The sequence below is a fragment of the Melospiza georgiana genome, chromosome 20 (genome assembly GCF_028018845.1).
Source record: "Melospiza georgiana isolate bMelGeo1 chromosome 20, bMelGeo1.pri, whole genome shotgun sequence".
Lineage (NCBI taxonomy): Eukaryota > Metazoa > Chordata > Aves > Passeriformes > Passerellidae > Melospiza > Melospiza georgiana.
The window spans coordinates 4,399,836-4,688,193 of NC_080449.1; the positions used below are offsets into that span (position 1 = coordinate 4,399,836).

At 44.7% G+C, this 288,358-nt stretch overlaps 2 protein-coding genes across 2 annotated transcripts; both read right to left on the reverse strand.

Moving 5' to 3' along the window:
* Window positions 1–18,047: 18,047 nt before the first annotated feature.
* On the reverse strand, window positions 18,048–70,140 carry LOC131092033 (tumor necrosis factor ligand superfamily member 8-like). Its single transcript, XM_058038504.1, has 6 exons — window positions 70,059–70,140; window positions 65,427–65,482; window positions 37,896–38,081; window positions 30,069–30,114; window positions 19,048–19,122; window positions 18,048–18,445 (listed from the first exon to the last, which is right to left on the reverse strand). Exons 1-6 carry the CDS (start codon window positions 70,138–70,140, stop codon window positions 18,048–18,050), a joined length of 843 nt encoding a protein of 280 aa, XP_057894487.1.
* A 31-nt stretch (window positions 70,141–70,171) lies between these two features.
* On the reverse strand, window positions 70,172–148,258 carry TNC (tenascin C). The gene is made up of 27 exons (XM_058038505.1): window positions 148,153–148,258; window positions 121,605–122,197; window positions 119,442–120,662; window positions 117,922–118,185; window positions 116,825–116,940; window positions 116,588–116,744; window positions 115,748–116,017; window positions 114,525–114,710; window positions 113,699–113,788; window positions 112,703–112,966; window positions 102,119–102,391; window positions 99,987–100,259; window positions 98,664–98,933; window positions 95,748–96,023; window positions 93,911–94,183; window positions 91,914–92,186; window positions 87,304–87,426; window positions 85,561–85,704; window positions 84,273–84,392; window positions 82,528–82,671; window positions 80,772–80,902; window positions 79,719–79,851; window positions 77,582–77,733; window positions 75,601–75,697; window positions 74,113–74,274; window positions 71,889–72,052; window positions 70,172–70,283 (listed from the first exon to the last, which is right to left on the reverse strand). Exons 2-27 carry the CDS (start codon window positions 122,065–122,067, stop codon window positions 70,173–70,175), a joined length of 6,150 nt encoding a protein of 2,049 aa, XP_057894488.1. The 5' UTR covers window positions 122,068–122,197; window positions 148,153–148,258; the 3' UTR covers window position 70,172.
* Between the last annotated feature and the right edge of the window lie 140,100 nt (window positions 148,259–288,358).

Consider the following 288,358-nt stretch of genomic DNA (forward strand, 5'->3'; position numbering starts at 1 on the left):
CAAGGAGGACTCTGTTGATATCAGAAGGCTAATTAATTACTTTATTATACTATATTATTCTATACTATACTACATTACATCTAAACTGAACCTGCTCAAGCACTCAACTGCACAGAATTTTGTGACTGTCAGCCCACAGTCCCAACACACACCTGGATTCAATTGGTCAGTGAATCAAAACACTCACACCAGAATCCAATTTAGAAAATTCCTTCAGGTAATCAATCTTCCTCAATGCATTCCACTTGTTCTAAAACACAGGAGCAATGAATGAGATAAGAATTGTTTTTTCTTTCTCTCAGGTTCAGAGAATGTGAATCCCAGAAAATATCCTTGGGAAGTTGTGCCTTGCTTTTCTCTGTGAAGAGAAATGGGATGGGATGGGATGGGATGGGATGGGATGGGATGGAATAGAATAGAATAGAATAGAATAGAATAGAATAGAATAGAATAGAATAGAATAGAATAGAATAGAATAGAATAGAATAGAATAGAATAGAATAGAATAGAATAGAATAGAATAGAATAATCTCAGCTGGAAAAGACCTACAAGGATTGTCTTGTCCAACTGCCAGACCCCCGCAGGGCTCACCCAATGTTAAAGCAGATTCTGAAGGGCATTGTCCAAAAGCCTCTTAAACACAGCCAGGCCATTCCTCTCCAGGAATTCTGTTCCAGCCTTTGACCACACTCTCTGTGAAGAAATGTGGAGTCTAAACCTGCCCTGATGCAGCTTTGGAGCATTCTCACATGCCCCATCTCAGGGAGCAGGGATCAGCATGTGCCTCTCCACTTCCTAGAGATGCTCAGGGTCCTGCCCAGCACAACCTGGGAGATGTTGAGGGAGCTGGGCTGGTTTTTCTTGGCAAAAGGGAGCCAAACAGTCCTGGCAGTGCCTGATAATGCACCCAGGGTGCCACCACTGCCTTTTAGGAGATGGATGATGGAAGCTGGGCTAACCCTTTTCACTCAGAGGGTGATAGAGCTCAGGAACAGTCCCTCGGAAAAGTGCCTGAAACCCTTCCCTGGGGAGATGTCAAAGCTTGGCCAGAGAATGCCATGAGCAAACTGATCTTGTACCAGTGCCAGTCTTGCTTTAAACAGGAGGCCAGGCTACAGAGCCCCAAAATCTGGTCCAAAGTACATATTTATATCCACATGTAACTCTTTCATCCAAGGACTTTGATTAATTAAAGCTGATGATGCTATTAATAATCATTTAAATAGCAGCCTTGTAGTGTCAGGTTTCTCATGTCTCAGATATTATGCAAAGTGAAACAATCATTGATTATGCAGCCAAATTCCTGCTATTTCCTGAACTAACTTCCTCCAGCTTTGCTTAACTGGGACAGTGACTGGCAAGACACTTCTCCAACACATAACTGGACCCGTCCCAAACCAGAGTTATCATTGCACAAAACTTTATATAGCAGAGAAGTTGCTTTTTCTGAGACTTTTCTGGGGACATGTTTGGATGCCTTTGGGGTAACAATTGCTCCCTGCAAGGGGAGAGATGGCCACGTGGCCCTGAGAGGGGACGGGGATTAGGATGAGGCAACACTGGCCAGCAGAGTAGGCAGCCCTGCAGATTTCTATCGACGTCATGGTTTTATTTTCCTGATTGTGAGATGATGTCCACGATGACCACGAGCAGAAAAAGCAGAAGGAAGACTAAAGCAACTGCTGTGAGTCAGCAGGGCCAGGGCTTTGTGGAGCCCTGCCTGTACAGCTGCTGGCAGGGAACATGGCCAGGACACAGCCAGGGCCCAGCTGAGGTTTCTGTGCCTTTGGGGGTGTGTGTGGGGCAGAGCTGCTGGCAAGGCAAGGGGCACCTCACCCTCCTTTTGGCCTCCTCTAGGTCAGAGTACATGTTCACCTCGTGGATCCTGAGCAGATGTGGAACACACTCAGCCTTCCCTGGGAATGTGCAGGTCCAGGAGGGCAGGAGGCTTCTCCTGGCTCTGTGGTGGCCCCTGGAGTTCCTGCCATGGGAGCCCTCGTGCTACAGATGGTTGGGAGCCCAGGGAGGAGAGGGAGGACCTGGAGGGATCCCAGGAAGTGTGTGGGAATGGTTTGTCACTGAGAGCACAGAGGAGCTGTAGGAGAGGGATGTTTTCTGGGGCAGGGGAAGCCCAGGCCTCCCCACAGCACTTCCAGGTCTGTGGTTGCCCACAAGTCAACAGCAAAGGAAGCGTGGAAAGGGCTGAGCAGTTTTTGGAAGCTCAGCAGGGCCACTGGGGACAGACAAAGCAGAAAAACCAAGTCTCCAGAGCTGAAATATCCGTTTGTTTTTCCCTCTCTCCTTTTCTGCAGTGGGAGACCATTCCAAGCTGCAGCCAAGGCCTGTGATGAGTAATTTGTTTAACTCCGTTCAGCTTTTCTTTTCTAAAAGTTTTTCTCCCAAAAAACAGCCTTCCCTTCCTGCCAAGAGCAGGCTAATTGTTTACTGAATTGGCCCAAGTCCTGGAGCCATTCAGCTCCCTAGCATGATCCCACTGATTTTGCAATGTCTGGTAGGGCCTGGTCACATGTCATCTTCCAGATTAAAGAACCCCTTATCTGTGTGCTTCAGAAGAAGACCAAAAGCAGCAGAAAACGTGTGCAGGCCTCCTTAACGTGCACAGTGCAGAGCTAGGCACGAAGGAAAGAAATTAGGATGGGAAACGTAACAGGACCTTGAGGTCTTGCACTGACGTTAATGAAAATAACCACGTAAAACAGGGGCCGATGGGCAGCTGGTTATTGTATTTTGATTAAAGTTAAATTGATGTCTATTTAATATTTAATGCTCTTTAAGGAGGGGAGAGGCAGTTTCAGGGCACTGTGGCTGTGGTGGAAGGAGCAGGAGCTGGATGCTGTAGCTCACGGGCATGTCTGAACACATGTGAGCTGGCTCTGAGGACGTCACCGTGCCCTCAGCAGCTTATATAACTTGTTTTTTTTGATCCTCAGCAAGAGGCCAGGCCTGAAAGGGGAGCATGGAAAACAGGAGGCAAATTGGTTTAGCTCCTGGGCTTGTGGTTTTTCGCCCTGGCGCTTCTCACTCTCCTCCTCCCCTCTTTAATTGAGCTCCTTGTATGGTTTCAGGAGAAAGCAGCAAAGATGGGATCACTGCCTGTGCTGTCCCAGGATGAAGTCTGGCAGTGAGCACATCTAGATAATCAAGCAATTATCAGAGCGAACAGCACTTGCTGGCTCCTGTCTACAGCACTCAGTCTTAGGTCACTTTTGCTTTTAGCAGCAGACCTGGTAACATCAGATGTTCTCACAGGGTTTTACATTGCCTGTGCTCAACCACATCTTCCACTTGCACAAGACTTGTGTGTGGGCCTCTTTCCATGGCTGAGATGATCCCAGATTCTGCTCAGATTCACAGCGGCCTCTCCTTCATGCTGAGCAAGTTGCCACCAAAGCCTTGCTGTTGAAATGTGATGGGTGCTGACTGCCTCAATGCTTGACAAAATATCCATAAAATCACTGCTCTTTGCTCTGCCTTGAGTGATTTCCTCCCATTCCCCACCAAAATGAGTTGCTGCATGAATCAGAGCGTGGGGGTTTGGATTTATTCAGAAACCTGCAGGATCTATGGTTAAATAAAGATTTGTCTCATAACCTTGCACCTTTATTTGTCACCCTGCTCCTGCTGGCTGGGAAAGGGGCAGAGTGTTAAAAGCTCTTTCCTTGAGTCACAACAGCAGGAGAAGTGACAAAGGTCCCAAAAAATTCTCTGGGAAAGAGAATTCTCAGGGAAAGAAGGAAGGGAAAAGTACATTTCATGGGGTTTTCCCTGGCTCACCATGGCCATGGGCTGCCCAGGCCTGGCCCATGGAAATCAGCCTGTATGACTTAATGAATTTTACCCCTGAGAAAATGTGCTGGGTTTGTGTCTCACCTCAGGATGGGCTGGGAATGCTGCTCTGCCAGCCTGCATGGGGCTGGGTTGGGTTGGGATGGCTCCACAGGGAATGTGGCAGCTCCATGTTAGGGCATAGCTCGGGGAGGCTGAGAGGATGTGGAACACAAAATTGTTCTTCTGGGCAACTCTGCTTGATATCTAGGAGCAGTGAAAGGAGGGGAATTTGTCCATTGTCATCCTAAAAATGAAAGTAATGAGAACAATGCACATCAATTAATGCCTGTATATAATTTCCAAGGTGAAATCTAGTATCCAGCACTTCCAAGGGAAGTTGAAGAGAGTCTATGATTGCTTACGACCTGTGATTAATTTTTCTTAATATTTTCTAGAAAATAATTAGAAAGGATTTGACATCCCAATATATGAGATAGACAATTATTTTCCACTATAAGCTTACATTTTTTTTGACCGTTGCTTCAATCTCAATATAATGAGTCCTACACTAATGCCCCACATGTTAAGATCAAATAATTTCAAGTAAACTGAAATATCCTGAAAAACAGAAATCATGATTAAACAGCAACATTTTGGACAGAGGAATGCACTGAAATTTCACTTTCAGAGAACTGAGGAGAGTAGCAGAATTAAACTTTTTCTTTGGAAGGCACCTCTGTGGTTGAAGTAGATAACCCAATATGTGATGTACAGTTGAAATGCTTCCAAACTGTTTTAAGTCTGTGTTTCCATGCTGAATTAATTATGCTTCCATGGCACTTGGATGCTGATCAGGAGCACTGTGGGAGCTGCCTTGGATCCCTTTGTCCCAGGGCCGTATCCCATAGGGGTAATTCATCCATATGCAATAGTGAAAACTCATTTGTGAAAGCTTCTGGGTTTTCTACAAATACACCTGACAGTGTTTGCAGCTTCTCTGAGAAAATGATTCCCCAGCTTTTGAGCACCCATTTATGATGGGGAGTTGGAGTAGTGCTTGGTGTGTTTCAGGTGTGTTTTATTGTGGATCGGGAAGCAAACCTCACATGGGATATGGGCAGATATTTTCTTGGATCATTCTGTGCAAGTGCTTTTTGAGGGTGGTGAGAGCTGGGATGCACCTCCAGCAGGGCTTGAAATGAGCCTCAGAGTCGTTGTCCTTGTCTTGCCAGAGCTTGCAAAGGATCTTGATCCCAGCTTTACTGTCCCTTTGCTGTCCCATGCTGTCAGTGCAGAAGCAGGCAGCAGGTGGGAGGTTGATAGAGGGTATGAGGGGAAAGTGCCCCTCACAGGGGCCAGGATCACACCTGCCTGCAAGTGGGCCAGGCCTGCCTCTCTGTCTGCCCTGGAGCGGCTCCATTGCTCCCAGGATCATCCATGGATGGTCCCAGCCTCATGCTGGTGTGGGGTTTGTCACTGCCAACCCACCAGCATCCCACACTGGGACTGACCACACCTGAGACAAACTGTGCTTCTTTTGGGGGTTTGAGAGGAAAGCTCAGAATTTACAGTCCATAGTTGGAGCCTTCTGGAAATGCCCATTATGCTCCAGAGGAGGTTGTGCCATTCTTCCATGTTGTTCCAAACACACCCTTGGAGCAGCACCTGGAACAGCACTGGGAAGCCAAGTCATGCCTCAGGTTCAGCTTTCCTATTTTTCACATTCTGTGCTGCTTTAGTGTGTGGGTCTGGCTTCATATCAGGGGATGGTGAGCTCTGTGCACAGAGCAGGGAGACAAAACAATTCCTGCTCCAGCTGGGCACCAAGGACAAATGACCCAAATCTCAGCTCAAGAGCACAAACACCGTGGGCTGGAGAGAGAAAAACAAGCAGGGTGGGACTGCCTGGGTTAAAGCTGGAATGGGACAATGAACTGCAAGGTGCAAATGGAGCAGAACTGATCACAGTGACAGACCCCGTGCCCGGCCGTGCATTTTGGGGCCATTTTGGTTCACCTGACACAAACTTTGTCCTCAGGCTGCTGTGGGCACAGCCATCCTGAGCCATGGCAGAGATGGGAATGATCAGAAATGCTGTCATTTCAAGGATCTGCTGTCCAAATTTCAGTGGGTTTCTAAGCAAGCCGTACGTTCACTCTTTCAGACTCCTTGGAAAACCCCAGGCAAATGCCACTGCGAGCTCTGGCAAGATGACAGATCATTCTCTGCATCTTGCAAAACAGTTTTCTTCTTTCTCCAACTCCCACAGAGTTTCTTGCGAGAAGAGGAAGCAGGCAGTGGTGTCCCAGTGCCCTTCCACTGCAGAGTTTGTGTCTGACTGTGTTTGTAGGACACCTCCCAGTGACGTGACCCTCCCCAAGGTGCCGGACGGAAGGTCACAGAGTGCCGCTGGAACACAGAAAAATCAGCATAGGAGAGAAAAGGACTCGAGGAAATGGAAAGACGAAGAGCTGGCCAACAATTTGTACTTCCTGCTTTTATTTGTGGTGGGAGGAAATACCAATGAAAAGGCCGAGCACATATTTTCCAGGGATTCCCTTGTTATTAAGGGAGCAGTAAGAGCCTGATGGCAACAATACAGTGAGGCAGAGCTGGAAAATCAGTGAAGGAGAGTGAGCACTCTTGGGATGCCTTGTGCAGTCTGGCTAGAACAGAGACTGGACAGACTTAAAAAGTAAAGCAGGGATTTATTAAAAGCATCTCCTCCATGGATGCACCTTGGGCAGCACCAGAGCCCAGCCAGGGCTGCACCCAAGATGAACCAAAATGGCCCCAAAATGCACGGCCGGGCACGGGGTCTCTCCCTGTGATCAGTTCTGCTCCATTTGCACCTTGCAGTTCATTGTCCCATTCCAGCTTTAGCCCAGGCAGTCCCACCCTGCTTGTTTTTCTCTCTCCAGCCCACGCTGTTTGTGCTCTTGGGCTGAGATTTGGATCATTTGTCCTTGGTGCCCAGCTGGAGCAGGAATTGTTTTGTCTCCCTGCTCTGTGCACAGAGCTCACCATCCCCTGATGTGAACCCAGACCCACCCACTAAAGCAGCACAGAATGTGAAAAATAGAAAAGCTGAACCTGAGGCATGACTTGGCTTCCCAGTGCTGTTCCAGGTGCTGCTCCAAGGGTGTGTTTGGAACAAGATGGGAGGATGGCACAACCTCCTCTGGGGAGTGATGGGCATTTCCAGAAGGCTCCAACAACTACGGACTGTAAATTCTGAGCTTTTCTCTCAAATCCCCAAAACAAACAACTGACACTCATTTATTAGACCTCCACCACACAGATAAGGCATTCTGGTTCCCTAGGGGAAATCAGGCATTTTTGGACCACCAACCCTTCCAGCAAAGGAGTTTTACTGGACCATCCCCAGCAGCAGCTCCCAGATTCAGTTTCCAGCACTGAGATCCTTCCTTAGCATTTTTGTGACTTTTAAAAATCTGTTATTAGCAAGGAAGCACCAAGGCTGCAGTCAAGGAGAGTGACACCCCAGCAGGATTTTCTTAACACAGTCACATCCCTGTATTGGTTATCAGGAATTTGAGCAGGGCTGGGCCTGGTGTAAAGCTCTCAGCCCCTTCTGGCACTGGGAAGAGCCAGATCCCCTGGATATTTTATGTTAATGCCTTGGTCTTTCTGTGGTTTTGATCAGAAATCCCAGTGATGCTCTTAGCAACCCCTGTTGATACAAGCTCCAGTGAAACTGGTACTTTCCAGAAAAAGTGAGAAAATATTGTGTCTTGGTGGTAAAATCCATGGCTTACACTTTCTGAGACATTGGTTTTCCTCGTGGGGTGAGCCTTGAAAGCTTTGGGAAAAACAAACAAAACTTTTGGGTTCAGTTTCTTTTCTGTGATACTTCCTTTTGTTTTCAACATAAACTTCATTTTCATTCTCTATTGGGCAATGGCTAGTGAAGAGTGGAGAAACAAAACTATTTTTCCCCCTCTGGATTCTGATATTCCTGGGAAAAATAATAAATCAGGAATGATAAGAGTTTACGCATTCAGTAATACAGGTCCCTGTTAAACAGGGAAAAATCATGTTATTTGCTCTGAGTAGGCTCAGACTATTTTATAACCCTGGAATGTAAACCAACTGCAGCCTATAAACTTGGAAAAATCATCAGGGGAAAAATTTTCTTCCTGTTAGGAGCTGGGACTCCTGCTAAGGGGCGGGAGTGGATTTTTTCCCCTGGATTACGTGTTGCAGTGACTGCTGTTCAACGCACTCATTTTGCCTCATTTCAATAGGATTTGGAAAGAATGGTAAAAATAGACAGCTTCTAGGAACCCCTTGAGATGTATGAAACCAGATGAGCTGAGTTATCTCCCAGTTATGCAGGGCACTCTGTGACTGGGCTGATTTTCATTGTTTTCTCTTTTATCCTCGAGCTTCCTCTCTGGATGGTTTGCTTACAGATCCACAAATAAAAAGGATTTATGCATTTTCCCGTGGTTTTTTTTGGATGGCTCAGGTGGCAGCAGGAGGGAAAAATTGCAAAACTGAACAAAGTCAGCGATGTCACCCCAAGTGAGGGCCATGAGTCATTTTTGGGGGACACGGTGAGGGAAGCCAAGCAGTGATGGCTCACCCTGACTGAAAGGTGATTAATACAAACCAACCCAGAAGAGTGATTCTCCCCTCCACATTGCTGAATAATTAATTAGTCTGTGCTTGTTGCACCTCAGGAGGTTGCAGTGGTGAGATTTTAATGCGATTTCTTTTGATGCAGCATGTCCAGAAGAGCTGAGACATCTCGTGTCAGAGCAGGGGATCTCCTGGTGGGATGGGATGGGGCATGGGACAGGCCTTGCCCATTTACCTGCTGGGTACTCCTGGTTTTGACTAAAGACCAGCAGGTTTTGTTTTCCCCTGCAGTGCTTAAACCAGCTTTACTTCAATTTTAAAAGGCTCATGTTGCAGTAAGGTAGCAAAATTATAAATAAAAGCCGTATAAAATCAGGCCTGCTCTGGCTGGCCTGTCATTTCTTCTAAGACAAGCCAGCACTGTGCAAGTTCCCATGCGGAAGCAATCCTGGTGTGAGCAGTTCATTAGCATAACAATCTGTTCCTGGGTAAAAAACAACTTACACCTGTCTAAACTCTTTTTCCACAGTTAGATAAAGAAATGCAATTATCTCTCACAAACGACTTTTCCTGCACTTACACACCAAAGCTTTGAGTGACCAATCCATACAGAATAACAACTTGTTACTGACCAATAAAGTGATTGGCAAGAAAGCTCCTGACCAATGGGAGTGACACACGAAGTCTGTAAAACTGTATGAAAAGGAGTTCTGTGAATAAAGAATGGGCTTTTTCCACCATGAAGGAAATGGAGTCCGTGTGATTTATTCCCATAGCTGAAGTGCACCCTTGACTGTAACATCCCAATGAATCTGCTTCCATAAATGACATCCTTCCTCCATGAAAGCAAATCTCTGACTGGAAATTAAAAAAAAAAAAAGTATTTGGAATTGTACATGGCATATAACTCATGGGGCAGATAATTAGTAAAGTTATTTTCTGCTTTCTCTGTCTTTTACAAGAAGGAAGTTACTTTGCCTAATCTTCATGGAATTTAACATAAGAGACTTATGGAATGAGTCAGGTCTGTTGTGTTTTCTTCTGAATAGTTACTGTAGTTTGCTTTTCATTTTTTTTTAATTTTTTTCAACAAAAGTCAGCTTAAGAATTTTTTCCCTTGTCCTGTTATCCTTTGAGTGAACTTACGTAACACCTAAACAAAATGCACACTGAAGTCCTTTTTGCTTAGTGAGTTTTGCATCTTTTAAATTGACATTAGTGAGTTTTACACCCTTTAAATTAAATTTATTTGGGCCTTAAAACACTCCCTAATGTGTTTTGTAGTGAAAGGTCAGCACAGGGTGCCCAGAGCAGCTGTGGCTGCCCCATCCCTGGAATTCTCAAGGCCAGGTTGGACAGGGCTTGGAGCAACCTGGGATAATGGAAGGTGCTCTTATTTTTAGCATAGAAGTGGATAGAAAAGGAAATCTAACATAAGTTAAAGAGAGAAGAAGGAAAGAAAGCAAAGTGTGGAGAATTTGGAAAAATACCCCAGCAGTTTGAGCAGTTAGATGAGCTCTAAGAAGCTCTGACTCCAAGGATGAAGGGAATGGGCCTCTAAAGTCAGGCTGGACAGGGCTTGGAGCAGCCTGGGATGATGGAAAATGTCCTTTTCCATGGAATGCAGTGGAATTAGATGACCTTTAAGGTCTTTTCCAACCTAAAAAAGTTCAGTGATTCCATGATCAAAGCTGGAGGGGAAGACCAAGTGACTCATTAAAAATACTGGCACTAAACAAAGGAATCTTACTCAACTGTTGATACAATGCCGTGACCCTGAGCTGCTTCAGCACCTGAACTCCTGCACTGTGACTGTTCCTGCTTAAAACCACTCCAGAACTGAAGTGGTTTTGTATTTTCAGAGCCTCTTGGTTGCTATTGAACACCTTCTGGCAGTGAGGTCTCCACTGAAGTGTTCCTCTGCGTCAGAGCACAAGCACGAGCTCTTTCCAGGCCTGAATTCCCAAACCTGGACTAGCATCCAGCTAAGCTCTTTCAATCATTAAATCTTCACACAGACATTTGACCCTCGTGGAGAAAATCAGAAACCTGCCAAGCACTGGGAGATCCTGAAAACATCTCTGCAGCTCTGAAATAAATCAGAGAACCACAGTGAATGACAGAGTCAATTTAAGTTGGAAAAGACCTCTGAGGTCATTGAGTCCAACTGAGCATGTGGTGACAGGACAGGGGAATGGCTATAAGCTGGCAGAGGGGAAATTTTGGTTGGATATTAGGAAGAAATTCTTCCCTGTGGAGGTGGGGAGGCCCTGGCACAGGGTGCCCAGAGCAACTGTGGCTTCCTCATCCTTGGAATTCTCAAGGCCAGGTTGGACAGGCCTTGGAGCAACTTGGGATAATGGAAGGTGCTCCTATTTTTCTGTTTTTATTTTTTGCATAGAAGTGGATGGAAATGGAAATCCAACATAAGTTAAAGAGAGAAAAAGGAAAGAAAGCAAAGTGTGGAGAATTTGGAAAAATACCCCAGCGGTTTGAACAGTTAGATGAGCTCTAAGAAGATCTGACTCCAAGGATGTGAGGGAATGGGGCTCCAAGGCCAGGCTGGGCAGGGCTTGGAGAACCTGGGATAGTGGAAGGTGTCCCTGCCCATGGAATGGGGGGAATGAGTGAGGTTTAAGGTTCTTTCCAACCTAAACCATTCTGGAATTCTGTGATTCTCTCCCAGCTTTATGGGAGAAAGGCAGATTCCCCCTGCAGCCCTCTGTAGCCACATTTCTCTTCACAGAGAAAAGCAAGGCAAAATTCTTCCCAAGAATATTTCCGGGTTTCACATTCTCTGAACCTCAGAGAAAGGAAAAACAATTATTATCATTTGCTGTGCCTGTGTTTGTGCCAAAGTAGTATGCAATATGGAGATTGTTTACCCACAGTGATGGTGTTTTGTTTCCTTGGCCTACTTTTCTCATAGAAAATTGTGTAGTAAACATTTGACAATTTTTTCATTCCTTCAGTCTATATTTTTAATTTTCTTGGGTTTTTGTCATTGTGCTTCTTCCTCTCTTTGCTTCTATTTTTGTGTCTCTATTTTTTACCAAAGCAGATGGAAAAGGAAATCAAACATAAGGTAAAGGGGAGCCACATTCCCTCACATCCTTGGAGTCAGAGCTTCTTAGAGCTCATCTATCTGTTCAAACAGCTGGGGTGTTTTTCCAAATTCTCCACACTTTGCTTTCTTTCCTTTTTTTCTCTTTAACTTATGTTTGATTTCCTTTTCTATCCACTTCTGTGCAAAAAATAAAGACAGAAAAAAATGGAAGAAGCACCTTCCATTATCCCAGGTTGCTCCCGGTTCCCTTGGTGTGTGTTGGGACTGTTGGGTGACAGTCATGAGATGCTGGCAGTGTGAGCAGAATTGAGTGCTTGGCAGATTCAATTTAGGTGTAATGTAATATAGTATTGAATAATATAGTATAATAAAGTAATTAATTAGCCTTCTGATGAGATGGAGTCAGATGCATCATTCTCTCCCCTCATCTGTGAATCCCATCACCCTTAGCCCAAGAAGTTGTCCAAAGGGCTCCAGCACCAGGAATTCCTTTCCCATAAGTGATATTTTTGTTTCTTGGCCTGCAGGACCAGCCTGTGCCCATCTCTACCCTAAAAGCTGCCCTGTGATTTGTCTGAAGATGGTTAAAAACACTCTCACCACCATGCTCTGAACCAGGTGTCTTTATTCAGGAAAACACCTGTGCTCTCAATATTTAAACTGAAATAATTAGCACAACACAATTTCATTTTATACGGGAAAATTGATTTTCCTTTCATAGGTGTCATTGCTAAAGTCCCCAGTGAACACTCACAACAGAGTTGGGTTTATACATGAAAAATCCCTTTAAATATCAAGGCTCTGCAATGCTGCTCATAATTCTGCCTGCCAGAGGCACAAGTCCTGCTCTCCCACCACTGTTCATGTTGAGGAACTTGGTTGAAGCCTCTGGAGTTGCATCCATATAATGTGTTTTAAAATTGCATAAAATTAGTATTTTTCACCATAAAACTTCGTTTTCTTCTACAGCATAAAATGTAGAAATTGCTGGTGTCAATTTGTGATTGATGTGAATATTGGAATCAAAGATCCCAGACTGGTTTGGGTTGGGAGGGACCTTAAAGCCCATCTCATTCCCCTCATTCCATGGAAAGGGACACTTTCCACTATCCCAGGTTCTCCAAGCCCTGTCCAGCCTGGCCTTGGAACCACATTCCTTCAAATCCTTGGAGTCAGAGCTTCTTAGAGCTCATTGAACTGTTCAGACTGCTGGGGTATTTTCCCCAATTCCTCACACACTGTTTTCCTTCCTTTTCCCCCTTTACCTTATGCTTGATTTCCTTTTCCATCCACTTTCATACAAATATAGACACAAAACCAGAAGCAAAGAAAGGAAGAAGCAGAATGACAAAAACCATAGGAAATTAAGAATTTAAAAACTGAAAGAATGAAAAAAAAATAGTATATTCGCTCCACAGTTTTCTATGAGAAAAGTAGCTTCAAAAGTGACTTCCAGTTCTGAATTGGTGCTTAATTTAATTCCAAAATGTGGCTTTCCCTCTGTCAGGTCTGGGCAAACCCAAGGAATAAGTGGAATAAAAATGACCTAAACAGGCAAATCTTATTCTTGTGTGGCCATACATCTACCAACTTGCTCACTTGTCATTGTGTTTTACCTCACAAACGTGTCCCGCTTGGAGGCCTCAGTCCATAAATTTCCCCCCTGGAAAGTGGCCATAAATTATCAATCCACACATTAAATAACCATTTCTTTATCTGGAACTGCATGAGGCTGTTGAGTGTGAGGTGGCTGGACAGAGTCAAGGCTCACTCAGCAGCTGAGCCTGGCTTTTCTAGGCAGCTATTTTGGGTGCTCTGACTCACCTGGAGCTTCCTGTTTCACACTGGCTCTAAGATGGAATTAGGGAGCCTAAATTTAGAAGCTGTTGACATGAAGGGAAATGGAATGTCAGGAGTGCAGGATATGGCAGCTCAGGAAAATGAGCTGATGGCTTCACTGCAGCAGCCCTGACTTGCACCAGAGCAGGGAGGCTGCTGCAATCCCAGGGAATGCTGAGCGTGGAGAAGGCTCTGCCCTCATGGGAACATCCAGCTCTGAGGTCTCACAACCTTGGAAACACCTGAATTCCTCCTGGAGCCTGAATTTCAGACAGTGCCACGCTGCCCTTGGGGCTCCACCCTTCTCCATCCCAAACCTTCCAGCTCCTGCGATCAGCAATGAAAAGAAAAACTGGGGATTGAAACCATGGGGACTGGGGGGGGTTACAGGTGTGACTGCAGAATGTGCTCTTCCAAAACATTTTTCCTGGACCATTTATCCTCACTTTCATTGAAACTGAGCCAATTAAAACCATTAAAAGCTGGGGCTGGAGGAGGTGTTGAGGTCACCGTGTGCAGCTACTGCTGCTCCAAGTGTTGCTCATCAGAATTTGCATTTGTTTCAGTCATTCTCCCTCCAGAAGCTGCCTTTGCTCTGAGGTTTCCTCTTGCTTTTTGCACCAAACACAAGTTGTATCACTTCTGCTTTCTAAGGACCCAAATAGAAAAGTTTCTTATTTATTTTGCTTTTTAGGTTGGTTATTTGTGTTGAGGAGTCCCTTTCTTATATTACACTCAGGATAAGGTACTTGAAAACAGTGGAGCTGCTTTGAATTTTTCTATCTAGTAACATTATGAATAATAATAATAAAAATAAAAATAATAATTATTTAAGAGCATGAGCAATTAGCCAAGAATTTTGCAGAGTGCTGCTTGTTCTCCCAAGGGATCTGTGTGGCTCAGAGCACTGCAGAGTCAGGCAGTGGCTGCACAGGAGGTCAGGGCCCTATTGATCCAGGTGAGATATTTAAATAAAAACTGCTGTGCACTTTTAGGTTGCCAAGAGCCCCTGGTTGGCACAGGAAGGGATTTTCTCTCTGAGTGACTCTGGTGTTTTCTTCTCGTGCTGAACAAAAACTGAAACAAATGCAGAAGTGAATGTGAAAGTCCCTCCGTGGATAACGAATCTGTGTCACATAAGCCATGGCTTCATTTTCACAGCTGAGCTTTCAGGAGTTTGGGCTGGGGCCAATTTCATGGGAGGTGTCACCGAGCCTTGTGAAATCTGATTGCTCTCGTGGTTTCAAAGTCTCCACGGCTCCAGCAGAGCTCAGATGCAGCTCTGTGATCTCTGATCTTAAAAACCTTGATCAGATTTGGAGTTGCTGCCCCCGGGTGAGCTGGGATGGAAATGTGTTACATCAGCATGGCTGCTATTGAAATCCCTCTTCAAGATTTCTGCAGCAATTAACGTCAGACAAAATTAAACCAATAATAGGAATTTTTTTTCTTTCTCAACCAAGATTATGGATAAATCCTATCAATGCCCCATGGCCAAGGAGGAATCAGATTAAGAGTGCAGCTTTATCAGTGACTGGGGAGGGCCCAAACCCCTCGACAGAGCAGAGCTGTGGGATTGTTGCTGCTCCCTGTGTCTGGTGGAGCTGGCAATAACACAGGCACAGAAAACACCACATTTGCCCCATCTGAGGACCAGGGGAGGAATTTGAACAATTTCTCCATGACTTTGATGCCTTAGGATTTTAGCTTTTATATTTTCCATGTATTTGTAACCCTGCTGTACCATTTCCATGAATATGGAAAGTACATGAATGTACATCTCTATGAATTCCCTTCAAATGTTACAACCTAAATTCTTTAGTGCATAACTCCAAAGTCCACACACAATGTGAGCTGCTGCTCTCCCAGACTGGGCAGACACCACAATTCCTCTCCAGGCCTGGCAATCAAGGACACCTCACTGCCTCAGGCCCCAGAGATGGAAACAAAAGTGAGTTTGGGGGGAGCAAACTTGGGGTAAATGACTTCATTAGCGGAAGCTGTAATTGGCAGATTAACCCCCAATATGCAAATGGAGCAAACTTACGAAAGTGTGAAACCTGTGAAACCGTCATCCATTTTGGGTGTAGCCACTGGGGCTTCATCTGCCTGAAATGTACCTGAAGGCCCTTCAATAAATATAACAACTTTTTATTTTCTTAATTTTGTCTGGCTTCTGTTTTTAGGTAGCCCAAAAAGCATCAGCTTCAGTGCATTTGGGATTGCTGCCCTCTCCTGTGCTGGGGAGCCAGAGCAAGGAGTGGCTCCTCAGAAGATGGAACCTCCTGCTGCAAACTGGGCTGTTCCCCACACAGAATTGCTGTTGATGCTCCTGGAGAGACACATCCTTGTGGGAAGGACCAGCCTGGGTATTTTTTTCCATACAGGTTTGTTGTCAAAATGACCTGCTTCAAAAACTTAGGAAAAAAAAATAAATGAAGGAAAAGGGATGAAAGAATGAAGTGGCTTGGAGTGTGCCTGCCTTGGGGCCTTGCTTCAGTTAAAGCTATTTAACATTTTTGTAACTGATGGGGAAATTGTCCACTATTAATGGGCTTTCTTTCTGGCTATAATTTATTCTTATTTCTCAGAGGCAATGGGGTAGAGGCCAGATTTCTTTATCCAAAGGTATTAAAATGCCTGGGGCTGAGCAGCTTAGCATTGCTTTGTCAGGATTTTCTCCATCTGGCAAAATATTATAATAAAATCACCCTGTGCAGGGAGATCTGCTTTATTTTTTAAAGAATGCCCTTTCTCCTTGAGTTCAAAGCCTCGAGGGAGAGGAGGAGGGGTGGGATGTGTGAGGAGATGCATATTTTCATTCACTGACTGCTTCTATATTCAGGAGCTATGATCCCTCTCTGCCAGGCTTGCTTTAACTTCTCTGGAAACTGGTTGTGTGGATCAAAGTGGAGGCAAATAGAAGATAAAAACCTTATTCAGAGACATGAGGGATTTATACGGCCCAGAGGAGTGAGGAGATCCCAGAGGAGGTTCCAAAGTCATGGGCAGGGTCAGCTGACTCTTTTAAAAATAAATTTCTCTATGCTAAGAGGAAAAGAAAGAAGAAAAAACTAAATCCATGTTTTTTGTTTTTTTTCTGTTTGATTTAGTTTTCTTTTCTTGTCTTTTTTTTTTTTTTTCCCTGAGTCATTAACAGCAAAAGGAAATTTTGGTTGCATCAATGTTCATCAAAACAGAAAGTGGGTATCTCTAACAGTGAATCATATCAGCTCCTGACCTTTAGAAAGTGTCTGGTGTAATTTGAAGTCACCTGGATGGATGAGACAAAACTTCATTGATATGCACCATCAGTTTCTGGTGATGTAAAACAAGAAACAAATTTCTGCTCTGAGGAATATTTGGAGTGTGCTCACACAAACTGAGCTCCATCAGTCACCAGCATCCAGTGAGCTTGGGTGATAAAGCACCAGGCTTTTGGAGCCAGAAACTCAATCTATGACTAAATGTTTGCTGTGGAGAGTTTGCCAAGCTGCAGTCATAGAAAAATGTCAGTTGTGCAAGGAGAAAAACTCCAATAATGGTAAGAATAGGCCTTCCTGGATTCCCAGAGATGAAGGGAAAAGGGAAGGACTGAACTGGGACCAGCTTTGGGAACATCTTGGTCCCTTCTCTCCCCACACTGTAAGAATGAAATTGCAAATACATGTCTGGGTTACTGCAATTCATGGAATAAGAGGGCTGGAGAGTTTTCTTTTATCCTGAATTCTCTAAATATTGCAGGCATCCAAAGAAGCTCCAATACCACCCATCCCCTGGCCTGCTCAGACATCCCAGCTCTCAGCTGAGGGCCAGTCTGAAACTGTTTGTGAAAGTGTGGAGTTTGGGGAAGTGTGGAGCCCTGGCTTTCCAGGCAGTGCTGGTGCTGGAGGAGGATTCCCAGCCCAGTGTGTTCTGTGCCAAACTGGCAGGGCAGCACTCGAGGAAAATGCATCCTGATGGACTTTGCTATCTGCCAGGTTGGCAACTCCATTGCTGTTTTAATGTTGAACGTAAAAAAGGTCTGAGAACCCCAGGGGAAAACGGAGGCTGAGCACTCTGCTTAGACAAATTCTGTCCCAAAGAGCTTTATATTTAAATAGAAAAGATGGATAAATAGTGACAAGGAAGACACTTGAAAGAAACGACATAAAGTCCATAGCAGAATGCAGCCCAGAAATATCCTGTAAATCCCAAATCTCCTATGTCCTGCCCCGGAGTTTCAGCTACCAGCCCAATAGTCAATAATTTCATCATTTCTGCTGTTGCACAATGAATCTGCTCCAGAGTTGTCACTGTGTGGCCGTGGTAAAGAAAAGCTTTGACTACAAGCTTTGACTGTTGGGTTTTTGGAAAGACTGGGTTAAAACACTACTCCATAAAATAGAGTTAAACACATTTCCCCATGTCCTGAGCACATGTGCCAGCAGTTTATGGCCCTAAAAATCTCTGTATTGTGGATTCGTGCCATGATCTGGCTGGGTTTTAGTCTGTGTTTGCACAGATTATTTTGAAGAACCCTTGGTGGCTTATGTGCTGGATAGTCCAACAATCCCACCCAGAACCAGGCCAGGGAACCTGGCAGCTGCGGCTCTTCAGTGTTTGTTTTTCTGGGACACTCACAAAGTTCCTTGTTCACCCTAGGGATGAGGTGAGGTGTGAAATTTAAACCAAGGTGGTGCCTAGTGAAAGCAGGCTGGTGTTCAGAGGAAGGGTCTGGGCAGCAGTGGGAGGTCAGGGAGCTGCTCACATTTCATCGTTGTACTTCAAGACCCCAAGGACGTTTTCATTGGGAAGAGAAACATCATTCAGGAACTCAGGATGGTTCAGTGTCACTGATATTTTGTCCTCCTTCTCCAGGTGTGTCAAGTGCAGCTGGATCAAGGTCTTAAAAGTCTCGTCCTGGCACGTTTCTGAGGCACAGAATGTGGACAACGTCTGCCTGTCCACCCTGTTGTTCACCAGGAGCTCGATCTTGAGGTCGATGGGGCTCTTGGAGCAGTTGGGAAAGTGAAAGTTCAAGTTGCAGAAGATCAAGTAGAGGCCGTGTTCCCTGATCACCAGCTCTGGGCTCTGGCACTCGATGCCCTCACAGATCCCCTTCTCCACCAGGCTCAGCTTGGAGCTGTTCACTGTCCTGGACACTGCAGGGAGAACAAAGGGATGTTAGCTCTGAGCTCCACCGAGCTCCCTTCAGCCCTAGGACACCTCCAGCAGGGTTTCCTGCTAAAAGGAGACACCTGCCCAATGGTTTCCTGCAGGAAACGGCAGGAAAACCCCTGGAAAGACAGCTGGGAGCTCACACATGGAGGTGGGGCACTAAAAAATCCAAGGATTTACTCAGCCCGTGGGAAATCCAGGACAGCAAAATGCATGAGCATGAGTGTTCATCTCCATTATTTCCCCACTTGTCATTTGAAGGGAATTCTTAGAGGTGTACATTCATGTACTTTCCATAATTCATGAAAAATGGACAGCTCATGGAGGTGTACCTTCCTCTGTGGGTATGCAGAAGTTAAATCTTTATTTCCTTTTATGTTTATCAAGTTAAAATAAAAGTTTCTACTGTCAGATAGGGGTTTGCCAATAACATTCCAAGAGAGCTAAGGAATTTTTTCCTATAAAATGCCATTTTGGAAAAAAAGGCTATTTGCTAGTAAACCAGTGTGAATGACATGAGCAGCTTTTCAGACAGCTCTGAAATTTCCTTTTCCCAACCCTCTTCCCCCCTGGACTCCCCGCTGACCTCTCATGTAGGCAGCAGTTCCATTGGCTGCTGGAACACTCTGTAGGATCCTCAAATAGTCTTCAAAGGTGTTACCTGAAGAAAACAACAGATTAACTCATCGCTTCTGAGCTTCTCTTTAATTTTTTGGTACAATAAAATGCAGCCACCACTTCCAGCATGGTTCTTACTCCTTGGCTGAGGATATCTGAGCTGCCCAGGGAATTCAGAGCAGTGTCACTCAGCTGGTAAATCTATAACAACCTAAAGCTCTGGCAGATTGCAGCTCTCAGCCGTGAAAAATTAAATTCCTTACCTTGCTTCTTAAAAATAAGAGTGATGGTTTTAAATTAAAAGAGCGTGTATTTGGAATAGATACAAGGAGGAATTACAGTGAGGGTGGGCAGGCCCTGGCACAGGGTGCCCAGAGCAGCTGTGGCTGCCCCTGGATCCCTGGCAGTGCCCAAGGCCAGGCTGGACAGGGCTGGAGCAGCCTGGGACAGTGGGAGGTGTCCCTGCCATGGCAGGGGTGGCATGGGATGGGATTTAAGGTCCCTTCCAACCCAAACCAGTTTGGGATTCTCTGATTCTATGAAACAGAAATTATGTGCACATAAGTTTTATTTAACCAAGATATTTTTGTGGTGCAATTGCAGAAAGCTTTTGAACATTTAAGTGGGACATAGTGCTGAAAATGGCTCTTTGGGTGCTTTTGGAATGTTGCTCTGTTCCCTCACGGTTAAAATGTGGATTTCACCAGGACTTTAGGATGTTTATAAAATCCTAGAGTGCTTTGGGATGGAAGGGACCTTAAAGCTCATCCTGTTCCACCCCTGCCATGTCAGGGACACCTTCCACTGTCCCAGCCCTGTCCAGCCTGGCCTTGGGCACTGCCAGGGATCCAGGGGCTGCTCTGGGCACCGGGGACCCGAACGCTGCTGCTGGAGGGGCCGAGCCGGCCCCGCTCCCCCCGCACACCCCGAGCCCGCCCCGAGCCGCGGGTCCGAGCCTGGGAATGGCCCGAATCCAAAGCGCCGGGACCGGGAGGAGCAGGGACTGCCCCAGGGGGGACGGCTCCGTCCCTCGGGAACTGCTCCATCCCTCGGGATACAGGAGCTGCTCCATCCCTCGGGATACAGGAGCTGCTCCATATCTCGGGAACTGCTCCGTCCTGCGGGAACTGCTGCATCCCACGGGATACAGGAACGGCTCCATCCCTCGGGACACGGGAGCTTCTCCGTCCCACGGGATGCGGGAACTGCTCCGTCCCACGCCACTCTGGGATGGCTCCATCCCACGGGATGCAGGTATTGCTCCCTCCCGCTGCCTCGCGGGCTGCTCGGTCCCACGGCCGCAGGAATTGCTCCGTCCCACGGCCGCGGGGACGGCTCCATCCCACGGCCGTGCCCGGCACTGCAGGCGCCCGCAGAGCACCGAGGAGCCGAGTCCCGGCACCGCATCCCGGTGTCCCATCCCCTGCATCCCACTGTCCCATTCCCCGCATCCCGACACTTCATCCCGGTGTCTTGGCACCGCATCCCTGTGATCCAGATCCTGCATCCCAGCCCCTGCTCCCTGTGGTATTCACATGGCTCTGAACAGAGGGAAGCTGTGAGACAAGCAGAGAAGAAGGAAAACACAATTCTTATCTTGCTTGCTGTGCCTGTGTTGTGCCAAAGCAGAATGCAATATGGAGATTGTTTACCCAAAGTGAGGATGTTTGGTTCCCTTGGCCTGTCAGGGCCAGGTGTGTGTGGGACTGTCACGGGACAGTCAGGGGAGAATCAGAGATGATGAGAGCAGTGTGAGCAGTTGTGAGCAAGGGTGAGTGCAGGGCAGTTCAGTTTAGATACAATGTACATATTACAGTACAATAAAGTGATTAATTAGCCTTCTGATGATGGAGTCAGATGCGTCTTTCTCTCTCCATTTCATCAGAGTCATCTTTGATTTACAATAGCTCCCCACTTCTCCCCCTTGCATTTCACCTCCTTTCCATCCATATTCCTGCCTTCTATCTCCTCTCTGTTTTTCCTCCTCTCACCACACTAGATGTTCAGTTAATGGCACTGATTATCCATCCCTGGCAGTGCCCAAGGCCAGACTGGACAGGGCTTGGAGCAGCCTGGGACAATGGAAGGTGTCTTGCCCATGGCAGGGGTGGGATGAGATGAATTTTAAGGTCTTTTCAAACCCAAACCATTCTATGATTCAGTCAATGATTCTGTGATTATTCTGTCTTTATTCTGCATGACACAGAATTGTCCCCTAGGTCTACAGGTGGATGGACACACGGACAAGGTGTGTCCATCCAGGAAAACAGTGCACATCCCAGTGCTGCAGCCTGACAAGTGAATGGTTATTTATCCTTGCATTTGCTCTCCTTTACATCTCCTGGCCCTGCTGTGGCTGTGGAAGTGCACAGGAGCTCAGATGGCAAACTGGGAATTTTCTGCGTTCCATTCCACAGCTGAACACCAAGAATAAAGCAGGAAGGAATTTCAGTAAAGCTTTTAAAAATAATACTCCCTCTCCCTGGGTACACAAAACTCTGAAGTTTTCCTGTGACTCTGTTATAAAACTGATAACACAGTCTTCAATCCTACAAGGGTCTCTGAAGGAGCAGTTAATGCACAAAACTGAGTTCTACTAAAACCTGACATTACATGTTGTGTGTCATGATCCTCACATGTCCCACTCTGCTCGGTGCTGGTGTGGCCTCACCTCAATCCCTGGGGGCACTTTTGAGAGTCACAATGAAAGAAAGATCTAAAGGTCCAAAGGAGGGACACGGGGATGGTGAAGGGGTAGAAGGGGCCCATAAGGAGCAGCTGAGGGCTCTGGGGTTGCTCAGCTGGGGCAGAGTGAGGGCAGAGCTCCCCGGGGCTGCAGCTCCTCCCGAGGGGCAGCTCCCATCTCTGCTCTGGGCCAGGGACAGGAGCCAGGGCACGGCTGGGGCTGGGCCAGGGCAGCTCAGGCTGGAGCTCAGGGCAAGGCTCTGCCCCCAGAGGGTGCTGGCACTGCCCAGGCTGCCCAGGGAATGGGCACGGCCCCGAGGCTGCCAGAGCTCCAGGAGCCTTTGGGCAGCGCTGCCAGGGGTGCCCAGGCTGGGGCTGCTGGGGGGGCTGGGCAGGGACAGGGGTGGCACTGAATGATCCCTTCAGTCCCTCCCAGCTCAGGATGTTCTGTGGTTCAATGATTCTAATAAGAGCTCTATTTATATGCAGTGTGGGATAAGGATCTTAAATTTCATAGGATTTCTGAAACTGGGGTAATGATAAGAGATTTAAATCTCCAGACCCTTGCTGTATCTACATGACCTGATTTCTGAGGGAGTTTTGATAACAAAGATGGACAAATCAGGAGAAGCTGGTCCCACACCCAAGTTCCCCCGACTGAAGGGGGTTGGTGTGTTGTGTATTGCACCCTTTGCACACTCCACTGGAGACAGAAACTGTGGATATCTTGAAAAAAATGTGATATTCATCTGATTTCAGTAGTTTAAAGACTTTTGTGGTGAGCAGGAGCTCACTGCTCTCCAAGAATGAGTAAGTTATGTACCAAAGTCCCTTCACCATTCTGGAAATCCCCAAAGAAAAACCAAAACCTGCTTTCCTGGTGTTAGTCATGTCAATTTGGTGTTTTAGTGAGGGCACAGGCAGAGATGTGGAGATATGGCTTAGGATGGGCAGAAACCCTTGTGGCCCTTATTTCAGCTGTGGTGATAACAAGAGTCTGGTAACACAATCAGCACCCTGAGCCCACTCACACTCCTGTGTGTGCAGGAAGGGGGAGATTATTTACAGAAACTCAGTGGCATTTAGGGGGTTTACCCTCCAAAGGCTGAAAATCCCCTGCTGCAGCAGCAGCAGCAGCCCTGCATACTGTGCCAAGCCAAGGGCTGAGCCTGCCCACAAAGTGCCCAGAGCTGCCCTGAGCTGCTCAGGGTGTCCATGGATTCTCCAGAGAATCTCCCCTCTCTGACATGGCTGCACTGTGCATTTCCAGAGCTGTATTTAACATTTACTGCTGTCAGCAAGTTTTGTGTTTAAAGTGGGTGACATCAGCTGCATTAGTCAGAAAGGAAATTATGGAAAAAAATTTGTTTTAGAGAGACAGGTCTGGTCCTCACTCTGCTGAGGTAGCTTATAACTGTTTTCTGCTTTTATTTCTCAAGTTAATTCTTTTATCTGAAACATTTCAGCTCAAGCCAAGAGAAGCTGAAATTCCCTTCAGGACTGATCGATGGATGTGCTCACATGGCCTAATTGGCTCTGCACGAGTCATGGTGTAAATCAGAGCTAATCCCTCTGCAGTCAATGGGATTAGATGGGTTTAAAAATACTGTGAGAGGAGGAAAAACAAAGCTACATCTGGGGCTAAGGAGCAAGGAGAACACACTGGTTTGTGTTTCACTGTGTGCTGTGAGGCACAGCCACTGCAGATCTTCTGCTTTAAGGAAATCTGCTGGGTTAGGGAGGGGTCTCAGGGGGAAACCCTAAAAAAGTTATCAGGAGATCACTTATTTTTGACTCTTTTGACCCCTTTTATGGGAGGATGGGCATCCAAAGGGTGCAGCTCCAAGGAAAACAGCCTGGCTGTTTCCAGGAGGTCCATGCAGCTTTTCCCCACTGAGAAAAAATGGGGCTAAAATGGAACTGGGAAAAGGGGCTGGGAAATGGGGCTGTGAGATTGGACTGGGAAATGGGGGTGGGAGATGGGACTGGGAAGAAGGGCTGGGAAAAGTGACTGGGAGATGGGGCTGGGAGATGGGGCTGGGAAATGGGACGGGGAAATGTGATATTTATCTGATTTCAGTAGTTGAAAGATTTTTGTGGTGAGCAGGAGCACACTGCTCTCCAAGAGAGGGAAATGGGGCTGAGAGATGGGGCTGGGAAATGGATCTTAAAGAAGCTGCAGTTCCACTGAAACCCCAGAATTTCACCCTGAGGTACAAAATGAACCCCTGGGGTTCTCTCAGAGCATCAAAACACAGCAGCCCCATGTCCAGCCAGGAGGGCTCAGGGACACAAGGACACAAGGGCTGCTGCCAGACAGGTCCCAGAGGATGTGGCTGCGCTGGGGAAGTTCTCTCTGCTGGCTGCCTCAGTTTCCCCACCTCTGAGACGGGTCTGAAGGAGCACCAGCAAAGGGCACTGAAACCACGAGCTGAAAGTGGCTCTGTCAGCATGGAGGGTGCTGCTACCCAGGCATGGAAAGCCCCTCGAGGGGGGCTCCTGAGGCTTGTCCTGCTCCCAGCCATGTCCCACAGGTGACATTCCACTGCCAAGGGGGTGGCATCACCTCTGGCTGGGGGGCAGGCACAGGAGCAGGGCAAAACCCTGAATTATTCTGTGAGGTAAAGAAGGAAAAGCAGGCAACAAACAGCTTTTGATTCCTCTGTAACCCCCGTGGATTTAAGTGCTTATGGAATTAGGCAAGGTGATGTCACACATCTCTGCAGCATGCCAGAGTTAGCTGAATTTGCCTTATTTTTATTTCTCAGCAGCCACTCCCTGAAGTCCCTGTGTCTAATTTTAACCCTCTCCTGCCAGTTCAGTGCCCTGCAAACAGCAGCCAAGGGACTGGCCCAGCCTGTGATGCTGTGACAAGTGACAGCTGGGTGACATCCCCTGCTGGGCTCTGTGACAGAGCTCTGGGCTGTGCCTGTCACACACACACCGAGAGCCTTTGGACCTCCAGAGCTGCCACTCAGGCCTGAAGGGCACTGAACTCAGCTGCCAAATTTCCCTCCAAAACCAGAAATTAAAGAAATATCCCTTTTTTTCCCCCACCAAATTTAGGAAGAACCTCTGATGAATTCCTCACTGCACACCTGAGTACTGCCAGACCCGTGGAATTTTAGGTTAAAACACTTCAAACCTCTGCCTGCTTGCTAGTGTAGCAAAGGACACATAATATCATGAGTTATTAATAAACATAAACATAAACATAAATGTAAATATAAATATAGTTTATAAATGTAAATAGGTTAAATATAAATATAAATTATAAATATAACTATAAATATAACTATAAATATAACTATAAATATAAATATAAATATAAATATAAATATAAATATAAATATAAATATAAATATAAATATAAATATAAATATAAATATAAATATGTGTGTTTCATATATATTTATATCTATTCATATATACATATTTATTCACACATATATATTTATACATATTCACATATAGCTTGTGTTTTTAGTGTTGGGGAGAGGGCAGAGCCACCCCTGAGCACTCTGAGCAATGCCCATCAGCCCAGCTGTGATGCCCACAGCCCCACCCTGGCTGTGTGTGTGCATTTCCCCTGATGCTGGCCTGCAGGAGGCCTCTGCACTCTTTCTAGCATTTACAAGTCCAGGCTTGCCCAGGGTTTTTCAACCTGAGAAACACAACTGCTCTGGGTCACATTTATGCACCCAGACACCTGCCTGGACTGAGGTTGAAAAGGGAAAACCTTTTCAGCTTAGTGTGAAATATCCATTTCTGAGGAAGCCACTGCTGTGGGATGGGTGTCTGATGCCCTGCATTGTCATCACACAATCACAGGGTCATCGAGGTTGGAAAACACTTCCAAGATCATCAAATCCAAGCTGTGCCTGGTTCCCACCTCATCCCCAGCCCAGAGCACTCAGTGCCACCTCCAGCCCTTCCTGGGACACCTCCAGGGATGGGCACTCCAAACCTCCCTGGGCAGCCCCTGGCAATGTTTAATCACCCTTTCCATGGGGAAATTTCTGCTGGTTCCCTCCTGCTGGAAATTCCTGAGGCCGCTCCCTCTGCTCCTGTCCCTGTTCCCTGGAGCAGAGCAGGCATGGCAGGGATGTGATCAGGATGTCTCTGGCTCATCTGGAGGTTGCTCTGAGCCTCTGTGGCTCAGCTGAGCCAGATCTGCTGGATCAGGGAATCAGCCAGGTGAGGGAAAACACACTCTGCTTTTGTGGCTGCCATGAATAAAACAGCAGCCAGTTTAGAACCCCAGGATCATTTAGGCTGGAAAAGGTTTCCACATCATCTAGTTCCACCTGTGCCCAATCCCCACCTTGTCCCCAGCCCAGAGCACTCAGTGCCACCTCCAGCCCTTCCTGGGACACCTCCAGGGATGAGGACTCCAAACCTCCCTGGGCAGCCCCATTTGATGTTTAACAACGTTTTCCATGGGGAAATTCCTGCTGGTGTCCACCCTGAGCCTGCCCTGGCCTACTTTGAGATCATTCCCTCTGCTCCTGTCCCTGTTCCCTGGAGCACAGCCCGACCCCCCCGGCTGTCCCCTCCTGTCAGGAGCTGTGCAGAGCCACAAGGGCCCCCTGAGCCTCCTTTGCTCCAGGCTGAGCCCCTGCCCAGCTCCCTCAGCCTCTCCTGGGGCTCCAGACCCTCAGGGTCCCCCTTGCCAGGAGGGGCCAGGACTGGACACAGCCCCTGAGGTGCCCCAGCAGTGCCCAGGAAGGGGACATTAAATGACTCTCCTGGTCCTGCTGGCCACTCTGCTCTTGATACAGGCCTTTTCTCCTTTTCTCCTTTTCCCAGCTCCCTCAGCTGCTTCTCACAGTGTTGGGATCAGATTTGGCTGCAGAAGGCCAAACTGCTCTCAGACACAGCTGCAGATCTGGAAAGGCTCCTTGGCTCATTGGCTTCAGCCTGATTTTCTCTACAGTAGCAGGTTTGAGACTGTCACCTGTATTTTATTAATTTCTCAGAGCCACATTTTTTTTGGGAACAAATTTCCCATTAAAACTGAAAGCAGGGTGCTGGATTTCTTTTCCTGGTTTGTCGAGTGTCAGAGAAAAATACCTATAAATTGTGTGTGTGTGTGTTCATTTGTATCTGCAGGGTTTTATTTTTTTCCCTTTTGTAAATGAGAAGATATTTTGATACCAAATCTTTGCAGCTCAAATAACAAGAAAAGCCATCAGCCCAGATTACACAATTCCCAGTGAAATGAGGCTCAGAGGCCAGCAAGGAGATGATGAGGGCTGTACCTTTCCAGGTCATCAATTTGTCTGTGAGTTCATTTTCCCTCTAAAAAATGAACTTAACAATACCCCTCAGATCACACTAATGGATGATTTGTTATTTGTGAAATGGGGATGAGTTTCTGCAGAGAAATGCTTCCACAGAAAGAACATTTCACAAACACTTGGTGATGGATTTCATTCCTCCCCCCTGTTGCTCAGGTACTGCACAGACAGTGGCACGGAGCATTGGAGGAGACTGATCCCATTTTTCACAAACATTTAATGAGCTGACATTGCATCCCTCTCAGCCTGTGCCTGTGGGTTCCTGCAGCCCATCCATTGGGGCCTGACAGCTGAGTCAGGGCTGGAAAACTCCCATAAATCTGCTTTAGTGCCCACTGGTGTTTAGCTAACAATAGAACATAATCTCATTGGGGATTGAAATGAAATCATGGCATTTCCCTGCTTTAATAAGACACAATTAATCCCTGTTGTGGCTGGGGCTGGGCTGCTGCTCAGTGAGGTCTCTGCCTGAGTGACCTCAGCTGGACCCAGCACAGAATTGTCACAGGATCATGGAATGGTTTGGACTGGGAGGGACCTTAAAGCTCATCCATGGGCACCTCCCACTATCCCAGGTTGCTCCAAGCCCTGTCCAGCCTGGCCTGGAACACCTCCAGGGCTGGGGCTGTGTCCCCCAGAGCATCCCTGAGGTGCTGGCACTGCCACAGGGCTGGAGCCAGGCTGAGCACCCAGCTGAGCAATGCTGGTTGTGGGAATCCACAAAATCAGAGGGTTTTGGGAAAGCTGTAAAAGACAGGCTCTGGAGGCAGTAAAACTGTGATTAGAGCTAAGCAGTAGCCATGAGATTGGTCAGCAGAAAAATTATGTAAAATGTAGAAAAGCAAGGACAAATAGAACAATGATCTGTGTATTAACACTTGTCTAGAATCGCTCTCTAAGCTGCAGAAAGTTTATCTAGCAAGATATTAGGAAGTTTGAAGCTTAATAATGGAGCTCTGTGCATTGTGTTTTAAGGCTCACAAGCAGGTATTGTATGTGAAATAAGCAGGCATTGTTTAATCAAAGGTACCTGTGCTTAGAGTGCTTGGATAGAACTACTGTCAATGTGCTTTGGCTTTGTGTGATTGGTCAAAAAACTTATAAAGTGAGTTGTAACATTAAGTTCTTGGTCTGCTGCCTAGGATGTGAGCTGCTGGCATCTTCCCATTGTCATAACCATGTAATGAGACTGATGCTGGAAAATCAAACAGCTCAAGGCACGTTCCCAGCAGCCCTGTCCTGTTTGTGATTTGTACACAGACCCCAGTGACACTGGTTTTTCACTCCCTTGCCCATTTTAACAGTGCAGGAGCCTTGGTTCATGGCCACAAACCACACCCAGTTTCCATCTGGGCTGCCTGGGAGGCAGAATGGATCCAAATCTGAATCCACAGCAACTCCAGCCTCAGCTCAGTCCCTTTCCTGAATGTTTGACCTGCTCCTGCCTCTGGGTGGGACCTGGCAGCAGTGGCCACAATCCCTGCTTGGGTGCCAGCAGCTGACAGAGCTTCCTGTGAGAGGCCCTCAGTAAATTACCCACTGGGTATATCAATTAATTGTTGGGGTACAGAAAACAGAGAGTACTTTGGACCTTCTTAGAAGAGATTTGATAAAATGCCTTGGCAAGAGCAAACTGAGGATTCAAAATGCAAGAAGATTCAGACTGGTTTACCAGAAAATGAAAATTACATCAGACTTCTGCAAGCAAGAGATGTTTAAAATGTGTAAGTTTGTTTATGTGATCTTTAACTCAATCATTGTAGTAAAGCATTAGTAGTCTCCCTAAAATAGTATATAAACATTTGTCTCCCACAATAAAATTGGATTATTTGATCACCTCAAAGTCTTCGCCATCTCTCTGCTGATAATTACTAAGCTCTGCTTTATGCATTTTAAGAGGAAAATAAAAAGCCCTGACAATTTGCTCCCACTTGAATGCTCTGTTACCCTCCAACAGAGACTGATGGGCTGGGAGAGCATCTCAATGCACTAAAACCAACTTCCAGCAGCTCCTCCTGGGGTGGGCTCTCACCAGCAGCCCCCTTTGGTCCCTCACTAATGCATCATCTCACACTGAGCAGCAAATTGGGAAATTCAGAGCAGGAGGCTGCCTCAGATTGGTATGGACCTAAAGACAGAAATGTTCTGGCTGATGAAAAAGCATCCTGGCCATTCCTGGGGAGAGCACACTGCTCCTGCCTGGCACCTGCCAGCTGCTGGTGAGGAGAAAAAAACCAGCTGCACGAGTTGCTTCAGCTGAAATAAAATCATATATACATATATATCTATAAAAATATACATGGTTGATTTATGTTATATATGTGTATACATATATGGGACTGGGCACCAACTTGCATTTGCAAGGAGTCAGATACTGGTGCTGAGAGCTGTGTGAGGCTCATGTCACAGTGTCAGTGACATAAACAGTGCTCCTGATTCATGCTAGGGCAAAGCAGAATTTTGGTAAATTGTCTCTACTAGACAGATTTTCTTATTTCAGGCTCCCTGTGCTCACAGTCTGCCTGTTCCAATTCCTTGATTTGTTCATTTTGCTTCTGGTTTCCCCTTGTCCATTCTCGACCCACCCATTCCCTTCTGTCTTTTCCCCTCAAACCAAGAGCTGTTTTGGAATATCTCAAACACATTTTTACCCCTCCCTCGTGCAGATGAAGACTTTACACACATTTGCAAGAGCCAGCACTTAAAATAAGACTTTAAAATCAGAGTGATGTTTACATCTCCTAACAAAAAGCTCTTTGGAACAGACACCCCAGGGCATATTCAGAAATATTTGTTATTTCCCCAGCCATACACTTACCCAGATGTACTGAGTAAATGGAAAGCTTTTTTCTTGTTTTCATTTTTTCCTCACTAATTCAACTTTTCACCAACAGGAGCCTTTATTGGAAATGTTAAATGTTAAGCACAATTGACTTATTTGTGCCCCTGGGAAATATTTGCATTAGAGATATGACAAATTGCCTGTGTTCCTTAGGGGTCTTACCTGTCCTGATGGGGTTTTTGATGCCCTCCATGGCAGGATCAGCTTCCTGAAAGAGGGGAAAGAGTAGAGATGGATTATTCTGAGAATGGGAAATACCCAATTCACTGGGTATCCATGCATCTGTGGATCTGAAACATTTCTGGTTTATTCTAACATAGAAAATCGACATTTTTCACACAGCGAGATTTTTTCAGCATAGTAAGAAAATTATTTGGGTTCTGTTGGGGATGTTTCAGAAGCACAAATCCTAAAAAAAAAAAAAATCCCTCTCTGTGTCTTTCAGGGACTGGACAACCTGGAGAGCCAAGTGCTGGGAAAGTTCATCAAAGCCCCAAACAGGTCTGAGCATGACAGTGATGTCTTACCTCACCTTTCCTCCTAATTCTTGCTGAGGTGTAAAACCAAGGGTGAAAATGGCACAGGAAATTCTCCTCAGTCAGCATGTCATGAGAAATTCCCAGAAAACCAGCTCCAGGGGTGAAATGCAGCAGGATTCCCTCTGATGACACCTTCCTGTCACCCAGACACAACCTCCAGAGCTCCGGGCACCTCATGAATACCCTCAAGGGGCAAAACGTTCTCCCAACAGCTGAGCAAAGCACTGGGAGTTCCTTGTTTTAGTAAGGTTATAAGAAAAATGGTAAAGAAAAGCCTCATAAAATCAAAAATTATAAAGAAAAAAAAACCCTCATAAAATAAAAAATTACAAAGAAAAGCCATATAAAATTAGGCTTTCTCTGGCTGGACTGTCATTTCTTCTAAGTCAAGCTGGCACTGTGCAAGTTCCCATGTGGAAGCAATCCTGGTGTGAGCAGTTCATTAGCATAACAATCTGTTCCTGGGTAAAAACCAACTTACACCTGCATAAACTTTATATACTTTATATATATAAAATATAAATATATAATAAATATATAAATAGATAAGTATGTATTATATATAAAATATAAATATATAATAAATACAATAGAAAATAAATATATCAATATATCAATATAGATTTATATAGATTTAATATATTTTTATATAAATATAAATAAGTAATAAATATAATATAAATTTTATATACTGTTAGATAGAAAAATGAAACTATCTCTCACAAAGAACTTTTCCTGCACATCTCACTGAGGGTTGGATTGACCAATCCATACAGAATAACAACTTGTTACTGACCAATAGAGTGATTGGCAAGAAAGCTGCTGACCAATGGGAGTCTCACATGAGGCCTGTAAAACTGTATAAAAAGGAGTTCTGTGATTAAAAAATGGGCTTTTTCCACCAGGAAGGAAATGGAGTCCCTGGGATTTATTCCCACAGTTCCTCACTGTGTGTCACATTCCTTCAGTGTCACCCTGGGTGATCCCACAGGGATTTCAGTGACAGAGAGAGTGGGCTCTGCTCAGGCTGGGCTGAACCAGCTCCTCTTACCTGGCTGCAAATTACCTGGGTTAATTGTGCAGGCTAATCAGGTTCAGCTTAGCACATTGAAAGGGATCCATTAGGATCATCGAGTCCTTCTCCCTGCTCCTCATTACCTAAAATTAAACCACAGGACCTAAAACCTTGAGTCCTGTCAATGACCCGCCTGAGCACCTCCCTGTTCAGTGACCCACCAGGACATGCAGGAAGGAGAAATTTGGGAAGCTCTACTAGCTTTAAGACAACATCTGATATCTCCTGCTGTGGTAGGAACAGCTTCCTCCATAGTGGTGTTACAGCACATACACCTCATTTCTGTGTCAGAAGTGGATAATGGGTGGTGGGGGGAGGAGGAAGCTGGTTGGACAAAGAGAAAAGCTGTGTTGGGTTGTTTGTGGTACTTAATGTTCTAATCTTAAATGTTTAGGAAGGTTTTTAATTAGATTTTGGCTTCGTGTGGCCACGTTTGAACAGCAGAATGTGGAGCTACATCTGCTCCCAGCAGAGAGTTGTTATCCTTTGGTCTGGTGCCAAATGCTGTGCCCTGCAGAGGTGGCAGAGCTGCTCCCAGGGGACTGGGCAGTGACTATTTAATGGATGGACTCACTGATCTTTGGGCTCTCTCCCAGTTTGGATGATTCTGTGATTCTCCGGGAATTTGGAGATCAGTAATTTGTTCATTTTCTCTCCCCACACCTGTGTAAGGCAGGGCAGAGTCACCTCCTGAGCCAATATTTCTCCAGGTGACCTTCCTGAGCTGGGCAGGGAGGTGCTGGACAGCAGAAGAACAGGAACCCAGAGACGGAATTTGCAAAAATGGAGATTTCCAAGCTTTTTGGCCCTGACACAACCTCCTCCCTTGGGAGCTCTCATGGATCTCATCACCTATCACCAAATATTAAACTGAGCAGGGTTTGGGCTGAAAACACCCCCAGGAATCTCTGCCAGGACCTCTCATCCCCTTCCCTTGCCCCTGCCCTGGGCTGTTGTCTCACACACACTCAGGGCACAGGGAAGTGTTGCTGTTCAATGCAATATCTGAACATTCCTGCTCGCTGTGGAGAATTCAGGATATTTCAGGTGACAGAAAAAGGGGGCTCTGCCCCCAGTGAGATTGCACTCAATGAAATCAGGCAGCCAGGGAGGTGTTTGCCTTGCTGGTGGCTCAGAGCCTGCTCTACATTTAGGGCATAAAAACAAAATTAAAATGGACTAAAGGCATTGTGTTCTCACCTGGGAAGGCTCCCAGCACATAGCAAAGCAATTTATTTTAGTGACAATTGAGTAGATACTGAAATAAACCTTTAGGACTTCCTTTGAGATATTACTGGTGTTATTTCTTTCTTTTCCAGCAGCAAGAATATCACATGTAATGCTGTCATTTGGAATGCAAAGAGGCACACAGGAGGAGCCCAAACAGATTAAATTCCACAATGCCAGCTAAGAAAAAATTCAAGACAACAAATTTCACCCTGTCTGGAGTGATCTGGGGGCTAGTGATGAAAGAGCTCAGTCTTTCCTCAACAAGCAGAATAATTTGAGTTTGCTTTATTAGAGAAAATTACAATCAGGTGCCAGTGAAAGTGATTTATTTCTTCTTTCTCTTAATCATCTTACAAGAAGCTTTCTCAAGCTGAGGCAGAATAAAGGGTCATTCTAAATTCCTGGGTCACAATAGTGAATATTCATTGAACGAGACACCTCTGGTCTCTGTGAGTGTGGGCAGGCCCTGGCACAGGGTGCCCAGAGCAGCTGTGGCTGCCCCTGGATCCCTGGCAGTGCCCAGGGCCAGGCTGGGCAGGGCTGGGACCAGCCTGGGATGGTGGGAGGTGTCCCTGCCATGGCAGGGGTGGGATGGGATGAGATTTAAGATCCCTTCCAACCCAAACTGCTCTGGGATTCTGTGAAGTCTTTATCTACTCTAGAAATCCAAAGAAATTCCCCCAAACCAGTGACCATAATGGGGCTGGGCTTTCCTGGAGCAGGTCCTCGTGGCAGCTCTGTGGGCAGGAGGTCTTTGGTCCCCTGCCCTCAAAAGAAAATGCTTCCATTCCAAAAGAGGCCCCGAGGCTCTCCCGTGTTCCTGCTCAGCCTCTCACCACCATGATTTCAGCAGGAATTTCCCCATGGAAAGAGGGATCAGGCCTTGGCACTGCCCGGGGAGGTTTGGAGTGCCCATCCCTGGAGGTGTCCAAGGAAGGGCTGGAGGTGACACTGAGTGCTCTGGGCTGGGGACAAGAGGGGATGGGGAACTGTTGGGGAATATGAAACAGAAAAGCCTTATAAATATGATTGCCTGGCAAAAGATTTTGAGAATATGGAAACTATAAATCAGATTGGAATGAAAGCAAGCTTTGAGATCCCTCAGTTACTGAACAACTGGAAAACAATGGTGTGGCCAGCTGAAGGTGATCCCCTTTTGATGGAACAACACCCTCTGCTTGCAGACAGGCCCAAGGGTCAGAGCAGACCCTACAGCTTGGCAGGAGGGGCCCAAAGAGGAGATTTTAGGGTTTAAAATGTAACACAGCGTGGTAATGTAATGATTCTTATAGGCTGTGTGTAAATGCTGTAGGATTTGTATCTTGTACTAGATTGGTTAGTGAGAATCAGAATATTCAACACAGAAGATGATTTATTGTATTGTAACGGGAACCTCGCTCTCTTACCCTTTTATTCTCTTTTTTTACTCTCTTATCCTTTTACTCTCTTTCCCTCTCATCCTCTCTCCCCCTCTCTTCTCTCAGGCCTGCTCTGAGCTGTGTTTGGCAGCTCCCAGCAGGGCCCTGCACCCAGGCCCTTTGCAATAAACCCCAAGTTCCAGCCCTGGCTGCAGAGATCTCTCGTCTCCCTCCATCCCCACCATCCTACCCCCGACGGTCCTACAGGGAACAGGTTGGATTTGATGATTTTGGAGGGCTTTTCAGTGATTCTGGGTTTTATTCTATGACCCAGCTCTGGCTGGGGAAGAAGATGTTGGGGGCACTTCCTCCTGAGGTGCCAAGAGGCAAAGGTTGAATCTGGACATGAGAAGACCAGAAAGCAGAGCACTGTCCCCACTGTCCCTCATCTGATAATGAACCTCACTGGAAACATGGTAAAAATCAGTTTTTCCTGTGCTGACCAAAGCAACATCCACAGCAAGAGCTGGGCCAGGGCAGTTTTCTCCTAAAATGCCTCCCTGGATTTCCTGTAGTGCTCAATGAATGAAAATTCTGCTTTTAGAGGAATTTGCAGTATTTTAACTTAATTTTATTTTAAATTTTTATTTTATTTTCCTGTCTGTCAGGGTTGCCACAAGAGGGGGCACCCAGGGCCAAAATGAGTTTTTAGGAGACATAAAAACCCAATGAATAGTGCAGAACTGTGCTGGCTGCTGGATGAGTCATTCACAAATCTACTTCTAAAGGTTCTTAACAGCCTAAAAGAGCAGATCAGCAAATAGAAAAACCTACTCTGACCTTTAGTATTTGCCACACTGCTGATAAAAGGTTTTCCCCGCACAATTTAGAAGTTCAATAAATGAAGTCTACAAAATCCAGAGCAGTGATGGACTAACCCAGATCATGGACTCTGGACATCCACACAATTTGTTAATGGGAGGCCCAGGTGTCTGATGAACTTTTCTGTACAGCATCAGACTTGTGAGGGTCTGTGTGCCTTAAAATGACATTTTTCAGCCCATCCTGTCCCATTCTCTGTTACTGGTTTGCCATGTCTCTCTCTCTATACACACAAATATCTCCAGAGGTGGGTATATACGCATATATCCAGCAAACAATGCAGCAGACACAAGGGTGGAGGGTTTAACACACTTATAAACAGTGTTAAGAAGAAAAATGATGGCTCCAGACCACCTTACAGAGACTGTGCTCATTCCAGAGGAAAATTGAGTCACTTGTGAAAGATCAACAATGGCCTGAAGCCAAGTGGTTCTGCAGATGAAAGCTGAAGGAATGAACTGACTTCAGCACTGCAAAGAGTTCCAAAAAACCAGTTTAGCTCTAAAATTGACCCTTCCCAGCTATGGCACTAATGTGCTGTGCCACCCTTCTGAAAAACAAGGCGTAAAGGAAATTTCTTGGGGTGCTGGAAAGTGGGGAGGTGTGATAATCTCTGTTAGAGGTGCTGTAGGATTCAGAGAAGCAGCTTTGAATCATAGTTGCCTTTTTCATTCAGCCTTTCATGTTGTGTTTCCCTTCTTTGGAGCACTCAGATTGTGGGGGTTGCAAGTGCCTGGTTTCTGCAGAGTTTGATTTTCCTTTTCCAGTCTGTCTTCCTTCAACTTAAATTAGGCAATTATGAATTCATCAAAAGGCAGCCTGTGATGGGGGCAGGGACAGTTTGATTTTGTCACCACAAGATTTCTTAATGCTGTGGTACCCAAGGGTCCAACCACTGCATTGTGACCCCCAAACACCCCTTGGAACAGAGGGAAATAAAAGGGTGAGGAGGAAAAAGCATAAATATAAATAAAAGGGTGAGGAGGGTGTGAAGTTACCCCTGAACTCACGCACACAATCCAGCTGGCAACATCTGGAGGGAAAACCTCATTGCCCCAAGGAGATTATAACACAAAATAGTGGTTTTTTTGACAGTTATAAAGAAAATAATGAAGTCAGCTGGTGGTGCTCTGATCCCTACAGCAGCTCAGGGCTCCAAGGGCTGGAGATGCTCAGATTCCCCAAATATCCAAAGCCCAACTTCCCTCTGACAGTGCAGCCAGAGCTGAGGTGTTTTTGGAGCTCCCTGTGGAACCTGTCCCACAGAACCAACCCTTCTTCTCTGCTCTGGGAGTTCAGGACCAGGCACAGATGGGGGTGGCTGTTCTGCTTCTGAGCTCCCTGAGAGCAAAACACAATCTGGGTTTCACTGCCAAATTCTCCTCAGAGCGTAAAATTGCTGCTTGATTTTATTTGTTCCTCACAGCCCTCAGCTTTGTATTTCCTCCTTCAGCCAAGCTTGTTTTCAAAGCAGCTGCAATGGTGTCATTACTCTTTTAAGTCAAAACCTTGGCTCTTTCAGCAATCTTGTTCCTCTGGCAACTCCTGTAACTGCTTTATCCTGATGGAGAGGTGATTTAATGCTTGCTTCCATAATCAGTACAAATGAAAGCCTCATTATACAGCAAAGCTGTGGCAAGTCTGTAATTACCTAGACTGTTATTTTAAAGATCTCCCCTGATAGCCCACTATTTCTCACTTAAAAAGCCCCATGTCTCATGTTAACTGTCCTCAAAGTGCTTCTCTTTTGGGAGAACACTGATTACAGGTAAATGATTCCTCTCTTGGAGGAGTATCAGTCAAGCCTTCCTGGTTTAATTTCTGGGTAATGTGCATACACGGGCACACAAATTGCACAGGGTAAATTTAGCAAGAGAAAATATTGAGTCAAAGGATCATATTTTGTTTTCCATGGCCAGTTCCTCCAGCAGCTCTGTGCTGGAGCTTTCCCTCTGTGAACAGTAGTGGGGGTACCTCAGCACTTTGATTTTTGCAATAAGATTTCAGAGACTATAAAACTTCTAACCTGGTATTTTACCTTGGTGAAGTTGATGGTAATGCCCCTACAAGGTCAGAAATCCACTTTTTATCCTCACAACCATCCATCTCCACTCTGGCTGTCACTGGTTCCCCATCAACCCCAGATGCACTCAAGAGCAATATTTTATTTTAGGATGTTAAAGTGACTGTTGGTAGAGGGAAGAGTTGTTTGTGTGTGACCTTGTGTCACTGATATCCTTTCTACAACTCTGGCTGTGCATTAAAAATCACACCCAAGGCAGGACTGAGGGGACAGGGGCCACGAGGGAGCTCCTTGGCCCCCAGCACTGCTCTGGGTGCTTTGGGACAGCTCTGCCTCACCACATCAGTACCACAGGGTGTCACAGAGCTGTGCATGCATCCTGCTGCAATCCGTTCCAGAGAACCAGACCAGACCTTCTCAAACACTGAGGTTCTTCTCCAAAGAGCCAGGAGGAGACACACACCAAAGCAGGTGGGACAGAGGCTGCTTGGTTCCTTGGTCAGGAGCCTTTTCTTTCCATTTACAGAGTAGGAACTGTGTGCCAAGAATAAATGTTGTCTATGGAGGAAGGTTCTCTTTTCCTGAAGTTCTTTTGTCTGTGTTTCATCTTTCCCCTAATTCATGTGTGTGTGCATTTATAACAGAGGTAGGAACTGTTCTTCTGGCCACAGAACGAAAAAGAGAAGGGAAGGGAAGGGAAGGGAAGGGAAGGGAAGGGAAGAGAAGAGAAGAGAAGAGAAGAGAAGAGAAGAGAAGAGAAGAGAAGAGAAGAGAAGAGAAGAGAAGAGAAGAGAAGAGAAGAGAAGAGAAGAGAAGAGAAGAGAAGAGAAGAGAAGAGAAGAGAAGAGAAGAGAAGAGAAGAGAAGAGAATCAATCTCTTACCGTCCTCTGGACGACCAGGACCATGATGGTGGCCAAGGCAAAGACAAGCAACACACCCAGGGTGGCGATGATGAAATACAAACAGACTTTGTTAGTGGCTCCAAGCCTCCTGGAATCAGTGTCTTCATTCACATTCATGGCTGATTCATGCGAGTCCTTCACCTGAGAAAGTGTTTGCTCCTGTTCCTGGCACGTTCTTATATAGCTCTCCAGGCACTGCTGTGTGTCTCCCCTCGGTCAGGTTCAAGTTGCAGCCCATCTCTGCTCCTGGCAGGATTTTCCCCCCTTCATCCTGGCTCATGTGATCTGGAAAAAAAACTTCATCACTTGCCGTACAAAGAGAGAGGGCCCCGGGGGCGTGAGGCAGGACGCAGCTGTGAGCAGGGGAAGGAGCTTCATGTTCTTGCTCAGGGATTTCTCCACCGAGGTCCTGCGCTGCAGCCGAGGTTTCTGATGTCACAAGGTGCACAGACACCACGATCCCCCGCCCCAGGCTCTGTGAAATGGGCAGATATGCAAATTCTCTTTCATTTTATACTCCCTGCAGCTGCAGTTGGGCTCAGGGAGTCACCCCGAGCTCTGCCTTCCTGTTGTGCACTGAAAGCTCCGCTGCGTCCCAACAGGGAGCCACCTCCAGAGCTCTGCATCCACAGGTGGCCTTTGGGCAGCCCCACTGTGCCCTGGGGTGCCCCAAGCACAGCATCACATCCAGGGGACGGAGAGAGGGAGGAGATGGAGCTGCTTTCTCCTGCACTGTGAGTGCTGGGAGCAGTTTGGGGCACCTCAGCAGGACAAGGACATTGGACTCTGAGGGTGTGTCCAGAGTGGTGAAAAAGGCACCAAGGGCAGGACTTATGAGAGACATCTGAGGAGGTTTGGTTTGCTCAGGCTGGAGAAGAGGTGGTTGAGGAAGGACCTCAGGGCAGTCCTGAGCTTCCTCCCAACAGGAGCAGGGTAGGAGCTGCTGATCCTGGACCAGCCCCTGCCCTGGAGCTGCACCAGGGGAAGTTCAGAGTGGACTTTATGGAAAGGCTCTTCCCTGAGAGGGTGGCTGATCACTGGAATAGGCTCCCCACAGCGCTAACCCTGCCCAAGGGGAAAGGAACCTCTGGGTGAGCCTCTTGGTCACAGGAGTTTGTGTTGGGCACTGCTGGGAGGAGCAGGGAGTTGGACTCAATCCTGTGGATCCCTTCCAACTCAAAATATTCTATGATTATATGGCTAGCCTTGTCTGGGGAGGTCTGGAGATATTTGGGTGATTGAAGAATTTCACAGAAATGTGTCAGAAATAAATTTCTGATGCAGGGTGAAAGTTCTGGGCAGAAAGGAAGCAGTGACATCAAAGTAGCTGAATGCAGAGGTTGAGATGTGCCCACAGAGGGTGTCAGTAATCCCAGGATTATCTGTAGACAGGGAATTCCTGCTCATTTCTATCCTCTCTTGGCCTGGAACTATCACCCTGGCTTTGCACAGAGCTCAGGTGAGATTTATCTGGAACATTCCCCCTCTGTTCAGTGCTAAAGGACCCTGCATGTTTTCCATGGGATGACTCCTGACTTTCTGGCCAGTCCAAGTCAAAAGACACCTGAGTTTTTCTGAGAATGTTCCCAGCTGGGTGTGTGTCCCCTTTTGAATCACATCCATTCAAACCAATTACTTTATTTAACAGGAAAACAAATCCTGGGTTGTCTCAGCTAATCCCAATTTGATATTACAAGGACATCAGAGAAGGCAAGGAGAATCTCACCTATGGTCCACCCATCTCAGCACCTTGCCTTTGGCAGAGAGCAACAAGAAATTCCTTGGGAAGAATATCAGACAGGCATTATTGAGTGCAATTCTCCAGTTTCCTCTGATTTGGGCTCGTGGCCTCCCACACGGTAGAACTTTTAAATTTTAATCCAATTGTTCTTCTTTACACCCCTGACATGGCAGAGTTGTAGCATTTTCTATCATTACCACTATCTTTAATGAAATCACTGGAGCACAGCACTACAAAGGTTTCTACAGATTTGCAAAGCAATGTTTTTCACAGCATCCCTTATCACCATGGGAACAGGCACAACCTGTTTAAACCAGAGACAAAGGGATGAGAAAACGGTCACGCTCGGTCAGACCTGGCAGGTTGGATGAGGTGGATCCTCACCTTCTTGGTGGATGCAAAACTTCTGGACAGCCATGAGCAGCAGAGATTCTAGTTCTGGAAATTAATCTTTATTATAAAGGAAAGATTTACAAATTCTTGCCTGTGGAAATTCATTTGATCCTTTAAGGCAGCAAGTACAGAGCAGCAAATCCACTCTTTGGGAAGCAGCACATGGAGATTCCCCACCAAAGTAATCCCCAGCCCTCCTCAGCAATGTGACAGCTCTGAAATGCAGGAAAATCCCAATTCCCAATGTCCTGCAGTGGCTCTGGAGCAGGCAGTCAGCACCTCCTGCTCATGACTGAGCAGGTACATCCCTCACTGGGGTAGATGATATTGCATGGGATAATGGAGGATAATGGAGGTGTAGTTTGTGGGGTGTCACCTTGTGCGGTGTCATGAGGAGGGCCCAGTTCTCAGCGAGCTCTTAAGCTTTCACACTCACACCTGGACTGCAGGTCAGCTCTTCAAACAGAGAAACACCTGTGCTAAACTCATGTAAGGACAACCAGGTGTAGTGGCTGCAAAAGGAAAAGAGATCAGTCAATATCAGTGAGAAAAAATTGGATAAATTTGTGCAAACAAGTGCAATCCAGGCTAAACCAGTTTCTGAGATAAATCTGCTCAGCCCATGGGCACAGCACTGCAAACCCACAGGGTGAGCTGGAATCTGCTGGGAAGGTCCTATAATCACAGAATCCCAGACTGGTTTGGGTTGGAAGGGACCTTAAAGCTCATCCTGTCCCACCCCTTCCTGGGCAGAGACATCTCCCACTGTCCCAGCTGCTCCAAGCCCTGTCCAGCCCTGGCTTTGGACACATTCAGGAATTAGGCATCCCCATTAAATAGAGGTTTTGGAGTCTTCTGGCTGTGTGTTCTGGCTCAGAGGTGGTTCCTGTCCTGGCCTTGGATACTTCCAGGGATGGAGCACCTCCATTAAATTGGGATTTTGGGTATTCTGGCTGTGTGTTCTGGCTTAGAGGTGGTGATGTGCTTTCAAACGTGACAACATCACCCTGCACACTTTTCACACTCTCACCTGCCTGATGATGCTGATTCCCAGAGCTCAGTTTCATTCTTCTGACCAGTATTGCATCAGTTCTCCCCAGCTCTGATTCAAGAGGTTAAAGAGCAGGTGCTTGCCCCAAAGTTGCATCAGCACGAGCTGTGTCCTCTGCAGAAAAGAGCTTTGCATAAAAGGGCAGGGAGGCAGAAAACAAGGCAACCACAAAACCAGCAGCTCTAATTATTTCTTGGTAGATATTGCAAGTGATTGCCTTTGTCAGGAGAGATACAAAACATCCCAGCCTGTTGTTTGTACTTATTGTTCTGCTCCTTGGCTGAAAGGAAATGAACTCACTGAGAGCTGAGAACCCATCCATGGGGTCGCTGGAAATTCACCCTTGACTGAAGCTGTGATAACTGAAACTTTATCAAAGACAATAATGCCCAATTTTTGAGAGATGTGTGGGCACCCAGCTGCCACTGAAATCCAGGGGGTGAAGAGTGTAGGTGCCTTAGGAGGTTCTGGGGTTCATATGGACTGTGTCCATTTCTTGTCAAAGCCATCAGCCATGTTTACATCCCAGAAGCTCATCCAAGATCTGAGAGACAAAATGAACCCTAATGTCTGTTTTATTACCCTGAGTGACTCCTGCCATCACCCTAATGGAGGGCCAGTGATAGCAGGGAGGCTGTCAGGCTCCTTATGGAATCAGGGAATCACAGAGGGCTTTGAGGGGGAATGGACCTTAGAGATTATCCATCTTGGCAATGTCACTCTCAGTTTGTGCAGGCTGAACTATTTAATCTTGCCCATTCTTGAATTCTGCCTCCCTCTTACTCCTTTCTTTGATGCCTTTGTGCAAATCTCTTGGGGCTTTTCGAGCACACCACACACAGCAGGTTTTGCTGGTGGAAAAGCAGGATTTTTCCCTGTCCGGAAGAGCTGGGCCCTGAGATGCCTGAAAGACACTCAAGAGAACCCATCAACACGAGCCACTGTAACAAAAAGTGTTTTTCTGGCAGTTCTACTTTTCCAGACTATTTCCTTAGATTTTCCACAGTGCAGCCCTGCAGGCCTACATAGATCACAGAATGGTTTGGGTTGGAAGGGATCTTAAAAATCACCTGGTCCCACCCCTGCCATGGCAGGGACAGCTCCCACTGTCCCAGGGTGCTCAGAGCTCCATCCAGCCTGGAATGAGAGGATTTTCAAGATCCTTTGTGGAGGTGTTTGCAGGGGTCCCAGGATGAGGGAAGAGACAAGGGTCTGACTCCATGTTTCAGAAGGCTGATTTATTATTTTTTGATATATATTATATTAAAAGAAAATGATATATTAAAAGTATACTAAAGGAATAGAAGAAAGGATTTTATCAGAAGGCTTGAAAGGAATAGAAAGGAATGGAATGATAATAAAATCTTGTGACTGACCAGACAGTCTGACCCAGCTGACTGTGATTGGCCATTAATTACAACCACATGAGACCAATGACAGATGCACCTGTTGCATTCCACAGCAGCAGACAATCATTGTTTACATTTCATTTCTGAGGCCTCTCAGCTTCTCAGGAGAAAAGATCCTAATGAAAGGATTTTTCATAAAACATGTCTGTGGCAATCTTTTTCTTCAGTGAGAGACCCCAGTGGCTGCAGGGTTCTCTGGCCCCCTCTGAGCTGCAGCTGATTGCACACTCATGAACATGTCAGCACATGTGGAGAGCATTTGATATGGAAATGCAAAATCAGTAAATTGAGGTGGTGCAAAACACCCAGAGCACTTTGAGGATGAATCACCTCGTCGGAGGCTTTGTTTCCTCCGATGAATCACTGAGGGGTTGTGCTTGAGCTGCACATCTCAGCCCTTGGCCAAGGCTGAAAAAGTTGTTTGGGTTTATTTTTAACAGCATTTATTAGAATCTCTGTCCATTCACATGGTCCTGAGCAGAGGAAATGACACTCCAGTATCTCATTGCCCACACTGCTGTGAGGATGCCTTTGGCTGTCAGCACAAAACTCTCTTTTGAGGGAGATGCTGCCTATCTCCCATCTCTCATCCCAGCCCCTTGGAGGGTTTCCAGGATTAGCAACATTCTTTACTCATTTTGTTTCTCAAAAAAGGTCACTGGATAAAAATAGACATCAGACAGGAGTAAAATGAGAGGGAAAAGGGAAGGTTAAAGCAGCCATTGAGCAGTGTTATCTCCTTGGGAAGCTGCAGAGGGTTTATTCGTGCTGTGCTGCTGCCTCCTTGCTCAAAAGAATTATATCACTCAGTCTTGTAAGAATATGGAAAATCAGGTGTGTTAAATTAGCTGAAAATTGGTTATGGGAAAAAAACCCCACCTCTTGATACTGCAGTGGATGTGCACCATCCATCTCCTTTGGAGAGCAGAGGTGTTAGGAGAGATAATAAAAAGCAATAATAAAACAATACAAATGGAACAGTTATAAAAGTGCAATCACTTCCACAAATTTGTCAGAGACAGAGTTTGCTCAGTGGGATTTACTGTCTGCTCAAACACACCCAGAGTTCTTCCCCTGTGGCATCCACCAAATTGGGGAGCTGGAAAACTTCTGGTGCCTTTCAGCAGCACTTGGGAGAGTCAATCCAAGTGGAAAACTCATTTCTGGGTATTAAACCCCTCTGCTTAATTACCAGAAGATAATAATACATGAATTGCAAAGCTGGTAGAAATGGAATAATTAATATAGTTTAAATAAAAAAAATATGCAGAGTTATTCAGAATGAGATTTTCAGGCACATCTAGAGATTTGAAATCACTGAAATTCCAGTTATTCTGTTATAGAACACCAGAAGAACATTCATTTTCCACAAGGATCTCATAATTTCTTGAATACCAGGCTATTGCTGTGTGATTTCAGCAGCATAACAAAAATATTGATCCATACAGAAGTACATTCAGACTCTCATGCATACTCTGGGATCTAATTAATAAAAAAAATAGAAGAGGATTGTATCCATTTCAAGGTCATTAAGAGAGAGAAAAAGAACATTTCAATTTCCTGGTGTGAGTGTGGCTCTTGAAAATCTTGGCCTGAGAAAATCCATGAGGTGGATTTGGGTCAGGAGGAGGAAGGGCTCATGGATGGATTTGGGTAGCGGGAGGAAACAAGCACTGGAGCCCAGGGGTGTGAAGGGAAAAGCTCAATTCCAGAGTGCTGTGAGGGGCAGTGACAGTGGCACAGTGTCACACACACCCCAAATGGGCACAGAGAAGCAGCACCACCACAAAAGCATCACTGAACAGGATCTCACCCACAAAATCTGCAGGAGAATTACAGGATTTAAACCAGAAAGGGCCTTTTTAGATCACATAATTGGATAAACTATTCAGGAAAGGGCACAGAGTTTTACCCCAAACCCTGGAAAATGAGAATTGTGCTGAGCATCAGTGGGGGCTGAGCTGTGGGGCAGGGTCAGGCTGGAGCAGCATCCTGGGGCCCTGTCACCCACCCAAGGGATGGTGTGAGGCTTGTGGGCACCCAGGGGTGGGGGTGAGCGGTGATTTTGAAAGGGAGGATACTGGGAAGGGCAGCTTGGGTGTATTTGGGACACAGATCCAAGGATTTGGGTTAGGACAGGCAGGGCTCTGGAGTGATTCAGCTGTAATAATCAGAATTTCCCCCCTGTGTCAGTATGAAGTATTAATCATTGGCCATGGAGAGAAGTGGAACTATGAATTAAAGGTTGGTCAGTCTGATTTAGGGAGGAAGCTGTTATTTGTGTTCCCTGTGCATGAGTGTTGGAAGCTTTTGATAAAAGAGAGATGAGAGATCTGAGGTCAGATTGAAAACAAGCAAACCTTTCCAGGGACCACATCATCTCTGGTTAGACCTCACTGGGAGAGCAGAGTTACCTCACAGTGGAATTCACCTGGCAGCATGAGATAGCCAGGCTGGAAATAAACCCCAAAGTAAAGCCCAGGCCCCAAATAAACCCCCCCAAAAGCTGGCATTCAGCATTTGACAGCTCTCAAATCTCCCTGTGTCCTACAGGGTCTGCTCAGCATGGCATTCATACACTGAACCCTACTGGGAAATAATATGAGAACCACTGAGAAATCAAAGTTTCCCTAGCTTGAGATGCAGTCTGTACATCAAGGGAAGTGCAGGAATGTGGGGTGAAAGTCTATTTATAATTCTGGCAGGTTGAAAGGCTTTATTGGTTCACCTTTCTCAAAATAAGAAAGCTCCATCACTCTTCTGCTCAGGCAAGAAACTGTGAAGTTGTTTATTTTTTCCATCCCCATAGGGCAAATAAGGAAAGATGTTACAAAATTCCCTCTGTAGAGTGCCTGGGGTGCCAGGGCCACCTTCTGTCACTCTGTCTGGGGTGGAATTATCCCCACAGCAGCTGCTGAGGTGGGTCAGTGCTGGGGTTCCTCCTCTACCTCCCCATTAAAGGACAGAAATGAAGCATCAGAAGGTGGAAGGGTCTCTGTTTAAAACTGGGAGTTAGACACAGCTGTGCCTCCAGTCTGAGGACCTTCTTTAGGTGTTTGTGGCCCTAAAGGCTCCCTGAAGCTGTCCCCAAGACTCTGGGGTGTCTTGGGGGTGCCATGATTGCCAGGGCATCACCACTTGCCTGTTCATTTCCATGAGCCACTAAATTTATAAATCACAGCAGAATGAAAAAGGAAAATTAAAATACTCAGCCTTGAGTGACAGTTTTTGTTTGTCTCCACAGAGGTATTTATTTGTCAGGTAAAATCCTGCATCTGCCAGCATTTTTCTCTGGAACAGTTACCCTGAAATTATCCAAAGCCTTTTCAGAGCTGTTTTCCCCAGCCACAAGAAGGACACATCCACTCTGGATCCCGTTTGGTTTGCCCTCTGTAGAATTAAGTTTGACATTTTCCTTTGATTACAATCAGGGCATACAAAAGCTCTGTGCATTGCCATTGATATTCACATCATTTCTACTCCAGTTTCTGTTGAATTAATGAAACCCCAGAATCTTTGCAATGTCACTCTCAGTTTGTGCAGGCTGAACTATTTAATCTTGCCCATTCTTGAATTCTGCCTCCTTCTTATTCCTTTCTTTGATGCCTTTGTGCAAATCTCTTGGGGCTTCTTGGGCACAACACACACAGCAGGGTTTTACTGTGGAAAAGCAGGATTTTCCCTGTCCAGGAGAGCTGGGCACTGAGATGCCTGAAGGACACTCAAGAGAATCCATCAACACGAGCCACTGTAAGAAAAAGTGTTTTTCTGGCAGTTCTATGTTGGAATTCAGGACATCCCTCTGGCTGTCCTGGATTGCCCAACCCCCTGCCAGGGGGCTCAGAAGCCCCTGGCACAGAGCCCAAGACCCCTGTGACTTTGATTATGACCCATGGAAAAAATTACCAACCTTATATGAGGATCTGCAAGCCATGAAAGTCTAAGTAGAATAATGGTTAGTTTGTCACAGGGTGAAAATGTAGAATTTTGGGGATTTTAGAATGGGGGTTCAGGAGGCAAGATGGAGAAATCTGGGCATGTCCAGCCTTTCTCCTTCTTCTTCTTGGCCTCCATCTTCTGCTGTGGTGTTGGCACTTTTGGATTGGTTTAAGGTAGAAGCTCACTGTCTGACATAGGTGATAGCTATTTGAAAGTAATTGTAAATAATGTACACGTAGTTTTTAATATAAAAATATAACACTGCCCCAGGGGCAGGCAGAGTGCCTCTGTCTGACCTGCTGGATGAACCTCAGCAGGCCAGGGAAAAAATTTTATAGATAAGAAACAATGAACAACTTTGAGAATGAGAACAGAAGAGTCCTGACTCCTTCTTTGACTGCCAGGCTGGGAAAAGAGACTTTCTAATGTATCTTGGGGTCATCCTGACCAGCAGAATCCTGAGAGTTCTACTTTTCCAAACTCCTTCCTTAGATTTTCCACATTGCAGCCCTGCCAGCCTACATAGATCACAGAATGGTTTGGGTTGGAAGGGATCTTAAAAATCACCTGGTCCCACCCCTGCCATGGCAGGGACAGCTCCCACTGTCCCAGGCTGCTCCCAGCCCTGTCCAGCCTGGCCTTGGGCACTGCCAGGGATCCAGGGGCAGCCACAGCTGCTCTGGGCACCCTGTGCCAGGGCCTGCCCACCCTCACAGGGAAGGATTTATTCCCAATATCCCACCCAGCCCTGCCCTCATTTACCTTAAGGCCAGTCCCCCTTGTCTCATCACTGCCCATCCTCATGAAAGTCTCTTCCCAACCTTCTCCCAAGTCCTCTCAAGCACTGGAAGGTGCTCTAAGATCTCCCCAGAGCCTTCTCTTCTCCCAGAGGCAGGAATGCCACAAGGGGAAGCTCAGCCACACCTGCAGAGGTGCCACCAAGCAGCACCTGGGGACCTGCGTGTTCCCAAAGCTGGCTGACAATTCCCAAGGAGCTGAAGCCCTGTGGGATCCAGGAGCTGTGGTTTGCTGAGTCAGCAGCAAACACCACCCAGAGCAGCTCAAGGTGATGCTGAGCTCCGTGAGCAAACCTGGCCTGCGGTTTCATGCAAAGCCCTTTTCCTTCTTTTACTCTGTGTGGGTTCATGCCCCCTAAATTTCGCTCTCAGTTTCAGGTGTGAATGAATTCAATATCTTCAGGTTGTGTTGCGTTAAGAGAAACTCCCCAGTTTGGACTGGTTTCAGTACAAACCCAAGCAAAACCACAGAATTGCTCATGGTCTCCAGACCAAACCATGCAGTTCACCTTGTTTTTTGGGGTTTTATTATGAAAATTTTAGGGAATCTGAAATAGAATAGACACAAAGCTTTGAGTTTTGACCTGTCCACTTCTGCCTACTGGGAATATAATGGTTGGTAATGGAAATCTTTGCAGCCAAGAGACATTTCTGTGCTCCTCAGTTGGTTTTAAGTGAAAATTGATTGATTTATTTGCCCTTCTTGGGTCCTGAGCTTTGAGCTTGGTTTTGGCCCTTGCTTTGGGCTTCTTAGCATGGTTTCAACCCTGTCACCCACCCAAGGGACAGAGTGAGGCTTGTGGGCACCATCAACCCATGTCTGGAAGATCAAAAATCATAGATTCTTCCTCATGGTGGGAAATCAGTGCAGGCATGGCAAAGCCAAGCCTGTATCTTTCATATCTCAGGGTTTAAAGAGATTTAAAAAATGGTGACACTCTGCTGTTGTTCTCTCCTACTGATTAACAGGGGATTCTTCCAGGGGAGATTAAAACTTGGATAATTTCAAAGTCAGGGAAATGATCAAGCACTTGGTAACGCAGAGTTTCACACCTATGTGAGTGTGGTGCACATGAAAGACAGCTTCAGCCTTGAATTTGTGACAATTAAACAGCAGAGAATTGAAAACACGAGTGAGATGGAGAGTGGGCAATACTGGAGAAAATTTGTAGAAAATTTGTCTTGAAATATATCTAATTTTTAGTGCTACACAAGCAGATGTGTGTATTTTTCCTGGGTACACTTCCAAAGGCTGTGTCTCACCTACTGAGCCAATTCTGTCATCCCGGATACATCAGTGCTGATCCATTCTGCTGAATTCCTTAGGAATTGCCTTACTGAGCACAACAGAACCAAGAAACAACTAGACTGGAAGATTTCATTTTAGAAGACAGCCAGGTTTCAGCTCAAAGCTTCCAGTCAGGATGGACTTGCCACTTCTTCCAAGGAGTCACAACAATGTTTAACTTACTCCAGTCTGATGGGTTTGCTTCTTTGTTCTGTTGGATTGACAGAGCCAAAGAGAAAAAAGGAAATCCTTGTGGATTATTTTCTCTCAGCTGTTGTTAACTCACATTTCCACTTATTTATTTATTTTTAAAATAAAATTTTATTTCTTTTTAAAATAAAAGCTTTATTTTAACCTAAATTCACATGAACCCAGGTTCAGATTTCCTTCTTTCCCCAGCTGAAATAAAGAAATGAATAAATAAATAAATAAATAAATAAACCAAATTTTTAAAATTTCTATTAGTAAAGATATTTTCTAGACCCCAAACCATTTGTTAACTCCTCATTCTGATGAGCAGGGAAATTCTGTACCCAATTTCCCCTGCTCAACAGAGAGAGAGACTTCTCAAAACATGTAGGATGGGAAAATGCAGCTTCAAACAGTATTTTGAATGAATGAAATAAAAACACAGCAAATAATTGAAACGTTTGAGGCATCCACTCAAATGAAAAAAATATCCCCTTTCTGTGTGGCCACTGCTAAACGTAACGAGGCAGTTTCAGGATGTGTCTTGATATTCTGTTTTTGGTTGGGTTTGGTTGGGTTTGAACTATTTTCTAGAGGAGGCTGGCCTGTGGGAAAAACCCAGACTGGGAGGAAATTTGGTTTCACATCTGGTCCCTGTGTCACAGCCATGTCCCACCCTGGTGGCTCAGCATCCCTTGGAAGTGCAACATCATTTTAGAGGAGATATTCAGGACTTTGCCTCGAGTTTCTTAGGCCAGAAACCCAAGGGAAAAGAGTGGGAGAGAAGCAGTGATCAGTCTACAAGGAAAAATTGCTCTTTTATTGCTGCCCATTGCTTCAAACAGATGCATTTTAGGTAGAAAGGCAATCACTGCTACATACATTACATCCATTCCACAGTAAAATTCCTGACTATCTACATACCAGGAGCTCCCAAATCATTAAAATTAAAGCTATGAGCTCACTAGGAATATTCACCACTTGAAACATTTACCTGATTATGCGATGGAGCAGCATATCTCATTTAAGGGAAGCTTTTGATAACATATATTTTAACATTTTCTTCAAGAAATAGGAAGTAGGAATTTGAATGCAGTGTAGGACTCAAGACCACCCAAGGGTAGAAAGAATGATAGAAGCAAATGTATCTGAAAAAAAAATTCTTAACTCTTCCTCCTACAGCCGAACACTTAAGAGCCACCAAGATGTGTTCTGCACTTTTCTGCTGCTCCATGAACACCTTGGGAAGGGAGATTGGGCCCAGCTCTGAACACAAGCACGTGATAATGATAATATCTACAGGTCTAAATCCAGCTATTTTCACCCCACAACTCAAATCCTGTTAGAAGCAAAATCTTCTTGATTTTTCACCATTTTACAGACAGAAAACCTCAGGCAGGGGGTGGAGAAGGGAAAAATGGAGCAGAGACTCCCTAAAAGCTTTGTCGGATGAATTGGACAAGTGAGGTCTGTGGAGCTGCAGTGGGGCTCTTCCCTGAATTGCAACAGGATCATGGGGCAGAGAAAAGCTGCAGGAGCACGTGTGACAGGGGCTTGTCCCTGTTGTCCCAGCCGAGCAAGGCAAGGAATGAGGGAGGGATGTGGTGAAGATCATGAGGAGGTGGTGGTGTAGGTTGTGAGAGAACACGAAGCAGCTTCGAGACGAGCAGAGGAAACTTCACATTTGGAATTTCAAAAAGTCAACTCGACATTTCTGCTGCAGCAGATAAACATCTCAGTCTCTTTTCTGGCTGGGAATCGTCTTTTTCTGTTTATAAATAGAAAAATACACAACAAGTTATCCGGTGTTATTTCCTCTGGGGCTTTTTGGGGGTGGGTATCTGTGGGTACTAAGCAGCCCACAAAGAGGTTGTTGTTATTAATAATCAATGTGAAGCAGGGGAGGGCGGGGGCTGAGGCTGACATGAGCCAGGTTTGGGCTCACCACAAAACAAATATAGGTGAGGGAGGGATGGCACAGCCACACTGCTGCTCTGGGGCTCTGATTATTGGACGCAGTCTCAAGCTGCATCAGGGGAAATATAGGTTGGATGTTAGGAGAAAGTTTTGCACAGAAAGAGTGATAAAATTCTGGAATGCTCTGCCCAGGGAGGTGCTGGAGTCACCATCCCTGCTTAAAAAACCTGAATGTGGCACTGGGTGCATGGTTTAGTTGTATTAGGGCATGGGTTGGACTCGATGGTCTTGGAGGTCTTTTCTAACCCAGTTGTTCTGTGATTCTGTGAATTGCTGCTTTGTGATATTGTTTATATCCCTACCAGCATTTTTTGTGCCAAAAGACACCTTAGGCAGACACATGAAGACCTGAAAGCCTCAAAACTAGAAATGAGCCATGAAGGCATTGACAAGCAGCTGGACAGGGTGAGCAGAGCATTTCCTTGAGGAAATGTTTTAGCCCTGGCAAAGCCTTGCTGGTGTCGTGGTGCCAGCCAGCAATGGACACCTGTGGGCTGGGGTGCTGCACAAACACACTCTGAGGCAGCCAGGGTGTGACCGTGTTCACAGGGGTCTGAGGATGAGGGAAGAGATGAGGATCTGACTCCATGTTTCAGAAGGATTGATTTATTATTTTATGATATACATTATATTAAAACTATACTAAAATAATAGAAGAAAGGATTTCATCAGAAGGCTAGCTAAGAATAGAAAAGGAAAGAATGATAACAAAGGCTTGTGACTGACCAGACAGTCTAGACAGCTGACTGTGATTGGCCATTAATTAGAAACAACCACATGAGACCCATCACAGATGCCCCTGTTGCATTCCACAGCAGCAGATAATCAATGTTTACATTTTGTTCCTGAGGCTTCTTAGCTTCTCAGGAGGAAAAATCCTAAGGAAAGGATTTTTCAGAAAATATCATGGCTACACCTGGGGAGTGCAGCCCGGTCAGGGGGTGCAGAGGCTGATGAGGAGGAGAAGCACAGCACATTTATCAGGGATTTGAGGCTCTATGTGCCAGTCTGGCGTGCAGGGACTGTTCTTGTTCTCCTGGAGCATCCCCAGGGTGGGCAGCAAAGCCTTCAGTGCTGCTCCTGCAGGGGATGGATCTGCCTTTGGGGAGATGCAAGACAAAACATTTGGAGTTGGGACTCTGAGGCACCCAAGGCATTTCTGCATGCCCAGGTGGGCTGTGCCATGGGCGACAGTCCCAGCAGGTGCCAGCTGGTAAATCCGTGCCAGCTGCACCAGCAAAGCCAAGATACCCTAAACCCTGTGGGTGCTGTGCCATTTGGGATGTGCTGGGGGCACATCTGACCAGTGAGGCTTTAGAGGGACCTTCAGGGTGACTGAAGTGACTCAGCCATCAAATCTGAACCCAGCTGGAGTTCTCAGGGTGCCCAGAGCAGCTGTGGCTGCCCCTGGATCCCTGGCAGTGCCCAAGGCCAGGCTGGGCAGGGCTGGGAGCAGCCTGGGACAGTGGGAGGTGTCCCTGCCATGGCAGGGGTGGCACTGGATGAGCTGTAAGGTTTCTTCCAACCCAAATCATTCTGGGATTCGATGAAATATCACAGTGGATTCCCCTCCTCTTAGAAATGCTGTTTCACTGAAAGCAAAACTGGAGTTTGGAAAGATGATCATTCTGATAAAACTATTCAGAAATAATAAAAAAAAAATCCCCTTTATTTTAATAAGCTTGAAAGACACAAGTTCAGCATTTGGGGAATAGAATGATTTAATTTTTCTATAAAAATGACATTTTGTTTTGGAACTCTTCACTTGTTATTAATTTATTTATTCAATATGTTTATTCAGCTTGAAACTATTGGGAAAATTAAGCCTTTTGATCTATGTTTGCAACATTTTTGTGGTGGAGAAAGGGACTTGTTTGTGATAAATTTCTAGGAATTTTTTTTTTTTTTTGTAAATAGAATTTATTCTTAAGCTGCCTCATTACAAACCAAACACAACAGCCAATTAATTCCTGATGAAATATTTGCATCACTGGCAGTTTTTCAGTGATAACAAACTCTGTCAGCACTTCTATTCAGCAATTCAGGAAGCCTTCCCTAACTGCCAATCGAATGGATTTTGTAACACTTTGGAAAAGAATCAGCTTTGTTTTATTTCCTGAAGAAACAAAGAATTCCTCAGTGCAACAAGGACTGGATGATGATGCACAAGAGGGGACAGGGACTTGCAGGCAGGAAAAACAAGTGATTCTAGGAAGAGGTGGAGAAGGAAGGAGCTGTAGGGATAAGTGAGGATTAGGTGGCTGAAAGATTTAATTTGTGGCTCCAAGGGAATGGGAAGAATGTTGTCATGAAGTTTTCATGGGACCTGGGCACAGGAAAAGGTGCCAACCTTGCAGGGCACTGTGCCAGGGGATGGAGCCAGGCAGAGGTCAGGCAGCTCCAGCAGAGCAGCAAACAAACATTGGTGACTATCCTGAATTTCTTAAGAGGAAATTATTTTAGGCACAATTTTTCTGATTAAAGCCAGCAGTTGGATCAGGGATTCTCCACAAAAAGAGGAATTATCTATAGGCAGCCTTTGAGACTTCTATAACGTCAAAATTGAAATATTTAGCCTAAATATTTATTTATTAAATAAATTAAATATTAAATTAAATAAAATATATTTATTTATTTATTTATTTTAGCCTAAATATTGAGCCTGGCAGATAGAGGGTGGAAGGTTAAATTAAATATAAAATTAAATAAATTAAATATAAAACAAAACCAAATCTTTATATTTATTTATTTATTTATTTATTTTCGTCCAAATATTTAGTCTGGCCTCCAGCTGAGTATGCAGCACAAAGGGAAGGAGATGGGATGGAGCCAGGCAGAGGCCAGGCAGATCCAGCAGAGCAGCAAACAAACATTGGTGACTACCCTGAATTTCTTTAGAACATTATTTTAAGCTCCATTTTTCTGATTAAAGCCAGCTGTTGGATCAGGGATTCTCCACAAAAAGAGGAATTTTCTATAATATAGAAAAGATAGAAAAATATTTTCTATCTTTTCTATATTATAGAAGTCTCAGCCTTTGAGACTTCTATAATGTCAAAATCGAAATATTTAGCCTAAATATTTATTTATAAAATAAATTAAATATTAAATGAAACAAAATATTTCTATTTATTTATTTATTTTAGCCTAAATATTTATTTGGCCTCCAGCTGAGTATGCAGCACAAAGGGAAGGAGAGCAGCCAGGTGGAAACATTTAGCCAAAATATTTATTTATTAAATAAATTAAATATTAAATTTAACAAAATATTATTTATTTATTTATTTATTTATTTATTTATTTATTATTTATTTATTTATTTTAGTCTAAATATTTAGCCTGGCCTCCAGCTGAGTGTGCAGCACAAAGGGAAGGAGAGCAGCCAGGTGGAAACCAAAACCAGAGCACATTGTGGACCTGCAAGTCAGAGCAAATCCCAATCAGAAGCAGAGTCTGGTGACCTCAGCCAGAGGTTCACTGGGTGCAGCCATTGAAAGGGAATTAATTAATGTGTTGGATTAATTGAGAGGTAGAGGAGGAAGTGCCCCAAGAGCTCAGGTTAGCACAGGATACGGCCCTAGACGGCTGCACAGCCCACAGCCCAAGCTTTCAACACCCCTGCGGTGGAATGGGCTGTGATAGCCATCTCTGCGAGCAAAGAGCTGCCTGCCAGGAGATGCTGAGGCTCCAAAACTGGGAGAAAAATCCTTCAGTGACTCATCAGTTCATTAGAAAAGGAACTTTCAGGTTGACCAAGCCTGCTCATGAGTTTGAGTTGGGTTTTGCTGAATGGTTGAGGTGAAACCACAAGTTTTGGAAGCGCTGAAGCATCAGAATTAGACAAGATAAAGCAGTGGTTTAGATCCAAGATTGCTTGCTTGGTTTGGCTCTTGCCAAGCCCTGAGACAGATGATGGAGGTTTTTCCTCATCCATTTTTCCTCATCCATTACCAGGCTGATTAATTTACCAACGGATGCCATAATAGATGTAATCTCCTCTCTGAGTAATTCAGAGCACAGATTTGAGCAATCTTCCCCCATCTTCAAGAAATCATGACTGTGACAGCATGCACAAATTAGAATACCATAATCTGAATGAAAGCACAGGAAAATACATGATTATAATTCCATGAAAAGTGCAAGCTGAAATTCCCTCCCTGGGACTCCCGGAATGAGTACATATTAGAGGAGTCTGTGAATTCAGACCTGGACTCAACAGGAGATCAACAACCCTTTCAATATTAGCTGAGTAAAGATGAAAATGTCTTGCCTTCAAGTTCTATCTTTATTTTTATGCCAGAGCAGGAAGTTGTGTTCCATACACACCTAAAGTAATAAATAAATAAATTAATACATACATAAATAAATACATATATAAATATATAAAATAATTCTGGAGCACAGCAGAGGCAGATTGTCCAGAGTCACCTCATCAATGGAGTCACAGAATGGTTTGGAAGGGTCCTAAAAGGATCATCTGATTCCACCCCCTGCCATGGGGACACCTTCCACTGGAGCAGGGTGCTCAGAGCTCCATCCAGCCTGGCCCTGGACACTCCAGGGTCACCACCTGCTGGTTTTGGTCCCTGCAATGAGCACAGAGCAGCCCAAATGCCCACCCAGCCCAGTGCACCATCAGCAATAACAGTGCAAGATGCTTTGGGAGAGAAGAAAAATCTGAGTGAATTCCTGCTTGAGTCCAGTTACACCCTGTGACAGTGATATCCATGATTTAATTGTGCAATGTAGAAAACAAGCATTCTTTTCATTTATTTTAAGTGCTGAAGGGTTTGTTTTCCTTGAACCTGTCCCCATGCTCCTTGGGTTTGTTGGGTTATGGCCTGGATTAATCTCTGGTTGCTGCCTCCACTCAGTCAAGGTTTAACAGGGATCTTTGAAATCTCTTTATTTTGAAATCAAAAGAGAGAAATGGAACTTTTCCAGAGGGGATTGTCCAGTTTATTTTATGCCTCTGGTTCAGGACAGCATGGTTCATGTCCTATCCTGTCACAGACATCTTTTATGAAAAATCCTTTCCCTAGGATTTTTGCTCCTGAGAAGCTGAGACGCCTCAGGAACAAAATGTAAACATTGATTATCTGCTGCTGTGGAATGCAACAGGTGCATCTGTGATTGGTCTCATGTGGTTGTTTCTAATTAATGGCCAATCACAGTCAGCTGGCTCAGACTCTGTCCGAGCCACAAACCTTTGTTATAATTCTTTCTTTTTCTATTCTTAGCTAGCCTTCTGATGAAATCCTTTATTTTATTATTTTAGTATAGTTTTAAAGTAATATATATCACAAAATAATAAATCAGCCTTCTGAAACATGGAGTCAGATCCTCATCTCTTCCCTCATCCTCAGACCCCTGTGAACACGGTCACACTGTCCCCCCTCAGAGACTCTGCTGCCATCAGCTTTGGCTGAGAGAGTCCCATGCCTGGGACACTTCAGTGGACACTTCACTTCACTGAAGCCTGTCTGGGCAGGGCAGCACTGCCTGAAGCCTCAGACAAAGGAAAGAAGGAGGAAAATCAAAAGTAAGGTTTGGTTTTGATATGAATCCTGCAGGGCAGCCAGACCCAGAGAGCTGTGATGCTCATGGGACAATGACAGAAAGTGCCTGAGTTTTATTTTGGAGCAAAAGCCATTAAAAGTGACCTGAATGAAGGGGGAAGATGTCTCTGCTGGTTTCTAGGATGAAGCAGCTGCAGAACCCTGCCCCATGGGGAACAGAGCTGCACCCATCCCCTGCATGAAGAGCCAGCAGGGATGCAGCCCTTCCCAAGGCCAGCCTGGCTGGGAGGCACTGAGCAGCTCTGCTTGGCCTTGAGAGGTTATCTGAGAGCAGAAAACTCCAAAATCATGAAGAAAAACTGAAATGAAACACTATTTGCTCGTTAAAAGAGCTGAGGCAGCTTTTTAGGTTTGTTTTCATTTCAGCGGATGCCAGGTCATTTTTCATGTTGATGTGTGTTCATTCTCCCATCCCTACAGATGCAGGCACAGTAAGAACACACCTCAGGCTGCCTGACAGATTTCTGGTGTGGTTTTGTGAGGTTTCCTGAGAATCAGGGGACATTTCTTGTTTTGCAGCTTTACAAAAACCCACAAGTGCCTGAGTGCTCTAACAAACAGGTCAGTGCAGGGAAAGGTTACCCAGGGGCACAAACTGTGGCTCTGCTGAGCTGCTAGCCCTGGCACAAACCCACCCTGGGGCTCCTGGTGGTCCCTCAGGGGTTGGGATGTGCCACTGAGGTTCTCCTGGAGCTGCAGGGAGAATGTGGTTTGTATTTACCAGCACCTGTGGCAAATTCATCTCAGAGCCTCCCACAGGGCGCACAGTGATGCAGGAAGAGCAGGAGGAGGGAGCTGTGTCAGATGTTCCCCTGCTGCTGGAGAGTTTAGTTTTGAAAGGAGAAGAAAAAAAATATATATATTTTTAGGTACTTTCTGTTGTTTTTTTAATTGCTTTCTTTTTTTTTCTTTCACCGAGGACATTGGGTGGAAATTATTACATTGAGCTGAGCAGAGCTCTGCCCAGCCCTGTGCCTGGATGTGAAGGAGGAGGGAGGAAGAGGATGATGCTCTGGGCTCTGGCAGTGATTTTCTCTGCTGCTTTGTGTCTCTGTGCTCAGCTTTTGACACAGGTGAAGTGAAAATCCCCAAGATCTGTTGTGTTTGAGGGATTTCTGTAGGAGGTGTTTGAGGTGTTCCTGTAGGAGGTATTCTCCAGCAGATCTCTCAGTGAGAAGAAAAATTTAATGGAAGAAGAGGAAAGATAAGGAACATTTATTTTACCTTCCTCACCATGCCCACATGGACACCTCTATCTGGCTGTGCAAGATAATTTTAATATGGAATTTTTAGATATATACTTATAATATACTATAATATTATAATATATTAAATAAATTAAATAAATAATGAATTAAATTTATAAATAATAAATAAAACAAATAAATAATTAAACAAATAATAGATACATTGTAAATAATAAATTGATTTAATTTATATATAAATAGTATTAATATTATAAATATTACAATTGAAAATAATTATAATTATTAATAAGTAATTATATTTTTATAGTAATACAAGAAAAGCTTTAAGGAAAGGCTTTTTCCATGAAGAACACCCTCTTCCCTAGGTGGGAGACAGCAAGAAGAATGCAAAATTCCAGAAAGGTGCAGAGCCAATGACACTGGGTGATTAATGAACCAACCCATCTGCCTTGCCCCAACCACAGCACCACACAATGGAGTTTCACTTTCTCCCGGGGGCCTCCCAAACATCCTCACCCTGAGGGCCAGGCTGCTTCGAGCTGAGGTTTCTGAACTCAGAAAGGGGCTGGGCTCTCACTGGGGAAGGCAGCTTGTGTAGAATTTCTGGTATTTCTCTGTCCTGAATGATGTTTATGCCAGGAGCAGCAATAAACACAGAAAGGTGTGCTCCTTGCATACTTAAAATAATAAATAAATAAATACATAAATACATAAAATAATAAATAAATGCATAAATAAATATATATCTAAATAATATATATCTAAATAAATGAAAGCCAGCAGGGGCAGATTGTCCAGAGCCTCCTGATCAATGGAATCACAGAATGATTTGGAAGGCAGCTTAAATTATTCTAAAACAGCTTTAAAACACTGCAGCGTCTCTTACACTGCAATATGTGAAACAACTCCTGAAAGGATGAAGATGTGAAAAATAATCTTGTGACTCTTGCAAGAACTAAGGGTGTAGCCTTCAAATGATGAAAATATAAATCACACTGGTGCAATTTATTGCTGTCCACTCCCTAGCAGCAGCGTGAACAGTGAAATGAGAGCTGCCAGATGTGAGAAGTGCCCAAAAGTGATCTGATTTTGACAACAGCTCTAAGTATCCTACTGGTTGAAGACCAATAAACTTCAGAATAAGGTGCTGAGTATTTTCAGCCTCACTGGGAGTCAAAGTAGAGGTCCTGTATGTAAGAAAGAGCCCTTGAAACATCCCTCCTTGGCCAGGTGAAAATGAAGGCTCCCAAAATGCCAGGTGCGTTTGCAGCACCTCCAGTAAAACAAGCAGTGGCAATTTGAGGGCAGGGATTTTTCTTTCTGGCGATGCCCATTGGGCAGCTCGCCCTCCAACACAGCCTTTGGGACCATGGTGCCAACTCACAGTCCTGAATCACTGGGATTTCTGATCAAATACACAGAAATATCGAGGTATTAACATAAAATATCCAGGGGACCTGGCTATTCCATGTGCCAGAAGGGGCTGAGAGCTTTACACCAGGCCCAGCCCTGCTCAAATTCCTGATAACCAACACAGGGATGTGACTGTGTTAAGAACATCCTGCTGGGGTGTCCCTCTCCTTGACTGTAGCCTTGGTGCTTCCTTGCTGATAACAGATTTTTAAAAGTCACAAAAATGCTAAGGAAGGACCTCAGTGCTGGAAACTGAATCTGGGAGCTGCTGCTGGGGATGGTCCAGTAAAACTCCTCTGCTGGAAGGGTTGGTGGTCCAAAATTGCCTGATTTCCCTGGGAAATAGAACACCTTATCTGTGTGGTGGAGGTCTAATAAATGAGTGTCAGTTATTTGTTTTGGGGGTTTGAGAGAAAAGCTCATAATTTACAGTCCACAGTTGTTGGAGCCTTCTGGAAATGCCCATCACTTCCCCAGAGGAGGTGCAAAGTTTTTGTTAGAAATAAATGGGCCAGTGGATTTTTTTTTTTTTTCTACTTGAAGAGTGTTTGTTTTCTGTGCTTTAATTTTTTTCCAGGAAGAGATAACTGAATCTCAGAACTGATGCACTCCCAACTCTTTGACGCTGGCGCTGCTTATTAGCTGCTTGCTCAGTGGAGAATATTCTTCCTTATATAGGTCTTTCAGAAAGTAGGTCAGGGGATTAACGTGAGTGCTGGGTGCTAAAAATCCTCTTTGACAGCCTGCCTTCCTTTATTATTTTCTCACTCTGCCCACTGCAGATGCCAACACCCGCCAGCTTCTCTGCTGTTTACTCCTGAGGTTAGCAGGAATGACCACAAAAGGTTTCTCCACTCAGATCCCACAAACAACCTTGGTCCATTGGATTTTCTGGTGCATTTGACCCCTGACATCGCTGAGCTTTGAAGGAGGAAATGATGTTTTCCAAAGAAACGTGGCAGTGCCACACCAGCCCTGACATTGGGGTGGTTTGTCAGTGGAAAAACACCTGGGCACAGATGGCCTTGGCCACTGAAGGATGGAGGACTCAGATCCTTTTTGGGAGTTCTGTTCTGAGAAAAGAGCAGCTGGGCCCAGTGCCAGGTGGGGTGTGAAAAGCTCCTCAGCAGCCCTGCAAGCAGCTTCATCTTCTGGACGGCAAGTGCTTCTAGGAAGTTCTGCAGGGCAAATAGCAACAATCACCACCAAAGCCTTCTGTGAAATGTTTGCTCTCCACACCAGGGCCTCGGTTCCTGGCTGCTGCTGGTGCTGCTGGTGTTTGTGCTGATGGGGCATTTCTTGGGCTGTTCACAGGAGATAAAGAACAGCTCTCTGTGACATCCTTGCAGTCCCACACCGGCCTGGGGGAGCAGGGTGTTAGGATCATCCCATCCCACCCCTGCCATGGGCAGGGACACCTCCCACTGTCCCAGGCTGCTCCAAGCCCTGTCCTTGGACACTTGCAGGGATCCAGGGGAGCCACAGCCTCTCTGGGCACCCTGTGCCTCACCGCCCTCACAGGAAGAATTTCTTCCTAATATTTGACTTGAATTTCCCCTCTGTAAGGTTGAAACCATTCCCCTTTGTCCTGTCACATTTGGTTTTGTAGTCTCTCATATATATATATACACACACACAAAAATATATCCCCACGAGTTTCCATGTAGTCATGTCACCAATAAAAGATCTAAACCCCATCTTCAGAAACTCATTTGTTTGAAGCGGAAATGGTTTATGAGACAAAGCAAACCACTATTATCATCTATTCACTTCATACACACTCTTAACCTGAGTCCGCGTCTGTGTGCACATCCACATCTATCTCAGGACCTGTCTGAAGGGCCCTCAGGCCTGGGTGTCCCTGGGTGTCCCTGAGTGTCCCTGGGTGTCCCTGGGTGTCCCTCTGTGTCCCTGAGTGTCCCTGGGGGTCCCTGGGTGTCCCTGAGTGTCCCTGCTGAGGACCCCGTCAGGGGGCTCAGAGACCCTGGCACACAGCCCAGAGCACCTGGGGATTTGATTTTGACCCTTGGAGCAAGTTACCAGCTTTGTATGAGGACGTGAAAGTCACAGAAGTTTGAATAGTGTAATAATAAAATTATCACAGGGTGAAAATGTAGATTTTGGGATTTTTAGAATGGGGGTTTTGGGGACAAGATGGAGGAACTTGGGCGTGTCCAGCCTTTCTTCTTCTTCTTCTCTACCTCCATTTTCTGCAGTGCTGTTGGCACTTTGGGATTGGTTTAGAGTAGAAGTGCACTGTCTAACACAGGTGATAGGTATTGGGAATTCAGTGTAAATATGTTATAGGTAGTTTGTAGTATAAAAGGACAACAGAGTGCCTGTGGCTGCCCTGCTGAGCAGATCTCGGCTGGGCAGAATGAAAATTTTATGGATAAAATTTAATAAACAACCTCAAGACCAAAAACTGAAGAGCTCTGACTCGTTCTTTGGACATGTGGGCCGAAACAGAGACATCCTGCACATCTCAGGGCTGCAATTAACAACTAAGCTTGCGAGACCTGGGTACCCACAGAGGCACCCAGATCAGGTGGTGATTATTTCAGGGGAAGAAAACAGATTTTTCCAGCAGCCTGGGTGTCACAAAGCCTCTAAAACCAACACTCTGTTGAGGTGGGAAATCTGTTGAGAAGTGCCAAAATGTATAGCAAGGAAACAAGCTCTGAGGGCACAGATTGATGAAATGTTTCTGTGGGAGATGCAGAACTTTCCAGATAGGAGCACTAAAGCTGGGAGTAGACCATTACTTTACTTTAATTTTCTTCACCACCTGCTCGAGCTTGAGGCACAGGATACAAGCTCTGATCTGGGCTGAATCCCTCCCAGGACACAGACACCCTTTGGCTCTCCCTTTCTTTTCCTCTCATGTCCTTTGAAGCCCAGACATCAGTGATTTTACAGGAATCACAGAACTCCTACTCATAATCACACCTTTACAAGAAAGGACATTATTCACTCACTAGGATGGGGTGGAAGGGGGGGGAATAAATCACAATATTTGGGCGTGCTGGTGATCCCTGAGTGCCTCAGTGTGGGGCTGAGGGCAGAGCAGCCCCAGGCAGTGCTGTCAGCTCTGAGATCAGCACCTGCTGCCACCTGAAACCTTGGTGGTTTCCTCTTGCTTTCTAAGCTGCAGGAAACACTGACATTTCTGCTGAGCTGGCAGCACCCCGGGGTCTGAGTCCCAGTGATGCTCCTAGCCTGGAAATCGTTGTGTTTTTATAGTTCTTGTATATATTCATATTTCGTTTTATAGTTATATGTGGGTGTTTGTGGGCAAACACAGACATGGATGGTTTTTACATGTCTATACACACCTTTACACCCATAGATCCTTTAGAGTTATACACTAAATAATTGCTGGATTACAAATGCATGAAAAATATGAAACTTAAAACCTTAAGGAATTGTTCATATCCCTCTGGAGGCTGAACCTGTTTGGCAGCTCATATCAGTGCCCCTCTGTGTCACGGACCTATTTTATGAAAAATCTTTTTGACAAGATTTTTTCTCTTGAGAAGCTGAGAAGCTTCGGAGAAAAAGGAAAAGAATTGTTATAATTATCTGCTGCTGTAGAATGCAACAAGTGCATCTTTGATTATTCTCATGTGGTTGTTTTTAATTAATGGCTAATCACATTTTAGCCATCTTAGACTTTTTAGGCAGTCACAAGATTTTATTATTATTTTATTCTTTCTTTTTAAGCTTTTTTGATGTCTCTTCTCTTCTATTTTAGAATAGTTTTAATATATATTTTAAAATATAGTATTTTATATATATATTATTATATGATATATAGATAGTATAATATATATAATATATAATATAAAATATATATTATATATTATATTATATATATAATATATATTATATATATTATATATATATAATATATATAATATATATAATATATTATATATAATATAAGGAGATGCCTTTACCCTGGCACAGACACAGCTCCAGTGATGCCTCTTTAGGGCTACCTAAAAACAGAGGCCAGACAAAATTAAGGCAATAAAAAGCAGGAATATTTATTGAAGGCCCTTCAAGTACGTTTAGGGCAGACAAAGCCCCTCTGGGGCAACACCCAAAATGGATGATGGGTCACAGATTTCACACTTTTATAATTTTGGTCCATTTGCATATTGGAGGTTAATCTGCCAAATACAGCTTCAGCTAATGAAGTCATTGACCCCAAGTTTGCTCCCCACCAAAATCACTTTTGTTTCCATCTCTGGGGCCTGAGGCAGTGAGGTGTCCTTGATTGCCAGGCCTGGAGAGGAATTGTTGTGTCTGCCCAAAATGGGGAAGCTGCAGCTCACACTGAGTGTGGAGTTTGGAGTTACAGACTAAAGAACTGCTGGGTTACAGGTCCTTCAATAAACAGAACTGCTTTTTATTCCCTTCATTTTGTCTGACCTCTGGTTTTAGGTAGCCCCACAAAGGCAGCATCACATCCAGGAGCTGCTTTTCCCTCCAAGGCCAAATGAGAAGGGTTTGGCATGGGGGAAATGGTTTGAGCTCAGAATTGCTCCGGAACACTGAAGTTTAGGTGGTTGAGAGGCTTTTCCCCATTTCAGTGAGAAGAGTTCAGAGCAGTGGCTGGAGCTGTGAGTGCTTGGAAAGCCTCGTGGAAAGGCAGGACCAGAACCCATGAATGCAGGTATAGCCGGACTTGGGTGTGGAGATGCCAGTTGTGGGTTTCTCTGGGTCTGGATTGAAGGCACTTGAGGTAGCTCATGTTCAGATTCAGGTGTTTTTATTATTTCTTATCAGTTAAACAGTCTCACTGCTGTGAGTTCAGCAGCTTTTCACTAGAAGGCACAAAATGGCCAACAGTATCTTGTTCCAAGGTCTTTTAAGACTAAACTATCCAATTAAGAACTGACACCTGGATTATTCTCCCTTTTAACCCAATAACTGATCCCAAAGAGCCCCCAGTGCAGACTTTTCTGCCCAATTACAAAATGCCACCCAAACCCATGGAGAAGGAGGAAGAAGAAGCATGAAGAAGAAACCCAGGATGACACCCTGTGCCCTCCATCTTGCTTCCATCCACAACACACTAAAAATCCCAAAACCAATTTCTCAGCAAGTGATACACCTACACTACTCTCTACAATCTATTGCACACTTTTGTGGATTCCAGTCTATCTTGAAGTCTGGGAAACTTTCTCCATGAATGAGGGCCAAAGTCAGTGCTCCCCTGGGGGTTTCCACAGTTGGGATAACTTTACACAAAGGGCTTCAGACGAGACTCCTCAGGGCTGATGGGAGACCGCCAAAACACAGAGCTGTCACCTGTTTGTACTTTTTATCATGAAAAAAATACAATTAATTTGACTGCTGTGCCAGTGCTGCGCTGTGTGTGGGGGTGATTTCCATGTAGTTTGGTTACCATAAATGAGAGGATGCACATAGATTACACAGAAAACAAATAAAAATTATGATCTCAAGGGTCCAATCTAATTTTTAATATTTATTTCCTAGGAAAAAGTCAAATAATTCAGCATATAATGCAACTCAGAATATGATTTTTTTACTTTTGTTCCAATTTCTCTCAGCCATTTACACTTCTTTGGTTGGTCATAATGGAGTTGAGACATTCAAAATTATCTTTTAAAACCTTTTTCTAGGGAAGACTTGATAGGTTTATTTTTGCTGAGTACCTTCTTTGCAAGCAGCATTCTATTTGCATGAAAGCCTAGAATATCTTGTTAATAAAAAAGTCCCAGCTCTTCCTGGAGCTGTGACTTTTGCAATCGGTGTGATGACAAAGTGGAAATTATCTCTCAGACTAAATCTGCATGCTTGTGCTCTCTAGTGACACAGCCAGGCATTTTTTCTTTCACTTGGACAAAACCCAGCCTTTTTCACATTATTTCTCCTCTCACTTTCACAGAATCACAGAACTACAAGGACAAGGCACGAAGTAAAGTAAAAGTAAAGAGGCAGAGGAAGGGCGGGGAGGAAATGAGCGCTTTGAGTCCTGAAAGTAGTTTCAGTTTAAGCAGGGGACCAAGGTTAGATGTTGCTTTTAACCCTCTCTGCTGCTCTAAAACAGGGGGATGCCTCAAAAGTGGGAGTGAAAGGGATTATCTGCACCGAAACCACTGTGTGTTGGTTTTCCCCCCACCCCAGTCTCTCTATCTGTGCTGGTCTCTTTCTCTCTTTCCTCTTTGCAGCACAGAATTTACAGTAAAAACACAGGAAGCTGAATGATTTCCTCTGAGGAAAGTACCTGTCGGAGAGGTGAAGGAGCAGAGTCATCAGCAGGTCCTTTGAGCCATCCCATGCAGTCACTGATGGTTTCAGCAGCTGCTGCCTTGGAACGAGACACCTTGCAGGTGGTTTTTTGCCAGGTCAGGCAGGCAGGCACAGGAAAATTGGCTTTTTTTCCTGTGGCAATCCCAAAAAAGGGAGTCCTGAATTTGTGAGTAGTAGATATTTATTTATTTATTAGTCATGCTTCACTTTGTGCACCAAAAAACCACTTAACCACAGTTACTCTGCCCACAGTGGTGTGGAGGCCGCTCTGTGCCTCCAGGGAACGTGAGGATGGCCCTGAGGAAGGACAAAGAGGGCGCTTATGGAGGGACAGGTACATTTTTAGCTGCCATTCCAAACCTGTCCCTCCCCAAGGAGCCGAGTTGGGAAAGCCAAGCAGCAGCACTAATGAGGGAGACCTGGGCTCCTTTTCATCCCTTGGAAAAGCTCAGCCCAGACTTCCGAACTTTCAGAGGTCTTGAAAGGGGACTTTTGCCCTAAAAATACCCAAACGCTTATCCTCAGAGTCATCTGAAAGGGCACAAGTGAGTAACCCTGCAGATAGCATCTCAGAGAGACCGTGAGCTCCCCACACTTCATGAGTGACTAAAGCTGGAGCACATTTTTCAGCTGAGTGGGCCTAAATGTAGGAGTGGAAGGGATACAGAGATGGGTGCAGCACCAGCCTCTTTATTTTGCAATAATTTCTCCTGTCCAAGAACTCCTGCCCCCTCCAGGAAACTTTCCTTTAGCTCACAGAGCTGTTGAAATGCTTGTGTGGGGTTATATTTTCCTGCTCTGGCCTCCACTCGGGATCTCATTGCCACTGCTAAGTGCAACAGGCCTGATTCATTTTGCAGCAGGAACATGATTGATGCAAGCCCGGATGGAGACTCATTCTCAGCCCTCTGGAAATTCCTCAGCAAGGCTGCAAGTCAAGTGAAAACCTCACTGTACAATCATCGGGTTGTGTTTCTACTCCTAAACCTTTTGGGATGGAGCCAGGAACAGCTTGTGAGCACGCGAGGGTGACCCAGAAAGCCAGAGCGGTTCTTACATCATCTTTTATTCTGGTATTGTCTTTTGGTTTTTGCCTTTTTTAATATTTATTTTTGCTGAGAATTGTCTTTCCCTCTCACCTACACCAACTGCTTCCCCTTTAGATTGAAGGCCTGATTAAGAGGAATGTTTTTTCAGGGCCCTCCAAGAATAAAGATCATCCGTGCAGTTCTGGCTGAGCTTTGCTCGCAGTCTCCTGCTGACAAACCACACCTTGTTTATCAGGACTAACATTTGTTAAACACACAAAGAGCTGCTGGAGCTGTGTGTGTTCAGATTTCTGTACCTGCTGGGGAAATCACCAGGGTAAGGTGGAGGAACAAAGGCTGGAGCAGACTTTTTTCAAAGAAAATGTTGTGGCTGTGCCGAACAGGGGCTCCAGAGCTGCTGGGGCGTTCATGTCTCCTTCTGTATTTTCATTTTACATTATTTTTTCCCATATCCCATTAAATAAATGGTATATTTTATCAATCCCCTGTGTTTGTAACACTCTGTGAAGAATTTCACCCTGCCTTGAGCTCCTGATGGAGTGCAGAGAACCAGCAGCAACCAAGCACCACCTCAGCAATCCCAGCTCTATTCCTGGCTCATCTTGTCCTCGTCCCTGCAAGTCAGAAATAAAAACTGGCAAGGTATCTGTGAGGCTGATGCCACCTCCTTGCCATTTTCTGGGATCAAGCTTCTGCTTGTTGATGACACCTGAACATTTCTATTCTGCTTTCCTTTCCAATCAAGTTCTAGAAAATGTTCAGTGGGTCAAGCTCAAAGGGTGCTGAGAAGAAGAAGGTGAAGAAGAAGAAGATTAAAAGAAGGAGAAGAAGAAGGAGAAGGAGAAGGAGAAGGAGAAGGAGAAGGAGAAGGAGAAGGAGAAGGAGAAGGAGAAGGAGAAGGAGAAGGAGAAGGAGAAGGAGAAAAGGAAGAGAAAAAAACAAAGGAAAAAAGGTAATGCCCCTTTAACAGCCCCCAGGATTAACGTGGCAGCTGCAAGAAGGTTTTTCAAGGCTGCAGTTTGAATTCAGATAGTGAAGCCTGAGACCAAATGAGTAGCAGGGGCAGCCACTGGATCACTGTGTACTCAATTTCTTGTTTTTCATGCTCTCTGACCCTCAGTTATGCTCAACTGCTTTTAAAGCAAACCAAGCCAAACTTGTAATTTGATTGAAGGGACATCTTTGGGTAGGAAAGATGGAAAATTTGTGTTTTCTGTCACAAATCACTGGGCTGTTTATTCACTGCTGCAGGCTCAGGTGAGATTCCCTGGGTTTCTGCTGACATTCAGCCCAGAATGGGTGAGATCAGTTCCCTTGGCTGGAATTGCATCAGGAGAGGAGGTGAGGGAGCTGCACCCAGAGGTGATGCAGCACGTGTGGGTGCTCCAGCTCAGCTGACATCAGGGTATTACTGAGACAGAGGGAAGAATTTAAGGTATTTGTCATCTCCCACATCACCCTGGAGTGCTCTAATCACTGCACACTCATGCCTAGGGTCAGTAACAATCACATCACTTAGCAGTCCAAGTCTTACAAAAAAACCAGAGGATTGAATAATTTGAAAGCTGCCATCAGCCTCGCTCCCCCAAATTATTCTTCCAGCTGATTTTTGCCCACCTGCCTTGAAGCTTTCCCCTCACTTAAGTAAGAAAGCCAAGCATGAATTCTTGCTCAGACTGTAGTTAAGGTTAGGACAGTGACAGTGGAAAAGGAGTTTTCCATCCACGTGTCTCAAAAATACCTCATGGCTGCAGTCCTAACCCCATAAACCCCTCTCTTGCCTCCAGATATCCCCCTCAGTGCCTTTAGGACCTTAAATCTGGCTGAGGAAATAATTGTGAAGCCCTTCCTCTCCTGCCCCCTTGAGGCTCCCAAACTGCTTCATCACATTAAGGATGAACCCCAGCACTGGGGTTCATGAGCAGATTTCAAATCTGGCACGTTCATGAGCAGATTTCAAATCTGAGCGTGTTTTTAAACTCTTCTCACGAGTTACAAACAGGAAAGGAGGAAAAGCCAGTGAATCTCCCTTCCAGGAGCCCGTGGTGGAGCAGCTGGTCCCAAATCAAGCTTGTGTCAGCTCTGAAGGGTGTTTTGGCAGCTCTGACTCCAAGGATTTGCCAGGTTCCCTCTCTCAGTGGGGATCACAGAGAATACCAAGCAGGGCACCTGTCAGTGAGTAATTACAGGAAATATCAGCTTCCTTTTGTGCGGCGTGTTTGAGTCTTGTCTGGGGTGAGGCACAAAGCTGAGCCGGTCTCCAGGAGCTCTTTGGAGCTGCCGAGGTAGATGACACCAGAGGCAGAGCCAGGCAGCTCTGGGATGTTACCAGAAATGAGGAAATCATTCCAGAAGTGTCACTTCTTCCCCCGACTGTCTGCAAACAGACTGCCAGAGCTTTCCAGCACCCAGAAACAGGGATCCAGTGCCATTTCCTCATAGCTTGGAAAGCATCTGGAGAGCAGAGCATATGTCTTCATTACTGGATTTGTTCTCCTTTATGCTGCCTATCACTTACTGTGATAAACACCTAAGAAGGGAGACTAATTACAGAGAATTAATTTAATATAGTGCTGCCAGTGCCCTGGAGGGTCAAAGGAGATTTATGTTCCCCGTGCAACACAAACAATGCTCAGGAGTGTAACTTCAGCCAGGAGGGAGGCGAGAAACATTTACAAAACGTTTGCAAAATGCAACCTTGAAGTAGGGCAGAGAGACTGGATTAAAACAAGAGATTTTTTTTATTGTCTTCAACTGCAGGGTGTGATACAGAGGAACTACATGGAATTTCATTCATATAAAAAAAAAAAATAAAAAGAGAGAGCCCTTTATTTACACAAGTGTTCAAATCGCCCATGGTACCTAACAACAACTCTGGGTTCTCTTTGTTTTGTTTGTTAGTTATTCCCACCTAGATGGAGCAAGCATTGGTCAGTAGCACTTAGAAAAACCATGGAAGAAGCTTTTGGACAGGAAAAAAAAAATTAATTCTGTTCTGAAAGAACCCAAATCCTCACGGGCATTTCACTGAAACAAACCCACCAGAATAATTACAACCAGTCACTGACAAAAGGAACAGTTTTCAGTAGGGGTTCAGCAGCCTAATTAATCTCAGTCTGTCTTTATTTCCCTATCTAAGTAAACATATCCTGGACATGCACAAACTCCACATAGATTAAAAAAAAAAGTAGAAATTTATTTAAAAGTAATTGTGCTTTTATTTATAAAAAAAAATTTACAATCAGACACTGTCCTGCTGTGTTTCCAAAAGCATGGTTCTCTTAAAAATGACAAAATGTAGCTTATTATTATTATCATTATTATTATTATTATTTTGTCTTTATATTAATAATATTAATCCTATGCTTAAGTTTAAAAACATACTGCTTTCCCTTCCCATTCCCTCCTTCTCTGTGGTACTTGATATATATATAGAAAGGCATTCAAACCACCAATTATTTCCACTTATAACTAATGATAATAATAATAATAATAATAATGATAATTAATCTTACACATTTCTGTCTGTAAAATATGGTTGGTTCTAAAACAAACTACCAATGTACAAAGCTGTTCTCCCTCCCCCTCCCCTGGGCCACCCAAGAGATCGTCAGATGTCGGAAGAACTTTATCCCAGATGCTTTCTGGCAAAAAATTAAAAATAAAAAAAAAAATTAATAAAACAACACAGAACCCTTGAGATCGTTGTCTTTGGTGTGGAGGACGTTCCTGGTGGGCAGCTGGAGCTGCTCTGCTGGGAACTCTGGGATGGTTTAAGGCTTTTTTAGTGTTTGGAATGCTGCAAAGCCTCTGCCGGGGCTCACCGGTGATGCCGTGGTGCCGGTCCCAGCTCCTCGCACCCCCAGGCCAGCGATGCCCGAGGGTCTCCCCACACCCCCTCTCCATCCCCTCCCACCCCTGCCCGCAGCCCCCGGGCCCTACGCTCGCTTCCGCCGCCCCTCCAGGTTCCTGAAGCTGGAGGGTCTCAGCTTCATCTCTGCAAACTGGATGGAATACTCGTGGCCCTTCCAGTGGAACCAGTTGACGCCCTGTGAAGGCAAAGGGGAGAGGTTGGGGGGGTCACACTTGCATTTGCTGCCCCTGGTTCAGACTGAGGGTGTTGCCGTGATATTTTCTGAAAAATCCCTTTGCCAGGATTTTTCTCCTGAGAAGCTGAGAGGCCTCAGAGGAAAAGAAAAACAATAATTATCTGCTGCTGTGGAATGCAACATCTTAGATTGGTCCATGTTGGTTGTTTCTAATTAATGGCCAATCACAGTCAGCTGGCTCAGACTCTCTGTCTGAGCCACAAACCTTTGTTATTGATTCCTCTTCTTTTCTTAGCCAGCCCTCTGATGAAATCCTTTCTTCTATTCTTTTAGTATAGTTTTAATATATAATTTTCTTTTAATATAATTTATATAATAAAATAATAAATCAGCCTTCTGATATATGGAGTCAAGATTCTCATCTCTTCCCTTGTCCTGGGACCCCTGCAAACACCACCACATGGGGGTGTTTCTGGTTTGGGCACGGAGGCACCATGAAGTGGAGGAGCTTTGGGAAGCACAGAGGCTGTGAAATGTCCAACCTGTACAAACTCACCCATATGAGGTCACAGAATCAGGGTAACATACACTAGATGGGCTGTAGGGGACCTTAAAGATCATCTTGTTCCACCTCTGCTGTGGGAAGAAACATCTCCCACTGTCTCAGGTTGCTCCAGCCTGGCCTTGGACACTTTCAGGGATCCAGGGGCAGCCACAGTTGCTCTGGGCACCCTGTGCCAGGGCCTGCCCACCCTGCCAGGGGAGAATTTCCTCCCAGTATCTCATCTAAACCCATTCTCTATCAGTGTGAAACCATTCCCCCTTGTCCTGGCACTCCAGGCCCTTGTAAATCTTCTCTCTCCATCTTTCCTGAAGCCCCTTCAGGCCCTGCAAGGCCACCCTGAGGTCCCCCCAAAGCTTCTCCTGTCCAGGTGCACAATCCCAGCTGTCCCAGCCTCTCCTCCCAGCAGAGCTGCTCCATCCCCTGATCCCCCTGGAGCCTCCTCTGGATCTCTGCAGCAGCTCCAGCTCCTCCCTGTGCTGGGCCAGGGCTGGGGCAGCTCTGCAGGTGGGGTCTCACCTGGGTACAGGCACAGGGGCACAATCCTCCTGCCCTGCTGCCCACGCTGGGCTCAGCCCAGGGCTCAGGGGGGCTCAGGGCTGGGGCAGCTCCAGCTCTCACCCCCAGCACCCCCAGCTCCCTCTCCAGGGCTGCTCCAACTGCTCAGCCCAGCCTGGGTTGGGCCCAGGGGTTGCCCCAACCCAGGTCAGCACCCTGAGCTTGGTCTTGTTAAATCTCTGTCCCTCAAAACTGTCCCTCCTTGCCTGGCTTTCATGGCAGGAAAATATTTGTGTTTCAGATGTTGGAAACGACAGTTATTCCCTGCACACTTGGGATATTCCCTTGGAAAATCAGACAAAGCCAACAAGATTTCACCAGCTGATGTTAAATTCTTGTTTTGTGAGCCCATACATTTCCCTGTCTTCCTGGAGAGTGAGAGGAGGGGATGCTGTGATTTTTGGCTGGCTGAACCATCAGAAAAACCCATAATTGCAATTCCCCTTCCTCTCATGCATTGCAGAATCCTTCAGAGCCAAACTCACCTGACTGTGGTTGTTGTCACCATATCTGCCCATCAGGTTGACTCGGTGGCAGTTTTTGTACCAGAAAGCTCCTTTGTATGACAGAGCACAGTTGGTGATGGCAGAGTCGTGGTCCTTGTCAAAGGTGGAGAAGGACCTTCCATTGTGGTACGTCATGGAGTCGCCTGGGTGGGGGGGACAAAAGAAAGAGCAAGGTCAGTGGGTTGCCTGGTTTAGATTTCATGAACATATTTGGACTGTGCCATGCCCTGTCTGCATCTAATTTTTTTTTTTAAAAATTACTTGTTTTAATACAGAAAGAAATGCACAATTTTTGGTTTTGCAGGCAGGTCAAAATGTTTCTTCAGGTGGTCTCTAATCCCCAGTATATGAAGTGGGTTTTTTCCATGCAGGTCAGTTTCTGCATTTCTTGCTAAAATCTGGATTTTACAGTTTGGACAAGCCAGGACCAAAGAGGTGTTCACAAGGAAGGAATCAAGACCAAAGAAGTCTCCATACTGACTGAATCCTACTCGTGGTAGCAGCTACCACTACTCTGTACTAGACAATCACAGAATCATCAAATGGTTTGGGCTGGGAGGGACCTTAAAACTCATCTCATTCCGTGGGCAGGACACCTTCCACTGTCCCAGGCTGCTCCCAGCCCTGTCCAGCCTGGCCTTGGCTGCTCTGGGCACCCTGTGCCAGGGCCTGCCCACCCTGCCAGGGAAGGAATTATTTCCAATATCCCATCTAAATTAAATAGACATTAATTCTGCTGCTGCATTTCCTTTGTATCTCTGTAGTCTGGGTAAAAGCTCCTGTGCTGGTCACAGGGCAGAGCCCACACCCACACCTCTGCTCTGGTTTATGCACCCAGAAGTGTGAAATTATCTCCTTTTAAGACATATTGTTAAACTGGATTTATCTCTTAATCCTATGAAGCCCTGAAAAGACTCACCAAGAGCTGCAGGGTTTGCCCCAGTGTGATTACAAAAGGCAGATGATTTGTTCAGCAAAATCATAAATCACATTACAGCAGGGCTTTGCTGCAAATTCTACTGACAAGAGAAGAAGCTGTGCCAGGCTATTATTGGCTGTATAAATGACAGCCAAGATTGACCAAATAAGATATATTGTGAATTAATACACTTGTTTCAATGCTACCATAATCAGGCAATAAAATATGGCACCAAAATGCCTGGAGGATATAAAACAGAAACAAATATATTGATATGTTTGATTTTTGAACACCTCGCTGTCCTGGCTTGTAAGATATGGTTGGGGGGTGTATTTTCCATGTCAGAGCTGGGGCAGCTCTCTGCTGTCCATGGGGCAGTTGTTTCTTTCTCTCTCCCACACCAACCCTCCCTCCAGGAGATCTCTGCTGTCCATGGCCACTGAGTGTCCCTGCAGGGCTGATCCAACCCCAGCATCCCATGGGGAGATGCTGCGCCCAGGGCAGGAGCCAAGCATTCCTGCCTGGATCCAATCTGAGCCTGGCACAGCACAGCAGCCTTTGCCCCCTGCATTGCCAGAGGAGCAGCTTTCTGCTGCCCTGCATGGCCAGAGGGAGCCCAGGCCCATCTGCAGCAGCCCTGGAGCTGCAGAGGAAAACTCCCCCCTTGTGCAGGATCCCTGCTGCAGCAGAGCCACAGCTGGCACTGCAGGAGGGCTGAGCCCCCCTGGGATGGGGCTGGGACACCGCCCTGACACACAGGGGGATAGGGCATGGTCTGATTCTTGCCGTGTTGTTTTGATTTACTGCATTGTTTATTTTATTTTTTTATTTTCTTCCCTAGTGAAGAACTGGGGAATTATACTAAAAGAACGGAATTATTCCTATTCCTAGTAAAGAACTGGGGAATTATTATAAAAGAACTGAATTATTCCTATTCCTAGTAAAGAACTGGGGAATTGTTATAAAATAACTGAATTATTCCTATTCCCACATCTTTGCCTGAGACCTCCTTAATTTCAAAATTATAATAATTAATAAAATTATAATAACTCAGAGAGAGTGTGATCATCATCATCAACGTAAAGATCATCATCATTCGTAGAGAGGGCGGTTACATTTTCCGTTTCAGGGGTGGCTCCTGCCTTCCTTAGCAGACACCTGGCTTTCCAAACCAAGCGACTCACACAGGAGAGGCACCTGCTGCTCTGCAATACTCACACCTTTTCCCTGAGTCAGTGGGAGGCAGTGTGTCCCTGGAGGAGGGACAGTCAGTTTTGCCCTCACCTGCAGTGCCGCTGTAGCCGTCCACGCGCAGGCGGTAGCGGCTCTTGGCGTCGCCCACGCTGAAGCGCTCGTACACGGCGTAGGCCGTGTCCCCCTTGTCCCTCAGGTCCACCCGCAGCTCGTACTGGCCCTGAGAAGTGATTTTGTGCAGGTTCTCCAGACCTGTGGGCAGGAAGGAATGTTTGTCTTGATGCCAAATGTGGGTTTTTTTGCCTTTTTTCTCTTCTGTATTCTCTGTATTCTTTACACACATATTTGGAGCTCTGTAGCCCGTTGTTGCAATCCTACTTAGTTTTCCCATTGCTTTTCCCTGCCCTGATAGGCAGAAAGACAAAACACATTCCAAAGCCCCTATCCCACCTTGGCTCTCCCCTGGGAACCAAGGCCGAAAGAAAGCTCTTTGAGACCCATTTACATCAACAAAGTTCAGTTCCATCTGAGGGAGGAGGATTTAGAAAGAGCTTGAACTGTGAGTAGATTGCATCACTACTTGTGCTCCTAATTGGTGATTTTGTCAATTATGCTAATTTGCTAAATTTATAAAAGCTGTGTTCACCTCATGGGGGAGGGGCTTTTGTGGACATTTTCCATATTCACCTCTAGAGGCTTCCAATAAAGATCAACCTTTACATTACTGCTATACAAATATTATCTCAAAAGCATGTTCTTTGATTTCCAGGGTCCTCAAGGTATCAGTCTCTCCATGTTTTTTTCTTTGTTGTGGTGGGTTCAGTGCTGGTCACTGAGCCCAAAGCCGTTCAACTGGCCCTGGACATTGCTGGAAGAGAGAAGTGGCCAAAGCTCTCCCTCCCATGCAAAACCAGGACATTTGCCATGCTATTATTCCATAAATGGGGCCATACTGGACTGTACAAACAGAGCAGGACACCAGCACTGGTGAGAACACTGAGTTGGATCAGCTCTAGTGTGATGTCAGCACAAAAACAAATGAATAGTCCCAGGCTGACTGGGAGAGGTCTTCCCTTCAAATAATAGAAACAGGTTGGGCAAAACAACCAAAGCTGTGCTGTGTGATCATCAACATCCTCATCATCATCACCAGAAAAATGCAGCACAACCTTTGAAAATGTGGAGGGTTTACTTCTGTTTTACCAAAATATGAGTTTATGACTTCTGTTTGCCCTGCTTTTCCTCTCTGGATCATCAGCCTTTGCTGGTGGGGGTGTCCCAGGAGGAGAGGAAGCTGAACCTGCTTCCCAGGTCACCTCTGACTGCTCCCAGAGCCCCAGTGAGCATTGGGTGGGTTCATTTGGTGACCCCAGCATGGCACCCTTGAACTGCAGGCTGAGCCTGGCCCTTTCAGGCTCCCTCATGTAGGGTGTCCCTGGCTCCTTTTCTCCTGTTGCCCTTCACAAATACTCCTGCCAGCTAAATGGAGGCCTCTCAGTATCTCCTGGACTTCTGTGCTTCTGTTTTGTTTGTTTGGTTATTTTTTTTTTTCCAAAAATACAAATTTTCAGCACTTACCTATCCAGAATTCCTCCTTAGGATCTCCAAACCCTGCCACATAAGTATTCCAGTTCTTGTAGAAATCTTGCTTTCCGTTCTGACGCCTCAGGAACACCTAAAAGCAGGAAATGTTATGGACAGACTGCTCTGGCCAGAGGGGAAGAACATTTACAAACACAGAGCCCAGCGTTGCTCCTGCCCTTCCTTTACCCTTCCCAGCAAAGCCTCACTGCAAGGACTGAGTTGCACACAGGTTTTTGCATGCTCCATGTATTTTTTAAGTCTTCCATTTCTTTGTTGGGTTCCCAGGCTCCTCTGCATGACATGGCCTCTCAGTTCCTGCTCTCTGCTCTTTTAAACCCATCCTGCATCTCTGGAATTCTCAGCCAAGGGTTTTTCCACCCTGCATCTCCCAGCCAAGCGTTCCTCCAGCTCCTCCTGCCTTTCTGTGCCCTGGCTCCCTTTGGCATGTTCAGATTTGGGGCGTCAGTGAGGAGAGGTGGCATTTACTGCCATTTCTTGTTGCCTGGGTGGGATGTGTCCCTTGCACAGTGGCTTTGGAAGCCACTGCATCCCGTGGCTGCTGAACAAATGCTTCCCCTGGGCTGTGCTGTAATCTCCCTCACTCCCTCTGTCATTCAGAGTCAGTTCACCCTCCTTGGTGATTATTTAGAAGATGTGTTATCCAATATAGTCATTTCAGCAGCCCTTCCACCAGTGGAGAGGGATCAGGGCTGAAACCAGGGGTGTGAACATCCTTTGGAGACACCTCTCTGTCCTCCAGCTACAGAAAGAGCTGGGCACTGGAGTGTCCTGCTGTCATAGTTTTTCAAGAGGGACTTCTCTCCCTAAGTGAACTGAAAAAACACTATTTTAGAGGTGGTAAACTAAAAGGAAATTTAAAGTTTTGTTTCTTGACATTGTCAGTGGACAAGGAAATGTTGTAGGGGGAGGAGAAGTGTTCTGAAAGGTTTGTTTTAATTCTTTTTTTTTTTTTCTTTTAGTTACTGTTAATAAAATTTTCTTTATACCCTTTTAAGGTTTTGAACCTGCTTTACCTTTCTCCTAATCCTATCTCGCAGCAGGAAGTTAGTGTACTGGTGATAGGCCAGCCCTGAACCTGCCACATGCATTGGTGAGTTGGCCAGGAAACCTCAAAATTGGTGAAATCTCAAATTGGCAAACCAAAACCCCTACACTTACCCAGGATAAAACTACCAAATTTATAGACAGGACAGCCCTACTGTGGTAATAACACTATTATCCTACTGTGATGATAACACTCATTGGTGCATTGGCCAGGAAACCTCAAAATTGGTGAAATATCAAATTGGGGAACCAAAACCACTACACCTACCTAAGATAAAGCTTCCAAATTTATAGACAGGACAGCCCTAGTGTGATACTATTATCCTAACACTATTATCTTGCTGTGAAAATAACCCACCACACTCATTGGTGCATTGGCTGGGAAACCTCAAAATTGGTGAAAAATTGGTGAACCAAACCACTACACCTACGCAGGATAAAACCCCCCAAATTTATAGACAAGACAGCCCTACTGTGGTAATAACACTATTATCCTACTGTGATAATAACACTATTATCCTATTGTGATAATAACCCACCACATTCATTGGTGCATTGGCTGTGAAACCTCAAAATTGGTGAAAAATTGGCAAACCAAAACAACTACACCTGCCCAGGATGCAACTTCCAAATTTATAGACAGGACAGCCCTACTGTGATGATAACACTATTATCCTACTGTGATGATAACACTATTATCCTACTGTGATAATCACCCGCTACACTCATTGGCGCATTGGCCGGGAAACCTCAAAATCGGTGAAATCTCAAATCGGTGAACCAAAACCACTACACCTACCCAGGATAAAACTCCCCAGATTTATAGATAGAAGAGCCCTAGTGTGATAATGACACTCTGAGGGTGCCTGGATGAGCAGGAGGGGATGTGCTGCCCCTGCCCCATACTCACGATCCAGCCGCCGCCGTCCTCGCCCATGTCACAGAACACCTGCAGAGGCTGAGCCTTGTCCCCGTTCAGGTAAATTGTGTAGAGCCCAGAGGTGGCTTCTCCATTCAGCAGGGCCTGGGAGCAGTCCTTGGGGTAGGGATAGAGGAGCCCAGCTGCACACACAGGGAGGAGAAAGCATTCCTTAGGAAATCAGCAGTTACAAGGAATGTGCACAATGCAGATGGCTCAGGAAAATCCCTTGTGGGACAGCTGCAGATCCCAGGGACAGGTTTGTAATTGCATCCTGCATGCAGAACATCCACAGGATACAGCTGGTGAGGTGAATTCTTCTTTTGAATGTGGTTTTTCACATCTGTCTACACTGGAAGTGATGGGAATGTTAGATAACTACTCCCTGCTATGATGGGAGTGCATCCTCCAGCTAAAGGCTGAAATTCAGGAGCTGTGTTATAGCAATTTTTGGGGGAAAACAAATGTACCGATCTCTGCTCACGTGACAGAAAATGGAGGGGGAATACAAAGACAGAACTTCAATCAAAAATAAATTAATTTTGAGTCTTTTTCTAGCAAGCACAATATTAAATGTGTTATAAAGCTACACTCCTAAAAAACAAAGCAAACAGCAACAGTCAAAACTACAGGAAAATGTTGTTAAGCTTTTCTTTCTGACCACAAGGCAATAAAATTATTGCAGTCAGAACAATTTCTAACCCCCCTAAAACACCTTTTCTTTTTTTTTTGTTTTGTTCACTCAGGTCATTCACTTTTCAGCCAATTAAGGTGTATCCAAAGGAGAGTTTTGACTTGCAGCTTCTCACAGAGTGGCTGCTGATCCTTGCCAGTGTTACACATCCCTGCCTGTGCTTCAGCTCCAGAGGATTTCACAGAATCATGGCATTGTTAAGGTTGGAAAAGACCTCTAAGATCAAATCCAACCATTAACACAGTCCCACCATCATCTTCACCACCATGTCCCCATGTGCCACCTCCACAGGTATTTTAAATACTTCCAGGGATGGGGACTCCAACACTGCTTATTCCAATTCTTTACAACTCTTTCCATGGCGAAATTTTTCCTGATATTGAATCTAAACCTCCCTGGTGTGATTTAAGGCCAAGCAAGTTTCCATCAGCTTTGGGATTTGGAGAAAAGTGACTCTACAGGGGGCTCCTTCAGTCACTAAGAGTGACTGTCACTAAATAGTCACTAAATAATCCCTGTCAATAAATGGACACAAATGTATTTTTAGAGTTAAGGCCAGGCTTAAGCCTCTGCCTGAATGAGTCTGACACTGTTCACATGGCTAAAGGCACCTGGTCAGTCCCTGCTCATGGTCAATTTGCCAAACATCACCTAAATTCACCCAGATTTAATTCCTCTCCCATTTCTGGATGTGTTGGTGAGTTCATCCTGCTCTGCACAAACAGTGACAGGGAAGGCTCAGGGCTGGGTGATTTCTGGCAGTCCTTGGGCTGGAGCTGGTGCCAGCAGCAGGAGGGGGAATGGGGATGACTGCAGGTCCTGCTGGGCCTGAAAGGCTGGAAACTGAGAAAAGTGAGACAAATGACAGGCAAAGTGTCACAGCTAATACAGAGCAACTCCTTTTTTTAATGTCAGCTGTGAAGTGACCTTCAGAGAAGCCAATTTATCCTTGCAGAGCTGTCCTGTTGGGCTGGAGCTGATGTGCAGAGGGGCTTTGAGACAGCCCATCTCGGAGAGAGGAGAAAAGCCTGCCCAGAAATCCATCTGCTCAGCCCCCAGCACTGATCTGTGTGTGCCTCTGTGGTTTGCTTCATTTCAGCTCCAAACTCTGATTTGTTTCCCCTGCTCGCTGGGATCGATACAGGGAGAAATCAAAGTGTCAGCTGGATTTTAAAGAGTTCCTGCTGATTTTTCACATGGGCAAGGCAGGATGCTTCACCAGACTGTGAGGGTGATGTGGATGGATATTGGAATTTCATCCTGCCAAGGGAAAACAGGTCTGGGGGAACAGGGACTTTGCACCAACACTACAAACAGATTAATATCTTGTGTGGGGTCTGTGTGTCCTCACAGCAGAGCTCAGCAGTACTTAGATTATTTTAGATTAATATTCAGCATTATTTTAGATAATTCAGGTTATTCTAATGTCCTTACTGGTCGTGAGTATGGTCTGGATGGTTTTGCTCCTCAGGGCCCCACTCAGGGCCTGCAGTTTCACCGTGTACTGTGTGGAGGGGCTCAGCTCTGTCAGGCTGTAGGAGGTTGTCTCAGGGTTTAGGATGACTTCCTATGGAGAAAAGAAATAATACAGGGAAATCTCAGAGAAATAAATCATAATGATCAGAATGGTTGCATATTTTAGTCTGTCACATTGTTTTTTGTCATAATTATTGATGGTACTTTTAACCATCTAGATTAGTTAATATAAAGCTACTCCTCTAAGATTTTTACCAAGCTAATATTTAAAAGTTCAACAAAGCCTGCCTGGAAATGAGTGTTTACCATCCTAATGTACAAGCTGGGAGGTTTGAAAGCAAGGCAGCATAAATGCTTACATGTCCTGAATGTACAGATTGTGAAATTCATAAAAAACTGAGGAACTCATCCTTTAGGACAAGGAAATGTTGCACTCCAGGCTTTAAAAGGCTGTTTTAAAGGACTGATTTTCAGTGTGCTTGGGGAATTTGCCTTCCTGAAAATTAGAATTCTCTCCCTTGATGCAGGCTGGGCATCCAAAATTTTATTTTTTCTGGGATTCACCTGATTCATATTTAAGCATTTAGTGCAATTAATTATGTAGGAAGAAATTAAATTATAGGAGAATAAGAGGCAAGTTCATCCTTCCTTAGACAGCCCTTTGCACAGAGGTTCCCCTGACTTTAGAAAAGTGAGTCACATCCTTTGGGGGTTTGAGTGTACTCCATGGTATCTGTTTGGAATGAAGGAAAATGTTTGTGATTTTTTCTGTATTGTGAAGGGATGAAAGGCAAAATTCAAGCTGCAATGGAGCTTCAGTTTCAGGGTATAATGTACGAAAGTCCTTTAACAGGTTTTAAAAGCATTTGTGTTCAGTCTAGCACTGAAAGAGGCAGTGAGTATTTTTAAATGTGGTGTTTAAATTAAGGCACAGGATTATGTGGCATTGCTGGACACTTCAGAACATCTCCACTGCCCAGATCTGAGGCACAGCCCCTGAGGTTTATTTACCTTGACTGTGCCATCGATGGATTCATAGATCAGGAGATATCCAGTGACTGGAGCACGGGGAGGCCTCCAGCTCATCACAGCTGCTTCTGACTGCACCTCAGTGGCACTCAAATCCCTTGGAGCATCCAGCCCTGCAGGAGACACCACAGCAATTACAATCACATCCATACAAAGTCAGTTCCACAGGTTATCTAGTGGGCCGTATATTAAAACAAGCCAGGAAAACAAACCTTCTCTCCAGAGAAATTTGAAATGAAAAAACACTTCAAACTTAACTTTTGTGGTTAAGAATTAATTTTCCCATTGGTAGTTTAAAATAAAGGTGTTAACTTTATCTAAGTTAAAATATTGCCTTGTTCCAGGCACCTTATTTTATGAACAGTTGCACTGAAATGTCTTTTGAGAGAAAATTGTGTGCTTCATTATTTCTCACATGAAGACAGATTGGTATTTACATATTCCCAGGAAATAAAACTCTGGCTCCAATTATGCTTTTTTTGGAATAGGAAAACTTTTTAGAATAGGAAACCTTTATAGAATACGAAAACTTTTCCTGCTTGATCTGGCTCCAATCTCCAGCTTCCCTTCCCCTCTGTGATTACAGGACTGGATTGGTGTGGCTCCCTAATTAATACCCTGGGACAAGCCAAGGCAGGAAAATGAGAACCATCCCTGATCCCGCTGATGCTCATGGAAAGCCATGAGTGTGAAACCAGCTGGGCACGTTCAGCAGCCAAGGAAGAGCTCCTGCCCTGAGACTCTGCAGAATTGGTGATCTCATATTGCTATAAGTTTTGGTCCATTTGCATATTGGAGCTAATTGTCTAATTACAGCTTTAGGTTATGAAGTCTCATCCTCCTTGTTTTTCTCTCTTCAGCCCATATTGTTTGTGCTCTTGGGGCTGAGATTTGGACCATTTGTCCTTGGTCCCTGATGCTGTTGAGTCAGGGACTGCATGAAAGCCTCCAGTCTTTAGGTGAATCAGAAGGCAAAAGTGCTTAATAAAAGTAGTGGATCTTTTTATAATGGGACTTGCTAAGGAGAGACTTGATTGGTTTCAAAGTAGGAACATCTCACACTATTGGTGAACTATGAATAGCACATGCTGGAGGGCTATATTTATAAATATAGAAAGAGTTATAGAAAGAGTGATAATAATTGTTTTAATTCTTTCCTCTAAGATTCTCAGGCTCAGCCTGGGAGAAATTATCTCTGTTCTTTCTTCAGCTGAACTGAGACTATCCACCTTGGGCAGCACCAGAGCCCAGCCAGGGCTGCACCCAAGATGAACCAAAATGGCCCCAAAATGCACGACCAGGCACAGGGTCTGTCCCTGTGATCAGTTCTGCTCCATTTGCACCTTGCAGTTCATTGTCCCATTCCAGCTTTAGCCCAGGCAGTCCCACCCTGCTTGTTTTTCTCTCTCCAGCCCACGGTGTTTGTGCTCCTGGGCTGAGATTTGGGTCATTTGTCCTTGGTGCCCAGCTGGAGCAGGAATTGTTTTGTCTCCCTGCTCTGTGCACAGAGCTCACCATCCCCTGATGTGAAGCCCAGACCCACACACTAAAGCAGCACAGAATGTGGAAAATAGAAAAGCTGAAACCTGAGGCATCACTGACAGTAAACCACCTCTGGTCAGCCCCAGTGGAGAAAGGTGATGCAAACGCTATCAAAACTCAGGTTTCCAGTGAAAAAGGCAGCAGAGGAGCACAGAGCAGGTGGGACTGGAAGGGCTGGCTGTGGGTGGGATGGCACCTGTGGTGAAGTGCGTGGAGAGGCTCTCGCTCCTCTGCGTGTCCTTCTGCGCGTGGACGCTCAGCCTGTACTCGGTGGCAGGCTGCAGCCCCTGCAGGTCGTACTCCACCGTGTTCCCTGACACCAGCTGGGTCACCTCCGGCTCTGAGAACAGAACACACAAATAGAGAGGTTGATTGCATTCAGACACATCGTGGTCTGTGGTATTGTCAGGGTTCCCTGTGGCAGGAAGGAAATGATGAATCTGACTCCATATTCTTAGAAATATTATATTATATTATATTATATTATATTATATTATATTATATCATATCATATCACATTACATTACATTACATTACATTACATTATATTATATTATATTATATTATATTATATTATATTATATTATATTATATTATATTATATTATATTATTATATTATATTATATTATATTATGTCATATCATATTATATTGCATTATATATCATACTATATCATATTACAGAATGCCATACTAAACTATACTAAAGAATGGAGAAAGGATACTTACAGAAAGCTTAACAAGATACTTATTAAAAAGTACCGTGACTCTCCAGAGTCCCTACACAGCCTGACTGTGGTTGGTCATTAAGTCAAAACAATTCACATGTTGGATAAACAATCTCGAACCACATTCCAAAACAACAAAACACAGGACAAGCAAATGTGAGAATATTTTTTGGGGTTTTTTTTTCTCTGAGGCTTCTCAGCTTCCCAGGAGAGAAATCCTGGCAAAAAGATTTTTCCAGAAAATATGATGGTAACAATGTTGTGCTCAACTCTGTGCTCCACTCACTGATTTCTGTTATTCCTAGTTGATGCAAATGCAGAATGATAAAAGCCCATGGCTGTGCTAGCACCTCTTCTGAGTCTGGGTTCCACCAGAGCCCTTTCTCTAAAAGTGTGAGCTCTCTCTAGTGTTCACAGGGATTATAACACTGCCTCTGCTTCCCAGGAATCTCCCTTGTGTCCGCTCATGGCTGAATCGAGAGTGCTGAATTAAAACGATCAATGTTTAAATGCTTCCAGCAAAGCCCCTTCTCCAAATAACAGCCCCAGAGCTCCAGGGGCATTTGGACAGCTCTGCCAGGGATGCCCAGGGTGGGGTTGGTGGAGGATCTGGGTAGGGACAGAGGTTGGATTAGATGATCCTAATGGGTGCCTTCGGCTCTGGATATTCTGCGATTTTCCTGGAGTTACAATCAGCACCTCTTGAGAGCTTTGACCTTTCAGCCCCTCAAGCCATTTCCAGCTGAGACAGAGTAGAAATTTTCCAGAGTAGAAATCTATTTTTATTTAGGTGAAATGTACATCTTTGAGTTAAGTCTGTAGTTAGAAAACATAGATATGTAACGTGACTGCAAAAGCCTAAACTCAGAGAAACTGCTTCAGTGAAAGACAGAGATAGAGGGTCATAAAGAGAGACAGAGACTGCTGTGAGAGCAGGTGAACCTGACCTAAAAATTCTTTCTGATAAAGAAGAACTGGCGGCAAATGTCACATGAAATTCGTAAAAATGAATATGTATGAACCTATTGTGAAATTGTATGCATATGTATTTGAGAGGGAGATAAAAAGGGACCTGAAGTTCCCAGAGATACACATGTCATTTTAGAGGAACAATTCCCACAAGTGTCCAGCGTTGTAATAAACATCCTGGCTTTACAACTTTCACAAAAGTTGTGGAGTTTTGTTTATCTCTACAAAACACAGCTCCTCTCACCTTTCTCAGAAGAGTAGGACACCACGTAGTTATCCACAGCAGCAATTGCTGGCTGCCAGGTTGCCAGAGCCTCAGAGTCTGTGATGTTCACCACTACCAGGCCTGATGGGCTGTCCAGAGCTGGAAGAAAAAACAGATTGAAGGAATTGGACAAAAACAGATTGAGGGAATTTGACAAACAACCTCAGCTGTGTGCAATGCTCTGCTGTAAATTCATGAGAGAAAATGCCCAAAACTCAGTGCAGCTTTTATGGCTCCCTCTGGAATAGTGGAGTTCTGCAGGAAAGACGTCAGTGCCTATGAAGAGACACCAAAACCTTCTCTGGAAAGGGAGGTCAGTGCTGGAAGAGATGAAATTCTGGGAACAAACAGAACTAACCACTTTCTCAGATCACTCTTGATACCATCAATCTCAACAGCTCTGTCAAAGCTGACATATTTCTCTCAACACTCTCAAATCTGGGTTGTTTTTTCGAACAAATTCAGGAGACAGAGCTGGGAAAAATAACCAAAGTGACAGCAGCTGATGGCCACTGTGACCTCCAAGCAGCTTTTTTGGAACAAACCAATCCCACAGCCAGCCAGTCATCCAAAATGCCCCCATGTCCTGCTTTGCCTCCTCTCAGGACTCCACTTTTCACACAGGTTTATGCTCTCCCTGAATTAAGATGGGATCTTTGCCTCCAGAGCAGCTGGAATGGGTTATAAATCTCCTGTCATTATCAGTGCTCATCATCTTGTTCTTTGCCTCAGCTCTCTGAATGTTTGTCAGCCCCCAAAAAGAATACAAGGAGGGGTCAGCAGGAGCAGAGTGAGCCCTCATTTCCTGCAGGGATATTTAAAAAAAAAACCCAGGAAAACATTGAGAGAATATTGAAGAGAATGTTTTTATGCTTAGGACAGTCTGGAGCCTGGGACATGTGAAGTCCACAACAGAAACTGGCCTGAACTGCTCAGCTGAGCTGGGCCTTGGCTCCCTCATCTCAAAAACAGCAATAATTTAAAAAAAGAACCAAAGGAACTTCTGATTCTTTCTAGTGAATTAGAACTTTAAATACATTAATTGTCTCGATCTCACAGGTTTATTTAGCATTTAGCAAATGGGAGCCTGACCAGATTTACAAGTTCCATCTTTATGTAAAATGCAAAGACAAAGAAGAAGTGGGACAAAGAGCTTCCTACAGTTTGTGTGGGCAGCAAGAATGGGATCTTGGTGAGTCTGCAGCTCCAGTGTCTGAGTCAGATGAGCCATTTAAAGAGCTGCTATTTGCTGCTTTTATGTGATTACCTGTTTTCAGGATGCCAGAGACGGGCTCGCTTTCTTCAAAGCCTTTCACAGAGATGACGCTGACGTTGTAGTCCACACCTGGGACCAGCTTCACCAGCTTGGTCCTTGTCTTGCTCCCTTCGACTGTGACAACATTTGGAGTACCTAGGATGAGGCCAATGCCAAGGGATGAGTGACACAATGCTCCAGGGAATGCTTGAAGGGTGTTTTTCAAGTTAAAGATATTTTGGCCACTACGGATGTGATTCTACAGCAGGAGAGGAATTCTCTCAGTTAGTTACAACCACCGGTGTCAAATATTGTTGTCATAACACCTAAATCTAAACCACTGGTTTGTATTCAGTAAGAAAAATTAACATTTTTAGTGGAAGGTGTCCCTGTCTGTGACAGGGAGTTGTAATGAGATCAGCTTTATGCTGCCTTCCTATGCAAACCATTCAGTGATTTCTGTTCAGAAAAATACAACTTCCCAGACAAGGTGTAAGCAGAAACCCCAGCAGTCTCTACATGGGAGTACAAACACCTAGAGGACAGGACTTGCAGTTTAGATCTGCCTTGTTTGTGGTGAGGGCTGGAAGATTCTCCTTTACCCCCCTCATTTAGATTAAAGATACAGTATTTGTTATTTTGAAAGGTGCTCTATGTGTGGCTGAGGACTTAGCACCCATCTTTGCTCAAAATTCTGGGTTTATTCCAGGAAAGCACTTAGAGAAGTGCCTAACTTTATGACTGGATTCCTGTTCCTCTGTGGGACCAGTGTATTTAAAGCTGCACATGTGCTTCCAGGCTATATTGTCTAAAGATCTAAATCTTTCCTTGTCTCAGTCAACAGCAGCAGCTTTTTTGTGCTGATGTCTTTTGGTGCTGATGTCTTTAGTGTTTGTTCTTTAGCTGTTTCCCTTTAGAGATGTCCCTAAATTAGGTTTAAAATCTGTTGAAGCAGAGGAAGCTTTTGAAGTTGGACACTAAACCAGAATGACATAACGTTGGGGAGCACTGAGTAAATCACTGCCTTGAAATTTTATTGTAACCATGGGTTCTGATTATTGTTTCCAAGGGCCATCTTTTACAGTGTGCTCAGCTCATGAAGTGCCTACAAAATAATGACAGTTTGGAAACTAATCCTTGCTGAGGAGGTTCAGACAAAGACTTAGGAGCACAGCTGTGATGGTGGTCACGGGGGTCTCAGGTTGAGGGAAGAGACGAAGATCTGACTCCATGTTTCAGAAGGCTTGATTAATTATTTTATGATATATATTACTTAAAACTACACTAAAAAGAATAGAAGAAAAAGTTTCATCTCAGAAGGCTAGCTAAGCTAAGAATAGAATAGAATGAATAACAAAGGTTTGTGTCTAAGACAAAGAGTCTAAGCTAGCTGGGCTGTGATTGGCCATTAATTACAAACATCCAACATGAGACCAATCCCAGATGCACCTGTTGCATTCCACAGCAGCAGATAATCATTGTTTACATTTTGTTCCTGAGGCCTTTCAGCTTCTCAGCAGGAAAAAATCCTAAGGAAAGGATTTTCATGAAAAGATGTCCGCGACACACAACCACTCCAGCATCCACCTCTGAGCCCTGCCCATGGGATGTGGTTTCTAGACAGAGGTTGGCTGCACTCCCCCATTCCTGAAGAAGAAAAAGAGGTGATCTGTGCAAGATCACCTGGGGGATGCCCTGAAAGGAGGGATGGCAGCCCAGCAAACCCCTCCTGCTGTCCCTGGCACCCCAGCTCACCTCCTGTGACAGGGACGTAGGAGATCCGGAAGTTTTCCACGCGGGAGCGAGGAGGGGTCCAGCTGACTGTGGCAGCATTTTCTGTGATGTCAGAGAAGGAAATCCCCTTGGGAGAGCCAACCACTGTCGAGGGAGAACACAGAACACACCACACAGGAGGAAAAGGTGAATTGTTAGTTTGTCAGTCCTTAGTCCTGTTTATCAGTCCTTGATTTGTTTTATCACCCTAAACCATGAGCTGGTGCTGTCAGTGTTCTGCTCCAAACAACATTCATGCAGGAGGTACAAAACTGAAGGATTCCATTACAGCAACAACATATTTGCAACAAATCTTCCTTTTTTTCAGGACCAGTCCAGTATTGCATAGGTTAAAAATACCCAATGTGTATCTACATATAGAAATAACAGAGATTTCAGTGCTGTAGAAAAGCATGAGAAACATGCACAGAAATAGCATTCTGCTATCCATGGTATGCTGTATTTAAGATTTTTTCTATCCCAGTTTCACTTGGAGGATTTTTAGGCTTTCCACTGAGCCCCAGAGCCCTCTGTGACACACAGCAGTGACAGCCATGGACAGATCTCCCTTCCTGAGCATGAAGATCCTAATGCAGGATGCTCCAAGGAGACCTGGATCAGGTGTGGGAGCCCCTCAAGGCTCCTCTCAAGGACTCACTCCTGGAACTTCTGTTGGCTTCACACCAGAAGCAACAAGTTTTTCCTCCTGGAACCTCTCTCTGAACTCATGATTTTCTTTCAAGCACATCCATCCAGAGAACATCCAAGTACAGCCATCATGGGGAAGGCACCTGCAGCTCTTTGTCATAAAACTCAGCCTTTCCCTGTCAAAACCTGAGCACTGCACTTGCCCACCTGACTTAAATCAGTAAGCTGAGGCAAACAAAGCCCAAATTTTACCAAAAATAACCCAAGAGTAAACTCAGCATATATCCGAAACATTCCAGTTGGAGGCTTAATTAAGATCCTGCAGAACGAGCATGGAAAGGGCTTTGGAAGGACGTGGTAAAAAGAGCTGCCTCTTCCAGGTTTACATTGAGCATCCCATTTCCAATCGTTCCAGAATTTTTTGGCTGTAACCAAAACAACCCTGAGGTATTAAAAAATAAACATCACACACAGAGCAGGCCATGAGTACAAAGAGGAGAGATCCCAAACACCAACCACATGAAAAGGAATGTGGAGACAGGCTGAGAGCAGGGGAAGGGGGGCAAGAGGAGGAAAATAAAATAGGAATTGGGCTTGAAATAGCTTGGAAAGAACATTTCTACAGGAAAGGAGTCAGAGGCTGTTTGTTCCATGTGTCCCCAAAGCAGCAGGGCACTAAATCAACTGAAAGGCAAGGAAAGAAAAACAACTGAGCTCTCAAGAGAAATGTAAATTATGTTTCTGGAGCTCACTAGAAGTGTTGTGCTGGTGGGGTTTGCTCACAAGCCAAGGGAAGAAAAGAATTACAGATAAGAAAGGAAGAAAGGTGGGGTTGGAAAAGCCACGTGGCACAAAATAGTGCTGCTGGTTTGGGTATAGGCTGAAGGAAATGAGAGAAAATAAAGAAAAGGAAAAGGAAAGATAGAGAAATATAGAGAAATTAGGAAAGATAGAGAAATTAAAACTAGATTGGTTTTGCTTTACATTATAGGTGGCCTGAGAGGCTGAAGAAAAAGAGAAATGGTGATTTTGGAGACCAAACAGATGGACCAGTGCTTGGTTTGCATACACATGGAGAATTTCAGCCTTTCCCAGAAAATAAAATCCCCAATCCGTCCCACTTGGACTCTGCTGTGCACATTTCCATGGGCCTCAGGCTTGTTTTCTGCACCAGGTGAGCTGCATGACAAAGAGCAATAAGAAGAGCTTTGATGTGAGTTTTCCACATCCCCAAATCCCCCAGCTGCAGCTTTCCTGGGAGGGAACCTGGCAGGAAACACAATGGACCATCAGAGCATCTGTCCTGGAATGAGTCCCAGAGGTGGGAGAGATCTGCACCTTGGAGCACGGGGAAATGAAAACTAAATGAATTAAATCATCTTCTTGGGCTACCTGAAAGCCAGAATGAAGCAGGCATGGAAAGCAGCCAGTGAGCTCCTGAGCTGGCACTCACAGAGAACCTCAGGGCATCTGTGGGGCAGGCACAGGTAAATTATCTTTATCCTTGAGCATTGTCCCCAAAGAGGTGTGTGAGGGACAGGGAACTGCTAAAGCACCCGAGGTACCTGAGAGAGGCTGTTTTTTAGGGATTTTTTTTGCTAATTGTTCTTTCACTCCCAGGAAGACTAGAGGAAGATGTTCCCCGGCTTTCTTCTCCCACTCAACAGCAAGCAGCAGGTTGCATTAATCACAAATCAAGAGCATGTGAAGTGTTTTGGGATCATCTCAGGGAAAAAAAAATGCTGTCACAGTGTGGCAAAACACCACTGGAAGAAGAGGAAAGGAGCAGCATGAGACTCACACCTCCCACAAGGATATTAATTGGACCATAGATGTGTTGTGATCTCCCAGTGGGGGTTAAATTGCAACTTAACTGAGATTTTACAGATAAAATTCTAAAAGGCACCAACTCTGAGAGCAGCAGTGGATAAATTCCCTCTTCAGGAATAGAAATATTTCCTTGCAACCACTCTGGAAATGCTATAAATATCCATATGTTTGTGCAATAATCCACTCCTAAAATAGAAATTAGTTGTCTGCCTTGGCAGCCACCCACCCAATGTGGTGTAACCTGCAGCCCAAATTATTTAGCTGGGTTTTTGTGGCTTTATTGTCCATTATTCATGGGCTATTTACAGCTGACAAACATCTCTTGGGCTATTGGGCTCCAGCAGGTGACATGTGCTAAATCTCCCTGCAAGGCTGCACAGGGATATGGTTATGAGGAAAATGATAACTCTCAGTGACTTCCATAAATATTCTGGAGTCACTGAGGATGGGGATCTGCTGCTGAGAAGTGCAGTGGGCTTTAAACATCCCTCTCTATTAGAAGTCAACTGCTTAAGGCTCATTTGTGTCCTATTTTGTCTAGGGGTATTATTAGTTGTTTTGTGACTAAGTTGATAAACCATGGCTGGAGGGTTGAGAGTTGGTCAGTAATTCATCAATTGTCTCTAGGGAGGGTAGTGAGAGAGCTGGGAATGTTGTTGAGATGAGGATTGGTGGGATTCCCAGGAAGGATGGGCTTGAATATTGGTGGAAGAAGCTTCAGCTCATGGTCAGGTTCAGGGGGTAGTGCTGGCCAAGGTGGGCTGCTGGTACAGGTTCTGCTTCATGGAAGTGTCTGGGGCATGGTGAGGGTGGCCTGGCTGTTTGTGGCAGGGATGGGATGGCAGGAGGGCAGCTGAGCCCACAGGCAGCAGGGTGGAGGATGAGGAAGAAGAGGAGGAGAAGCTGTTCAACATTGAGGTATTGCTGCTGGCAAATGCCTCCTTTGGGCATTCCTGCTGCTTTGCTCACTCATGGAACTTAGAATTACATCCTGAGCTGGGAGGGACCCAAAGATCATCAAATCCAGCCCCTGTCCCTGCCCAGACCCCCTCCAGCCAGGGGAACTTGGGTGTGGGACCAGCTTCTCCCTGATTTGTCCATCTTTGTTATCAAAACTCCCTCAGAAATCAGGTCATGTAGATACAGCAAGGGTCTGGAGATTTAAATCTCTTATCATTACCTCAGTTTCAGAAATCCTATGAAACTTAAGATCCTTGTCCCACTCTGCATATAAATAGAGCTCTTGTTAGAATCATTGAACCACAGAATATCCTGAGCTGGGAGGGACTGAAGGGATCATTCAGTGCCACCCCTGTCCCTGTCCCAGAGCAGAGATGGGAGCTGCCCCTCGGGAGGAGCTGCAGCCCTGGTGAGATCTCCTGTCTCATCATTTTACTTTCCTCCATTAATTAATGTGATTTCAAATTACCACATTTTCACAAGCTCAACATTTTTTAAAGACCAAATTTATCTCATGAAACTTTGCATCATATGCTTCAGGTCAGAATGTGTTTCAGAATGAAACCACGATTTTGGCGTGGAAAAAAAAGATTGAAACACTTCATTCAAAAGTGCCAAAATGAAACGCTTCAATTATGAACCTGAATCAAAGCTTTGATTTTGCAAAGAAACTCAAGTCAATTTGAATTACCCAGCACATGTTGCTCCTGGTAAGATCAGTCTAAATTAATGATGCTTAGGCCTTTGCTGATCAAGCCATAAATAAACTTCTCAATGGCCCTGGTAAATTCATTTTGTCATAACTCTTTCCTAGGGAGGTAAACTGTTGTGCAGAGCTGAGATGTAATTAGTCACAGAAAATCACTGAAAAGGCTGATGCACAGACAATATTTCTTGGCCCTCAAAGACACTGTTTTAATTGCCACACTCTGCTGCCTAATTCCTGACCATTAAAGTAATTTAATTAAACCGTATTAAACAGACAGTGACGAAGCTTGGGAAGCTGGGGCTGATGACAAACAACCACAGCACAATGAAATGGTGACTTGGACAAGGGACATGCAGGAGACACTTCAGGACACCTCTGGGACAGCACGAGCTGGCTGTGAGGAGGAGCAGGGAATGTCACACTTTTCCCCCTGCAGAGACAATACCTGTGGATGCTACTGTGTTTACAGGCTGGGAACGTTGTCCACTGCTAATTCCATAGAGCTCAATCTCATATTCAGTGCCCTCTTTCAGCCCTGTTATGTCCTGGGTGCGCTCATGGCCTGGCACTATCAGCTCCAGGGGGTCAGATTTCCTTTTGGTGTCCCTGATTTTTAGAACAAAGCTGTTGAAAACCCCTTCATCTGCAGTCCAGGAGAGACGGAATCCATCTGGGGTTGCGTCTGAAACCAGGAGGTTGTCGACCTCGGGTTCTGCTTCTAAAAGAGGAGAAGATAGCAGTGGGGAAAAGAAAAAATGATTTTTTAATCAGTTGATCAGAGACCTGCCCGAGGTCTGGCTATAGCAGACTGCAAGAATCCGACCACAGTTCAAAGCAAGGGGAACAATCTGCCAGCTATTAAAAAAAAAAAAAACCAAAGTAAAATATTAGTGTTATACAGAAGAGGATAAATGTGAGTGTATGCAGGCCCATTATAACTTTCACTCTTGAACAGCAAACCACTGCATGGACACACAGGTTTGTCTCCCACATGCAGAGTTGCACATGCTAAAGGTGAGTTTCCTGGGCATTGATCCCTCCCTACCTGTGTGACACATTTATGGCTAATAAAAGCAAGCTCTTGTTACAGAACTACATGTCTGGAACATTGTCAGAGCTCTCTCTGCAAGGAGGACAACATAGAAGCCGCTGAAAATTCTTTTTCTCCATGCAAACCCCGTATTTCATGCACTTCTGGCATCTGTGATGATTCTGATCTGATGAATCCTTTACTGTGCTCTTAAACAGCAAAGGGGAACCATGAAAATTCCTCTCTTCAACAGCACCCCTCAATCTAAATGCAAGAGCTGCTGCCTTTGGTTAATGAACCCATTCAAAAGGATCCCAAGGGCTGTAAGTAATTACCTGCAAAACACCTCTAACTCATATGGTCAGGCACCATTAGCTAGAGAAATGCTGCTGGAGTGGTTGTGTCCTAGAGCACCTCCAGTGCAATCCTTCCTTCCACACACAGCCAATCCTATTTATTTCCTCTCAAACCTCCCAACAAATGCAATCCTTCCTTCCACACACAGCCATTCCTATTTATTTCCTCTCAAACCTCCCACAAAGTGCAATCCTTCCTTCCACACACAGCCAATCCTATTTATTTCCTCTCAAACCTCCCACCAAATGCAGTTCTTCCTTCCACACGCAGCGAATCCTATTTATTTCCTCTCAAACCTCCCACCAAATGCAGTTCTTCCTTCCACACACAGCCAATCCTATTTATTTCCTCTCAAACCTCCCACTAAATGCAACCCTTCCTTCCACACACAGCCAATCCTATTTATTTCCTCTCAAACCTCCCACCAGATTCCCCTTCCCAGCTTCACTGCTGCCCAGCCAGGAATGTGCAGATGAGAGCTGATGGTTCTGGGGCTGGAGAATCAGCCTGCAATCCTTTCCCAAGAAAACTCAAGTGCTGCTGGCACACAGCAGCTCTGATGGGGTTGGAAGCATGAGCTGGTTTGAGGAGAGAGGTGCCAGCTTTGGGGTGGCAATGATCCCACTGTGGGTGGAATTACACAGAGAGGGAAAAGAGGAGGCCATGGGAAGGAGTCCATGGCTGTTCCTGAAGCTCCTGGTGGCTGGAACGTGGGAGGATGCTGCTGTTGGAGAATGCTGATGTGCCCAGCTGTTAACAAGATGAGCTCTGCATGCAGCCATTCTTCTTTCAAGACTTTGTTAGAGGTACCTGCAAGACCAGAAGGAACTTTCACCCCTCAGGCCCCCACATGCTCCTCCACAGGATCCCTCAGAGTGAAACATCCAGTTAAAGGGAACACAATTCCACTGGTCATGACGGAGTTACGTGGAGCCACGATGCAAAGAGAGAAGGATGCAAAAAAGCCAAGGTTTGCACGAAACATCTTCCACGTGAGAAGGAAAGTGAGAGAGAAAAAGGGTGGAAGGGAACAAAATTTGCTCACATTGAAATACCTGTAACAGCCAGAGCGCTCAGGGGCTTTGTTTGGTGCCCCTTGGCAAACCCATAAAGCAAAACCTCATAGCCAATGCCAGTAATTAGGCCTTTGAGCTTCAGCTCCCTCTGGGCTCCCGAAAGGAGGAACTCCTGTGGGTCCAGCAGCTTGCCAGAATCCACCACGACTACTAGAAAGTTGTCAAAGGCATTCTCCGATGCCATCCAGGACACTGTGAACCCATAGGGGTTCACATCTGACACTGTAAGGTTTTCCAGTGGGGGCATGGCCTCTAAAAGAAGGGAAGGTGCAAAAACACACACACAAAAAAGAAAAAAAAAAAAAGAGGTGAAAAACATCGCAAATTAGAAAGTGTCACAGATTCCATCAAACAGAAATCACATTTTCCCCCCTAGTGTGGATGTAATAGTCAGGACCACAAGATGAGGATTTTCAATGGAGCTCAATTTTGAATTTTTCTCAAGGATGTCTCAGCACCTCCTCTCACAAGCTCCACTGGAACCCCTCCCAAGCTCCCTGTGTAAGGATATTTCTGCTGCTGCCCTTGCACTGTAAGAAAGTGATAACCAAAACTGCTTTAGAAATGCTGCACATAAAGCTTTCTATTATTTTTACTTCCCTCCACTGACACTGCTTTAGGGACAAGCTCAGTTTGGGCATTCACAACTCCTGCATTTTGCTTCTTTACCTATTGCCTGTGAATATTTCCAGTGTTAGTTTTCAGTGCTGGAGGGGTCAGAGGTGCCAGAACAGGAACATTCATCACTCAGGGTCACAGCCAGTGCAAATCAGCTGCTGCTGGGCTCTGTTGACAACTTAAAGAAGTTCCACTGACGGCTCCTTTTCCACATCAGTGTGACATTTGTCAAAGTGAAAAGATGTGGGAAACACTTCAGAATTTATCCACTAAGTCTCATCAAAAATAAAAGGTCACAGGTGTATTTTTTGTCAGTGTATTTTGCTCACTCAAAATCTGACAAGACAAGTAGGAAGATCAGGTGGCTCTGCTAAGCCCTGGCCTTGATCCTGGAGCCCAGGCACTGCTTGTATTTCTCCAAAGGATTTGTCCAGCCTTGCTCTGTTGGTTCAGGAGCTGATTCAGCCAAACTTCCAACCACTCAAAACTCTACTCACTTCAAAAAACACCACTTAGTTAAAGGCTGAACCTTCTCCTGAAAAGGGCTTTGGGTTTGCTTTTGACATTTCACAAACACTGAAATAGATTTTGTTAGAACTTGCCATAAAAATTCCCCCCTGAAGAGTTATCATTTGGAATTCCTTATGTATTAATATTTACACATTTGAGTATTTATTTTAGAGATATTTTTTGCATCTTATTTACTTCTAATCAAGAAATCCCCAAGATTCACATATTGCTTAGGTCTTTGGAAGGGAACATCCTGGGACAGGAGGTGTTCCAGGAGCCAGTCAAGTCTAAGCAGCAGGCAAAGTTCTCCCTCAAACTTCAGGAGATATAAAAGATTATTAGAAATGGGAGAAAGGCTCCAGAGGGGTCTTAATGACAGAATCATAAAATCACAGAATAATTTGGGTTGGAAAGGACCTTAAACTCATCCAGTTCCATGGGCAGGGGTGCTTTTCACTATCCCAGCTTGCTCAGAGCCCCATCCAACCTGACCTTTTAACTCCCTTTAAACTAATCCTGCTCCTAGGAATTTTTTTAAGGTCAACATTCCTGTTCTGACCCCTCCTTGCAGCAGGTTCTCAAACAAACCCATCGCTGCTGGCCAGGCACTTCATGCTGGGGAGATCCTTTTTGGGTTACACCCATTTCCCCGAGCCGAGAAAGCGACTGCAAAGCTTGGAGCAGGTACCTGTGGTGACAAAAGCAGTGAGGGGCTCTGTGGGGACACCTGCCCTGGTGGTGCCCTGAATGTGAATGTCATAGGCAGTGTGGTCTGTGAGCCCTGAGATGTGGGCGCTGCGGGCGCCCCCCGGCACCGTCAGCTCCTGGGCTTCCTGTGCCGCCAGGGAATCTTGGATTTTGATAACAAACGTGGCAAAGGGCCCGGCTCGGGTGGTCCAGGACAGGTTGAAGCTGTCAGGGGTAACGTTTGTGAGGGCCAGAGTGCCCAGCTGTGGCTCAGCCTCTGGGGGAGAAAGGAACACAGGTGAGCAGGCAGCTTTACTCAAGGGGGAATCAGCAGAGGAGGGATTGGAGGTGCTCAAAAATAATGGTTTAGTCTTGTTTTGCTGTGGCTGAATAAAAATGAAATGAAATGAAATGAAATGAAATGAAATGAAATGAAATGAAATGAAATGAAATAAAATAAAATAAAGTAAAATAAAATAAAATGAAATAAAATAAAATAAAATAAAATAACATATAAAATAAAATAAAATAAAATAAAATGAAATGAAATAAAATAAAATAAAATAAAATAACATATGAAATAAAACAAAATAAATAAAATATAAAATAAAATAAAATAAAATGAAATAAAATAAAATAAAATAACATATAAAATAAAATAAAATAAAATAAAATAAAATAAAATAAAATAAAATAAAATAAAATGAAATAAATAAAATAAAATAAAATAAAATAAAATAAAATAAAATAAAATAAAATAAAATAAAATAAAATAAAATAAAATAATTTTTTTTTTTTAAAGCAGCATTGCAAGAGCTATTTTCTCAGGTTTTGGAAAGAAGTCACTGAAATTAGTGCTGGCTTTTATATTTTTTCATTACATTTTCTTAAATAAACTCAGCTTGCCCAATGACATCTGGGCCTGGTTTACAGAAGCACCCACAACATGCACATGCAAATTGTGGGAGTTCCACACTGGGAAATTGATGGGAATACAGACCCACAGCAATTCCGAAATAGAGAAAGTTGGATTCAGGCAGGAATCCTTGAAATCACAGTCCAGGTTCTGTTTGGTGTTTCTGTTGCCTGGAGTTGTAGATACTTCTATTTTTGGACTCAAAGGTTTATGAGGGATTTCAGGGATTATCTCAGCACTAATCTCAGGCCAAAACCTCCCTGGAACCCACAGATAAGGTGTTCCTCATCCTCTGATTAGACACAATCAGAGAATGTCTAATAAACAATAAACCCCACAATAAACCCCACTGCTCTTGCTCTCCTTCCTGACTGTTCAGTGGTCAGGGCACCTCCTTAAGAAACAAAAACTTTCCTTTTCTACTGGAGAAAATTCAAATTCACATCTTTGCCCTGGCAGGAGAGAAACCTGTCCTTCAGGAGAGGGAGAGCTCCTTACCCATTCTCTTTTTAAACTTACACTTAGCACAAAAATCATTAAAGTTTCATTAAAGCCCAGAGGGAGAACAAACACGACCCAACAGTCAGAGAGTCAGAGAATTCTGTGCTTGCTCTCTGGGCTGATTTTCTAATTTTTATGTTTTCAATTGAGTAGGAACCAAGAACACCTTGGGAAATGCAGCCAGTGAGACACAGGAAAATAATGATGGAAGAGTGATCCATGCTGGGAGAAAAGTCAGAGAGAGGATCCCACCGACAGAGAGTGGTGAAAGAGTGAAATCTGTTTCTTTGCTAAAACAAGTACTGCTGCAAGATGTTCCAACTTTTGCTCATGTCCCTCATTGCAAGACTTTTAAATAATAATCCAGCTCCTTCTCTGGAACTGTCTGGGAAGAGGTGAAGGAAGTGGCCCCAATTAAGGACACAGATGTCACAGATGTCATGCTATCAACCAGTGACCATGGGTGCCTTCATGGCCAGCAGGGAAGGTACCACCATGGTGCTCTTGAAGACAGGCAAGGAGATGAGAAAATATCCACAAAGCAAACAGGCTTGGGTGGAATACCCAGGAAATCTGAGCCCTCAGCCCCACATGCAGCTCAGAGAGGGCAAACTGAGCCTTTCCAACCTCATCCTGGCATGGCCCCATTCCTTCACATGCCACCTGCATCCATGGTCAGGCACATTCCCATCATGACAGCCTGACTCCCAGGGATGTTACATGCAAAATGAGCTGGAATCATATCCTCAGGCAAGTCTCAGTGATCTCCTGCCATCCTGGAATCACCACCACCACCCAGGGGAAACAAGACAGGCTGTGGAGACTCAAAGGGAGCAATGCAAGGGACAGAGTGGTGGGCTGACCACCAAGAAAAGGGGAATTTGTGTTTTGAGCCCTGCTCTGTGCTGAGAACATAAAAATCCTGGGCAGAGAAAATATGAGAACCAGCAGAAGGTGGCCAGACCACTCCATGCAGTTTGGGTTGATCGTTTCACATGCGGCACAGAACGCCCACCAGGGCTGCAAATGCCTCGGGAGACATTTGGGTTTAAGGAGGACAAAACTGACATGCAGGAGCCTCTCCAGGCTGAGAACCACACGAAGGCCTCTCTCTCACCCTCAGCAAAGCAAGTGAGGGTGGGATGAACGACTTCATTCAAGTTTAAGTGCAGAGATGCTGAGTGAAAGACATCAACCATCTGGAGCGAGGCAATTATATATACACTGAGCTTGCAGAGGGGTGTGTATATATAAGGAAACCATCATGGTTTACTACTGCCTCCCTTAATGCTGGGGGCACTTTTCCAGCCTTTTCCATTGCCACAGACCTTTTTCCAAGCCCTCTCAGTGCATTTCAGCCTCCCCTCATGGTTGGAAGGATCCATGCTATAATTCCCCAAGGGAACGATGATGAGTTGGAGCCACGTTGTAGAGCAGTTTGGTGGACAGCAAGAGAAAGGAGAGTAAAAAGCAAACCTGGAAGGTGAAACAGTGAAATACCTGTGGTTGCCATGGCTGTCAAGGTCTGCCCACCTTGCCCATCAATTACCCCATGGAGCTGGACTGTGTAATTAGTGGCAGCTTTGAGGTTGGTCACTACAGAGTGCCGGGAGTCCCCTGGCACTGTGAGCACCAGGGAGTCCAAGGGGAAGTCAGAGTTCCTGACTTCCAGAATAAAGTGGTCAAAGGCCTTGTCCTGTGCCTCCCAGGCGAGTGACAGGCTGGCTGAGGTAGCGTTTGATACACTGAGTTTGCTAAGGAGAAGTTCCTCTACTACGGGAAGAAAAAACAAATGGAAATGTGTCACAGTTATTAAAAGTCAAAGCAATAAAATAAATTAATAGAGAAGTTTGAATTCACATGACCACGGGTCACAAGGGTCACCCAGCCTTGTGTTTCCCTGTTTCCCATCCCCTGCTGCTACCCTGACCCTGCCACCCATCATCAAATGAGAATATTCACAGTCTGCTGCTGCTGGAAATTGATATTATATTCTCTGATAGCTGAGATTGGATATTTTGCTTTCGCTGACCGCATTACTCCATTCCTATGACAAATCACTACAGCAACTTTTCCTAGCGGGGCAAAATTTGGTGGAGGTGTTTAACAATCATAACACGAGCCATTATCTGCCTACAATAACAATGTTCTGTTTCTGTAGTCCAGTCCTCACTTCCCACTCTCATCCTGAACATTTGATTTCCCTGCCTTTTCTGGGAAAGCTGTCAACTGTAAAACCTTGAAATGTTCAACCTGCCAACAACTCAGTGCCTGCCTATTCCCTTCTCTGACATCAACTCAAATGGACTTTTCAATCTCTCACCCAACACAACCTGAATAATTGAATCTAAATTCAAGCCATGAATGTGCCTTGCAAGATTGTGTTGGCACAGACTGAAAGGTGCCTGACATCTTTTGGGTAAATCTGTGTCTAGAAATCAGCTTATCTGAGGGAAGCTGTGTCCTCTCTGAGCTGTGGGACAGATGCACACGCAGACTGAAAGGTGAACGTAAGGAATCATCTCCCACTTGGTTCTTGGGATATTTGCTTTGCTTCTCTTCTGCCTCAGAGGCTGCCCCATGATGTCTAGACTCATGGTGTGAATGAAATCCCAGCACGATGGGATTGCCTGACTTTGCTGGATGGGCCGGTGGCTCAAATTCAAACATCCCCAGCTCACAGTATTTCTGGTTGATCTTCCTCGGAAGGCAGAAGGTTGGGAAATGGGTGGGCTGTGGGGCAGCTGAGGGCAGGGAAGGGGGCGCAACCTGTAAGGAAGAGTTCAAAAAAGCAGAGTTAGCAGTGAGGTAGGTTCTGTGTACCTGTGGTAGCTGCAGCACTGATTGCCTGTGTGCGGAACCCGCGAGAGATCCCGGAGAGGTAGACAATGAAATCAGTGCTGGGAGAAAGCCCTGAGATATGAGCAGTCCTTGAGTTGCCTGACAGGTTGAACTCCATGGGCTCCAGCAACCTGTTAGAATCAATAATTTCAATGGTAAAGGCGTCGAAGTCGCCGTTGGAGGCTGTCCAGGAGAGGTTGAAGCTTTCGGGGGTAATGTCGGAAACCGTGAGCTCAGCAACGCCGGGCTGCTCTCCTGGGGAGGGAAACAACACCCGTCAGAAGGGCCCCGGCCTCCTCCTGCTCTCCAAGGCTCCTCTCTGCCATGCTGGCAGCGCTGCCAGCTGGGCAAGGGCATGTGAGTAAAAGCTTGTTATGAGCAGACAGGTACTAAGGGGAGGAAATTAAATTAAAGCGTCACAAAATGTTAGATAAGGAAAAAAGAAAATTAAAATAACATTTAAAACTATGGTTATTTTTCTTTCCCAGCCGTGTCTTTGAGGTCTGAGCATGAAAGCAGATGCAGAAGGATTGTCTTGAATGCCCCTGGGGCATTTGGAAAAGGCGGCTTCCAGTTTTAGGAGAAGCTAAAACCAAAGCTGCTGCTTTATCCAAAGCAAAATCTTGTGTTTTGTTTACTCTTCTACTTTCCCTTTCAGCTTAAGTCTGTGAAAGCTGGCTTGTAATTTCGGAGCTGGAGCCAAAATGCAAAACAGGGAGAGATGCCTTGGGGCTTCTTCCTCTCTGCAGACATCCCCACAGCGTTACAGGAAGGTTCAGATATTTTTTAACAATTGCAAGTCCCCAGAAGGGAAGATTTTGAAAAGCTGGCTGCTGAGCTTGACCCAGAAAGGGAAGGGAAAACCTCAGCAGGGCATTTTCTGCTGTTTTCACCAGGGTAAAGGAAGGGAGCACATTGCATATTTAGGCAGGACACCCATGATGTGTTTCCTGCTCGGTCCCTTTGTCCAGCACATTGCTCTGCTCTCCTTGGGCATCTGCTCCCAGCTCCTGGGGAGGACTCTCAAAGCTCAGCACTTCACTGGGACACAGCACAGCCATTCCTGCCCAAGCCAGGCTGCTCCAGGCTCCACAGAAACAAGCAAGCTCTGCTGCACTTCATGCTTTAATTCCGATTAGTTCTCACAGGTGCTTTCATCCCTTTCTGGGCAGGGCACCATGTGCTGGCTATCTCACAGGGACAGGAGGAGCAAAGGGCTGAGGGGGAGCCCAGAGGCAGCAGAAATTGTCTGATTTTAATAATTTCTTGTAGAAATTATCTGAAGGAAAGGCCACTGGTGCCCCTTTAATGCCAATTAATTCACACTGTTCATTTCAGTTATCATGACACCTGGGAGGATCAGAGAGCCACACAGCAGAGATGTAAACATACATTTATCTCTCATGGTCAAAGCCTGTGATAAGCTCTTATTTCAAACTGTTGAGTTTCATGTGATGAGCCAGAAAATTATTTTGGGGCCCTTGATGAGCTTCATGCAAGCTCCTGATAGCACAGAGCTCACCTGCCTCCCTTCAGGCCAGTTTTGTGCCAAGGTAGTTCGGATGAATTTGCTTTTTTGCATTATATCTTTTTCAGGCCAGACTGTTTCATGATCTTGGATGGCTTAATGCACTTGATTAGTCTGATTAGGAATTAATTTGTGTCCTTTCCTATATGAGAACATACGGAAGGTGTTTTCCTTGCCCTGAGTCAGGTACACACAGCTTTACTGAGTCTGAATTCACACAGAATTTCAGAGGCAGCTTCTGAAGGGTATAAGCTGAACACTCTCAGGCTTTGATTATCTGGGCTGGTAGAGGAATGATTTTTCTAACTTTACCAGGCAACCTGGCCTTTCCCAAGCAGGTACAACATCCAGCTGGGTTTTGCTGTTAGTGTCAGCCAGGTAAGTGAGGAAAGGGAACAAAAAAAGGGGAAAGCAGGCAGGGAAGGGCTGCACCAGGGCACTGAGAAGCCTAACCATGAGGCATTTCCATGCCAGAGATGTTCAGCCAAGCTCTAAGGAGCTCATGCAAGGCTGTCCCAGCCAGCAGGACCTGCCCAGCACTCGCAGGAGCTCACATCTCTGTCACAAACAGCTGCAGGGAAGGTACCTGTGGTGGTCTCAAGAGAAATGGGCTTGCTCCTGTGGCCCCGAGCGAGCCCCTGCAGGGTGATGGTGTAAGGAGTGCTGGCCTTGAGGCCGGTGACATTGACAGAGCTCAGTGTCCCCGGCACTGTGACATTGCGGCTCTCCTCGGGGCTGCCAGCCTCCTGCACCTGCAGCACAAAGCTCTCAAAGGCCCCGTCTGCTGCTGTCCAGGTGAGCTGGAAACCATCCCAGCCGGGCTCTGACACTGACAGCTCCCCCAGCTCGGGCTCCTCCTCTGGATAAGGACAGAGAGGCAAGCTGTTACTTGGGTTGCAGAGTGGGGCTGTGTCACAGACATCTTTTATGGAAAATCCTTTCCTTAGCGTTTTTCCTCCTGAGAAGTTGGGAGGCCTCAGGAACAAAATGTAAACATTGATTATCTGCTGCTGTGGAATGCAACAGGTGGATCTGTGATTGGTCTCATGTGGTTGTTTCTAATTCATGGCCAATCACAGTCAGCTGGCTCGGACTCTCTGTCCAAGCCACAAACCTTTGTTATCATTCTTTGCTATTCTATTTTTAGCTGGCCTTCTGATGAAACCTTTTCTTCTATTCTTTTAGTATAGTTTTAATGTAATATATATGATAAAATAATAAATCAAGCCTTCTGAAACATGGAGTCAGATCCTCATCTCTTCCCTCATCCAAGAACCCCTGTGAACATGGTCACAGGGCTGATGTCAGATTATTTAATGAGGTTCTGTGTTAATGAATTTCACATTTAATAATGCCCCCCCTGCCCCCCTGCATTTACATTATCAGCTGCCTCAGATAACTCCAAGGAAATCTCTTTGGAGGCATGGCAAAATGAAACAGTGAGAGAAGAATTGTAATAATTAACAAATATTGGGAGGCTGCCCACAGAAAGCAGCTCATAGAGAATCTTACAGCTGTGAGTGCTTTATCAGCATTAATTAAACTCCCTGTGAGATAAGTAGGTATTACTGTAACAACTTTACTCAGTCTGATACACTGAGTTGTGAAACAACTTTACTTCAGGGCCATTCTGAAGTAACTGTGTTGTAAGGGTAGGAAAGGGTATGGTTTAGAGTAGTTGGAATTCAGATATTTATGTTCAGATATTTATGTTTTTCAGATTCAGATATTTATGGTTATAATGGGATTCAGATATTTATGGGATTCAGATATTTATGTTTTTAATTGCATCCACTTGAAGGATGTTGCTTATGCTTCCAAACTATTTCTAACACAAAACAACAAAGAGGAAAATGCCTCCATGTCTGCATGTCTTTAATGGATTTATCTTCTTTTAGCATATCATTCTATCCACAAAACCTTTCTTTGGGTGGAGACAGGACTTTCAGAGTTACTGATATTAATCTAAAATTGAAATGTTCATTCACAGAAATTCAGATTCTCACAAAATCCCACAGAGGTGGCCAAGGAAGCTGAGAGCCATCAGAGGTAACTCTGCTGCTGTTAAATCTGAAAGCTGAGGTCATTTGCTCAGCAAGAATGGAAAGTTCTTTGTTACAAAGGAAACACAACTGATTCCTTAACATTACACAGTCAGAGGTGAAAATGATAGAGCACTGCCTGGTTTTTCTACCTGGAAAGTCCTGCGTGCTCTATCACTGACCTGTGGCCTGTGCTGATTTTCAGCACCCTTCTGATTTATTTGAATTGTTGCACATAAGTGTTACAGTAAGAACAGAGTGTCTCTGAATAATCCCATTCTGCATGACTGAGAATTCAAAGGAGATGCTGCATGCAGGGAAATGGATCTGATTTGTCAATTGTAAACTTCAACTTTATGCATATTGTAATACAGTAGTTAAGGGGACCCTGGAATAAATGAAATTTAGGCTCAGCAGCATCACTCATATGGAGTTTCTCCCTGTAAAACCAGTGTGATTATTGCATGACTGCTCAAAGCCTCAGGCAGGCAGCTGGGGCTGGATTTCCAGAGGTTGAGCACTCATATATCATAACAATCTTCAGTAAAATTCATTAACAAATCAGTAAATTGCTACTATTCAGGAACACAAGTTCTGTTGAGCTTTTTCCATCCTGTTAGAAGGAAAGAGATTGTTTATGACATTATGAAAATGTTCAATAACAATAAAAGAAATGTATTAATCCAGAGCTGTCTTCCCTTATCAGGAACAGAAAGGAGATCCATTGAGGTAAAATATGAATTCTGTCAAAACAAGACTGTTATCTGGAAAAGAGAAAGCAGACAGCAAGGGAACTGGTTGTATCAGAGATCACAATCTGTTGGTGGCAACAGAAACAAATAAAACATATACATTTCCTTAAAATTAAAGTGAAACTAAAATTACAGTGGAGTTAAATCTTTTAAATAGAAGCTTGGTTATAATAAGTAATGCAGGAACTATCACAGGTTGAAAGCAATTCTGATTTCTCTGAAAATGCTCAGTTTCATTCTGCTCCATGATGCAGAGCCCCTTTCCCTGCCATTTGTTGCTCATGCATGTCTGACAGAAAAGCAAACAACCTCTTCTGCTCTCCAGGGACCAAGGGGTTCTCCTGTGGAATCATGAACCAAACAGGATTGCTGAAGAGCTCCAAAATCCTCAGCCACCCAGCACAGATGACAAAGCAACCACAGTGCCATGGTAAAGATCAAGGGACGATGTTTCTTAAAAAAAAAAACCCAAAAACCAAAACCAAAACCAGAGAGAACAAACCATGGACAGATGAGACTGCTCTGGCTCAGTGAAATAATCTTTGTATCTCTACATAAGTAGTTTACCTCCTATTGGGAATTTGGTTTTGAGGGATGGACAAGTGCAGTCCTGAGTCCCCAGATCTGAGCTCCCACCCTGGTGCTTTGGTCATTACTGAACTCAGCCTTGGCACCTCATGGAATTGATGGAACAGGGTAAGACGTGGGAGTTTTTGGAAGGGTCTCACAATCTTTTTTTTTCTCTCTGGCATCACCACTTCCATGCCAAACTCCTGCTGTGTTTGAGCACAATCCATACAAGCACATGCAGCATCTCTCTGTTCCCACATCCCTTATCAGCAGCAGATGCATCAACATCTCTCTTTGCATGCAATTTGAAAAGAGAGGTTTGATGCTGCAGCACCTTCCATTGTCCATGCTGCAACACCCCAGGCTCTCATTCCACAGCTGTAAGTTTCATCCCATGCAAAAGGAAGAATAAAGCAGCCAAGAGGAAAAGCATCACTTACAAAGCCTAAAATCCCTACCAAAGCCATATGGAAATGAAGTTCTGGATTTTGAAGCAGAAAGGGAACAGGTGGCTGTGAATCCATGGGAAATACCTGCAGCAGGTAGAGCTTCCAGGGACCAAGAGAGCTGGCATTGGGCACTACCACTGAGGTTAATCTGGCATTGTGTGCCAACTGGGAGATTGGGAATTTCTGTTTCTCAAAGATTTCCCAGCAGAAACAATTCCTGTGTTCTGTTTAAAGTGGACAGGCCTTTCAGAGTGATAGGGAACTGATCAAATACCTCATCCTGTGCTGCCCAGGGTGGAACTACTGGAAGCCCTGGGGGTTATATTAAGGCCATGAAGAGCCACAGTGATTCTGAGCTGGGTGAGTGAAGGGGGAATAAAAGCAGAGCAGGAGGCTCAGGGCTGGGGGATGTTAAATAACTGAGCAGGGTTGGTGCAGTGCTGGGAGGATCAAATGGTGTTTCTCTGAATGATTCTCCACGTGTAGTGGCCAGAAGTGCTAAAAAGTGCTAAAATTTCCTGATAATAACCCCCCAAACCACAGCTAACACCTGCTCCAGCACACTCTATGGGCTGTGCATTGGGAGCCCTGAAAACCAAGCAGAGGAGTTCTCCTGGTTTTGGAGACTGAAACCAGGCCTGGAGCAAAGAGAGCAGCAGCACACACAGCCTGGTTCTCACAGAGCCACCCTGAGCAGCAACCAGAGAGGAGCTGGAATGCTTCCAGCAGGGAGCTGGCACATCCTCAGCTGATGGAAATCAGTTCTCTTTGATTACTTCCAAAGAACTTTGCTCATTTACATCACATTGGAACCCTCACTATCCAAACAGGTCCTTTGTCTTTCTTACACCCATCAGTGAATGCTCCTGACACAAACCATGGAGGGAATTCATGCCAAAAATCACAAACACATCTAAACTCAGGCTGAGAAATCACAGCAGAAACATGCTAAAGCTCCTCATATCCCACTAAAAACAGTCTTGGAAGAGTTATCCATTGTGATACAGGCAGAATAAAGTGGAGAGGATGCACATTCTTGCCTAAAACTAGGATAGAAAGAACTTAAAGAATATTTCTTAAAGAATATTTCTTATAGGAAATCCAGGAATGGAAAGGGGAGACATGCTGAATGATCTGTGGATATATCCTGTAGAACAGTCAGATTCTGGAAATCTGAGAGCTGTGGAGGTCACAGGCAGAGTTTCTGATGCCAGGCACAAGGCACCAGGCAGGGGATTTCTCTGACATGCAGAATTATCTACTCATTAGTGGGAAGCCACATCATTTCACACCTCGGTGACTTCCTTGCTTTCATGCTCCACTTGCATTCAACAAGAGAGAGCAAGTCATCGAGCACCATCCATCAGTTCAGCACAAATATCTGCTCAGGATTCATTACATGTCTCCAAATTCACACATCCATCACAAAGAAATACATTTCCAAAGGAGTAAAATCAATTAGAAATGTTTTCAAATGGATGCAGAAATGTTAGCTTGTAAATATTCTCTCAGGTTAACTACAGGTGTGGAAACATTGTTTTCTGCTCACCTCTGGGAAGAAGAAAAGCCTGTAAGGCAAAGACTGATTTATATTTATATATAATATTAATATTTATATTTACATCTGGCATTAATAGTCTTGATTTAAGTAAGAAATGCCTTTAAATCACCCCAGACATGATTTGAACAGGCTCTGCCTATGCTGCATCCTGGAGATAAGCAGGTTTCCATCACACCAGCACAGCTACAATGCTCACCACTGCCATCATCCCCTCTTTCCCAGTAAACCCCTGTCAGAACTGTTATCTGCCTGCTCCAGGGCAGCTCGTGGAACAATGCAGGAAGGTTTGGAACCATTCTGCAACTCCCAGCTGCTTGTGCATCAGCAGGTGCCAAGCAGGTCTTTCCTGTTCTGGGAACAGGCAAAAAATTACAACATCAAGAGCAAGGGCACTTGTTTAGTCTAAAAGTTGATAATTTAACAGGCACAGAGGTGGCTGGGCTTTGAGGGGCTGGTGTTCCAGATTGCAATGCAAGATGTTTTCCATTACCATCTGTATGGCAGATTATCTTTTGTCAAGGGAGCAGTTTGCCTTATCTCTCTCTTTGAGTGACCACAATCACACCTCCCTCGAGAGGGGACATTGCTGATAACAGCTATTGAATGTCACTGCATGGCTGATAAGAACTGTAACATCCCATTGGGAGATGCTCCGCCCAGAGGGACGAGCCAAGCATTGCTACCCAGATATAATCCAGAGGGTTTGAGACACCAGCACAGCTTTCTGCACTGGATTCCCCAGAGGAACAGCAGCTGCCTCTCCTTCCACTGGATCTTCAGAGGAAGAATCCATCCTTCTCTACAGGATCCCCCTGCTCCAACAGAACCCCCCCTGACACTGCAGGAGGGCTGCAGCCACATTTCCAATGGCACTGCCACCAACACCCTGACCCACAGGGTGTCAGGTTGGGTTCTGACTCTGTCAGTGTTGTTCTAGTGCACTGCATTGTTAATTTTATCCATTTATTATTTTCTTCCCTATTAAAGAACTGTTATTTTCTCCTTCCGTATTTTTGCCTGAGAGCCCCTTAATTTAAAATTAACAGCAATTCGGAGGGGTGGGGAGGGTTTGCATTCTCCATTTCAGGGGAGGCTCCTGCCTTACTTAGCAGAATCCTGTCTTTCCAAACCAAAGCTGGGCTTTGCTGGGCTGGGCTTTGCTGGGAGGGTTTCTGCTGAAGACAAGAGTGGGCAGCCCAGTGGGGAGGAGAGAGCAGCAGTGCATCCCCCAGGGACAGCTCCCCCTGGGAAACTGAACTTTGAGCTGGAAACTGAAGATAAAACCTTCAAAATACAAGAGGCAACATAAAATTAGGGTGGCATTACACTCCTGATGTACTGAGGGTGTGTGAGAGAACCCTGTGTAAGATCAGTCAAAGATGGCCCCTCATTTTCCCTCATTTTCCCTGACTACCCCACAAATCTCCCACATCCCTGCCTGTTCTAGCACAGCCACACAAGGATGTGGTTACTCCAATCTAGATGGAAAATGCAGCAGTTCAAGTACATTATATAAAACCTGAGGGACCAACCTCCTGTGTGAGATTTGAATCCAGAAATTTGCTGGATTCACAAGTGGATTTATTTTATTGTGCCAACTTTGGCAGCTACATGGAGGTTGCTATGTACAGGTTGTCCCATGGAACACAGGGAATGTAATTCTGAATATTACCTTGGACTTAATGACTCCACAAATAAATTTGTGGGTGAGAAAGAATGGTTTTCCTCTACCACAGATAGTAACACTCATATATCCCACATAATTAATGTGTATCAGAGGAATATGTGGCTTTGTGTACAAACAAGCAGGAGATGGACAAATGAAAATGATATGAATACATGGAAAACACTCTGATACCACAGAAATATCAGTGTTCTTTGTTTAGCAGGCAGAATGCTGTAACAGATAATGGAAAATCTGGAAAACAATCAAACTGTAGAATAACAAGAACAGTGAGCTCAAACACTTGATGTAACAAGAGATGGGCAGAAAAAACAGAGAGCTCTGGGAGCTTTAGGTGGGTGGGTGACAGCCAGAGAATGATTCACAGTAGTGAGATGAATGAACAGAGATAGAAGCTGAAAAGGGAAACTGGATGGATAAAAACCATACACTCCTTCCCAGGCTGGAACACTTCTTACTGTCAGCTGAGGAAATAGCTCAATATCTCTTGGTAAAATCTCCAGGGTGAGCCTGGCCTGAATCTGTCTGTGGAGTGGTGTTGGCCTTTTCAGGAATTCCACTGGAATGTTTCTCTGGTGGTTTCACTAAAAAGGAAACTTGTGACATTTCCCCAACTCCTTGGGATAAAGCAAGAAGTTTTCTGGATTATTTCTTGCTTCTGAATCTGGGATTTTAAGTTATTCCCCAAGAGGGGCTCTCAGTCGCTTTCCCAATCTCTTGATGACCCAACAAGGTTTCCTTTTCAGTCCCCTTTGGCTAAAACACTTTCCCCTCTCTTAATCAGCTGATTAAACTGGGCTTGCAGTGCCTGTGCACCTCTGAATTTCATTAAGAAATCACTGCAGCACACCACAAACCAGAAATACTCAGAAATGGAGTAGCTACCTCTAAAAACTGAACTCAGGCTCCAGGTGCTCTCAGAGGAGGAGTCAGCTGAACAAATGGACAATCTTCCCTGGCAAATTTAGTTTCCCAGTGCTCAGCACTGCACGTTCCCATGGAGCTGGCTCACCTAATCATTCTTGCTGATGTTTCTTTGAGTTTGTATAAAAAAGGGTGGTGCAATCTGAGCCTTGGAGAAGCCAGGAGAGGAAGAGGGGCTGACGCACACCACGGACAAGGGCCTTTGGTAAACAGCATAAATCTTGTGGAAAACATTCAGCAGAATGGAAAAGTCACTTCTCCAAGGCATGCTCTGCTGTTCAAGCTCACTCCCAGAGGCAAGACAGTATCACATCCTCGATCCATCAGCAGTTGCTGCACAATCTGGGTCCTTCAGCAGAGGAATTTGGGCTTGGCTCTTGGTTTCTCACTCATTTATCTCCTCAGGCCTCTCATGCATTGCCTGATGTATTGGCATCCCTCCTGCTCCAGGCCCCACATTGTGCTCTGCAGGCAGGGCTCCAGAGGCAGAGCAGGACAGAACAAAGCTCAAGGCTGCAGTCTGAGTGCTGGGGACGTGCTCACCCTGCAGATGAGCAGCTCATCTGCTGGGACATGCTCAAGGCAAGGTCCCTCCAAGGACTAAAATGTGTCCTTTTCTTTAATTTCTGAGTCAAACCTTCATGCAGTGGCAGGTGGGACCCTCCTGACACCTTCACTAATAACAGGAAGGGGTTTCCTGTGGTAACTCAGCTTCCAGAGGAGCAGAGTGCTGGTCTCCAGCCCATGCCTAAAAACCAAACTATAAACCTCTCCAGCCTATAAACCAACACACCTTGGTTTATAGGAAGTGTTGGTTTGGAGGCTTCAATCCCAGCTCCCAGGGGTTCTCTGGGCAGGAAGGGCTCTGCTGTGACACTTCCATTACTCCAGCACAAAACTGCTGTGGATTCCTGTATTCCTGTATTGAGCACAAAACTGTTGTGGATTCCTGTATTTACACACCACAAGACTCTAAAGCTGTGTGGTCTGTTTCCCTCAGGACCACAAGGTCCCTCGTGGAATTCTCCTGCATTCCTGATGCCTCTGGAGCACAAAAAGCCTCATTTCAGGGAGCTCCTCTGGGTCAGGCCTAAATGCTTGCATTAGGGTTACACTACCTATGGAGCTACAAGAGGCAAGCAAGCAAATAGAAATGTGAAATATTCAGTGTTTCCTTTTCAGCAAAATTTAGCAAACTTCACTCTGTAATTGTTGCCATCCCTTGAGTGCAGGATCAGGAATATTAGTTAAAAAAGATTTTGTCACTTGAGTTGCACTTCATCCATGTGAAGGGACAGAAGCAACAGTGCCTTCCATCCTGCATTATGTGTTTTGTGATGTGTCCTTTGCTAGAGGTTCATGAGTTCTGAATGTTTCAGCTTGCCTCCACAAGAGAGGGGAAAACAGGATTGTTTGGCTTCAGCCTGAGGACTTGGGACCTCCCAAGTGCTGGAACATGGATAAAGAGGAGTGTCCTGAGGGTAGATGGAAAAGCAAACTGAAGAGACCACTTATCTTCCAGAGAATTTCTGCTCCCTGTGCTCTGTGTTTGGATTTGTCCATTCCTGCTCAGCAGAAAGGTCACAGAGCCAGGTTATGTCAACTGCTCCTCCCTGGAGCCCACTGCAGAGCCCTCTCTGTTTACTGCTGCTCTGAGAAAAGACATAAAACAAATACAGCAGCCAGATGAAGGTATTTCTAAAGAAAAAAAAAAAAAAAAATAAAAGGTGAACCAGGAAAAAGAAGCCACCTTGTGAAGATTTGGAAGATGATGCTGCAAAGACCAGGCTGTGAGATTCCACAGCACATTGTTTCTGCCTCTTCACCATCTCTGCAGACTTCCGTGAAACCTCTCAGTCTTCCAACCGAGAAAGTTGGAAAATTGAACTCTGCTCACTCCTGCCACACAAACCTACAGCTTCCTTTTTTCTGTATGTGCCTCAAGGCTTCCTAATTTTTCCCTGCACTGGACACAGGCCTGACTTAGGCACCAAATAACTCATTCAGGACTGATGGTTTCCAGACCACGTAACTCTCTGATGGATTGCTGTCTCTATAAAGCATTCAGAGGTTGTGCTGGTGTGAGCACTGCCAGGGAATATGAGCCCAGCTTTGATCTGTGTAAATTATTAAGTTAAGCTGTGTAATTATTAATTTGTAAAATCCACACTGTCTGACATGTGCTTACCTCACAGATGGTCACTGGGGAGAAAAGCATAAACACCTTGGTGTCTGCTAAGGACAATAGCTGTAGCCCAGCTGATTGTGATTTCACCATCTCTGCTTGCTTAGAGCAGATTGAGGCTTTGCCTCACAGGATTTAGGCTGAGAAACCTAAAGATTCAGGACTTTTTTGTGTTCTATACTGAGATATAATTGTCTATGCAACAAAACTTGGCTCAAAATGTTTTACAAGGGATAAAACCTTGTTCAGTAAGTCATCTGATAGTGGTCAGTGGGAGTGGTTTGCACAAATGGAGATGGCAGAAACAGACAAATATAAGTCACAGTACCCAGCAGAAATGGTGGCTTGGAACAGATTGGGGCAGAAACTATTCCAGTTTTGGATGAGAAAACTGAAATGGGGCAACATCAGAGCCCCACTGGCCCTGCTGAGGGATGATGACCTGCTGTGAAGAGAATAAATTAGGCAGGAACAAACAAAGTTAAACACATTCTGCTTGCTCTTCCTCTTGGGTTTTTGGCTGTAGAATGCAAAACATGTTAGAAGACATGATGTACAAAAATACCCAGCCTAGCCTAAAACAAAGAATGAGTTCTGCACCCACGCAGGACGGGTGGATGAGCTCCTTGTGAGGCCTCTCAAAGGATGAGCAAGAAATCATTGGGAGCATGGAGGTGAGGGAGCAGCAGGGAGGGACAAAGGGAGGAACAGCAGGGAGGGACACACAGAGATGGATTTAGCACCAGTGAATCCCACCCCCAGCACATGAAAATCCCTCTTGAGCTTGGGATGTGAAGCCACTTCCACAGAACCGCTTGGAATTAGGAACCGATTCGTTGGATTCAGGGATGTGAAATGGTTTCATATCTTCTGCTGGCTGGTAAACCCATCTATCCTTCACTCTCTCATGCTGGCAGAGCTCTGAAGGAAGTTCCCTAGATATGGATTAGGAAATCAGGTGAAGTTCTCCCTGGGCTAGTGACCACCAGAGGCTGTTACTCACCCGTGGAGCCCTTGACAGTGGTGGGTTTGCTCTTGTGCCGTCCCTTCTCTGCCAGCAGGCTGATGGTGTACTCGGTGCCTGGCTCCAGCCCCCGCAGCAGGAAGGAGCTGCTGTCCACTGGGATCTCCACCTCGCCCTTCTTCCCCAAGGGACCGGTGTAAACCAGGCGGTAGTGGTCAAACTTGGCCACGGGCCTTCTCCAGCGCAGGGACAGGGTGGTCTCAGTGGGTTCGCTGACTTCCAGATCCTTGGGGTTATCAAGGTCTGCAAGTGAAAAACAAGCAAAGTTGAGGTGTCTCTGAAGTGCCTTGAGAGAGTTTTTCAGGCATCTGTAGAGGAATATCTGTTGGAGTGTCAGTGGGTAGGATGGTTGGGATGGATGGAGACGAGAGATCTCTGGAGCCAGGTCTGGAACTTGGGGTTTATTGCAAAGGGCCTGAGTGCAGGGCCCTGCTGGGAGCTGCCAAACACAGCTCAGAGCAGGAATGAGAGAAGAGAGGGGGAGAGAGGGTGAGAGGGTAAGAGATCGAGGTTCCCATTACAATACAATAAATCTTCTTTGTGTTGAATATTCTGATTCTCACTAACCAATCTAGTACAAGGTACAAATCCTATAGTATTTACACACAGCCTATAAGAATCATTACATTACCGTACTGTGTTACATTATAAACCCTAAAAACTCCTCTTTGGGTCCCTTCTGCCAAGCTGTAGGGTCTGCTCTTGGGCTTTGGCCAGAGTGATCAGTGCAAGTATAATTATCATTAAGGAGCTCACCTGGAGATGAAACTCACAGAACATTAAGAGGAACAGGAAAAAGAAATGAGATTCAGAGGTCATGACCTTTGTTGGATTTTTTTGTTTTCCTTGAGGGAAAAAGTATCACAATGAACTCAAGAACTTTCTAAAATATCTCTTCCAGCATCTCTTAGAAATGGAAGAGTGGCTCCATCACAGGTGCCTCCTCCAGAGCTGTAATGGGACCAGGACACTCACCAGTGCCAGCATTGATGGTAGCAGGAGCACTTTCCCTGTCGTTCCTCACTGCTGTCACTCCAATGCCATATTCAGTTCCAGGCCTCAAACCTGTGAGATGAGGAGAAAAAATGTGAGTTCCTGTCCATGGAATATACCTGCAGGCATTTATTGGAATAAGGAAGGCTGAATGGATGCAGAGTGAGAGATCTGCTTTCCTCTATGCAGACAATTGAGGTTTCTGTTGACCCTCCAGCTGACAAGCTGCAGACTGGCACCAGTGACTCCCACCTCTAGCACATGAAAATGCCTCTTGAGCTCAGGATGTGAAGGCACTTCCACAGAACTGCTTGGAATTAGGGGAACTGATTAGTTGGATTCAGGGCGCATGTGGAAGTGAAATGGTTTGGTAAATCCATTTCACATGGCTTTCAATTCAGTTTGGTCTACTCAAATTATAGAATCATGGAATAGTTTGAGTTGGAAAGGACATTAAAGATCATCTTGTTCCACCCCCTGCCATGGCAGGGACATTTCCCTCTGTCCCAGGTGCTCCCAGCCCTGTCCAGCCTGGCCTTGGGCACTGCCAGGGATCCAGGGGCAGCCACAGCTGCTCTGGGCACCCTGTGCCAGGGCCTGCCCACCCTGCCAGGGAACAATTCCTTCCTAATATCTCATCTAATTTCAAACTTGTAACCTCTTGTCCCCAAACAATGTGCTTGAGATCACTCAAAACTTGTTTGTACCTCTAATGTATGGTGACCATAAGCACATTTAATTCTCCATGTCCGTGCCCTGGGGTGACAAAAACAATGTGACACTAATGACAATCTCTCCATCCCCCTACCTGTGAGTATAGCTCTGGTTGTGGCCTGGCTGCCCTTGGGCACTGTGATCTCCACATGGTCCCCACCAGAGATGGGGGCGAACTTGATTCGGTAATTATCGACGTTGGCATGGCTGTTCTTCCACTCCAGGGTGATGCTGCTGTCAGTCTGGGACACCCTCTTCAGGTTCCTTGGAGCATCCAGGTCTGGAATCAACCAAGCAATAAATAAATAATTAGGAATATTTCTCTGCGGACAGCAGTCTCTTGTGACAGTGCTTTTTAGAAGGTGAAATGACCCGTAAAGCTTCCTCTCATATGATCCTGTGATGTCTTAACTACAAAAATCAAAGGTTTTCTAGCATGAAAAGTGAGTTCATCAGCTTCAGTTCAAGAAATTTAACTTCTATCTCCTGAGACAAAAATAATATTTTCACTTGTAATAATTTGCTTTTACTATAAAATGTGTATGGGTTTGTGGAAAAACACACTTGGATGAAAACACTGTTTTCCTTTACAAAAACCTCAGCTTTCAAAAGGAAAGAAGAGCAAAGAACTGGTCAGATCTAGAATTTCTGTTCAGTAACATCTTGCATTCATGGCTGGAAGGAACTCTAAGTCTCAAAAAAAGGTGAATATTATGGAGAAATTCTATGAGCTTTCATTTTTCTCACCTACAGTAGCCTCAAATCCTGTTCCAAAATAACAACTGTATTTAAGGATGAAAAGGGATGTAATTCACAGCTCTCTTAATGCATCAAGCCTTGATAACCTGCTAAAGGACCCACACTTTCCAAAAACATTCCCAGAATCACTGAGGAGCACAGTAAATTTATGAAAGAATGGCAGGAAATATTTGCAGAACTGAAGAAGAAAAAACACCCCGTTCTCTGCTTCTAAACTCATTAGGCAAAGAGAAATAAGATGTAACAGGAACTACAGAAGATATTTAGCTCATTGGACAGACAAATGATTCAGAGGAATTTGGTTTTGAAACAGGGATTTAGAGTAAAAGACACAATAACCTAGTTCCCATTTTAAAAATACATTTAGATTCTTGTGGGAGGGTCTAAATATTTTGGTGAGCCAACAAGGCATAAAAGGCACAGGAAATTGTTCTCTACTTCCATGTACCTCTAAAACTGGGCTGATTTTGTGTTGATCAGTAACTGCCAACTCCAGCAACAAGACACAAACAGCACAGGAGGATGGGTGGTCCCTGTGGCACCTTCCCAGCCCCTCACCTGTGACAAAGATTTCCTTCACAGGGTCGCTCTCCATGTCCCCTCGACGAGACACCAGAGTCACCTCGTACTCTGTGTGCGGCCTCAGGTTGCCAATGGAGTATTGGTTCTCATCTTCAGAGAGGTCAATGGTTGTCCTGTCCCCTGGAATGTCCTTGGGGCCATAAGTGAGCTCTACACCTTCAACTTCAGCCAAGGGTTTGGACCATGTGATGAGAGCTGTGGTGTCAGTGACGTCTCTGGCCTCCACCTGGCTGGGGGCATCAAGCTCTGGTACCAAGCAAAAGAGAAAGGAAAAGAGGCTTTAAAAATAAATATTGCCATGAAAAGCACCCATATTCTTATGCTTTTAATTGATGATTCAAAACAAAGTTTAAATTAGTATCCTCATTTATGCTCTTCCTTTGGTTCCTGTAGTTTTGGACTCCAGATGGAATCAATCCATCAGAAGCAAATCCATCAAAACTCCTTCAAACCGGAAGATGACAAAAGAAAGACAAGCAAGAGCCCTGAGAGCTTCCTCACCTTCACATGCTTTTCATGCAAATATCACCAGGATGAAAAAATTCTAGCAAGGAATTCTAGTTCCTGCTGATGTACATCTTGAAAAAGGAATAAAAGTGCATGCTAAGTTGGACATAAATTTCCCTTCTGCTTCAAACAGGTTATGTGGAGAGGAATTATTTTTTCCTCATGTATTCTTTAGCATCTCCACTATCTCCTTCCCCTGCTATTAACTCACAGTGCAGAGCTTGAATTTCTCTTTGTTTACAAACCCCCAAACAGCAGATGTTGTGTTGGTGGCCAACTAAACCCAGACCAAACACAGGTTGTGCTTACTTGTGGTGATGACTTTGGACAGGCCTGGTCCTCTGGTGTTGTTCTTCACGATATGGATGGACACATTGTACTGCTGCCCAGGTGCCAAACCTGGCTGCATGTAGGATGTCTCTGGCCTTTTCAAGCTGCTGGTTATGTCACCATTATCATCCTTTTTCTGGAACACATGGGACAATCATTGAGTAAAAACATAAAAATACAGGATTTTTCATTCTATACGTGAAAGCGCTTCCTCACCATATTACGGAAGACCAGCTCCCAGCCGTCAAAAGAAAAGTTCAGAGGGTCCCACTCCACCTGGACGGATGTTTCCCGAACAGATTTGAACCTCAGACCTTCTGGAGCAGGCAGATCTGTGGCAGAAGAAAGGGATATTCTCACATTAGTGTCAAATTCCCATAAATAGGGCACTGGGGTGGGACATCTTTCCATTTCTAGACATATCTGCCAGGTAGGGACCTGCAGCTGAGGTGGTTAAACTCTTCTCAGATCCAGTTCTTGTGGCTTTGGAGAGGCTTTCCTGAACTGGTTAAACGTCACCTTAGAATAAGAAGAATTTTACCCTCAAATTCTCTTTTTTGTGCCGTCTTGAAAGAAGCCTGGTGTTAACTTTGGAAGTCAGGAGAGCTGAATCCTGTCCCAACTCTCCAGAAATGAGGTCAGTGACAGAATCAAAGAGCACCTTTTGATATTGGGATGTTTAGATATGACAGTGATGTGCACAAAACAAAAAGATGAACGACAGATGTACAGACAGGCAGATAAAAGGTAAGATGTAGTAAATCACAGCAAAGATGCAAAACAAATGTAACCTCTATTTTAGCCAAAATAGTTTGAATTTAAGTGATTTCATATTGCTCTTTTATATGCTGTTACATTTTTAATTTTTTTCTCAGGAAGAATTACCAGAGTTTTTAAAATGAACATTACAGTAAAAAATGCACATTATAATAAAGAAATGTGCATTTTTATAAAGAAGCCAAGGTTCTTAATTCACAAAGGCACCATGTTGGGAGACATTGAGAGCAGAAGAGCTCGCTTCTAACACAATCCCTGATGTTGGAAAAAAGTAGAAAATGGAAATACAGAAAGCTGTTTTTTCCAGGCCAACATTTGAATTGGAAGTAGAGAATACAAAAGAAATGGTATCCCAAAAAGGAATGTAAATCAATACATCTGAACTGAAAATAAAAATGCAGAAAAAATACCTCCAAGAAAGGGATGCAAGCCAACACATGCAAAGTGAAAACAGAAAATATGAAATAAGCAACACCCCAAAAGAGAGATGCAAATGGAATAGACAAAAGGATGAATACAGGGAACATTAAACTCACATGTGGCTACCCTGGCGCTGACCGGAATACTCTTCTTGTTTTTCAGGATTGCAAAGACACGGATGAAGTACTCCACCCCTGGCTCCAGCTCGTGGATGGTGGCAGCTGTGTGGTTTCCCGGCACGGTGAACTGCATGTCCAAGCCCCCGCTGCTGGTGGGGACGTAGGTGACAAGGTACTCGTTGACGAGGTTCTCGTGCTTCCACTCCAGATTGACAGTTTTATCTGTCACGTTGGTCACAGTCAGATCAGTTGGAGGAGACACTGGGAATGGGAAAAAAAAAAAAAAAGCCCAGCCAAAGTTATAAGAAGTTCTCAAGGCTCAGGAAATAATGACTTGCCCAGTTTCACATTTTCCCAGGAGTGGTTCCTAAGGCTCATCTCACACGCAGGGAATGGGGAAGGCATGTCCCACAAATTAGCTGCTGAGGAAAGGAATGCTCAGCTGATGGAGACTACAGACATTTCCAGAAGCCAATTTCTGCTCTCACACTTACACGCAACCTCTGGCTGACTGTGTTCCAGCTGCTCCTCTCATGACTGCAGCACAAGAGTGCTATAGCTGGGTCCCGAGGGGTTCAGATGTTTAATTCAACTGCCAGCAGCACGTGATTGTAGAGCTAGAAGTCCTGAGATTTGCACAGATTTTCCAAAGTCAAATAAAACATTATTTGAGTAAATACTTGCAATAGATCTGCCTGTGCAAGATCACAAAGTGGGGCTTAGGCACCTTCCAGGAGGAGGAGATGAATGATGGGAATTTCTTTTAAAGGGTATTCATTGTCTTTTATAGTGCTCCCAACCCCAAAGTACTCTTTCATTACCAAAATTTAGTCTCACAATTTCTCCCCCAGGATCTACTAAAGAAAACGACCTCATTTATGGTGTATAGCTAGTCATTATCACACTGCCAAAATTTTCTATCAATTTCCATAGAGTCACTGGTCCTGGGAAACCAAGCATGTGACTTTATAGCTAAGTTTCCACTCCAGCTGATCCCACGATTTTCCTGTAAGCTTCTGTGAGATCTAATATACACACATCCATATACATATGTATTGTGCATTTATATATATATATGTATGAATACATACACACATGTGGAGAAGACTCTGGAGCATTTCCCTTTTCTCCTTAGCTAGAGCAGCTTCCTTCAGCTTTTTTTCCTGGCATCAAGAGGTACTGTGAGAACCTGGAGGCTCATGGTGACAAATCCCAGCTAGTGCTGTCTACAGCACCAATGACATTGTGGTGGGAGCAGAAATGGAGGTGACAAAGGCATTGCAACACCATCAGCAGCCTGTTGTATTGGTGACCACCAAAAGCCACCAGAAACCGCTACACTACTTATCCCTGATATTTCAGGATGCCAAGAGCTACCAGTGCTGCCGCATCCCCGATCCTGCTGTTTGGACTATGTTGGAAAAGCAACAAGGCCCAGCTCTATGGAAAACTTCAATGAAGCATCCAAGGCTGTTGGCTGGCCCAAGGGGAGCAGTTCAGAGGGACACTGCACCTACCATCAGAGCAATCATCCCCGATGTAGCCATCCTCACAGACACAGCGCCCGTCCACGCAGCGCCCCGCGTTGTTGCAGTCGTTGGGGCAGGAGCGCTCCCGGCAGTCCTCGCCCACGAAGCCCTCATCGCACACGCAGCGCCCGTTGATGCAGCGCCCACGCCCGTGGCAGTCGTTGGGGCAGGAGAGCTCACCACAGTCTTCCCCCGTGAAGCCATTATCACACTCACAGCGCCCCTCCACGCAGCGCCCGCGGTTGTGGCAGTCATTGGGGCAGCGCAGCTCCCCGCAATCCTCACCCATGTACCCCTCATCGCACACGCACTGCCCGTTGACGCACAGCCCACGGCTGTGGCAGTCGTTGGGACACCGCAGCTGGCTGCAGTCATCCCCGGTGAAGCCCTCATGGCACACGCACTGCCCGTTCTCACAGCGCCCACGGTTGTGGCAGTCGTTGGGGCACCGCAGCTCCCCGCAGTCCTCCCCGATGAACCCCTCGTGGCACACGCAGCGCCCGCCCACGCAGCGCCCGCGGTTGTGGCAGTCGTTGGGGCACCGCAGCTCCGCGCAGTCCTCGCCCAGGTACCCCTCGTGGCACACGCAGCGCCCGCCCACGCAGCGCCCGCGGTTGTGGCAGTCGTTGGGGCACCTCCTCTCGCTGCAGTCGTCACCCACAAAGCCCTCGTGGCACACGCACAGCCCGTTCTCGCAGCGCCCGTTGCTGTGGCAGTCATTGGGGCAGGTGAGCTCGCCGCAGTCCTCGCCGGTGAAGCCCTCCTCGCAGAAGCAGGTGCCGTTCACGCAGCGCCCGCGGTCGAAGCAGTCGTTGGGGCAGATGAGCTCGCTGCAGTCCTCACCAGTGTATCCCTCATCACACACACACTCGCTGTCCACACAGCGCCCGCGGCCGTGGCAGTTGTGGGGGCACAGGGGCACGCTGCAGTCATCGCCCACAAAACCCTCGTGGCACAGGCACTGCCCGCCCACGCAGCGCCCGTGGGCGCCGCAGCCCTGGGGGCAGAGCTCCTGGCTGCAGTCTGGGCCCGTGTAGCCCTCGAAGCACACGCACAGCCCGTCCACGCACTTGCCCTGGTCATTGCAGTCGTTGGGACACGAGGGCTGGCTGCAGTTGGGGCCCTTCCAGCCGGGCTCGCAGACGCAGCCGCAGATGTCGATGCTGTAGTTGCCGTGCCCGCTGCAGTAGGGTGTGGTGTCCAGGCGACCTGTACCAACGAGCCCAAAGTTCATTAATCCCCATGGCACTAGAATGCCGTAGGCCAGCGTGGCACTTATGACCCAAAAGGCTCTGATTTTCTAGTTCCCTACAGGATATCAGTTTTTAAAGTTTTTAAATGAGAATCTCTCTTTCTCCACCTAGATTTACTTAACCAGGAAAGCTTTAATTTGCTCTAATGCCAGGGAAGATCCCCTGCCAGCGACTTGGTAATTGAGCATTCTGGATTCCTCCTCCCTTCTCAAAATCCTCTCCCACTGACTGAGAAGCTTTCCTGACTGCTTCATTAGGGCATGCAAAATAGAACATCATTCATCCATTCACCCCAGAACAGAAAAGTCAGGCAGCATATTGTGTCATCAGCTGTATCAGCAACCAGGAGGCTGCTCTGAGCTCAAAGCTTCTTAATTCTGAAGAAGATATGTATTTCTTCTCTTATATGACCAACTCCTTCCCTCAATTTAAAAATCAACCAGACAGACACATTTTTCCCTCTTCTGTAACTATTTGTGCTTTTCTATTGCCTTATGTCCTGCTGTATTTTTATTGGTCTCTACTAAAGAAAACTTGGAAGCAAAAATGGTTACATTGGCAGCTTCCTCAAGGCGACAAAAAGTGGAGCCAAGAGCTTGGACTGTGAGTTTTAATCTTAACTCTGACGCGGATTTACCATGTCCAAGTGCTGTCCATGCTCAGTGCCACATCTACAAAGGGTCCCAGGCCACCTCCTGACCCACAGATCCATAAAGCCGTGGAACTGTGAATGAATGTACCTTGCACACTGGCCAAACACATTCCCAGTTTTGATTACGTTTCAAATTTAACGGGTTGACTTGTGCTTATTCTTGAAAGAGATTGGAGTATCACTCTAAACAACATCTACAGCCAGCACAAGAATTTCCCCTAGGAGCAGCTCCCCAGCCTGCCTTACCTTCTGCTGCCTGGGAATTGGGACAGCATCCAGCCCCGCTGGCACACTGCTCCCGCAGGGAGGAGACCAGCCCCTCCAGCTCCTCCAGTCTGCTCAGCAGATCCTTAATGTCTGGGGCAGCTGCACAGCCACAGGCCCGCCGGGGAATGTTAATCCTGTGTGTGAAGACAATCTGGTTGCCCTCGTTCACCGTGTGCTCCTCGTAGTTCTTGACGGGCTCAATTTCTGCCTTCAGGTCGGCGTCGCCGCTTGCCGAGTCCAGGTCCACGGAGCAGAGGGAGCCAACGGGCAGCTTAATGTTGTAGACATGGTTGAAAACCACAGGCTGGTTATCCTCTGGCAAGGTCACGTTCAGCCCAGTCTCCCTCTTCTGCCGGATAATTCTCTTGATGAGTCCACCAGTGACGTGCTGGGACAGCAAAGCGAGGATGGCACAGGCCAAGACCCGGCTGGGGAGTCCCATTGTGGTGCCCGGTTTCCTTTTGAGGCTGAGAGAATTTTAGTTCTGCTTGGCCTTTGTAATCTGCAGCAGAAATTGGAGAGCCAGCGCAAACCAAGCTGGAGATCCTTTTCTTTCCTGGTGTGTTTGTTCCCTAAAAGAAGAAAACAGTGTAAGGGATTAACAGCACAAACCAAGCTGGAGATCCTTTTCTTTCCTGGTGTTTTTTTTCCCTAGAAGAAGAAGGAGCAGTGTAAGGGATTAACAGCGGCACACCACCCAGCAAAGGTGTGACACTGCTTGTGTGCTGCATCTGCAGAGAACAACACATTTGGCTCTACAACACATTTAGGTTTTACACAGCTAAACTCCAGATCTAATTCAAATTGATAATGCAGAGTACAGTAATAATGATTTAAATGCTTATTCCTTTTGTTCTTTACCTTTCTTTTGTGTTTTGCTTCCACTTGTTATTTTTTGTCTATTAAACACCTGCAAGTACGTTCCAGTGTTTTAGTACTTCAACTATTTTAGGTTTTTTATTTTACACCAGAATGTTGAATTTCTATCACAGGACCATCACTCTTCACCCAAGCTCCTGAGCTTGCTCTGATGTATAATAACAGTCGTTTTCCAGGATCTCAGTGTGATTCTGGAGGAAATCCCACCAGACATGAAGAAAGCTGCTGTTATTTCCAAGTTAGAGCAAATACAGTGTGTTGTACAAGATTTAACTGCTTCAAGCAGAAGACTGGGGCAAAGATGCCTGCTGAGTCTCAGCTCAACTGAAAACAGAAGTAGATAAAATAAATATGTGTTCTGTTATGATTTAACCAATGTTAAATTCTGTATTTCGTTCATCTCTCCACTGCCGGAAGGCTGCTCAAGTTTGGACCATGTAAGAAACTTGAGACATTGTCAAAAGTGCATCAACACCACCAAGATCATTCCATCCCTTTTCTAGAGGTTTTAACTCCAAGATTGCTGTGGCATCTGAACGCCAGGGCTTGTAGCTCCATAGTAAGTTCCACTATGTGATGATTTATCAAGAACATGAAGATAAGTGGAACTCTCTACAGGTGGAAGGTTCTGGTGTCAATGCTTGTACCACAAGGATTTTATAGTATAAAAGTAGTGAGACACAAGAGAAGCAGACTCCAACAAGAGAGACAGCAATAAAACTACATGTGTAAAAATGCCTTTTTAGCAGCCAATATCCCTTTCCATTAGGCAGCATTTCCCACTGCCTGATCTTTCCTTAGCTATAGCGCAATAACTCGTGTACAGTTGCAAGCACTGGCTGGGCTCTACAGCTCCTCCTGAAACTCATTCCTTTCAATTAGCTCCCCTGTTTCCTCTTCATCCTCAGTCTGTGCCTGTTCCTTTTCAGTGGAGTGAGCCAGGGGAGTGCAAAGACATCCATTGACTGCCATGCAGGATCAGCCCCTCAGCACGTAGAGTGAGGAGCCAGAGCAGTAATGGACTGCCTGAACAAGCACACCTAATAAATGTCATCTCAGCATTTGTTTTCCTTCCCTCTCCCAGAAGAGCTTGGTTTAATGGTTAGATCAGTGACTGTGCTTTCAGTGGTTGCAAGCTATGAAATGCCAGTAATGGAGGAAACAGCAATTTATTCTCTAAACATCATGGTTTTGATGCTAATTTATTTGTCAGATGAGAGACCAGCCTCTTCCACCCTTCTGATTCCCCCAAAGTGATGGGATTGTTTTTCCCATGCTATGCCAGCTGCTTTTGTGAGGGAATGACAATAACACATCAGACACTTCACTGGAGTTTAGTGGGTTTAGTAGGGAATGGGCAAACTTCACCCCTTTTTACTGGGGAATAAATCAGAAGTAAACAAGCAGCAGGGAAGGTTTTTTCCTTATGGAAAACCATTCAGCTTTAAGGCATTTCTAACACTTACCCCATTTGCTCAAATATTTCTGCAAGCCCTGCCTCCACCAAAAGAGATCACAAAATTATTAATAAAGAATAACAGAGACAGACATGGTCCAGGTCTCATTTCTGACTCAATCCCTAAACTGGGTTGCCAGTTCATAAAATGTGCTCAGGACTGTATTTAAAGTGGGATTTTAGTCTCTAGCACTCCCTTTGCTTTGGCTTTGCAAAGTGCTTCTCATGCAATTCTATGTGCTGCAATGCACTTTTTGCCCCAGGACAAGATCATACAGCTAAAACTGATGCCTGACCCTCAAGTAGTCACTAAAGGGACAGGCTGCTTGACAGATGGATCACTAATGGAAAATGGAACAAACTGGAGGCAGCTCTGCATCTCATTCTCGCTGAATTTTAGTGAAAGTTGAGCATCCATTTCCTTATGGCTTCTGGAAATCCCAACCCACAGGAATATGGGCCTTGCCCAAACCAAGGAAGTTGCACTTTTTTTCTGCTGACAAATCACTTAATCATGGCACAAACTGTAATTTCTTTAATATGCCTGGAAAATGACAAACCTGCTCTGGCAAGAGCCACTGTCACTGTCACCTTCACTACTGGTGAAAGCCACATGAACCCCAGGACTCTGAGAGGACACTTGCTGCATTAGAGGCAGCCAAACCTCTCAGCTCACAGATGAAACTGGAAGAAATAACATGTCTGGGCTGACATCCTTTTGAAGTTTCTGGAGAAGCATCGTGGTGGTCTAGGAGCAGCATTGCTTGCCTGCTCTCTGACCCCTTTGCTTTGGCACCGGGTGTGATGTCTGAGCTAATCCATCCCCATCAGGTGTTTCCCATCCCATCTGCCACAGGCCCAGCGTGGTTAGCTGAGCTCCTCTCCTGCATCTGACATCTACAAAACAAGACACCTTCCTCCAGCTCTTTATACATCAGCCATGGTTTTGGCTGGGAGAACAAAGAGGACATCCTTCTCTCCAGCTCCTCAGACACATCCAAACAACAGCTCTGACCACAACCGACCACCCAGGAGCAGGAGAGAAATGAAGCCACAATCACTGCCAGGCTCTGCTGTCCCTTCATTTTCCCTCCTCTTCCCTTCAGAGCAGCTCTTGTAGATTGTATTTTAAACCTGCCTCTTGGAGAAATCATCTTGATATTTTTTTGTAGACATTAGCTGCTGGATTATTTAGGGGCACCTAAAAAGTCTTGCAGCAAGGGTTGGCAGAAAATGACCCTTCCCAGCATGAGTTTGGCCTTGTGGTCTGTAAGAGGAGCTGGGTGATGTCTGACATCTCTCAGGTACTTTGAGAGGTTTGTATGACCCACAGTGTGTCTAGTTTTACAAATATTTTGTCTAATAAGGAACACCTATTATCCTAATGAGCTGTGCCCTCAGATCTTCCTGCCACCCTGACTACAAAAATACTGGACTTGATGATGTGGGTGATATGCAAAATGTTCTGCTTGTCATGCAGGACAAAAAATCTAGAGCTTTCTCCCTATCTGGTCACAGACACCTTCCCACCCTCCTTGGGCAAGTTCTGCTCCCCGAGGCAGAACCTCAATTTAAATAATAAAAAAAATGTGTTGTGGCCTCCGACACATCTTAAATATCTGGTTAAAAAATAGAGATTATGAATTGAGAAGCAAATCGTAGCATCTCTGCAGTACGAGAGGCAAAAGGAGATTCAGGTAAGAATTTTCTTACATGAACATTAACTTTAGAAGTTAGATTTTAACCAAAGAGCAGAAAAGGGCTATTTCTAGAAAACTCTCCTTAAAATCTTCATCACTGCCTGGTGATACACTTAATAATATGTGGTGGAGGTAAGGTGGACTGTCAATAGCACAAAGGGAAGCAATAATTTTCATTTCCACTGCAGCCCTTTCATCTGAAGATTTGAAAGCATGTCACAGTCTGGCTGTAAAAAGCTGAAAAAATGTTATTAAAAAGGGTTATTTCTTTGTTTAGACATCCCCCCTTCCCCTTGCCCCCTCCCAGCATTAGAACTTTTCCAGGACCTTTCCATTTAATTAGAAATTTGTTTCTTAATAGGAAATTTTCAATCAATCTTGAAAAAAACCCCCAGGAATCCTGACTCCTGGGGAATACTAAGCAAAGGTAATGCATGAATATTTCCCTTCCCCAAAGCCATATTTGCTGGAAAGCAGCAGGTGTGAGAAACTAAATTAATGTCTGCATACTTTAAAGTCCTGGTGTAGCACTCCAGTCTCTCCCGAACGTTCAGGAGTGGCAGAATTGTGAGATGATTTGTGGGTATGTGGAATGATAAATATGCAGATGAGAGCCCCGTGCAATTTTAATCAAAACAGATTGCAGCAAGGAAGGAATGGAGGTGTTAAAAACTCCATCTCAGCTGTCCTTCCTAACGAAGGCAGAAGGCTGATTAGATTTGCTCAGACACCTTCTACATGTCATGACTTGGAAATTAGACATGAAAATGGCAGGGAAAAAAGAGAGGGGGGGAAAAGAAAGGAAATAATTCTTGTCTAAGCAGATACTTCCTACATTTCAGCAGGAGGGGATCAAATATTGTCAGCACCATACTGGATTCAAGCACATCTTGTTAAAATCTGGGTAAAATAGCAGCAGGCTGGGTTGTGACAGGGAGGAAGGCTCAGCTGGAGAAGAGCCAAAGCCCTCTCCAGGGAACACAGCAAGGAGCATTTTGAGGTTTGTAAATTGCTAACCCCAAAACAGCTCTCTGTGATCTGTTAACTGCAGGAAATTCAAGTTTCCAGGGTTTCCTCCAAGGTGTGAGCTGTGTGCTCCCTGCAGCCTGGAGTGCCCAGCAGGGCACGTGTGGAGTTATCACTGCCCCCTCCTCATCTACTGCCACCAAGACAGAAAAGAGTTATCATCTTCTGGGGATATTGATACCAGCCCCTGTCTGCCTGCATGGGCAATTGGGGCATTTTGTGCAAGGAATGCCAGCAGTGCTGTTCCACAGGACTCATAAATTGAGACCAGAGGGCATTTTCACAAGGCAAGGCCTCAAAAGGTGCAACCCCTCAAAACCAGAGTGCTGGGCTGGTTTTACCAAGAGCCTGTGACTCCTGAGGCTCTGGGGATCTTCTCCAGAAAAACTAGATTAAATCTGAAGTAAATTGAAATGTTCTCAAAGCAAGGGGCTGGGGAGACCTGGAAGTTTTGACATGTCAGGCCAAAACATGAACGGCTCTGACTTCATCATCTTTCTCTGCTGGTTCCACACACTCATAACGGCAGAAAACAATTTTCTTTCCATTCCCAATTCCAACAGGGTGGAGGAATCAGCAGGGATACTCAGTGCAGGTCAAACTCCATTAAATCACAGTGGAGAGCAGAAATTCATAACAGTCCTAAGGCATCAGGCCTGAATCTTTTCAGCTGAAATGATCAAAGAGAAATTCTTTTTTCCCCACCTACCTCTTCTTTATTTACACATTTCTACCTCTTCTTTATTTACACATTTACATTCTAAGGAGAGGAATTTTAAGGCAGCTGAATTTAGAGTAATTCAGAAAATCCACTGTGTTCCCCGAGGCTCCCAGAGAATATGTGTGCAGGGAAGTGTGGCAATTGTTTCAACCCCAATTAGACCCCACAGATATGAGCAGGCCCTGAGGGTGTGAAGCTCCAAAGGGAAATTTTCATAATTCAGGAATTTTCTTCAAAGTCTTAAATCAGCTGCACGAGAGGTGAAAAGAGGGTCATAACTTTCAAAGGGGCCAGGAGGAAGCTGATTGCCTTTTTCTCTAACAGATAAAGTGCAGAGTGATAAGCAGGAATCCATCCAGGTTCCAGGTTGATAACTTACCTTGAATTTATAATCAAACAGCTTCACTTCTACCTCCATGGTCAGGTCACAAAGAATAAGCACCCTGCAAATGCTCTACAGTTTTCTGGATAAGAAGTCCCACATCTGGGAAACCCACACGAAGTTATAGATCCAGGCTTGGTGACCTCCCTTTAATAAGCAGCAAAATGTGAAAGCCCTGAATAAAAAGCCTTTGCCACCCCACCTATTTCACCATATTTTCAGACTAAAGCTTTTCCAGGAAATGACAAAGGGAGATAATCATTAACCAAAATGGTTGTGGGAGTGCAATGAGAGTGAAAAAGAGGGAAAAATCAAGAAAACATCCTCTGGAAAAACTCCATGGAAAAAGGGGCAGAGAGGAAACAACTGGAAGGAAGATTTAAAAGTTGTTCAATGAGAGGAGTTGAAGTGTAGGGACACAAGTGACACAAATCCACTTTTTCTGTCACAGAAGGGACTCAGTGATGTCCACAGCCTCACAATAGGAGCCTCATGACATCCACATGTGCTGGAGGAAGGCAGAGAGCCTCTTTGAAAGCTTTTGGAATTATAATGGATAAACAAAGCACACTCCTCCACTTTTTAAATACAGAAAAATGGGACATGGAGAGGCTGGCACTGAGAATCCCAAGCTCCCCAGGAGCCTCTGCTCTTTTTGCTGAGGTATTTTACCCACTGCAGGCCAGAGGAAGCTGATGCAGCTTTGCTGAGTCCCACCAGAGTGGTTCAAACACCTCCCAGAAGGCATTTATGGCTTATAAAAGCACATTTTCCTCTGGATGTGCCTGCCTTTGTGACTTGAATCCTTCTCATTCCAGGACAAACCAGCAGTTTGTGTTTGATGTGGGTGAGCAGCCACAGCTCAGGGCTCTGGATGCCACCTGTGTCCCATCTGGTGCTGGCACTGCACATTTCAGGGCAGTGCAGCTCTGGGACTGAGGACAGACAAAACCCAGAACATTCTGAGTGCAGAGATGGTAGCTGCTCTGCACAGTTAATTTAGGATTCACTCCTGAGCTGTCACACATGACAGTTTTCAATGCATCCATAATCCATTTCAAGGGCTTTGCCCATGCCACTGAAATTGGTCATGAAAACAACAGGAATTTTAGATTATCTTAAACCCTATGAGAGGTCCTGTGATCACATTTATACCTCAGACTCTTTCAAAGAACTGCATTTAAACAATTAAAACAATTCATGGGTGTGACCATGTTCACAGGGGTTCTTGGATGAGGGAAGAGACGAGGATCTGACTCCATGTTTCAGAAGGCTTGATTTATTATTTTATGATATATATTACATTAAAACTATACTAAAAGAATAGAAGAAAGGTTTTATCAGAAGGCTAGCTAAGAACAGAAAGGAATGATAGTAAAGGTTTGTGGCTCGGGCTCTTTGTCTGAGCCAGCTGGGCTGTGATTGGCCATTAACTAGAAACAACCAACATGGCTTAATCGAAGATCTACTTGTTGCATTCCACAGCAGCAGACAGTCATAGTTTACATTTTGTTCTTGAGGCTTCTCAGCTTCTCAAGAGGAAAAATCTTAAAGAAAAGATTTTTCATAAAAGATGTCTGTGACACATGGGTACTTTTTGCCCTGCGCTGCCCCTGAGATCCTGCATTAGATATCACTGAGCTAAGCCTGAACTCTTCACCCCAGCTCAGTTTTCACCTTTGGATACAGCTCTTAGATGATGTTCCAGTTTTGGGGAAGCTGTAGGGTCTCTGTTTCACAGATCCTACTGCACACCATCGTGAAATAAACAACTTGGATGCATTTTAGCCTCCACCCATTCCACCTTGGCTGGAAAGCAGCACTGCCAGGGCTTTGCCAGGGCTGTTTTGGAAGGAATTTTAATTAATTGCTTTGTGTGCAATTTAGAATTTAGCAAAGGCTCATATTTCAAAGCCATCAACATGACAGTGCCACAAAGAGGAAGGAGAAATAATCCAATGAAGCCAACACCCATAAAATGTGAAAGAGCTCTGGTAAATTCTGAATGATAAGCATAAAAGGAGACCCATGAGAGACTAAACCTTCTGTTGTACAGTGACCATTTTGAGGTAAATTACCATGATTATTCCATTATAAACAACTTTTGTTTCAGAAGTTTTGTCCTCTTAGCCATGGAAAATCTCTCCAGGTCTATCCTTGGTCAGGATCTCAGAGAGAGAACAGAATTTTCCAAACTAAACAATGAGTTTGGCTGTTTTTCAAAGCAGAGTAAAAATTCAGGGATTGGAGGTGGTCTTATTCCAGTATCAATGACACTTTTGATCAATGAAATATTGAGTATTTTGGGCAAATCTCATGAATTAAATGAAAATTAGAGATACAGCTGGGAGAAAATGACGGCTGAAAACATGCAATAATTAAAGAGAAGTGAAAAACAGATTATGGGATGCAATTAACAGGATATGGAACCCAGCAATCAAGAGGTGCCTTCCAGTTTCTGGGTCCTACAGGCTTTGCTGATTTATGTTTCTTAGGAATTACCTGGCTGATGATGAGAAGAGCAAAGAAATGCTGCCTGAACATACCATTGCTATTTCTATTCCATCAGGAGCAAGGCACAAGAGCTCAGAGGAGAGCCAGGAATGTGGGAATGGCACCGAGCTGGGACATGGGAGAGCTGAGACCATCCCTCAGCTCTGCCATTTTAGCCCAGTCACTTCTCACCCTGATTTCTAATAAGTCTAAACAAAGTACAAACAACCAAACTTCCAAATTCTATATTTCCAACTGCTCTGGAAAGATTCTTCAGTCTACCCCTATGAAAAGACTTCCTCTGCTCTCAATTTTTCTGCACAAACTCTATCATGCTCTTCATGCTAGAATTCTTAATTCTTTTAATATATCACCTGGATTAGAGGTAGCCCCAAGGATGTTAAATAAGAGGAGAAAAGTGCCTACAGGTTTATGAAGTTTATCACAGCCACCCTCTAAATATCTTGGGGCTTCTGCTGGTCAGGATGACCCCGAGATGTGTTAGAAAGTCTCTTTTCCCAGCCCGGCTGTCGAAGATGGACTCAGAACTCTTTAATTCTCATTCTCAAGGTTGTTCATTGTTTCTTATCAATAAAATTCTTTCTCTGGCCTGCTAAGGTCTGCTCAGCAGGTCAGACAGAGGCACTCTGCCTGTCCCCAGAGGAAGTGTTAGCTTTTTATACTAAAAACTACGTGTACAATATTTACCATAACTTCCCAATACCTATCACCTATGTTAGACAGTGAGCTTCTACTCTAAACCAATCTCAAAGTGCCAACATCACAGCAGAAGGTGGAGGCCAAGAAGAAGAAGGAGAAAGGCTGGACATGCCCAGATTCCTCCATCTTGTCCCCTGAACCCCCATTCTAAAAACCCCAAAAAATCCATTTTTCACCCTGTGACAAACAAATTATTATTCTACTTAGACTTTCGTGCCTTGCAGATCCTCATATAAGGTTGGCAATTTTTTCCATGGGTCATAATCAAAGTCACAGGTGTCTTGGGCTTTGTGCCAAGGTCTCTGAGCCCCCTGGCAGGGATTCTGGCAATCCAGAACAGCCAGAGGGATGTTCTGAATTCCGACATAAATAGGTCACAGATGGGCACAAGATTGATGGTGAAAAGGACAAAGGAGACCTTTGGAAATGGCACAGCCTGGCAGGAGCAGAGCTGCTCTGACACCATCACTGTGGTGTTTAGGGCAGTACTTACTCTTCAGGCCAATTATTTGTAAAATAAACTCAATCCATGAGGCTTTGCAACATCTCTCTCCAACAGGTATCCCAAGCACGATGAAGAATTAACATTTACAGGAGCAGAGCCAAGGAAGTGGCATCTGCTGAACCCTATGATATCCAGCTTGCCTTGGCTCGTGTCAGAGCCTTGCAGCTATTTCAGCTGTTGTTTAAATGAGAAGCATCCAAAGTGGCATTATGTAATAATTATATATAGGCAGCCAGCCTTGGGAAGAGACCACACTAAAAACAGGAATCCAAAGCTCTTAACTCATTTTTGGTACCACCAGATTTAATAAAATTATCTGTGTTAAAAACGAGTGAAGGTAATTGCTGAGTGACTTAAAAGCATGGTGCAGAATTAATCAGACCGCACTCGTAATGTGGTGTTTAATCTTTCATGTAATTTGCTGCTAAATGTGCATAATTAGAAACAAATAAATGATACATCTCAGTGTGAGCCACAGATGTGCTGCCTTCCAGCATGGTTATGAGTTCCTGACTAGGGATAATGGGGCTTAAAGCAGGTCTCCAGCTTGGGACTTGACAGTCATGCCTCAGGTTTCAGCTTTTCTATTTTTCACATTCTGTGCTGCTTTAGTGTGTGGGTCTGAGCTTCACATCAGGGGATGGTGAGCTCTGTGCACAGAGCAGGGAGACAAAACAATTCCTGCTCCAGCTGGGCACCAAGGACAAATGATCCAAATCTCAGCCCAAGAGCACAAACAGCGTGGGCTGGAGAGAGAAAAACAAGCAGGGTGGGACTGCCTGGGCTAAAGCTGGAATGGGACAATGAACTGCAAGGTGCAAATGGAGCAGAACTGATCACAGGGAGAGACCCCGTGCCCGGCCGTGCATTTTGGGGCTATTTTGGTTCACCTTGGGTGCAGCCCTGGCTGGGCTCTTGTGCTGCCCAAGGTGGATCCATTGATGTGACCGTGTTCACAGGGGTCTTGGAATGAGGGAAGAGACGAGAATGTTGACTCCATGTTTCAGAAGGCTTGATTTATTATTTTATTATATCTATTATATTAAAACTATACTAAAAGAATAGAAGAAAGGATTTCATCACAAGGCTAGCAAGGAATAGAAAAGGAATGATAACAAATGCTTGTGACTGACTGAGACAGTCTGGACAGCTGGGCTGTGATTGGCCATTAATTAGAAACAACCACATGAGAGCAATCACAGATGCACCTGTTGCATTCCACAGCAGCAGATAATCATTGTTTACAATTTGGTCCTGAGGCCTCTTAGCTTCTCAGGAGGAAAAATCCTAAGGAAAGGATTTTTCAGAAAATATCATGGCTACACATTGAGGCATTTTAATAAATCCCTGCTTTATTCTTTAGCTCTGTCAAGTCTCTGTTCTAGCTCAGCCTTCCCAAGGCATAAAGAGGATATTGTCTTTTAGTTTATTTTACTTCAGGAAGTGCAGGAGTCCTTCCTGCATTTCCTTGGAGACCTTGTCCAGCAGAAGTGTGCTGGGGTGGGGAGCTGCTCCCCACATCCTCCTCTTCATCACAGGGGCAACAGGAGCTCAGTCTTGAGCCCAGACTGAGATCCCAAAGCTGCTGGAAATCCACCAGCAGGGATGGTATCCTTGATACCCTTGGCATATTGGTGCCGTCCAATATTGGGTGCTAAAGGCCTTGAGAGCTCCAAGACGCCACAATGGTGTCACTTCCAATCCGTCAGGGAGGGATTTGTGCCACCTCTTGGCAGAGGGGGAGTTTGGGGAGCGCTGTGTGTGACCCCACAGAGCCGCCCCCGGCTGCCAGGGCTCCGAGCATCCAACAAAACCCCAGCACACAAAGGGAGCTGGGAGGGAAATCCAGCTCCATGAGTGCATCCCTGTGCCAGGGCTGGCTGCTCCTGCAGGGCAGCAGCCCAAAGGCAGCTCCAGCCAGCAGGGCAGGCTGCTGGGGAGCACAGAACCTGAATTTCCATACGGGTTTCGTCCCAGCCACTGAGGAGGACATTGGCAAAGCATATGCCTGGCCAAGGGGAGGTGGATGAAGCATTTCCTTGCAAAGGTTTATTTTGGGTGTGCTGGAGGCTGAATTGCTGTGCTGGAGTAATCCTGGGGATGAGGTCATGTGTTCCCTGAAGGGGCTGCTTTGTAGCCCGTGTTAGTTAGCAATGCTTTTGCTCTTATCAAGCATCTGATTAAACTCACAAAAGAAGGGTCTTTAAAAAACAGGCTCAGGCAGAATTGAGAAGTGAATAAATAAATTGAATTTGGTTGGTTTTTTAATTTTTTTTTTTTGCCTGACAGGAAAAGCAGAGAGGAATAAGATGGGAAAGTGGGATAAGGCACTGATTCCTTGTTCTGAGATGACAGAACAAAGATCTTCATCTATTCTCAAGATTTCTACAGAGCCAGCCCTGTGGCAGACACCAGTTGCACCCATCCATGAGGCAAATGCCACCTGGGAGGGTCACAATGCAGCACCCAAAGAGCAGAAACCATCCCACACCTCTCCCTGTGGAGTGACCCAGCACCCACCTTCTGCAGCAGTGAACCCTTCACCAAACTGGGCTTTTGATCCATTTTGGAGGAGGTAAACTGAAACTGGACTCCAATTTTTATTTAACTTGAAGAAAAACTCGTCTGGTTTGCACTGGTAAGCACTCAAGGATATTTAAATATTAATAAATTATATCTACTGTGCTTATTAGAATGACAGTATTTCAAATCAGTTATTTGTGGCATCAGTGGTTCCCCATATTAGAAGAAGTGGTTCCCTATTTTAGAGAAATATTTCTCTTTGTTCCTCTCATTTTGTATAATTTCATTCAGTATTTCCCTCCATTGACCTGTCCATTGGATGTCCAGAAAAAAAAAAAAAAAAGTAAAAGTTGCCTCTATAAAAGAACTGGAGCCAAGTGATGATAAATTAACAGGTAGCACTGCTTGAAAGTTTTTCACAACACATATTTGGTCATTGAAAGGTGCCATTTTTCATTTGATTCTGAAGACTCAGCAAGAAGGCAGCTAAGGGGGAGTCAGCAGCATTTCAGGAGTTCCCATTCTTGAGAAAAAAAATTCCCTGACAAATCTTTTTTTGTAAATGTTTGAAACCAGTAATGGCTTGCTTTGAACCAAATGGCCTGTTGGAAAGGATACCAACCTCAATCATTTCTTCAAAGGATTCCTGCTCCTTTTTCTAATAAAAGCTGGAGCAACCCGGCCTTCAATTACTAAGTGAAAATTTATCAAAGTGAACCCACAGTGCTCGTGCTTTCCTGCACCCCAGGACAGAAAAAAGAGAATTAATTTCATGTTCACTCCCACCTCTAAAAGCTCAGAGTTGTGCCCATCGGGGAGTAAAACATGTCAGTGCATCTTCAAACACCAAACTGAATTTTCAGGCAGCAAAATACTTCAAATATACTGGTCCAGGAGCCAGAGGGCTCCTTATTGCTGCCTGCTCTGCCCAATTACCTTCAGCTTGTTACCATCTCCAAGCACAGGGATTCTCCTTTTCCCCAGACTAATTCTGCTTGTTATCCACCAAAGGGTTGTAACTAGGGATAAATAACATTCTCCTGCCCCCAGGATGTTTGGCTGGGAGTCAGCTTGGCTGGGGATGTAAAACAAACAGCTTGGGAAAGTGGGGAAAGAGAAGAGAGCAGAGCTGGGGAGGGAGGGAGGGGCAGCAGAGGAGACAGACACTGAGATTTCTCAGGTTTGGGATTTGATGGTGCTGCTCTGGTGTCTTAGACAGCTCCTCTTCCCTTTTGCCTTCACAACATGTTAGACCAGCTGGTGGATTTGACCCCTTGGCACTGCAGCTAAAAATGTCTCCGTGTACTATGTTTTTAAAAATCCTGGTTTTGTTGGAAGCATAAAAAAGGATAAAACCATGCAAAAAAGATGCTGCTGAATGAGTACAAGGGAATAATGCAGCCTGGAGTAGGTTGGCTGAAGTAATGTCTCACTCAGGGTTTATGTTGCTCATTCTTAGAGGTGCAAAGCCCAGGAAATGAAAAAGCTGCATCTATAAAAAGCAAAGGGCTTTTCTTACAAATTAGATCTGTTCCCTTTAGGATGTGAGGAGGTGAAACTCTGAATGCTGAGCTGGAAAAACCACACAAATACTCATTTGGAGTAATCTTATTTTTTAGAATATATTTCAGCTAACATTCCCAACAGTGGCACATGTGTGGGTGTGATTTTCATTCTGGTCCTCATGCAGGATAAGGAAAGGAGCAAATTCCTTCTGGATTTGTCCTGTGGAAGGTGATGGACAGGAAAGGGGGCACAGAGCTCACCTGTGCTTTACCACAGAGCCTTGGTTTGTGGTGCTGTGATCTTTCCGGAGAATATAAAATCTCCTTTATGGAATCTTGGAATACAGATTGCTAGATTGGTTTACCAAGGAGTTTGCTGAATGATGGGGAAATCTAAAATGTGATAAAGTTGGAGGTGAATCAATAGGGCGGCCAAGGAATCAGAGTTTAGTGGAATGGTGAGGAACAGAATTAAGGTGTCTTTGCAGAGTGGGAATGAACAGGTCTCCCAATGAATGGATTCCCCAGGCTTGGAAAAGCTACATCTCAGCAATAAGGGTTGAGATAAAATCTTCCTGACTGGGGGTCTGCCATCCTCAAGTCTTTTCCATAACAAGAGAAATGGACCCATGGGATTGCCACAACACCTTGAGCTCTCAGCAGAGATCCCAGAAAGTGCCCAGAACCTTGGAGTTAAAGGTGTGGTCCCATGGTTAGAACTGAGGCCTGAAATTCAGGCATCCTGCTCTGAAATGATTTCATAAATCATCTGCTGTGCCTCTGTTTAACCTCTGGTAAAACCTCACAGGGGCAATGTGTGTCCCTGTGAATTGAGTATTCCAAGGACCTCACAGGAAAGGTGCTGTTAAATCCTCATTTCCATAATTAAACATCTTCCTGAGGAGTGCTGTAAAATTGTCAGAAAATACATCATTAGAAAGCAAAGAGCTGGAGAGTTATCCCTGCAATGTGGGAGAGAAAGGGAAATCAGCAGAGCTGCCCCAGCCCTGGCCCAGCACAGGGAGGAGCTGGAGCTGCTTCAGAGATCCAGAGGAGGCACCAGGGGGATCAGGGGATGGAGCAGCTCTGCTGGGAGGAGAGGCTGGGACAGCTGGGATTGTGCACCTGGAGAGGAGAAGCTTTGGGGGGACCTCAGGGTGGCCTGGCAGGGCCTGGAGGGGCTCCAGGAAAGATGGAGAGAGTCAATTTTCAAGGGCTTGGAGTGCCAGGACAAGAGGGAATGGCTTCAAACTGAGAGAGAGAGAAGGTTTAGATGGGATATTGGGAATTGGGAATTGTTCCCTGTGAGGGTGGGCAGGCCCTGGCACAGGGTGCCCAGAGCAGCTGTGGCTGCCCCTGGATCCCTGGCAGTGCCCAAGGCCAGGCTGGGCAGGGCTGGGAGCAGCCTGGGACAGTGGGAGGTGTCCCTGCCATGGCAGGGGTGGGATGAGATGAGTTTTAAAGTCCATTTCAAACCAAGCCATTCTTTCGTTGTTTGAAATTTTTCTTTTTCTCTTTTTTTTTTTCTTTTTCTTTCTCTGAAATCTTTTTCTCTGTAGAAGAAAGTCTGACCAGATGTGCAGCACAAACGCACAGAGCCACAGGACTGCCTGAAATTTTGGGGTAATAATAGAAAACTGCAGCCTTACTCTGAAGCCAAGAGGTTGTGCCAGGCCAATTACCAGAATGAGAAGATGAATCCATGGAAATAAATTGTAAGGTTACCAAAACCCACAGGGAAAGACACCAGAGAATTTGAGAAAAATCTGCAACTGACCCAAAATGAACGTGTCCAGCTCATTCTCTTACATCAACTGGAGGTCCTTTCATCTCTGGAAATTTTATGGGATCTGAGGGATCATTCCCACACATGTGCACGATCCTCCTGCACCTTGGTGTGCCAATGTTTGCTGCTGTTACACAACCCAAGTGATTCACCCCTGTGCATGGGAAGTGCAGGAGAATCCTTCATCCAACTCTGACCACAGAAGGAATTTTACAGCAGCCACAAGAAACAGCCTGGTTATTTTATAGAGCAGATCACTCAAATGTGTTGCATAAAAAGTAAAAAAAAAAAAAAAAAAAAAAAAAAAAAGAGAAGCAGCATTACAAGAGGTAACCACGGGAGAACTCACACCAAACCCAGCTGGTCTAACTCACAGGGACTGGGATGAGGCACAAGTTAAGAGGGAATTCAGTCTGCCCTTGCAGCTTGGTTGGTTTTTTCGTTAAGTGTCCCGACACTTGAGCATCAATTCTGGAAACGGGAGCTCAGAAAAGAGACACAAAAGAAGCAGGGCAGTGGGGTGCTCTGGAGCTGCATTCAGGCTCCTGGCAGGGGGCACAGCCATCAGCCAAGTGGAGCAATTTACGACAAACTCAAGAGAGAGGGGGAAAAAAGCCACCTGCTAAATACTTTTTTCTCACATCTGGAAAGAAACCTCTGTCCTTGCTGTACCTGTCAGAGGGGGAAGAAAAAGCCCACGGCAGATACAGCCTGGACAAAATCTGTGGGTTAGAAACAGCAGGGCAAACAGAGATGGGAGCAGCAAAGGCAACAATGGATTCAGAATAACTGGTGCTGTTCTAAAAACAGAAGCAGAGCTGTGGAAATGGGTCACATCCAAGGGACTCGTGCAAAGCAGAGTGGATGGGTCACACCTGCCTTCTGCCTGGGTTTTAATCACCATGGGCAGACACATATTCCAAGTGCAGATACTGAAAAGGGAATATCTTTCTCATACCTTTGCGTGTGGGTTTGAGTTCAGAGCAGCAATTCTTGGCACTTCTGCTGAAAGTGTTTTCCACTCTAAGACTGATTTACAAATATAAAGAATTAATTAATCCTACATTGTTCTATGAAATGTGTATACTACTAATTTTATAGCTGGGTAAATAAGCCAGAAGCACATCAAGGCCACATTTATAAAAGGAGAGTGGTCTGCAACTTCCTTTTCCTTCATATGAAGTTACGAGCTGAGTATTTTCAAAACCAGGGTTGCAGAAACACTTGGTTTCTGCCTGATCCCCTTGTTTGCATTTCCAGCACAGGAGTGACTTTTACCCATCCCTCTCTGATGGCTGGAAGTCTGGGGAGTGACTTTTACCCATCCCAGAACTGCTGAACAGAGAATTGAATGCAGGCCATGGCAGAGCTGCCACAGACACAGAAACCTCAATTAGTGCCTTTTCCAATATTAAAAAAAAAAAAACCCTTTCACAGCAAAAGCAGCTCCTGTGCATAACCTCCATCAGAAACCACTGCTGCCTCTCAAGTACGTCCTGTACCTTTTAATAAAACCTTTGCTAATAGCAAAAGCATTTGCTCGGGCTCTTGGCTTTTCCCCGCTCGCAGCAAAGACGCGGGGCTGGAAAAGATCTACAGTTTTCTAAACTTGTCTTTGGAAAGTTTCTCTGCCAAGTTACACTTTGTCAGGAGCTCATTATTTTCTGGAGGCTTCGCTTTGAAATACTTTGAGGGCTTTGCTGATGCATTTTGAGAGCATGGGGTTGGTGTGCTCGCTCGCATGAATCACGGCAACTCGTGTTCCTTCCACACACACAGCTCTGCTCCGTTTCCAGGCCCTTCTCCACGCTCTCGCTTCCAAAACCACCTATAAATTTTCCAGAGCCCGTTTCACAAAGTTCTAGGTGGTTTTGGGATGGGATGGGAAGAGCAGAAATTCAAGACTTCTGAATTTTCTTCCCACTCCCTTCGTGCCAAGCAGGAGTTGCTGAGAACAAAGGAGCAGCCAAGTCCTGGAGATGGGAACTTGGCCAGTGTGATTTGTCTCACAAGTTCATGATTTAGGTATGAAACATCCTCTTTTTTACTGATAATGAGAGGTAGCAAATAAGCCATCAATACTCTTCACAAATGTAATAACAATAGGTGGAGGAATAGCTGGTCTGATATAAAAAACCAGATGCCAAATTAATATATTAACCAAAAGTATTGGTGAAATCTGTGCAATAGAAATAAGGATCATTTATAAGAACCATAAAATACTGACACATTAAACAAATACACAGTGAATAAGCACTGAGACAGCACTGCTCTGTACAGCACCTCTGAGGAAGCTGTTTTTCAAATTTCTCCTGGAGGTCAGGAAAAAGAGATGAGCCAAAATTCTGCTCCACACACCCAACCCCACACTTTTCCATATTTAAAATCATTTTAGCTGAAGGAATGTCACGTACAGAAGCGAGAGAGGTGGAATTCTTCTCTTTTAACAGCTTTGCTGTAAGTAAGAGCATGAACAATTTACATTTATATTGGTCTGGAATAATGGAAAGTATTTAATTGTATGGATTTCTGCAGATGATATTGGTCAGCAGGCAGCAGGGTACTTTCAGAATCCATTATGAATATTTGCATGTGCTTTATAATTTTACTTTGATTTAACCATATACTTATTCAAGCACTAAAAATGACTCAGGACTCAGCCATAAAAGCCTGCTACTGTTCCTGGGGACCAGAATTATCATTCCTGTCATTAGCAGACTTCAGGCATGGTTTTAAAAGAAGCTGAGGGAACAGATGGGTAACCCTTCACCAGGCAGCTCCTTGCTTTTAAACCAATTACAAGTTTCCCTGGGCAGCTTTTCCTCCCTGCTGGAGCTCCTCTGTCCTTGGTACTAGCACCTCAAACACACAGGAATGTGCACATTTTTCTAACTCACAGGACCACAGAAGGAGTTCCTTGAAATCTGACTTCCAGTAATCGCCCCCGGGCTGCAGATCTGCCTGGCCTAGTTCTGTCACATGTGGTAGCATCAAGAATTTGCATCTTTGGCAAGCCAGGGAAGGGTAGCAAACTCAGAGCAGAGCAAAACGCTTCGTGAAGAGAGGATGGAATGAAATCAACCATGGCTTGGCAAGGCAAAATGAAATATAAATGAGAGACACAAGATATGAGACAAATTGAGTGCGAGGCGTTTGGAAAAAGAGAGGAGGCTGCTTCTGAAAAGTCCAGTCTGGGGATGTTTTGCAGTGCTCTGATGTAAAGCAGAGGCACTTATGTAATGTGATGGAAATTACAGCCATAAACACAGCCCTGAGCAGTGATTAGTGACTGAACTCGGACAAAAATCTGCACTGCTGCCCCAAATGTCAACAAATTGGACACTGCCACATTAATGGGAGGCTTGAGAGACCTCCACCAGCTCTGACCTCGTTCCCTTAACCCACAGTGACTTGAGCCCTGCCCGTGCTGAAGCCTTGGCTGGCAGCAATTTGAGCTGTGGCATGGTGAAAGGAGGGACATGGAGCTCAATTATCCAGCGCCAGATCCCCAGTGAAATCAATGCCATTGTGTCACATGAGAATTTGGCTGGCAGCCCCTGAAGTCTGCCCAGGAGAAACCCATCCATCCCCTCAGCAGGGCAGGCTGGAGGGGACAAAGCAGGCAAAGAAGGGCATGGAAAATGCTCCGTGGGTTTTAATTTCCCCTCTGGCAGCCTGGGTTTGGCCCTGTGCTGCTCCATGACCTATATGAGCACAGAGCAAACTGGAGCAGCCCAAGGCACCCTCAGCACAAAGATATCATTAAGGCAATGGGTGTTCCATGGACATCCAACACCCCACACCAAAGGGAATTCGATATTGCTCCTGTCAGCAGAAAAACTCTCTCCCAGGTGGAGTTTGACACCAAAAACTCAATTTTTAGTTAATTAATTTAATTTTAGTTGAATTAATTAATTCAATTTTTAATTAAATTCAAATTTAGTTTAAAATTCAGTTAAATTCAATTTTTAGTTAAATTTTAGTTAAATTTTTAGTTAAATTTGTTCAGTTTATTACTGGAATATTAGGGTACAGGATTACAGGATATTTAGGCCCATAAATAACACAGAGAGGCTGGGGAATCCTCATCCCTGGAATTGTTCAAGATCAGGGATCAGAACAACCAAAAAGGCATCCCTGCCACATGGCTGGTGGCAATAAACTGAATTTCCTTGTTTCTGACAGCAACCCTGGCAAATCCCAATGAATGGACCTTCAGTCGATGTAAGAGAATGAGCTGGACCCCTGCATTTGGGTAAGTTGCAGATTTTTCTCCAATTCTCTGGTGTCTTTCCCTGTGGGTTTTGTTATCCTTACAATTTATTTTGCTCTTGCTAAAGGCAAATAAACAATATATGAGATAACAGCCAGAGAATGACAAATAAAGGAACAAATAATGCTGATGTGTTTGAGAATGGCACTCTCTGGGTGCTGCAGGACTTCCATCAAGCCTGGAGCTGCAGCACTTGGAGTGCTGGCTCCCTCTGATTGACTTGCTAACCTGTAAAGTGGCTAAGTCGACATCATAATTAACACTTGGCAGTGGAAATATAAATTCCCTGGCTTGTAGGTGGTATATCCTCCTCTAAACACTCCACTTGGCCACCAAACTGGAAAAATAGATAGGACATTCATAAGGAGCCCTCACCATGGGACATGCCAGAGGGTTTTTTGTTTTGTTTTCCTTTTTTTCCTGGAAACTGTTTACATGGCCAAAATCCTTCAGTAAGAAAAATGATCTGAGAACTTTCCCTTCATATGTATCCTGTTCTGCAGTGCCTTGTGGCCCACAGTGTGCAGCATTCATCGGGAGTCAGCCCTGAATTACGGCGCTACAAGCAATGCAGGAGGGAAGTACAAGCCACAAGCAAAGGGAAAATATGCATTACACTGGCTCTGGCCAAGAGGAATGGGCTGCCTGCAGATCACAAGCTACCTTTATATCTTTCTTGGCATGGACCTTTGTCCCACAGCACAGAGAAGCTATTTAGGAGGATTCAGCAGGCCCAAAAGAGGCTGGCCTTGCAAAGGAACCAGGAGAGACAAAGAGCCAGTGCAGAGTGGGCACTGAGCTCCTTTTGAGAGGCCAGCAAACAGCTCCTGACAAGATGAAATCCTGAGGAGGGAGATAACCACCAAGGGCTGGTGCTGAAGTGCTCAGCACACACTGAGAGTGACCCTTTCCTGTCCAAATAAAGGCTTTTCATCACAGCAAGGAGGCACAAAACCACCGTCCCCAGAGTCCTCAGCCCACAGCCTCTCTCACCTGCACTCTGTGCCTGACAAAAACCCCAAACTGACCAACAAAATCTGCCTCTTTCCAGGTCTTTTGATTTCTTGGCAAGGGAAAGTGAACTTATGTCTTGGAAATAAAGCTTTTTTTAGCCCTTTTCCAGCCTTTCCTTAATGGTGGAAATAACTCTTTAGCCAGTTCTGCTGGGCACACAGGGAAAGAATCCCACAGTTTGATTTTCATGTATAAGAATAAATTTATGTTCCCTTTCAGCTTTGTGCTGCCAGCATGGTGGGAAAGAAGATAAATTTAAAGAAGAATCAAGACTGTTTAGATTAATATTCTGGTAAATATCCTAATTCCATGACAAAATTAGCATTTGCAATTTTAGGCTTATGAGCTTAGCAAGTTCTGGTGCACGAGTTAAAGCCAAAATCATTATAATGGAATTTCCCCGGGCTCTCAGTTTCAGCCTCCTGGGAGGCTCCTGGCCAATATCTATCCACACATAGTCAATGCTCCAGCCTGCCATGGGAAGAGACAGCCACTACAATAAACCTTTGTTGAGCCCAGGATTGAAGCAAGCACTTTAGGAAAAATCTGTATTTAAGGTTTCTCTCCTACCACCCTGCACTTTCTCCTCAATTGCTGAAGAGAATATGTTTTTTCTGAGCATGAAACAATATCATTTTTGTGGGGAGCTTGGAAAGGGAGCGCTTGCATGAATCGAAGAAAAGCTTCCTTTCTCTGCTGGGTTTGGGGAAAGGCCTTTCTGTGGGAGTAATCTTTCAAAGTAGGAAGCAGAGCTCCCCCATTGCTTGGGAAGAATGGACCTCCAGTGGGCTAATATGTGATGGATGACTGAATGCAAACTTGGCAACACTGCCCTCCGCTCCCCAAAGAATACAAAATGCCACTGCCTATTGGGCACCGGGGCTCTCCCCTTGGAAGTGCTGGAAACTTGGCACCAGCCCACCTTGGTTTAATTGAAACTGCAGACAATTAAGGATGGGAGCTCAGAGAAATTTCTTGCGACCAGATCAGCTCAGGATGGATTTGTCTTGGGTGATTGGCTCATGTATAAGGCAAACAAGGACATAAATGGGGAGTTATTTCCCATTGACTCCACAGCCAAATCTCACATTGGAGGAGTGCGTTGGGAAGTATAGTTTATATTAATAAGTATTATTAATAAATACTTATTATATTAATAGGTATTATTCAAATTCTACATCTGGATATGCTCTTTGAATCTATAGGTGGAGGCTTTTTGATGGTATTTGGTCAGCAACAGCACAAGCAGCATATAGGAGAAAGAAATTATGCATTTAGAAACCCAGGAAAATCTTACATTAAGGACAATTCTAGATATAATGGCGCATCTATCATTCATTCAATGCTAAAAAGTCACAATAAATTATTCAAACATTTCCCTTTTAGCAGAAGGATCCCCATCTATTCCTCTTTTCAATGCCCAGACAGTTCCTGCAGGCTCCAGAGCCGCCTCTTGTCAGGCAGCATCCCACTGACTCCTCCTCCAGTCTGCCCATTCCGCACCGTGGGGTTACATCATGCACTCAGGGATTTCAGGGGCTGGAACCATGCCCAGCCTCTAACTTTTCCCACATGTGGAAGGCTTTTAGCTCCAGCTCTGACTGGCCAGAGGGTCAGACACACGAGTGGACAGCGAGCATTGAGGTTTCACACTTGTGGAAACCCTGAGCTCGGTGGAAACTGCGACCACTCAAGATTGTCCCTCAGGGTTCTTCATTTCTCTGCTTTCCAGCAGTCCCCTTCCTCAAAGGACTGCTTTCTTATTTCCTTTTTCTCTTCACTATACAAAGAATTTTTTGGGGAATAGCTAATAATAGGAATTGCAGGTTCTTTGTGGCAGAGAGCATAATTTATTAAACCTCTTCACTCCTAATACAGTGAGGCTCTAAAATGCTGGAGCACTTATTACAACATCAACCAACCAAATCCATGGGCAAGTCTTCTTTAATACAAGTAGTTTAATGAACTAAATTACATCTTAAAAACTCATAAGCAATCTGTACACATTCCTAATTTTGAGCTCATGACCTCAGGTTATGGTGTTTCCTGTCCAGAACTCATTAGTTACTAATCCTATAATTGCTTGCAGTTTTGAAGATTTCTGAGCCTAGTAGGTGACAAAACATTAACTTATTTCACTTAGATTTCTGTCTTCCTTAGTTTCCCACTTCAGCAACAATGATTTTTTCAGCAATCTGACATCAGCAGCTTCCTGAAAACCACTAAGAGCAGCTATTACATTTTACAGTAGTTTCAGACGTCTGCAGTTTATAACCACAGGGTTAGATCAGAGCTCATTCTTTGAGCAGGGTGTGCTAAACTCACACCAGTAATCAAGTCTGAGAAAGCACACGTTGGTAAATCAGAGCCCAGCTTCAAAGCCCTGCATCTCAAACTAACACAGTTCAAAACAAATTCCTTTTATTATTGGAAAGCTGAGATTTCGAACTTTCCAGGGATGTAAATCATCCACTCCTAAGCTGGAGTTTTATGAGCCACTCGACCTTAAAGCTGTCAGTGGCCCTTCAGCTTAGCAGACTGTGAGGGCACGAGGCCAAGGAGGAATTTATCAAGTCACGGGCTTCAAGTGAGAGTAATTATTTAAGCACTCTGGATTTCTCATGGCACAAAGGTAGGACAGGTGGATGTGTAGCTGATAACCAAGCAGGCACCACCCTCTGCATTAATCTTCCTTCCAAAGGTAATATTCCTCCAGGGATACCAGGGCTCTCTAAGTGATGCAGGGCTGGATGGAAACTCTTTCTCCCTCACATCCACTTCCACCAGACACCCATTGTTCAACCCAGAACAATTAAATGCCATCAGCACCACTTAAACCTTTAGGCACTTCCTACAGGGCTGGGTAGACAGAGGCACTGTGATGTACCAGGAAGGCAGCACAGGACTGGCCAAGCTGGTTTTCCTAATGGTTTTGCCAGGAGGGATGAAAGGGTTAAAGCTTTGGCTCCAAAGCAGCATCACTGTTTCACAGACACTTCTGCTTTTTAATTCTGCCTGACTCTTGAAAAGGATGAGAGTCCCAAAAGGCACAGACCCTACCATTTAATCTCATTTTCTTATCAAAAAAGTGAGACAATGCTCAAGAACAAACTTTGACAGTCTATAGCAAATCAGAACGTCTTCACCCATGAATAGTCTTTGGCTTTTTTTAGATATTTTATAAAAAGCACTAATGTGAGAAAAAGCTGCATGTCAAACACCTTTAGAAATGATGTTAGAACAACATGATAGTTAAGTTTGAGTGAATACTGAGGAGAAATGATTCACTTTTAAAGAGCTGGGATAATAAAAGAGGATGGCTTTCAAAAAGTCTCCAGCTAACATTTACTCAGAATCTGTGGAGCACATTTTAGCCGGTGCTTAGGGATTTTCCCAGTAAGTTCTAACACCATTAAGCATCACTATTTCAACAGGAGATTTGGGTCTGGTTGTTTGTCTTTTCCATGTGCCCATGACCACCATCAGTGATTTCTGTAGCAGAATTTCTGCTTTCTCTCCAGATGAGACCTGACATTCTCATCTGCAGGCTGGGGGCTTTGCAGCAGATCCTGTGGCTCTTCCAGGGCTCTGGAAACACTGATAAAGTAACTCTAGTGACAGGATTAAGGGCTGGGACTTGCAAAGAAATTTCCCTGGGCTGAAAGGAGCCAGAGGATAAAATTAATGAGCAAAAAATATGGGAGGTGAATGCAGGTTTGGTGTTTGGGAGAGTGTGACTGGGTCAGTGATGGGAGGCACAGCCCTTGTCACTCTGTCCCATCTCTCTGCTCAGTTTAGGGGCAAATTCTTCCCTGAGCACGGGGCAGAACCTGCACTGGGAGCACCCTGACAGCTCTTCCAGCTGCTCCCCAAATTCCTTGCCAGGGAAGCTGGGCTGCAGACAGACCAGTTATCTTCTCTTGGCTAAACACTTTCACATGGCCAAACTTCTTCAGATTCAATCTGTCCCTGTGTTCCCAACAACCCAAAAGCCATCACATTTCTGCAAGTTTCCCTAGGATTCAAAGGATGGTCCCTAATTCCCATTGTCCACCTCATTTTTGGACTCCAGCACCCCTAAACTGAGCAGCCTGGTCCAGTGGAAGGTGTCCCTGCCCATGGCTGGAGCTGGATGATCTCTATGGTCCCATCCAACCCAAACCATTCAATGATTTCACAGCTTTGAAAGGCAAATGCACAAACCCAGCACAGTAAAACAACCTCCATATGTAACATTAATCAGAAAGTGTGCAAAATGAATTCTCAATATTTAATATTGTATTAAAAAATTAAACCAGGAGAGAAAACCAAACCCAAGAGCTGGACAGCAAGGCTTTTACCCAGACCATAGAATCACATCCACCTCATTGTTTTCTGCTTTGTCATTGAGAAAAACTTCTATAAATGTTTTTAGTTTGCTTTTTAATTTTAGATTTCCACTGTGCAGCACAACACATCACCATCATTTCAATCCGAACATTCCTTTCCATAGTATGAGACAGACTTTTCAGGAGTTTAGATTAACTGCCAAAAACTTCTCTGTCCTGGTAGCCAGACAGAAAATCAGGCAGGGAAAACTCTGCAAAGGTGATGTAACACAAAGTCCTGAGTGAGTGAGTTTAGCTACTAAATGAATCTAAGTGTGTTCACCTTCTCCCAGCCAGCTTCTCCTTTTTAAGCCAATTTGAGCCTCGCTGGTAAGTGCAGACACAGTCATGCAGAAAATCTCAGTGCACCAGGGAGCAAGGAGCTGAGACACGGAGCAAGTGCCTCTGTTTTTCCATGAGGATGGAGAATTTCACCCTCCCTCTCCCAGAACCCACCCAGCAAAGCAGGGGTAATAAAATACCAGTTGAATCTTCCTTTGTGCTTTGCTCCCCACTGCAGGCTAATATTACAGGACTTTTAAAAGAAACTGGAGACCAGTGGGGGCAGGGAGGAAGGTGACAAAGAAAAAGAGTAAAGAAAAAAAGTGTGGGGACAGCAAATGACCAACAGGAAGGGCCCAGCTCTCATCAGGTCACAGACAGGAGCACAAGAGGAGTTGTGCTTGGGAGGGTTAAAACCTGCGAGTGGATTTAGTCTGGTTTGGGAGGTGAGGCTGGGGGAAACATTTACAGCAGTCCAGGAGCCAAGAGGAAATCCCAAATCTGCTTTCCTGCCCTGCCTGTCAATCTGGGCTCTGTGAGGATGTCCAGCACCCAGCCAGCTCCTGCTCCATTCATTCATTGGGTCGGGTGGATGTCATTGAGACATTTCTGACATTATTGTGCCGGACAATGCAGACAGACTTTGAGGCAGGCATGCTCCAATCCCAAACGATTCCCTGACAGCATCCCTGCCCTTTGGGACATTTCTGACATTCCTGCACAGGACAATGCAGACAGATTTTGGGGCAGGCATGCTCCAATCCCAAACAATTCCCTACCAACATCCCTGCCCATTGAACTGGCAGCCACAGCCACCAGGGCAATGCCAGAGCATGGGGTCACTACAAACTCATGTGCGAGAGGACTTTTTAATTCAGGGAGGAAGCAGACTTACCTTAGAGACTGTGCCAGAGCTTAGATCCTGCTGTGAGCAGCCTCCATGAAATAAATACTCTGTTCAAAGCCAGCTGGGCTCTCCTGACTCTTGTTGCCGTCCTGTCAAAACTCGGCGAAGTTGCGTTGTCCGGTGCCGTGTGCGAGCGCAAGGCAGCGAGCTTTGACAGCAAGGCAAACTGGTCAGAGCAGCCAGATTCTGCTGGGTTTATATAGCTGAGCTGCAAATCCTGATCCTTGGCTCGTTCCACTGTAATAGGACGCCTGAAGGCATTTTTTTTTTCAGTTTTGCTTTAAAGGAACAGCCTCTCTCTCCCTCTCTGGCGCGCACACACTCACACACTCACGCCGTCATCCACAGGCACACACACACACACACACACACAAAAAGAATTTGCATGGGATTTATGGCTAAAGAAGGAAACCCCCTGAACCATTCAAAAAGAAAGTCAGCTCAGGGCAAATGACTCAGAAAGCAGAATATTTTCCCTACAGCATCAGCGGAGTGCATTATCAGGAGTTTTAATCCCCTCACCCCCATTTTTTGAACGTTGTGAAATAGTAGCAAGCTTACGTGAAATCGAGGGAATCACAAGCAGGGTTTAAATTCCAGGGACTCCTACAGAAATTAATGGGTTTAATGTTGGTGTAAATAGACCCCACTTTACTGGAATCAACTGCAAAATTCAGATTTACACAAACAGAGGATCTGGCATATTCCCATTTTTCCAAGCTGTCATCTCTTTTTCATCCTTTTGCCCTCCTGCTCTGAAGAGCTGCAGGCAGAAGCGTGGGGAATTAATGAGAAAAGTGAGCAGAGTCGTTGCCTGAGTCTTTGTTAAAAAAAAACACAAACAAAAAAACCCCCAAACTAAAATAAGAGAGATAAAAGCCCAAATAGGACAACCCAGGAGGGATTCCCTTTCTTCTCAGATCAGATAAAAAGAGATTACGTGGCTGTCTGTGTGTACAGATAACCCAGGCACTGTGTGAGGCTCAGGGCTTCCCTGCTTCCCATCCCGGAGCTATCAGTGACACACTGAGTGCTCAGCTGGGACCTTTCCAGGGCTCTTTGTTGTCTCTCAGTACCCTGGAACCCGAGGCTTGTGGCAAAAAAGAGAAGATCACAGTTAAAGAATTCTGATTAGCACGGATTTCCCTCCCCTAACACTAAAATCCTGTGCCCCAGCCCTCTGTGTTCTGGGCTTCTGCTTCCCTTGGGTTCTGCTGTTGGGGAGGTGGTGGCAGAGGAGGAAGGAGGAAGATTAATCTTGAACTTTCAGGTCTGTGTTCCAGGATAAAAGATGAAATCACTCTTCTGTTGGATGGTTTAGAAAGCAAGACTTACCCAAACATGTCTGAGGGCCATGAAGCCCAAACCTCTACTGCTGGGATCCTCCTCAGGAGCAAAGATGCTCATAGGGATAAAACCAGATTGCCTGGGAATTTTGGGTGATATTCCTCTCTGAACACATCCCCTCCCAGCTGGCCCTTCCCTGGCTCCACGGGCACATCACTCTATGAGGGAAGGGTGTGAATCTGTGTCAGACAGACTCAGGCTGGAGCTCAGGGCAAGGCTCTGCCCCCAGAGGGTGCTGGCACTGCCCAGGCTGCCCAGGGAATGGGCACGGCCCCGAGGCTGCCAGAGCTCCAGGAGCCTTTGGGCAGCGCTGCCAGGGGTGCCCAGGGTGGGGCTGCTGGGGGGCTGGGCAGGGACAGGGGTGGCACTGAATGATCCCTTCAGTCCCTCCCAGCTCAGGATATTCCATGATTGTGTGGGTCAGGATTTCTTACTGTTTCCTCTTCTGTAGGAGTGTCGGGGGTAGGACAGTGGGGACAGACGGAGACGAGAGATCTCTGCAGCCAGGGCTGGAACTTGGGGTTCATTGCAAAGGGCCTGGGTGCAGGGCCCTGCTGGGAGCTGCCAAACACAGCTCAGAGCAGGAATGAGAGAAGTAAAGAGAGGGGGAGAGAGGATGAGAGAGAGAGAGAGGGTAAGAGGGTAAGAGATCGAGGTTCCCGTTACAATACAATAAATCTTCTCTGCTGAATATTCTGATTCTCACTAACCAATCTAGTACAAGGTACAAATCCTACAGCATTTACATACAGCCTATAAGAATAATTACATTACCACACTGTGTTACATTTTAAACCCTACAAACTCCTCTTTGGGCCCCTTCTGCCAAGCTGTAGGGTCTGCTCTGACCCTTGGGCCTGTATGCAAGCAGAGGGTGTTGTTCCATCAAAAGGGGATCACCTTCAGCTGGCCACACCATTGTTTTCCAGTTGTTCAGTAACTGAGGGATCTCATAGCTTGCTTTCATTTCAATCTTGCTTACAGTTTCCATATTCTCAAAATCTTTTACTAGACAATCATATTGATAAGGCTTTCCTGTTTCACCTTCCCCAACACTCCTCCACAGCACTACCAATCCTACATGTGTAGAAAAGGATAGGGGAATCCCTGATGCTGAAATTCTGACTATTTTAGGAGACCATAAAATGCAGTGCTTCTTTGCCCACTGAACTACTTAAATTTTCCTTGCTGTGGCTTTTCTGTGTAACATTGACCCCCTGTGTGCCTCCTCTTATTCTGATTATATCACTGAGCTCACCCCAAGCTCCCCATAAATTGTAGTCTTTATGCACGGCATAAATTTTAGTCTTTTCCAAATATCAACACCCATTTCCAATTTCTGCTTTAATTTCGTGAAATGCTGTGTTTCATAACAATCATGCCCTCAGAGTAGAAATGAGCCTGTGATGAAAAGAGGGTCAGAAATGTTAGTTAATTCCTGTAAAGGCATTGGACCCTCTTTGAACACTGATCTCTTAGAAGAACTTCTTGTTCTGGGCATCTCCACCAGCCCCAAAGGCAGTGGGGTTGTTGCATGCAGTCATCAGCAGGTCTCCAATTTTTGTGTGCAATTCTCAGAATCTTCTCCAGCTGTTCCTGCAGCCAGCCTGGGCCAGCTCTGCTTCAGTTCAGGGTGTGAAATAACCCTGAGCTTGTTGGATCCTTCACTTCAGAGCTGGACTCAATCCTTGTGTGTCCCCTCCAGCCCAGAATATTCTGTGATTTAAGGATGATTTCTAATTCAATGAAGTGTGTGCTCAAGATTAAAACCTGCATGGGAGATGAAATATAATTTTTCCAATAAAATCAGAATGGGACTCTGGAAATGACAGTTCTCCATACAATGAACCATTTCTTGTCTATCTCAGTGTTCTTTTACAAAACACTTTATTTCCCTGTCCATACACACAAGTCTACACAAGATGAAGTCAAACTGAGGGAAGAAACTTGTGGGATTTATTTTGGAAGCATTTGCTAATGCCATTTTCCCACCAACAGCTGCTGAATCAAAAGTTCAACTATTTTTTTTCTCCAATAATTCACCACCCACTTACCTGACTTAAATTAAAAAAAAAAAAAATGCCACAGGAGATAAGTTCCAGGTAAGAGTTCGGGCTTGTTCTTGTTTTATCTGTTTTGGGCTCACCCATCCTTAATCACAGTCTGTGGCAAACATTGAACCATTGGCTGAGTCAGAAACAAATGATAACATGAAAGAACAGGGAAAATGTATTTTAATCAGAAAGTTAGCTCCAGGTTGTGATCCCTAACGAGCAGGACCAGCACTGGATTCTGTGCCCTGAGGTGCCCTCTTTCATTAGATGAATGTGGATAGAAATTGATTTTTTTTTTTTTTCAATGAAAGGAACAGGGAGAAATTAAATGAACACACCGAGCTGAATATGCTGAAGTTTGTTGGTGTGATTTTATGGGCTTGCAAGTCAGTGTTAGGATGAAATTCAAAGATCTATGGAAAGTCATAAATTATAAACAAATCTAGGAATAGTTTGATATTTATGAAAGCCTAAAGGAGAGCAACTAATTGTTTGAAATGCAAAAAATCTCCTCATTATTACCTTGGGACAAAATTGTTACAACACAGGTAATTAGATTTAGTTCCAATTTAGTACCTGTGCTGGTTCACCCAGCCTTAGGAAAAATCTGCTTTGTAGCAGCATATTTGAGAGTGAAAGCTGCCCTGAATGTGAATTAACAGCACCCTTAGTGGAGCCTGAGAATCTTTTGCCATGCACAGAGCGCAGCCAACTCCAGGAGCACAGAGATGGGAATGCACTGGAATACAACATCTGAAACATAAATGACAAGATTTGAACAATTTCAGGAGCATTCAGTGCTTGTGGCTGGAAGGAAATGCATTTATCAGAGAAAATTCATGTTAGAATAGGAGTACAGAGTATCCTGAGTGGGAAGGGACCCACAAAAATCACCCAGTACAGTTCCTGTCCCCAGAAATCCCATCCTGGACATCCCTGGGAGCTCCTGGAGCTCAGCAGCCTCGGGGATGTGAGCACAGAGAGGAGCCTGAGAACAGCCCCCCCAAGGAATCCATCCTGCTGAAAACTCCTTTAACTGCAAGGGAAAGAGGAGAAATCAAGGTTTAGAGACTCTGATATCACAGGGCTGGTCCTTAAGTAGACTTTAAGACCCTTCCCGTGCTCCAGTCTTAAGATTGATGATTTTAGGTCAATTTCTTTGACCCTTTTTCACTGAGTATCCTTTCCCTAAATTTTCTGTCTTTCCAGACCATATTCACAAGGTTTTCCTGGCACAAAACCAAGATCAAAATGCTTTTGTTGTTCCACCTGCATTGCCTTCATTCCTTTTCAACTGTAGCTAAATACAGCTCAGTTAATTCTGGTTTATTGAGCAATATTCCAGCAATCCTGCTAAAACTGGCTCTTGGATTACCACCTTATCTGTTACTTCTCTGTTGGTTTCCCAGGAATTTGCAGAAAACCATTTGCTGCTGTCTTCTTTGACAATTGTTTGCAAACAAACTGATTTTTATGAGAGCATTTTCTTACAACCACTCAACACAATTAAACAAGGCACTTCAGGTTACTTTCCCAGAAAACATCTCAGTTATTGCTTTAAATATCTATTTACAATAATTCACATTATTTCTACACTAAATTCTCCTTTCCCTGATGTGATGACTCAAAAGTGCTTCTAAACACTGCTGACTTTTGGCCACTTTTCCAGTGCAAACACCCATTTATATAATTGTAATTTATATAATTATATATTGATAGAGCTTTCCCAAATACTGTGAGTAGTGGTCAGACTACCATGATGAATTAATTTGGGGAGGGATTGATCCTGACAATTGTGACCCATGTTAAAAGATGCCCACAGATTTGGGATCAGAGAATGCAAAAGCTCATTCTTAACCCTGGGAAGTCTGAGCTAAATAAAATGCAGAGATTGAATTGCTGCAGAAATTAAAAAAAAACTGTAAAGGCAAGGCCCCATAATTTTCACTGATATATTAAATATCACAACAAAGACTAAAAAAACACAAAGAAAAAATACTCGACAATTTTGGAATTTTTAAGAGATGATCTCCAAAAAGGAGACGGAAATTTCCTCTATTATTTGTATTTCTTGTTTGTATCAGGCCATTTCCCAAGGGCTGCATTTCTTTCCTGAATGAAGAAATAGGAAGCAGTTGCTGGGGACAGATGCACAGGGGCTGTGCAGTGCCTGGGGTTGGAACAGACTCTCCAAAGAGCTGACAATGTCCTGGCTGTGTTTACCAACCTGGAAACCCACAGACCTAATGGCAAACAAGCAGAAATTGAGCAAATATTGGTGTTTAATAATTTTTTTTTCCAGCTCTCTGTTCACATCAGTGTCCCAAAGCTGTGGGACACCTGAGACTGAGACCTGACCTTGATCCTCCCTTTCCCTGATCCATAAAATAAAAGTCCTTTGCAAAAAAGACAGCAGCCCATTGATAATCACTGGACAAAAAAATGTGTTGTTAGTGATATCACAAACATTTACAAAGATAATCTCTGGGCAAAACTCCCTCGAGGAAAATCAAAATAAAACGAATAAATAGACAATGACGACTATGCTGGTACATAAATATTTTCCATGCAAGCTGCTGGTGTCAGACTTGGTGAGACAGAGTGACTTCTTTGGCTTTTATCATATTTGCAGTAGATTTATTAGAAGTTTATGTGACAGAATATGGCTTTGGCTATGCACCAAGGTATGAAAACTGACAAGGAAGAGAACATCAAACCCCTGAGGACTGAGGGAGAAAGTGAAGCTCACTCTGTGGGCTGGTGTAAAGTTTATCAGCTCTTTAGCATCGATCCAAGAGTGTTTAATCCAGAGATGGCACAGGGAAAACAACTCGGTTGCTGAAAAGGTTTTGTCCTCTGCCACAGCAATTTGTACCCTCTAAGTGCTTGGCTTCATAAAAATGCTCAAGTGCTTCTGCACATCCCAAAATACTTACATGCACTTTACTGCAATCATGTTTTTTAAGATTGTTGGTGTCAAAATTGCAGCTAATCATGTTAAACACATCCCTAAATGTCTTGCAGGCACAGTTTCCCTACCGAAGCTTAAGTAAGGAAAACAGCAAGGCAGAAATCCGTAGTTCTTATCCATTCCAGAGGAAAAATGTTCCAAAATGATGAAAACCAGCATGTGCCCCACAGGGAAGAGGACTCCTGCTGCTAGTGAAGGGCAGAGAGTGGATAAATGTACAGCACAAACAGATGTGAGCACACCTGAGCATCCATTTGATAGAAAAACTGATGGGAATCCACAAAATCTCAGAGTGGTTTGGGTTGGGAGGGACCTTAAAGCTCTTTTCATTCCAGCTTCCCGCCAGAGCTCCATCCAGCCTGGTCCTTTCCAGCCCAAACCAGTCTGGGATCCCATGGTTTCTATTCAATTCACTCCAATCAGAGCAGAAGGGACTTGTCTGTCTTTCTGTCTGTCCTTTGAGTCAAAAGAAATACCTGCCCCAGAAGAAAGCCATCTGTGCAATGCTGAGAATCTCTAGGTGTGGCTGAGAAGACAAGAAAAATCCCTGAAAGAACTGAAAACCTGTTTGTGTTGGCCTTAGACACTGAAGTCTGTGGCCTTCAAAGCATAACCTAAAAAACATGTTTTAAAGTATTAAACTATGATCATAGATTAGGAAAAAAAGGGATATTTAACCTCCCCTTGCAGCAGATAAAGCCAGCAGGGGAAGTCAGGAATTTGCTGTGCAATTCTCACCTCTGCAGGCAGCAGAAGGTGAAGGGGTCACAGGGAGAGCAGAGAGGAGGAGGCAGCAGAGCTGTGTGAGCATAGCACAGGAGTTTTCTGTGAAATTTGGGACTGATTTGTAATTTTCCAAGGAAAATTTCCAAGGAAGAACTAAGCTTTGGATGTAGAGCCTCATGTTCAAGAGCAAAATCCCAGGAGCAGGGGCAGGGGGCTGGTTGGAACAATAGATGAATATAATTAAAACATAATTTTGCCTTCCTCAATTACCAGCAAGGAGGTTTTTATGGCTAAATTTTCCTGATTATTTCCTGACTGCTTGATAATACATCAAAAAAACATGGTCAAGGAAAAGCAGAGTTGTGGGAATTTCCACTGAATTTCTCAGCTTTATCTTGATTTTGAGTGGAAAGTTTGAAGTAGTTTCTCTCTCTCCTCTGTTTCTTATCTGAATTTTCCCCTGCTCATCTGGAATATCACATCCAAATTGCTGAATATTGGCAAGATCCAGTTCATGATCATCCTCTGTCCCCCACAGGAGCCCTCAGAGCTGTGGGGACTGAGGAGCTGCTCACGTCCAGGTGTGAAGAGGGGGAAGCACAGCCCAGATCCTGCTGCTGCTCCATTTATCTGGGTTTTCTGTGCAATTACAAAGGGGAGAGGAGCTGCTGTGTGTTCCAGAGCTCTGAGCCAATTTCCTTGGCAGTGAGGTGCTGGATGCTGAGAATTTTAAACTTTCTGTGCTGAAGGGCACAGACCTGCAAGAAAATGCTATATTTGACCTGGGGCTGTGGAGAAGATTTCCAAAATGGAATGATAGCACTGGGATTGTGGGTGTGGAGTTTGGTTAGAAATGTGTAATATCACTGGGTGGAAGACTTAGAGTTTAAGGTTTTAGAATATAGCAATACATATGGGGAAGGATGGAGGTTTTAGGGCAGAGGCTGGTCCTTCTTTACCTTCTTCTTCTTCTTCCTTCTTCTTTACCTTCTTCTTTCTTCTCCTGGATTGGGTGGCATTTTGTTATTGGACAGAAAAGTCTGCATTGTAGACTTTGAGTGATTAGTTATTGAGTTAAAAGTGAAAATAATTTAGGTGTTATTTCTTAATTGCGTAGTTTGGCCTTAAAAGACCTTGTAACAAGAGTTAATTAGAAATTTGTAGCTTGTTCACAGAATCACAGAATGACCAGGTTGGAAGAGACCTTCAAGATCATCGAGTCCAACCCAGCCCCAACACCTCAACTCAACCCTGGCCCCCAGTGCCAGGGTTTGTTAAACACACCCAGGGATGGGGACTCCACCACCTCCCTGGGCAGCCATTCCAGAAATTTATCTCTCTTTCAATGAAAAACTTTTTCCTGCTATCCAGCCTGTATTTCCCTTGGCACAGCTCGAGGCTGTGTGCTCTGGCTGTGTCAGTGCTGCTGCAGACAGAGCCCAGCCCCAGCTGAGCACAGGCACCTTTCAGGAGCTGTGCAGTGATGGGGGCACTCCTGAGTCTCCTTTTCTCCAGGCTGAGCACCCCCAGCTCCCTCAGGGGTTCCTCACAGGGTTTGTGTTCCCAGCCCCTCTCCAGCCTCGTTGCCCCCTCTGGACACGCTGCAGTGTCCCAAAGCCCTTTATTGTTTGTAGAATGCTGCAGAGCTCACCACTTGTAACATAGATAACAAATAATAAACACCTAAGCCTGAAAACGAAATACTGTCTTGAGAGTTTCAATCCCTCTTGAAGTAGAAAAAAGAAGCCATAAACCAGCACTGAGGGGAGCTGAATGAAGCTCCTTCTGCCCTCCCCTTTCTGCTCACAGCTTGTCATAGTTCGGACAGTGACAATACAAAGCAAACTCCATTTTCAGAAGGCTTGAAACTGTTTTTATTCTAGCCTGCATGCTTTTTATACATTCTAACAAACTTGTAATTTTACACTTTACTCATTGGTCACAGAAACAAACAAAGTGCTCATTGGAAGAGGCAGCTGCAGGTTTCTCTTATTTCTCCTTCTTTCTTTCTTGGTTTCTGTGTCAGTGACCTTGGTAGGAAATTCTTCCAGGGGTGAACGTGGATCCTCTGATCAAACTTCTCTGTGGCTCTCAGAAGTCACTGTAAAACCCCTTCCACAGCAGCTGAGGTCACATCACCAATGCAGAGCAGAGGGAGCCCCTCTTTCCCTGCCTTTTCCCCCAGCATTTCCGGAAGGAGCCCGGACACCTCTGCTCATATCCTGCATTTGGCTTCTTCTGGGACCAAAGGGAAACCTCAAAGCAGATGGGATTTAGCTTACTTACATTCCCTATAGCTAACTCAGGTTTTATTAAACACAGCTGTAATCCCAGACTTCTTGGGATGCGTGAGCTCACTGCGGACGTCACTGCTGGGCCTTTGGAAATCCAGCCCAGCAAGAATTTTGAGGGGGAAGAAAAAAGAAAAGAGTGAGACAGAGGATTTGTCATGAATTTGTCATGAATTGAGCAAAAAAATTGGAAGTTTGTAACTGAGCCCAGAATAATCCTTTTGTTCTTCACATCCAGCTTAGACTGAGAGCAGAGTCCATCAAATAGCACACAAAAAGAAAAGTATACACCAGACTAAACCAGGATAAGGCTGGAATGACTTCTTTTTATACCAGCTGCCTTCCCTGTGTTCTCCAAACCCCAGCAGCACCTCCTCACAAACCTGGGGCTCTCTCAACAACAACAGCACAGGAGCAAATTTAGTTTAAACTTTTTTCTTGCTCATAACCTCCTTTCTCAGCCACATTTAAGTTTATCTTTGTTTCAGAGCCAGCAAATAAAGCAAACCTCCAGGAGAGAATAATCCAAATCACTGCACATTAAAACAAGGTTGATTTTATGACAGGGCAACAATAGACATCATGTAAGCTGCTTTTATTCTGAATACAATCCTTTTATCCCCACATTGTTTGAGTGCCAGTGGTATGATAGTATTGTACAAATACTCCTCCTAAACTTCATTTACAGCATTGAAGTTGACTGAATGCATGAGTTCTGTCACAAAAGAACTGACATTTCCTTTGTTTAAATTTCCCTGCTGATATTACATAGCAATACACCTCAATATTGTCAATTTAACAATACCTTTGTTTCCAAAATGACCAAGACAGAGCAGAAAAATCTTGTTGTAAAGGGTTTTTTTTGTCCTAAACAAATGGTAAACATGCAACTAAAATGTGGATCTGTGCTGGGGTGACTTTATGATGCTGAATTGTATCTCCATTCATCTATTTAGCCCAGAAAAATTATAAAAAAAAAAATCCTGCTGCTGTGAATAAGATCTCTAATTTAATTTTTCCTCTCCAGAACAGCCCTGATTTGTGAGATTGCAGTTAAGCTTTTTCATCTAAAATAATTTTTAGGACAAATGTCTGCATATGAGGGTTTCAGTACTGCTGTTGTTTTAAACTGCATTTATTCTGGCAAAGGCAGTGCCTCCTACAAGGCTGAGACTGATGTCTGGAGAACAGAGAGAAGTCAGAACCTCCATAGGTATCAAATTCCAAATATTTTATTTCTCTCCTAAAAGCCTTTTACAGAGCCCGTTGTGTAAGGAGCTTTGGAAGCTCTTGTGTAACAGCCAGGGCTTTACTATCCCAAAATGATCCTGTCCAAGATTGCTCATTACAGTTAGGAAGTGATTCCATTCTGTAAAGCCAACAAAAGATACTCCCATGTCATGAATTCCAGTCAATTATAGCCAAATTCAGCCCGTGGCCTCCTACTGGAGTTTTCCACAACCTCAGCGTGGCAACAGAAAAGTTTGTATCTCACTGCGTGTTGCTAAATAAAAATAAACTACAAAGAGAAGGAGCGGTGGGGTGGGAATTCAGCACATCAGGAGTCTGGGATTTCATATTGGCTTTTGGCCAAGGGTCAGGAGCACTTGGGGACTTCACACATATTTCTCTGATAGCATTGTGACTTCTGGTTTTATTTTACTTTATTTTCATTTCTCCTCCCTGTTCTCTCTACGCGAGCAGAGGCTGCTCCCAATTTGCTGTGTAATGCAGTGACCCAGGGTGTAGAAATCCCTTGGAGCAGAGTCCCAGTCCCATTGCTGCTGGGGACACTGGTGGCTCTGGCTTCAGGACCAGCCCTGGCAGGGACAAAGCCCAGCAGAGTCACTGTAGAGGCTGGGGGAAATGAATGAGTGAGGACACATTTTCCACACCATAGCCAGAGGCCCATCTTACGGGAAACTTCAGTCAGTAAAAGCAAAACGTTACTGGAATGTTGCCTTCTTTGGGCTTGCATGGAATTTTTTTTTATTATGATTGAATCTAGAGAAACAGGTGTGAAAAATCCATCCTGATCCCAACTGGGCTGGCTGAGATGTTGGAGGTGGTGTGGACTCTGCTCCTGCCTGGCCCAGTTACCTGCAGATAAATCCCTGTTCCCAATCATCCACAGGTGTTCCCCTGCCATCCCAAGGCAAGCCAGGAGGAAAATATTTAGTAATTACAACGATATTGTGTGCTCAAAGAACTGCCAGATGGCGTTGGGGGCTTCCTTTTTTGTCCCGTTCTCGGCTGTTTCTGATGGCCTGGAAAGGCTCGGGATGGCCTTGGACAGCCCGCGCTCCAAAGGACGAAAAGAGTCTTCAGGCTTTTTCTCGGTCTTCAGTGTTTATTAGTTATTTATCTAAAAGATGTTCTCTCAGCCCAACAGAGGTCTGCACAGCAGCCAGCCATGAGCACACTGAGAGCCCCCGGGGCGGTCACCTATCTTTATACCCAAAACTACGTATAAGATATTTACCTATTTTCCCCAATACCTTTCACCCTTATTGACAAGTGCACTTTTAGTAAGAACCAATCCCAAAGTGCCAACATCACCACAGAAGATGGAGGCCAAGAAGAAGAAGAAGAAGGACAGGACACGCCCCAATTCCTCCATCTTACTTCTCTAGACCCCCCTGTACAGAAATCCTAAACCCTGTGTTTCACACTAATTAACTTATCCCTTCACCATTTATCCCTGTGTGATCCTCCCGTCCTCATACAGGTGTCGTCTCCTGTGTAGGATCAAAGTCCAGCCACCAGACACTTCTGGCAACATTCCAGGACCTCTGAGCCCCCCAAGGGTGGTCTCGGCGACCCAGCACATCAGTCCTGATGTGCTGAGATTCTACACTTTTTGAAGGGAAGGCACCATCCTCCTCTTTAGGAACTTTCCTCTGGAATCTGGACATGAGAAGGAAGTGAGCTGGAGCATCTCAGATCCTTGGGAGCAGCCACAATAAATTTTTTCTGGAGCAGAGGATGCTCAGCCCCACTGAGTGACCACAGGACCTGTTCAGTCAAATCCCTGTTCCCAGTCATCCTGCAGTCAAATCCCTGTTCCCAATCATCCACAGGTGCTCCCCTGCCATCCCAACCCAAGGCAAGCCAGGAGCAAAACATTTAGCTATTAGAATGATATTGTCTGCTCAAAGGACTGCCAGATGGGCTTGGGAGATCCCTTTTTAAAGAGAAGGCACCATCCTCCACTTTAGGTGCCCAGTTCTGGAATCTGGAGCACCTCAGATCCTTGGAGCAGCCACAATGGAATAAATTCTCCTCTGGAGCAGAGGATGCTCAGCCCCTGCTCTTCCCCCAGTGGGGCAGCACAGAGAGGATCCCTCAGAACCAGAGGGAATCTTCCCAGACTGTGCCCCCTCCCATCCCTGCTCCCAGCCTCCAGGGGCAGATTAACCCTTGGTGCACCCACTCTGCCTCCAGCAGAGAGCCAGCAGTGTGAGTGAAACATTACTCACTCCAAAACTTCCATTCAGGAGGTTTAATGAAGGTTTTTAATGAGTCAGTGGTGTGAGCAGGTATAAGCAAGCCCATGTCCTGTTTAGTGGAGGTGCCACAGTCCTACAGCACTGGGAAACATCAAAGTAAGAACCTCCTCAAGGAAGCAGCCAGACAAGGAATTGGGAAAAAATATGGGGTTTTTATTCCCTAGAGTTCTGTGTTTGTTTAAAGACATTACAATTGAGGAAGGACAGTGTAATAGAATTTACTCCTTTCAGCAGCTGGCTCAGACAGCAGAAACTTGGATTCAGGGGGTCTCAGATCCAGAAATTAGATTTAATAAGTACAGAGAGAGCCACAAGCAGTGCCTCAGTGAAGCAATTTGCATCTGCAGGCTAATGGACACTTGAGGAAGTTGTTAAAATATAATCTTGGAAGTGACTCTTGGCACCTGTGCCTGTTCCAGTGCTGTGGTACAGATGAATAAAATAACCCACAGTAAAAGAGGAAAAACATTATTTTTACATTCTTTGCATCGACTGACAGACAAAAGCAAACAGCCCAGTAATGAGAGCAGGGAACATACAGAATGTTCTGGGTTTTCCAGCTTAACTCATGTCCTGTCCAGGAGCTGGCTGCAAGGGATGCAATTGGTGTAAGAGCAATATTGAGAGGAACAACACGAGTCTTTCAGGATTCCTCTTCTGAAAGCAATCCAGGGAATTAATATTTTCTGTACTATGTATAAAAAATAGAAAAAATACAAAAAACAAAAATCCAGAAAAAAGCCAACAAAACTTTCTGGTTTCTGTCTTTTCACCTTATTTTTTTTTAAGTGCACTTTGCCAAGGTGAGAATGAATAGGATGGACACATTTTCTCTCCAGACCCTGGACTGAGGGTGTTCTTTCAAGGCAGCACTCAAAGTGAGCTATTTGTTCCATAATTAACCATTTCAGAGACGCTGCCTGTGCTGCTGTCTAGACCTGGTCTGGCAATTCCCATTTCCTTACAGGCTCTAATGTAGTTGCTCATGTATCACATATCCTTTATTTCATTTTACTTTTTTAACCGTGAAATTAAATCTCTTACCTCATTAAAGAAGAATCTGACGAAAGGCAGATCTATTTCAGGGTGAGTTGATATATTTACCACAATGGTCTAGGACTGCCTGACCTCCAGGTTGCTGGGGTTTAATGTGGGAGCTACAATAACTCCAATGTTTTAACTGGGCAGGAAGAGGCTGAGAGGAAGGAGAGCACTCAGGAGCAAATTCTGCTCTAAAGGGGGTGTAAATCAAAAATAGCCTCGCTGAAAAAACATGTCATTACTGAGGTTTTGATTGGTGTAAATGAGTTTTGCCCCTAAATGACAGGTCAAGAGTTAGGGAGGAGGAGAGGAAGTGGTTAATGTTTCATCGTGCTGTAAAAATCCAACTGTGTCAATAGACTGAATTCCACCTGGAGACAGAAACTTTCTGAAAGTGGTCAAATTTGACATCAGAAAGGCAGAGCTGCAGCCTCCTCTGCAGAAGGAGGAAACTCAAGGCCAGACAGAGTTCCTTGCTGGGGTATTTTTTCAGCTCAGGAATATGAATAATGCGATCATTGAAAATGTGGCTCGGGGACCCTCAGGACTCAGGGTGGGTTATTCTCAAATTCCTGCACAGGTTAATAGGTCTGTTTGGAGAAATGTCAGCAATCTGGCCCGTTCTACAAAGCTTTCCTCAAATGCCCCCTGTCAGTTTGGCTTGGAAAGCAGGCTGGGCACAGCAGGACCCCAGCTCTCCTCAGAGACTGGCTGAGCGTAATTTGAACGTTTCTTGTCCTTGAAAAATGCAAATTGCACCAGAGGTTTTGAGGATTACATAAACATGATGATGACTTATTTTTCCAGGGATGAAAGTTCCTGGTCACAGACCCATCTTGAAGTCAATTCTTTTGGGGAAAAACCAACCATTTCCATTCTGAAGAGTGGGCAAAGAATAGGAGTTGACACCCCCAAGGTCATGCAAGTCTGAGTGCACATCACCACGTTAGAACCACTGGGTTCTTAGTGTGACTTTCCAACGTTGGATAATCATGGAATGTCATATTAGAGGATTTAACTGTCCCTCTCACCAGATCCTAGCATGGTTATCCATAGAAATAATATTTTCCAGGAGCAAAAGCCTGCATTCATTCTCATTATCTATCTCTAAAATCATCTTTATCTCTTGGAATAGACTCAGACTCAGACTCAGACGTCTTCTTCTCTCCCTGGGGGCACAGGGTCTCATCACTCTTCTCTCTCTCTGTGTCCAAACTTATATATCAGAACTACTTTATTATCTGCTTATTTTGGCATGGAGGCCCTTTGCTCCATATCAATTTGAACACTTTCATCTCACCATACTTTCATGTATTATAGGGAAAAAGAGTCTTTCTCCATAGCTTTTTGAGAGGATTTCAGCCTCAAGATCAAGGCATGTCCTTATCACTCCCATCTGGGACTTGGCTGCTTCTCCTTTCTCCTTCTCCTTCTCCTTCTCCTTCTCCTTCTCCTCCTTCTTCTCCTTCTTCTTCATCTTCTTCGTCTTCTTTTTCTTCATCTTCATCTTCATCTTCATCTTCATCTTCATCTTCATCTTCATCTTCATCTTCGTCTTCGTCTTCGTCGTCTTCTCCTTCTCCTTCTCCTTCTCCTTCTCCTTCTCCTTCTCCTTCTCCTTCTCCTTCTCCTTCTCCTTCTCCTTCTCCTTCTCCTTCTCCTTCTCCTTCTCCTTCTCCTTCTCCTTCTCCTTACCAGCAGGGTTGAGGAGGGAAGGAGGTTTTAGAAATCAACCCAATATCTCTGCCATCCTCAGGACCAACAGCTCTCCCAGCAGACCCTGGACCCTCATGCCCTGGACAAGCCTGTCCAGGATGTACAGCTGTCTCCAGACTGCTGCCAAAATCTGCTCAGAGAAATATCTTTCCTTCTTCATTTTATACTCCTTGTGCAGACCAACCTCTCTGGTTCCTCCTGCCTGCAGTGGAAATGAGAGATATAGGAGCAGGTCCTTGGTGCCTTCTGTGCCCCCAGCCATTTGTCTCCTCATTCAACCTGAATTTGGCATCCAGAGAAAAAGTTAGAAACAGCTTGTAAAGGTGTTCATAAACTACCGTGATCACACAGAGCCCTTGCAATCAGCTGCAGCCTTTTCAATCCCTTTAAAAGATGTAACATGGCTTGATATCCAGGCAAAATGCAATTTGAAAATTGTGAGAGCAGCTGATGCCAACTGGTTTTAGTCTGGGTGTGAGGGCACAGAAAATCAAGTTTCTATACAGATTATTTACTAACATTTGCCTCACATCTCAGGTGTGCTTCAGAATCCCAGGAGTGTTCCAAGCCCTCTTTGAGCACCACAAAACTGGAGAGTTTATGTGTCTACACTTGAGCCAAGGTTAAACTTCCCTCCCAGCATTGCCCTGCAGTACAGACATCCCCAAAGGCTCCATAGAAGTGTCTGGCTCTTTCAAAGAAAAAGAGAAAAATAAAAACTAAAGCTGCTTGCCAAATACCAGAGACTCCCAGCAAGTGAAATATTTTTGGGAGTGACTTTTGGGCTGTGCTTCCCCTTTATTCCAGGGGCTCAGGCTGCACCTTAAGCTCTGTGTGGTTCCCTGCCAGAGCACTGGGCACAGCCCTGCTTGACTTTCAGGGCTTTTCCACTTCCCATGAGCATTCCTGCCTGGCTGGGGTGACTTCCCTCGAGTTACTGAGCACTTCTTTAAGCACAAAAGAAAGGAACCTGACAGCAGAATTGGGTACTGCTAATAAATATGGACTTTTTAAAAAGCTCTGAACAGATTGTAAAACTCATCCCTTTTTATCAGCTGAGAGAAGAATATAAATATACAAATATATTAATATTATATTTATATTATACTTTGTATTCATTATTATTTATATTTACTTTAAATATAAAAATATAAATAACAGAGTAGTAGAAATTTTCTAAGAAGCTTTGCTGTGGAAAAACTTGCAGCAACATGGAACCCTTTTATACTGACTATATAGTTAGTGAGTTCTTTAGAGATCTGTAACATCAACTCCTTTTTAGAAGCTCCCAGGCAGATGAGCCCTGCCCTGGAATAAAAGGGATCTTTGGCCTTGCAGAATTGTGATCACTGAGGAAAAGGGTCCTGTGCACACACCCCAACATATTTTTGGGATTCAGTTGCACAGCAAAATGTAGATAAACTTCCTATGCTGCTGTCAGAGTGGTGACACAGATAAAGGCTGTGATAAGGAGGTGGTGCTAGGGGTTTGGCTACAACTGGAGCTGCCTTTGAGGGTCTGCTGGAGACTGTGACTGTCCAGTGGTAAAATCTGATCTTATTTTAATGGTCTTTACTATCCAAAGTTCCCATTTTGAAGTTTACTTGGAAATCTTGCCCTTTGATGGTTTTTGTCTATCAGCTCTCTGTTTTGCTGGCCAATGTGAGGGCAGAGAGGACAGGTGGGCTCTGAGTGAGTTCAGTGTAGGCTCCTTTTAAAGCAGTTGATCATCCCCTAAGTTATGGCACAAAACGACACCCACAGGCACACTGCCTACCGAGGCTTTGTGACAGAAATCACTCCATTGTTTAAGTGGGTAATGAACCACAAAATAACAGAATGGCTTGAGTTGGGAGGGACCTTTAACATCATCTCATCCCACCCCATGCCATGGGCAGGGACAACTTGCACTGAACCAGGTCCTGTCCAGCCTGGCCTTGGGCACTGCCAGGGATCCAGGGGCAGCCACAGCTGCTCTGGGCACCCTGTGCCAGGGCCTGCCCACCCTCACAAGGGAAGGATTTCTTCCTAATCTCCAATCTAAACCTGCTCTCTTTCAGTTTGCAATCATTCCCCCTTGTCCTGGCACTCCAGGCCCTTGGAAATTGTCCCTCTCCATCTTTCCTGTTGGCCCCTCCAGGCCCTGCAAGGCCACCCTGAGGTCCCTCCAAAGCTTCTCCTCTCCAGGTGCACAATCCCAGCTGTCCCAGCCTCTCCTCCCAGCAGAGCTGCTCCATCCTCTGATCCCCAGGTCCCTCTCAGGGCTGTTCTCAATCCCTTCCTCTCCCAGGGGATCCCCTCTCATAATTCTCACTCACATTTCAGGTGTATTGACAAACATGACTTTGCTCACATTTACACTCTCTGACCAGCATTTACTGCAAACCAGAATCTGGCAGACAATTTTGCCATCTTCAGTTCAGAGCTCCCTTGCAGTAAGGAAACAGGATTTAGGATTTAATTGCTCATGCACCTTGTGAGCTCCAAAGTAGGATAAATCCTGTGGGATATTGCTCAATGTCTTGGGGCCAAGCAGCAGCAAGCAAAGTGATCTCATCAAAGGCATCAAGTCACTTCTTGGAGACATTTGGATGCAGAGGCTATGCGAAGGACTGATTTCATTTTGTAGGAATCCTAGCTATAAACAGATTAGCAAATTATTGTGACAGACAGCGAGCCCTTCATGAGAATGTTTACCACCAACGTCCACGGGCCAGGCCCTGGGCAAGCCTTCATCCAGTGAGCCCAGACTTCCAGGAATCAGCTCAGGAAGGTGCTGCAGGACAGGCTGGGAGCTGAGGGACGGCTGTGGGAAACGTGGCCGGTGGGTGGTGTAGGAGCATCGAGGGGATGGGGGTAGGATGGTGGGGATGGATGGAGACAAGAGATCTCTGGAGCCAGGTCTGGAAATTGGGGTTTATTGCACAGGGCCTGGGTGCAGGGCCCTGCTGGGAGCTGCCAAACACAGCTCAGAGCAGGACTGAGAGAAGAGAGGGGAGAGAGGATAAGGGAGTAAAAAAGGTGAGAGTGTAAAAGGGTAAGAGAGTGAGGTTCCCGTTCCAATACCATAAATATTTTTTGTGTTGAATATTCTAATTCTCACTAACCAATCTAGTACAATATACAAATTCTATAGCATTTACATACAGTCTATAAGAATCATTACATTACCACATTGTGTTACATTTCAAACCCTAAAAACTCCTCTTTGGGCCCCTTCTGCCAAGCTGTAGGGTCTGCTCTGACCCTTGGGCCTGTCTGCAAGCAGAGGGTGTTGTTCCATCAAAAGGGGATCACCTTCAGCTGGCCACACCATTGTTTTCCAGTTGTTCAGTAACTGAGGTATCTCACAGCTTGCTTTCATTTCAATCTTGCTTATAGTTTCCATATTCTCAAAATCTTCTGCCAGACAATCATATTTACAAGGCTTTCCTGTTTCATCTTCCCCAACAGGGTAGGGGGTGACATTCTTCCTGGGCTCTCACTGCAAGAATTAATTCTGGAAGCCAAGGGACACCGAGCCAAGGGGCTGAACACATCTGGAACTGCAAGGGTGACAGTCAGGAGAGCCTAGGAAATGGAGCTGTGCCCACAAACCCAGCTCCAAAGGTGCCAGGCTGGAGCTGTGTGAGGGCAGATGTTTGGTTTGGGCTTCATCTTCTTCAGGTTAGAAGCATTTTACATTTTACTTTAGGACCTCACCCCATCACTTGTTTCCTTGGTGTCCTGGGAGAGCTCCAGAACCTGCTGTGTCTGCTGCAGCTGCTGAGGTTTCCTCATGGTTTGGTTAAAAAGCTTTTCCTGAATTCAGGGGGTTCTCAGTCACCCCTTCTGAGTGCCACACCTGGAGCTTCTCCAAAGGCACAGCTCAAACACAACTCTGCATTTATTTTTTGGCCCAGACCTTCAGGTTTTTCCCCCTTTATTATAAGGAGTTATCTGCTCGCTGGGGCCACAACACAAGACTGAACGAAGCTTGTGGATTATTAGAGCCAGCAGGGAACAAACACAACACTGAAATCAAACTTCTGCCCTCAACAAACCCAAACACTTCCTGTATTTCTTCAGTATCTTGATATCAGCACTGGAATAATCCTCAGCCTGAAATGAGCATCTGCATCACTGCAAAGCTGCTCAGCTGTCCAGAGCTTCAGAAAGGTATGAGAAATCTGGGAAGCACATAAATTTCACTGGCCCCTATGTTCCTGACGAGCCTCAGCCACGTTTGCCCTTTCCATTATTATTAATGCCAAGTAACAGTGCATTCCCTACCAATGATGGCTGTGTTCATAAATATTTACAACTGGCTGAATGAAATCATACTTTGTTCCATCCACCCATCCACACTTAAGTGTGTCAGAGAGCCTAAACGATTGCCCTGCCAAAATGCAGAGAACTCCATGAAATATAAAGCAGCACACTTCAACTGTGCTCAAAGAGAGTTCAGCCAATTTTCCTCAGCTGCAGATCAGGGTTTGTGTACATTTTACATTCAGGACCTCACCACATCACTTCTTTCCTTGGTGTCCTGGGAGAGCTTCAGAACCTGCTGTGTCTGCTGCAGCTGCTGAGGTTTCCTCATGGTTTGGTTAAAAATCTTCTCCTGAATTCAGGGGGTTCTCAGTCAACCCCTTCTGAGTGCCACACCTGGAGCTTCTCCAAAGGCACAGCTCAAACACAACTCTGCATTTATTTTTTGGCCCAGAGCTTCAGGTTTTTCCCCCTTTATTACAAGGAGCTATTTACAAATGGATTATTTATAAATGGAAGGGAACTTTGGGCTGGGAAGAGAAAGGCTCTGAATCTGCTCTCATTTCATCTTCCTCACAGAAAATTAAACAGACCTGAGGTCTCATCCCTGACTCTACTGCAGGAGCAGCAGCAGAGTTGGAAAGAAGAAAGGAGAGTAGGAAAGAGTTGATGTTACAGATCTCTAAAGAACTCACTATATAGTCAATATAAAAGGTTTCCATGCTGCTGCAAAATTTTCCACAGCAAAGATTCTTAGAAAATTTCTGCTACTCTGTTATGTATATTTATAGATTTAAAATAAATATCTTAAAATATCAATTTATAGACAAAAAGGCTCTTCTCAGTTTGGTCTCATATTTCTAATTACTGATAAGACTGGATTATTATTTTTTTAATAGAGCTATTAAATATAAATTGAGTCATGTAATTTCAGCAGCTCCTCCAGTTGTTTGTTCTTTGTGTTTCTGCCCACTGGACACTGAAATTGCCATTTAATGAAGGTTTTGGCTTGCTGCATTTATTCTCATTGATCCTGAATGTAAATAAAGTTTCAGCTTGTTGGATTCCAGTTGAAAGTGTGACACAATGTTCTGTTTCACAATATTCAGAGAGGGGAAGAAAAGGAGAGAAACCAAGGAAAGAGTGAGTTCTCCAAAAGACAAAGAGTAGTGCTGGAATTCCCTAAACCAAATCTGCTGCTTTTCCAAGAAAAAGCTTTGCTCTAAAAGGGGTCACTCATTTTCATGTGTATCTATCCCTAGCCTTGCCTTGACTTTGAGATAAAAGTATTTCTGTGTTATTCCCTGTAGTGGTAATCCAGCTTCTCAGGATTTAGATGAAAGGTCCTTCAGAGGAGGGCATGCTACATCTTCAGTGTGCAGATTTTATCCATTTCAGGATTACTTGTGCTTTCTTTGTTGCTTTTCCTCGTTAAATCAAAAGGCAAAACAGATCAATAAACCAGAATATATTAAATATGATCAAAGTTCAGAAGGATGTGGAAAGGCAGTCTTGCAATAAATGCCCTGATAACCCCCAAGACACAGAAACATAATTCATATTCTTTGTGCCTGAGTTTCCTTATCCACAGATAACTGTCCTATATTTCTTCCAACTTTTCAATTCCTCTGCCCATAACACAACAGATTAAAGCAGGGCCTGCAGTAAGACAAGCAATGCACAAAACCATTGGAATTGAGGCCAAAATTAGACCAAGATTGCTCAGTAAATGTGCTCCATCCCAGTTCTTATATACAAGGGATGAAATCAGAATTAAGTTCAGTGTCAAAAAGAAAGAATCAGCTCCATAACCCCCCATTTTCCACAGCCCTGGCATTCAGTGACACATTCACATCTGGGTTTAAAGGCAGGACACCACCGACTGCACACAGAATTCCAGATATCCCTGCCATGGGGGTGCTGGAATAACTCCTCAATGTCCAGATCCTATGAGAAGAATTCCCCAGGCATTCTCAGGGGTGAGGAGGAGGAGGCAGCTCCCTGGCTGGCCCAGCACAGCTTATTCATCACTTTCTTCTCCCTGTTTGGAAGGAATGGGAGCTTTCCAAACATCTGCAAGCAGCAGAGGCCATAGCTCCCAAATCCCCTCAATGATTCCCTCCCCACACACCCCTGCCCGTGGCAGCTGGGTTTCTGCAGGACCTGCAGGGTTTTTTATTTGCCCTGCAGTGTTTAAATCTGCTGTGAGGAAGCCCAGGGGACGTTAAGCAGAGCTGTTCCTTTCCTGTCAAAATATGTAAACATGGACAAATATGGGGCCAGTCTGGAGAACATCAAAGTCAAGTCACACTTAGCCCGGCACAACAGCCCAGAGCTGGGGGACTGAAGTGTGAAAGAGTTCTTGTTTTACATTGTGCTGGCTGGGATTCCACAGCCTCAGCCCTTCTTCTTCTTCTTCTTCTTCTTCTTCTTGGAGCTGCCTGGAGCCTGATTGTTTCAACCTTTTGTTTGCTTTCAAGTGTCCTGTGCTGCTCTTCTCCCAGCATCCCACGCCCTGTGTGCCAGATGCTTCTCGTCCTGCTCTGCTGGCTGCAGGCACGTCCCGGCCTCGTGGGGAGGGAGGAATCTCTGCTCCCATGTCACACAGGACACAGACAAATGAAGTGGCCACGCCATGTTCCCAAGCTGTGTGGGGACCCGCGCAGAAACATCTGCTGCTGTCTCAGGCACTGACACTGCAGCTCCAAACACTCCAGGGCAGAGTCGCCCTTCCCACGCCTCAGAGCCCTGCTGGGAATTGATCAGAGGTGGAATTGTGGGGCAGATATCAATCTGTACTTGTGTGAATAATCAAATTGATAAGTCCTGTATTTATAGACTATTTGTGTCTATAAATAGTTATATAGTTTCTATTTACCTACATTGTCTGTGTAGGAAAAAACTCTGCTTGGATTTAAACTTTTCAAGTATACGACATCCTCTAAATACGCTGCTCATGTTTTGGGATTCAGTGTCACAGACATCTTTTATGAAAAATCCTTTCCTTAGGATTTTGCCTCCTGAGAAGCTGAGATGCCTCAGGAACAACATGTAAACATTGATTATCTGCTGCTGTGGAATGCAACAGGGGCATCTGGGATTGGTCTCATGGGGTTGTTTCTAATTAATGGCCAATCACAGTCAGCTGGATCAGACAGAGAGTCCGAGCCACAAACCTTTGTTATCATTCTTCGCTATTCCATTCTTAGCTGGCCTTCTGATGAAATCCTTTCTTCTATTATTTTAGTATAGTTTTAATGTAATATATATCATAAAATAATAAATCAGCCTTCTGAAACATGGAGTCAGATCCTCATCTCTTCCCTCATCCTCAGACCCCTGTGAACACGGTCACAATTCAGGGCCACAGCTCTGTGCTGATCCAGCACAGCAGATTTTGGGGAAGCCATGCTGAGTAACAAGCTGGTCTTCCCTCATTATTTCATCATTCTGAATTGTCCTTGCTATTTTAAAAGACCTGCCTGGGGTTTCCCATACCAGAGCTGACCTCCAGGCTGCCCTTCTGCTGTGATGACACAATAATTTCTACTTGCAATCCCTGAGAAAATCTCGTAAGAACATTATGGACCATTCTTAATCAGCATTCCCTCACCCAGCCAAAACACTTGGCTCAGTGATTCAGCTGCAAAAATCAGCTAGAATCCTCCACATTTGGTTTTTACAGCAGCAAACCTGAATGCACACACCACATCTTCCCTCCAGATGGGGAATTCCTTCTCTCCAAAGGTCTATTTAAAGTGTAAATTGGCTGTTACCTTATAAGAAAAAGATCAAACTGTTTTCCTTTAATCCTGCCTAAAAACAAATAATTTTTTTCACCACACTGCTGGTGGGCTGCTGCATCTATCAGGTGTATCTGGTCATTATTAATTCTTTGCAGGAGTCCATACCACTCTGACAGAAGAGTCAAGCTCTCTACAAATCCTCAATGGGCAGCATGGAGAGAAAAATCCCTTCTGACAATTTTGTCAAAGCTGTCTTAGAAGACCTGGATCTCCTCCCACATAAATATGTGCTTCCTTTACCACTTAACTCTCCCAGGAATGAAGAACACTTTCATCAGGACATGGAAATGAAGGCTCCTCTTGCACCTTTTGTGTATCTTTCACTGGAAAAGTCAAACCACCAAAATAAACTCAGTGAGTGGCAGCCAATGAGCCATAACTACATGTACAAACCTACGTGGTTTGTAGGTTTGGGAAGGATGAAAGTTTGACAAGAAAGTCTCACAGATATGTGTGCTTAGCTGAAAGATTTTTAAATGTAGAGTCTGACGAATGAATAGAGATGGAAGCAAGTTTTGATATAGAAGAAAAGAATTGCTGAGCCAGTCTTACTGGCTAACCAAGGAGGCAAAGGGTGTGTTGTTTAGAAGGGGTTTTTATGGCTTAGAGCAAAGGATAAACCCACCCCAAACAAGATGGTTTTACCAAGCAGAGAGCACAGGCAAACAAGGCAGCAAAGTTGCAAGTAGATAAAAGGTCTCAGAATTTTCCTCTGCAAGAAAACTGAAAAACAACTTCTAGCTGAAACTGTAATGTACTGACTTTTAGTGATTGGAGAACAGTGACATGAACATGGTAATTACAGTAGTTATGATGGGCTACAGATAATAGTTAAGGTATAGATTGGTTCTGCTGGATGAAGATGCTCAGCAAAGAAAAGTCTATAATGCATTGTAACCAAACCCAAAGGGTCTCCAGGCCTGCCTGCAGCTGGAGCTGACAGCTGTGGGCACAGCTCTGTCACCCACCACCCTGGGCTGCTGTAACCTCTTGGATGGAATACACTGCATTTTGGAGAGCCCCTGGAGTCCCACATCTCTCATTTCAGCTCTTACACAAACCCACTTTCCTGCCCAGCTCCAGCACCTCCCTCCCCATCCAGTGCCAAGTGTCCCCTCCAGAGGCTGTGTGCTGCCACTGCCACACACCTGGTGTCACCCAGGTACTGACAAGTGAAGAGAATTCCCCTGTGAAAAGCAATTTCTGAAATAAAAGAGCTGCAGCAAAGGGATCCTACATTGAGTAGAGTTCTCACTCTAGGAGAATAGATCTGCAACAAATTCGCTTGAGGGCTGGGGTAAGTTTTTAGTCCTATTTTGTCATTTAGTCTCTCTCCATGACAGAAGAGAGAAAAAAAGTCTTCAGGCTCCTGAAGGTCACAATGAGGTCACCCCAAGGCTCTCTTCTCCAGGCTGAACAATCCCAACCCTCCCAGCCTTTCCTCAAAGCAAAGGTGATGGAGGGAAAATTGGCAAGGGATGGAGGGACAGGACACAGGGAATGGCTCCCACTGCCAGAGGGCAGGGCTGGATGGGACATTGGGAATTGGGAATTGTTCCCTGGCAGGGTGGGCAGGCCCTGGCACAGGGTGCCCAGAGCAGCTGTGGCTGCCCCTGGATCCCTGGCAGTGCCCAAGGCCAGGCTGGGCAGGGCTGGGAGCAGCCTGGGACAGTGGGAGCTGTCCCTGCCATGGCAGGGGTGGGATGGGATGAATTTTAATGTCCTTTCCAACCCAAACCTTCCCATGGTTGTAACAATTTACCTTCAAAGGCCACCCAAAGGTTGCAACCCAGCAAATCCCCACTGGGACAGGCTTACACAGCCTGGACTGTGTTGCTCTAGGACACAAAATAAAACCACACAGACACTGGACTTTCTAAGGTAAAAAAGGGAGTATTTAATTTCTGACTCCAACATTTATAGGTTTCCAAAAGTGACAGTGGATTGGAGGATGGCAGTGCCACCTCTCCAATGACACTGGACAAACCAACAGTCCATCAAATTTCTCCTCCTTCATAAAAGAATGCCAAACAATAAGTTATTTACATAAAGTGCGTGAGAAATTTCGTTACAAGAATGTAGACATCAGAAGGCTTAGAAAAACTTAAAATAACAGGATGACAGGCCTGCCCACCCTGGGATGTCAGTGCCAGCTCAGAGCTCACCCTGGCTGGGTCTGTGTTTGCCTCCTCCAGACTTCCCTCACATGAGCTGGGACTCGTGGGGGCACTCAGCAGAATGTCCACAAGAGAGCTGACTGGAAATAAAAGGAAAATGAGCTTGAACAGCAGTAGTTTCATCTCGGGTTGCTGTTGATAATTGCTGCCCTGAGATGTGCAGGGTGTCTTTGTTTTGGCCCACATGGCTGAAGAACAAGTCTGGACTTTTCACTTTTTGGTCTTGAGGTTGTTTATTAATTTTTATCTATAAAATTTTCTTTCTGCTCAGCAGGGCAGCCACAGGCACTCTGTGTTGTCCTTTTATACTACAATCTACGTAAAACATATTTACACTGAATTCCCAGTACCTATCACCTGTGTTAGACAGTGCACTTCTTCTCTAAACCAATCCCAAAGTGCCAACAGCACTGCAGGAAATGGAGAACAAGAAGAAGAAGAAGAAAGGCTGGACACGCCCAAGTTCCTCCATCTTGTCCCCAAAACTCCCATACCAAAAATCCTAAAATCTACATTTTCTCCCTGCGATCATTTTGTTATTACACCATTCAAATCTGTGTGACTTTCATGTCCTCATACAAAGCTGGTAACTTGCTCCAAGGGTCAAAATCAAATCCCCAGGTGTTCTGGGCAGCATGCCAGGGTCTCTGAGCCCTCGGCAGAGTCCTCAGCAAATCTGGGTACCCAGAGGGATGTGCTGCCTGACAGTTTCACCCTGATTGAGCAGCCCTGGACTCCTCTGTCCCCTTCTCTGCCCCAGCAGCCAGGCAGCCACAAACTCCTTCTCCTCTGCCTCTCTGGACAAGGTCACACTACAAAAACCACTTTCAGTAAATCCTTATGAAGGCATCAAGCCCCAGCTACACTCAACTCGAATTTTTTTCTGCTCTGCACAGCAAATTCCACCCCCCCCACAGATCCATGACCTAATTCAGTCTCAAAGGCTCCAGCAGAAGCAAACAGAGACAAACCAAGGAGTGCCCTGGAATTATGACCCTGCATCCCTCAGACAGGACTAAGCCTTTCCATCCTGGGTGTGTTTGTGTTACCCCTGACAGCTCCCTGCGTGTGATCTGTGGCACGAGGCAGTGACACAGGGCAACAACTGAACAAATTCCTGCTCGCAGGGATCAAGGCAAAGTGACATTTGCAGAGAGAGCAGGATTAAGCTGCTTTTGTGTGATGCTCCAGAAGGCTTAGGAGCTCTTGACAATTGTTTGGAAAAGAGTGACTTTTTTTCTTTTTTTTTTCCCTTTTTTTTTTTTACTTATTGAGGAACCGATTCTTAGGGGGAAAAGTGTGTTATCATCTTGTACACAAAGCAGGCAGGCAGAAATTCACATGGAAGAGGAGGCAGTGATGGGGAATAGATGCAAACATTGGGGGATTCCAAACCAACATTTACCTGGAAAGGGAGTGGCAAAAACTCCCAAAAACACTCCGCTGACTTGACTTTGCATGTGCTGATAGAACTCCTGAAATCTTCAATGTTTAAAGACAGATTTCATGGAGACACTGTGCTTGACAGTGAGACAAAAGCTCTCTGCACTCACACTACTAAAAAAAAGGAGAAATCTAATTAATTTTTTCCATCTTGCTGCGCAGCACATTCAGCTTCTTGATTTGGAAGACAGAACAGACTGGATGGAAAGCTGTTGTTCATATATATTTTAGGAATCCCTTTCCTGCACTGACAGCTCCCAAGGGAGTAGACTCCCAACATTCCTCATGGAAGAAAGCAACTTGCCTCCACTAATTGTACAAGACAAAGGAAAACAAAGGTCTAGGTGTATTGAAGTGGGATGTTAACTGAATTTGGGCATCTCAAACAGCTTCAAAATCCAATTTAACTTTGCTTTTATTGACACCAAAATAACTTTGCTGTTTTTGTCCCCACCAAAACTCATTTGATATCTAAAATTCTGGGTTTTTATGTCACAGGAATGTTCATGCAGTTCATGTGCTGGGAAGAGCTTTTCTCAACTTTGGCACTGATGGGAACCATCCCTGTAAGAAGAGAAACAAACAGTTGTTAACAGAGGAAGGATAGAAATAACTTAATGCACTTTATAGTCAACTGAAGTAAATTCCAATTTTTAAAATAAAGAACTGGGACATTTCTATCAAACTAAATAGGACTGCACCTGTATAAGGAGTTGCCCATTTCTGAGGCCATCAGCACATATAAATCCTCTGTATTTCATGGAAAAGGCACCAATTTAAGCTGTTGGAGGAAAATGAACAAAAGCACACCAGAATAAACACCAGTGGAACACAATCCTCCACCCTGGATCTCCTTTTTGCTGATTAAGGTGCTAAGCAATAACTCTGCTGAGGCTAAAAAAAATAAATAATATGTCCCTGTCTCAAACTCAGAAGTCACAGCCTGGCATCCCCTCCACAAGCCCTGAACAGAGGAGCTCTAAGAGATAACACTAAAGTGACAGAAAACCTCATCAAATTGAGCCAATAGGTCCTGAATTTCCTTCTTCTTTCCTCCTTTTTCCATCTGATTCCCCAATTAAAACCTGAATTTCCCTATTAAAACCTGAATGTTCTTCCAAGAGTTTAGTGCAAGTCAGGCATCCTTTGTATAAAGATTAATATATTCCTGCATTATTATTATTATTATTATTAGTAGTAGTAGTAGTAGTAGTAGCAGTAGTAGTAATAATAATAGTAATAATAATAATAATAATAATAATAATAATAATGAAACAACAAAGCATTAAAAGAAACTTGTAACTACCAGCACAATCAACTCCCCAGTAGATTTGAAGTAAGAAAGTGAAAAATGTCACAACCTTTGGAGTTAAAAATAAAGTCAGACCCAAAGGCAGAGAGAAGCACTGAGATTCTCTATCACTTCATCTGAAAGTTTCAGCCCCATTATTTCACCTGCTAATTTTAATGATTTCTGAATACACAAATTGTGTTTTGCTTGCAAATAACTCTGCTAAAATGGCTGTGTAGATCACTGAGACAAAACAACCAGGTTTCCAAAGGAATTCTGTGGGACAGCATGAAACAACTCCAATAGCTGCAATATTCTAACAGAATTCATATTTCATACAGAACTCCACGAACCAATTTACAAATGCTGTGGCCCAGCCCTTTGTGTGGAGCTGTTTTTGCTGCCTGCAGAGCAGGGACCTGGTGAGAAAGCACGTCCAGGAGGGCTGTGCCAGACCACCTACCGCCCTGTTCAGCCCCTGCCAGCAGCTGCAGGGTGCCAAGTGGGCCAGTGGGTTTCTCTCCCCAGATGAACTGCTTGTGTCCTGGCAAGGGCACCGAGTTCAGCCCCAACACAAAGGCCCATTTCATTTCTCCTGCTTTCCTGCTCCACTTTTGTGGCTGCCTCTGAGTGGCTGTTGTTAAAAGCAAATGATTAATTGAGCACTGGGGAGCTGTCAGTGTTATTTATTTTATTTTTTTTTAACCAACGGGCTTTTCCTCAACTCAGATGCAAAGTAGTTGGAGGTATTTTGAGTTTCTTTTTCTGGAAATTTTATGCTCCTAAGTGCATGGTTTGCTTTGGGTTTAGTTGTTTTTTAGGATTATTTTTGTGGGTTTTTTTTCTTAAAGGTTGTTTATCAAAATTTGTACTTGATGGAGCACAAAGTGAGCCCTTACAATGTGTTAATAAGGCTACAGCCAACTCTCTCCCTAAAAATCCAAAATTATTCTTTTCACTTCTGTAGGGAAGAAGTATCATTAGGTACTGCGGCATAAATTAGAGTCACATTAATTCTGCTGAAATGGATCCCTGTACACGGTGAGGGGGCTGCAATTAGAGGATTTTTCAGGTCCTTTCCAATCCAAACCATTCTGGGATTCTGTGCTGGTTCCACCACCAAGGGGCTGTTTCAGCTCTGAGGGAACCATCAAAATCATGGTTTAGACCTGGTGGGACAGGTGGGCAAAAGCTCCATCCCAGCCTTGTTATTGAACTCTGTGTTGTGACAGTGCTCACAGGGGTCTGAGGATGAGGGAAGAGATGAGGATCTGACTCCATGTTTCAGAAGGCTGATTTATTATTTTATGATATATATTACATTAAAACTATACTAAAAGAATGGAAGAAAGGATTTCATCAGAAGGCTAGCTAAGAACAGAATAGGAAAGAATGATAACAAAGGTTTGTGGCTCGACTCTCTGTCTGAGCCAGCTGACTGTGATTTGCCATTAATTACAAACATCCAACATGGGCCAATCACAGATGCACCTGTTGCATTCCACAGCAGCAGATAATCAATGTTTACATTTTGTTCCTGAGGCTTCTCAGCTTCTCAGGAGGAAAAATCCTAAGGAAAGGATTTTTCATAAAAGATGTCTGTGACGCTGTGTGGTTCCAAAAGCTGAACAACACCTGGACCAGCCACAAATCCCTTCATCCTCTGCTCTGGCTTGGCCTGAGGGACAACTTGAAACAGACTCAGAGTCTGAGTGTGTGGAAAAAAAAAAGCCTTTGCTGTGCCCTCCTTCGAGTCTGCCTCAGTTCAGAAGCTACAAAGGTTCCAGGATGCAAACAGATGCTTCTTGTGCACTGGGGCTGTGTTTGGAAGTGCCACTGGGACTCAGCAGCACTCCGGGCAACAGAGCCTTTTCAAATGTCCCTTTAGCCTGCAGCCAGGAATGGGAACGAACAGAAGTGAAGTTCTCTGCCCACAGACATCAATGGGAATTCTATCCTTGACTCCACTGGAGCCAGGCTCTCATCCAATGTATTTGCACTTTAGGTTTCCCGTGGTGAATAAATAGAAATGAGGAGCGCTGGCACCAGGGCTGTGAGTCAGACAATCAGGAATGTGCAGAATGCATTTGCCTAAAAGAATCAGGCTTTGAGGGCACTGCTGTGGAGGTAGCCAGGGCTGTGGAAGCGTTCAGCCCCACAGCAGGAGCTGGTGAGCAGGAGCAGAGCCTCCTGCGGGGTTTGCAGACAGGAAGCCAGCAGGGTTATCAGAGCCCAGGAAAATCTGCAGATCCAGAACTGTTCTGGGGAGCTCACAGAGCTGTTGGAAATGCTGGGGAAAGAAGACTGTCCAAGCTGGGACAGCCCTTGTTGAAACCTGTTGGATAAAGTATTCATTTTTGAATATTTCATATTGATTAAAATATTCATATTTGAATAAAATATTCAATTTTTTTCTGTTCGAGAGCTGTAGATGTAGTAATTTCATATCCTCTGAACAGAGAGAGACACGGTTCTCCCAGGAAAATCCTGGGAAGTTGTGTAGAAGCTGTGGGAAACTTAGAGGAAAGAATTCAAACAATTGTTATCTCTATTTCTGTAACTATTGTTTATAGATATGGTTCTCCAGAGTGTGCTATCCATAGTTCACCAATAGTGTGAGAGGAGATTCCTAAAGGCCAATCAGGTCTTTATAGCATTCAAAATGACCCCCATGGCAGGGAGAAGTGATGAGGAGGACTCCATGGATATCAGAAGGCTAATTAATTACTTGATTACACTATATTACATTACATCTAAACTGAATAATCTGCACAAGCCTTTAACTGCATTGAACTGCCCAGTGATTTATTAAAAAATATGGATATTGATCTAGTACCAATATCCAACTGTGATGGATAAAACCTCTGTAACAGGTTAAAGTTAGAAAGTGTATGTTTATTGTGGGATAGCTCCCAAACACACACTGCAATTTACAGGTGATTACAGAGTCCTTTTATCTATACAGGTATTGAATACCCAAAATACAAATACATATTTATTACTTCAGTACATCCCATTCCCCATATGGTAATTAGTTCAAAAGCTATTAAGCATGGTAATTAGTTCAAAAGCTATTAAGGATGCACAGTTTGTTCCTTGAAATGGGTCGGTGGTCCCTTCCATGGGGAGGGGTCCCAAAATGAGGAAGTAAATGAAGTCTTCCTCGTTCTGTCCTTTCTACCTTTTCAATGCAAATATGACAAATGAACCCTTGGTAGAACTCCCATTCCCCCTCTTCAATTGGTTTCAGAACAGAAGAGGCCACAATTGTCTTATGTTCCTGAAAGCTATTTATCAGTTTCTATATTCTTCATTAGAAACCCAGCTAGTCAAACATTGTGTTGCCAAGCAATCAATTATTAGTCAACTACTAACTCTTAACTTCATCAAGGCCTACCCATTTATTTTCATTAACTCCAATAAAGCTTATCTTAAACTAAAATCTTAGCTCCTCTAAAATCTCTAAATTCCTTAAAGTCTCACCAGAATCTTGTGACCCTCAGTGACAGTCCCAACACGCACCTGGATTCAATTGGTCAGTGAATCAAAACACTCACACAGAATCCAATTATCAATTCCCTCCAGGTAAACAATCTTCCACAATGAATTCCACTTGTGAACAACACAGGAGCAGTAAACGAGATCAGAATTGTTTTTCCTTTCTCTGAGGTTCAGAGAATGTGAACCCCAGAAATATTCTTGGGAAGTTTTGCCTTGCTTTTCTCTGTGAAGAGAAATGTGGCTACAGGTCTGAGGTACACCATTGTGTCTATAAGAACTGTAGATTTCTAATAATGAATTGTCTTTTCATGCCTTCTGATGATGGAGTCTCTGTATCACCTTTGGCTGCCCCTGATAACCCCTTTGGTGATACAAGAGCTATTGATCTATCTAAATAAGCTAATTAGTTTTTTTGTGATAACTTCAGAGTTATCAGAGTTCTTCCCCACCATGACAACAGAAACCTGTGGTGGAAATACAACTCTCCATGGAAGGAGAGTTTGCTATTTTATTACTCAGAGTTTACTATTTTATAACCCAGAGTGTACTATTTTATAACCCAAAGCAATATTTGGTGCCAAATAAGAATTTTTCCCCGTGACCCATCTGAAAGATTCTGTCCTTCAGAGGAACTTACAGCACTAGGCCAAAAAGCATTAGGGAAAGTATTTCCACAATTTTTACAATTGTTAATCGTTACCATGCTTTGCAAACATGTGTTTTACCCAGAATTACTCCTCACATTAATTTGCTCTGAGCTATTTGATGCTACACTGTAATTTTCCATTAGGAGCGTCTGACTGGAAAAAAAATAATCAAAGCTATGTGAGGCTGGTATTAAAATCATATCTGCAAATCTGTTATGCTGCTGCTTTTTGTTGTTTGGTCCATCTTTTATCTGTTACATATTGGAAAAAATACACTATCCCTGTTATGTGTAAAAATCCCTGGTTTTTTTCTTCTCTGATTTAAACACTTCCACAGAATGCTTTAATTTGTATAGATCTCCTGCACCAACTGTACCAGTTTGGGGAATCATTTCAGAATAAAAATAAGCGAAGTATTATAATCAGTGCTCAGAGCAAGAATTATAGCATCTGTAGAATCAGAAACATTCTTATAATTACTTTTTATAGCTCATATTTTCTCCCTTGCAAAACAACCCCTATCTGCTTTGTCGGATGGATGGAGGAGAGATGCCTTTAAAACCAGGTTAAACTGGCATCCAGCAGTTCTAAAGGCAGGCTTTTCCTCTTTTCTCTCCATTTTTGGTTGGGTTTCGTGTTGTTTTTCTTTCATAAGCCACAGGTCTGTGACGATTGTCCTTGCCATGTGTGTTTGAAGGCCACCAGAGCCATTCCAGTGCTGCATCCACACCCAGCACAGCTCATGGACATCAACAGGAGGCAGACCTGGCCCAGCCTGGCACTGATGCCACCAGGCAGTGCCACCTTCTCCAGATGAGCAGCTGCTTAAGGGAGCTGGGTCAGAAATCCCAGAGGTTTTCCTTCTCTGGGTCATCCTCACCTCCCTTTTCTTCTTTGCCTCTCCACAGGGAGCTCTGGTCTGTGCTTCACAGACTTTCCATGTCTGCAGTTGCTCAGATTCCCTTGTTGTGGTTTCTTGGGAGCATTCCTGAACTGTGAACTCGTTAATTCTTCCAGATGCTCCCAGCAGTGAGAGCAGCCCAAGGGCCTGGTGTTCCCCCCTGGATGGGACAGACACAGCTCAGCTGCTGTGCATGTGCAGCCTGAGCTCTGCTGATCCTACCCCAGCAGGATCTAACTGCACATTTTCCTGCAGAAACATCATCACTCCAGAGCTCCCCAGAACAGTCCCAGCAGCTGCTTTCCTGCCTTTGTTGGTGCAGATACCCCAGAGTGAGATATATGTGTGTCTGTGCCCTTTTCCTTCCTCCAGACTCCTTTTAATACCAATTTAATCCTGTTTACTGTTTTCCTCTTTAAGCCAAAAGATCCTTTCAAGCATTTCAGCCAGCTGCCTGGGTGAGTTTGGGGGGAAAGTATGTACACACACAGCTAGGGAGCTGCTCCCTGCCCAGAGTGAGGGCTGGGCATGCCCTGAGCAGGGAGGACACCAGGGAGCCTCAGGGACTGGTGACCCATGGACCACAGAGCAGGATTTTTAGCATCTGTAGAATCAGAAACATTCTTCTAATTACTTTTTATAGTTCATATCTTCTCCCATGCAAAATAATCTGCTTTGTCAGATGGATGGAGGAGAGATGCCATTAAAACCACATTAAACTGGCATCCAGCAATTCTAAAGACAGGGTTTTCCTGTTTTCTCTCTGTTTTTGGTTGGGTTTGGTGTTGCTTTTCTTTCCTTAGTCACAGATCTGTGACAATTTTCCTTGCCTGATTCAGGTTGGATCTGTTGTCACAGTGACAGGAGTTTGTTCTGCCTGTGTTCAGCTCAGACAGAGCTTCTGCAGCTGTGGACTTTTCATGGAATCACAGGTTGGAAGGGTTGGAAGGGACATAAAAGCTCATCTGATTCCACCCCTGCCATGGCAGGGACACCTCCCACTGTCCCAGGCTGCTCCCAGCCCTGCCCAGCCTGGCCTTGGGCACTGCCAGGGATCCAGGGGCAGCCACAGCTGCTCTGGGCACTCTGTGCCAGGGCCTGCCCACCCTGCCAGGGAACAATTCCCAATTCCCAATATCCCATCCAGCCCTGCCTTCTGTCAGTTTGAAGCCATTCCCCTTCTCCTGTCACTCCAGGCTGCTGTCAATATCTCCCTCTCTCTTTCTCTCTCTTTGGTTCCCTTAAGGCACGGGAAGGCCACAATTAGATCACTCCTGGTCTCTTCTCCAGGCTGAACAATGCCAATTATCTCAGCCTTTTCCCACAGGAGAGGTTCTCCATCTTTCTGATCATCCTGATATCCCTGCTCCTTTTGTCCAAACTAATGAGGTCTGCAGAGATTTGGCTGTGCTGGCTCAGGCACAGAGCCCTGCACAGCCCTGTGCCTTTTGGTCACTTCAGCGCTGAACAAGCTCATTTTTAATCACACAGGCATCATCTTAAACCCCCTCCAAAACTGCAACCCAGCTCCTCACTTTCCTCAGGCTGATCATGTTGAGGTTACTGTTTGTTTTGGTGTCACCATGGTGATTACCTGGGCAGGTGTCTCTGATTCAGATGATGTGGTTTGAAACTATTAGCCCAAGGTAACAATATATTCTCCTGCAGAGTGAGTGTTTGTAGTGGTGCTCACCAGGCTTCCAGCTGTGCTTCCCACAGACCTCCCAGGCTCCAGCAGCTGCCAGGGCCCTGGGCAGGGGTGGCTCTTCTGAGGAAGATGCTGATGCATCAGTTCTTCCTCAAAAAATTCTGGTTACATGGTAAGACACTGAAAAAAAAAAAAATCCCCCCCTCCTCAACAAGGCAGGGGAAGAACACAAGATGGAAAATGTGTAGGTTGAGATAAAGTCAGGGAGATCTCCTAGCAACTGCAGCCATTGGCAAAACAGATAGTTTAAAAAAAAAATAATAACGTATTGCTGATTAAAATAGGTTGAGAAAGAGGAATTAAAAGATCTTTGCCTACCCCACACCTGTTTTCACAGGCTCAGCTTCATTCCTGGCTCCTCTGCTCCCCCGAGCCCTGCACAGTGCAGGCAGCCAGGGGATGGAGGGTGATGGTCACTCCATGACTCCCCCCTGATTCTCTTCCCTCCTTACGTTTTACACCTGTTCCAGTGTGGGTCCTCCAGAGCCCACAGTTCCTGTCAGGAAACACCAAATACAGCCTGGGCTCCCTGCAGGGTCCCTGCTCTGCTGTGCTCCTCTCAAAATCCCTGCTCCTCCTTCTCCTTTGCTGACCTGGCTGCTTGTAGGGCTTCTTCCTCCCCCTTTTCCCCTCACCCTCATTGTGTGGATGACATTCTGGCTCTTTTTAACTCCTGTTTTTCACTGAGACACCCCCAGGTAACTCCCAGACCCAGCAGTGCCTGCTCTGAGGAGGCTGAAAAGGCTGGGCTGGGCTTGGGGCAGCCCTGGCCTATCCCCACAGAGACCCCCACACCCTCCCCACACCTAAATCATAACCTTAACCATGCCCTAAACACCCAACACACACTTTTGGAAGCTTTCTTTAAAATGTGAGCTTTTTTTTTTTTTAATTTTGGGTCTTTTCCCCAAAGCACAAAAATTCTGTACAAGTGGATGTGCCCATGAATGTCCCTCATTAAAATGTTTAATTCATTTTTCACTCCCAGCCATGAGAATTTTATTCAAGTGCCCTTGAGCTCTGAGAGCAGAGATAAGCCTACAAATATTAATGATTTTCTGATGATTTAATGAGTTTTGATGCAGTCCTCACCCTCTATTCTGATGACTCCTGTAGGGCCAAGGCCTAGTGTTGCTGGAGGAGTACCTAGAGACAATTCTGGCGCCTGTTTCATTGAGGATCAAGCCCAAGTGCTGTTGTTTATTGGAATAATTGCTGGGGAATCCATAACTAGCTCCAGTTTTGGCTGAGCCACATTAAAACTGGATTATTTTCCTTCCTCTCTTTCTCTTCCTGTGCGTACAACAACCTCCACGCTGCCCCTCAGACACTGAGCAGCACCTCCCGAGCCTGATCTGGATTCCAGCTGAATCTGCCTGCTGCCAAGGTTCCCTATTCCACAGTGTCAGGAAAATTAATCCACAAACAGCAGAGGTTGATGTCCAAAAAAGAGACAGAGGAGTCCTTTTGCTTTATTCCAATAAAGGGAGAGGCCATGGGGCATTCCCCTCTCCAATTTTTGGAGGTCACAGCCTCCTTTTTATCCCAATTTCCCAGCCACATTTCCCTTCTCTCTTTCCCCCTTTCTGAGGTACTTGAGAGATTCAGACTTCCCGATACGCCTGATACCAAAGATTTCCCTCTAATGTATAACCCTCCCTTTTAATTTTTAATTCTTACTGAATTAAGGGGTTTTTCTTCTCCATTGTTTCTTTCATCTTTCAATGTCTAATTTCATTTATCAGCAAACCTAAAGTTTATTTGTAAAAGCAAATATCATTTTCCATTCATCAATCAGTGGAATCCTTCCCGTTAGTTTCTTTTATCTCCACGTGCTGGTTTTATCTCCCAGCAGACCCACAGCTTGTTTGGAAAGACAAATCCACTATTCCTCTCAACAGGAACACCCTGGGGACGTGTGGAATCCTGCAGGAGAGCAGGGACAGCCCGTGCCAGGCCGGCCTGGCTGGTGATGAGTAACCCAACATCCTCCTTCCCCCTCAGCTCCCAGCCTGTGAGTCAGCACCCCAGTCCTGCTGCCATTCCAGCAGCACATGCTAACACAACTTCCACTGCTTTTTAAGGTCATCCCGAGCTGCTGCATGGCCAGAGGCCAAATCCCATTGCAGGGTTTAGCCAAGCCCTGCTCTGAGATGATCCCTGTGCTCTATTGGCTTCCTCCTCCTCCGCCACCTCCGCCTGGCACTCCTGGGGCAGCACGGGACAGCACTGGCCCAGAAATGCAGCTGGAGCTCAGCTTCCAGGGCTGGCAAGGCAGGGAAATCCTCCCCAGCACAGCTGGGACTCCAGTCAGACTGTAACTGGGGAGTTTGGGCCCGTGCTGAGGTTTCCTTTAACATCCTTTGAGTGATGTTTTCGCATGACTGTGCATCCGGTCAGAACGTTGAGGTGCAATCCCCTGTGTGTCCTGGATTGCCAAGCAAATTGTGTTCTATTCACCATCTGTGTGCCTGTTGGCTTCTGTTCAGTGGGCAGTTTTCCTTATCTCTTCCACAAGTGGGGAGACATCTGCTGATAACAGGATATTGAATGTCACTGCATGGCTGATAAGAACTATAACATCCCATTGGGAGATGTGAGCCCAGAGGGAGGAGCCAAGCATTCCCAACTGGATATAATCTTAAAATTCTGGAACACCAGCACGGCTTCTCCACTGGATTCCCCAGAGGAACAGCTGCTCTCTTCCCCTGGATCTTCAGAGGAAGACTGCACCCTTCTACAGTACCCCTGCCCCAACAGAACCACCCCTGACACTGCAGGAGGGCTGCAGCCACAATTCCAATGGCACTGCCGCCAACACCCTGACCCACAGGGTGTCAGGTTAGGTTCTGACTCTGTCAGTGTTGTTTTGGTTTACTGCATTGTTTATTTTATCTTTTTATTTTCTTCCCTATTAAAGAACTGTTATTTCCTGCTCCCATATTTTTGCCTGAGAGCCCCTTAATTTAAAATTTATAGCAATTGGGAGCGGTGGGGAGGGTTTACATTCTCCATATCAAGGGAGGCTCCTGCCTTCCTTAGCAGACACCTGGCTTTCCAAACCAAGACACTGTGCCTCCATCTACAACCCAGGCCTGCTGGCTCATCCTGCCTGGGCCCAGCCCCGAGCCAGGAATGCTGCTGGGATGTACAGGATGGAGGTTTTCCTTCAAAGTCACCTCAGAATCTCTCACTTCATTGCACTGAAGACACAAGAAGACCTTTTTGCACTCGTTTTGCCCAAGGATAAAAATAAAAGGGATTTTATTGTCAGCCTTGGTCACATCTTTCTTGATGAGCACACCTCATATTTGTTGTCAGTTCAGTGATACCCCCATTGCTAACAATATATTAAAGAGCAAAGAAAACTCAACCCTAAACCCAATAACAACTTGAAATATCAATAGATGACTCTAGGAAGGGTGGAAAACTTCAGCTGAAAAGGACAATTAACAGCACAAGATTCAGCTGTGCTTAACCTTCACTTATTTCTCTGCTCCCAAATAGAGACCTCACTGCAGAAATGAAGGGGCTACAAATAAGGGTACTTAGCTAAAAATGTGTATTCAACGATTTCTCCCCAGCCAGAAACCCTGTGTGGTTTCCTGCCACTCTTTCTCATCTGGGAACCCCCAACCTCCATCCTGCCTCACAGAGGTGCCCCAAAGCAAAATATCTTCAACATTAGGAGATGCTCTTTTAATTTCAAACCCAATGAGATGTGTATCCTGATTTCATAGCAAGAAAAGCAGACAAACCTCTGGACAAGCTGAAAAATCTCCCTTTAAATTCCACTTCTATCTCAATTATAGTTTTTCAATTCCACTTATGTCAACACCTCATTTACCCCTAATCTATTCATGTCTCGAGCTGCAGTTGAGGTGAGAACCTGCACATTTAGAATAAAAACCCTCAAAGAACTAAGTAAATAAGGACAGGTTCTTGATCCTATGCCCAGCCAGTTGGGATTACTGAGTAATGCAAACACTCCATTAATTATCACCATAACAAAGGAGGCCTCTCATAAGGTTTTGCAGGAGAACACCAACTCTATCAAGCAGCAGATCAGTGAGATATTAAAAACTACAAGAGAGCGGTGGAGCATGAAGAAAATCCAGCGTTTAAATATGGACTGAAACAATATTTTTTTAAAATTTTTAGACTGAAAGGAGATGTTTATTTCTCAGAGGCCATCAGTGCAGGTGAATCCCATCTCCCACAAATCCGAGGAGACAAGCTGTGCTGTCCTCTTCCACTCAAGGACAACAGCCAAAGCCATTCAGGGTGAAGGAGACTCAGGACCAAGACCCAGAGCTGCAGGATTTGGAGCAAGGATGGGAACCCTGGAGCCCAAGCTCCCACAGCAGCCACTAATTATCAGCTGGCAGCCTCTCAGCTTCTCCTCATGAGCTTGCTCTGCTTTGTGTCACTGGCTAAATATTTATTGGAGCAACGACAGGAAGCTGTTCCCATATTTTTATCGTATTTCATATCAAGAGGAGCATTTGCAATGGGAGGACAGCTCAGCCCAGATGAGCTGCTAGACCAGACTCTATCCAAGTCTTTAAGCCAGGCAGAAGAATTTGCCACAGAGCCTTTGGTAAAATGGAACACTTTCACCTGCGCCTTTTTCCCAGCAGCTCAAAGCACTCTCTAAGTTCAGCTGCTGAATCAGACATAAAAGAGAAGGCAAAACCTCTGTGTGGAAAATGCTCGAACCTACCTGTGAGAGAACTGCCAGCTTCATTAATGTGGTCATGGAGGAGCAGAAAGGAGCAGGAATTTAATCACTGTTGATTTTAGGAGTTAAAAAAGTTCAGAGATTTGAGGTGCATCAGGGCAAGCTGGCAGCTGAATGAGAGCATAAAGAATAACTGCAGTAGATTCCCATATTCAGAGGGGCACACAAGATCCTTCAAAATCTTCCTCTCCTGCCTGGAATTGTAAAATCTAGTTCTCTTGGGTGTGCAAAATCAGCTTTTTCAGGATTTCTCCATTGTGACAGCAGAAGAATCATCTGCCCTAATGTAACCATACCATGATTCTAAGAAACATTGTGTACATGTTTTAAATTTTTTTTCAGATGAGAATCTAAGTGTAAAAAGTGTGTCCTTGACAACATCCAAGACTGAGTGGGTAAAAAATGAGCATAAAAATTCACTTTTCATGAAGGTCCCACTTTTATGTTGCTCCTAAAATCTAGAAAAGGGCATTGAACTTCTCTGGAGTTCCAAGTCTGGGCACTTCTTCAGTAGCAGCAAAGCAACAATAAGAGCTGGTGGATAACAATATGCTGGCTGGACTTTTATGAGGTTTATTTCTTAACAAGATGTTGATTCATTTGTAAATTAAGAACATGGTTTGTTGTGTAACCTCCTTTTACACATCAATCAAACTTCAAATGGAGAAAATTAAATAGTGGCTCACTTACCAAGGAGAGGAGATCCTCTTTCAGTTAGAAGTTGTTTTGTCTGAAGGTTGGGATTTTATTTGTTTTTGGTCCCAGCATATCACAAATGTGCCAAGAACGTACAAATCAAATACAAACAATATGTATTTTAGCAAAATGAGAAGCCAAGATTTGGTTTGAATTTAGTACAGCAAAGAGGTGATTCTTTCCGTAGTGGTTGTGTTACTCACTCGAGTTCCACACTAACCACAAAACTCTCCTGGTTTCTGCTGGGCAGAGTCAATTTTCATCCTAGAAGCTGGTATGGCAGCCTGCTTTGGGTTGAGGATGGGATGATGTTGATAACTCACTGCTGTTCCAGTTGTTGCTCAGCAGTGCTTACACCAAGTCCAGCACTCCTCAGCTTCCCACGGAAGCCAGGGCTGGGAGGGGACACGGCCAGGCCAGCTGATCCCAGCTGATCAAAACTGACCAAAACTGACCCAAACTGACCCAAACTGACCCAAACTGTCCCCAGCTGACCCCAGGGGTGTTCCATGCCATCTGCCCTGCTCAGCACCTAGAGCTGGGGCAGCTCTGGGGGTGCCAGCCTGCTCCCTGGGGACTCTCTGGGCATCCCTCAGGAGAGCAGGGAGAAATTGCAGAGTGTAACTTGCTTTGTGTATTCCTTTATTGTTTGTGCACTCTTTTGTTATTATTATTTTATTTATTTGATTTTCCCTTCCTTTCCTGTTCAGTTAAACTGTCCTTATCTCACCCTATAAGTGTGGCATTCACATTCTCTGGAAATTTCTTTCACCCAGGATTTTTCTCCTGGGAAGCTGAGATGCCTCAGAGAAAAGGAAAACAATTCTTATCTCATTTGCTTCTCCTGTGTTGTGCTCATGTGGAATGTGTTTGGGGATTGTTTACCCACAGGTGATTGTTCCATTGCATTCTGCTGGGAGTTGTTTTCACTCTTTGGCCAATCAGGGCCAAGCTGTGTCAGGACTCTGGAGAGAGTCAGGAGTTTTCATTATTATCTTTTTAGCATTCTGTAAGTATCCTTTCTGCATTCTTTAGTATAGTTTATTGTAGTACTCTTTAATACAATATAGTATCATAAAATAATAAATTAGCCCTGTGAGAACATGGAGTCAGATTCATCATTCCTCTGCCGCAGGGATCCCTGTAAACACAATATGTAAGTTTTGCTGTTTTCCCCAATTCTCTCCCTCATCCCACCGAGGGGGAAGGAGTGAATATCTGTGTGGTGCTCATTGCCTGTTGGGTTAACCCACACCACCTCCTCAGATCCTCAAAGTCTGCACAGACTTAGATTGGCTTGCACAGTCAGAGGAAAAAGGAGAAAAAAACATCAGGCACATTCCCTGGGGTCAGCCACCAATCCTTATTTCCCAGGGAAAACATCCTCATGGTTCAGGCAGCACAAGTGTCTTATCCAGAACCTGCTGCAGGCTTTTCTCCTTGAGTTCTTGCCCTGCTGCATGAGAACAGGCATAGCTGCAAGACTGAGCTGCAGCAGGACTGCAAAGCTGCTCAAAGGTGCAAAATAGTTTTAATCTAAAAGATAAGAGGTTTAGATCAAATGTCAAGAAGAAATTCTTTACTCAGAGTATGGGAAGGCTGTGGCACAGCTGTGGCTGCCCCTGGATCCCTGGCAGTGCCCAAGGCCAGGCTGGACAGGGTTTGGAGCACCCTGAGATAGTGGAAAGTGTCCCTGCCCATGGCTGGGGGTGGAATGAGATGAATTTTAAGGTCCCTTCCAACCCAAACGAGCCTGGCATTCCATGATTTTAAGATATACCATGAAGGTTTATAATGAGGTGTAAACATCCACCTGCTTTCAGCAGCTGAGTGCAGTAAACCAAGTCATTTACAATGTAAAGATGAAAATCTGCAAATTGTGCAAAAGGCCTCAGCAAAACCTCTGGAAGGGCTGTGAAAACTGGGTTGAGTTTCCTCTAAGCTGCTGTTACATTTGAACTGAAGGGCTGACAGAAAGAAAAATCAGCATTTTGGGGAGAAAATGTTAGCTCTGAAAGAATGAGCACATTGCAAAACAAGCCTTGTAGAAATCTTAATGACACCAGAAGCAGCTCCTGGTTAGGGGAATGGATAGCACAGCTCTGTGCAGCACTCACCACCTGCTCGTGCTCTGACACTCAGGGCAATTAGGCAGAACAAACTGCTGGAGGGAATGGAGCAAAGACATGCAGGAAAACATGGATTTCAGGAAAGAGAGAGACAAAGTGATCTTTAGCACTCCTAAATTAAACCCTGAGCCCAAGGGGTACAGCAGTGTGCACATTTAGCCTGATTTCTCTTCTCATTGAAACAGAAAAAAATGACTTCCAGTAAGGTTTTCCATTAAAAGGCTGGTTGTCAAAGTCCCTTTGGTGTGAATTACTCAAAGGCTGCCCCTTCAGTGACTTTTGGTCATTTCAGGAGCCTGAGGTTTGTCTGCTGTTGGTTGAGCCCATTAGAGTGGCCCCATTAGAGCTCAGGAAAGCAGAACTCATCTTCCTTCACTGCTGATGCCATTGAAGAGCTCACAGAGCAATGACATTTAGAGTGACTGTGATCAAATCAATGCTATGAGGGGGACAATCCTAAAACTTCTCTGAAATAAGGTTTTTGTCTCTATTTTTACAACAGTTTCATCTTCCTCATATTGTCCCATGTGACTGCTAATCCTTCTCCCAGTTTGGGTTTTACAGAGGAGTGAAAATGCAGGGAAGCTCTGGTGTGCCTACACAACATATCTTCTTCTTCGAAATGGAATATTATTGGTTGTTGAAACAAAAAAGAGTCTTGCCTTAATCATTCACCTTCATTCCCACTGTTAGTCAGGTGTGTGCAACTTTCCAGCAAGGGATACACAGTCCATCGTGATTTTAATTGGATCCATACATTTAAAAAGATCCTCTTTTCTCCCAAACCATGCCTCAAACCTGATGATTTTTGCCTTCTGGAGGAATCCTGCTCCTTCTGAATTTCCTTCTCCTTACAGCCTGTTTCTTCCTTATTCACTGGAGTAGCCTAGAAGCAAAATTTTGAGCAGAAAAACTCAGTTTCTTTTGACTTCCTTTCTGTAAGTCATTGAAAATTTTTCCTATTTCATAAAAATGCTGCTAAAACCAACTAGGCTGTTGCAACACTCAGAGAATATTCTGCCAAATACCTCAGAACTTACAAATCTCTGAACCAAAGTAGTCCAGCATTAATTCTCCAAAACGCTCTGCTCCCTTCTGCTGCCGAGCAGAGCTCTGGCCCACGTTTCCATGGGAGGCAGACAGGAATGATTTGCAGGGGCAATGAACGTCACTGCAAATTTCTGAGAGTCCAACTCAGTGCGAAAGCCAGGCCAGCACCAGGATATTTAACACATGAGAGCATCGGGGCTAAAGCAAGTCAGGGCTGCATCTGCACAGGGCATGGATCCCAGTGACATGGAAATGTCTCTGGGAGTGTGAGTGGGGCCTTGGGAGGAGGGAAATTCATGTCTGGCATCTGTGCCCAAAGCAGGAGTGTGGGGCAATCCTAACACAGAGGGAGGAGGAACATGAGGTCTGAATCAGGGGAACATCTCACCGTGGTCTGCAGCTCTGGGCCAGGGACAGGAGCCAGGGCACGGCTGGGGCTGGGCCAGGGCAGCTCAGGCTGGAGCTCAGGGCAAGGCTCTGCCCCCAGAGGGTGCTGGCACTGCCCAGGCTGCCCAGGGAATGGGCACGGCCCCGAGGCTGCCAGAGCTCCAGGAGCCTTTGGGCAGCGCTGCCAGGGGTGCCCAGGGTGGGGCTGCTGGGGGGGCTGGGCAGGGACAGGGGCTGGGCTGGGGGATCCCTTCAGTCCCTCCCAGCTCAGGATATTCTGTGATTGTCTGAGAATGGCACTGCATCAGTGCAGTGATTGTCAGAGCTGTTACTCTAAACAGTGAGAAGTGGCTGAACAGCAGGTCCCAGAGGGTTGGAATCAGTGGCACAGGGTGAGGTTGGAGTCCTGTCACTGCTGCTGCCCTCCAGGGTTCAATACTGGGCCCACTATTGTTTAATTAATTTATCAATGGCTTGGTTGAGAGGTTGGTGCCTCCTCAGCAGCTCAGTGATGACACAAATGTGAGAGGAGTGGCTGATAGCCCAGTGCTGAGCAGCCCTTCACAGGGACCTCAGGAGGGACAGAGAAAAACTGTCTGAACTTCAGCAAGGGCAAATAAAGGGTCCTGTACTGATGCCTCAGGTTCAGCTTTTCTATTTTTCACATTCTGTGCTGCTTTAGTGTGTGGGTCTGGGCTCCATATCAGGGAGTGCTGAGCTCTGTGCACAGAGCAGGGAGACAAAACAATTCCTGCTCCAGCTGGGCACCAAGGACAAATGATCCAAATCTCAGCCCAAGAGCACAAACACCGTGGGCTGGAGAGAGAAAAACAAGCAGGGTGGGACTGCCTGGGCTAGAGCTGGAATGGGACAATGAACTGCAAGGTGCAAATGGAGCAGAACTGATCCCAGGGACAGACCCCGTGCCCGGCCGTGCATTTTGGGGCCATTTTGGTTCATCTTGGGTGCAGCCCTGGCTGGGCTCTGGTGCTGCCCAAGGTGCATCCATGGAGGCTTTGAATAAATCCCTGCTTTATTCTTTAGGTCTGTCCAGCCTCTGTTCTAGGGCAGCCTGCACAAGGCATCAGCAGCTGGGGAAGAACAACCCCACTCACCAATACAGGCTGGGGGTTGACCTGAATTAATCACCACATTCACCATATCTCACACCTTCACCTGTGCTCTGTAACATGTTCTGGAACTTGCAGTTTCACCAGAACATTCAAAAGCTGACTGAATTCCCCCCCAAAAAATTAATTAATGATCCATCTTAAAGGAAAGGTACAGCTTCAAAGGGATTTTTATTCCATGCCCCATCAGGATGAAATCAAACCATTTTAGTTCCATTCAGACAATGAAATAAAAAAAATTTCATCTTGTTCAGACAATGAAATATAAGCCCAAGACATCACTAAGAAATTAGTGGCAATTGCACTCCCAAGAATTGTGCTAAAGTGGAGTCAATTCACTGCTCAATCTGTTCCATGTCAGGAGAGAATTTTAATCAGTAAGGCAGTAAATCCTTCTTATCAGAGCTGCACCATTTTTAGATAAGGAGCTGAACCTGACCTGCTCACCCTTCCAAATGGGACTGAGTTACCACAGTTTATCTCTCCAAGAAGAGGATGGCTTGAATGTGACTTCATCCTGTCCAGCCTGGGACACTTCCCTTGCCTTGCCTTCCACCACTGGCTCTGGTTAGGGACAAAGAACTCTTCCAGATATATTTAATTGAAATTCCTCCATAAAGAACAGCTTTGAAAATCTCCCAAGGTTTTAAAAAGCTCCCAGTCACCCCCTCAGCCTTCTTTTCTTGGTAAAATGACTCCCTGAATCAAACTGAGTTTAATGTTTATTGGAGAATCCCAGCAGTGTTTGCAGCTTGACTCTGGGAATCTGAGCACTGACACTTCCTGCTAACACCAGCAGCACTGGATGAATTTGAAGGGGAATTTTTGAAGATGTTGCTGCCAACAGGAAGAAATCATAAGGCAAAACAGATCACTTGGAAAATCCCATTGCAGGAGGCCAAAGAACAACTGTGACTATTTCCACATCTGAAGATTAGTAGAAGTTTGTCTTGCAATTTCCCTTTGGGTCTGGGTTTTCCTTGGTTGTTTGTTTGGAGGTGGCTAGGATGGTTTGTTTGGTTTTAAAGTACCTTTTTAAAGCTCAAAAAGCAGCTGGAATGGAGATCTCTTTCCTCTGAAGGACTGCAGAGTGTGCCTGCAGCAAGGGCAGCAGGTCACACTGCCCAGCAAATCCCTGCACTTGAACAAATCTGGGTACAGGAGGCCAAAACATAATTGCTGCAGGCTTCCCATCTGAAGACTATCAAGCTGCTTTATTATGATTTCAGGTTTAGTTTATTTTACTGTCTTTAGAAGGACCAAGTCTCATTTGTCACTTAATAAATATATTAAAGTCTCTGGGAAACAGCTCATTACCAAAACAAAAAGAAAACAAAAAAAATCAAAAAGCAATCAGAAGCCATTTGTACAGTGTCTTCCCCTGGAAATTCAGTGCTCTTAATTGCTGTGTTACACTGATCATTTTTCTTCATTAGCAGGGAAGAAAACATGAGTCCCATTTGTACCCAAGAGCAAAGTTGATCCCAATGTCTAAATCCAGCTACAAGCCCTGACACACCACCTGATCCGAGCTGTTTCATTTTCTCATTTCCATTAAAAGAGGAAGCTGAAAGCCATGGTTATTTGTCACTGCCTGGATTTAGAGTGCCTCCCCAGGAATGTTTTCTCTCTAAACATTTTGGTTTGTAAATAAACAAGTTCCGACTGCAGTTGTTTGCACCACAGTAAAATAAATGAATGCTTCAGTGCGTCGTCATGTGCTGCACAAAAAATACCTCACTGAAAATATAAACAGATCCATACTCACCCCTCAGGCCATTAATACCTCTGTCAGCAAACACCTGGGGCAGAGATATTACTGGGGAAGGTTCACATTTTAGAATTTGGTTGTTACCACAGCAAGAACTGCTAAGCCCAGCCTAAAGTAGACTTTTGTTGTAGTTGAGATGGAGACAATACAAAGAAACACACCCCATTTTCAGAAGGCTGGACTGGGGGATCCTTCAAACTGTTTTTATTCTGGCATGCATGCTTTTTAAACATTCTTACAAAACTCATCAGTTTACACTTTACTCATTGGTCAGGAAAGACAAACAAAGTGTTCATTGGAACAGGTTGCAGGTTTCTCTTATTTCTCCTTCTTTCTTTCTTGGTTTCTGTGTCAACGACCTTGGTAGGAAATTCATCCGGTGGTGAACATGGATCCTCTTATCGAACTTCTCTCTGGCTCTCAGAGTCACTGTAAAACCTCTCCCACAGACTTTAATGGAGGACTTCTGTCAAAACTCACTGTTTCAGCATACTAAGTTGAAAAATACCCTGGCAGATGGTCGAGCATTATCTCTCCCCACATCTCACCCAGCACTAACGCTGCTGCGTTTCTGACACTTCTGTCAAAGACAGTCTGAAGTGACAATCCAAAGCACAATTCTGTTTGGCCAACTGTGCACACAGAGCCTCCCTGGGAACACCACGGGCTTCCCCAACCTCCCCCAAAGGCCATAGCAGCTCCTTCTTGAAGATTTTTGGGGAAGAGAGGGGAACTCCTTCACCCCAAAGTCTTTCTGTTACTATTTCTCAGCTCTTTTCCCATTAGAGTGACTGAGGGAACCTGGGGCAGGCTCTGAGGTAGATAATGGGGTAGGTGGTGACTGATGTCAGGAGAACCGGCTGTGGCTTTGGGTTTGGGTGAGGATAAACCAGCAGAGAAGAGAGGACATAAACTTGGATGGTCTCAGCTATGTCTCTTTAGTTGATTATTTAAAATTAGAGAGCAGGAACCAGCCCAGGCAAGCCAGGGCAGCTTTTGAGGAACACAGCCCTAAACTGCTCACTTGTCCTTGGAGCAGGCAGGCGAGAAACCACAGCTTTCCTGCTAAACCCAGAAATCTGTCCTGAGGAGGTAAAAGACCCTGTAAATTACCTTTATAGGGTCTTTTACCTCCCCAGGACAGACTGTGGAGCCTTTTAGTTGTCTGATTTTTGGGTTGGTGCACAGCTGTGTTTGGTGAAAAGGCCACAGGTAGCAGCTCCTTTGCTTCTTCAAAGCACACTGGGCAAGACCAGGAAGATTTGTGATCTTTCTAAGAAATTTTTTCATGTCCAGTTCCTGTTCTGTCTCCTAGAAACTGGAAAGGCAGGGATTTATGAGCTTCACTGGTTTTTTTGTTTAGCAGACATCAATTTTCTCACAATCTTCCTGGTCCTGCCCAGTGTGCTTTGAACAACCAGAACAATCTTGGGGGATCTGACAAATCCAGCCAAGGAGAGCAGAGTTTCACCATGCCCTGCTTTCCAGGGCAATGGCCTCAAACTCAGGTACCATTTACATCCCTCACATCATGAGGGTGGGCAGGCCCTGGCACAGGGTGCCCAGAGCAGCTGTGGCTGCCCCTGGATCCCTGGCAGTGCCCAAGGCCAGGCTGGGCAGGGCTGGGAGCAGCCTGGGACAGTGGGAGGTGTCCCTGCCATGGCAGGGGTGGGATGGGATGAACTTTAAGGTCCCTTTTGACCCAAATTATCCTGTGCCTCTGTGATTCGCTTGGATTTGGCAGGGATGGGTTGATGGTTGCACTTGATGACCTCAGAGCGCTTTTCCAACCTAAATGATTGAATTCTGTTATATATAATGTAAAGTAATTAATGCTTAAGGGGGAAATGTATACAATAAAAATTATAAAATGAACTTAACATCCAACGATCCTCTGACCATGAACAACCTGGAGACAGATTACCACATTGGAATTATGAAACTCCTGGTGGCAGCAGGAGAACAATGCCTTGTTTACTAATAAAAGAATGTGGCTGGAGCAAAGATGAGCTTCCCCTGGAACCATCAGGGAACACCCAAGGGTGATCATTGCTTGGTAGATACCATCAATCAAGATAACCAAAGTCACCAAGGAACATACATGTGAATAAGACTTCCCCTGACATGATTAGTGCTTGGCACTACTCAGGAAACAGCAATTGTCCAACCCTGTACAGTAAAAAGAAACTTCATACATATGTGGGGTACAAAAGAAATGGGGGCACCTCTGCCTCAGGCATAAAGAACTGTATAAAACAGCCCTGCTGGAAACAGCATCGGTGAACAGAAGGGATCTGATGTGATAGAGGTCAGATCCAGGTTCACCCAGCACCAATCCCAGGCTCAACGCTGCCTCTTTGGCTGTGGGTTTTGAGGAGCGTATTTTGATTGTGAAAATAAAATATTTCGCATTTATTAATTTGGCTATCTGGTTGATCATTTATAACAGTTCTGACCCCTTCAGCTTTGCTGTGCCCTGGCTTTTTGCTACCATTACATTCCCTGCAAATGTGTTTAGGCTTTCCCACCTTTTGTCACACCTGGAAGTTAAACATTTCCCTCCCTTTAAGAGAAAATTACCCAGGAGTTTCTAGAGCTGCTCAGCATTGTTGCACCCATAATTATTTTCTACACAACACACAATTTCAACAATTAAATTATTTTTCCAAAGAAGACTCTGTGGTGTTTGCATTAATAACACAAATCCCTGCAAAAGCTATCAAGTATCTTCAGTGATCCTGCTCCCTCCTTAGATATTTTTCTGTTAAAGACATTACTGTCTCACAGGAAATCATTACCTTTCATCCATACACTACCTACCTCATACTTTTTGGTCACATTACTATCAAAAGCTAAACTCAAAATTATGCCTAAGCTGGGATGGTCATTACCTGTTTGTACAGGCAGGGTACCCTATTCATGCACGACCACACAGAGACATCCCCCTGGAAAATGCAAACATACTGGAACTTCCTTATTTCCTTTAAAAATAGGCTGGAATAAAGGGCTCCTTCATTCGAGGGAAATACCGAGGAAATTGGAGCATTTTGTGCCCCCTTCCTTTGGATTACCTGCTAACATCTCCATTTCATTCCCAAAGCTGCCTTAGGTTTGGGGTAAGGGATGAAATTCCCTGTTCCTAGCAGGAAAAGCAGCAGGGGTGTCCAGGATTAACCCGAGGGAGCCCAGAGGAGGCTGAGCACACCTGGAGCCTGCAGGGCACAGCAGCTTCACCTGCACAGCCTGTCCTGGCCTGGCTCTGCTTCCCCTCCTTACCCACAGCACTGCTTGGCAGGAGAGTGGTGAAGAAATGTGGAAGAGGTTTTACAGTGAGAGCCAGAGAGAAGTTTGATTAGAGGATCCATGTTCACCCCTGAAATGTTGGGGAAGATGAAACAGGAAAGCCTTATAAATATGATTGTCTAGCAAAATATTTTTAGTATTTCCATTCATGTTCTCCATCTTTTGGTAGAACTGGGCTGCAGGAGAGCTGCTCCTCCCTGCAACATCCCAACTCCTCTCGAGCCCTGGAGCTGTACCTCACATCCAGCAAGAATCCCAGCCTTTGAGATAAATCACTTCAGTGCCAACACCAGTGACCAGCTTGTAATTCAAAACACTTCATCATGTAACACAAGTCAGACTGCAAGGTTCTGCCAGCTCTTGAAATCTAAAGCAGCCTGAGGACAGATACAGAAAGAGAATAAACCACACTCTTTAAAGGTCTCCACTAGAGAAACAACATTATAAATAACTGCCCACCTTCATTAAGTATTAAAACAAAGATTTTCTGCGACCTTGCTGTCCCTGCAAATCTGTTCCATCAATAAAATCCTTCCCCAAAGCATTGGTGACCTCAGCTGAAATACATTCACCCATTTTCCTATCTATGCAAGTGAGCCGGGGGAGCAGCATCTCATTTCTCAGCTTGAGAATCACCTCCATGAAGAAAAATAAAATCGATTTCTGCTAAACAGAAAACCAGTCAAGCTCATAAATCCCTGCCTTTACAGTTTCTAGGAGACAGAACAGGAACTGGACATGAAAAAGTTTCTTATAAAGATCACATGTCAACAACATTAATTACTGTAGTATGTGGCATTCACATACCCTGAACATGATTCCTTTACCCTGGGTTTTCCTCCTGGGAAGCTGAAAAGCCTCAGAGAAAAGGAAAACAATTCTGATCTCATTTGCTTCTCCTGTGTTGTGCTCATGTGGAATGTGTTTGGAGATTGTTCACCCACAGGTGATTGTTCCATTGCATTCTGCTGGGAGTTGTTTTCACTCTTTGGCCAATCAGGGCCAAGCTGTGTCAGGGCTCTGGAGAGAGTCAGGAGTTTTCATTATTATCTTTTTAGCATTCTGTAAGTATCCTTTCTGTATTCTATAGTATAAAAAGTAATAAATTAGCCTTGTGAGAGCATGGAGTCAGATTCATCATTCTCTCCCCTCCTCGGGGTTGCCTGCATTTTACAATAGTAATGCAACATCAATGGCTCGTTAAGAGAAACATTTTTTCTCATCCAGGACACATTCAGCATCCCTTTGTATCAATCACTATGAATCAAAGAGAAAACCCCAAATGGTCAGGCTCTCACTGCCTCCCTGGCTGAGCTCTCCTTCCCCTCTCTCATGTCCTTTGTGTCTCACTCCATCTCCTTTCATTGCCCTTTAGGGCAGACACCAAACTCATCTGTGGGGTTTGCAGCTGGAAGTCTGAAGTTCAGAATCCTCTCAGGAACATCCCCACATCCCCAGTGATGACTGGGACACTGTTCAGGGGAGCCAAGGGCAGCCCTGGGTAGGGGCAGATGCAATTTGTGTCCTTTTGGGCAGCAGAGGCACATGGGGATGTCAGAGCAGGGCTCCAGTGAGTCATTGCAAAGCCGGAGGTTGGACTGGGAGACCCTTGTTCCTCTGCTCTAATCAATTAACCACTTCTCCTCCCCAGGATTTCCCCTGCTCTAATCAATTAACCACTTCTCCTCCCCAGGATTTATTTTGCCTCTCTTGGCCCATGTAAGGAGGGCATTATATCCTACTCCAGGACAAGGGGCTAATTCCTCCTTGACACTCGCCGGTGGCTATAACATGACCCAGTGCTCCCGAGATAATCAGGCCATTGTCTCAGCGTGTTAATTGAGACAAATGGCAGTAATGAGTCACGTTTAGGTGTCTGCTTGAGTTTCCTCTTTGTTCTCTGCTCCCAGATTAATGCCTCGTTCCTCGGAGGTGACTGCTGATGTTCCTCCTCTCCCAGCGCTGTTGCTGAGACCCGTGCTGTGCTATCTCACTTGCAAAATATTCTGCTTATTCAGATTTGCTATTTTCAGAGCCTTTGCGGGATTGTTTTTTCCACGCCAAGTGGTTTTGAGGTTAAAAGCAGACGAGAAGAGCAGAAAACAACAGCTCCTCCTCCGCCCCCACTCTTTACACGTGAATCAAAAATGTGAACCCGTCATTTACAAGCTTTGCCATTTGGGATTCTGTTTAAATGAATTTATCAGCCAAACATTAGGCAGCTGCTAGCCAGTGGCATTCCTCCCTGAGCTTGCAGGAGCCAGGAATATCTCCTTACAGTGGATGAGCAGAGGGCAAACAGAGCAACATCAGTGGTGCCTCAGTTGTCTACAGCAGAGTCTGATATTTGGGGTTTGCCAGGTTCATATTTTCACCTTTGCAGGGGAACCAGCTCCTCACAAGCAGCTGCCTGAAAAAACACCACCTAAATCACTGCTCCAGAGAGCAACCCCAGAGCTGACAACACAGGCAGTTAAAATTCGAGCTAAAACCCTAAGCCTGAATTATGTGACACTTCCTCACTAATGGATTGCTGAAACCTGGGATCCACTTTCCTTCCTCTCTCAGTCCCAGCAGTGGAAGGATTGCTTGGAGCTCTCTGGCTGTGTCTTGGGCATCTCTCAGTGCTGGGGCTCAGCAGAGACACCCAGAGAAGCTCTGGGATTTTATCCCACACACAAGACCAGTGTTCACCCTCTTACCTGTGTTCTCTGCAGGCTCATTGAACTCTTTCCAAGCTGCTACAGGCTCCTGCTCATTCTCAGCCTGGATGTTGGGTGGGGCTTGGGCATCCTGGTCCAGTGGAAAATGTCCCTGCCAATGAACGAGACGATCTTTAAGGTCCCTTCCAACCCAAACAATTTTATAATTCTATAATGCTGAGTTTAAGGCTGGCTAGACCTGATCTACTCCAGGCTAATATTACCCTGCAGAGCCTTTTCCATGGCCCTCCAAGCCCCAGGCTTGTTGCCACCTCAGCAGGGCTGCTCAGCTCCTAGACAGAGGCCAATTCATACTCAGGTGACTTCAGCAGGCACTAAAAACCAGCCATAAAGCCATGGAGACAGACTCTGCTTCTCTTCAGAAAGATCTATTTCTCTGTTTCACCAGGGGGGAGAAAGGAAATAGCCCTTCTCGAGACCCCTGCCATTTTTCTCTTTTTCTCTTTATCATCCCACATATCATTTGAGCATATTCAGCGAATGTGGCTGAGTTCAACAGTTGCACATTTTCCCCTCAGAGGTCAACAAGTTCTCCCAAATCAAAATATTGTTCAGTGTTAAAAGCAGAAGCTAAACATGATATTAAAGCTCGAGGATTTTTAGCACAGTGAAAGGCATTGAGAGAATGCCTCCTATTCAGTGGAAATTAAAATCTTCCCCAAGACATGCCCTGTGAATTAAACCAAAGAATGCATAGAAGAAAAATCTCTCACAGAGCTGTACTGTAACCATCCATGGTCATGCTCAGCATCAGTAAATTACTGCACATCAGAGACAGCCTCGAGGGAGTTCAGCAGAAGTTGTTAAAGGATTTAACAAAAGGACACAAATCTGTGTTTAGACAAAGCTCAAACCCAGGCTTGAAGTGTCAGTAGGGTGGAATTTATTCCCAAAGGCAGCAGCAGAGATGGTGCAAACCTGTTCTTTTCGGCAGCTTCTATAAAAATTACCACATTAACCTTTGCAAGATCACAAATGTCATCAGACACTCCTGTGTCCCTACCAACCACCTGCAGCTGGGGTTTCCATGGGGTCCCTCAAGTGACAAGAGTCACACATAGATGGGAGATTTGCTTATGTGGAATGGCTTTAAACTGCCAGAGGGCAGGGCTGGATGGGATATTGGGAATTGGGAATTGTTCCCTGTGAGGGCGGGCAGGCCCTGGCACAGGGTGCCCAGAGCAGCTGTGGCTGCCCCTGGATCGCTGGCAGTGCCCAAGGCCAGGCTGGGCAGGGCTGGGAGCACCTGGGACAGTGGGAGGTGTCCCTGCCATGGCTGGGGGTGGGATGGGATGATCTTCAAGATCCCCTCAACCCAAACCATTCTGTGATTCTGGGATACAGGCCAGGATCTGTGTGGAGCTCAGGAAGAGGCAGCAGCAGAGGGGAGCTGAGTACACCTGAATTTGAGCAGGAGTTAACCATGAGGCAGCACACCAGGAGTGACCCCTTTTACACAACTTTATTCACCAGGATTGTAAAGAGGTGTTCACAGCCATTTATAATGACAAATCATGGTCCCAAAATTCTTTAGGAAGGTGCTGCCCCTGCCCTCACTTTCATGAGGCAGTGATGCCTCAGGTTTCAGCTTTTCTATTTTTCACATTCTGTGCTGCTTTAGTGGGTGGGTCTGGGCTTCACATCAGGGGATGGTGAGCTCTGTGCACAGAGCAGGGAGACAAAACAATTCCTGCTCCAGCTGGGCACCAAGGACAAATGATCCAAATCTCAGCCCCAGAGCACAAACACCGTGGGCTGGAGAGAGAAAAACAAGCAGGGTGGGACTGCCTGGGCTAAAGCTGGAATGGGACAATGAACTGCAAGGTGCAAATGGAGCAGAACTGATCACAGGGACAGACCCCGTGCCCGGCCGTGCATTTTGGGGCCATTTTGGTTCATTTTGGGTGCAGCCCTGGCTGGGCTTTTGTGCTGCCCAAGGTGCATCCATGGAGGCCTTTGAATAAATCCCTGCTTTATTCTTTAGCTCTGTCCAGCCTCTGTTCTGGGGCAGCAGAACCCCCCTGACTTGGGGGAAGTCAGCAGCTGCCTCCTGGGTCTCTCTTTGCTGGCCCCAAGCTCGTGGTTTCAGTCATTCCCTTTGTAACTGATTGTAGTTTGTAATTGATTTGTAATCCTCATTAGGATTTTGTTTCCAGCCTGGAAATACAATACACAAACACAATACAATCACATTGGAAAACATTCTGATGAAAAAAGTTGTTTCTTGATATGTGGTTAAACTGTCACCAAAATATTTGGCTGCCACTGTAGAGAAAGGGGAATCCCCTCTATGCTGGGCTGGCTATAATGGACAAACAGCTTTATGGGTCCTTCCTAAATAAGGCCACAGCAGGATATTCAGTCTGAAACATGCAGAAAACACTTTCTTCCCCTCTCTGTTGCAGTTTCCTGTAATTTCCATCTGACTGTTCCAGGCTGGTCCTCTCTCAGGACAAAAATTCCCAAGGGAAGCTCTAAATATCCAGACATTGCAAATAAAATATCTTTGTAAGACTATTATTGAGCTGTTTTTACATAGCAGAGACTAACCCAGGCCTTTTACTGCCTCAACAACTCAACTCTTTCAGTTTTGGCCCCACAACCACACTCCTCTTGCTCTCCAAAGCTAAAAGGCTGAATTGTTTCAACACGCCAAACTGAGCCTGCCTGCAGCTGGGGAAGAGCAAACATCACAAGAATCGAACTTGAACTTTCTAAAGAGCGAGTGAAAGGTCACAGCTGCTCTTTGACACCTGGAGTTTAATCAGGGGGGTGAGGAAAAGCCAGACACCCCCAAAGCCTCTCCTTCCTTCAGCCATTCCCTCGTGACGGGCTACACCACACACAGCAAGCAGGGCTTGGGGACAGAATATTCCAATTCAATTCCCAAAGTCTTGGGTGGAGATAAAAAAAAAATCTCATTTCTATGTGCACAAGTGTTTTTCTTTCTGAATTTGTGGCCAAGAGTGCCCATTGAAGACCTTTCCTCCTTGCTGCCAAAACAAACACAATTCCTATTTATTGTTTGAAGAACAATCAAATGATGCATTGTTCAGTTTTCACCGGATTTATCTGACACTACACAATGGATTTGAAAAAAAGAAACAGCTAAAACAAATTAAACCAAAGGATTCAAAGTGAAAAGATGAAACACAAGCTGGGCAGATGAAATAAGAGTTTGAAAGCCAAGACCAACATCAGTTGAAGTGAAGGAAAAGTCTAATCTGTCTTCTTTTAACTGCTGCCCACCCCTGCCTTGCCTCCTTCCCTGCCCATCACAAATCTTCATGTGGCATTCCCAGACACAATCCTGAGTCTTTCATTGGACTTGGAACACTGCAAAACCTCTGCAAGGGCCACTGAACATCCAAGCTGAGACCTATAGCTACAATAAAGAGATTTTTTTCTCTTGGAAGCCCTTCAGAACCCCTCCTCTGCCCCTTTTATTTTCATTGTCTGTTTTCAATGCAGAAACAGTTTTGAAAAAAACAAAGGGTCCAGTGAATGATTTAATACATTCTGGATTAAGTAAGAAGTAAAATATGCCATAAACTTAATTTAAACAGCTGGAATATCTATATATACATCTATATATATATCTTTTCAATGGGTTCTAAGAGGAGAGAGAGGAATTTAGAAAGGGAAGAGAGAGTGTTTAAAGGCAGCAAAGCTCTGCTGCAGTTTGCCAGAGCCTCCATGGGGAATTAGATATTCTCTAGAGGAAGGTGAATGAATGGGGACGACACACAGAATAATTTTATGGTGTGTGGCAGGGCAGGCGGAGGAAAAGGTGTTGGGTAACAGTGGCAGAAAGGGAAGAAAGGTTCCAGGGAAGGGGAGATGCCCAGGCAGACACAGAGCAGATGCAGCAATTCCAGGCTGGGCTTCGTCACTGGGCATTGCCCGAGGGCTCTGCACACTGAGCCCTTTGTAGTCCTCTCTTTAATGGTCTCCCATTCTCCCCGGGGCTGGCAGGGATGTAAAGGGCAGGGAAACGCGGCAGAAACATTTCAGAGGGCTGACAGAAAGAAGGGAATCCCAGCAAACCAGATTTCCCCATGGGCTGCAGGGCAGGAGCCCAGCAGAGGTTTGAGGGAGAGCTGAGCTGGGAGACTGAAACTCAAGGCAAGATAACATTTTCATTTAGGGGCTCAGCCTATTTACATTCCAGCTGCAGCTGTGAATGGTTCTGGATAACCCCTGCCCCGGAACCCCTCCATCATCTCCTGGGGCTGACAGGCTCAGCCTGTGCCAGGCAGGAAGGTAAAATGCCATTTATTTTCAGCACTGCTGTCACTGCTGCCCCCAGAGAGGCTGAGTCCAGGTAAGCACTCTGCCAAGCTCTCCAAAGAAAATGCTTTATCTTTCCCACTACTTGAGATCCAAATTCCCCAAATACAGCTGTACTTCTACACTGGCTCAATTCCTCGAATTTTTTATCCCAGCTCTTATTTCAGTGAAATTGGAGGGTAACAGAAGCCTGAGGTCTCTATTAGGGGTGCTCACCTTTAAGGAGAGGTTGATAAAATGGCTAATCCTGCTGCAGACTGCTGGGAGTTTGTTCAGGAAACCTCACTCACACCTTGCTGTGTTTAGGCCTTTCAGCTGTTCACATCCCATTATTTTCATTCTTGGTAAATTCTGTGAGGCATCTTGCTAACAGATGAACTCAATTTCTTGCTCTCTTTAAGGCACCTGTGCTCTCTGCTGCCTTATCCCAAACCACCATCTTAAAGAAAAGCATTCAGAACAACCAAAAAAAGAAAATTTGGAAATAGAAGCAAGGTTTCCACACCCACCAGCAATAAATCACCATCAAACCTGGGAGCTGTGGGACCTAAGGATACACCAAAACTCTTGGAGGAGCTGATCTGGGACTGTGGATTCTCACAAGTCCATTTGCACCATCAGGTACCAACAGCAAAATTTCATGGTCTGAGTGAGGACCCACCTAAAGCTGGAGACAGATCCTGTCATGTCCAGCCCCAAATTCTTACATAAATTCCTTCTTTGACTTTCTCCTGTTTGCACAACACCTGCCTTTAATTATTCTTTCCTTTCTGAGAGAAAAAAAACCTCAGCAAACTGTGTTTCTTGGGAATACTGAAAACTTCAGTCTAACAATCCCAAGATTTAGTGAACTTCACCAAATGGTACCGAGGGGGAAAATTCACATAAATTCCCTTCCTAATGTTTGTTCCCCTTTTTATATTTGTCCACAGGCAGCTCAAGGGAAACACACAAAGATTTGGTGTGGGATCTCAGCACCTCAGGACTGATGTGCAGAGTGACCGAGACCACCCTTGGGGGGCTCAGAGGTCCTGGAATGTTGCCAGAAGTGTCTGGGGGATGGACTTTGATCCTACACAGGAGACGACACCTGTGTGAGGATGGGAGGATTTCACTGGGGTGAATGGTGAAGGGATAAGTTAATTAGAGTGAAACACAGGGTTTAGGATTTCTGTACAGGGGGGTCTAAAGAAGTAAGATGGAGGAATTGGGGCGTGTCCTGTCCTTCTTCTTCTTCTTGGCCTCCATCTTCTGTGGTGGTGGTGGCACTTTGGGATTGGTTATTACTAAAAGTGCACTGGTTAATAAGGGTAAAAGGTATTGGGGAAAATAGGTAAATATTGTATACGTAATTTTGAGTATAAAGATAGGTGACCGCCCCGGGGGCTCACAGTGTGCTCATGGCTGGCTGCTGTGCAGACCTCTGTCGGGCCAAGAGAAAATCTTTTAGATAAACAATTAATAAACACCGAGACCGAAACAAGATCAGAAGTCTCTCCTCGTCCTTTGAAGCGCCGGGCTGTCCAAGGCCACTCTGGGCCTTTCCAAGTCTTTGAAACAGCCGAGAAACCGAGCAAGTGGCATCCCTGAGCTATCTCCGGACATAAATCAGCAAAGAGAAACCTGAAAGTCAACACCTCTACATTCACCTGCTCAGGAATCCTCCCTGTTCCAGCAGGAAGAAACTCTGTCCTTCTGCTTAAATGTTACACCCTCATCATTAGAGCACCTGCTTGGAGTGCCAGAGGCACAGGTTTGGGTATTTCAGGGAAGAGGAAACTGAGCCAGAGACTTACACCTGACTGAATGTCCCAACTTCTATAAAATAAGGTAGGAACACATCCTTACGATTTTGTTTTGCTTTAGTTGGACCAAACCACGGCAAGTACTTGCAGTAAAATACATCTCTAAAGGATGGTTTCATTCCAGACAGAAATGGAAAATACTGAAAGCATAACTTGATTCAAATAGGTCTTTAAATTCAGGCAAAGAATAAAGAGGAAAATAATTGCTCAGACAATTCCTTTATTTGAACCATCCTGTCCCTGATTAAAGTGTCTTGGTCTTTTCTTCTACTTCCAACCCAGTTTCTTTCTCCATACCCTTCTCCCAGCTTGCTCCTGGTGTTCTCTCTTTCTTTCAGCTTCCTCCAGGGAGCTGGGCCAGACCCTTTCATATCAGCTGGAAATGATGGGTTATTCCCTGCAATGATGCAGTTTGCTGTCCTGGAACAACCCAGGGCTGCCTCATGGATCAAGCACAGCCTTGACCTCCTGATGTCCTGAAGCACTGCAGAATGTGAGCAGCAGGAACCTCCCACTGCACTGCACAGCTCAGTGTTTTATTTACAGGGACTGATGTCAGCTCCAACATGTGGCAATTGGAAAGGCAACATCTGTACTCTGGGAACAGCAAAAGCTGTTTCCTTTGATTTGAAATGAGATCTCCAAGCTGGCCTCAGCCTTGTGCTGCAGAAAAATCACTTTTCTGAGCTTCCATCTCGCCAGCGGAGCTCAGGATCTGTAAAAATGCTCTAAAACCAGTCCTTAAGCAAATTTTGGGCATAAATCCCAAGACTTACCAACAAGTGGATCGCAAAGGGGTCCAGCAGTGTTAAACATGACATGACAACAGGACAACACTGCAGCTCCAGAGTGGGAATGTTGTGAAACCTCTGGAATCCACAAGCAGGGATCAGCTGCACCTTTGCCCAGATCCAAGTTATGACATCAGGGGGTTCTGGCTTTTCCCACCCTGCTTTGCATGCCCACCAAGGAGCACAAGTCCAAGCTCCCAAGTGAGTTTTATTTAGCTAGATATTTCCAGGTAGATTGAAAACTATTTCAAGGTAAGTACTTTATGCTTTGTTTTCTCTTCAGAGATTACAATACTCAGCTGCTTGTTAAGAACAATATAAGCATAGCAAAAAATTGAGTCTGTCATTAGATAACACACTTTTAATGCACTTCAGTGGGTAGTACCAATTACACATAGTACTCTATTTTTATATGGAGTCTGTAAGTGCTTGAAAAATATTTTTAACTTAGAATTTATGAACCCTCAATTTTCAGAACCCCACTCTCCAAGTCCCAGCTTCCCAGCAGCCTGTGGAAAAATCTGTGAAAAGCCTGGATGTGGCACTCAGTGCCATGGTTTGGTTGATGAGGAGCTGTTGGGTCGTAGGTTGAACTTGATGATCTCAAAGGTCTTTTCCAGCCTGGTTAATTCTGTGATTCTGTGGAGGGACACAAACAAATCCAGAGGTCCCTGGGTGTATACTCATGTGGTTGGTGCTCACCTCTGAGAGCTGCAGTGGACACAAGGACACCTCCAGGGGATAAATCTTTTCTATATTTTGTTCCATACTTTACAAAAAAAAAAAAAAATCTGTAAGCTCTGGCCTGAAAACACTTTTTAATTCCAAGTTTGCTGTGAAATATTGAAAGAGCATTGCCAGAGCCAATTCTCCCATTTTGTAAAAATAAATCTCAGTAGGAAATCCACATGGACTCCATTTCCTCCTGAGCCATTTTTGCCCTACTGGGAGCGAAAACAGATTTCTGAAATTCTCCCAGCAGGAAACATTCTGTGATGTCCCTGCTCTAGCACGGCACCATCTCATCAGAAACCCCACAGTCCTCAGGCCTAATTTTATTCTACCATATTTATTCATAGAACATCTTATTTTCATCAAGGAAATCCTTGAGAGCAGCTCAGCATTGGGAAATTCAGTGTCAGACAATTTTCCTCGATAAACTGGCTTTAATGCTCAGAGCAGAGCTGCATTTTAGGCTTTTTTATCAATTTGGCAATGCAATTCTCCATCAGGCTGCACTTTAAACTGGGTCTGTGAAGTGATCTGCAATTAACTATCTAATAGATATACCAGGGCTAAATCCATACTGCTCCTCTGTGTGATTGCCCCCTCCCCACACACATCCCTGCTTTGTTTTCCTGACCTAGTTTGGGAAACCTCTGCCACCAAAAAGTTGTTCAGTATCAGCCAGGACAAATTTAGCAGATTGGCAGCGTGTGGAGCTGGAAAGTGATTTTATCATGGGCTTTCCTCTAAGAGGAATCTTAGCAGCAAATCATTCAATTATCCTGAAATTTTGAGATACTTTGAGAGGCTTGGGTGTATCATTTGTGGGCACACAAAATCAGTAATGGCTTATTCCTCATTAACAAAGCAAGAAATAAGAATGAGCAATTGTGCTTTGACTATTTAGCAGGAACATTTTGAGAAATGCAACATTTAACTCCAAGCTCAGAGTGCCAAATGTTCACAGTTTTTCCTAAAATAAGATTTCTGCTTTTCTGAGAAAAGCTGAGATTTCAATTAGAAAGCTGAAAGCTCCCAATGAAAATTTTAAATTTAAATATTTTTAAAAATATGTGGTTCTTCCTGGAGAATTTTATCAGGGCTTTTGAATTATGTGAGGAAAAAGCTTAGGTGGCAAAATATCTGAGCAGTGCCAGTAATGTCACAATCTGTCATTAGGAAAATGCCATCCCTGCCATCCACAGCACCTTGAACCATGGCCTTGTTCCTGCTTGGGGAAGAAGCCACTCTGAGTGGTGCAGCAGCAATGGGTGCAAAACCCCAACAAAACAAAACACCCCAAACCCCCCAAAAACTCCTCAGAACTACAGAAAATTAACAACCCCAGTTTTTGATGGATAATAAATCTCACAGCAGCAGTTATGCTGATGGAAGAAATCTCTCTGTAGCTCCTTTTTGCCTTTATCAGGAGGTTTTATAAACAGCTGCTCCTCCCATTCCAAGAATAAATTTGTTAGGGGTGAACATTGGAAAATCAGTTTATTATAATATTTTCTAATTCAAAAGGGGGAAAAAAACATCATAAAGAGTCAAGGGAACTTCTCCCAGCCACCTCATTATGGACTGAAGACAGGGCTTGATTTTGACTGCACCATTTATTTTTTACTCAATTTCATGTGAAGTCAAGTAAAATAAAGCTGAGAAAACCCCAGCCTGTTGTCCTGTATCACAATAAATGAATATTCACCCCACATCACTGGCTGAGCAACAGGTTTGAAATCAGAAGGCAGGAACTTTGCTCTGAAGAAATGGGAAAAGAGCACAAATAATCACCCAGGACAAGTCAAGTTTGGGAGTCTGTTTTGATTTTAAAAATCTTCATGCAGCTATTGCTTCAGATCTCTGGAAAGCAGAGCAGGAGGACGTGAAGAGAGGCTCTGATTTCAGCTCCCTCCCAGCAGCTGAGGGCTTAACAAGGAACATTCTCCTGCCCCAACTTGTCCTGGGGCTGAATCTCATTAACTTGTGACAGCACAGAGAGGAACAGGGCTGGGTTTAGAAGGAAGGAAGGAAGGAAGGAAGGAAGGAAGGAAGGAAGGAAGGAAGGAAGGAAGGAAGGAAGGAAGGAAGGAAGGAAGGAAGGAAGGAAGGAAGGAAGGAAGGAAGGAAGGAAGGAAGGAAGGAAGGAAGGAAGGAAGGAAGGAAGGAAGGAAGGAAGGAAGGAAGGAAGGAAGGAAGGAACTCCCAGCAGAATGCAATGGAACAATCACCCACAGGTGAACAATCTCCAAACACATTCCACATGAGCACAACACAGGAGAAGCAAATGAGATAAGAATTGTTTTCCTTTTCTCTGAGGCTGTTCAGCTTCCCAGGAGAAAAACCCTGGGTGAAGGGATTTTTTCAGAGAAAATGTGAATGCCACACCAGGGTGCTGTAAGAACCAGAGCAAATCAGCCCAGACGAGGGGAGGCCAGATGCCACAGCAATCCCTGAGCTCGTGTCCCCTGCCTTTGGGAGGAGCAGGGGTGTTGTGGCACAGGCACACGGTGTCACAGGCAGAGATTAGCTCATCTTGCAGTGACAGACAGAGCCTGGCCCGTGTTTTCTCCCAAACATCACCTTTCCCAAGGCAGAGAGCACTGACAGTGAGTGCCACTTGTCAAAGGGAACCTTCTGGCAGCACTTCCCTGCAATGACAAGCAGCTGGAGGGGAGCAGCACAATGACCCATTGAGGAGGGAAAGGAGAAAGCTTTTTGCCACAGGGCAGAGTTACAGGTCTTTCTGAAGCTGAAGGAAATTAGAGGTCCTGGATAATCCATTCTCTTCACGTCAGTGTAATGGAAAAGGGACCTCCACAGCTTTTCCATGAAATTTCTCATCCCGCTGGAGACTCCCTTTGCTTTAACCACAAGGAATTCCAGTGTAATCCCTGAGTGTGAACATTGTGTGAAATAATTGCAGCACTGGAGAACTTTTACTGTACAATTGCTCCACAGATTTTTTTGGTATTTCAAGTCTATCTTAATCAATTTAATGTCTTTTGCCACAAAAGCAAACTTGGTCAAACTTGGAGTGTAAGACGTTAGGAACACCTGACTGCTCTTGTGATATGGAATTAAATATTCCTAATCTTATCTTGAATATTTTGGTAATGGTACTGACACAACCCAAATAAATAAACCTGTTTTAGCATCCCAGACTGGATCTTTTGGAGTAAACATCCAAAATAAAGTTGTAAATTGAAGTTAAAAAAAAAAAACCAACAAAATAGACAAAAGCCATTTTCATCTCAAAAATAAAAATCCCCTCTGTAATTAAATTTGCAAAAAGTATCATAAAGGGAAAAGTTGTCCTGAAATGGGAGGATATCAATCATGGTGGGAAAGGCAGTTGTCCTGGGATTAAAACACTTTAAAAAAAGAAGTAACAGAATTGATGAGTGAAGGAAAGCTAAGGAAGAAGTGGCTTATGGCACGCTGAAAGTGTTTGATATCTGCCAGGCACAACAGGTGTGTGTGGGAAGAATGATGTGTTCCTTTAAATGTGAAGGAGAAGGGAAGGGGAACAAAAGGGAAAAAAAAGGACAGAAAACATGGAGCTAGAATGGCTTTCAATGTTTCCTGCAGAAGCAGCAGCAAGCTGAAGTGACAGATCCCTCTCAAGAACTTTTAAACACATTGGAAGTGACTCCATTCCCAGCAACTCAAAGTCTGAGCAGACAAGGCACACAAAGGAAGGGGTGGAAAGGGGAATAATTATCCAGAATTCCTGATGGGGAACAAAGGGACTGAGTTACTTGTCACACAATACCTCGTGTTTGAAACACCTCATGTCACAGGCTGAGCAATAAAGACCACCCTTTCTCCTGACAGGGTATTTTTAATTGCACTCCATTCACAGGGAAGGAAGGCTCTGTGACTGAGAAGTATTAATCCTCCTAATTAAGTGGAGTGCTTGAAAAGCAGTCAAGAAAACAAGTGAAGACTGAAAGGAGCTGAATCCCATCAGAAATAAACACTAGATTCTTGCTAAATATGACAGAGCCCCCAGGGAGGGCAGGGCTGGAGACAGATCAGGGTTGCTTGAGGATCATTAAAAGCTTGAGGAGCATTTTAATTTTAAGGGTATAAAAGCACCACTTTTAAGGGTATAAAACCACCCTCTGGAGTGGGGCACAGCAAGTGGGAGGTCTGAGTGGAGCCCTTCAGCTCCTGCTGCCTGAAATCATTCCAGGCTCTTTTCTTGGCTCAGCATTCACAGGAGAAACAACCAAAATGGAAAACTCACCTTGAAATAAGAATTGAAACTCAAGACATGGAAAAAATGAGCAAATATTTTGTAAATGCTTCACTCAATCCAACTTCATTTATTTTCAACATAAATGAAGAGCAAGGAAAGCACCACCTCCATGAGATGGAGGACAGCTGATGGCAGAAGCAGCAGTGGGATGATGCCTTGGAATTCAAATATTTAAAGCTTCATTATCAGAGCCCTTGCAGATCAGCAGCTGTGTTGGCACATCACAAATCAGAACTAAGGTTTCCTCAACTTAAATGGGAATAAACAGTTCCAAAAAGTGTTTTATTAATGGTCTTTGGGACTCTACAACTCCAAAGCACTTGGGTTTGCCTCCTTAGTACTAAATATTCATGGTACCTATGATAGCAATAATTTGGGTTGAATTCTTCAAGTTAAGTAAATTGAGTTCACACCTTCAGGTCACATTTTTAGTCTTCATTGTGAAGTTATCAGATTTCCTGTTCTCTTGTTTTGGCCTCTTTGTCCTCCATATTTTCAAGTTTGGTTCAAGCCTTACTTTTTTATATTTTTCCTTTTACTTTTTACATTTTTTCTTTCACTTCTCAGTGTCTGCAGCAGCTTTCCTCCAGCTCTTCTGCCATTGAAGGTGGGTCAATCACTACCATTCTGAATCTGGATTCTTTATTTTACCAGTTCCATTTATCCATTTATCCCTTTACTGCCTTCTTTTTTTTTTTTTTTTTTGGTTGGTTGGTGTTTTTTTTTTTTTTTGTTTGGTTTTTTTTTTTTGATACATACTCCCGATATCTTTCACATTGACTGTAAATAAATTCCTGTCCTCTCCCATACTCGAGTCTGACCTCCACAACCATGAGTTCATTCCTCACTTCCCTTCAAATATCTATTTCTTCTTTTAAAACCAGTTCAGACTCACTTTTGCTTCTTGTTTTATATCCCAAGTGCCTGAGAAAATGGAATTGCTCAGAAACTTTTCTGCAGAAGGCATAAAAGCCTTTAAGTCCTCAATTCCCCAGTTCAAACAATGGAATAAGGAAAGCCCTGTTGCCTCAGCACTGTAAAGGCAGCAATTCACAAAATTACAGCAGGGTATGAAGGTCAGTAATGCAGCCAGTCCTCCTCAGCTGGAATTCCTGACACACAGGAGTCATTGTCCATCAGAAATGAGCAAAAGAGAATTACTGAGGATTTCTTCCTCTCTCTGAGTAAACAAGGTCAGACACGACATCCAAGAAAACCCCTAAGTCAGCAAAACAAAAAGGGATTGTGTTCTTCCAGGACAAATATGGTCAAAAGGAAAGGAGGAAAAGGCCTTTGGACCATGTGAAGAGAGAGTTGTCAAAGGCAACTTTTATTTCATTGTGATGCTATTTCAGCACAACTCTACCCTCTGCATTTCTGGAGGAAAAAAAAAATTGAATTTTTTGGCCAAATAATTGCCAAAGAACTGAAGTTAAACAAACAAAATACTGATCCACATTCCCAGAAATGGATTTCAGTAAACTTTTTATTTGATCCTCTGAACTTTTAGAACAAGAAGAAGCAGAAAAAAAGTCTTCAATTAACACATTCCGGACTTTTGAGTCCAGTGGTCCAGAAGTACAGAATATATTTAACTGCAATAATTAATTTAACCTCAAAGACTTGGTTCCATCAGCACCTCATAAGATTTTTCTTTCAGGATATGTGGCTTTATATTGGAACCTCTATTATAAAATGAAGTCTTAAAGCATTGTCTGGAAAGTAACTCCTTTCTAAAACAGACATTCCCCCAACACTGTTGGTTCTCGCCATCTGAACAGATAATCAGGGAAAGCTTCTGTGCTCATTAAAACAACTCAGCATCAGAATGAGGTGCTGAAATGATAAAAAAATCCTACATTTTCCACACACTCAAAGAAAAATCTGTAGTTGAAAAACAGTGTGACACCACTGAAAAACTCCACAGCCTTCAATTGGTGGTATTTAGTTTGGATTATTTTTGTATTATCTTTAAATGCTGTTAGAAAAACCTTTGGGAGATGTGGGCTGAATATCTATTTTTCTTACAGAAAGTCAATTTAATCATCCAGGCAGAAAAAGATCAAATTAGAGTACAGCATTAGCAAAAATTTAAATCTCATCTTTCCAGCATAACCCCATTTCAGAAAGCAGCACTGCTCTCCTCCCAGGAGGGCTGACATTTAAATATTTATAGGATCAAATGCTAATGACAGAAGATTTACTCAGCCTTCTTTCCTTGACAAAAAATGACACAATTCCAGAATGTCTCTCCCAGAAATTTAACTGTGCTTCCTTTTAAGAGGCAATAATCAGGGATTTCTCCTTTTTGCCTTTAGTGGAGGTCAGCAGGCCCAGCTCCATCAGGTCATGGCAGGGGCTTTGTCCACACCCCCAGTGTGGGTTCAATCCAGAACCGGATGAGAGGTTTTACAGTAAAATCTATCAATGAATCAACAGCTTTCTAGTAGCTCATTATATCAGCTCCAACTGCTCCTTTGGGTCTCGTTCTCACTGACATCAAACTCACATCTCAGCGAATCTTGGAGCATCCTGACTCTTAAGCTGATTTTACACTGATTTAACACAAATCTGAACAAGCTGGGATTGCTAAAACTTCAAATGGGAGCTCAAGGTTACTGTTGGTAAGTCAACTACTAAATAAATCCTTTAGCTGTCAAGCATTTGAATGTTAATTTAAGGACAAAATGAAGTTTTAGGAACAGACCTTCAGAGAATCATGGAATGGTTTGGGCTGGAAGGGACCTTAAATGTCATCCAGTGGCACCCCTGCCATGGCAGGGACACCTTCCACTGTCCCAGGGTGCTCCAAACCCCATCCAGCCTGGCCTGGGACACTCCTAGACTTGGGGCCAATTCCTTGGTCCCTCTGAGGAAAACACAATCTTATCCTAAAATTAAGACTATGATACGAGACATATTCAGTGGGCAAGCTACAGGAGCCAACAATTCTTCTATGCTGGAAAAAAATTGTGATTATCCTCCAGGGAAAGGAGTTGTTGCTGTTGAAGGTGATTATGTGCCATGAACGGGCAGGGTTTGATGTCTCAGGGCATGGTGGATAAACAGCCCCTTGGAAAATGAAGCTTCACCTACTGACACAGTTAAGGTGGCACAACCCCCTGTGCATCAATGCATGAACCCTTTCCTTCCCCATGGGAGAGGCATAGAAGCAGTTGATCTTGATATTGATATTGGTATCAATTGATGCTGATATTGATATCAATAAAACATCATCATAATTCATTTCCCCTTAAAACAGCGATTTCACATTATAATTTTTACTTTTCTCTGGTTTTTTTTCTGCAGGAATTATGAATCTACTGCTACTCAAGTCCTCCTCTGATGGAGTTAGGTTATATATGGCAAAAAAGGCATCAAATATTTGCAAGAAGCACTGAATGGATTCAAACAAGCAGGTAAAAAACTGCTGGAGTGATTCTGCTCTCTGATCACAACTGATCCCTTCTTGCTTTCTCCACTGAGTTCCTCAGCAGCACTAAAATTTCTCCCAAAGCAACAACCTGAGCTGAAAGAGTTCTTAATCACCTTCTCACCATTCAAAGCAGCAAATTCTGCCCCTAAATATCTCCAGGTCCATGAGCTGGCATTCAGAGACATGCCCAGAACACCTTATTCAGCTGAGAACACTCTTGCCTGTGAGGTTTTATGGGTCAAGTCACAGCTCTGGGTAGAAAAAACTTGCTCATTTATTCATCTTGAGCATTGTGATCTCACAGGCTCTAAGTGTGTTCCTCATTAGAAGTGACATTTGAATTTCAGGGGGTGGTGGATGCTGCTGCTTTGTTTTCTGCTCTTTTTTATAGACGTTTCCACTGAGTTGTTTTTAAAAGTGATTTTAGTGTTTGATGTGTTTAAGCAGGACACGATGTATAGTAAAATTTATGAATGTAAATGTATTTATAACTTCATCTTCTGGAAGAAAGTCACATATCCCCATCCACTGTTCATTCTAAGCATAAATGTAATTTATTCATCAAGAACAGAGGCAAAAGAACCCAAAAGAATCTACCTGGTTGTATTATGGAGTAAGTGATTGCTCCTCAACACCCCACACACAATATGAGCTTTTCCTCCTCCTGGCACTCCTCAAAGAAGGGCTTTTATCATGAGACAGAATGTCAAAGGGTTTGAAATGATTAAAGGCAAGAACAAATCACAATTCTTCCTCCTTTCCCTCCCCCCCAAAAAAAAGATTAATGTAAAGCACCTTTGGATTTGTCTGCATAAAAAGCTTGGTACAAAATAATTGTGGTAAAAACGCTTGACAGCATTTGTCAAATGCTGTCCTTTGAATAAGTGACATCTCTATTAAAACCCCTCTCCATCAGGATTCCATTCAGCTCCAGTAAATGGGAAGTGTCAGGCAGTCACAATATATTCCCAACTGATGCAACTAAAAAAGAATCTAATGCAAATTCCAGCAGGCTGATTCCAGCAGGCTTCAGATGCACTTTTAAAACACTTTCCTTGGAGCCTGGTTTTTTATTTGCTGACAGATTCTTTCACAGACCTGCTAAGTTCTGAAGCTGGCAGAGAGTAATCACCCAGGCAGAGGCTGCACAGGCAGAATAAGCAGCAGTGAATAAAATCCTGTATTTTGAGTGAAATTTGAGTATTTTTGCCAATATCAACAGGTACCACACCATTGTTTCCTGGAGATTCATCTGCTTGTGTAAGCTGTCCCAGTTCTCCCTGGCAGGACAGGGAAAGCTGCTTTCAAATTTCACCTACATCAGCACCAATAAGGAGCAATACCACAAAAACAGAATTAGTTCCAGTTTATATCAAGATTAGGGAGGTTGAAGTCCTTGAAATTTCAATTTTCCAGTCAGTGAAATGAAGACAGTAAGTAATACTTGCCTACCTTAGGAGGGATTTGGGCTGACAAATTAACATTTGCTCAGCATTCACAAACTTCCAGCTCAAATAATTCACATATTCTAAATTTGCTCCGAGTTCATCCTGTACCTAATGCCAGTGATTCCAATCACCTCACACCAGAAGATGTTTGGTCAGCTTTTTTTTCTGCCTGGAACACACAATTTTCTGCTGCTGTGGCCAAATACAACACAGGCAGCTCCCATGGCACCTGGCCAGACCCAGGGCTTCTTACCTGGCAGCAAACCCCAGTGCCAGCTCAGCACCCTGAGTGCATCTCCCTACATGAAAAACAAGAAACCACAAGGAACTCGAGCTAAATTTCATTTCCCTTCCCACTTTCCAGCCCGTAGGAGTGAAGGATTTTTTGCTTCAGGCTTTTTAATTAAAATTTCCCTTCTACAACTGGGTTTGCCCTGGAGCTGTTCTTTGGCTTGCACGGCACCTGGAAAGCCCAGAGCTGGAGATTCCTGGAATCCAGGAATGTGTCAGGCTGGACAGGGTGAGCAGGATGGCTGCAGCTGAGGCTGGATCAAAGCAGACACACAGAGGTTGGGCTGCATCCTCCCTTGTCCATGTGCAGGATCACCTGGAGAACAGGAATCCAGAAGCCAGCATTCAGTTCAAGAAACCAAAGTCACACAGGATTTATAAGCCACAAAACCGTACTAAAATTTTTCTTTGTGAAAATTGTAGGATTGCAATTTTCTTTGTAAAAATTGTAGCATTGAATTATCACCATTGGCTGTTGTTGAAATCCCCCATCAGTGCCTCAGTTTACCTCTTCACAATTCAACATTGGCTTTAGCTTTTCCTGCACTTCTGTGCTGGCCCAGAACCCCCCAGCCACACTGTGGATCTGTTCTCTGGCTGTGCCCTGGCTGGGTGTGAATGAGATCCCAGCTCTGCACGACAGAGCCACAGAATCCTGGGATGGGACAGGCTGGAAGGGACCACAGAAGGGCCTTTGGTCCCACAGTCCTGCTCCAGCAGAGCACTTGGCATGGCATTGTGTCCAGATGGTTCAGAAAGAACTTTAAAGAATCTCCAATAACAGGGAAGAGCTGATGGAAATAGAGTCTCCCTCTTGAGCTTGTTGCCAGCTGCATCCAACAGCCACGTTTCATTTATTTTGCCACCAAATGGCAAAACAAGCCCATTACAAATTTTTAGCAGAATTTTATGGAGAAAATGACATGTGTTGGGGATTAAAATGAATAAAAGAGAACCAAAACCTCAGAATTTTGGAACATCGTGTCCGGGAACACAAGAGAAAATTTGGACCTAAAAATCAAGATTCGTTTTCACAGCAAGTATTTCCCATTTGCTGCCAAAGAAGACAAAGAGAAAATAGGAGAGTTAATGAAAAATAAGCCAAAGCCCACAACTTCAGCACAAAACAGGGACATGGATGATACCTGAAAGTGAATTAGAACCTTTTGGCTGGGTTGTTTTCCAAAGGAGGCCACACATGAAGCAGCCACACAAAACCTGGGACTGCAGTGCTGATGGAAATGGATGCATTGGAAGAGAGAGGCATGAAGAAGGGCTGGAAGTTTTTACTGAGACAGAAATACTCTGCAGCTGGGCCTGGTGAACACCAAAATGTGGTAATATATGGATTTCTGTGCAGTACCAGGCCGCTGATAAACTGGGAAGCACATGAATGCAGAATTAGCATCTTGAACAACAGAATTATGGCAAATTCTGACTATCAGGACACTCCTTCTTTAATGGGAGGCCCTGACTGGTTCCTCAGGCTGCATTTCAGCCCAGGTGGTCACAATTTACCCAAAGCTACTGAGCAGCAGGATTTTACCACTAAATACTGCAAGGATTTATCTTCAGACCAAGCTGAAGTCCTTCCACTCCCAACCAAACCATTTTACGTATCCCAGTCATTTTTTCCATTTCCACTTAATTTTTCCCATTCAGAGGAAGAGCTTCAAACAAAGGACTGGAGTGATGGATACAGAGAACATTCAGAGCTATAATGAGGAGCTTTGCCATAGGGCCAGTAATTTTTAAACAAGGAGCTTAAATTTCTCATGGGTCAGTTCAGAAATCAGTCATGATTAACCCTAAATTACCCCACAGCTGTCAACACACAGCTAAATGGAGATGAGGTTAATTAGATAGAAGGAAAGTTCTGTGGGTCAGTCCTCCATCTGTACATGAACATTTACTTCATGAACTACCCCTGCAGGTGAACTCTTTCCAAATAAGACTTTACACCTTAAGGAATGTCCCTTCTTCTACCTGTATCCCTTTCCCCTAAATCATAGAATCCTTTAGATTGGAAAAGACATCTAAAATGGAGTTCAGCTGTTAACCCAGCACTGCCACGTTCACCATTAAGCCACAGGTCCAAGTGCCACATCCAAGTGGTTTTTTTAAACATTTCCAGGTGTGGTGATTCCACCACTTCCCTGCGCAGCCTGTTACAATACCTGACCCCTCTTTCAGTGAAGGAATTTTTCCTTATATCCAATCACAATCTCTTCTTGTTCAACTCCACAGAATTCACAGAGTCACTGGGCTGGAAGAGACCTTAAAGATTATCGAGTCCAACCCAGCTCAACACATCAACTAAATCATGGCACCCAGTGCCACATCTAGGCTTTTTTTAATCAGGGATGGTGACTCCACCACCTTCCTGGCCAGAGCATTCCAGAACTTTATCACCCTTTCTGTGAAAAGCTTTTTCCTAACATCTAAACTATATTTCCCTTGATGCAGCTTGGGACTGTGTCCTCTTGTTCTGTCAGTTTGAGGCCATTGCCCCTCATCCTGTCTCTTGACCCAGGAGAAGACCTTGACACCAAACTCACTGCACCTTCCAGCTGCACTCTGAAGGGAATTATCAACCCACAGCTCCTAGGTTCAGCCTAACTCAGCAGGAGAAAAAAATGCTGCCAGGAGCAGGAGAAAAAATGAGACCTTGGGCTCACCAGACAAGGTAATAATCCATAAATCTCATCAAGAGAGAAGAAAACAGAGCCTGCTTTGTGGGAAGGGTTGAGCAGAAGCTGCAGAGGTGATGGGCAGAGGTGGAGATATCCCTATGGATGGGAAATGCATTTGTAGGGAATTCTCAAAGTCTGACTGTGTGCATCTGTGTGCAAACCTTGGGATAAGAAATGCTGACTTAGAAATGCCATGGGATAGGACAGATATTGTTGAGAGAGAAATGGAACTAGAAATAAGTTTCAAAGGATGGTCTTGCAAATAAGACTGGATATTTTGGAGAAATAGAACTGTGAAAGGTGAATTGTAGGACCCATGAGTTCTAATTTTAGATGATTGGTTTTAAGGCATTTACAGCATGGCATGGCTAAAGCTGATAGGCCAAGAAACACTTATAATGTATTGTAATTAGAAAATAGCTGGCTTCTGATTGTGATGGTGTGGATTATCACATCTGTATTGTCTCACCCTTGACATGAGACTGAAAATGGAATAAAAAATTTTAAAACGCCTCTCAGTTTTAAATCTCCTTTTGCTCCATCTCTGGGTCAGAAAAGGGGGATAATCTGTGTCAGAAAAGGGCACAATCTGGGTCAGGAAAGGTCATAATTTGGGTGAGAAAGGGGCATAATTTGGGTGAGGAAAGGGCATTGTCCAACACCCGTGCGCTGCGGCGGCCCTCGGGCGAAGGGCGCTGTCCGCGGTGCTGAAACACCGAGCGCGGCCGCCACGGGGCCCCGGCACCGACAGCACACCCTGGAACAGTGCCTTCATCAGTCTTCATCAGTCTTCATCAGTCTTCATTAGTCTTCATTAATATTCATTAATGAACATTCACCTGAACCCACTGTGACCCACAGTCGTGTATCCAGTCCAGTCCAGTTTTAAAAGAGCTGTATCCCAACATTTGCCTGCAAAGAAACTGCTGAGATGACACAAAATCCATCTTTCCCCCTGTCATATCTAGAAAGGGATTCCTGGGACTCAACACCAAAAGTAAAACCGAACCTTGGACCTTCATCCATACTCCCAAATGACCTAGTGCATCTAAAATTTCTATTTCCCCTCATCCTTTCCCTGCTCTCAAAACCAAAGAGGTTTTGAGAGCAGGGAATCACCCACAACATCAGAATGTTCTTTCAGTGTGAAATTTATCTCTGTCAGCTTTAATGTGTGGTACTTGAGATGATGCCTCAAGGGCCATAAGAGCATCAGTAACAAATGAAATTGTCTGATGCAACTTCAACATGAGGAAAGCAGAAACCAAAACCAGTCCAGCTTTTCCACTGCTGTTCGCATTGCAACAGTAAAAGTAGTTATGGAAACAAACCCAATTTACCAAAAGTCTTAATGAATCTATAAGCATCAAGATTTAAGTGAAAACAAGGAATTTTATTAATTGGCTTAAAAGCCTAAATTGTTTTCATACCATGCTGTGATAAATTTTATTTAAAGTTTTGCTCTACTGCTGGACTAAAGATGAGCAAAACCCAAAAATCCAGGATGGAAAATCGGCTCAGGCAGATACACAAGGCAGTAAATGTAAGTAAAATGTACTTCTGTTCACTCCAGCGAAAGCACCGGGAGCCTGACCAAGCACAAACACTTTGACACTGCAGCAACTGTGGTTTGAGCAAAAGATTCATTAAAACCATTCATGGAAAATTCACATCTGCTCCCAGCGATAAAAATAGAAAGGCAAGAAACAGCTTGTTCCTAATTCTTTCCCTGTTTGCCAGCCAAACCCTCTGTAGTTCAAATAATTTCTCTGAACTCTGCCTTTAAGCTGGAATTTATATATTCTTATATCACAACTGCTGAGAGGCTGTTTTCAATATGATTTAAATTAAAGCTGAGTGGATCCACAGGCTCCACACGCTGCTGAGGGGTTTCTCTTGCTTGTGGGAACCATAACATCATCCCACAGCTCCAAACTGAACAGAACAGGATCCCCTTGTCTTTCTCCTGTTCCTCGATGCTCCTTGACACCACTTAAAGGGGATTTAAACACAAGAAGTAGATCTTGAAAGACAGAAACTCCTTCAGAGACTTGAAATTAGAATCTCTGAAGAAATGAAATAGGGATTCTAACGAGGTTTTTTGTCACCAAAGAAAACAGAGCTCCTGCTGTGGTAACCACATGCTAAGGGCTGGGATGAAGACATCTGTTATCTGACAGGTTACATTTGCACCTAATTTCATTATGTTCTCTTTCTCCAGCCATTTTACCCTCTCATTACTGCACCACCTGAACATCTGTCTCTGCAGAAATAAACCTTGAAATGCCATGGAAAATAAAAGGCAATAGCAAAATATCTCAGCATCATACAGAGCTTGCCAGGAGTGCTTCAAGGAAACAAAAATTCTGTATGAAATGCCATTGAAATGGATTCTTCTCCCTCTCTAAGAGCACACCTTTTGGAAAAACAAAGATTTCTCAGGCGTAAAACTCATTGTAATCATATATATACACATATATATGCAGATCAGGAAGGAATGGAATTGATTATGTCACATGTTTGACATGTCATAGATGTGGTACATCTGTAAATCTGTACATTTATAAATCTGTACATAAATCTGTGCTACATTTGTAAATCTGTAGGGATTTTTTTTTTTAACTTAAACTTTACAATGAGAATCAGAGTCCCAGAGATGAGGAAAAGAGTTTGATTATCAATTTTTAAGATCTCTGTACCCCACACAGTCCCACACACTTGGAATGGTTGAGAATTCTTACAGTAAAAGGAAAGGAGTTATAAAGTGTTAGACAAGAATTTCTGTCCAGGTTCAAAGGTCAGAACTGTGGGTGCCATGAAGAAACAAAGCCCCACTGAAATTCTATAGTCTCAGATTTTTTTGTCCTTTATATCTTTATTTTCCTTCATAAGAGTAAAAGTAGATCCCTCTCTCTATACCGCCTAAATATTTTCCAAACCCTCTTCCATTGCTTGGTTTTCAATACCTCTCAGCTGTGTCCCTAAACACAGATACTGTTTAATTTCTCTAATCATCCCCTTCCTCCTCCTGTTGGTTCATTTGCCACAATAATTACTCACCAGATAATCTGGCACACAAATCCCGGAGTCTTTCCTGGGTGTGCTGCCCCACAGCAAGAGAAGAGCTGGGAAGCCAACAATAATAATTATTTTTCCACAGGCAAGATATCAACTGGAAGCTGAGCCAGTTATCTTCTGATAAACACCAGCTTCTCACCCAGGAGTGAGGAGTTTTATGGGACTTTATCTACACCACTGAAAGCACTGCATTTACTTCATCCCAAATTAGTTCTGACTGGGAAAATGAACTCTTTCAAGATTACATTTGTGGTTAGAACCACACAATCTCCAGGACCTCACACATTTTGGTTTCTTTAAGTTTCCTCCTGACTTGGGCACTGTTTGTTCTGCCCAGGCAGGAAAGCTGCATTTGCCAAAAGGGTCTAAAAATGGCCAAACAACATTGTCAAAAACAAGGATCAACTTTTATTGCTCTTTACAGGCCTTCAGAGCTTGAGAACATCTCTAGAAGTGGCATAAATAACTTTGTGGTAGAAAAAACCCCTATAAATAGTTATTCCTGTGGGGCTTTTTAAATTTGCCTTATTTGTTTTAGGGGAGTGGGGGAGTGTTTGCTTTTTTTTGTTGTTGTTTTCCCCAGAGAAGAAGTCCTGTGGCATCCAGGGCAAAACCTCACAGCATCAAACTCAAGCCTAAGAACTTCCAGTGAAGATTGCCCTTGGAAATGCACATTTATATTTATTACACAACAACAGCTCCTGACCAAACTATGCAGGACTCAAAATAGCTGATCCCTGCCCCCTCTAAAAAAATAAATAAATGGCTTTTTATGAGCTCTTCTCTTCAGCTCATCTCTCCCTCCCAAACTTTTACTTTTGAGATAAAAGCTGCCTCCAGCTGCACTAAGACTTTTCTGTATATCCAAAAACTGGATTTTTCTGGTAAACCCAATGGCTGCATTGAAACCAGGCAAGGTTGAATTCAATGATCTTGGAGATATTTTCCAACCTTAAGGATTCAAGGATTCCAGGATTTTCTGAAGGCCCCCAGCTCCCAGGAGTCAGTTAATGATGATTTGGATCCCAGCTTTTTAGAACACTAATTAAAGATCCATTGTGGTGACCAAGCTTGATGCCCATAATGTGTTCACTTGAGCCACTACGACAGGAGGGAAAAAAGGAAATGCAAATAGTCATGGGTGTAAACAATTCCTAGAAATTTCCATGCAGGCCTTTCAGCCACACTGGAAATTCTGTGGAATAAGAAAACTTGCCATTTGGCAGAATGACATTTTATCCTGATAAAAAAAATGAATAATTCTTGATTTACCTACAAAAGGAAAATTTCCCACTAGAGCAACACCAAAATAAACAAACAAATAAAACCCCCAATAACCAAATCTTTGCTGCCTGGGACAAATATTGAAGTGCTATAAAATATTTAGTCATTGGTCACTGTGGCAATGCCCTGAGGGACTGGATCACACATTTTCCAGTTTGTCAGGCAGTAAAACCACCCAGGCTGAGGTTACAGAAGTCAAATTTTGAAAGTGCTTGGTGGCATTGCTGTGATCAGACATCAGTGCAGGTGGGAGGGAGTGACAGACTCAGGGACATCCTTAGAACTGCACACATTTACAGAGACCAAAGATCCTGAAAATTCATCAAATTCACTCAAGCTGTTTCAAATTTCTGCCTCCAAACTGCTTCTGTCTTTCAGAGGTTCCAGCATTTCCTTTATCTTGAGAATGGCAGCTCTGTGGAGGTCATCCTTCAGCTGTTTCTTTCTCAATCCACAACAGCTGAGCGACCCTGATTGCTCCCTCTCCTTTTGCTCCAGTGGAATGGCTCTGGGCATATTCTCATGGCCCTAAATAGCAAAAAGCTTCATCTCAGATTAAATAATTACATTCAAATCTAAGGAAAACTGCTTTTTTTTTAAAAAAAACAAAACAAATCAAAATCAACAGGACACACATTAGGAATTAGAATTATGAAAATGCCTTTAAACTCCTGCTATTTTGAGTTATTAGTTATTAAAGGAAATTTATTTTGCCAGCTATAAAAGAAGTCCTATGTGGTTTTGCAGCAGTTGACTCTGATAAATGGAATAGAGAGCTCAGAAATTCTGATTTTGAAGGGCTGTGGACTGGAGCACTGCTGAGCTCCCCCAGTTTGGGTTTAAATTGCTGGATTTGTTACCTCTGCATGCCACACCACTGTGTACTCCTGTGACAGAAGAGTTCACAGCTGTGCTTCCTTTTCCACAGGAGAATCTCTGCTCTCCACACAGTTCCTCATGAAAAAACATCTCCACACTGCTTCTATAAAGTAGGAAGGAAAATATACATTGGAGTTCTAAATATCTAAAATCCTCAGAGTGACTGGACAATGTACTTCTGGTGCCTCACTTTATGATAACAAACTGGGCCATCACTTGGCCCATTAAAATTTAACACTGACTCTGAAGACAAAGTACACAGGAATTGAAGAAATTTGTCTGTTTTCAAGGTGAAATTCTAGCCCAAAGTCACAAACAAAAAATTCTGACTAGAGTTCAATGGAATTTTCTCCTTTTAATCTCCACACCTTACAGATGTGTGAAGGATTTCTTTCTAGCAATTCCACATGATTCAATGTCATCCTCTCTGCAGAGGAGAGAGGCCCTTGGAGCATTAGCAGGATTTACAAAGTGAATATACTTTACCCCTGCATTCATGATGGTATAAAATGTTTAAAAGTCCTCACCACAAGCTTTTAAAACTTTTAAACCCAGAGATAGCAGACATCAGCCCCTGAGTATCAGGTTTTCAGGGTGGTCAAAAGGGAATACTCTGAAGTGGTTTAGATGGAACAGGGAGCACTGAACTGGCTGGAGAGAGTTTTATGTGTCAGGAACAGCCTCCAACAAAACAGACTCCCGGTGACCTTGTCATTTATGCAGCAAGAAATAAGAGGAGGGAATGACAACCAAGCCAGGCAGGCTCTCTCCTGAAAGACTGCGCTCATGCAAAGCAGCAAAAGACCAGCACTGGTCTAGCAAAACCAAAATATGTAACTAAAGCTAGTATTGGCTTTGATCTCAGATTGGTTTTTGATCTCAGCTTGTCATGATCTGCTTTGGAATTCTGTTTTTAAATGCAGCTTCTGATTTATGGCTAAGAGTGAATAGTTTAAAACACCTAACCCACCAGTTCTATCTGAATCTTAAGAGATTCTTTATTCAAATGAACCGTGTGCTTGCTAAAAGGCTTTTTCAGCATCTAAGAGGTTCCTAAAGGTAGTTAAAATATACAAATAGGGGGTAAATATTTCTAGATGGAACAAACAAGGAGAACTTGTATTTTTTTGCTGGTTTTGGTGTTTTAAAAACTTGGATCTGCAGCCACAGTGAGTCAGTTGATGAGCTGCATAAAAAGCAGAGTCAAAATTTTAGGAGGGAAAATAGGTGGAATGGGTTTGTTCAGTATCTACTCAGTGTCTCAGATAATTTTACTGTAGTAGCATCTGATATGGCTGACACTGGGAACATCTGATGTGAGTCCAACCATTTCAGAGGAATTTTAATCTTAAGGGTAGACAGTGTGCATTAATGAACTCATACAAATCATGATTTTCTGGATAGAAGCAGTCTGTGGTACTACTGTAACTAGTAATATATATAATGGATAGAATATGATATATAATCCAGTTAACTCTGAAATGAATGCCAGTAATTAATTTGACTTTAAATATGTATTAGTAAAAGCATGGGGAAATCTAGCCTCCAATTTTCCTCCTGGCTAGGGAGATATAGAAGCTCCAAAGGCAAGGTGAGAGTCCATTGCAATAAACCAAAGCAGTGGGTCTGGGATTTTTAACTGCATTGAAGTCCAGACGTGGTGGAATCCACCTGGAGCCCCTCCAGGCTCTGCTCCCTCACTCAGGCTCTAATCAGCCCCAGCCGAGGGGACCCGGCTGCCCAGCCCTGACTCACACCCCTGGCATGCACAAAATAAATAAAAAAGCAGCAAATTGTTCATTTAGGGGCAAGCCTTTGCTAGAGGTGATACCTTTACAAACACAGGGGGTGTCTGTGTGTAAATTCCTCGTTGCTAAGGGAAGGACACAGCACAGAACACGGCACGGAAAGCTCCAGGGCTCAGCACACCTATTCCTTCCCCTCCCTCTCCCTTCCTGCTAATTGTCTGACTATGTGTGGCTGAGGCAAGAGCTTGTCACAGTTTCCCATGCCAGGAGCCAAGCTCAGCAGCAACACATACGAAATATTCGGGATATTGCAGCAAAACTCGCAGGCAAGGACGCAAAAATTCCAAACCTGAAAGAAATATTTGGACACAGAACTCGCCGACCAAACATCAAAAGAGCTTTCTGCTAATTGGGTTTTTGTTCTTCTCATCAGTCATCATGTCCAGAGGGAGCTGGACAAGGCAGTGACCCACAGGAGCCTCAGGAGGTTCCAGCAGTGCTGGAGCTGCCCCTGGGTCAGGAGAACCTCTGGGACCAACCCAGGCTGGGCTGAGCAGCTGGAGCAGCCCTGAGAGGGAGCTGGGGGTGCTGGGGGTGAGAGCTGGAGCTGCCCCAGCCCTGAGCCCCCCTGAGCCCTGGGCTGAGCCCAGCGTGGGCAGCAGGGCAGGGGGATTGTGCCCTGTGCCTGTGCCCAGGTGAGACCCCACCTGCAGAGCTGCCCCAGCCCTGGCCCAGCACAGGGAGGAGCTGGAGCTGCTGCAGAGACCCAGAGGAGGCTCCAGGGGGATCAGGGGATGGAGCAGCTCTGCTGGGAGGAGAGGCTGGGACAGCTGGGATTGTGCACCTGGAGAGGAGAAGCTTTGGGGGGACCTCAGGGTGGCCTGGCAGGGCCTGGAGGGGCCAACAGGAAAGATGGAGAGAGAAGATTTGCAAGGAGCTGGAGTGCCAGGACAAGGGGGAATGGCTGCAAACTGTCATAGAGTAGGTTTAGATGGGATATTGGGAAGGAATTCCTGGCTGTGAGGGTGGGCAGGCCCTGGCACAGGGTGCCCAGAGCAGCTGTGGCTGCCCCTGGATCCCTGGCAGTGCCCAAGGCCAGGCTGGATGAGGGTTGGATCAGCCTGGGATAGTGGAAGTTGTCCCTGGCTGTGGCAATGATAGATCATTAAAGCCCTTTCCAGCCCAAGCAATTGCATTATTTATGATGTTCCCTGCAGTGTGCTCACAGCTGAAGCTGTGCAGGGAGGGCTCTGCAAGTTCTCTTCAGAGCTTCTGTAGCCACAGCAGCACCTGCAGTATCCTCATTGCTCAGGTTCTACTGACAAGTGATCTCCAAACTGGCTGTCCTGAGCTGGTATCTGAAAGCAAAGAGATGAACCTGAAAATCAAACCAGTTCCCTGATGGAAACGAAAATGGAACAGCTTGGCACAGAATTCAATCATTCTCTCTACCTCCAGCAGTGATTTTGTAGTAAATGAATCACATCCCAGCAGAGTCAGATCCAAACTGAAGTTTGAACTCCACTCTTTTTCCCACAAGCCTCCCTACTGCTGGAAAACTGCATTTCCCCCCACACCTACGTGCTGTTCCAGCATGTCCAGTAACTGCACATTTCCACATGTTCCTCCTGAGTGTCCTGATGTTCCACTGCACCCTTGGCAGGGCCTGCAAGGGACACTGCTACAGATGTGTGGGAGTTCTGTTTGCCTCCAGGGGACACGGCCAGACAGACTAAATACACACATAAATACAAGCACATGCTAATTTGGGATTGTTCACTCTCAAATATCTGTGTTGGAAGAAAGGGAAGTCACTTCGGGAAGCTCCTTCCCCAGAGGAGTGAACCTGGCTGAAAAATTATAAGCCTGGAAAGAAAAATAGATTCTCACCATCTCACCTAATTATAAGAAGCCAGATTCAAAACTTCAGAGAAGGAAGACAAGTTTCCAAACTTGGGGGACTTGAAGCTGAGGATTTCAGCTGGCAGTGCTGGGAGTGTCTCTGGTATTTCTTGTCACTGCTGATTTCTGCACAGACTGGAGCTGGCTGACATGGAAACCCTGAACCAGGATGGATCCTGTTGCTGGGGCACACACACGTGTAGGTACACACCCTTAGATCCTGCAGAGCCCTCACTTGTCTGGCAGGCTGGAAAATATGGGACAATGGGGGAATCTTCCTGGATGAGTCACTGCAGGCACTGCTCAGAACCTTCCAGGGCGGTCTGGGTGCTCTTCTGGCTTTTAATGTGTTCCAGCAAAGACTGGAGGGCTTGGGGTAATCTTAATGAGATTCTTTCTCTTGGCAGCCTTCCACCTTTGTGAGGTAAAGACTGAGGTCTGCAGGAGCAGCAAGGCAAGAGGGATTAGTAAAGTTATTCTCAGTAACTCCCTAACCTCCTCCATTTCTTCTCCTCTTGGCTCTCAGCATTTCTTTCCCCCCACCATTCCTCAAAATGCACTTTAATTACTCCATCGTTGCCAGGCAGACCCACAAAATCCCTGTTGACTGAACTTCCACAATGAAACCCAAACACACACATATATAAATACACACACACTCTATAACAACTCCTTCAAACCTAGAGCTTGCAGTGATTTAAGACTTTCTAAATATAGCACCAGCTGTGGCTGGAAACCCCAGGAGTTTTATATTTTCCAATCTGGGAAACAAAGCTTTCATCAGTCTGAAATGCAGCTCCATAAAAGCAGGGAGTGCCTTTCACTTGACATTCCCACAGTGGCCCAGGTGGGGCTGAGCAGGGCAGGGTCAGCTCAGGCACCTCTGGGTGGAACCTTGGGAGATCCACAGCTCAGGAGGGAACCTGGAGAGTTCCTGAGCCTGCTGTGATGCCTTGTGCAGGCTGCCCTAGAACAGAGGCTGGACAGAGCTAAAGAATAAAGCAGGGATTTATTGAAACCCTCCATGGATGCACCTTTGGCAGCACAAGAGCCCAGCCAGGGCTGCACCCAAGATGAACCAAAATGGTCCCAAAATGCACAACCAGGCACGGGGTCTGTCCCTGTGATCAGTTCTGCTCCATTTGCACCTTGCAGTTCATTGTCCCATTCCAGCTTTAGCCCAGGCAGTCCCACCCTGCTTGTTTTTCTCTCTCCAGCCCACGGTGTTTGTGCTCTTGGGGCTGAGATTTGGGTCATTTGTCCTTGGTGCCCAGCTGGAGCAGGAATTGTTTTGTCTCCCTGCTCTGTGCACAGAGCTCACCATCCCCTGATGTGAACCCAGACCCACCCACTAAAGCAGCACAGAATGTGAAAAATAGAAAAGCTGAAACCTGAGGCATCAGCTGAGGACAGTGACAGGAAGATGCTGCTCCACTGTTACAGCAGTGACATCCCAACCACCTGCCCTTGGAAGGGAAGACACTTCCTTGGACAAGGGATTGCACTGACAAAGGATGAGCAAAATAACATTGGTGAACCCACCAGAGCCCAGCCTGCCAGTGCTGCAAGAACATATAAAGGCAGACTAATTCACAGCATTTATTCTTGAGAATTATAATGAGCAGGAGCTCTGCTGACCTTGCTCAGCCCAATTTAAATCTCCTGAGCTGCCTTTAGTAGGAGACTCAAGGCTCTGGTACATTCTGCCCATCCTGTCTGGGCCCTGAATGTATTTTCACCAAGACTTCTCATTCTACATTCTCAAAAATCCTTCCAAAGGTGAAGATTATCACATGGGGTTGTTAACAAGAAGAATAAGAAGTGTAAATGACTGGGCTGCTCCTCTTCACCACCTCTCATCAACTTCTGTAAATGCATCCAACTGATTCATGGATCTGTGCTGGAGAAGGGCTGCTAAGGAACAGAAAGGACCATTAGGCTACTGAAGACCCAGAAGGTGTTAAATGAAATCATGAGGATGAGCTATCAAAGAAAAATTAGGATCTTAAGGCAAGGACAGTGCCCAGAAAGTGACACTTCAACCTTCTGAAAACTTGACATTAAGTGTCACCCACTTAATGGTGAGTGACACTTCAACCTTCTGAAAACACACTGTAACTTAAATTTTCATGGTTTCTCCATCTTGCTAAATCTAAAGGGTCTCATAGAACTGATTTTCTACACTGAACTAGAACAGAGGACATGTGCAGACCTAAAATCCTCCTTTGAAGCAGAGCAAGAGAGACACTAGCCCTGCTAACACTGAGGTCTCAGTGGCACCAGAGGAGGGCCAGCAGAGCAAATGCAGGAACAGCAAGGAAGAGCTGCCCAGACCCTGCTCCTTCAAACGGGGCTGAAAGCAAATCTCAGGCAGCAAAAGGCTCCTGCAGGAGCTGTGAGAGGCCTGACTTCAAAAACTGAGCCTAAGCCCCACGAGTTGCCCCACAGATCCCCCACCATGGAGCAAACCAGCCAAGCCCTGCAGCTCCTGTGCCTGCAGCAGCTCCCAGAGCCAGCACATTCCCAGATTTCATCCTGGCTTCTGGTCAGGCCCAAAGGAAAGCAGGACGCATCCCCCTGCTGCTCCCAAGTGTTTTGTCTGTCTGCTCCTTAACCTCTCTGATGTAAACTCTCTATTTTTCCCCTCCTTCAATGTTTAATTCCTGTTTCACCCTAATGACCAGCTCAGATTAGTGTTTGCTTTTACTTTGATTTATTGCCAAGCTGTGTCTGAAAACCTAGAGGGGTGATGGAAATGTTTAAAAACATATTAAAAGCTATTAAAGCTCATTGCTTTTGCATGTTCCATGGGTTGTTCCCTCCTGTGAAATGAAGTTAACATTGTTTGAACACTGCTCCCCCTCATTCTGCCTCCTGCCCTGGTGGCACTGCCATTTGCAGGTGTTGCCCTTTGATGAGATGTTTGAGATCAAAAAAAAAGACAAGGAAATCTCATTTTCGCACCAAAATACAAAAACTTTACAGTGTAAAAGAGTCACTGAAAAAAAGTGATAATTTTTACCCATCTGGGGCTTTTATGCAGCAATTCCTGAACTACAACCCATAAATATTCCTGCATCTGTCCCAGCTAGGGGTCACTTTCACTCAGAATAATTCTGAGACATCCCAATCCACAGATATCTCTATGTGAAAATGGCCAGGGCTCAGGAGGAGCTGCACATGTCCACAGAAGGCTGAACTCAATCTCAAAAGTCTCTTCCAACCTGATGGATTCTGTGTTTCTGCTTCAAATCTTAGGCTTTTATCCATAAATTAGGATGCAGTGACAGAATGATGTCAGATTTCCCATATGAGTGATAACTAGAGGAAACCTGCTTGGGAAGAGTGAATACACATAATTTTACAAAGCAAATTCCAATTCCATGTCCCTTTGTAGAAAGAGCAAAGAAAACTGGAGGGCTATGGCATCACTCCACTGACTTCTGAAGTTTTTGATTTACAGTCAGAGTGGGTCAAGATAGAATGAGGAAAGAACAACAAGGTGAAGCTTTAGATGTAATAATAGAGCTGCTGTTATGAAGTAAGTAAAGGTTTAACCTAAAATTTTAGCTAAAAGAGTAAAATTACCCTGTACAGTCAACACTGCAGCCCTAGGACCAGCCTGAGCCTTTGGTACACCCTTAGGAAAAAAACCCTTCTGTGAAGCCTTCTCTTTGAAGCATCATATTTGTATTTAAATAATACAAACAGAGCAGGAAACACTCCCAAAATCCACACTCCAGTGTGTACAGAGTGCTGCCACTGGGGAGAGGATGAAAGAGCAAACCATCCCAGAGTCATTTGTCATGTAATGCAGTGACACTGCTTGAACTCTGCAGGCGTGCAAGTGCACCAAAAAGAAGCTGTTGGACTTGCTTTAGAGAACATGTTGTCCCCTAAACAAGGTCCCTCTTCTTCATTTTTCATCCCGAAAGGAAAATAGGACTGTCACAGGCATCTTTTATGGAAAATCTTTTCCTTAGGATTTTTCCTCCTGAGAAGCTGTGAGGCCTCAGGAATAAAATGTAAACAATGGTTATCTGCTGCTGTGGAATGCAACAGGTGCATCTGGGATTGGTCTCATGTGGTTGTTTGGAATTAATGGCAAATCACAGCCCAGCTGGCTCAGACAGAGACTGAGCCACAAGCCTTTGTTATCATTCTTTGCTATTCTCTTCTTAGCCAGCCTTCTGATGAAATCCTTTCTTCTATGTAGTTTTAATGTAATATATATCATAAAATAATAAATCAGCCTTCTGAAACATGGAGTCAGATCCTCGTCTCTTCTCTCATACGAAAACTGCTGTGAACACGGTCACATAGGACCAATATAAAGGCAGGCTGGGGTCCAGGATGTGCAGGCTGAGCAGAGAACTGGCTGTGAGCACATGAGAGTGGTGAGGAATTGTCAAGCCAACCAAGAATATTGGTTCTTGTTGCACTTGGAGCTCATTGATGGGCAGGGACAGTTTGGATCTTCATTAGTGTGTAACACAGACATGGAATTCAGAGAGGGGGAATTCCCAATGAGAAGTTTCTGACCCTTCTTCAAGAGTTCTGCCTCTTGAAAATTCTTTTATTTGCCAAATATTGGCTTGTTCCAGCCAGGGGGAAGGGAAGCTCTGTCTCCCAGAGATCTTCTTATGACAGAGTGTCTGGGGCTAAAGGATGGTAAAGCAGCAAAAAGGGATCTCAGTGCTATTCCTTTAGTGCCACCTGAGTCAGAGCAAGTTACATGAGGGATATGATGGTGGAAAATTTCTGGAATTGACCCACACAAGTATTTCCAATAGATAACAGCAAAGCCAGCTTAGTGCTATTCCCCATTCTCCCATGCACAATTGTAACCTGAGGTACTGAAATTGCTGTGAGGCAAATTTGGCTCCATCAATTTTATACACACAAATAAAATCCAGCCTTTTATTGACTAGATTCCTTCTGTTTGGAAATATTTCCTACAGTAGGCCTAACTTGAGTCCATCTCACCTCCCAGGCAGTGCAGGGCCCAGAGAGCCTCATCTAAAAATTGAGTTGCAGCAAGAAAAGAAAGTGAGAGGAATGGAGAGCAAGAATCAAAGAATCACTAAGACTGAAAAGACCTTAAAGATCATCAAGTCTAACCACCACGTTCACCACTAAACTGTCCCCAAGTGCCACATCCATGTTTTCTTAAGAAATGCTTCCAGGAATGGTGGTTCCACCACTTCCCTGGACAACCTGGGCCAATGCTTTACAGCCCTTTATGTGAAAAAAAATCCCTAAAAATCAAGTAATGTGTTACAAAACAATGCAAATTATTTATTGCAAGTGTGATCAGCTGATAGCAGCAGAAGAATGGCCCAATGATTACAATTACAATTATTACAGCTTGTAGGAACACAGTAAAAAAGGAACAATGACCTACCCAGATGACTTGTTAGGGTTCTGTGAGAGGCACTGAGCAGCCTGAGGCAAGAAAAGTGCAAAGTGGGTCAAATCCACAAGGCCACTTATCCTGTCCTGTGCCTTTGCAGTGCTGCTTCAGCACTTTCTCACAATATTTTCACAATCTAGCCCTCCCTTCAGCTTTAGCAGCATGCACTGGGGGTAATAAGCACCAATTGTCTTTGGAGAACAGTGGTTTCCTGGGGCAAGCACATTGCTTAATTGGAATAACCTGAATATTCACCTCCTCAGCAAAACCACCAAGGCCAAAGCACCTCTGGCTTTGTGCACTTACAACTGGGAAGCAAAATACAGCATTGAAAGGCAAATCCTGGCATAATGCTTCCATAAAACATTCACAATTTCAAATACTATTGCTAAAACAGAGTTATGACGGTAAAACACGTGGAAAAAAAGAGTCAAATCAACAATAAGCTGTTATGTAAAAGCAGTAACAAGTGGAAAGTAGCAGGGGTACATCAGGACAAGCACTGAGCCACGTCCCTTGAAGCCACTACGTGATACAGCTTGAACACAGCCCAAGCTCTCTGTTCCCTGTTGTCAGGGCAGCAGCTGTTTAGCAGCCCTAGGTATTTTTCCACAACAATTCAGAGGAGAAGGAAATATCCAGTCTCTCCTCGGAACAAATTCTTCACCTATTCCACTAAGTTTTACAAAGAAATTCAGCACAGATACCTTCTTGTCATCCCCCGTGCCCCCCGAGCCTGGACATGCTCCAAATTAAAACCTGTGAATTGATTCCAGCTGGATTCTTCCTCAGATCCTCCCTCTGGACTAAACCTCCAAAGCATTGACTCTGCACCAAGGTCCCTCTGATTCCTGAGTGAATTTCACTACCTTAATGCAAAAGCTGCCAGGTGTTAAATGGCTTTAATCTGCTACAAGAACTGAGAGTTCAATATTAAGGCAGGAAAAAAAAAAAAAGAATGTTTAATAAAAGACAACACGATTTCTTAGCAGAGGTGGTGAATTGTTGGGGATGATGAAACAGGAAAGCCTTATAAATATGATTGTCTGGCAAAAGATTTTGAGAATATGGAAACTATAAGCAAGATTGAAATGAAAGCAAGCTTTGAGATCCCTCAGTTACTGAACAACTGGAAAACAATGGTGTGGCCAGCTGAAGGTGATCCCCTTTTGATGGAACAACACCCTCTGCTAGCAGACAGGCCCAAGGGTCAGAGCAGACCCTACAGCTTGGCAGAAGGGGCCCAAAGAGGAGTTTTTAGGGTTTAAAATGTAACACAGTGTGGTAATGTAATGATTCTTATAGGCTGTATGTAAATGCTGTAGGATTTGTATCTTGTACTAGATTGGTTAGTGAGAATCAGAATATTCAACACAGAAGGAGATTTATTGTATGGTAACGGGAACCTCGCTCTCTTACCCTTTTGCTCTTTTACTCTCTCAGTCTCTCATCCTCTCTCCCCTCTCTTCTCTCATTCCTGCTCTGAGCTGTGTTTGGCAGCTCCCAGCAGGGCCCTGCACCCAGGCCCTTTGCAATAAACCCCAAGTTCCACAATTTGGCTCCAGAGATCTCTCGTCTCCATCCGTCCCAACTGTTCTACCCCCCGATGTTCCTACAGTGAATTAATTTCACAATATCACATCCAAGCAAGTGGCAGGATTACTGACTCGGGGCTCCAGGAGGGGGGGTCAGCATCTCTCCCTTAAAAAGGATCCCAAAATGGTTTAGGGTGGAAGGGAGCTTAAAGATCACCTCATTACAACCCCAACCATGGGCAGGGACACCTTCCACTACAGCAGGTTGCTCCAAGTCCCACCTCTTGAACACATCCAGGGATGGGGCATCCAAACATTTTAGAGATGAAATGCCTTCCGAAAAAAGTGCTTTAGGAAAAGAAGTGAGAAGATTCCAAACAGGAGGAACAGGGAAATGCCCAGCCTGCAACGTGCACCATCTCTGAGCTCTCGCAGCAGCTCCCTGGAGTGAAGCCTTCCTGCTGTTTTCCTGCTTTCTGTTGACTTCCCTCCTAGCTCAGGCATTTGTCTCTGGAAAGAAAAGCCTGGACAAGAAGGGAGTAGAGTCATGAACTGAACAAACATGAGTCTGGCCAAACCAAGGACTAGTCCCTGGTTTGCAGCAGCAATTACGGTTTTCCTGAGGATTTGGTCAGCTTTGGAAGGCCACACTATGTACAAGTCCACCTCCTCAGGCTTTGCCAGCCAAATTATGCTTCTTAATCATCCTTGTCCTGTCCACGGGCAGCTCCCAAAGCCGCCCAGCTGTCTGGTGCCATGTCCCCTGCCAGCCATAAGCAAATGACAACCTTCTTACTGGCATTTCCATTTCAGCGCCATCAGCAATTCCTGAGTCTGCCTCGCTGGCCAGGCTCCCAGCTGCCCAGTCCTGTGCACATCCTGCACGTCAGCTGGCCTCAGAGCTCCGTGCCCACACATTTCCATCGTGCCCACAGCTGGAAAGCACATTCCCAGAGAAACCAGGAGGGCAGGAAAGATCTTCACCTCAGCTTCTTCAGCAGTGAAGTTGAATTGCAATAGCACAGTTTGTTCATTTCTGCAGAGTTTTTGGTCTGGCCTCCTAAAAGCTCATAATCCAAAAAAAAATGAAAAAAGGAAAATTTTCTTGAGCTAAATTGAGAAGCTGTATAGATATGGCTGCCTAAACATGACTGTCTTGGTTTGAAAAGCCAGGTGTCTGCTAAGGACGGCAGGAACCTCCCCTGAAAGAGAAAATGTAAACACCCTCCCTCCGAATTATTATAATTTGGAAACTAAGCAGCTCTCAGGCAAAGATATGGGAGCAGGAATAACGGTTCTTTACTAGGAAAATTAAAAATACAAATGCAATAGTACAAAAAAAGAAACAAACCACTGAATCCAGCCTGTCCCCCTGTGTGTCAGGGCGGTGTCCCAGCCCCATCCCACGGGGGCTCAGCCCTCCTGCAGTGCCAGCTGTGGCTCTGCTGCAGCAGGGATCCTGCACAAGGGGGGAGTTTTCCTCTGCAGCTCCAGGGCTGCTGCAGATGGGCCTGGGCTCCCTCTGGCCATGCAGGGCAGCAGAAAGCTGCTCCTCTGGCAGTGCAGGGGGCAAAGGCTGCTGTGCTGTGCCAGGCTCAGATTGGATCCAGGCAGGAATGCTTGGCTCCTCCCCTGGGCGCAGCATCTCCCCTGGGATGCTGGAGCTGGATCAGCCCTGCAGGGACACTCAGTGGCCATGGACAGCAGAGATCTCCTGGAGGGAGGGTTGGCTGTGGGAGAGAGAAAGAAACAACTGCCCCATGGACAGCAGAGAGCTGCCCCAGCTCTGACAGATGGGGATAGAACACACAGCCCAGCTAAATCTTTCAACCTAAGACAATGACTTCAGATAATGCAATGATCTCAAGCTGTTCTGAGTGCCCAGTGCTCCCAGGCTAACAAAGGAACACTGGCTGGACTCTCCAAGCACCCAGGGACACAGCGCAGCTCTGCTACCTCACAGTGCTGGTGGAACGTGATTGTCAGCAGCCCCAGACCCCACAAAAGGCACTTCAGACACAGACCAGTGTTCTCATCAATATTCAGTGTTCTGCTCTATCTATACCTCATGATAAACACCGGTGACCACCTGCACAGATCCTGTAGGTGCTGCTCCCTATGAACTAAATGGGATAAAAAGGGATTCCTGGCCTTGCCTCTTGCAGCTGTGTTAATCCAGGTTTTGTCACCATTTACAGGAGGCAGGACTTGTCAATACAAGTCAGGTTGTTCCAGTTCCATCTGCTTCAGAACAGGAGGTTCTGAAAGCCTGAAGCCAGTGCAGCCAGTGTGCTTACAATTGTTCCATGTGCATTTGTTAATTAGTTTTCAATTAGCATTCACTTACCTGATTACTAGTTTCCTTCTTTTTGTCCAGTAGCACTTAGGTCATACACATAGCACTGCTTTTCATTCACTCCAGGAGGGCAATGAATTTTGCTTTCTCTTCTCAAAAAGTCACTGCTTTATCCTTTTATGTATTGTGTCCTACCTGCTCCGAGAACACACAGCATTCCAGTTTCCTGCTTAGAGACAAGGGCTACCCTCTGTGGCCTGAAGATAAATTGCACAACAAAGCAAAGCTGCTGAGACAACTTCAAACTTGCTTGAAACCGTCCCAGATTCTCACATCACTCCTGCCTGAATGAGGTAAGGGCAATTCATGTGTTCCCGTAGGACAAAGTCACCTTGGGCAGGCAGAGCTCCACAGAACTCATGGAATTGCTGCAAACTCCTACCTTAGACCTTTCCTTATTGATAGATGCTGATGCCTCAGATTTGAGCTTTTCTATTTTTCACATTCTGTGCTGCTTTAGTGTGTGGGTCTGGGTTCATATCAGGGGATGGTGAGCTCTGTGCACAGAGCAGAGAGACAAAACAATTCCTGCTCCAGCTGGGCACCAAGGACAAATGACACAAATCTCAGCCCAGGAGCACAAACACCGTGGGCTGGAGAGAGAAAAACAAGCAGGGTGGGACTGCCTGGGCTAAAGCTGGAATGGGACAATGAACTGCAAGGTGCAAATGGAGCAGAGCTGATCCCAGGGAGAGACCCCGTGCCCGGCCGTGCATTTTGGGGCCATTTTGGTTCATCTTGGGTGCAGCCCTGGCTGGGCTCTTGTGCTGCCCAAGGTGGATCCATGGAGGAGATGCTTTGAATAAATCCCTGCTTTATTCTGTAACTCCATCCAGCCTCTGTCCTAGGCCAGCTTGCATAAGGCATCAATGCAAACACCTCCTTCAGCTCAGGGGAGACATTGTCATAGAGTAGAATCACAGGGTATTTAAAGCTGGAAAAGACCCATAAAGATCCCTGTCCAAATTCCTGCTCCTCACAAGAATATCTAAACTAAACCATATCAGCAAGAGCATTGAGCTCTGACAGGATCAGTCCTGCTGACAAATGAAAGAAATCTTAGATTTGGGGGGTAGATTTTGAGAACAATCTTTTTTTTTTTGGACTGCATTTGACAAGGGAGATTTTTGCTCAAGAATTATACTGAAGCATTTTAGACCAAGAGCACAGCAGGTAGGCAACTGTAGCACAGAAATGGTGATTTCAAGAACAAATACTCCCAGAGTTTAACAGAAATTTTGGGCAAGGGTTTCAGGTATGATTGACTGAACCTCAGGTCCTGCTGCCAGTGAAACCAACTGGAGCTGACTCAATCCTCAGGGGAGATGGAGTTTCACCTTCAGACCACGAACCTGGAGGCAGGATGGAAACAGTAACTGACTCCAATTCAGGAAAAGGATGTTCAACCACCTGAAGATTAAGATGGATTTGAACATTCCCCCTGTTCAGCACAAATGCAGCTGTTTGAGAAGTCGAATCACAAAAGGAAACACAAATTTCAGCTCTCATCTTACGCTCCTACAGAGCCTGTTCTTTTCAAGAGCTATTGGAAAAAATGTCTCTAAGCAACAGAGTACTGATTCAACTCCAGTTCAAATAAATTGAAGTGTGACTTTCTGCACCCAGTTTACATTGGATTGGGCTCTAACCTGGATAGCCAACCTGGATAGCCAAGTGGCCCAAACCTACACCTGCAGAATCCCAGAATCACTGAGGTTGGAAAGGCCTCCAGGACCATCAAATCCAACCTGTGCCCAACCCTCACCTTTTCCCCAGCCCACAGCACTGAGTGCCACCTTGGCCTTCTGTGGACACCTCCAGGAATGGAGACTCCAAATCTCCCTGAGCAGCCCCTGCTGAGGCCTGGCCACCCTTTCCATGAGGAAATTCATCCTGATTCCTTGATTCCATGAGGAAGTTCAACCTGACCCTCCCCTGGCTTTGCTTGAGGCTGTTTCCTTCTGTCCCAGAACTGGTGGCCTGGGAGAAGAGCTTGACCCTCACCTTGAAAATCTCTCTCTCTTTGAAGGAGCAAATTTTTAATTCCCACATGTATTAAGTTCAATCAGAGCTATTGAATAGATTAATAAAAGAGCAGGGCTGAAGAACAGCTCTATATTTGGAAAACTCCTGCAATGCAGATAAATAATTTTCCAAAATGAGAGGGTGACTGGGCAGCCAACAAAAACTTCCACAGAAATCTTTTCTGGAAGGGCAATCATTTATCTCTATTGTCTTTATTGTCTCTCCAAAAATCCCTAGGATTTATAAGTGGCCATAAATACACTTAGGACCATCCCACTCCTATTGCAGCCCAGAAGATCACACCGTGCATGCAAGATCTGAGACTGCCCGAAGCAAACTCAGAAATCCACACAAAGGAAGCCCAAACATGCAACAGCTCACACACTTAAAATTGCTTATTCTAACCTGCTGCCTCTGTGATAACATTAAACTACCCAACAGCTTTATTTCAAAGCTTTTTGGAGGGGCTGTCTTCCCCTCATCTCTTTTAGCTTTTTTTTCCTTGGAAAACAGCCAAGGTCTCAAGGACAGCACTAATGAAGCATTAACTCAAGTGAAAACAAATTGGGCCTGAACAAAGGCACCCTCACAAACTGCCTTCCCCAGTGGGAAGGAGCCAAGGTTTCCTATTTCCTAAGTGACTTCCAACTTATGAAGCTCCCACAACAAAACAAGGTTTCTTTCAACACTACCCAACTACTTGCACCAGCTCTGGCCATCAGCCTTGCCTTACAGCTCACCCACTGCCCACTCTATGCTCCACACTGATTTTCCTCATGTCTGCTTTTGTTTTTCTTCAGCTTTAATTTTACACAAGTCCCAGGTTTTGCTCTTATTTCAGGATTTCTGTGTTTCACATCCAGCTGTCCACTGGCCAGCAAACCCCTTAATCAGCAAAAACACACAGCCATGGTCTCTCAGAGTCCCCAAAAGTCCTGAGCTGAGAAAGACTCACAAAGATCACCCAGCTCACTCCTGTCCCTGCCCAGACCCCCCAACAAACCCACCCTGGGCATCCCTGGCAGTGCCCAGCACTGTGGTCTGCATCACAAGACTGGGCTTTCAGAGATGGGCAGCACCTACAGCTCCTCTTGTAGTTGAAGACAAAAGGGAGAAGAGTAACTCTAGGTTTGTAATAATCACATAATTAGTGATGGATTTAAGCTATGAAACAACTCAGATTTAAACTATGAAACTGTTCAGAAGGTACAATCTAAAAGCCTAGTGCTATTCTCTGAGGGCCAATATCAGTGGATTATGTGTCTAGAATTCATATGCATGACAAAATATCAAAGGGTTTCTTCCCATTCAGATTCTACTTAAGATATCAGTAAAAAACAGCATTTCAGTTAACAACAGGAGCTCTGTGCTTTTCTCACTGAGAAAGTGTTACTGGTGTTCCCTAAGAGCCTTCCCAGGGTTGTTTTTAGAAAACAACACTAATCTAACTTTACTTTAGCCACTAATTCCATTGTCCTAGAAAGAAGTAGCATTAGTAGCAAATTACTACTTCTATGTGGGGACTTGTCTGGATCAATTTTCTGTTAAAACACAACTTGTGCAGCACAGAAGCCTGCCACTTCCACTTAAGTACCACTTAAGTCTTCTAATAATATTGTGACAGAGGTTTGTGTGCCCAGAAAAACACACAAATAAACCCGTGAGCTGCAAGAGAAGAATTCAGAGCAGCTGAGCTGACTAAGAACAGCCTGCAGCTCTCCCCAAAATTGAGAAACAGATCCTTGTGTCTGCATCTGCTATTGCTGGTCTCTGCTGTTTGCTGGTGCAATCCAGACATTTCACCTGGAGAGAGAACTTAGGGGTAGATAAACTAATTAATTGATTAACAGGTTGATTCCTAAATTAATAACAGGTTAATTCCTAAATGAAAAGATTCCCTGCAAATGCATGCAGTGGTCACACAGCAAAATGTATCCCACTTTGAGAGGTTTGACTCATTGAACTCATTGAAAGGTTCTGTCACCTTACCCAGCTGTGGATAATTATCTAGAGAAGCCTTTTGGCTTGGTAGATCAGGACAAGAAGCAGTAGAACACTTTGGATGGAGAGACAAAGCTAATCAGACAAAGCCTCCATCATGGTCAAACAATGCTCTTCCACCAGTGAAAAAAGTTTCATTTTCTGGCCAAGCCATGGAAGTAATTGTTTTCAGAGTTGATATTTATTTACATTATTCTATGAAAGTTCTTTTCAGGAAGTCTCCATTTTACCTCTTCAAATTTGTTTCTACTCCTTTACATCCTCTCCCCTCCCACCTCTGGTTTATTTTCCCTCATAAGCCTCATATTTTCTTCTCTGCTAATAAAATAAACAAGGAAAGACAGAGCAGCTTGTGACTTTGTCAAGCTTTCCAACACTCGAGTTCCATGACAGTCCAGAAAGAAAGAGAATCTTTTTCAACCTAAAAATCCTTGCAGAAGCTTTCCAAGCCTGGGATCAGCAGGCATTGTTGTGCCAAGCAAGGTAACAAGAGGCACACAGCAGGCACTTCCTTCAGCTTCCCAAATCATCAGCTCCAGAGGGGAATGAGGCTTTTCCTTACACATCCAGCAGCCTGGAAGGGCAGGAAACTGAGCCAGGCTGCTCAAGGGGGAAGAATCAGCCCTTGGAGAAGGCGACTGGCAGGGCTGTGCTCGAGAGGGAAATGCAGGAGTTGTCTGAGCTCCTTTTCTGATGCTCCTCGTGCTGCTCCCCCCTGAGAACAGGCTGTTCCCACCCTTCCCCACTCAGGATGGCATGGCCAAGGTAGCACAAGTGTCCTGGAGGCTTCAAGCTGGAAGGAGAAAGAGGGAGGGCAGGATGACTTATGAATAGAGCTATTCACCAAATCCCACTGTGGGCACTCTGCTCAGCCTGGAACAGCAGCTGGGCTCTCCAACCCAACCACAGATGGAGGCTCTGCCAAAAGAGATGCTGAGAAAGGGGAAAAAAATACCTCCTGGTTAATTTGTATTTAATCAAATCAGCTTCTGCCAAGCCTCACACCATGAGGCTTCAGATGCCTCTGTGTCTTAAGCAGTGGACTTTGCTGTTGATAACCAGACCTGGATTGGTTTTTTTATAAAAAAGGAGCCAAAGGCCAACCAGGACCATTAAGCTGTGGGAGTAGCTGTGGACAATTCTATTTTTAATTCAGCATGTCAATCTGTTCTCTGGTTTGAGAGCTGAAGCCAAACAAGACAGCGCACTAATGTCAGGATGCCTGAAATTTAAAGGGCAGTAAACCCAGCAGCAGTTCTTAAAAGCCTGAGATGTTTATCAAGAACAGTTTGATCCCAAAGGATTTTCATTTCAGTTGAGAAATAAGCCATAAAGGAATTAAGTGATTTGTACAACTCAAAAACTTCACCAAGGCATCAAGAGCCAGGGGAAGCAGATTGCCCAAGCACACAGCTCCTTCCCCTGCACAGGGTCTGAGCAACACCTCTGAAGGACATCATGTCCTTGAGCTGCCTCTATTCTCTCCAGAATTTCTGCATTTCTCACCAAAGTCAGGCTCTTTGGAACCTCCAGGAGCTGAGAGTTCAGCTGTTGGTGAGATGTGAACAACTGTGCGGCACAGAGGGACTTGTCATGGCCTTTGGGGACTGAGATATCTGCTGCCTTGCATAAGCTCAGCCACCACAAGGGTGATTTATAAATTTCCTTTGCCTAAAAGAATGGATAAACCAGGATATTTCCAGGGGATATACGAACAGTGTCAAAATGCCAAATACTTTTACTACAGAAAAGCCCAATGCAGAGCTGGGAGTCACTGCCTCAGCCCAGGAGCATCTCAGATGTGGCCACATTTCTCTTCACAGAGAAAAGCAAGACACAGCTTCTCAAAAATATTTCTGGGATTCACATTCTCTGAACCTCAGAGAAAGAAAAAACAATTCTCATTTACTGCTCCTGTGTCGTTCACAAGTGGAATGCATTGTGGAAGATTGTTTACCTGAAGGGAATTGGTGATTGGATTCTCTGTGAATGTTTTGATTCACTGACCAATTGAATCCAGGTGTGTGTTGGAATTGTTGGCTGACAGTCACGAGACTCTGTGCAGTTCAGTGCAGTTGGGTACTTGTGCAGATTCAGTTTAGATGTAGTGCAATATAGTATAGAATACTATAGTATAATAAAGTAATTAATTAGCCTTCTGATAAGATGGAGTCAGATGCATCAGATGCATCATTTCTCCCTGCCGTGGGGGTCGCTTTGATTCCAATACTCAGATCCAGCTCATCTGTGAAGACCTTGCCATAAACTACTGTAATTATATTTTGCAATGTCCAGATTTAAAAATTCAAATAAATTTTCCTTGGAAATATCTGGTTAGCTCAGATAGTTGAGTGATTGAAGTGTGATCTAAGCATAGTTGTTCCTATTCCCTATTTATTGTGCTGCAATAGAACCACTTTTATCCAAAGTGAGCAAATTGTGTGCTGGCAGCAAAAATTGTTACCTAATAATTGGGATATGTTCTGTCTGCACACCAGAGTGGTCCATACATACCTAGTTAAGGTCCCAAGCCCTTTTAGGGTGTCCAACTTAACACTGAAGCTCCTTAGAAGATTTCAAAGAGCTTGAGAGCAAATGTCAGCATTGAAAACCACAAATTGGTGCACCTTTAGCCACACCAGATTTCCAGTTGTATTGTTACCACTTCACTTCTTATCATGGTTCAGCAGAAAAACCCTGAACGAGAATTTGAGACCAACAATTCCAATTTGAGCTGTATTTTTTATTAATAAGAAAGTTAAGCTTGGACAGCAGAAGCATGTGCTTAAGAAGCCAAAATCCTAAGCTATCCCCTACAATATCCCATGCCATACCCCTGGATGCAGTCAGGAGCCAGGGACAGAGCATTTGAAGGACCTGGTAAAGATCTATAGGACTGGAAAATGCTGAATTTCCATCTCTAGATGGGGGATTTATTATAACAGACTTCAGGCAAGGAATTTACCTCTTAGGAGAAAAAAACCTTGAGATAGAATGTCTCCAGAGGTTTCCTAGTGAGGATGTGGGGTATAGGAAATTACTGCACAAACAGACACACACTCCCACTCTGCAGGTTTGTCCAGGGAAAATCAGCTTCCAGCATGAAAGCCAGAGGTGGTTCTGCTGCTGAGATCCTTGAGCTGCTCCCTGCTCTGAGCTGCAGCCCCAGCCCCAGGGCAGGCAGCTCTAATTAGCACAGCCCAGATGGACCCGGGCCTCCCATCAGATGGTTCATGACCCAGAACACAAACAGCCTCAACAAAGTACTAATTCCACTTCAAAAGGCAGGGCCTTTAATGAATTTATACAAGCCTTGGGGCTAAAATTACCATCCAAATATTGCTGGTCTTAAAAAAAAAGGAGGAAGTGAAGGAGGGAGGAGGCAGCAGTTGGGTAAATCATAGCCAGGAGCACTGGCAGCAGACTTACACTTGATCTGGTGCTTGGGACAGTGCAGCAGCTGGGGGAATAATGCAAGATTGCTGTAAATTGTATTTCAGTTTCACCAAAAGTGCAATATTGCAGCACTGCAGGCAGATTGCAGCTGTCAAAAACATGAGTGGGGTTTAGAGGGGTTTTAGACAAAAAATGACAGAGCTGAGAAAATGCCTCCCCTGGGTCTTTTGCTGGCTGAGTGAAGGGAAAACACCTCTGCAGGTGATGTCAGAGAGGAGCCCAAGGCAGCATAGCTGAGCAGGGTCATTGGCTGGGGCTCCATCCTGCAGCTCCCAGCCCTGTTCCTGCCTGGGACAGAGCAGCAGAGATGTTTAGCTGGCAGGCAGCAGGGTCAGCACCAGTTTAGCACTGATGAGGAAAGAGCACAAACACTGAGGAGAACCAAGGTGTCCTGTCTACCTACTCTACCACTGCCTGATCTATGACATAAAGGCAAATTCTTATCTTAAAATCACAGAATCACTGAGGCTGGGAAAGAACTCCATGAACTGAGTCCAACATGTCACTGATGCTCACCTTGTCACCAGCCCAGAGCACTGAGTGTCCTTAGAGACCTCCAGCGATGGGGACTCCACCACTGGACAGCCCCTGACCAATCTTTCCATGAAGAAATTCCTGCTGTGCCCACCTTGAGCCTCCCCTGGCCCAGCCTGAGGCCATTCCCTCCTCCTGTCCCTGTTCCCTGGAGCACAGCCTGACCCCTGGCTGTCCCCTCCTGTCAGGAGCTGTGCAGAGCCACAAGGGCCCCCTGAGCCTCCTTTGCTGAGGTACCAGGCAGGCAGAACAGGCCAGAAACCTCATGGAGGTGATGAAAGTAAAGCAAAAGTCCTGGGAACAGCAAGAGCAGTGCAGGCAGAGTGAAGGATTAAATACCAGCAGACATTGTCAAACAACTCCTAAGTCTTACTGAGTAAGAAATTTTAGCATCACTCTTGTGGGATGTTGGAGCTGGCCCTCAGTGGATGGCAGGTTTAGAGCCCATCTGTCCATAAAAATGTTTCTTCCCAAAGCTGCTCAGGAATGTTTGCCTTGTAAGGTAAAGGCAAGCAGGAGAAAACAGCTGTTAAATGCAACAGATTAATTACGCTCAGAAGGTTCTGAATTGGCTGTATGGGCAGTCTAGGCACAGCAGGGCTAACAAGGTACTGAGGAGAGAGCTGCTGCTGAGGCTGGTTTACATTCAGGAAACAAAAAACCCAAATTCTATCCATGTATGGAAGGAACTTCACTACCTGCTCCTCTCCAGGCCAGTGCTAAGATGGGCTGCTGGTGGATGCACCTCTTTTCTTTCCTATTTACATCATGCTTTATCTCTAGATTGTTTTAAAGAAAATCTTCCTTAACTTCCTGGTCTCTGGTTGCTTGGTTTGCCTTCCTTTTCAAGGGAGAGCCCCAAAAACTGCAGAGTTGTGCCCACAGCATGTTCAGTGATCTCTCTGCAAGGTCATCAATAGCCCAGCCATTCCTCTGCCTCAGCAAATTACATTTCCCAGCTTCACTTTCTCACTATGAGACTTGAAGCAAATTTGGCCCCAAACCACAGGGATTACCCCCAATTTAATTTTTGTTAATTTTTTTACACTATCCCTATTATTACAGGCCTTGCCAACCACGGTATTGGATGTGTTGCAACTATGCTCATACCAATTTCACCAGCAGAAAATAAGATTTTTTTCTTAAAAAAATATGAGAATAAATTTCATTTATTCTCAAATTAAATTCAAGAGATGGAGAATAAGCTGGAGAATAAGGTGGAACTCCCCAGTTCCACTGAAAATAGTGGAATTGAGGAATTCCACACAAAATAATGACTTTAGTGCATTTAAGTTCCATGCAACAACCACACTTTCTCCAAGCTCACAGGTATGGATTTCCACAGATGGAATCCTTTTAGGCTGCTCAGGGGGCTAAAATCAGTCATGTGCTCAAAGTTGGAGGTAAAATATTTCATACTTTTCATGAAAGCAGCAGTGAAAAATGTACAAACTCTGTCAATCAGGCACCAGGAAACTTTTCCTGCTGCAAAGAATCCCAGAGCAGGATCAGGAGGAATCCACAGGCTGCTCCCAGAGTGGGGTCACCTCCAGCACATATCTGGCAGACAGGGTTAACCAGGGTGGGCACTGCACACTTTTAACCCTCACTTTTGTAATTCTGCAGGGGGCAGAAACAAGGCATTGCCTTTCAAGACATTATTACACTCTGCATCTGATCAGCACACCATGGCCTGAAATAGCTCACAAAGCTGGCTGACTCAAAGATAAATTTTCTAAAAAAGCCCTTTATAAAGGCACATGCTTTTGTCAGACTCTTCCTGGTTGCAGTGCACATCTCCCAGGACTACTCTTTATGAAGACAAAAGCAAATATAACATTGGCAGGAATCCCACCCAGCCTGTATCTGTCCAAATCATCAGCTATGTTTTTGATTTAGCTGCAGTTTAGACAGCCAAGCTCAACATTCTGAACAAGGCAGAGTTGTTTTAAAGATGCTCTGCAAGCAGAGGGAGAGAAAGACAAACCATTCAGAAGCAAGGGCAGCGTGGTCAGGGAAGGCTCCCGGGATCTTGATGGAAAAAGAAAGTGTTTGGTGTCTTCAGCACTCAAAAACTACTTGGCAAGGTAGGGAAATGAACAGAGCTCTTCCTGTAAAGCTGGGGGATTTTTCTTTTCTTATTTTGGAACAAAACCAGCGTTTGTCTTTGGATTTGCCCTTGAAACTGTGCAAGTCCTCTTTGATCAAGAGTTTCTCTTTGCTTTGTCTCCTTTAGTGTTGTCAAACCTTGTCTTTTATTCATAAAACTCTGCCTATTTCTGCAAGAGCAAGCAAGGGGGCTCACATGTCCCTGAGAGCACAGAAAAGTGGTGGTGTGAAAGTTTAAAGCATTTGGAACAGGTAAGCAAAACTCACCTCCAGGAGAATGGGGAGGTGAGTGCTACACGTTGGATGCTCTTTGCTCCCCAAAGCTCAGCTCTCATCTTCTATGAAAAGGTTGAAAATCCACATTATGGGCAAGGATTAGTGAAATAATTTCCTTGAAAAGGAACTGGAAACACCTTGTTCTGAACTTAATTCTTCTTCTAGGCTACATCAGTGTGGGTAAAGCACAGGAGAAGACTTGCACTGCTTGCAAGGTGTGATGTTAATGATGGATGTGAAAGAATGGCAGCATTGAAAAGTGTAGGGGGAGAAAGAACATTGGAATCATGGAATGGTTTGAGTTGGAAGAAGCCTTAAAGATCAACCAGTTTCAACTCCTTGCCATGGCCAGGGGCACCTTCCACTGTCCCAGGTTGCTCCAAGCCCCATCTAACCTGGCTTGGGCACTGCCAGGGATCCAGGGGCAGCCACAGCTGCTCTGGGCAACGACTCTGCAATCACACTGGTGATCAATCAAGTAGAATCTCAAAAGATGATAAAAGCTCTCAATCAATCTTAGAAGAGACTGCAAATCTAAGGCAGAGAACTGGATGTGTGAGGGCGAAGATCTCACCTGAGAGAACGGCTGGGGCTGGGCCAGGGCAGCTCAGGCTGAGCTCAGGGCAAGGCTCTGCCCCCAGAGGGTGCTGGCACTGCCCAGGCTGCCCAGGGAATGGGCACGGCCCCGAGGCTGCCAGAGCTCCAGGAGCCTTTGGGCAGCGCTGCCAGGGATGCCTAGGGTGGGATTTTGGGGGGTCTGGGCAGGGCCAAGTTACTGAGCTGGGAACCCCAAACCTCAAACCATCAGCACAGCCCACCCCTAAAGCGGCAAGAGATGCCAGCAGTGATTTAACTGCCCAGGCCCTGCAGAGGAGTTACCAACACTCATCACAAAGTGATGAATGTTAAATACTCCTGGTTTTTCTGAAAGCATCAGGGACTGGCCATTTAATGAAACACAGACATTCCTAGATTGTTATCTCACTGCTTTCTCTTCACTGATCACTTTCATTTTACAGCATAGAAGCAACCTAAATGCACCAACAACTGAATTAAATTTAACTGGAGCAGAGTTTCAGCCAGTCTAAAAAGGCTTTTAACAAGGAAGATTTTCTTTTTAAGAAAAGGTTATAAAGATGTTATTAATATTTATTGGTTTTAGTAACAGGAAAAGGAGCCAGATGCATGATTTCAACATGGAGAACTCAGCCAGAGCTTTGGGGCATTTCTGAGGTGAATCAATGGTCCCTCTAACACTCTCAGCTCTATCAGATCTGAAATTAAGTCAGGCCTCCCCTCCTGCACCCAGCACCCCTTTGAAGCAATGGGCTCTGTTCCAGCTCAACAGGCAGAGCACAAATAAAGGGAAGTTTATAAAAGGTGAGAGATCTGATATCAGCTCAGCTGCAAATCCGTGTGTCCAGCCCTGGAGCACTGCTGCCCTTGCTGAGCACACTGCTCACAAACCTGCCTGCAACGCCACCTTCTGATCCCTGGTTCCAGGGAGAACAGGATTTGCTGGCAGGACAGACATTCATTTACCATTTCACCTCCATTTCCTTCCTCCCAGGTATCAATCCTCTCGCACAGCTGTCACAGCCCAACAGAAGCCCCCACCTTTGGGAGTCCTGTTATCTGAGTTTTACAAGCCTGTGATGCCCAAAAATACTGGGAACAACCATTGGAGCATGTAATTTGTTCCAGGATAACTCTACAGAAGGTAAAATTCTGACCTTCACACTGTTCACTCTTTGCTCTTCAAAACCCACAAAACCTTTCATATTGCTCATCCAGGCAGAGGGAAAACAAAACCTCCCTGGAAGCTCTTCCCTGCATTGCAGCATCCTCTGAAGGCATGCAGGGATTCTTTTGCCAAGATCCCATCTGAAGATTCCAAACTTAAAAAGGAAATTCACTGAAGGGGCTGGGCAGGAGAAGGAAAAGCCAATCAAGTTATAATACACCCCAAGGCAGGTACAAGCAGAGCAGGAAGGTTAGAGGTGCCCAGGAGCTGTTTGGGATCAATCCAGCACTTCCAGAATGCCCCAGGCCCCAGAAGGACTGACACAAGAGATACCAGCAAAACAAAAAACCCAGGGCTTTCCAGTGGTTCAGTCTCTCAGACTAACATGGGTGTTGGCCTTTTGGATAACTTCTCCACTGTACTGGCACCAAGTTTTACAGGGTTTTCCAGAAATTACTTGATTTGTTTGAAAAACCTGCAGTCAGCCCAAACAAAGTAACTGGAAGCAACATCTTCTTTGTGCAAAGTGATGAGTCAGCCACTGCATTTCAATACTCAAAATTATTGGATTTGGTGAGTGCTTCTTGAATTTAACACCTGGGTGTGCTCAGAAGAGAAGCATTTTTCAAGAAGAGGGAGTTTGCCAGACATGAGTGATGAGGTACTGCTGGGGCTGATGAAATATTGTCTAAATCAGGTAAAGAAGCAGAAGGGTCCCACAGAAGGGAGCCCTGACAAGTGAAATCGAGAGGTGAGATAAAAACATCTCCACCATGCTCACAAATGAGGTCACAAGCCCTTATAGCATTTCTCCCTGATATTATCCAAAATCCAAATTTCCCCTCAGCAATTCCCCAGGTTTGCTGCTGTTTGCTGTTTCATGAGCCAGCTGCACAGGCTGATTTCTGCACCCCAAACCTCCCTGAGCTGCCTCACACTGCTGCTGAGTTATTGTGGCTTCTGCTCTGCAAACAGGCTGTTTACAAGGGGAATGATGTTTGTAAACCTGCTGATTTCCACAGATCTGTTTTTCTTCTCACTCTACAGCTCCTCAGAATCCAGTGATGTGTGCTTGCATGCTGGCCTACCCTTCCTTGCAGGTTATTCCAAGAAGTTGCACACTTTAGACTCTTTCTTCCTTGAAGTTTTCTATGTAAAACTGGAGATTAACCACTTGTTTCTCCCTCTAATTGATGTTTACTTTCTGTTGCTTCACACACACATCAGAATTTCCTTCAGCCTAATGAAGAATTACCAATTCTGCCATGAGGAGTCACGAGTCTCTTATTTACACTGAGGCACACACACGTCACTCATTTGCAGTTCTCTGGTTAAAAAAAGAAGAGAAATAAAAAAATAAAAAGGCCCATTGAATAAACAAAGTGTCCAGTAGCATAAATATTTCGCCTCCAGGGCTTCAAAATGTTTGACTGTGAGATAAGAAGCAGCTGTCAGTGCTTTCCACAGCCTTCACTGGGAGCAAGAGATGTGGTTCTTCAGCCCTAGAAATGTTCTGCTTGCTCAGGGGATGGTTCCTTCCCTGCCCAGGCATCACCAACCACAGTTAGCAGGCACAGAAATGCAATTTTTAGGTGTACCAACACTGAGACATTCCAGCTTCTTTGAGCTCTAAGGATCAGCTTTCTGAATGACTTCACCACAGGGATAAATTACTCTTCCCTATGCCAAATAAACCAGATTTAATGAAATATGTGAGTAAATGAAAGTTAACAACTGGCACAAGATTTAAGGGCGGTAAGGAAACCCACAAGATAATGTAGCAATTCCTTGCACAGCCCCCACTATTAAAAAAAATAAAATAAAGTGATACAGCTCAAAGAAAAGCAAGATTACACCCCTAAGAACTAGCACTCTTCTCATAGCCAGTGCAAATGCCATGAGCAGAAATAAATTAAACTCTTTCCTCTCTCAAAATTGATTTACCACCACAAAAATATTCTGAAGACTTAAAAGAAGCCTTGCTCATTTTCATTCATCGCTTCTGCTTCATCCTATGCTACTGATGGGGGACAAAAGCAGCCAAGTTTTACCCAGGTTTGTTGGAAATAACTTCAGCTATCTCCTCCCTGCCACAGCCACATCATTTATTCTGGGACTGATAGCTGATACCGTGGAGCTCTAGCTGGTAATTTTAACCAGACTAACTTCATTTTTGCCCAAAAATCACACACCCAGGCTGAATTTTAATTAAGGATTCATCTAGAAAGTGTGAACAAGCCTGGGGCATTTGGGTCACAGCAGCAGTGATGTAGTCTGGCAAACAAATGATAAAATAGATCTGAAGCACCAATTCTGCCTCTTCAGACAGCAGCCACTTACCCAGTGTGCTCATCTCCAGTTTGGGAGAAGTGATCATTGTTTTCCTTGGCCTTGAAGTCATCCAGTAAATGCTATTTTCTTATTTTTGTTACAGACCTCAAAGACAAATTGTTCTAGAACTCTCCAGTTTTCAAATCAGAGGCTTATTTGAAATAAATATCTTTTCAGCTTCAGCTTGGAACAATTTTTCCTTTTCCCTGTTTACATCTCCAATTCATACTGCAAGCCTGCTGTGTTTGTACCATCCATAGAGGATTCCTACAAATCAAGCCCTTAATTCTTCTCTAATTGGGTAAAAACTGGTTGTGTTGAGGTTTCTCCATGAAGTATTTCATAACCATGAAGTAATGAGTAAATTTTGATCCAGGTGGGAGGCAGAGAGGCTGAACATGTACAGCTTATGTCAGAACCGAGCTCTTTAATGCTTAGAACTGCCAAACAATCCAAATTTACAGCCTGGTTTTGGACCCACACCTGGTGTTTAGTGCAGCAGTTCGCATGACTTGAAGTTTTCCTAAAATCAGCTTCCATGGAGATATACTCCATGCTCACGTGGAGTATCCATGGGCCACATCCCCAACTGATTTATTGGTTTGAGATCCAAATTGCATTGCAGAATTCCTAATGTGTGCCTGCAGATGGGAACAAGAGGATGCAAACTCTTCTCTGGTTCTGCCAGTGCCCACCTGAGCTATGCCAGCTGTCCTCAGATGCTGCTGCTGAAGTATTTCTGTGCTGACAGATGGTCTCACTCCTAAAAAAAAAAGGAATTAGCTGTTAAAAATCCAGGGATGATTTTCCAGAAGCTTGAGACACACAGAAACACTTTAATCAGCTTGTAAGTTATTATAATATAATTACAGGAGTCCTACTCCCATTTGTCTGAGTCACCAGTGGCTGTGTCCTTGGAAACTGCAATTTAGGAGTGCTGAGGATGTGACCAGCTCCCAGCCAATCCCATTTACACAGTACCCTGCTGAAAATTGAGGAGGGAGAGAAACACAGAGCTCCAGACATCCTTTCATGCTGTTACAGCTATTCCCACCTTGCCCTCAGCAAGGGGATGGGGTGAATTGTTCTCTCCAGCAAAGGAACTCCAATTCTGAGGCATTGTGCTTGGGGTCAGAGCTCTGGGATGTCTCAACAGTCCTCCTAAGAGTTCCTGAAAGCTCTAACAGCAGCTAATGGATCTGCCAGATTCTTGAAAATATCATCAGGCTGGCTGATGGAAACTCCAGCCTTCCTCTCCCTCTTGTTTCAGACATATATTGTAAGTATAATTTCACTTGTGTTAAGCTTAAACCACTGTCCCTTCCCTCACTTCTGATTCAGTGCCAGATCTCCAGTGCTACTGCTGAGGCAATAAATTAGGCATTGATCTTGTTGTGTTTTTATTACTTCCTAAGGAAACGTATGTGAGAAAAACCAATAGCAAAATACAGAGTTTGGTATCTCCAGCAGAGTTAGGCTTTCCACTGACCTGGAAAAAAATCTATAAAATAATTCTTTGAGCATTATTCCACTGGCTGGAGAAGAAGCTTGTTGTTATTATGGCTACTTACACTGATTTGTATGAATACCTGATGTTGATGCCTTGAGAAGGCTGCCCTAGAACAGAGGCTGGACAGAGCTAAAGAATAAAGCAGGGATTTATTCAAAGCCTCCATGGATCCACCTTGGGCAGCACAAGAGCCCAGCCAGGGCTGCACCCAAGATGAACCAAAATGGCCCCAAAATGCACGGCTGGGCACGGGGTCTCTCCCTGTGATCAGTTCTGCTCCATTTGCACCTTGCAGTTCATTGTCCCATTCCAGCTTTAGCCCAGGCAGTCCCACCCTGCTTGTTTTTCTCTCTCCAGCCCACGGTGTTTGTGCTCTTGGGCTGAGATTTGGATCATTTGTCCTTGGTGCCCAGCTGGAGCAGGAATTGTTTTGTCTCCCTGCTCTGTGCACAGAGCTCACCATCCCCTGATGTGAACCCAGACCCACACACTAAAGCAGCACAGCATGTGAAAAATAGAAAAGCTGAAACCTGAGGCATCAACGTGAGCCTTCACCTGAAAACATCCAGGCAATTCTCCTGCTGCATTCCCTCCACCAATTAGAGGAAATACCAAAAGCCCATTTCTCTGTGGAGCTCGCCTGAATCGCAGCTTATCCATCAGAATGGAAAACCAGGCTGTCTGAAGAAACCTGTCCTTCCAAATTCCTCACAACAAATCTCTGGTCCAAAATGTTTTCAGTCCTACTTTTATGGTGTCGTATTTAAGTGTGCAAAAGAATCAAAACAAATTAAAAAGCTCCTGAATGCAGCAAGAAGCCCATGCTGGCATAGCCTGCTCCAGTAGCTGGCATCACACACACAGAAGCCAATTTATTGTACTTTTATTTAAGATTTTTCCATAAAGGAGAGCTCAAGGACTTTAAGTTTCAAGCGTGAGAACTCAAGTTCTCAACATGTTTATACCAACCATGAAAACTTGAACCCAAACTCTAAATTCTCAGGTGTTCTCAAGATCACAGCTTTTCATTTAAAATGTGTTGCTTCAAATTTTTACTTGAAATCCTCAAGGACAAACTGAGTTTCCCCTTCCTCCTCAGTCTTCTTTACCACTTGGTTGAAACATTGCAGATGAACTAAGAACTGTCACCCATAACAAGCAGCTCTTGAAGCCTCTGTGGTGATTCCAACAAGCTCTGAGTCACTGATTCCCTGTCACTCACTATCCCAGGTTTGCTCAGAGCCCTGTCCAGCCTGGCCTTGGTCACTGCCAGAGACCCAGGGGCAACCAAAACTTCTCTGGGCACCCCATGCCAGGGCCTACCCACCCTCTGAATAAGTTATTTCTTCCCAATATCCCATCTAACCCTTCCCTCTTTCAGTTTAAAACCATTCCCCCTGTCCTGTCACTCTCTGTCCATATAAAAAGTCCCTCTCCCTCCTTTTTATAGCTCCCTTAAGATCCTAGAAGGTCACAGTGGCCTAGATGGTCACAAGGGCAGACAGCACCTTCACTGAAATAGTTTTTCCATTTGAGGGAGGGAAAAAAGCATCATCTGAATAGAGAAAACAGATTATGCCTTTCTAAAGTGGGACCTGCCTTGCCACATCCAGGAACTCATGTCTTGTGACTACTATCCATGTGCAAACCCTGCCAGCTTAGATACATGGAAAAAACAACTCTTTCAACACTCACTAATCCAGAGTTTATAGTTCAAACCTTTTCTTTTTTTCCACTAACCACCTCTGATTCCTTGCCATGGGTGGAGCCCAGCAACTCCTTCCTGCTGAGCAGATTCTGCTCTTGTCCTTTCCATTGCTGCCGTGGCTGAACCTGGAGCTGTGGGCTCATCAAATATCAAACCAGATGGAATCACCTCCTCCAGGCCAGTGAAAAATGAGGAACACTGAACACTGGACACTGGACATGCTTTAACACTGGGTGTTTCATTGATGCACTAGGATCACCTTTTGGAAAAGCAAGGATGATAGTGTAGGGATAAAATGTTTCTAAAATCATGGGATATTCAGGGGAGTTGGAAAAGGTTGGGCCTGGTAGGCCCTGGGAAAATGTTAGAGTAGGCCCTGAAAAAATGTTAGGCTTTACTGGATCATGCAAAACTGCACCTGTATAATCATTTAATGGCTAGGATAAATGATCTGATTGTTAAATGCCATGATTGTTTGGTAATTGGATATAATTATTGTATAATTGTAACAAGAATCATGAGAAACGATGTTTGGGGAGTTTGATGGAAATTACGAAATCCATGCCTGGACGAGATCAATGTATACAGTAGAACAATGGAAGTTTAGTAATTAATATGTAGTTATATAATGATAAGGGTATAAAAACGTGTTCATCCTGAACCCATGTGGGAGTCAGATTTAGGTCTGTACCCCTGACACCCAGAGCTCTTCAATAAAAGCACGTGGATATAATAATTCTGTGATTATGTGTTCCTGAACACTAACAAGGAGAGCACACATGAGTTTTGTGGGCTTAAAAACCAAGTCAAGGGGAGCCCCAAGGTGTCTGTGACATCCCATGAGTGCTGTAGGGCTGGATCCCAGCTGGGAAGTTAAAAGTGATGTGAATCCCAAACTAAAATGACTTTTTACTCCAAAACCCCAAACTTACCAAAGAGAACAGCACCAACCTTCCCACAGGGAAATGAGAGTTCACCTCCTCAGTCTTGTGCTGGCCAAGAGCACCTGGCAAGTGGGAAAGCAGCCCTCCTTCTGCACATGCCATGGGCTTTTCCTCACACTCCTTCTTCTCAGGCCATATCTACCCTCTGCACAACCTCACCAGATATCCATATAATATCCAGTTTCCCCTGGAATCTAAGCATCCTTTCCTTGGTGAATGCTCTGTCAGGAGCTGACCTTGTGGTGGGGGAACCTCTGCATGAAACAAAACGTGAGCTTCACTTCAGGAAAAATCCCTGTGAGGCCACTGAGGTCACTCACACAGCTTTAACCTCACATGACAGCAAAACACTTGAGTTTTCTAAGTGTTCACATAAGATCTTGGTTTGTGCACTATAAATAATTGCAGTCTGAAAACAAAAAGAGAGATTCAACATCAACAAAAAGAGAAATTCAAGGCAGGGTTTAGGGTTTGCAGTCTAGAGCAAGGCCTTGTAGGCCAGACCCAATTCCAAAAGCAAGACCTCCATCAGTACTCAAGAGGGACACAGGAATCCTCACAGGCCACGTGAAGGATGGAGAGGAAAGCACTTTGAGTAGTTAACTTGTAAGTACATGGAACTTACTGACTGCAGCAATGGCAGGACAAAAACCCCATCCAAACTAAACAAAACAAACCCCAGAAAATAAACAAAAAGCCAACAAACCATCCCTGTTCTACCCTCCACACACCCCCCACAAAAAAAAACCTCCAAAAAAAAACCAACCCAAAGAACATCAGCACAAAGCTCCCAAGCACAGATCTTTGGAAAATGTGACCATTCAGTTGCATCAGAAATTCTGGCTGAAAAAATGGAATTTATTGAGACCTGATGATAGAATTGATTAAACACAATTATCTTCCTGCCTGCAAATGATAAGCTATTGAGATCAAGGCACCTCCAGTGCACATTCACAGTCATTTATATAAAAGATGTAGATCTGAACTGCCTGAAAAACAATTAGTTACAGAACAGTTGTATAATCAAGTTAGGGGAATGTATTGATTCTGGGCCAACAGCATTTGAAAAACCTCCTTAACTTTACCATGGCACAAGCCTCTCACAAATAATAGAGTGGAAAACATAAATAACCTGCAAATAATTGTCTAAACTACTGACAGGAGAAAAGAGGAAGAAGAAAAAAATTAAAGGTGTCAGGTGAGCTGGGACCTGTGAATAGAGAGTATTTTGATTTTTTTCTGGAATAAACCTTAAAAAACCCTCTTAACTTGAGAAGTTTCTGTGGACAAGGAGCTGATGAAAGTTCCTCTCACATGAACAAGCACATTTGCAGGATTTCTTGTAAGTCCAGTGACTGAGCATCAGTCACTTACCTGCTGCCTCCTGGAAGTCTGGCTTTTAGTTTTGGTGGAAGCAGCTTGTTGTGAGTATGGCCAGAAAGAGCTGAATGGATTTGCTGTCAGCACCAGTCTTTTAGCTGATTTTAAAATAAAAAAACAAAAAAAATATAAAGTATAAATATATAAATAATATGTTTATATATATATATTATATATATAAATATATAAATAATATATATAAATATATAAATATATATAAATAAATATATAAAATACAAATGTATATAAATACATGAATTTTAAAAGCCTCAAACCAGATCTTCACCTGCAGTTTAGGCTTTTCCTTTTCTCGTGTACACAAATCCCCAATTCTGCATCATCATGAACCTCTCAAAAGGGAGAGGAGGTAGCAAACCCACCCCCAGGATTTTTCACATGTGGCTGAACCCTCCTGCATTGCAGCCAGCAGCACTGAGCTTCCCAGAGTGTTCTTCCAAGGGCAAGCACTGTCCTTGGATGAGACTGAGAAACCACAACCTGAAAAGCAATCATTCCCACCTTCTTGTGTTTATATATATGGATATGTTAAAAAAAATAAAATAAAATCAGCTGCATGTGGGTTTTGTTGTGCCAAAACTGCCACCAACACAGTGGAAGAAACCAAGTAAATATCATTAAAATTAAGGAGCCTCCAATACATGCAGGTCCCAAAAGAACAATCTGTGCTCCTCCTGGAAAGTTAGAAAATACCACACATGCACCTTTTGAAATACAAATCAGGAGCTTCCAAGGCACACAAGTGAACTCTGCTCAATATTTTATGTAAGGTCCTACAGCCAGTCCAGCTTCTTATCGCACCTGTGGTTCTAGTCTATATCATATTCTGTTTGATAAGGTAATCTTAAATGAATATATCCAAGTTGTGGTTTCTGTCACCTTTGCTCTAGCCTTCTAAGAACATGGAGTCAGATTCATCATTTCTTCCCAACAACGGGGGAACCCTGAAAATACCACACACTACAGTTTTCAGTGTGGAACAATGCTCACAGCAGCAAGCATCACTCTCTGAACTGAAAACAAACATCATTCAGAGCTAGAGAGTCATCACCACATGAATGTGAAAGACTGATTGGCAACTGCTGGGGCTCTGAAGGTTTAAGTCTAATAAAAACTCCAGGAAGGAGATGTTTGTGCTTTGGGGAGAAGCACACCGTCAGGCTGTGCCCCACTGAGGTTGGAGCAGAGCAGACAAACCCCCTTGGTCCTGTCAGATAAACAGAGGAGAAAAATGAGCCCAGGCAGGCAGGCAGCACACAGCTCCTCTGTTCCTGTCTGAATTCAGGGCTGGCTTCATGTTGTGAGAATAAATCACCACAGGACTCACTCAGAACGGGGCTCAGGACACAGATTTTGAGAACAAAACACAAAGCTGCTTTACATGGAGCTGCCTGGTAAAATAGCACCAGGCAGGGGTGCGAGGGAACACGTGGCTCACAGATGCTCGATGCTCTGTGGAATATTGAAGAGTCTTCCTGCAACACTTAAGGGTTTATCCAGCTGATATCTGGTGAAAATGAAAGCTCTAAATGCAGCAGAGTGACTTCTGCAAGTTGTTCTGGTGTTGGGATGCATCAAATTCAATTAAACTCCATGAGAATGAGTGCTGTACCTTGTTTAGTGTGTTTATATCTTTAAGTGATGTCAGACACAGAATGAATTTAATCCAACAGGGATCTGTAGAAATATGGAATCCAAAGCTGGGAACGTTTCCAGCAGCACAGTGATTTCTTGGAAAGCCCTGATTGAAGAGGTGACCTTAGGTGATAATTCCTGAGAACAAGCACAACCTGAACATATTGGATGATAGACTACCCAGGGAAAGCTGACAGTCTGCTGTGCCTTCTGCCACCCCCTGAGAACGCTCCAAAAGGTGAAATGTAATCAAATCCTTTGAAACAGAGCTTAGACACCACCCCAAGGGAGTTCTCAGTCCCCCAAAGTGCTGCAGTGAAAGCTAATGAATTGCTCTGAAACCAGCTGAAAATCCATGGTCACTTTGCCTGCTGGATTCATCCTTGGTGTTTAATGTCAGCAGGAAGAGTCAAACAGGGGAAAGAACAATCTCACTGATAGTTTCTTGTTTTATTCATTAATATCAGTGCCATGGCTTTGGGTAAGATACTCATCCCTGAGCCACATTCAGATGCACCAGTGCATTATTTTACATAATTTTACACACACCAAGAAATGAACTTGAACCACAGACCCAATGAAATATGATTTAGCACAACCAATTTTGGCAAAAGTAATTAAGAATAAGCAGAATAGCTGTCATCCCAGCTTGGCTGTAAATAATATCCTGATACACCTGGGAAAGTACCAGAATGAGAATTTATCAGAATTACAATTCTAGGAGGTTTAACACCTAATTAATGCTCACAACTCATTTTATTGAAGACAAACAGAGGAAGCAGCAGGCAGAAATAAGGAAAAGAAAAATTTCTACTGTATATTGCTAAAGTAGGAGGAAGAAAGATCACAAAGAGTCCTGACATAGAGGAGAGAAGAAACCTGCTTTGGGGAAGGCACAATGCAGAAACTTACACCAATAATTAACACCTAAACAGAGATAATTCATCCAATCTTATGAGAGAAAAACACTTCTCCATATGCCACCTTCCAGTATATGCTGCTTAAATATTTGCAAGAAATTTAGACGTGGCATTGCCTTCCCCCAAAAAGGCTTCTCAGATCACTAAAGGCAAGGCAAGGACAGAAATGCTAAATTTATAGTCCTAGCTGGAAAGACTTTTGAACAACTCTGACAGATCAGTAATAAATTACCATTATCTGGCTGCACATTCCCACCTACTGTCTCATGTAATGTGGAAGGAATGAAAAAGAATACAGGCAGAAAGGAGCAGCACATAAAAACAGCTCCCTGGAGTCCCCAGAGAGGAAAAATGAAATGCCTCAAGAGTTGTTTTGCATGAGCAGCAGCCATGCTAAATGCAGCATCACATCACCCTGATGGACGCTGTAAATCTTCAAAATATCGCCCTGAGAGAGGCCCTGGATCCCCCTCCAAAGCCAACATTTCCCTCTGTGTGTCAGGGAGCAGCCAGGGTCACTCGCCCCACACAGCACAGCCAGGAGCAAAGGGAAAAGGGGCAGAGATGGGTCTGGAAATGAGGATTCAGCACAGGCACTAAGGGTTTCCAGAGCCTGGAGCCAAAGCCAGGAGAGGAGATAAACCACGGACACACAGATAAGGGCCCTGCCAGGTTGTGGCCAACTGTCAGGAAAAATGACAGGGGAAAAGGTGAGAAAGATTAAAAAATGTCTCTTGTATTTTCCAACCAACTCAAGAAAATTCACTTTGCATCAATCTACACCACTTCTCTCAGACTTGAGTCTCTTTCTTTTAATTATTTCCTCTTTTGAATGAAAAAAAACCCCAAACCCTAACAGTGACTTAAAGCATTTCTTCTGAGTCAATAGGTATTTATTTTCAAAGCAGAAAATACAGAAAATACTGTTTAGAAAACAAAGGAAAGCAAATCAGGGTGAACACATGACTTGACAGCATTTTTATCTTTTTCAAAGGGTTTTCTTGGCCCAAACTACCTGTATAATTCAAAATGCATTGGCAAAGAGCTTCAGCATCCCATGAAAATCTTTTTCTTCTTTAATATTGGTCCCCTCATTTAAGCAGAGTCAAAGGCAGATCTTTATTCCAGCTCAACCACTGCAAATGGAAATTTTAAACCCTCTTAAAGCCTTCTCCTCCTATATCACTGATTAGAAAGGAAGACAGAGAAAAACAAAAACTATTGAATTTATGACCAGTAAAAAGCATCAAATAAAAAGTTTTCTTGTTATCTGCAAAAGTGTTTATCGGCGAGATTATGAAAATGTCATTTGTACTGGAAGCCTCTCCATGCTGAAGCTGGGTCAACATCATTATTACAGCATTTTTCCCTTGGTTGGGGGACCCTTGAATGTGTTGCCAAGTGTCCTTGTCCCAGCCAGACATAAACCCTGAGCTGTTTTCCTTGCAGAAGGATTTCCTGTAACTCTGCGTCCTTCGAAGGTTTGAAGGATTGGCTGTGTGGCAGAATGGGTGTGACAGGTTATTACTAAACCACTACATAAGCAGGCAAACTTCTGGATTCTCGAGTTCAGAATTTAAGTTATTTTTCCTGAATTTATCTGAGTTCCCAGCTCCCATAATCTATCCCACATTGCCTGTTTGATTTTTGCCTTCCATCCCTAACTGTTGGAGTGTTTGAACATTTCTCCACTGATTTTAGTCATTAAAGCTGTAGGGAAAAGTCTTGAACATGGGAATCCTAAAATTTCAGAAGCTAAAAGAAAAAAAAAAAATTGTGTGATTGAGGCAGGCTTGTGATTAAGTTGTTTTAATGCTTGGGCAAAGCAACACTGACTCACTGTAGCCATGTCAAATATCCCCAAACACCCCTGAAAAGCCTGGCCAAGATTTGTGCTTAAAAGTTCCAGCTGTTTACGAGGTATTTGTGTGGGGGAAGGATGTGGCAATAATTTTGTGTTGCTTATAATTGAAAAATGGGTGAAAGGATTTTCCTACAATTTCCCCAAAATAAGTGAGCGAAACCAACTGTGGGCAGGAAAAACATCAAGAATAATTTACAACAAAAATGAAGTTTATAAGAGGAATCTTTCTGCGCCTTCAGCTGTGGCTGGAGCTCCCTGGGGTGTTCTGGGGTAGCCTGTGGAAATAGGGGGTGTCAGGTTTTCATCATGAGGCTGCCTCAGCGTGAAATTCACTGCTTTGGCATCATGGACTGGTAACATTTGGCAGAATTTCCAATGCCATGAACAAGGGTAAAACAGCAGTGATTGAGTTTTAAAGGGTGAAAGGTTCCTGTCTCATCTGATTCTGATGCCTCAGGTTTCAGCTTTTCTATTTTTCACATTCTGTGCTGCTGTAGTGTGTGGGTCTGGGTTCACATCAGGGGATGGTGAGCTCTGTGCACAGAGCAGGGAGACAAAACAATTCCTGCTCCAGCTGGGCACCAAGGACAAATGATCCAAATCTCAGCCCAAGAGCACAAACACCGTGGGCTGGAGAGAGAAAAACAAGCAGGGTGGGACTGCCTGGGCTAAAGCTGGAATGGGACAATGAACTGCAAGGTGCAAATGGAGCAGAATTGATCACAGTGACAGACCCCGTGCCCGGCCGTGCATTTTGGGGCCATTTTGGTTCACCTTGGGTGCAGCCCTGGCTGGGCTCTTGTGCTGCCCAAGGTGCATCCATGGAGGCTTTGAATAAATCCCTGCTTTATTCTTTAGCTCTGTCCAGCCTCTGTTCTAGGGCAGACTGCACAAGGCATCAGTTTCACCTCATCTATCCCTGTTCCTAAATCCCAGCAGCCTACAACAGTGTCTTGACACTCTGGGGAAGATCAGGAGGAGAGGCTGTAAAATGGATTGCCCCAATGGATTGTCCCAATGGATTTCCATGGTTGAAATGTTTCTGCTTGCTCTCTTTTACGCCAGAATAAGGTTTTAGCTCAATCCTTCCCCATACACAAAGACAAACCAAGATAAGCAGTCACTTTAATGATTAAGAAATTGTTTCATCTCCACAACATTTTAGTTCTCCAAAACATGCTCATGGATATTTTTGCAAAACTCAGAGATATCTTTGGAATTTTTTTCTAGCTTTGCTCATTTATGCCTTCGCATGTTCATTTGGTTTATACTTGCACAAGCTGTGCATCCTCCCTCAGCCCAAAATAGATTCTCCACAAATGCTGGAGCCCTGAGCTGCAGATTTTTGGGGCACAAAACGGGATTAACCTCAGTTTGTTGTCTAGAAGTCAGGTATTGTGCCCAAGTGGAATGTCTGGTTTGTGTTCCTGTCAGTAAAGAAACAAGTTCATTAAAAGAATGAACAGATACACTGGACTCACACTTCTACATTAAAAAGGAGTGAATAAAAAGCAATTTTCTGCTGCAGATTACCCAGCACTAAGAAATAATGTAACAGTGGTTTAATTTCCAAATATACAGGTAAATATAAACCCCTCTTCAAGGATCACTTTGATCCCACAGGGACCAGGGTCCACCCTTTTGTTGGATGTGCACTTTAAGGGTACATCTGGGTTTAAGAATCCTAGTATGTAAATAAAGCAGCTTGGCTTCAGACTTGCAGGCAGAAATCCCACAGCATGTTCACAGCAACAGCTTTTTGGCTCGAATTTCTCTGAAGGGTCCCACTTTTCATTTAATTACATTCTGTGTAAATCATAAGTAAAACTATTTTTAAAATTGAGAGTTCTTCTAATGTAGGACATTTTCAAGGGAGCTGGAGTTTGTAGAGAAGGACCATCCACCAGGCAGGCCAGAGTGAGGAAAACAAAATCTGAACAATAACTGAGACCTCTGAGCAATCAAAACTCATTCCAGGTCCTGCTGGCTGCACAAAAGGCCCAGAACCAAATACTTCAGAGTTCCCTAAGGAAATGTAAAATATGATGAAGTCTGTGATTACCAGAGGTGCATTTCTTGCCGGTAAGATGGAAACAGAGTCTTTGGACTGTTTTATTGTGGAAGTTGAAAGCCAAAAACCAAGAGCAGAGTGGGAGAAAATACAGCAGGGTGCCTTCACAAGGCTCACTGTCCTTAGAGCTTCCATCTCAGCCTCACATAATATCATAAAATCACAGAATCATCAAGATTAGAAAAGATTTCTTTATTACTGTGATTGCTCAGCATTCCATCAATGACAATTAAATGTTTCTAATGTGTTTGTTATAGAAATAACACAGGAACGACTTCATTTTCTGCTGCCTGGTAGCATTTACTTTCTCCTATGCAATAGAAAGTGGAAATGCATGTGAGACTTTACCACACCACTGTGTGTGTCCAAGATCTAATTTGAGTGTCAAAATGCAAATGGGTCTAATTGCTCCTTGCATAATACAATTGTATGTTCACTGTCTTTAATTTCCTTTAACAGGGTGCCCAGAGCAGCTGTGGCTGCCCCTGGATCCCTGGCAGTGCCCAAGGCCAGGCTGGACAGGGCTGGGAGCACCTGGGACAGTGGGAGGTGTCCCTGCCAATGGCAGGGGGTGGGATGAGATGAGCTTTAAATCTCCTCTAAACCCAAACCATTCCATGACTATAAAATATAAATCCCTCATCTATGGGTCAGAAAAACCTGAAATGCAACATCTCACATTGAGGAGCTGGAGGGATTAAAACCCTCAAGCCTGGTACTAAATTAAGCTGGCCTTTTGCAGCAGCTTAGGCAAACAGAGGCCCAGGCAGAAGCAGCAAAGCCCTGTGAGTGACCTTGCCCTGGCTAAGGGCTGTGAACAGGAGCTCAGGAGAACTGGCAGGGAGATGTGTAGGAGAAAATCTTGGACAGGACTGCAGTGGTCAGGGTGAAGGCACAGGGAAAGGGAAAAAAAGGTGACTCAATGAGTCAGTTTGAAGGCAAGCTTGTCTCTTTTGGCTCAGGAAAAGAACTAAGCACAGTTGTTGCAGTTTATTCAATATATCAATGTTTTGGGAACAGCAAGTGGAAACCAAGAAATGAGGAGCAGAGCAGAGGGAGCTCAGAGGACTCAGGATGGTGGGGAGAGAGGTATTGAGGCTGCCTGGTGAGTAAAGGCGAATGGCTGCACCACCAGAGCCTGCACAAGTGTTTGCAGAAGTCCTCCCTTCAGGAAACATTCCTGCAGGAGTGTGACATTCACATTCCCTGAACATGATCCCTTCACCCAGGGTTTTTCTCCTGGGAAGCTGAAAAGCCTCAGAGAAAAGGAAAACAATTCTTATCTCATTTGCTTCTCCTGTGTTGTGCTCATGTGGAATGTGTTTGGAGATTGTTCACCCACAGGTGATTGTTCCATTGCATTCTGCTGGGAGTTGTTTTCACTCTTTGGCCAATCAGGGCCAAGATGTGTCAGGACTTTGGAGAGAGTCAGGAGTTTTCATTATTATCTTTTCAGCATTGAGTAAATTTCTGTACTCTTTAGTATAGTATTCTTTAATATAATATAGTATCATGAAATAATAAATTAGCCTTCTGAGAACATGGAGTCAGATGCATCGTTCCTCCCTGCTACAGAGCTCGCTGTGCATTTACAATACGGGAGTGTGGATGGACACAGAACTCCACTGACTGGGCACAGTCGTGGTAAAAATTGTTCTGTGAAAAACCCCAACAAAAGTGGTTTAAAGCTGTGATGCCTCTGTGAATGTCTTTAGCAGAAGAAATGCTGAATTTGATGTGAAAAGTGTGTTTTTCTGTCTCTCTTCCTTCTCTTTTCTGGTGCAGGCTCAGTGTGATTGGTTTGATGTTAAATGTTCCAGGGCTTGCACTCCAACCTGTGTGTATGGAACAGGAGAGCCACGGGGTCATGTCACCCAATCTGAGCAATTTCTCTCATGTAAATGGATACATCTCTGCTGGGAAATGATGCCCACAATTTCCTTACCCCTAAACAAGGTTTCCTTTTCCATTGCCTCATCTTTGTCTTCTTAGAGGAACAATGATTTATCTTCAGAAGAGGAACAAATAGAAAATCATGAGGAGAAACTAATTCTGTGGTCAGTGGCCTCCACATTTTGTTCCTTCTCTGAAATCTGCTGCTATTTGCTTTAGGTGTGTATAGTGGGGTTTGACCTTGCAGATTTTCTACATCTCTTAAATCTCACAAAAATGAATAAAACCCAGACTATCACCTCGCTTGCCTTATGCTTGTTCCATGTTTATTTATTTCTATTTGCATCTCCTGTCTTTGTTATTTACTCATCCACCTTGTTTATAAATCCTGGCGCTACTTTGTGGTTTGCTTTTTGCCTCTCCACCCCCACTGTAGCAAAGTCTCCACACCCATTATAGCAAAGAAAATCAGTGAAAACTCATCTTATGTTCTACTTTCTTAAGGAAAGAGAACTCAGGAAAGATGAATTGCATGGTTAAAGCAGAAAAAGGGGAGAGGAAGGGTAGCAATAAAGGGACAGACTTTGTTCCAAAAGTAAAAGGCTGACTTAGCCAGACCTATCTACTGTTGACTTTAAAGAATTGAAACTGACAGACCTGGACTCTGGTTAAAGAAGGTTTGAGTCACTGCTAAAAATGTGCAAACATTCAGATAAGATTAGAACCCTGAGCTTTCCCTTCGTAGTCTTGAGGAATGATGTTGTACCAGAAGGAGAAGTGCTGTGAGCAAACATCCTCCTGATGGCACCGTTTTGTTCTGAGCTTTTATTTGTCCCACTGCTCCCCTGTCTTCAGACCTCTCATCTCCTGGGCTCCTTCCTTCCTGCTGGGCAGGACTTCAGGGATGCACTTGAGAGAAGATGAAGAGCACTGGAGGCACCCTGGAGGAGGAAAACAAGAATGATCAAAGGTTTAAAAACAACCGTGACCTTTGGTGTATGAATGGGGTTTATGAAATGTGGAGAGGAGCAACGAGAGACACATAATGTTCTTAAAATACTTGAAAGTTAGAGGCAAAATGTGAAAATGTTCCCCAAGTGCAGCGTAAATAAGAACCATAGTGAAAGTTTTAAATCACAGCAAAGGAAATGGTGTTACAGAATGTTCTGAGGAGACTGAGGCGCTGAATTGCCATGGGGTGGGTGGCATTGCTGTCACTGCACAGTTTTAAGAACAGAAAACTCCAACACTCTTTGGAAATGAGGTTAATTAACTCCAGTACCAAATCTCGAGGGGAGAAAATCTGACTCTTTCAAATCAGTGGGATATTATGAAGAACATCCTCGAGTGGTTTTCCTTTTCAGTCTCCCCATGCTAAGCAGAAGAATTTACTAGAATAAAAACATTTGACTGGCAAAAAGCCCTTTAAAATATTGTCATATATTATCCCAAGCTTCACAAAGATGGTGTTTTGTGTGTTCTTCAGCTTTTGGTGACAATTGAATAATGTCTTTCTTCCTTTTCTCCCTGAAATAGATGTTTGGTTTATATCCCAATGGGAAGCACATGAGTACTTTCTTTCCAGCCTTCTTCATGCTAAGAGCAACACTGGAATCTAAAAAAGTCCTGTGTGTTCTTTTGTGCTGGTGCATAAAAATCAGTGCTTGACTGAAGAAGCACAAAACAGAGCTTTTCCTGATGGGCTGGTCATCTTCACACAGCAAACCCAGCCTTGGGCCTAAGGGGACTTGGGTTATGGACTCTGCTCCAAAAGTCGAGGTCTTGATCTTTCAGGATGAGCCACTGTCACATTTCCACCAAATATCCCTTGGCTTGGGATGATCTGAAGCTGTCAAGGACCAAGAGAAAAGGAAAAAAAACCCTATTTTTCTTTTCCTCCAAACATTACTGGCTATTGGCCAAACCCTCCAGACCAAAGCTCCATCTTCCCTCAGTGTTTAATGCTCTCTGTGATTAAGGTGCTGTTCCTGAATCCCTGTCTTTAGGCCAGTTTTGGGTATACCCCAACCCCAGATTTGGTTTTGGGACCAGTGTGTTGTTTGTACTTGCTCTGGGCAACAGCTCAGCAAGGAAGGAATTTTCTTCCATCAAGGATAAGGCTGGTGAGCAGTTGGCACAATCTGTGATAGCTCCTGTCTGCTCCCACAGATCTCCCAAAAAGCCAAGCTGCATTTTATTATTTTATTTTATTTTATTTTATTTTATTTTATTTTATTTTATTTTATTTTATTTTATTTTATTTTATTTTATTTTATTTTATTTTATTTTATTTTATTTTATTTTATTATTATTTATTTATTTTATATTTGCCATTGTGTTAGAAAGTCTGGCTCCTGACTCAGCCCCAATGTAAATAAATGCTATATGTCTGACCAGTGTTTATGGCATGAAGGATAAACTGCAAGGACCTGCTCAGAGCTGAAATCTGGTGCTCTTCATTAACTCTTTGATGTTTTAGCAGAGGTAAAAATATATCTTGAAATAAAACTAAATTTAAAAAATCAACTATATCTTGAATTTACCCAAGGAAGAGAAGAATTCTCTGCCTGGTTGTGGTAAGGACACTCCAGAGCATCAAGATTTGTTTGTGCATGGTTTGATGAGGCATTTAACTTCCACTGCAGTCCTTCTGGGGAATGCTGCTGCCCACAAAGCTGTAAAATCCAAATTTTACAAATCATCCTCCTTTTGGGATGGGCAGCAGTAAGGCTATGAAACCAAACAGTTGTGACCTTTGCTGAAAGAGAAATTGAAATGAAGCTGTGGAAAGAGTGTGACATGTGAAACTCGGCCCTTCCTGGTGGAGAAACCTTTCCAAAGCATTGCTAAAGTTTGGTTTAGGGAAGATTTCAAGCAAAGCCACCCTAAGTGCTGGATGAGAGGCTTTGGGTCTTGCATCAAACATGAAAGAAGGGCTGGTGCATTTCCTGTAAAGATGACTTTGCTTTTTATTCAGCTGGTGGACATGTGATGCCCTTTTGGGGCTACCTAAAAACAGACCAGACAGAATTAAGGCAATAAAAAGCAGTTATATTTATTGAAGGGCCTTCAGGTACATTTTGGGCAGACAAACCCCTCCAGGGCCTACACCCAAAATGGATGATGTTTTCCCAGGTTTCACACTTTTATAATTTTGGTCAATTTGCATATTGGGGGTTAATCTGCCAATTACAGCTTCAGCTAATGAAGTCATTGACCCCAAGTTTGCTCCCCCCAAAACTCACTTTTGTCTACATGTCTGGGGCCTGAGGCAGTGAGGTGTCCTTGATTGCCAGGCCTGGAGAGGAATTGTTGTGTCTGCCCAGAATGGGGAAGCAGCAGCTCACATTGTGTGTGGAGTTTGGAGTTACACACTAAAGAACTGCAGGCTTACAAATATATGGAAAATATAAAAGTTAAAATCCTAAGGGATCACATGGAGTAGCTTCAGTGTGGGGAGCTGGGAAGAGCACAGTCCTGGGGTGAACACAGACAGTGGCTGATGAGATGCTGCTGGAGGAACGAGGGAAAAGCTCTGGAAAGGTCTCTCAAGGTCATGTCCAGTCTCTATCAGGCATCCGTATCATAATGGCACCCATAAACACATCAAGATTTTCAGATCCAGGCTGAGTTCCGCTGCTGCTGTGAGATTGTTACTTTAAAATCTTATCTGTAATGGTTCAAACTCTCCTTATCTCCAGTTTATTGGTGTTGTCCAGCTTACGGCCATGTATTAAGGGAGGCTTTGAGCAAGGCTCCCAAACTTCATTTAATCAAGATTAAGTTATTGTGCCAAAAGCCTTTATTTCTTACCTGGCTCTCTCCCTTTCTGACATTTATACTCATAAATGCCACTCCAAATTTTATTGCCACCAAGTTTCCATTGCCAAATGGCATTCCATGCCAGGGAGCTGGATTAATAGGACAACAATTCTCTTCCCTCTACCTTCCCATCAAAAACAGCTTTTTAACCCTCTCAAAAAATTTGTTTTTGCCTTTTCCTCATTTATTTTATCCATGTTTTCCTCATCTGTTTGTGGTCTGTTGCAGGCCATCCTTTCTGGGATATGAAGCATCACTATCACATTCCTCTAGCTCTGGCTTTGCCAGACCCAACTCCCCCTGGTTCTGAGTCACTTGTTTGCCCCCTTTCCTCAGCTCATCTCCAGGAGTCCTCTGGGATAAAGAAACTCCTTTCCAATGTAAAATGAGCTCCTGCTCAGTAATTTCTTTTTTTTTTTAATTGGAAATTTTGCTAGAAGGGATGAATTTCTTCAAGGCATCTTTTACAAATTCTAGCAGGTCCTTCCAAGCTGTGTGTTTCATTAACTGGAATATTCCTTTGGCACCAAAGGTAGGATTTTGTGATGTTTGCTGCCAGCATCTTGAGAAACTCTGGATTTTTTCTGTCTCATGGATTTACTTCTAGAGTTCTTTGCTGCTGTTAAGTCAAGCTGGAGTAGTTTACTTTCCTCTAGGCCGGTGCTTCAAATCTTATTTGTTATTCTCAGAATATCCTGTGGATATCCTGTAGCTTCTCTGGATAAAGTGTTTCATTTTGTTGATTTTTTTTTCTTTTTAAAAAATGCAGCTTTTATGCACTTTCTCAGTTTTTCTCCAAAGTATTCCCTCCAATATTTGACAATTTGTGTTAACGTGGGCAACGTGCTTCTGATGTGAGCCTTTATTCCCAAAGATTTCTCATTAACAAAGAGAAATTACAATTACACCAGAACAATTCTCTACAGCAGAAGATCCCTTTGGATTTTTGCCTGCACTTTGTGTTTTCAGAGGAAGAATCCAAATGCAGCTTGTCCTGATGGAATGGCAGATGGAGCTAGAAACCTTCTGCTCCATTTTATTGCTCCACATTGGAGGAGAAGCTTCTCCATCTCACATCTGCCACCTCCCCGTGAATCTAGAGTTCCTTGGGGAGGAAATGTGGGAGAACAGTCTCTTCCCATCCCCTCACCCCAAAGCCATGGCAGAGAGGGAATATCCACCAGGGTCGGACTCAGAGGGACAGCAGGACCTGGTGGTGGAGTTCCAGAGGTATTTATGGTGCTGGAGGATTCCTGGTACCCAATTATTGGATGTGGCATCTGTCGGGGACATCTTTTCATGAAAAATCCTTTCCTTAGGATTTTTCCTCCTGAGAAGCTGAGAGGCCTCAGGAACAAAATGTGAACAATGATTATCTGCTGCTGTGGAATGCAACAGGTGCATCTGGGATTGGTCTCATGTGGTTGTTTCTGATTAATGGCCGATCACAGTCAGCTGGCTCAGACAGAGAGTCTAAGACAAACCTTGTTATCATTCTTTCTGATTCTATTCTTAGCCAGCCTTCTGATGAAACCTTTTCTTCTATTATTTTAGTATAGTTTTAATATAATACATATGATAAAATAATAAATCAGCCTTCTGAAACATGGAGTCAGATCCTCATCTCTTCCCTCATCCTAAGACCCCTGTGAACACCATCACAGGCATCCAGCCATGCTCCATCCTGGTATGGATCCTGCCTGCATCCCAGCAGATCCTTGTGCCAGAAGTCAAACAGCCCATGGGCCAGGCTACCAGGATTTGGGGTTCAAAACATCCATGGATTCCCACCAGTTGTGATCCTGGGGAGCCCCTGCAGTGCCAGATGGAGATCTCCCATTGCTCAGCCTGTGCTCTGAGATCCAAGGACACACTGTCCCCCTTGTCCTGGCTCTGGCCTGCCTTGGCTTGTGCAAATATTAACCTTGGCTTTTCCCTGGCCCAGCCTGGCTCCTCACAGGGTGAGACATCACTGGTGTGAATAATGTGACAAGAATTTCTTATGGTGGGGTTGGAAAACGCAGCTTTCCTCGAGTTAGATCCGGAATTGGCAAGAGCCACTCGGGTTTTGGACTTGGCAGAAACCTCTTCTCCATTGGGGCAGATGGAAGAGGGTCCATGGGCACCAGAGAGCTGCATTTGGAATTATTTCCTTTAAAAACACAAGGCACTCATGCTGCTGAATGAGGCTCCCTTTGTGGGATTCAGGCAGTCCCAGGGTGGCTCCTCAAGATGTCTAAAGGACATCTAAACCTTCCCCTAAAGGTGGGAAGATTCCCCTGCTACACTGGGACACTAAAATTTGTATGTGGATTTTATCCTGACAAAAGAGGACTCCCTTGGCCACATCAGTTACAAACCTTGCTGATAAAATGGAAAGATTGTTTGATTAATAAGGAAAAAATTCAAAAAAGCATACCAATATTGTATTCAGGAATGTAGAACAGATCTTGACATCTCATCCTAATTGCAGCCCTCTTTTTATAGACTGTTCAGAGTTTACTGAAAATGAAATTAAAGCAGCTTCAATTTTGGCCCAAACATAAAGCTGAAATACTGAAATAGCATGAAAAGACATTTTTTTCTTATAGTAACTTCTGACCACATGAAAATAAGGAAGCACTACAAATCTTTCAAGAAAGCCTGACTTTATGAAATTTCCAGCATCACTTCCAGATTAAACAGTTTTGGCTCAATGTTCAAGTCCAGGCTCATCTGAACCAGACACATTTGCTGAGATTTATGTCAGCTTGAGCTTTACCCCTTTAGTACAGCTTTTGGAAAGCTGTTTATGGGTACATTTAGGGGAACTGCAAATGGATCAGCCAGAACCTCAAAAACCTGGGGTCACTGACCAGGTCAGTGAGAGCCTGACAAACTCTGCACACAGATCTGTGAAAAAATGGCCCAGGTTGGATTTTAATTTTGACTTTCCTCAGTTTAGGGAAGAGGGAATATTGAAGATGGGAATGCTCTGTAAAGATCCCTTGTTGTGTTTGATTTCCAGCTGTCCTGTAACTCCCACAGGCTCTTTGGGCATCCAGAGGCTGTTGGTTTTAATCAGAGGTAAGGAAAATCTGGGGATGGTGCTCTGTGCTTCTTGAGCTGATGTCAGTGATGCTGCCAGGATAACAATTCCATTGTTATGTGGCTGGGATTCTTCTGGGATCATCCTGCAGAGGTGCTGCATTGTTTTTGTGTGCACAGAGACCAAATTCCAGGTGCTCAGGAAGGCTCTGAGGTGGGATGAGGTGTAGGAATGAGTTCTCACCTCTCAGCTTCAGTTCAGCTCCCAGTGGGATGGTGGGTCCTACCAGAGGGGTGTGAGGTGCTTCTTTATCAGAAGGAGCATTTCAGGATTTTTAGATTGCTCTCAAGAAAGAGCAGCTGAATTAAGACCAGCTGTTGCAAGGGAGAATTTTTAATTTTATTTGAATATCAGTGATATGCAGAATCCTGATGTTTCATCTAGGAAATCAAAATACTGCTTATTTTGATGTCTGTTGAGGTTTCGTTTTTTTTCCTTTCCTTCTGAGCTCTCTCCAGGTTCATTTGAATGTGAATGCACTGTGGTCACTCTATGGAAAGGCTGCATTTACCTGCCCTAGGCAGAGATCAGCAGCATTTGGTTCTCAGAGCAAATTTCTGGGCTGCAACAAAGGAGAGGAAAATGCTGTTTTCTTATCACTGCTGAACTCTATCTGCTTTCTTTCATGCTGCTTTTTACAAGATTCAGATGAAGCTGGACAGGACGTTTTGTTCATTTTGTAGGGAAAAAAGATAAAATAACTTAAAGTCTCCAGCAATTTTAAACAGCAAATTAAATTGTCCCAACTCAAGTAAAAAAGACTTTCACCATAGTGCCCACGTTTCTGAAAGCAATATATGTACCAGACTGGCATTTTGGGGACTTTGTTTATCATTAAAAACAAAATAAGGTTTATAGAGGAGATTCAGCAAAGAAGTTACCCATGACAAAATCTAATCACTTTGGATATTTTTAGTATAATGAGATCCATGCTTCTTACAAGAGGCTCCTTGGGCTCCCAGTGGGGAGGATGTTTATAGTTCTGGACCTTCACAATTTTAACTTGATTATTTGCAGGCAACCTCATCTTCCTACTTATATAATAGCCCAGCAGTTGTGTAATCACCAGTGTGAGATGAAAAGTCAGATGGTTTGGGGTTGGTTTCTGCCCAGCTGGTCCTGGTTTCTTGCTGGGTTGCCACTCTTGTGTGCACCCTCCAGGAGAAGGAGTTGGATAATTTGAAGCAGCATTTCATCCTGGGCTTTTTCATGCTTTACAGCTTTGTTATGTCTTCCCAAACCTCCCAGCCTGCTGCAGAAAGAGCTTCCAGGATGAGTTCTCTGGATTAATTACACACTTCTGCACGGGGCTGCTCTGTGCTGATGGGTCAGCAGGAGTTTTTGCAGGTGTGAGAAATAGCTACTCACTTTTCATAGATTAGGAAGGTTTATTAAACCTTATCAAAAATATAACAGAAGAGTGAATGGAGAAAAAAGGTTACGGTGCTGGCAGCAAAAGATTTTCCCCACCATGTGCTCAGCCCCCACACAATGGAGGTTTTACCTTTTTAACCCTTTAACCTCTCCCAAAGTTCTGTCCATCCAGGCCTTCTTCACTGTCCAGTGGTGGAGATCTCCTCCTCAAATCCTGACTGGAGCTCAGGTGTTCCACAGTGACGAGCCAGACCTCCCAGCTGTCCCTTGATAACCACCTGAGGGGGTAAAACATAACTATAAATCTATAAAACTTTTCTTAACCTATATACATGATATTTGTCTGTTAATTGTGAGAGTCAATCATGGCATTGCTCATCTATCACACAGGGAGCTGTTTGCCCTCATGCATGGACAGCTTCCCACAGATCAGTTTGCAGAGTCCAGCTGCTAACAAGCCCCGGTTTGGAACCCAGGACATTCCTCTGGCTGCCCTGGAGACCCTGGAACAAAGAGACCCTGGGCTCAGAGACCTTGGAACAAAGTCAAAAACACCTCTGCCTTTGATTTTAGCCCATGGAAACAATTACCAACTTTGTGTGAAGAGTTACAGGCCACAAAGGTTTGAACAGAATGATAGTGAATTTATCGCAGGGTGAAAAAGTAGAATTTTGGGGATTTAGAATGGGGGTTCAAGAGGCAAGATGGAGGAATCTGGGCATGTTCTGTCTTTCTTCTTCTTCTTGTCCTCCATCTTCTGCAGTGATGGTGACACTTCTGGATTGGTTTAGAGTAGAGACAAACTGTCTCTTGTAAATAAAGTGCACGTAGTTCTTAATATAAAAAGATAACACTGTCCTGAGGGTGGTCAGTGTGCCACAACCTGACCTGCTGGACAGATCTCAGAGGGTCAGCAGAAAATTTAATAGATAAGAGCACATAAACAACCTTGAGAATGAGAGCCAAGGAATCCTGACTTCTTTGGTCTCAGGGCTGGGAAAAAGAGACTTTACCACACCTCGGGGTCATCTCAACATCAGAGACCTCACCACCCCAGGGCCCTGGAGAGCTCTCAGGAACAATGTGGATGCAGCTCAGAGGATGGGAAGGATGGATGATCAGAGGCAGCGTTCACAAGCAAACACACATATGTGTGCATGGCAAAATGGATTTCCTGGAGAAAACAAATCTGGATGATGTTCCTGAGGGATTGGGAATTCAACAGCTCCCACACCAGCATCAAAGGATTTTAACTGAGTGCATGGTTAAGCATTCAGCCCTGCAGCATTTAATGCCCATGTTTTGTGCCATGCTAATTCCTACGAGCTGTTCTTCCGAACTCCAGCTCCTGGAAATAAAAGAACAGGAGAAGAACATCTAATTTGTCCTGGATAAGAATTGGTTTATTTCCTGCAATGTTCCATCTGATGACTCTTTGTAGCTGTAGTAAAAACCATTGTTTGGGAGACAAATTGAGAGTGGCAGTAAACACAAAAAGGTTAATGAAATACATGATTTCTGGCTCACTTGTTGGAGCAGGGAAAGCATGAGGGGTTTCAGTGTTTGGAATTCATAACTATTTCCATTATCTACCCTGTGCCTAATTTTTCTTTCTCTCTTGGCTCTAAGATCCTCTTCTTTCTTTATTGTTTCTTCATCATTCTCTCTTTTTTTATTTCTCCCACTGCATTTCCCATGGTCTGAGAGCTCCCTTGCCCGCACCCCAACTCAAATTCCAGAAACTCCATTTGGGTTTTTTCTGTTCAGTCTTGTGCTTCAGTGCCCTTTCTGGCTGATCTTTGTTAGAACATATTTCAGATTGATTTTCTCTTCATAACTGTACGAGGAGAGCTAAATATGTATGAAAATGGAAATATGTATATATGGAGAGCTAAATATGTATGGAAAGGGAAATATGTATATATGGAGAGCTAAATTTGTATGGAAAATGGTCCTAGCCTGGCTGGGGGACTGCCGGGGCTTCCCTGAGATGTCTGCTGGTAGAAAATGAGAGTGGAGGTGATCTCCCAGCACAGGCTTTGTCTCCTGGAAGATGTGAATCCCTGTTTGAAGAGCTGGAAATTGCTGAGCTTGGCTCTGTCCCGGGAGAGGCTGTGACATCTCAGCAGGGTGCAAGTGCCACCTCCACAAACTCATCCTTCCCTTCACTACAAGACTAAAACTGCAAATATTTTCAAAGTTTCTGTGCCATTTTCCATGTGGCTGTTTCATTTTGTTGAGTGAAGGTGATGGCTGTGTGAATGAGCAAAATGTCTATTTACTGTATTTGCAGGGTGCCCTGACAAGGGAAGGAATGATGAATCTGACTCCATGTTCTCGGAAAGCTAATTTATTATTTCATGATGCTATATTACATTAAAGGATACTAAACTATACTGTACTAAAGAATACAGAAAGGATATTTACAGAATGCTAAAAAGATAATAATGAAAACTCCTGACTCTCTCCAGAGTCCCGACACAGCTTGGCCCTGATTGGCCAAAGAGTGAAAACAACTCCCAGCAGAATGCAATGGAACAATCACCTGTGGGTAAACAATCTTCAAACACATTCCACATGAGCACAGCACAGGAGAAGCAAATGAGATAAGAATTGTTTTCCTTTTTCTCTGAGGCTTTTCAGCTTCCCAGGAGAAAAATCCTGGGCAAAGGGATTTTTCCAGAGAATGTGAATGCCACATCTATTCTTTAACTTCTGCTGTAAGCTGGTTTGGATTTTCCCTAACACAAAGCAAGCGGAGAACAATGGGTCGTATTGTGCCTGATTAAATTTTCTGAGCAAAAGCCTTTGTGTCCCCTGTGCACTATCTTAGCCAGGGTTACCTCACTGTAACCACAAGAGAAAGCTGAGTCAGCTGTGGATTGAGCCACAGGTAGTGTCTGAATCCAGCTGCTGGTGGGAAAGGCATTTCCCCCTTTTCCCAAGCCTTTTCCTGTAGCAGTGTCCACGGGGATGGCTGTGGGGGCAGGATTCCACCTCCAGGACACGTGTCTCATTCTCTGAGTCTTCCATGACTTCATCACTCGTAGTATAATAAAGTGAAAATCATATGTTGCTGTCACTCCTTGAGGTGGACACGACAGCCCAGCACCTCTGACTTTAAAAACCATTTGGAAAAACCCCCAGAGGATTATTAAAATTAAAATAACCCAGAGGATTATTAAGCATAGTTTATGTGGAAAGCAGAAGAGTCATTATCAAAATGACAAGAGCAATCTCTAAACACAAATTGCCATTTGGTGTATGTGCTTGAGAGAGGCTTTATCCTTTCGTTCCTTGTCTCTAAAGTCTGAGGAATGGTTTTTAATGGAATGGGGCAGACAGGGTCAAGCCAAGACATGGATTTAATTCCTTACATCTATAAACAAAACCACATTTCATGCTGAACTCTGCACGATGAGAGGGAGAAGCTGGGGACGGGAATTTCAGCATTACACTGTTTGTAGAGAAAAAGGGAAGGAAAATGTTGGCAAAGGTGAGGCTGCTTGCAGGCACTTCTGTCTCTGCCTGGGCACTGCAACTGATGGGTATTGGCATTTCTGCATTTGGTTTGAAGCACCACAGAGGGGATTATTTGTGGATCTGCTTCCCCTTGGACACAGCCAGATGCTCTGGAGGCACAGAGTGGGAGCCAGGGTGGGAAGAGCAGCCTGTGGCTGAAGGCAGTGGTGACAGGAGAAGTGTTTTCTTCCCAGGGCAGCTGTGGCTGCCCCTGGATCCCTGGCAGTGTCCCAGGCCAGGCTGGACAGGGCTGGGAGCAGCCTGGGACAGTGGGAGGTGTCCCTGCCATGGCAGGGGTGGAATGGGTTGATCTAAAGTCCCTTCCAGCCCAAACCATTCCATGATTCTGTGATTTGATCAATTACAAAGCTGGAACTCAGAAATCACTTCACTTTGTCCAACCAGTTCCTCTTAACTGACAGAGTGATGCCCTAGGAATAAAAGGATAAATAATCCACAGCCTCACACTCAGGAGAAGGCAAAAATTTGGGTTTTTTGAATGTTTGCAAACCTGTTTCAGTCACTTTTTGATCAGCCTTGACTTCTGGAGTCCCCCAGTGTAACCAGACATGGGGGACTGAAGATGCTGCAGTGATTTGGGGTACCTGGGACTGGGTTATTTACCAGCATCCTGCTGTACAAATTTTGGTGTATGGCAGCATTGGTGTGCACCTTCATGAACAGATTTGTGCCAAATATTCCATTTTATCATACACCTGTACTGGGGAGAAAATGTGAGAGAACTCTATTTACTATTGCACCTTAAATTATAACAAACAGGGCGTTCAGAATGGGCTGGTGCAGGTTTATCACCTCTACCTTAAGTTTATCACCTCTACCCTTAACAGCAATTTTTACCAGGCTCAGGAGCAGGGAAGAAAAGCCACAATTTTAATGTGGAATGGTCTGTAGTCATAGTTATTCCACACCTATCCAATTTTCATCCAACCCTTGACTAACCTCTGAACACAGCCCCATTTCTTGTCACACTTTGGGCATTTTGAGGGGCTCCCTGAGAATTGTGGAGTTGAATCCAGCTCAGGATTTCCTCAGAGCAGGGAGCTTCCCATCATGGAGCTTGCTTGGCTGCTCTCTTCTCTCCAGATATATTTCAGCTGCTTCCCACTTCTTAGCTGATGCAGGCTCTTGATAATTTCAGAGTTAAGTAAAAGAAGCCAGAAAACTCTTATTCCTTTTGCCTCCCCTTCCTCACACACAGAGGACTGACAGGAAAATAAGCACTAATATGTCATCTTTAAAATAAGAAGGGGACATGCTTTCCTTATGAAGCAGTGGAAACAGTGACATCATGCTTGGAACAGCTTTTTTCCCCTTTTCCCTCCTAATTGCGTGGAGTTTTTTAAAGCCAGGGAATGAAATCTTCCCCTCTGGAGTGGGGGAAGGTTCCCCATAGGCTGCTGGTTGTCTGGGTTTGGTATGAATCACTCTGCCCCTTCTGCAGTTCATTGACAAATTACCAGAACCAGGAGCTGGGAACTGGGGCAGCAAAAGGAAAGAGCAGAAATGAAGTCAATTTGTGAAAGAACACGAGGAGGAAACATTATTTATGGAAAATTCACTGACTGGTTCCTTGTTTCTGTGTTATATTCTCTTTTTTTCCACTTTAAAGGAAATGGCTCCTATAGCAGCAGTGACTCACTGGTAGAGGTTGCCAGGGAGGAGTGTTTGCCAGTTTCTTATTTTATTAACATTTTATCACAGCGTGGTGCCAGTGCACGTGCCAGATAAGGCCACAGATGCCAAGACAGAGAAAAGAAACAGCAGGGGGGTGGAAAAAACCTTTTTTTTTTTGGTCAAGCACCAGTCCTGTGCGTCTGCAACAGGAAGCTGTTCTTTGATGGCTGCTTGAGCTGACCTGAAATAGCATTGAGGGCTTTGTCCTGTTTTCCACAGGGTCTGGAGCTCTGTATCCTGAGAGAGCAGAGGAGAATCCAGCAGGCACAGTGACAGGTCAGGTACAACACCAGCAGCTTCCTCTGCTGAAGGTTTTTCTGGCTCTGACACAGTTTGGTTGTGATGGCACCTTCTCCCCACTCTGCAGAGCTCCTCACACATCCCCAGAGGGACCCCAGGTCCCAGCTGTTCCCCAAAGAGAATTTACCCTTGTGCTAATAGAGATAAGGGATGGAGAGAAGCACGTGATGTAAGGAAATCATCTTTCTAATTTCTCCTATTTCCTTTCTCTCCACCTTCACTTCAAAAAAGGAAAGTTAAAGAGAGGAAAAAACAGCTACAAGGTCTGATGTCTGATCACTCAGTCTGTGAGGGAAGCAAAGGCTGCAAAATGAGTCTGATCTCAGCAGGGAAAAAAGATAGGAAAAGACTTTAAATCCAGATGATTGTGCAAATAAGACTTGATTTTCCCCAATTTGACATACTTGCAGAGAACAGGTTTTAGACTCAGCACTTAACAAGGCAGAGGCTAAGAGGGTTGGTGCTGGAGATGTGATTTGACATGATCCCAGTCAAATCAATCCCAATAAAACCTTCCAGCAGAGTTGTTCTGCAAGAGAAGAGCGGCTGACCCCTCTTGCTGCCCCCTCAGTTACGGATCTGGAGAGGTCTCAGGGCACAAAATGCTCTGTTGGTGCAAATCTACAGCTCAATTAAAGGAGGTGCAGGAGAGGAGGAGGCCAAGCAAGCAAGAACTCCTTGTTAAATCTCTTTTGGAGCAGTTATTAAGCTCTAAGTCTGCCCTACAGAGGCCTGGCTGTCACCAGGGCGGGCACAAGCCAGGGAGAAAATCTGATTTTGGAGCTGGTGGTGCTCCCTATCCAGCAGGACAAACACAGCCTCTGGAATTGGAGGTAGAGTTGGGTTGCTCTGCATCCAAACAGAGGCCTCCCAAGAGTGATTTGAGATTAATATGTAGTGATTTGCTCTCTGAAGAAAACAGTTACTCAGGGGCCTCTGTGCTTGTTTTTATAACGATCTCAGACACACAGGGGTGAATGAACACAAAACAAGCTCAAAGCTTGCCACCTCTCAGACGTGGGAGAAGCTCACTGGAGTGGATCAGGGAAGTGATTTTTAAATAAAAGCGACTGAAATGTTCTTAAACCCAGATAATTTCATTTATTTGCTTTAGAGACCACACAACCTTGAACACGTCTGCAAACAAGGTACAAAATGTTTCTTTTGGTGCTTTAGCCTTAATATTATTTACACCATAACCAGAAAGGAGTGGAGCATGTAAGGCCCTGATTGCAGCTAAATATCCTACAGAAAAACCCCCTTAATTAACTTTCTCAGCATGGCCCAGCCCCATTAGCATTAGTTCATGGCTCAGATATTGCACACATGTCAGAATCCTGCACAAACCCCTTGGTTTAGACAAAACAACAGGAGACATGTAAGCAGTACACAGCTCTAATCCCCGCATCCACTCCATCCAAAGTTTGGGGTTGTTTTTCTTTCAGTTGATGAAATGGAAATTCAAATGTTACTTTGACAGCACCATAGGAAAGTCTAAAGTAGGGGCTGTAAATAGAGTTTGAGCTGACATTTCAGCTTGGAAGTTAGGGGAAGGAATGAAGCCAGCATGAATACTCACTTCAATCTTGAGGGAAAACTTAACATTTAAGAGACTTTTTTCCCCCTACTGATATTGTAATTTGTAAAGCCACATCTGAAGGCCATTTGTTTTGGCACTCAAGATATCAATTCAAAACACACTCTTATTTAACAGAAAGCTTCTTGTCACCCTCTTTTCTTACCCCATCTCCCCATTCCCTCCCTTGAATTCTTTACAGTGATTCCTGCAGCAGGTTGGAAATGAAGCTGTTTACCAGGCTGGAAAGATGAAAAGGTTTGCTAACAAAGCTTGACTTGCAGAGCTTGGTTGGGAGCACTTCACATCACTGCTTTGTGTGCTGGCCTGGAGTTTTTAATTAAATCTGATCTAGTGCTGAGCCAGGCAGGATCCAACATCCAGAGGCAGCTGCTCTGCTGTCTGGGGCAGGGATGGTTTTGGTAAAAACCTGCAGAGTAAAGCTCTCTGAGGTGACTGAGACACAGGGTGCGTGTCAGAAAACTCACCAGGACTGGGAGAGCTGCCCGTGGATCTTTTCCTTTGCATTCCCTTTCCCTTTAGTACTACAAACAATCATTAAGGCTTTTAGTCTTGTGGTAGTTCTGGGAGATATTATCCTCATTTTGTGCATAAGGTCTTGGATGATCCATGTGTCTAGAGAGGTACTGGTTTATGCTGGGAAACATTTGAGCAAGCCAGGCTAGCAAAGGGGAGCCTCTGGGAAGTTACTCAATCTGGCAGCCACATGAAAGGCAGTGTTTGTAGGAAATCACCCTGATTTCTGCTCTTTGTGCTCCTGAAGTTGTGTGTCACAGAGCCCTGAGGGGGACCCCAGCTCGGTGCCCACTCTGGGTTGTTCAGATTGCTGTGGCAAAGCTCTGTGTGTTTACTCTGCTCTGTTCATCTCTTTTCCTCTGTCAGTTCCTGTTGTAACGAACCCATTTTCAGTGGAAAGAGAAATCTGCATCAAAAGCAGAGCAGGCAGCAGGGCAGGGGGGATTGTGCCCCTGTGCCCAGGTGAGACCCCACCTGCAGAGCTGCCCCAGCCCTGGCCCAGCACAGGGAGGAGCTGGAGCTGCTGCAGAGATCCAGAGGAGGCTCCAGGGGGATCAGGGGATGGAGCAGCTCTGCTGGGAGGAGAGGCTGGGACAGCTGGGATTGTGCACCTGGAGAGGAGAAGCTTTGGGGGGACCTCAGGGTGGCCTTGCAGGGCCTGGAGGGGCCAACAGGAAAGATGAAGAAAGAAAATTTAAAATGGCCTGGAAGGGCAGGACACAGGGAATGGCTTTAAGCTGCCAGAGGGCAGGGCTGGATGGGATACTAAGATGAAATTCTTCCCTGTAAGGGTGCTGAGGCCCTGGCACAGGGTGCCCAGAGCAGCTGTGGCTGCCCCTGGATCCCTGGCACTGCCCAAGGCCAGATTGGAGCACCCTGGAACAGTGGAAAGTGTCCCTGCCCATGGCAGGGGTGGAACTAGATAATCTTTAAAGAGTCCCTTCCAACCCAAGCTATTTTATGATTCTGTGACTCTGTGACAGCAACAGCCACAACTTCCTCTCTGCAGCTCCAGGTGTATTTTCAGAACTGAAATCTCTTTCACTGTGACTTTTATTTCCAGTTTGAGCTCTTTTCACACTCTGCAGACACACCCCCTGGGATAAACTGCGCTTCTCTTAAGAGCAGCCTCTGAAGGTGGTGTTCATTGTGCTCTAGGTGGCAACATCTTCAAGTCCCACAGGATTTGTTATCTTCCTAAACAACAACCAAAGACTTGCCCTCATTAATTTAACTCTGCTCTGACATGTCCCCTCCAAGGGAATACACTTGTCTGTCCCAGCTGAAAAGGAAGTGGATGATTTGTATCAGGCTACAGGACACATCCTTCATTCTGCTGCCAGCTTCACCTTTCTATTGGTGATTGCAAACACATTTAACTTGCAAGTGAATTTCCAAGGAAAAGGCAATTGAATATTCTATTGGCATGTATGCAGCAAGGATTTCAAGCATTTTCACCCCATTTTAAGTTTTTAAACACAGGTAGTGTGTCAGGAGCTCCCTGAAGTCAGAGGAGCTGGTCTCATTTAGGCTTGAGAGCACCCAAGTCACATTCTCTGCTGGTTAAAACCCTCTATAAAGTTGATGTGAGATACTTCCTTACAGGTTTTTCCCCCTTCAGCTGCCTCCTTCTCATGGCATTTCTTATCCAACACTTTACTGACTAGTTTTCTCTTTTGACTCTTTTCCCAGTAAGTTCAAAGCAGCCTTCATTCCCAAGCCTTCATTCCAGTTACCATGACTTTTGGCCTTGCAGCTTGAGGCTTTTTAGCCTTCATAAAACACTTGACATTTTTAGTCAATGGAGACAAGGACAATGAAAACATCAACACATTGATGGGGCTTCAAAAGAGTTCTGTGGCACAATTCAACATCTGACTGCTTTTTGGAACACCTACCTTTATTCCAGGTGATTCTGGATTCTAAAACTACAAGCAGCTCCTTCTCAGGATGTTGTTATTCCATGGACTGATGCACTCCACAACTGCTTCCTCTGAATTTTAATGATGTACTGTTTGTGAGTCTTTCAGTATCAGACAGTTAAGCACTGTCCTGGCAGCTCATCCATCATAGATCTGTGGATTCACTGATCTCCCAGCTTATTTCAAAAAACAAATATGTTACTGCATCTTTCATGAGAGAAAAACACACTGAACACTCTCAGGCCTGTGCAGAGTTCTTTCAATTCTGCCTTAGGTATCCCAGTTTAAAGTAAAACATGTCCCTCTGGGGTTGTTTTTTGGAGGTGAGTGGGATTGCTTCTTTGCACTGCTGGCATGTGTTTCTGCCATCCTGGAAATAAGAAGTTTAATTTCTGAAGTCCATGCATTGTTAAGGTAAAGGAAAAAGCTGTCCTGGTTTTGAGTTTTGCTGGATGTTGATGTCATGTGGGACTTTACACCATTCTGGTCACCCCAAATGTCCCTCACTACTCCAGGCAGCCCAGATCTGTGTGGGCACCAGTAACAATTCACCCCCCAGACCATCTTGCAGCAGAATAACCCACAATTACCATCCTTGTGTCCTCATTAAAGAAACCCCACACACATTCTGGTATTAATTCTTGTGCCTGGCTCCATGCCTGGGTCACAGCCTGGACATTCCTGGTGTGGAGACTGTTGAAGATTGCCATGCAAGATGCTTTCAATTACCATCTGTATGGCAGATTACCTTTGCCAAGTGGGCAGTTTGCCTTATCTCTCTCTTTGAGTGATCACAATCACTCCTCCCTCAGGAGGGGACATTGCTGATAACAGCTATTGAATGTCACTGCATGGCTGATAAGAACTGTAACATCCCATTGGGAGATGCCCCGCCCAGAGGGAGGAGCCAAGCATTGCTACCCAGATATAATCCAGAGGGTTTGAGACACTAGCACGGCTTTCTGCACTGGATTCCCCAGAGGAACAGCAGCTGTCTCTCCTTCCACTGGATCTCCAGAGGAAGAATACATCCTTCTCTACAGATCCCCCTTGCTCCAACAGAACCAGCCCTGACACTGCAGGAGGGCTGCAGCCACATTTCCAATGGCACTGCCACCAACACCCTGACCCACAGGGTGTCAGGTTGGGTTCTGACTCTGTCAGCGTTGTTCTAGTGCACTGCATTGTTTATTTTATCCTTTATTTTTTTTTCTTTCCCCACTATTAAAGAACTGTTATTTCCTGCTCCCATATTTTTGCCCAAGAGCCCCTTAATTTAAAATTTAGCAATTTGGAGGGGTGTGGAGAGTTTACATTCTCCATTTCAGGGGAGGCTCCTGCCTGCCTTAGCAGACTCCTGTCTTTCCAAACCAAGACAGGACCCCGGAGGTTTCCCACCTGCAGGGCTGGAGAGTGGGTGACATCCATGGGGTCCTGCAGGATCTGATTCACTGTCTGCAGGCAGTCTGGGAGGGAGCAATGGGCTCCTGCTGCCTCCTGCCTTCCTGGCTCCTGCTGGCCTGGGAGTCCTTGAAGCACACTCAGATGTCCCCTAGGGAAATCTTCTTTACTACTAAAAGAAACAGATGTCCTGGTGGTTTCTGATATCATCAGTATCCTTTCCTGTGAGCTCATTCTACTATAAATAGCAGGTTTATGTCCATTCAAAGAGATCTTTTATTCCCTTCTCCTCCTTTCATCCCACATCCTTGCTGGTTCCTGGGATCTCTTACACATGTAAAGGACATCCCTTTCCCTGTGGTTATGTCAGCACATGGAGCTGCTCCTGATGGGATTTCAGGCCATCATGTGAGTCTGGGATGTCCTGACCCCTGCTCAGGGCTGTCCTGTGGCTCTGTTAAGAGCTCTACTGACAGCTATGGGCTGTTGGATTTCCTGAGTGCAGCTTTAGGCATGAACACATCCACCAGGGCTAATGTAAACTTGGATTCTAAGCTGATGTGACCCAGAGGTACCAAAAACCATTCCTCCCACAGCCATTCCAGGCAGGGAACTTGCTGGTGGGCAGGGTTTTTCCTTTTCCATCTGTTTAAATGGAGGAAGAAATTAGGGATGGAGTGAGAATAACCCATGACCTTGCTATCTTTAAACTCACACAATCACAGCTGAAAATTGCCTGAGGCTTTTTTTTTTTTTTTTTCCAGAATTAGAACAGTACTAGAACCAGCTCATCTAGAAAGGACCATGGGATTGTAACACATCACCAGAGACCTGGACAGAATCCTGCCAATGCATTGGAGTTCCTGAAAACCTTGCTGACCTTCCAGGGTTTGGATTCAGGATACAGCCTGTATGAGTGCAAGCTCCTGGATTTTGGCCCCAGGGTGGATGTGATGATCTGGGAGGTCTTCTCCAACCTTGATGACTCTGGGGTCCTAGAGGGGCATTTCCTGTGGCTGGAGTTACACTGTGCTTTGGGGTGCACACCAGGTGAGCTAAAGACAGACTCTGGCTGATGGCACTGCAGAGACCTTGCCCTGAGCTCAGGAGGAGCTTACCAAGCTAAGTCATCATCCCTTTCCTTCCCTTTCCTTCCCTCTTCCCTTCCAATTTTCCTTAGGAGAGACATTGTCTTGTACAGTAAAACAACACTTACTACTCAGGGCTCTACTAAATTCTTTCTCTCTTCTGTAAAACTCCTCTTTTTCTCAAAACTCCTCCTGTGTGCT

Excerpts from the sequence above, each read along its gene's own strand:
- LOC131092033 (XM_058038504.1), bottom strand. The coding sequence starts at position 70,140 with ATGGAGAGGGGGTGTGGGGAGACCCTCGGGCATCGCTGGCCTGGGGGT. Across the intron at positions 38,082-65,426 it reads TCCACACCACTGTGGGCAGA|GAACAGGAGCAAACACTTTC; the intron begins GTAACTGTGGTT and ends AGAACGTGCCAG. Across the intron at positions 30,115-37,895 it reads TCCTGGTCGTCCAGAGGACG|GAAGCTGATCCTGCCATGGA; the intron begins GTAAGAGATTGA and ends CCCCTCTTTCAG.
- TNC (XM_058038505.1), bottom strand. The coding sequence starts at position 122,067 with ATGGGACTCCCCAGCCGGGTCTTGGCCTGTGCCATCCTCGCTTTGCTG. Across the intron at positions 79,852-80,771 it reads CCATCGATGGCACAGTCAAG|GAAGTCATCCTAAACCCTGA; the intron begins GTAAATAAACCT and ends TTTTCTCCATAG. Across the intron at positions 70,284-71,888 it reads GTGACAACAACCACAGTCAG|GGCGTCAACTGGTTCCACTG; the intron begins GTGAGTTTGGCT and ends TTGCCTTCACAG.